At 39.1% G+C, this 288,358-nt stretch overlaps 2 protein-coding genes, 1 long non-coding RNA gene and 1 other non-coding gene across 4 annotated transcripts; 2 read left to right on the top strand and 2 right to left on the bottom strand.

Annotated features, from left to right (window-relative positions):
* Positions 1-6,446: 6,446 nt before the first annotated feature.
* Positions 6,447-10,203, bottom strand: LOC116593019. Its single transcript, XR_004286705.1, has 3 exons — positions 9,971-10,203; positions 9,340-9,682; positions 6,447-7,814 (listed from the first exon to the last, which is right to left on the bottom strand). It is a non-coding gene; the product is annotated as an uncharacterized LOC116593019 (long non-coding RNA).
* Positions 10,204-92,056: 81,853 nt separating this feature from the next.
* PLEKHG7 (pleckstrin homology and RhoGEF domain containing G7) lies at positions 92,057-157,774 on the top strand. Its single transcript, XM_032347730.1, is given in 23 exon segments — positions 92,057-92,071; positions 92,821-92,840; positions 95,162-95,355; positions 99,011-99,422; positions 99,461-99,567; positions 117,024-117,064; positions 128,883-128,965; positions 129,758-129,917; positions 134,200-134,305; positions 135,610-135,711; positions 139,865-140,077; positions 144,079-144,262; positions 145,043-145,173; positions 146,862-146,908; positions 146,910-146,978; positions 147,337-147,415; positions 151,352-151,385; positions 151,387-151,414; positions 153,517-153,540; positions 153,542-153,618; positions 156,586-156,628; positions 156,631-156,672; positions 157,676-157,774. Coding segments are annotated over 23 exon segments (2,310 nt in total).
* Positions 134,552-134,654, top strand: LOC116594600. The gene has a single exon (XR_004287311.1). It is a non-coding gene; the product is annotated as a U6 spliceosomal RNA (small nuclear RNA).
* Positions 157,775-160,911: 3,137 nt separating the features above from the next.
* EEA1 (early endosome antigen 1) lies at positions 160,912-281,099 on the bottom strand. Its single transcript, XM_032346783.1, has 29 exons — positions 280,825-281,099; positions 249,986-250,078; positions 237,804-237,928; positions 237,167-237,221; positions 237,003-237,068; positions 233,954-233,993; positions 232,918-233,031; positions 232,192-232,313; positions 231,094-231,249; positions 223,420-223,536; positions 214,782-215,120; positions 209,551-209,700; positions 207,734-207,853; positions 200,826-201,029; positions 197,933-198,133; positions 196,766-196,879; positions 195,406-195,561; positions 193,495-193,634; positions 188,558-188,888; positions 186,938-187,039; positions 184,959-185,153; positions 177,002-177,184; positions 170,596-170,781; positions 169,207-169,338; positions 167,768-167,953; positions 166,556-166,794; positions 166,169-166,289; positions 165,259-165,357; positions 160,912-164,543 (listed from the first exon to the last, which is right to left on the bottom strand). Exons 1-29 carry the CDS (start codon positions 280,846-280,848, stop codon positions 164,421-164,423), a joined length of 4,233 nt encoding a protein of 1,410 aa, XP_032202674.1. The 5' UTR covers positions 280,849-281,099; the 3' UTR covers positions 160,912-164,420.
* Between the last annotated feature and the right edge of the window lie 7,259 nt (positions 281,100-288,358).

The raw sequence follows: 288,358 nt of genomic DNA, 5'->3' as shown, positions 1-288,358 counted from the left end.
TGAAAAGTGCTTTCGTGTTTCAGGTTGTGCTCTTTCCCTCGGGCATTGTCAAGAGCACTAGCCAGGCCTAGCCTAGAAGACAATGGAAGACAAAGGGAACATAACTGAAGCCTCCTAGTCATCCCAGCCAAAGCAATTCCAATGTGCTGATAATCGGCTGTCATCCAGGCATGTAAGTGAGCCCAGCTCAGACCAGAAGGATAGCCCAGCTGAGTCCAGCCTAAATCGTGAACCCACAAACTGAGGAACTAAATAAACACAATTTTAAGGTACTGGGCTTTGTTTGTAGGTTTTGTTATGTAGCATTATTGTGGCAGAAGATTAAGTGACACTATGTGATCCTGGGCAAATCACTCTATCCTGCAAGCTTTAGTTTTCTTCAATTTTCTCATCTGCAAAATGAGTGCACAAGGACTTCTTCACAAGGTGGCTGCCATGATTAGATTTATAAAGATAAATCTAAATTTAGATAAGGTATGTGAAATTGTTTAGCACTGTCCCTGGCACATAAATGACATGTAATCTGTGAGAGTTCCTTCTATGCCTTGGATTCTGCCTTTAGAGCTCTCCCACCAGAAGACATGCCTTCCTAATGTTCTCACTATTGCTCTCTATACACTGTACAAGTTATATAAGCCATAGTGGTACCCTCTGTTCAATACTTCAGGGGAGTGCACCTGATAGATTGCCAGACACTTAAACAAAAAGTCTCTTGTGATACCCAGAAGTTTCCTGCAATGTGCCTGGAATTTCTTAGATCACTTCAAAGACTCACTTCACTTGAAACCACAAATCTAGGTTGAAATTTAGAGAAATACCATTGACTTCCACTGCCTTATGGCTGTATCTGAAGGTTGGAGCCCACTCTTATTGCAAAGAGGCAATCCAGATGAGCTATCCCTCAAGTAATAACAGAATTTTGAATAAATTTACAAGTTCCAATACCCTTAGGTGGGATCATTGTGGGATGCTTGGTCTATACTGTTTCCCAGGGACCCCTACAGGGATTGAATCTCAACTGCCCACAGCACTAATCTCATCTCTAACACATTCTTTATTGGATACTTTTCTGTCACTGTTTTACTTCTCCATTCTCCTAACCACATTTCCTAGGATCACCTCCCAAATAAGCAGTTTGCATTCAAATCCTTTCTGATTTCTGCACCTGGAAGTTCCAAATGTAAATAATTATGGAAACCAGTCTTTGGAATGAACCCATCTGAAAACCTAGATTCCAAAAGCCGGACCTGGCAAAGTATGAAAACATAATCACTCCCTCATTTTAAAAATATTTAATGAGGGTAACATAACAGGATCTCAGTGCCCACAGATCCAAGAAGACATTCAGCACCTCCCTTCTAGAATTTTGTAGTAATTATCTAAGTGGTCTCTCTTTTTCCAGACCTGTCCTATCCCCACCCACCCCTACGATCCACTTTCCACACAACTGCCATGTAATTCCTCTGCTTAAAGTTATTTAGTGTTTTTCCACTATCTTCATGATGAGCCCAATATCCCTAGAATAACATACACGATCCTTCCTGATCTGGTCATCCCTACCTTCTTCTCCTGACTCATTCCTTACTATCTGCCCATACTTTCCATCTTGCATACTAAACAACTTGCAATTCCTGAATCAATATGCTATTCTCTATTTCCATGCAGTTGCCTGAAGTATTTTTTCAATCTGAAATCCCTTCTTCCCACATACCCTCTTGCTGAATCCCAATTTCTCCTTCAAAGCCCTGATAAGGGATGTAAGGAAAGGGGAAGCCACATCTACTGTGTTGCTGACTATCTCTCTACAACGTAGCTCTAAACCATCCATTTCCCTCCAGGTCCTCTCCACCATCCTAGCCAGACTCCTCTATCACCATGTACCTGCTCTTAGGATGTTTGCCCAAATTTAAATTTTATATTATACGTGAGGTAAATTGATTAGTGTCTGTCTCCTTCTGCAAATGGTAAATTCCTGTGAGAACAAGGCCAGTTCAACTTTTAATCGCTAGGGAGTTCCTGGGACAAGGCATGCCACATAGTAACCATTCAATAAATATTCATTAAAGTAATTTGTGAATCACTCCCTGCTATTTACAAAACTTTGCCTTGAAATCACTGATATTATTTCACATCTAACATTCTGCATTAGTCAGGGTTCTCCAGAGAAATAGAACCAAGAGACTATATGGGGATAGCTATATGAGGTGGTTTATTATAGAAATCGGCTCATACATTTATGAAGACCTAGAAGTTCCATGATCTGCTGTCTGCAAGCTGGAGAATCAGGGAAGCTAGTGGCATAATTTAGTCTGGGTCCAAAGGCCTGAGAACTATGGAGCTAATGGTTTAATTCCTCGTCTGAGTCCAAAGGTCCAAGAAATAGAACGAGGGATATGAAGAAAGCAGGAGAAGATGGACAGCTCAACTGAACCACAGTAAATTCTCTCTTCAACTGCCTTTATATTGTTTCAGGTGCTCAGTGTATTGAGTGATGGATGTCCACTTACATTGGTGAGGCTGATCTTCTTTACTCAGTCTACAATTCAAATGTTCATTTCTTCCAGAGACGATCTCACAGACACATCCAGAAATCATGTTTTACAAGCTTTGTGGGTTTCCCTTAGCCCAACCATGTTGACACATAAAATTAACCATCACATACTCAATAGCAACTTTTTGCTCACATGTCAGTTTATAGCACATAATTGTCATCTTGGGACACCTGGATGGTTCGTTCGGTTAAGTGTCTGCCTTTGGCTCCAGGTCGTGATCCCAGGGTTCTGGGATCAAGCCCCAGAGAGGGCTCCCTGCTCAGTGGAGAGACTGCTTCTCCCTCTCCCTCCGCTTCTCCCCATGCTTATGCTCTTTCCCACTTGCTCCAGTTCTCTCTCTTTCTCTTTCTCTTTCTCTCTTTCTCAAATAAGTAATGAATAAAAATCGTTAAAAATAATAATATTTGTCATCATGGAGGTCTCAGGGCCTTCGTACAATGTTCCATAAGACCTCGCCATTTATTAAGTTCATGTGCTGAATTAAGCTTTCTGAAAGTATAAGATTATAAAGCACAGAGAGGAAGGTTCATTGGGCAGGCTTTGGAGGTTGTATAAGATTTCAACTGGCAGAGATGATGGCTTAAAAAAATAGCTTGAATAAAAGGGGAAATGCAGATAAAAGCAAGTTGTGTAGAAATAGTAAGCTGTCCCTGTGATTGGAAAGTGACTGGAGTGTGTGTGAGTAATGGAACTATTCAGCTGACATGTGTTGAGTGTTTATTATATGCCAGGCACTATTATAAACATTTCACACATACTGACACTTTTTTAAAATAATGAAAGTTAAAACTAGAACAATAAACAAGGGTCAAAATATGGAAGGCTTTGAATGTCATCTAAGGAATTATTTTTTAATCTGATGACTGATAGAGATTCATTAAAGGTTTCTGAGTAAACATATAATATATCTGACATCTCAAAGCCACACTGTAGGAATATTAAGCTGGTAATAGCAGGCAACTAATCTAGAAGAGGAAAGAGATGAGGGTATGGGGACTGCATTGGTCATCTCTAGAGATACCTATGAGAGTTTTCAAAGAAGACCCATAAGAATGTCCCTTTTTTACATGGCATGAGAAATAAGAAAGAATAAAACTTAGTCCACAGACTAGATCATGGTTAACGAAAAAAGTAGAAGGCATTAGGATTAAAATGGTGCGGAATGGCTAAATAGATTACTTAATAAGTAATATGTCTATTCTATGTCTAAATTACTTGGGGAAAAAAAGGCAAATCAACAAGAAAGATGAGAAACTAAAATATTACCTTTATTATTGATTAAATTGATATTGGCTAAAGTGGCTTATATCTGAATAAGAAAAGCAAATGGACATTCTCCTACTAATACTCAGAATTAGAAAGACTTCCCATCATGCAATGCTGGTCTTGGGGGGTCTCCTCCTGGAACAAACAAAAGTGTATGCTCCCTGAAGACATTTGGATCCCAACAAGGAAGAAAAAAGGAAAGGACTTGCCCACTTCGTCCTCTAAGCCCACCAATCATATCAGGTCTCTCCTCCTCCAGGGCAGTTAGCGGGATGGGGGGAAAAAGGCAAGTTCTTATGTTAATGGCACTCACGCCACATGAAGGGCACACAAGAATGAATTATCCTCCCTAATGACATATATGGGGGATTGTCTAACTACAGCCCGTGGGCCACATTCTTCCCATGGCATACTTTTGTGCGACTCCAAGCTGAGAACGGTTTTAGTATTTTTAAATGGTTGAAAAAAATCAAAAGAATGATATTTCATGACACATGAAAATTATGACCTCCAAGTGTTAGTATAAATAAATATTTATTGGCACACAAGCATATCCACACATTTCTGTATTGTCTATGGCTACTTTCATGCCACATGCCAGGGTTGAGTAGTTAGAACATATCCTATAAGGACCACAAAGTCAAAAATATTTATTCTCTGATCCTTTAAAGGAAAGTTCACCTTCCCCTAGTTTAAACTATGGAATTCTATGCAGCCATTAAAACAGAGGTAGAACTACATATATTGACCTGGAAAGCGACCCATCCTATTCCGTGAGCAAAAAAAGTTGCAGAGCAGCAGATAGAGTGCAAGCACATTTTAGTACCGATGCATATACAGCTAGACAGAAGGAAATTCACATATCTACATAACAGTTCAAGCTGTCAACCATGATGACTTGAGTGGAAAGGAATGGGCAAGAGTTGGGAGGGCTTAGACATTTGTACATCAGTGTTGCTTAACAGCTTTGGTAATGACCATTATTACTTTTGTATATAGTCAAAGCAAGAAAATAAACACAATGATGGCTTACGTTGCCAACAGGTCAAAGAGAGAAAACTTAGAAAAGACTTCACAATAATCACAAAATCTCAGGATTCAGAAGCAGACATCAAAGATAAGAGATCATTTGATGCTAAAACCTATTCTACTACAACTTAACTTGAGTTTGAATACCTTCAGTAGGAGGAAATTTGCTGCTACCCACCAGTAACTCATTTCATCTCTGGATAATTTCAGTGCTAATAAAATACATCCCAATATTGTATTAAAAATTGGCCTCTCTGTAGCTTTTATTCATTAATTCCAATTCTCCGAATAAGCTTGTAAGAAAAGTAATCTTTCCCCATCGGAGAGCCATTTATATATTTGGACACAAATAGCATGGCAAATTTGAGCCTTCTCTTCTCCAAACAAAATACCCCTCTGTCTTCCACCATACTATATGCCATGCTAAAAGAATGGAAAAAGAGTCAATGAGTCATGGAATAGAGTGGATACCTATAAAATATATGCTTTTGGAAAACCTCAACAGTAAAGGTTAGTGATGAATTGAAATGGTAGTTGGAACAATAAAGCTGAAATTTCCAGAGAAAACAGATATTTTGAGTAGATGAAAAGAAGCAAGCATACCTCTGGATGAAATGAATGGAGTGAATGGTGTGAATGGAGATGGAACAGCGCAGTGGGACTGAGGACCCAAAAAGGAAGAGTAGACCAGGGTAAGGAAACAAAGAATTTGAGAGGGGAAATACATAAGATAAATAGAAAACAGATAATCAAGTCAAAAAATGGGCAAAAGACATGAGCAGACATTTCTCCAAAGAAAACATATAAGTGGCTAGCAAACACATAAAAAAGTGTTCATCATCATTAGCCATCAGGAAAATTCAAATCAAAACTACATTGAGATACCACCTTACACCAGTTAGAATGACAAAAATTAACAAGGTAAGAAACAACAAATGTTGGAGAAGTTGTGGAGAAAGAGGATCACTCTTATACTGTTGGTGGGAATGCAAATTGGTTCAGCCACTTTGGAAAACAGTGTGGAGGTTCTTTGAAAAATTAAAAATAGAGCTACCCTATGACCTAGCAATTGCACTCCTGGGTATATAAATGCACTTTAAAGATACAGACAGAGTGAAAAGAAGGGCCATATGCACCCCAATGTTCATAGCAGCAATGTCCACAATAACCAAACTGTGGAAAGAGCCAAGATGCCCTTCAACAGACAAATAGATAAAGAAGATGTGGTCCATACATACAATGGAATAATACCCAGCCATCCAAAAGTATGAATACCCAACTTTTACATCAACATGGACGGGACTGGGGGAGATTATGCAGAATGAAATAAGTCAAGCAGAGAAAGTCAATTATCATATGGCTTCACTTATTTGTGAACATAAGAAATAGCAAGGAGGACATGAGGAGAAGGAAAAAATGAAGGGGGAAAAACTGGAATGGGAGACAAACCATGAAAGACTATGGACTCTGGGAAAGAAATTGGGAGTTTTAGAAGGGAGGGAAGTGGGGGGATGGCTGAGCCTGGTGATGGGTATCAAGGAGGGCATGGATTGCATGGAGCACTGAGTGTTACGCACAAAAAATGAGTCATGGAACACTACATCAAAAACTAACGATGTACTGTATGGTGACTAAAATAACACAATAAAAATTATTTAATTAATTAATAAGTCTTCCCAGGAAAACAAGTGTTTCCCAGGAAAACAAGTGAGCATGTCATGTACTATGAGAGAGGGAAGCCAGGGATTTGCAATGAACAGGGTGGAAAGAGGATATTGTTGGAGTGGAAAACTCACATGACAGGTGTTACCATGGCCACTGAATGAACAGAAGACAGAGTCAATGGGAGTTAAATAGAAGGAACACTTAGCTTTGGTGAGGGCTGGGCGTAGGAGAGAGTGGACAGTTCTCAAGGTTGAGTGGGTTTTTCCAACAGCATTTAATAACTCAGATTTTCCCACCTCAACCCTACTCCACTCACCCCTCCAATGCAGGACCCAGAGGGATCATACTGTTGATTGCAGGCAGGAGACTGCAAGGCCCCTTTCAGGAAGACAGCAGTGGCCTTTTGTCTCCAGCCACAGCGAGGTGTGCCTTTGTGTGTAGAGACCCACAAGTATATGTCCCAATAGAAACATTATACTCGATGGGCTTATTAAAGAATCATAATGCTTTCCAAAATTTCCCAAGCCACAATAAAAGGCCAGTATTGAACAGTGTTTACTGCTTGACCTATTCAGTCGGAAATAATGGGAAATTTATTAAAAGTGCTACCTTTTCACACTCCTAACATAATGCTTTGAATTTCCCAAGGCCCTCCCAGTGGATTACTATGAATTACCTTGCAGGCAAAAAATTCTGTTTGTTTTCTTTCCCAGTCTGGACTCTAATCTTTGAAAATGTATTTATTGAGAGCTAAAGTGGCTTTTTTTCTCCACCAGCCTTCTCTGGAGGGGCACAGAACAGCATGTGGAAAGCTCAGTGTTTAACTAATACTCTTTCCATGTGTAACTCAGCGATCATCTTGCTCCTTTCTAGTTGACTCCTCGGTCTCTTCCTCATGCCCATGTCTGCTCTTCTAAAATTCACCCAAGTTCCCAACTTACTCTTCACCCACTTACTTTCTCAGCTGGTATCTCTGTGTTATCTGTGCGGGGACACCCCTGACCATCATCCCTGAACCCTTTTCAAGAGTTATGACTTTTTGGAGTGCTGTGTTTCTGTAAGAGAAGACAGGGAGTGGTCAGAATGAAGAATCATTGAATGGATATGGTGGTGCCCATAGCTCCGTAGGAACTGTGACATTAGTGTCATCCACCTCACTAGAAGTATAGACATTCTCATCAAGTTTCAAAATATCTCATAATTGCGGCCTCCCTTTAATGTTTTCTTGACTGGTCTCCCACCATCTCCTCTCTGGGAACTCAGCATTTCTTGACATTCACCTCCACAATTTGCAACTTGGGTCTAGGAAAAATGAACCAAAAATAACAAGTAAAGGAAACATGCGTTCTTTGTTTCCCCCTCCCCCCCGCATCCAAGCTCTTATTTACTGGTACCAAGCAAACAAAACCTCCAGTTGGGGAGGAAGGAACCACAGAGAAACCACTTTGGTATAAGAGTGAATAAGAGTAAACTCTATGGAGAGAATGTCAGATTCTTGGTTTGAATGTGGAAAAGAGTGAAGATAATAATTTCAAAGGTACTCTGCCTTCCAGCTGGGTAATCAGCACATTTCATCCCAATTTGATCTGAACATAGCCTTTCAAGTACACTAAGTCTCTTCTTCTATTTTATTGAGAAAATCAAGGCCATCCGATAAAAGCATACCAAATTTCCTCTTCTTTATCAGCATTATATGGTAGGTTAGGGACAAGTACTCTGGGCACAGGCAGGCTGAAGCTTTCTCTAACACTGATTAGCTATTGCGCAAGTTCCTTGATCTTTCCACGCTTGCAGAAGTTTCATCATTATCAAAAAGGTAAAAATAATGCAGTTATGCAGGATTTCCCTGAAGTTTTATTTAGATCGTGTATCAAATGCCCTGGGTCTTTCTTTTAGTATGAGATTAAAATGGTAGGTAAAACTTTGGATTCTTAGTCTGTATTTAATGATATGTGCCAAATTATGTGTTTAGTAGATGGTTATTACTATAATTTCTTTGTTTTCTTTGCTAGAAATTTAGAAAAGCATTTTTAAAAAATTATACTTGATAGAAGTGCTTTGTCACCATACTCCCTGTCCAAAAAAATTGTAATATAATTAGATCTGACAAGAGATTAGCTCACCTCCACCCAACTGAAGTATGATTTGGAATATGGATTTTTATTCTCCCTCCCTGACAATGAATGCCACTCTAAGTGTGTATTAAAATATTTGTTATAATTTTAGCGAGACACTTAAAAATGAAGCCATCAGAACGGTAATGGTATGGTTTTTAATAAGATAAACATTAAAAATCAATTTTAAATCTTTTAAATATAGATTATCTTTATCCTGTCCTTTTTAATGCCTGCTTTTATGTTTATCTATGCAAAGGTTACTAGTACAAGCACAGATATATATAATTTACAAATAAACATATATGCATATATTAGGAGGACATGCTCAAACAGTTTTCACTGATGGGGCACATTATCAAAGGTTTAGAGAATATGATCTACAATGACTCCAACCAAGTGTTTGCCTCACTCTTTGGGTTATGTTATACCACCACATAAAGATTTAGCTCTCATAGTTCTTCGTTTCCAAATGAATATGGTCTGAACTCTTTAAACATGCAAGGCCTTTCCCAACTTGTCCAAGCCCTCTTGTATCTTTTCAGATTATGGCAGGAAACAGATCAACATAGGCACATTGAAGAAAGATGGTGACTGATTGTACATTGATACAAAAATGTAGGTAGAGTGTAGAGAAAACACAAGAGTCATAACATGGAAAGATAAGTGGAGATATCCCTCCCATGAAAGTGATGAAAGGAGGAGGCACTTACCCTTCCCTAGAAGCAGAGATTGTGTGAGGCGATCCCTTACAGAGACCATCCAGGGAGAGATGCAGCTGGTTGGCAGCACCAACTCCTTTCTCTCCCTTAGCTTCTCCATTTTGGCTGAATCCAACCCAGAGGGTAGCTACTGATATGGTTCATACTGGTCACCCTTCCACGACACAGAATTGGATGAAGAAGGGTGGAGATCAGACCTGGAGAAACTAATGGCAGATATCCAGACCAACCTCTTTCCAAATCTTTCATCCATTTATCCATTCATTCGTTGATGTTTTCCTTTCTTCTTTCAACAAATTTCCATCAAGTATAGCACCAGAGATTGATCTGGGTACTAGGGAAACAAGAGGAACAAGGAAGTCAGTATTCCTATTCACACTACGTGTCTCATGTTACATTCCTGAGTGGCAGTCAGGCAATGACGGGTCACAATGCACCCCACGCAACATGTGCTGTGATAGGGAATGCTAGGGGACTTGCTCCAGGGAAAATGCCCCTGGGGGTGGCCTCTCAGAGGAGGTAAGGCCTGAAGAGTTAGAAAGGATCAGCCATGCAAACAGGTAAGAGAATGTTCCAGAGAGAACAAGCAGTAAGTGCAGCTCTGAAATAGAATCATGCTTACTTAGGATGATCCAAAGGCAAACGGGACCCCATGTGGCTGGTGGTTGTGAAGCAAGATATGGGCTTGGGAAGGTGGGCAGGGATTGTCTCATGCCAGGCTCTGCCAGCTAAGCTAAGGAACTTGGCCCATGATGTGTCACTGAAGCAAGGCAGCACCTTGCTGATACTCCTTCTGAATTGCTCACACTGCCCCAGTGTTGCAAACTTGTGTGCCTCCGTGCCTTTGCACATGCAGTTTCCCCTCCTGGGCCCAGTCCTAAAACCCACCCTCTTTCCTTTCTCCAACAGTTAGTCATCCTTTGACCCAGTTTATATGTCATTTCCTGTCTAAAGTCTCCCTGAGTTGCCTTACGCTGTCTTAGTCACTTCCTCTCTGTTCCCCTTTAGTACTTTGCATCTCTCTGCTGTTTTGTCACTCTTTGTTTGCTGCTTTTATCTCTCTCAAGACAGTAAACCCTTTGAAGGCAAGGACTACTCTATTGTTCTTTGCAGCCCTGCCTCCCACCCTCCCATCTGAAGCCTTCAAGCATGGACACCTTGTCTTAATCATGTTTATGTTCTCACCCTACCCTTCCTCCACCCCTAGCTCACCTGGCCTGGGGTGCACCCCATCAGAATGTGCACCAAATGAGCAAAGTCACAGAAAGCAGACCTTCCCGTAAATCAGCTCTAAATAACAAGAAAATCCTGCCCAGAAGAGCCTATCCATGATGAGGTGTTTTCTTAGAGCTTCCTGAACATGAATAGCAAGAAGACAGCTGGAATCTGTTTTGACATTTAGAAGGGGATTTTGTTTGTTTATTTATTTGTTTAATGGAGCAAAGACATGTCACAGATTACTTAAACATATTAACAAGTCATAGTTTAAAATAAGTTCATGAGGTTGCAGGAGTAGGTTTGCCACATGTTCTGCAAGTGTGCCTTTCCCAAGAAAACAAGGATGGTGTCCTTTTTTAAGTTGCCTTTATGTCCACATTACCTAGCACATAGTAAATGCTTTCTGAGTAAGTGAAATAACAAGAATTAGATATCAGACCTGCTCTGTCTGAACTCTGTCCATATCAGCGGCAACCTCAACTCATGGTTAGTATGTGTATTGGTTTTCCATGACTGCATAATAAATTATCCCAAAATATAGCTGCTTCAAACAACAAATATTTAAACAATTAGAAGTTTGATGTTTGCCTATGGTTTAGAGGATGCCTTTAATTCATATGAGGGTAGTCACAAATAATATTTAGTAAGTGTTTACTACATGCCACAAGATTCCAATATCTGTACATATCCACTCATTCAATCTTCAGATTATTTATTCCTATTAAGCTAATACCATGACGGCTCCTTTCTCTTATCATTTTCATATATAGATCACTTTATCTCTCCAAGATTATAGACTTGTATAGATCCATTGTCAGATGGCTGCCCATATTTGATGATGACACCAATAGCCATGGGTCTGAACTTAGCAAATTAGCTCAAAGGAATCCACTGCAGAGTTCTGACAGTATGGAATGATTGAATCAAATAGTGTCTTATTTAATGTAAAAGACAAAGGGTGCAGTCATTAATCTAAAGATTATAGCCAGTACCACTGACCACGCCTAAGCTCCCAGCAAAAAAACACTGACTACTTTCTCATGCTAAAAAAAAAAAAAAAGACCAACGGGGCTGGCAAACAATGCTTTTAGAGTACAAATCTCTTATAGATGAGGTAAAGACCCCAGCTCTTGGAGGGTCTTTATTGTCTGCCCTTCTCCACCAAGAAAACTGGAGAATCTCCCTCACTCTCACAGATATTTTGCACTAACGGACACACAGTGCATGTTTTTTCAGTCAAATCAAACCAATCAGAGAGTGGAATGAGCAATGGGTCTTAAGCAAGGAGGACTGAGTTCACGCCTCGAACTGATTCATCTGATTCATCAGAGACTCAGCTCTTCACTGCCCTGGGTGTCAACTTCCTTATTATAAGAGAGAAGGGGAAAAAAATTGGATGAGAAATTCTCTATGATCACATCTAGCTCTAAAAATTGTTGATTCTAAGACATACAAGACCATATAAAATGAACACCTCTTTTACCCAGGTGATAGATACTATTATGCTTTGTACCAGTCTGTCTATTAACTGCACGTGATTACAAATCTCACAAAACAGATCGTGGAAATTTATCATTCATCAAAGGCCACACACAATGTCAGTTCTGAGAAAGAGAGGCAGCATTCAATCCACTGGAGACCGGCAGAGAATTTCTCATTTCTCTCTTCTGTCACGTGGCAAGGCAACACAATGAAAGATCACAAGACAGATTCCCCCTTCCCCTCCCTGTCTCCCACCCAGCCTTTGTCATGGACTGAGAGCCTCCTTCACAGGGATTGCTAGGAGACACAGTCCCTGTGGGCCTGGGCTGAGGAAGGCATATCCACTGCTCCCCACTGTGCGTTTATGGTATTTGGCACATGGATGGAAATGTGGAGTCAGATTTCTTTAAGCTGTCTAGAGAACTGTCATGGTAAGGAGTCTACTGATCAACACGGGAAGAAGATAATGAATGAAACCTTGTTGACATGAGAAGTAGGAAGGGCTAAAGGGGGCTCAGGAAGTGGGAGGACTGTTCTTGACACTCCAAGTGTGACATAGTGGCAACATCACTGTACAGAGAGCTGGTCCCCCAGATAACTAATTGTAGGATTCTGAATAGGTCACCTTATCCCCTTTTATAAATTGAGCAAGTTGCATCAGATTAGTGGCTTTCAAACTAAGTCCTTAGACCAGAGGTTCTCTCATGGAAAAATCAGGTGGGTGAGAAGGACACAGAACCAGGTGGGTCATGTTCTCAACTTTCCACTCCTTCTCCTACATGATCACTTTTGCTTTTCCCTCTTTTATATTGAAGCTGAACAAAAGAGTGTATTTTCTCTAACTTGTGCTATTATAAAGAATAGAGTTTGAAGCCACGTAAACTGGATGACTTCACACATCTCCAATTCTTTCTATGAGTCCACATGAATATTAACACACAGGCATACACTCACTATCTGAACTCATTTTCACTCCCGCAACACATACCTCCGAACGAATGAGAAGTAATTCTTTTGAGTTTGGCCTCTTTTTCGTCTTGTCCAGCAGTAAGTTCTGGAACTCCTTGACAAAATATCTAAATTATAAAAATCACCAGTGTCTTCTCTTCACTGGAAAATAAGGCTGTTTGTGGTTTTTGACCCTAAAACTTGTGTGACTTGTTTATCAACTTCCTCAAATCATTATTCCCCTTCTGCTTCACCATGATAATAATTATTATCATTTTTATTCATGGAGTCTTGGCAGAGTCCTCCAATAATCATCTCTAATATCATACATCAGCCTTCCTGTCTCTACAACCTGACCAGAGGTTGGCAGCAGCCGCCCCAATGTTCCACCAAAATACTCTCACTGTCTGATGATCTGGATGAGTCTTCAGTTTCCTTGGCAACCCAAAGGACTTCACACCATCATCTCAATCTCCCTTGGGGTAGAAAAACAAAAGGTCTCCATTTGAGGGGAGAGAGTCAGAGGTGATAGGAGGGGTGATAGAGCTAAATGAAATTGAAATGAATTAACAGAAAGCAACACAGTCTTTTTGTGTAGAATAACACAGAGGAAATTGAGAATGCCGCCCCTGCCCCCCCTGCCATCACCAGGTGCAGCCATCTGATTTGACTCCACAGCACTTATCCCAGCCAGACCTGTGGAATTTGCCCAGTCTTCATCAGGCTATTTTTCTATCCCTAACAGATCCCAGAGCAAAACTACATTGATGTCCCAGAAGGCATTTTAGTTATCAACCAGCTTGGATTCAAATATCATGGCGGAAGGAAAGAACAGTAACAATATTGTATTCCAGCTCTTGGAATCCCTTCCAAGTTTTAATCACATAGACAGTTCCTTTCAAAGTTTAGTGCTTGTTCCATTTTGCAGTATTGGAAGGGATATATCCAGGGCCACATGCTGGGGCATTTATCCAGTTCATTTTCTATACCTGAAAAATGCAGAGGGTCAGCAAATACTAGGCCTGTCCTCCTGCCACAGCGCCTCCTACAACCAAGGTACACACTGAAAACTGATGACAGCACCCTTTTCACTCATTCCAGACGCTGCCTCAAAAAAGCTCTCTGAGCATCCATTAAAAATTAATCGGAGTTGGGCGCCTGGGTGGCTCAGTGGGTTAAGCCGCTGCCTCCGGCTCAGGTCATGATCTCAGGGTCCTGGGATCGAGGCCCGCATCGGGCTCTCTGCTCAGCAGGGAGCCTGCTTCCTCCTCTCTCTCTGCCTGCCTCTCTGCCTGCTTGTGATCTCTCTCTGTCAAATAAATAAATAAAATCTTTAAAAAAAAAAAAATTAATCGGAGTTGACAGTTAAGATGAAACTTATTCCTCACCATGGACATACCCTTGGTATTCATGGATTTAACATTTATAATTTCAGCCATTCAGAAATACCCCTCCAGATCGTAATAGCTATGTAACTATGTAACTTGGCTTAGTCACATAGCTGAATCACTGAGGATGAAAAAATCCCTCAGCTGGTGAGTGAGCTGAACCCCTTCTAACATCTATATCTCAACACAACTTTTTATCTTTCTTCCTCCTACTTTCAAAAAAAGCATCTGATGAGAACAAATATGGACTATGGTAGCATTTATGAGTTTGGAGATTTCATAATCCACCATTATAACTACTGGTGTTAATAGCCATACATGCCACCTCCCCAGTTCTAAACTCATTTATCCTCTACTGTTATTACTGCAATCAATGACATGAATATTCAAACAGTTGTTTAGAACAGAACAGAGACCTGGAAGTCAAGTTTGAATTGCCCTCTTAACTCCCCTACCCCAATCCATGAGACCATCCTATGGATTCTATCTCTAAATACATCATTATCTGTCCACTAATCTTCCACTTCCATTCCCGCCATCTTGGTTGAGGTCACTGTCATCTCTTTGCTAGAATGCTGGCCCTGACAGATCTCTTCTGCCTCTTCTCTTCTGTAGCCACAGAAATCATTTTGAAAAGTGAATCTGACCATGCCATAACACCCCTACCTCCCAACCCCCCTTCACTGCCTCACCACCAAACACACATTCACATGCACTGGAAATCTTTGGGTGTGTGTCCACTGTATGCTCTACGTGTTGATCCCCAACAAGATAAGGAATGTACATTAGAATGTAAATATAAAGCAACACACTCCTTTTATCATTGAGCAAGTCTTGTTACACGTGTATGTGTGTGTATGTGTGTAAACTCAGTAAAAAGTGTCCTAGATAACATAGTTGATTTACATCTGCACAAGTTCTTTTCTTTATCACAGACAGGTAGCCATTTGCAGACAGCCCCCATGTTCAGACAGCAGGCTGAGTAGCACAGCCTTCCCAATCCCAAATAATGAGGACCCTGGCTGTCTCTCAAACTTGAATTTGAGCCCTCCTTCCCTTGAGTCTTCTGGTCCAGCCACAATGCACTCCTTTTGGGTTCTAGATATAATCATGTTGTCTTAGAGACATAACCCCTTAACCACCACTTCGAGAGGTAGCCCTTTAACCACCTATCCTAGAAACTCTGAACTTGATTCCCTCATCTAGGAATGCCTTTTCCCTGACTTTTTATTTTAATAATACTCCCTCAGGCCCTCCTTCCCTGATCACTTACACAGAGCTTCATCTTTACTCCCCATCACCATTTGGTCTCCAACGTGACGCCATTTTTCTCCATCTGCAAGTCCATATTTATACGTGTATTGATCTCCTAATTATTTGTGTTCCTTTCTACACTGAAGCTCCATGAAGGCAGAATCCCTACTGGTCTCTCTTGTTTCACTGCTTTGGCAGTGCATATCCCTCCAGTGTGTTATGGTAGATGGAAGCTTCAAGAATACATGGGCAGCCATGTTGACACTCCAAGATGCTAATGTATTTCTTCAAGGATTCCAAGGGTCATTTGCAAAATCTGAGGAAGACCTAGATTCTTACACCCAGGTTGCCCAATCTCTAAAGCCGGGTTGTCTCTCACTTTACAATTGCAACAAGTCTCAGCCAGTTTAAGGTTAGGCAACTGGTAAAAGAGAAACAGAATTACTTCATGTGAGTAAACAATTCATTAGCCTCACTTAGGATTTTCTCACCCTGAATCACTGCAATGTGTTCATGGGCTTTTTACATCACTGTCATTCTCCTTAGAGACCCTGTCATATAATAGCTAACATTTATAAAGCAGCCAAAAATTTAGGTGTCAAACACTGAGGTCTACTTGGGGAACAGGACCACTCAGCCCACCTTCACGGAGCTCATTGTTCAGTGAGAAACACCGACAGCAATCACGTCATCAATGTACAGAGTGGTGGGGACAAAGAACAGTGCTATAGGAGCACATGGAAGGATGCTAGCAGTTCTTAGGGGTCAGGGAGGATTGGTACCTGAACATGGATAAGGGGAACATAATGGCGACAGAAGAGTGATTCCGGCAGCAAGAGGCTAGAAAAAGCCAGGGGGAGAAAACCAACTTGGTAAGTTCAAGTCCAGTGAGGCTGGACTGCAAACTAATGAAAAGGAGACTGGTGGGGAGCCAGGAGCCACATTTCACATGGCACAGCAAGGAACTTAGACTTTCTCCCCTTATGTCAGGGCATGACATGCAACACTTATGTCTAGACCTCTTATCTGTAAATTATGCACAGTGGTATTGCTATGAAACAGTTGCAAAGCACATGTGAGGGACTATTAGAGGTTCCTGAAAGAACATGAAGCAATGAAAGAAAAGAACTGAGACAATGTTAACATCAGAGGAAGAAAAATTGCAGAAGAAAGGACACGGAATCCCTACACTATGTGGCTCAGCTATGAAAAATGTGTGTGTGTGTGTGTGTGTGTGTGTGTGTAGCACTAAAAAGGATTTTACCAAATATGTGATACAACTGTATTGGAAAGATTTCTAAGCAGTCAATAGATAATATCTATAATGGGAAAAGTCAAGAAATAGCTGTAAAAAATAGGTATTACTTATTCATCATTACTTAGAAATACGAAAGTCAATATAAGAATAAACAGCTGAAAGATTTGTAAGTAGTTACTTCTGCGGTAGAGAGCTAGAAAAGGGAAATGAGATAGGCTAAGGTACAGCTGGGCACTGTTCTTATTTTATAATCCTTACATATGTATTATTTTGTGATTTTTATGATTGTAAACTATTATTAGCTTTGAAAGAAGTATAAATTAAGCACATACCCACCCAGCCTTAGCGATACTAAATCTACAGAGAAAAGAATGGAGAGAAGCAGTCATGACGCCCCCTACTGGCCTTCTCGCAGATGGCTCTATTGATGAGTCTTTTTCCCTTGTCCAGACTTGGCCTAGGTTCCTAAACCATCCTGTCAGCAGCAGGAACACAGCAGCCTACGCCCTTTGTAGGGCATGTCGTGTGTCGGGCTTCCAGGAAACTACAGGATCTGTAGTTCTAGGGACAGCCATAGTCTGACTGCTTGGATTACCAGTTGGCTCCGTCTAATGAGATCCTGAGCACAGACCAGGACCCCAGTGAAGCAAACCTTTGGGAGTTCCGGAGCTCTCAGGCTCTTCAGAGAAAGCCAGGACATGAGGGAAGCATGAGCCCCACCTATAGGGAAATAAGATCCAGAGATAGAGCACCTACTCTCTTTGATTGGGCTGACTCATCCACTTACGGGTAGTCAGTGAATTCACAAGATGCTTAAATGTTACATCTCATTCCTTCATAACCCCACTCGCTAGAGATGTGCAGTGCTTAACAAGGACAAAGCACAAACTGTCCTTTGCTACCCATGAAGGAAAATATAGGAAGAGGAAGACCACAACTGAAACAATCCATTGCAAAGAGGAAGCTGTTTTGAAGTATTTTCCAAGGACTATAGAAGGACCCCCTTTTACTGACAACCTTAGTTAAAACCATTCTTACTTGTTAAAGCAGCTCCTCTAGTTTTCTATACCAGGTGAAATTTTATCAGGCTACTTTCAGTGACTAGATATACTCGGAAGATTTTTTTAAAAAGTATTAAAATGTTCTGCAGATGAGAATTTTTACTTCTTCCCCCAAAGTTTGACATGTAGTGTTATGAGTTAAGTGTTGTGTACCCTAATGCAATTTCCTCACATTTAAAGTCAATGAGGATATTTATGTCTTCTGGGTGTAGGGTGATTTTTTTTTTTTACTAAAAATTGAGTATTTTCCCAAAACAAATGCCAACTATTTCTTCATTATGTCTTAAAAAGATAACTCCCATGTAAGTGAATGTTCATGTCAAATGTTACTAAGTACAAATAGCACAATAACTAAAAATAGCTCAAATATTCTAGCTACATCTTGTCAACAGTCTTGCTCTAGCCAAGTTCCCCATTAATTGCACAATCTATATTTTGGGAAAGACAGAACCTAATTGTTTCCAAACAAAATTTCAAGCCTGCATAGGGTTTCCTTCCTCTGGTTGGTTTTGTTAAATGAATTAATCTGTAAAAAGGAGAATGTAGAAATAGGGACTTCTTCAAAAGCTCACTGTGCATGTGCATTTTATCAAAGGCTTTAGTTATAAAGTTGCATGGGTAATTTTTGTTACACTCACCTTTGGAGAGCTCTCTCTTTTGGGGGGCATTACTTCCATCTTTTGCCTTTTTGTTCATAGATTTTATATGGACAAATCGCAAACAGCAAATGCTAACTTGAAGAAAAGACATTTAATGCTACAAGGGCCTGAAAGCAAAGACAAAAATATTTTTCTAATGTTGTTCAAGCAATATTGTATAAAAGAATTTATCAGCTCATTCAATCACTCTTCTAAAATAAGAACTACAAGTTACTCATTTAGGACACCGAGTAAACCTTTTCTGAGTTGGTGAATGTTACTCGACAGATTTTTCTAGTACCCTTTCCAAAGGTACTAAAATTTTAAAATAAAAAACATAGTATGTGGATACATGGGAAATATGAAGACGTATAAGACACAGTTCTTACTCCCAGGTTGATTAAATTGGGAGAAATCATCTTATTGTGGGCATTTTGTCTGAACTGCCCCAGAATTCTCCATTAACAAGTCACTTAAAATTCAGAGGCATTTCAACACCGTTAATGTGAACAGTGAAAAGCATCAAGGTGGCAGAGAGAGATGAGTAGTCATGGGAACGGATCCACACTGGATCCTGGTGTTTTCACCAGTGAAAGGTCCTTACAATGGGATCCTTAAAAGATACAACCCGGGGTGCCTGGGTGGCTCAGTGGGTTAAAGCCTCTGCCTTCGGCTTGGTCATGATCCCAGGGTCCTGGGATCGAGCCCTGTATGGGACTCTCTGCTCAGCGGGGAGCCTGCTTCCCCCTCTCTCTCTGCCTGCCACACTGCCTACTTGTGATCTCTGTCAAATAAATAAATAAAATCTTAAAAAAAAATACATCGTACCCAGAGATTTCTATAATTCAGTGCTATGCTTTATATAAATTCTTATTTAATCCTCACAACACTTTGAGGGAGATCCTCTAGACAGTCTTCTTTTAAAGGTAAAGGAACCAACACATAAAGGACGGCACTAATTCGCCCAGCATCCTGTAGTTTACTGAGTGGCAAAGTCAGGAATTAAATCAAGGCAGTTTGATTCAACTACATGTGCTTTTAACAAATATGTATAGGGTGTTTACACCATTTCGTCTTAATGTGATTATCACAGTTACATGTGAGTATCACAGAAACACATATTTGCATGGGAAAAAGGTGGGCAGGTGTGTGTGTGCATGTACACATGTATAGATACTAATGTCATTACAGATGTCCTCTCTGGACAGTAAGACTGAATGATTTCTTTTCTTATTATTATGTGAATTTATAATTTGTAATTATAATGGTTGTTTACTGGTCACTTGTGTAATAAAATAAATATGAAATGTTATTTAAAAATAAAATGGGGAAAAAAATAAAATAAAATGGGGAGCGCCTGGGTGGCTCAGTGGGTTAAAGCCTCTGCCTTTGGCTCAGGTCATGATCCCAGCGTCCTGGAATCGAGTCCTGCATTGGGCTCTCTGCTTGGCAGGGAGCCTGCTTCCCTTCCTCTCTCTCTGCCTGCCTCTCTGCCTACTTGTGATCTCTGTCTGTCAAATAAATAAATAAAATCTTAAAAAAATAAAAATAGAAATAAATAAAATGGAAACAATTCAAATTGATTTATTTAATAACTAAATGAAGACAAGGGAGAGGTGCTTGGGTTGGCTCAGTGGATTAGGCGTTGTACTCTTGGTTTCAGCTCAGGTTAAGATCTCAAGGTTGTGAGATTGAGTCCTGCAACAGGTTTCATGCTGGGCGTGGAGTCTGCTTAAGATTCTCCCTCTCCCTCTGCACCCCCTTCTCGCACGCACTCTGTCTCTCTCTAAAAAGCAAATAAAAAATAAAAATAAAAAATTGTAAAAAGACTAATCTCACAAAACAAACTGAGGGTTGCTGGGGGGAGGGGGTTTGGGAGAAGGGGGTGGGATTATGGACATTGGGGAGGGTATGTGCTTTGGTGAGTGCTGTGAAGTGTGTAAACCTGGTGATTCACACACCTGTACCCCTGGGGATAAAAATATATGTTTATAAAAAATAAAATATTAATTAAAAAATAATAATAATAATAATAAATACACGAAGACAAAGGATTCTATTCTCCTCCACTTCTCTTCCTCCTACTAATAATAGCTGTTTAATAATAAACTTTAAAAATATAAAAATAGCTGTTTGCAGGCATTTTCCAAGAACACTGCTGAGTCCTGAACCTGCATTATCTCATTTAATCCACACAATTTTTTTACAGCATAAATGTTATTTATTATCCTGCTTTTACAAATGGTAAAAGTGAGAAACAGAGGGTTTGTCCTCGGTCTTGTAACTGTAAGTGGCAAAGCTATAATCTGAAGCCGATCTCAGAGCTTAAACTCCTAACCATCCTGGCTGCAGTCTCTCCTGTGAGACAGGAGTGCTGGCTGGGAGGAAAAGACACGTCCAAGCATGACAACTCTGGATTCAGAGACTGAGGCACATGAAAGAATTGGTGTTGTTCTCAACTCAAAGCTGGACAGTTGGAGTCTTTCTCTCAATTCATGTCTCAAGAAAAAATGTAAAACCATATTAAAGGTCTCCTGATGAAGGAAGACGATTCTCACTAATCTTTAGTATTTTGTAAACATAAAATACTTAGCCACAATACTTCTCATTATGTTATGATAAGTTTTGTTGAATTTTCATAAAATAAAACTCAGAACCCAAGGTTTTAAAAAATATTTCCATAATTTGAACTGTTCTAAATTCCAATTACAAATGTTTGCATTTCATTCCAAAACAGAATTTAACGTATCAGATCAGGCATTATCTAAATGACTTAAGCATCCAATAAGAGAGTGTAAGATTCTAAATAACCAAAGGGATGAGTTTAAGAGGAGCAAACTTTTTATTATTACCCAAGAAGAGATAATTATGGAAGTTTAGATGTGTAACTGAATATGGATTTTTTTAAATAAATTATCATGAGACATTAATTAATCTAGAAACTTAAGAAATTGCTCATGAGACCTGTTCATCTAACTTTTGACAATAGGTGTGAAAGTTTGGATATTTTTCAATCAACCTGGTGTTAACAGAGTCTCAGATTCTCTATGGATAATATGTTTCTAGCATGTTTGTTGGAGAGGTTCCTTAGGCTATAGAGGCAATGGGCATATATGGTTATGGAGTGATTATTAACATATTTTGTTACTGTGTTTTGTTTGCAGAGATGTTTAACTAAATAAATTTCTCCTGAAGCTAACTGTTTTTTTAAAATGCTTTTTTTTTAAAGATTTTATTTATTTATTTGACAGAGAAAACATCAAGAGAGGGACTACAAGCAGGGGGAGTGGGAGAGGGAGAAGTAGGCTTCCCACTGAGCAGGGAGTCCAATGTGGAACTCTATTCCAGGACCCTGGGATCATGACCTGAGCCGAAGGCAGCCGCTTAACGAATGAGCCACCCAGGTGCCCCACTGAAGCTAGTTGTTAAGAGGTGACAAAAATTTCTGCCGTGCTCGCCCTCTAGTTCTTAAGACAGGCTGCAATGCAGCTTACGACAATTCTTTTCAAGCGAGTGTTTTGTGAATAATCAAATACCTTTCCTCCTAAGAGCAATTTAAAATATTTCAAAGCTTGTTTATTAAGAGAGAATCTCACTTTCTCTTGCAGAGACTTAATTTGATTAAATTCTTCATTTCATGTTTTTACCCTGCAGTGGGTTACTTAGACCGCTTTCTTACGGACACGGGGAGAATTGCTCATCCATACTTCTTTAGTATTGGACAGCACTGTGATCCATTTCAAGCTCTAACCACACACACACACACGTTAAAAATAATTATATACTGCCTCTCACCCCATATTAGCACTGTCCAGTGGACCCATTAAATTTTTACTGGGTGTTCCTGTGGCACAGAGTCTATCAAGCTCTTTGCTTCCTGCTGGAAGGGTCTGAAAAGCCGAGAGACATTTTCCTCTCTTTTTCCTCTCCCCACTCTCAATCATCCTTTCCACATTTAGCTGAGTTCTTAATTCCTTTTGCTTCTTTAGGGGGAAAAGCAAAACTGCTGTCACCGGCAAAAACGTTCTTTCTTGCCCTTTCATCTCCAGGCAGATGAATCAATAAAATATGAAGACAAAAGTGCTCCATCTTCTGGCCGGCCGAGGATGGACGGGCACCCGCAGAAAGTCCCAACTGTAAAAGGAAGCATTTCACCTCATGGACCAGATCCTGGAGACTGATGAATCGTCCAATACTGACAGGAATAAAACAGCCTTCTCCCAGTCTCGGACCTGAAAGAATTTTCTTCCAGTCTTCTCTTTTTTTCCCTTCATTCAACCCAAGCTGTCATGGCATCATCGGGCAAAGCTGCTCCCGGCTGCCCCTTCGTCCCCAGCACAGATGACTTAACCTTTCGAATCCCCAGTCTCCTTTTCTGCATAGGAGGTCTACCTTCTACATAGTTGTGAGGGCTAAGTAAGATTTGTAGAATACTGAACCCACATCACACACAGAGAAATCACTCAATACGTGGGAGTTGCTCTGATTACAATAATTTCTGTGACATTTTTTCCTTTAACCATCTCCCTTCCATTCAATACAAATTTTTCAATCCTTCCTAGGGTCAAGATGCTAAGTGCAGTAGTAGGGTCTTTTTTTAAAAAAAAAAAAAATGTAACCTCTGTCGTCAACAAAGTCACAGTCTGCCTGTAGTCACAGAAACTTAAATCACTTTAACACAGGAGAAGATATGGTAGACGGCATAAAAGAGCTATCCAGTGAGCCAAGACAGTGTTTCTCAAACTGGGCTACGTGCGTTAGTCACTCGGGGATCCTGTTAAAATGCAGATTTGGGTGGCTCCATGGGTTAAAGCCTTCGGCTCAGGTCGTGATCCCAGAGTCCTGGGATCGAGCCCCACATCGGGCTCTCTGCTCAGTGGGGAGCCTGCTTCCTCCCCTCTCCCTGCCTGCCTCTCTGCCTACTTGTGATCTCTGTCTGTCAAATAAATAAATAAAATCTTTTTTAAAAAAATACAGATTTTGATTCAGTAAGTCAGGGCAGGGCCTGAAATTCTGCATTTCCCTTCTTTCCTTCCTTTCTTCCTTCCTTCCTTGCTCTCTCTCTCTCTCTCTCTCGTTCTTTCTTTCTTTCCTTTTTTTTAAGAAAGAGAAAGCATGTGAGCATGACCGGAGGAAAGGCAGAGAGAGAGAATCTCAAGCAGGCTCCATGCCCAACACAGAGCCAATGCGGGGCTCAATCTCATGACCCTGAGGTCATGACCTGAGCTGAAATCAAGAGTTGGATACTTCACCTGATGGAGCCACCCAGGTGCCCCAGATTCTTCATTTCTAATAAGCACACAGGTGATGCTGATATTGCTGGTCTGAGGTCTACCCTTTAAGCGATATCATGCAGGATATAAATAGGGTTTGTATTTAGCTAGTGTGTAACAGCATATCTGTGTGCTCTCGAACGCTGGATACGCTCTGATAGGCTGTGATCAATGACAAGCCTATTGTTAAACCTGTTGTTGAATATCATGCTGGCTGTAAACACTGCAGTACTCAGGTGGACAGCATCGATATCTCATTGGTTTTAAAGCAAATATTTGGTGTTTGAAAGACTGACAAAATTTTACTCATTTCTACTTATTTGTCTAGTATACTCACTCTACCTTTCCTAAATACTACTGATAAACTGCTTATTTGGAATATAAAGTAACTTCTTATGATACCCTCTAAAACACTATTCCTCTGAACCTTTAAGAATAGGCAACTTCTGGGGTACCTGGGTAGTTCAGTGGGTTAAAGCCTCTGCCTTCAGCTCAGGACATGATCCCAGCATCCTGGAATTGAGCCCCACATCGGGCTCTCTGCTCAGCAGGGAGCCTGCTTCCTCCTCTCTCTGTGCCTGTGTCTCTGCCTACTTGTGATCTCTGTCTATCAAATAAATAAAATTTTAAAAAAAGAAAAAAGAATAGGCAACTTCTTTGGAACAATTACGTCCCATTGATTCTTCCCATGTTCCTATGACTTCATTGCTGCCATTTCTGGCTTTGAAATGAAATTAAATAAAAATGTGCAGTGCCTTTCTCTATGTTGGAGACAAAATCTGGTCCTTTCCCGCTCCTGTGTTCTGGTGGCCAGATAGCCCCTCTTGACTTGGATATCAGTTTTTAAGTGGGGGCTTTCACATAAAAATCTAGATACCCATCTTGGAAAATTGGGAAACCCAGCTGTCCAGAGCCCAAATTTACACTTGGAAGCAATCAGCTGGGGCAACACAACAAGACTACCTTTGGGGGGTGGGGGGGGGCGGAGAATTGGATGGGTGGGAAGTGGCAGGGAGCTGTGCCTTCAGAGTCTCCATACTCCAAGCGAATCTCATTATCCGTCACCCCAGACGCAACTCACGCTCTCCTACAACTCAGCCTATGCAGGTATTAGCATTTATGACTCCATCTTCTGAAAGCCCAGGAGTCATCCCAACTTAGAAAAAATATATATATGGTGTATCATTAATGATATAGAACCACTGACACAGGGTTATTTTCAGAATACAAGGACAACTAGCTTTTTTCTAGGAAAATAGATCTTCATATAATAATCAGAGCAACTTTAACGCTTTAGCTTGATTGGTTCTCAGTCTTGGTCTTCAACCATCATTTCCATGTTTGGTTCCAGTAGTTTGTTTCGTTCCTTTCCTCTTGCGGACTTAAAAGGGAATCTGAGTAAGAAGGAAGAAAAGGGTAAACCAAGGAATCCATACCCTGTTTCATTAGCAAAACAGTTCTAAAGGTTATGCTAGCAGCTTTGTGAATCACTGGAAAAAGCATCTAAAGTAAAGACGGAAAAAAGAGTAGGACTTTTCCCAGCCTGGGTTCTCTACTCAGAGTTTTTTTTGGCAAACTCGGTAAAACCCGTGTGAATCACTTTGGTTTCTTAGGCCTCACGAGAGTTCACAGAATCGGTGGGGTAAGGGGTAGAAAAGATGAAAGAAAATAATTCTGAGTCATTTTTAAAACATTTCAGATTGCTAATAATAGATATGTATTTAAATTAAAACCCTCTTTTCTCACTTAAAATATTGGAGATCTTTTCCCTTCAGTATGTAAAGGTAATAAAACTACAACACCATAACAATACCAAGAAAACAGAGGCACTAATTGGTTTCCTTCAGATACAAAAAATTTTCCAATGTTTTCATACTTCAAAAGAGATAACCAGGGGCACCTGGGTGGCTCAGTGGGTTAAAGCCTCTGCCTTCAGCTCAGGTCATGATCCCAGGATCCTGGAATCAAGCCCCGCACCCCGCATCAGGCTCTCTGCTTAGCAGAGAGCCTCTGCTTCATCCTCTCTCTCTCTCTGCCTGCCTCTCTGCCTACTTGTGACCTCTCTCTGTCAAATAAATAAATAAAATCTTTAAAAAAAAAAAAAGAGAGAGAGAGATAACCATTCTTTAGCATAACTGTTGAACAATTTGAAAGGCAGGCTTGCAAGGTAGATAGAACCATGGCAAGCCAAAACACTTCTCTCAACACGCCTTCCAAAGGCACCACTACATTACTATTTAACTGGACGGCTGATGGGCTGGAAGAAGTTGGCTTGTTCTGAAGTTAAAAAGTCACCGGATACCTGGGGCACTATCCTGCCTCATCTAAAATTGGTAAGATTCATGAATTTTCTCTACGTGTCAGGAGCACAAGAGTTGGGAGTCCACAGCCCTCGGAATGCGTGGGACTCTGCTCTGCTCACTGGCAAGGACCTCACCTCTCCCCTTAAACTGAAGATCAGAGCTAGTGAAGACTGCCTCCCAAGATTGCTGGAGAGATCAAACGTACCTATATTTTTGAGAAGAGCAATACCAGAGCAACACATGATCTGATGAGTTAAAAGCTTAGAATACTGCTTGGTACATATGACCAGTTCGTTTAAAAAAAAAAAGAAAAAAAAAAAGTCCCTCAGCTCTGTAGTACTACTACCCTATTAAGAATTTCTTGGAAATGACTTACACAGAATATTTCTATTGCTGGCCTTCTTTCTATTCACTACTTATCCCCCCCTAATACTTCTGGAAACAGCTGAAATACAGAACAGGTTTTGTCTTGCTAACACTCTTACCAAAAGTTTGTCCAAAACAGTTGCTTAATTAATGGAGGATAGCATTTAGTATTAGGTGGTACGTAGGATAAATAATATGGTGAATTACTGGGGTACCACATAGAAGCTGAAATTCAAGGTGTTATTCAAAATCCAAGCTATTAGGGGTCTCTAGGCCCACAAACTGGGGGGGGGGGGGGGGAGAGAGAATCTTTCCTGGCTAAGCACTACCAAGGATTCCTGGTGTGGTCCCCCTGCTACAGCGACCCATCTCGCCCCTTCTTCCACTTTATCCTTCTCTGAACACCTGTTATGGATGCTTGCCTCCTTGGCTTTCTATGACCTCCACCACAGACAGACCTCCAGCCTTAGAAGATTGATTCCTGCCTCCCTTGTCATTTCTTGCTCTCCAGTCAAATGACAAGATGCTATTTATTTCTCCATTTCTTGGCATGACTTAGATCATATAACACCTACACGGGCCAGTGATATTACAGATAAATTGTCACTTCCCATGTACTCCCAATGTCAGGAGCACTGCACACTAACCAGGTGCTTACTATATACAAGGCCCTGGTTAATACACAGCCAAATACCTTCCTGTCTATAAGCAGCTTACAATGGCTAAGTCATCTGTGTTATTTTCTCATATTAAAAAAAGGCATGTAAATTTTAGAGTAGAATTATATTCTGTAGGAGTGCAAAAGGAAGAGTTGTCTCCTTGCTGGTGTCTCCACCACTTTCTAGCCCTTTACCCTCCTTTATCTACTTTATTACCTTACCCCCTGTATTTCCCTGAATTGTTACCTATCTACATTTTTGGTTATTTATCAGTAGCTATTTCCAACTCCCAGAATGTAAAATCCATGCAAGCAAGGACTTTGTCCTGATTCACAGCTGTGTCCCAGACCTTAGAACACTACCTGACACACAGAAGACCCTCAATAAATATTTGTTGAAAACAGGTCTTCCAGAAGAAGTGGACTTTGAGTTGGGCTTTGACCAATAAGAGGGGCCTTGATTAAGGAGAAAGGGGAAAAGGATATTCCAGAAGGAGGCTTCAGCAAGAACATGAAGGTCTCTAAGTACAATTTAAAAGAAGTAATAAAGTGATTTTAATACAGAGAAATGAAAAGCTCTGGTGGAATTTAACTACTTAACTAATTTTAAGAAAGAAAATAATGTTTGCAACAGTATTATATTTTAGATATTTCAATGACGTTTATGGGCAACCTAAGTGGTTTTAGAGTAACCCAGGTCCCAAAGGGATAAGCTGCAATGTAAAGATGTATTTGTTAAGAAGGTAGAGAACATACTGAATCCAGAAAGTAGGGGAGTTAGGGAGGAGAAAGAGAAATGAAGGAGTGAAAAAGGTGGGGGGAAAGAAGAAAGCCAGAGCACCCACTACAGCTTAGGAGTGTCCTTTAATTTTATCTCATGAATTTATTTCTAAAAAACCCGTGTTGCATTCCTGCCTGCCCCGCTTTGACGACCCTATCCATGCGTGACCGCCATCTTGGATTTTGATTCTTGGTGATTGTACTGCATTAGAGAAAACAGATGGAAGGTCGCGGGAGGAGGTGTTGTATAGTTTCTGTAGTTTCTGCTCACTCCTCTAACAAAGACGGGGGCTTTGACTTTATGCAGGAGTTTGCATCATCTATAGAAATCTCTTTCGAGTCAAGAAAAATCCAGAATCATTGCCAATGTGAGTCATTAATGGGTGTGAGGAAGAACAACATTGTACTCTGTCTCTCCACTGCCACGCACCTCCTCCCCCATGTGGCCAGCTAATGGTGAATTTTTTAAAGAACAATGCTTATAGTTTTCCAAATAGTATTTGTTCGAAAGGTTTGTATCCAAATCATTGCTCTGGAAATTCATGGGCTTGCAGGCACGGTCTGCCACCCTGTTCCCAACTTCCCTGAACAGGCTGTCTTGCTTCAAGTCAAAGGTAAGTGTCTCCTCGGCACTGCAGATAACCGAACCAGCTCCCCGATGAACTCCAGCAACTGGAATGTAAGCCCAGGTAAAGGGGGCCACAGATATAATTCTTCCTGACTTTGTTTTGGTCCAGTTTTCAGCCCTGCTGTCCCAGTCTATTTTCTGGTATGAAATTCAAAACTCACCATGTCTCAGTTGCCTTTAGAGGGAGGCCTCCATTGTCCTCACTGGGGAGAAGGAGGGATTATGAGTTGCTCACAGCTGCCTCAAGAAGGGAAGAAACTTCACGGAGGAATAATTAATCCAAACTCACCCAGGTCTGAATTATTGAGAGCATATAGCAAAGAATGTGAAATTCAGAGCCAACTGGAAATGCCCCCTTGGCCTCTAAAACTCTACAATAATAAAAGCCCTTAGGGAAGACTGCATTGCTCCTTCATTGCATGAGAAAACAGACTAATTCTACAGTTCCAGGAATTGGAATATTAAGAGAGTACCAGCCAGCCATCCCTGGGAAACGCCAACCCCCAACGGCGCCTACAACCAAGTGGGTGATGTGGGTTAGACCAACTCTGGGAACATTCTCGGTGCTTAAACAGACCCTCAGGGGGACTGAACAGAGAATGTGGTAAAAGGGCCCATTGAATTTTGTGTGTGTGTTCATCATCCTCTTGATATAAAAATGGATTTATTTATTTATTTTAATGCAAGCTAGGGAATAAGCACTTCCATTCCTGCAACCCAGCCAGGTCTGGGATGAAAGCAAGTCCTTCAGAAAAAAAGAATGAAACTACAGTCCACAAACCGTGGAGGGGAGAAAGGGTTGGAAGATGAAAACTCTCTTAGTGTCATCAAAACAAAATCTTGATCAAAGCACACACCTCCCAGTCTTGAAGCACAGTATAAAGAAGGCACTGTGTAGAACAAAAGACTCCTCGGGAGAAAGAACGGAAACAAAGGAATGTTTGGGAGATGGGGTGAGACAATGACATTCTCCCCAGACCAGGAAGGAAATTCATCCCAGAAATAAAGGGCGCAAAAGAAAGACAAGTGCAGAGCAGAAAGAGAACGGTGACTGTGACACGTTGGGCCAGGGAGCTGGTATGACAATATTTTCTCATAGAACGACATTCTATTTCATCACCATATGCTCTAGGAAAACCCAATATGTTCCTGACAGACTTCTAACATTCTTTCCCAAGATGGTTAAAGCTTTAGGGAACGTGTCAAAGATACTTAGCACCCACTGCATTTTTGAATATTACACATCAGTAATTCTCCGGCTCATGAATTTTAATAATTCGCAATTCAGTTTGCCAATCACTGTCCCAGGCACCAGCCGATAAAAACAGGCAACAGCAGATCCTGCTTGGGTTTTGCTCCAGGATGCTTGGAGACTGCAAATAAAAATTAGATACGTATAAAAAAAATTTTTTTTTCTTTTTTCAAGGAAAATGTATGCCAGGATGGGATGCAAACATGATTTCAAGAATTATTTCAAAACACAGGTCAGTGCTATTTCAAAGTACAGCTCACTAGGTATGGCAGGAAAGGAGTGAACGTTGGAGGTTTAATCACTCAATCACAGACTACTTCAGACTAAGTAACACAAGTGAGAATTAAGCAGATTAAAATGAGCTGCCTGGCCTTCTGCTCAGCACACCTCTGAGCTCTGCCTACAGCTTCCTCTCCGCATCCACCTGTATTTGCAAATTTCTAACCACCTGCGGATTTCTAGCAACTGCTCTGGCCTCTTTGTCACAAATGGAAGAGTGCCCAGGAAACCATAAGGTATTACATAAATACCGAGTCTGTGCTGCACCGTTCATCAGGATATCCTAGTGTAAAGCTGATATCTATTTCTTCCTTTTATCTGGCTTCCTTTTCTTCTTCTATGCTCTTTCTGTCAAAGGCTCCCTGGATCCTTCCCGTCACCTGAGCCGCCGGTGTAATTGTCCTTCATTTCCCCTTTCCTCACCTGCCCTCTCCGGTTACCAAAAGCCAGTTAGCTCTCTAGTGGCCCCCCTCACTAACCCAGCCTTTGAACCTTTGTCCTTTTCCTGTTGCCATTTCCCAAAGCCAGACCCTCATGGGCTGGGACCTACGCCCTGCTAAAAATCTCTTAATAGCTTCCTGCTCCCAGTTTGGGTCCTCTCCAAGTCATTCCTTTTTTTTTTCAGACCCGGTGAATCTCTCCAAAAATGCTACTTTCATCTTGCGGCTCTTCTGCTCAAAAACAAAGGCAAGTACTATTTCCGGGATAAAGAACAAAGTCACCATTTAATAGCCCAGGGCCAAGGTAGGCACCCCAGCTCTTTGAAGCTGCACCTTCCACGGCTTCTCAAAACAAGCCCTTTGAGGCAGGTGGATTGTTCCACTCCCAGAAACTATGCAATTGCCAGTGGCTTCTTGTCCTGCCTGTGGCACCTTCCTCCTCTTTTCACTTATGAATCAGAGTTCCCAGTTCAGCCACCCAGCATCTTGGGCCACCTTTGACCACAGGTTCACGCTGTCTGGACCCTCACTTGGTGCTTATTCAAGGTCTGCTGTGTTTCACATTCTCATGCATGAACCTGAGATGAGTCTTTTATTTTCCCCAAACATATGCAAGCTCTGCGAGGGTAGCCACCTGCATGTAACATTTATTAAGCACCTGCTGTGTGCAGAGTCCTCCCTGAGGTAGCATGAGGGTAGAGCAATGGCTTAGTTAGGGCTGCTATCACAAACCATCACAGACCGGGTGGCTTATAAACAACAGGTTTATTTCTCACAGCACTGGAGAGGGGAACATCTGAGCTCGGGTGCCAACATGGTCAAGCTCTAGGGAGGATCCTCTTCCAAGTTGCAGACTGCCACCTTCTCATTGTATCCTCACATGGTGGAAAGGGGAGGGAATTCTCTGGGGGTCCTTTTGATAAGGGCACCAGCCCCCTTAGTGATGCTCAGGTCCTGATGAAGGCCTTCTTCTGGGTTGTAGAGGACCGACTTCTCACTGAGTCCTCACAAGATGGAGATGAGGGATCTCTCAGAGCCTCTATGATAAGAACACCAGTCCCCTTCGTGAGGTCTCTAGTCCTCATGACTTCATCACCTCCCAAAGCCCCCACCTTCAGATTCTGTCACCTCGGGGTTAGGATTTCAGCATATGAAATTTGAGAGGCACAGACATTCAGGCCATTGCAGAAGGGTTATACTTCTCATTCATTCCACGAGAATAAATAGAATACTCTGCATATCCCAGCTGTCCAGTGCCCCTCTCAAGTGAATCGATTTCCATAATTTTTATATTATAAAATTATGATTTTACAATCAAACTGTCCAAATTAAATCCCAGAAATGCCTTCCTCATTTCATAGTAGGGAAACTACTATCAAGATGGACTCTCTTATTCACCCAATGTATTGGTAAGTAAATTAATATCCAGACACACATATTTGTCTTCCGTTTTCATGCTCCAACTGGCGAACCTTTCTATGCCACTTCAAGAAAGATGTGTCCTAGATTCAACTTTTTCCACTGGTAATTAATGAATGGTTCTTCTCCCCCAGGCATTTTTGGCTCTTCTGTCCCCTGTCCAACAAGGCACCAAGTCTTACATTCTGATCTCTTATTTTTTCACATGCTTCTCCTTATTTAGACTCAATCATATGAAGCTCAAGTCTTATGGAACGGAAGCCAAAGTCAAATAAATCAGAATGGATGCTTTTTACACTCACATTCACATCGCCCTAGTTTATAGCCACACAGACAATTCCTGAGTTTTCCTGACAATTACAGAAATTTCAAAAACTGGGTTTGATCCTCCGCTAGTTTCTACTAGATAAAAACACATGTGCCGCCAGGAGCACTTTACAATTATCATAAAGAGACTTTGGTGCAAGAGGGATTGAGGAAGCGCAGGCTTTGTCTTCAAATCACGTCAATTAGGAGAATGAGAGAATGCCAGATGATTAGTGTTCACATTGGTTTAGCAGAAACAAGTGACTCAACACTGAAAATCAAACAGTCCACATGGAACATGATTTTAAAATATGTGCAATATTATCAAAAGTACATAAATCAAAAAAAGATGCACAGAAAAAAAAAAAAAACCTTAATACTGAGATGTTAACAAAGGTTCCCCCCGTCCCGGGGATATTCATTCATTCATTCATTCATTCACCAAGCGTACACTCTTAGAGAATTTATTAAGTGTCAGGTACCTTATGAGGCATTGAGTTGTGAGACTTCTTTCAGTTCTCCAAGCTTCCGCAAAACATATATTAATTTTATGATGAAAAATAATTTATTTTATTTTTTAATTAAAATGTATTTTATTGTTTTAATTAAAATTAGTTGTGGTGGTTAATTTTATGTGTCAACTTAGTGGGGCCACAAAGTTCCCAGATGTGGGGTTAAACATTATTCTGGGTGTGTCGTGAGTATGTATGTACCTACATACATAATATATCATGTAGGTGACGAGGTAGACTGATCTACTTACCTGCCTATTTTTTTGTTTTTTCACCACTAAACATAAAGTTTACAGAAAATCGATAATTAAGACTTCACTAGAATCAAGAAAATGTATTTTTTTAAAGACACTTCTGGGTGCCTAGGTGGGGATCAGTTGCTTAAGCATGCATAGCTCAGGTGGTGGTCTCACAGTCATGAGATCGAGCCCCAGGATCGGGCTCTATGCTCAGTGCAGAGTCTATTTCAAATGCTCTCCCCCTCCTTCTTTCTCTCCCAAATAAACAAATAAAATCTTTAAAAAGATAAAGACACAGGGGCGCCTGGGTGGCTCAGTGGGTTAAAGCCTCTGCCTTCGGCTCAGGTCATGATCCCAGGGTCCTGGGATCGAGACTCTGCTCAGCAGGGAGCCTGCTTCCTCATCTCTCTCTGCCTGCCTCTCTGCCTACTTGGGATCTCCATCTGTCAAATAAATAAATAAAATCATTAAAAAATTAAAAAAATTTAAAAATAAATAAAAAGATAAAGACACTACTGAGACAGTGAAATTCACTGAGCCTAGTAGAAGATCGTTGTAATGTCTATCTGACAAAGTACTTGTATCCAGAATATACAGAGCATGCTTAGAAATCTGTATGAAAAAGACAAAACAACCCATTAAAAATGGACAAAAACCTTGAGTCAGCCCGGTATAAGTGAAATATACAAATATAATTAAGCACATGAAAAGGTACTCAATATCATTAGTCATCAGGAAAGTACAAATTAAAATCCTAATAACTTACTACAATGCATTCGAGAATGGCTTAAAATTGATACAACCTAAAAAAAATATATATATATACACCCTGACAATTGCAAATTACAAGCGTTGGCAAGAATGTAAAGGAACTGGAATTCCCATGCACCCTAGGGGTAGCTTACGAGTGGTTGGTAAATGTCACTTTGGAAAACTGGCTGTACCTACACGAGCTGAGCATTTCCACCACCTATGATTGAGCAATTCCATTCTCAAGTAAATGCCCAAAGAAATGCATGTGTTTACCAAAAGACACACACAGGAATTTTGTAGCAAAGTAATTATACTAACCAAAACTTGAAAATGACTCAAGTGTTCATCAATAGTAGATTGAAGGAATAAATCATAGTATTCACGGAAGGAAAAGCGAAAATCCACCCCCCGTAGCCATAGTGTATCTGAACTTCAAACAATGACTTAAACAAACTAGATACAAAATGGTATGTACAGTCTGGTTCTATTTACATAAAGTTCAAATCAGGCATAATTAATCTAAGCTGCTAGAAGTCACAGTTGTGGTTTCCTCTGTGTTTAGGAGTTGGAGGAATGAGGTTTCTGGGGTGCTGGTGGTTTTTTGGTCAAAGTGGCTGGTGACACCAATATTTTCATTGGGTAAAATTTCATTGAACTACACACCTAAGATTTGTGCCTTTTTTGGCATGTATGTTAATACAACAACTTAAGATAAAGTTTAGTAAACGGCACCACCCAGTCTGCTAAAACAGTTCTCGTGAAGCATTCAAGGTCCTTTAGAGATGAGGGTCTGGTAAAATGTTCTTGCTTCTCCTTCCTCCCCCAAAATAGTCAGTGATCTCTCCCCTTCATGGTTTCACAACAGCATTTGACCTGGATTATGTTCTCCATCTACTTCTTCCTGTCAAAAATTCTTCCCTCCCTTTTAAGACTGAGTAAACAACTCCCTCTTCCATATGAAGCCCTCCCCCACTTCCTTAGGAAACATTTCAGTCATGTTCTACTGTTTCCCGGTCCACCGGTCACGTTCACTGCCTCTTCACCAGCAGACACCTTTTGTTTTCCTTTAACTATTTACAGCATTCTGCCCTCTTACTCTAGTTATTTTTGTTTTTGTGTTTTCACTGCTTAAAGGGAAAGATTACATCTCCATCGTTTTCTTAAATATTATCCTATTCCACAGACAGCCCCCTGAGCCTGGATATACTACTTATTCTTTCACAATTTCCAAATTTACACCTCCAGCCAGCCCTGTCCCTGGAGCTTGTCCTGTGTATCCATCTGCCAACTCCTTACCCCCACTGGGATTCTAACCCTGACCCATTCCCCTCAAACCTGTGTCTTCCATTCTCCGAAAAAAAAGGCGACTCCATGAGTCACTCAGGTCAAAAGCTTTGGAGTGATCCTTACCTCCTCTCTTTCAACATCCTGTATCTGATGCATCAGTAAATCTAGTCAATGGTGCCTTCAAAATATAACCTGAGGCTGGACACCTCTGCCTCTAGCACCTTCTTCAAGTCACATTGGCCTCTGGCCTGGAATAGCCCAACAGCCTCCTGCCTTTGAACTTTGCCCTTCAGTCTGTTTACACACCGGTGGACATATCCTTTTCAAAATCTAGGTCATATCACTTTCAGTCCTCCACGGACAGCACTGATTGGGCTTCCCATCCTCAACAGAGGAAAAGCTCTTCTCTACCCAATCTCTTCCTCCACCAACTCCTCCTCCCCCTCCCCTACATCCCTACTGCTGGCCTCCTTGGTACTGCTCCCCTGCCCCCAGCATTGTTCCCCCTCTGGGACTTCATACCACCATCCCCTCCACCAGGCATGCTTTTCCTTCTAGAAGCCAAGGGGCTCACTCCCTCACGCCCTTCAAGACCTTGTTCAAACATTACCTTCGCAGTCAGGCTCCCCTACATTCAATTGCATTCCCACCTCCCCACACTGCTGTTCCTCCATCCTTGCCTTTCAATCCCCTTATCATAGCATTTAACACCCTTTATATGCTCTACAGACATCCTCTGTATTATTTAGCTTTGTATTGTCTGCTTCCTCCACTAAAAAGTTATCGGCAAGAGGACAGACTGTTGGTATCTATTATATTCATTAGTATATCCCTGGAGTCTGTTAGGGACTAAGCACCTAACAAATTTTTGCTGCATTAATGAATAAACAGTAGGTATTTACCAGATCATCTAGGAATGAATGAATAAATGAACAAATAAAATAACTCCTAGATTTCTCTTTCTCAGAGATACCATGTGACAATTTCTATCTTCCTCTCCACATTATTTTACCTCATTGGATAGAAATATTGCTCCATTTCACATTTATCTGCCTTCTTAAATAGATGACATCAGGACCATTGGACCCAGTCTTTGTGACTCCAGGTCATTGATAGGAACCTACCCCGAGGCATAGCGATACAGTCACAGCCTATCGAAACCTACAAAGTTGCCTTTGCCTCCAGTGAGCTCTATACCCGCTGTTGTCACTTCTCTCCAACTTCCCACTGTGCTTTCTTTGAATCTATTTTGGTCAAGCTTTTTCCTAATTTTCATTTTCAGAGTCAGCCTTATTAAACTCGTTAGAAATGTGTCCGTTGGCGCTGAGTGAAAATTAAGGGATTCACCAAGGAGTTAAATTCTATAGGTCAGTATTCAAGCGGAACTCAACGTCCCCTTTTATTTCTGATAAGCAAGTCTGCTTCGTTCCAAGTTTCCACTGTGCTGGCAACTGCAAGGACAAGGTAAATGACTTCTGAACACTTGAGAAAATTAGCTGTTAATGAGATGTTGGGTAATATGTATGTGAATATACATTCCTTGGTGCATATATGTGCAAAATATGCATCGTGACATATTTTAGGAGTCTGCAGCACAAGCTTCTTCAAGATCAAGGGGAATGTAAAAATATTGGATTTTATTATGGCTAAATTACTCTTTTAAAGAAAGTTATGTGCTAAAAATTCTCATTTTTTTCAGTTACATAACTCATTCATACTTATTAAATTCACTATTTGCCTTTTCTCAGATTCATATTTAACACAGAAATTTCATGATTTACTTTTCAAAGGTCAGAACTATTTTAATTGCTTTTGAAAGTGAGATGATCCTAGTTCAATCACAGTATGAATTCCATCTTTCTGTGCAACTAATTTAATAGTCCTTTAGCCTGTGGATGCAAGAAGTAGTTCAGAGTTTTTGAAGACTTGTAACCAGAACCCCTTTAAGTCTCAGGATGACCTGATTAGGTTAATAAAAGCTCCCTGAACACTTCCCATTTCCCTGGTGAAGCATCCATTGTATGAGGACCTAAAGTAGTAATATGTCCCTGGCCTCTTCTATCCCTTTTATACTTTTATTTTGTTTTGGTTAGTTTTTAGTTTGTTTTGTCTTAGTCTATCAACAATGGAAAAGCAGGCCATCGCTTCAAAGAAAGACACTTTTAACTTCCCAGGGCTAATTTCTGTCCCCAGTGCTCTGAGCCACCCCTACCCAAACCCACCTCCCAGCTACTCGAGTGTGCTACACTATGTCCTCTCCGTCTGATCTTCTCAATATAAGTTCCTCCCTCCCCTGTCCATCCCCTGCCAACTTCAGTTTATGTTGGGGGCTGAATTGGGTCCTCCCAAAATTCATATAGTGAAGTCCTAACGCCCAGGATCTCTCAATATGACTAGAAGTTTCTATGGGTGGAACCTAATCCAATAAACAACTGTCTTAGTAAGAAGGGAAGAGTGTGACACAGATGTGTGAGCGCACGCAGAGGAAAGATGATAGGAGGGCCCACCATGAAGGCGGCATCTGTAAGACAAAGAGAGAGAAGGCTTGGAAAAAAACAAACCTGCCTACATCTTGCTCTCAAACATCCAGCCTCCACAACTCTGAGGGGAAAAAAGAAAAGAAAAAAAAATCTGTTTAAACCACCCAGTGTGTGGGATCTTGTTATGACAGCCCTGGAAAACGAGGACATGGAGCTTTGCCGCTTGCTAACCAGGGGATTTCTCTACTACGATGAGGACTAGTCCTGCGTTTAAGGGTTGTTTGAAGAAGGAAGCAAAACATATGAAGTTCCTAATTTTATTATACATGACATTACTGAAAATTTTTCAAATTTAAAAAACTGAACAGCATTATTTCCTATGATATAATTGGAGCTCCATGTTCATTGTGCTATAAAAAACATAAAATTCTTAATTACATCGCATTTGAAACATAATCTTTGACCATGGTTTTGCACATGTCCTATAATTTTATTCTTTCCTTTGACAACTGAACCACAGTTGACTGGCTTAAGATCAATAAATGTCTAATTAAGGATAAATTGTCTCCGTTTTTGGCATCCAGATAATCTCCATCTTTTTCTAAATTGAATTAAGTTTAGGAGATCAAATTACTTATCATAAAAACCAGCACTCTTATGCTTTCCTTTTTCCATTCCATGCATTTTTATAAAATATGTGCAAAAGTGCAACAAAATTCAAATTATTGCATAAAACACCGCTATAAATATTAAAATGGAGGATGTCACCAGAACCAAACTGTGGGTTGAAAGGCAGCTCTCCCAGGCTAAAAACATTGATTTGTCATTCCAGATCCTAACGTCCAGATTTGGCCTGGAAAAAGCAATTAAAGGATTAAATGTATAATGATCCAAATGTGGTTTGTATGCAAGTAATAACCCTCAATTGGCTGAGTGCTTTGTTCTCAATAAGCCATAGCTATTATTATTGTGGTTGTCATTTTTATTATAATTTTTGGTGTTATTACATAAATATACTCTGGGTCATGTGCCTAAACACACTGCATGGGCCCACGGTCTTCCAGCAAACCTTGGCGGAGCCCTGACTATGGCAGGTTCAGGACTGGGTGATGGCAGTGTGATGGACAGGATCGGTTCCTTTCTTTGCTCACACTCTAAGAACAAGTTACACAAATGAGCGGATCAGCCCCAGCGCAGCGCAGCCAATGACACAGTCCAGGTGTGTCTGGAATGCTTGACCATCGCCCAGCTCTCTATCTCTTATAGAGAAGTGTATTAGAGCAGAATCAGGGGAGGCCTGAGAAGGATCTGGAAACCTGAACAAGGAAACAGAAATTATTTAAAACTTCTCTTCCGTCCCAGTGCTGGCTAAATTATACGTGATTACTTGTTCCAAGACTGGTTGGCAGGTTTGCTTTCTTCTGAGATTTCTCTCCTGGGCTTACAGAGAGCCCCCTTCTTCCTGTGACCTCAACTGGCCTTCCTCTGTGTAGACTCACACGTCTGTGGCACCATCTCCCCTTCTTAAGCACACCAGACATATTGGATTAGGACAGGTCTATGCAGCAATCTACTTTAACTTATTACCTCTTTAAAGGTCCTATCTCCAAATACAATCACATTTTTTCTGAAGTACTAAGGGTTAGGGCTTCGCTATATCGATTTAAGGAAGAGGTAATTCAGCCCATAACATTGTGACGTGACCTAAAGTTAGTAAGTCTAAGTTCCTTTAATACTCTTCTCATGGTCACTGCCGGTCAGTATTCTTTCAGCAATTCTACTAATAATCATCCCCTTGCACGTACTGAGGCTTTCATATACATTTTTTTTTAAATCCCAAGACATTGGGTATGAGATAGACACTGTTGCTTCAGGAGGAAAACCATAACTCAGAATGCAACATTGTCTGATAAAACTTACATAGTTAGTAAATGGTACAAGAGGTTGTCTTGGTCAGTTCAGGCTGCTATAACAAAATATCACAGACTGGGTGGCTTATAGACAACAGAATTTCCTTTCTTACAGTTCTGGAGGCTAGGAAGTCCAAAGTCAAGGTGACAGCAGTTTCAGCATCTGATAAGAGCCTGCTTTCTGGTTCCTAGACAGTTGTCTTTTCACTATAACTTCACATGACAAAAGAAAGAGAGCTCTCTGGGGCCTTTTTCATAAGGGTAGTAATCCCATTCATGAAGGTTCCACACTCGTGACTTAATTGTCTTCCAAAGGCCCCATCTCCTAATACCATCCCTTTGGGGATGTGCTTTCAACATATGAATTTTGGAGAACACCAACAGTCTACAATAGAAGTGACTGCTTAGCTCTTCTAACCTTCTTTCAGAAGGTCATCAGATATCTAGTCAAGGGTACTTTCTACTATACCATCATGCCCTGCGTTCTCATAAAATGTTGAGCTCTGATATGGATCACAACAGTCCCCACTTTCTCAAATTATCCAGATGCTCCAAACAATTCACATTCATCACAGATTCATAAATAGAATGATAAGAGGAATCCTGAGAGACAGCTGTTCGACTCTCCACATTTCACTGATCAGGAAACCAAGGCCAGAGAACAAATAACAGGCCCAAGTTTATATAGGAAATAAGCTAGAGACTGGGACCAGAAGTCAGTCTATGTTGGTCTGTCCTACCAATAATACTGTAACTTATTAACCGGACCTTTGTGGAGCCAGACATGTGGCAATTCAGAAGAACAAATCCACAGCCAGACACCAGAGTTAACTGAGATAATATAGGTAAAGGACATAGAGTTGTACCAAATATAGTAAGTACTCATTGAGGGGACCATGACATAAACATCTTCATTACATGTTACATTGGTACGATGTTAGTTTCTCAGGGCTGGCGAGGTTTAGCCTGTCCCAATGCAGGATTGCGTAATTGAGTTTCAGAGACCACAAAGGACTGCCTTCGGTGGCTGTGTTTGGGGTTACTACTCCAAGTTTAGAAAACATAAAGATAGAAAATTGCTGAACCCAGTGAAATGCCAGATGTTTCAGAAGAGTTGGTCTACCAGTCAAGTCAATATCACATCTGGACAGAGACTGGTCATGAACATCTTTCTCAATAATATCCATATACTCCTAAATCCAAATATTCTTAACAGAGACAAACATCCTGGATTTCTGTGTATAACTCCACCTAACCTTTACTATTTACAATGTTCAATGCTAGATACATTTTTGCTGGTAGGTTCCCACCACACAATTATTACCCTTTTCTCCTGGTCAAAGAGTCTACATTTCTGACACCACCAGAGGAAACAATGCAATTTTATTTTTAAGCTACCATTGTTTTTAGTTCCTTTGTCCGCAAAAACCATAATGAGACCCATACAGGGTGTCCAATTTTAGATTTGGTGTGCTACCAGGATATTTTCTTTCAGGAGAAAAAAATTAGAGGAAATTACTGTACAAATAATCATGTCCCCTGGTGACTGCTGGCGACCACTGGGCCAAATAGTTTATCACTCCTGAGACTTTGCCATGGAAACCACCCTATCTGAAGTGGCTCCTGAAGAAACTCCACATTCTCGAGACCTTCCCAAATGGAAAAATCTGGTTTGAGGAACTAAGAAAGCAAGAAGAATTTGCTCAGGGATCATAGACTTTATAATCTAGGTTGAGTTATTACTTTCCTTAATGCAGAAACTTGGCCAAAGAGATCAAATAAACATTCTGAGAATTTTATAGGAAGAGAACTCTCTGGCAGTGATTAAGGCCAGCTAAGCTGGAGCCTGATCTCTCAGCTTAAAGGCAGCAAAGATGGGGAACCCCAATTCAAGCTCAACTGTTAAGTCATTCCTGACACTTGACTGTGAGGACAGCTGGTGCCACAACTTCCTGTTTTGTTTTGACTCACATGTATCACTGATGCAAAGTCATATTAATTTGCAGAAATAGGGACTTTTTAAGTTACATACACATATAAATTTTAAACCACCAATGCATGGATTATGGCAAAAAGATTAGAGGCTATGAATCTATTTCTTGTCATCTGTTTTTTGCCTGGGGTAAAAAATAAATTAAAATATATAAAAAAAATTCAGGGTAGAATATCATTATGAAACAGAAATGTATGCAATTCTTTCCTCCCCTTCTGTTTGTTAAACTAGGAGAATGGGTCTCTCCTCTCTTCCCCTTGGGCCTCTAGAATATACACATCCTCACATATATCAAGAATTTTAAAAATATATGTAATATCTCATTGATCTGTACGCCAGTTCAGAGAGGGAGGAGGAAATGCATAAGAGAGAAACATGGGTTCTGCCAGGCACTGCTACAGGGGTTCTCTCCTTCATGATGTCAGCTGCTCTTTGAAGGAGACATCAGTAGCCCCCTGTAGACCTAACAAGTAAGCCTTGGAGAGACTCAGGGAAGGTGAGGGGGTAGTGATAGCTGGGGCAGCATCGGCTTGACCCACTGTTACCACAGATGCCCTGCCAGAGGTAGATGTCCCCCCTCTCACACACACACACACACAGCCTGCTGCCCCAGCTATGGGGAAGATCACACTACAGGTTTATTTTTCAATTGCAATGTGATAGAAATGTTCAGAAGAGAAAAGAAGGGAAAATCAGGAGGAAGGGAAGGACAGTTGGAGAGAGAAGAACCTGGGAACAGAACCCCCAACCTCTGAAAGCTACACATTTAGAAGGCTGCCAAGCATGAAGAAAGTAAGCTCTGTCTGTCCCTCCAAAGAAATGTCTTCAGGAAAAAAAAAAAAAAAAAAGTGCAATGAACAGCTTTCTTTTCCCAGAAACTAGAGTGTTTTTCCCTCAGGCCAATGGCCATGAGATAACTGATTGTATTTTCATTTTTTTTTTTTGGCCCCAAACAACTGAGAATGACATTTACAGCTCAATTCTATTAACTCTTGGACCCTCTAGCCTAGATATTTATTCTAGCTCTTTACCTGGCTTTGTCTTTTTATATTTATATATGAATCATTTTTTCCCTTTCATTCAGCCAACAAATATTTATCAAGTGTTCACTATACACCAGGCACTGAACTATGTGTTGGGTTCCCAATGGAAGTGACACACAGACAGTCTCTATTTTCAGGAAGACAATGAAACTGTCACACGAAAAGTACAAGGAAGGAGAAGTACAGGGTGGTAGAGCACCTAGAACAGAAGGACTTAAGCTAATTCTGCGGGTATCAGGATTGCCCCAGGCAGGTGACGTTTGTACTGAGATCTAGAGGGCGTTAACTAAGAAAAAGGGCAAGTGGGGAAAGGTCAGAGTTGCAGTGCACTTCAAGCAGAGAGCACAAACTTGCCAGTCTCTAGAGTGGAAAGAGCTTTGACAGCAAGGGAAAGAAGCCGTCTTGAGATAGAAAGACCACATCAACATGTAGATAGATATGTTAACAGAGAGAGAAATATTACAGATCTTGGTCTTTGTCCCAAGAATGCTGATGAAGATATTAAATGACTTGCTCAAAGACATTCAGCCAGTGAACAAAGATGTGTGTAAGAAATATCAACATAGCAAAACTGAATCAGCTTATAGCTAATAATCAATGCTACGGAGAAATCCAAAAGAATCACTAAAATCATTATATTCGTGCTGTCACATATAGGGCATCACAAAATTGCTGTTAAGCCAAAAATGTAATACAGATCTTGTTAAATAGTTATTATTAAATTTACTATTACATACCCAGTTTACATAAGATAAAACTGATGTTCAGAGGAGTTGAATGGTTTCCTTGAGATTACTCCGGAAGAGTAACCAACATAGGACTAGGAATCAGGACTGTTGAATCAACACTTGGTGTTGTCCATGAAACATGCCTCACATGATACTTAGGTGATCCTGTAAACTCATGTTCAAGACTGGGTATCAGGAAACAAATCGGAGGATGTAAACTTTTCTGTGAATCTGCCCTTGAGCTCCACTCTTGAGGCATATAAATGACAGTGAAGGAGAAAATGTGAGGTAGATTTTATAAATTATTCTAATAAATGGGAAGTCATTATCTAGATTATTCATGCAAATGCATGATTGATCTTGAATTTTTACAAAGGAAAGAAAACAAAACATCCTTCACCCCTGAAAGGTAATTTGAAATTTGTTACACTTAAGATGTTAAAAAATCTAGGCAAGTCTTAGCTTTACATGCTTTGATTTTAAAAAACTTTCACTCTTGGGCAGAAAATTAAATGTTCTTATTCCTATCCCTAATGAGAGGAAAAGAAAAATCTGAAGGAGTGTAGAGAAACTGTTACATCGCTTCACATAAACAATGTTCTCTGCTGTTGAGTGGTTCTTATAAGAAAAAAAAAAAGTAGGTTTAAGCAACGTCAAGAAATGTAAATGGGGTTTTATTGAAATGGTACTCTTGACAATAAAGGAAAAAGACATCTTGTGGGAAAAAAGAGCCATAGCAGAGAGACAAGTATCCCTTCAAAGTCATCTGGCTCCAGAGACTGAGGGATCACACGAGTTATGGCACAGCAAGAACTGTGGCCCTCAGGAATCCTTCATCAGTGGGACCCACTTCCCCTCTTGAGTGTCATCTTTCTTCTCTACACAACCCATTGGCTGGGCCTCAGGGAATGTGCAAATGATCTGGGCACCGGCTCTGCCTCCCTGGCCACTGGAGTCCACTGAAGCTCTCTGCCACATCAGAATCTGTCTCTTGCCATCACTATCCATTTTGTCCCCTGGTCTGCGTCTTCTCCCTACCTTACACCTCTACTTGCTAATACTTTTAGATGACCATTGCTTTGTCTCATTTACAACCCTACTAGACCTCTGTGGCCCAAAGCCCTCAGTTTACCTGAGCTCTCTCCATGGAATTTTTTTTGGTGTTGGCCACTTATTTCTATATTCCCTTGCTATATTCCTCAGTTTATACCATGGGAGGAAAACTGGCCTAGTGAATAACCCTGTTCTGATTTTGAGCCAGCTCTATGTAGCAGGTTTTCTCATTGACGGCTGGCCACTCTTAGTTCAGGTAGTGACCACTCCCAGCAAGCCCTAGCTCAGAGTAACAGCATGGAGAGTAACAGAGCACACACGTTGAGGGCAAGCTCTGATATGATATCTGGGTTCAAATCCCAGCTATGCCATTTACTAGCCATGGGACTTGGAGCAAATCCTTCAATGCCTCCTCTATAAAAGGAAGGAGATTGTAACATCTATCTGAGTTGTTGTGAGGACTAAATGAAATAACGCATGGAAAAACGTATCACTGTATTTAGTACCCAGTAAGGGCCCCACTGGCCTCAGCTGCTATTACTATGCGTATCTATGGCTGATCCTCAGTAGGTGGCCAAGAGGAGGCCAATTGCCTTTGACCTGGGACCATGGTTCCAGAGGAAATCATCAAGGACCCCATTCAATCGCAAGTCTACAACACCTTCAACTTTGACTATACCTGTCAAAGCTCATGAAGAGATCTTTTTAGATGGGAAAGATGCTGAGAAGATTTTGGATTTTTCTTTTATGTGAACTCTCTTCACATAACCAGTTTAAATTTGCAAAATTAATGTACACAGATGTGGGTAACTACTGGGATAGGCTGTCCAAAGTGCCCTTCTTCATTTGAGCATTCTATGAAATATTGATGATTGAATTTAGAGAGGTTTTTATGGTTGTTCTGGTATTTGCCTGTGTGTGTGTGTGTGTGTGTGTGTGTGTGTGTGTGTGTGTTTTCATAAGAACTCTCACATTATTATGTGACCTGTTAAGATATAGAGGAATTATAGTAACCTGGAAGTTACTGTCAATTAAGCCAGTCAAGTCTCATAAGTAGAACTAACTAAATATTTTTATTTGAATTAGCAATCGTAACTGTTATAGAACAATACAGAAATGGGTTTAGTCCAAGGCAGGGTATCTCCAACCCGTCTAAACTGGGCTAGAAATGAAATGGCCTGTGAGAGCAACCTAATCTCGAGATGACATGATGTCACTATATTTCATTGTCTGACTACAGGGAGTGCCATTCACACTATGTTCTAGAATATACTGTGACAAAATACCATGGTTTCTGAAGCCTAGATGTTCCAGAAAACCTCCCTAGAGAAGGGAAGGGGGTCGGGCTCACAGACTAATCTTTGTCATAGGCTGAAGCATAGTTATCTCACATTGACAGAAAACCCTGAAAATTATAAATTGGATTATGGTAATTCCCATTTTCAGTCTTTCCAATAGTACACGCATCCCTCTGCAGCCCGTGGTTCAATACACCTCAGCCTCTCTGCCTGCTTCCTGTTCCCAGCACATACCAAGGTCTTGCCCAGCTCAGGGACCCAGTCCCATGTGAGTTCTCTCCCTCACCACCTACCTGAGATTCATCCAACTCATCATTTCCTATCTTGATAAGCATGCTAATGCATTTCCTACATAGCACCTGTCATACTTATATAATAATTATATAATAATATAATTATTATAACTATTTTATTTCTAAGCTCACTTGAATTCTGAGATCATTGTTCCTAGATTAAAGGCTTTATGAAAGCAGAGATCATCTCTATTTTATCAACCATTAGGGCTCCAACAGTTACCTCAATGCACAGCCCACAGGAGGTATTCAATAAATATCTGTTGAATGAATTAAAGACAGGAGGGAAATCTAAGGGCAATTAGATTCTTTAAATGGGTGAAGTGTATGGTATGAAAATTATATGCTATGTGAAGTATGTATCGAAAGAGCTGTCCTCAGAAGAACAGAAACTTAAAATTGGAATCTAAACTCAGAACTTTAAATTCCCTTCTAGGATTGTGGCATGCAACTCTATTTCGTGCACAAGCAAAGCCTTGGAACCAAGAAAGAATCATGTTGACACCAAAGAAACAGTGAACCACTACACCATTCAGTGGTTATTAAAGCAAAGACCAGCTCTTAACAGAAATAGAGATCAACAAGACCATTAGAAGGGGCTGATAATATACAAGCCTAGTCAGCGAGTCTCGTGGTACCTGCTCAGTCTTTGAGACCAAAAACTGGACGAGACTAAATGGGAACCAAAACTTTGTTTCTGTTATAATAGGACCCAAGAGGGGCTTTGCTTGGGGGTTGGGTGCTGGGGAGGGTTATTATCTTCTTCCCATCAGCTTTGTTCAATGCTTCATCTCTTAAAGCATTCAGATGTTAAAAATATGATTATAGAAAAGCTTGGCTTTCGTTTTTTGCCTTCTGTATTTCTGTACCATTTGAATATTGGCAAAGCAATCTATAATTTTTTTTTGCTCTTATTCAAAGTACTTCTGTGCTGAGCAGGTAGGTAGATGTCTCAGTCTCAGCTGTACCTGGGCCCTTTGTATGGTGAGAACAACAGAATGTCCCAATTAACTTAAAATAACCCACTTGGGGGCTGTCTTCTTAGGAGATGCCTGTCTTCCCTATTGGCAGATAAAGCTACTTATGGGATTTTGTGGGCTCTCTTACGGATCCTTAGAGCTTTCTAAAATCTTTTTGGGACAAAGGTGGGCATTGACAAAATAAACCATCGGTAACAACTGATATGATAAATGGGGTGCAAGTTGTTCCTTTTCCATGCCATAATAGCAAAGTCCCTTGGCTTAAAGGAATCGGGTATTTGGTGGAATATCCTTGGCTCTTTCTTTGCAGAAAATATTGGCAAGTGAAAGTCCCTTTATAAAATTAACCATCTCCAGAAGGTTAAGATGCTGCTTAGATACAGCATGTCCACAGATCTTGTAAATCGGCTAATAACAAGGGCAATATTAAAACCAACCTGCGGGCCGTCTGGGTGGCTCAGTGGGTTGAAGCCTCTGCCTTTGGCTCAGGTGATGATCTCAGGGTCCTGGGATAGAGCCCCACATCAGGCTCTCTGCTCAGTAGGGAGCCTGCTTCCTCCTCTCTCTCTGCCGGCCTCTCTGCCTACTTGTGATCTCTGTCTGTCAAGTAAATACATAAAATCTTTAAAAAGAAAACAAAACAAACAAACAAACAAAAAAAAAACCCAACCTGGATCTGAATCCTAACTCAATCACTCCATAAGTCTATGTATAACACAGGCAAGATATTTAGCCTCTGTAAGGCTGTCTTTCCATCTGTACAATGCAAAGAGGAATATTTACTATTAGGTGGGCTGTCTCATAGGTTACATAAAACAGAACACATGCATCACAGTGCCTGACCCACGGAAAGGGCCCGATATGCTCTAGTTGTTATTGTTGTCCCCACAGAAAGTTCTGTTGCATTCATATGGTGCTCCCTCCACACACCAAAAAAATCATACGATGCTCGATAATGAAAGTGAAACCCCACCAAACCTCAGTTTCCCTATTTTTTAACCGAGAATGACACATATAGCAAGAGTAAGAAAAGGAAAATACATACAACAATGATCTGTAAATTATATGGCTACATTATCCTGATTTAATATATTCGCTTTATCGTTGGTGCTATTAGCAGTTCAACACTTAAAGCAATCACAACGGCTGTCACACATTACAAAATCCACAGCCCGTTCTCAATTTTTAGCCTCAGGATTAAACATGATGAAGAGACATTATTTTGTTTCCCAAAGGGAGGGGAAAAAAAACACAAAAGAGAAGAATCATTATGGAACGCAATAGCACATGTTAGTGTTAATTTTGTTGAAAGGACCCATTCAGTTAATGTTTTCAACCTCACAGTTAGCACCGATGAGCAGGGAATTAAGTTAAATATTTTAAATGCATATGTAGGCAGAGTAAGACAGCTGGATTTGGTTGTAAGAAGGATTCCAAGTCTTGATGGTTTCCCTATAGGCAAAATACGAGGAGGATATGACAAAATAGAGATAAGACCATCAAAAGCAATATCATAAATCTGATCTCAATAGTTGGGGCCTTGAAAACGAGTCCCAAAGTGTCCCCATGACACAAAGGGGACAAAAAGAAGGAATTCTCAGCCTTGTATAAGCATCAGAATCACGTAGAAAGCTTTTATTTTTTTTTCATTTTTTATTTTTTATTAACACATAATGTATTATTAGCCCCAGTGGTACAGGTCTGTGAATCGCCTGGTTTACACACTTCACAGCACTCACCATAGCACATACCCTCCCCAATGTCCATAATCCAACCACCCTCTCCCTACCCCATCCCCCTGCAACCCTCAGTTTGTTTTGTGAGATTAATAGTCTCCTATGGTTTGTTTCCCTCCCAATCCCATCTTGTTTTATTTTTTCCTTCCCTATCCCCCTAAACCCCCCTGCATTGCCCTCAACTTCCTCATATCAGGGAGATCATATGATAGTTGTCTTTCTCTGATCGACTTATTTTGCTTAACATAATACCCTCTAGTTCCATCCATGTTGTTGCAAATGGCAAGATTTCATTTCTTTTGATGGCTGCATAGTATTCCATTGTATATATATACCACATATTCTTTATCCAGTAATCTGTTGATGAACATCTAGGTTCTTTCCATAGTTTGACTATTGTGGACATTGTTTCTATAAACATTCAAGTGCACGTGCCCCTTCGGATCACTACATTTGTATCTTTAGGGTAAAAACCCAGTAGTGTGATTGCTGGGTCATAGGGTAGCTCTATTTTTCAACTTTTTGAGGAACCTCCATGCTGTTTTCCAGAGTGGCTGCACCAGCTGCGCAGAAAGCTTTTTAAAACACAAGTTGCTGGGCCCCGTCATCTCATCTGAATTAGTAGGTTGGGGTGCAGCCCAAGAACTTGCATTTCTACAGAGCTCCCAGGGGTACCAATGCTGGTCTAGGGACTGTACTTTGAAGACACCTGATCTATATAATACAGGTACTTGGTAATAATGCTCAGGGGCACAAAGATGATTAGAAGAACATGACAGCGTTTTGTTTTGCTTTTTAACTTTATTAAGGGATAATTAACAAATATAATTGTGTGTATTTAAGGCATATGATGTGATGATTTAACATACATATATGTTGTGGAATGATTACCAAGATCAATGTAATTAACACATCCAACCCCTCATATGCTTTACTCCTTTTTTCCAGTGTGTGTGTGATGAGAATGCTTATGATCTACTCTCAGTAACTTTCAAGTATACAATACCATATTATTAACTACAGTCACCATGTTATACATTAGATCCTCAGAACTCGTTCTTCTAACTGAAAATTTGTACCCTTTGACCTTTATCATTCCATTGCCCCTCCTCCTAGCCGCTGGCAACCATTACTCTGCTGTCTGTTTCTATGAATGCATCTTTCTTTACATTCCATATATAAGGGATATCAAACAATATTTGTCTTTGTCTGGCTTATTCCACTTAGCATAATGTCCTCTGGGTTCATCCATGTTGTTGCAAATGTCAGGATTTCCTGCCTTTTTATGTCTGGATCATATTCCACTGTGGGGTGTGTGTGTGTGTGTGTGTGTGTGTGTGTGTGTGAATATGTATGTGTCTATACCACATTTTCTGTATTCATTCATTCTTCAAAGGACATTTAGGTTGTTTCCGTATCTTGGCCGTTGTGAATAAAGCTGCAATGAACATGGGTGTACAGCTATCTCTTCAGGGTACAGATTTCAATTCCTTCCTTCAAATACATATACCCAGGAGTGGGATTGCTGAGCCATATGGTAGTTCACTTTTAAATTTGTTGAGGAAGTACCATACTGTTTTCTACAATGGCTGTACCAATTTATCTTCCCACCAATAGTGTATAAGAGTTCCTTTTTCTCCACATCCTCGCCAACATTTGTTATCTCTTGTCTTTTGAGTAATAGCCATCTGAACAGGTGTGAGGTGATACCTCATTGTGGTTTTGGTTTGCGTGATGATTGGTGATATTAAGCATCTTTCATTATATCTATGGGTATGCTGTTTGTGTGTCTTTGGGAAAATTTCGATTCAGGTCATTTACCCACTTTTTATTGTACTATTTGCTTTTTTGCTATTGAATTATACGAGGGTTTTTTTTGTTTTTTTTTTTTTTTAAATATATTTTGGGCATTGATCCCTGATCAGATATATAGCTGGCAAGTATTTTCTTCCAGTCTATATCTTGTATTTTCACTTTATTGCATGTCTTCTTTCCTGTGCAGAAGCTCTTTAGTTTGGTGTCATCCTAATTGTTTATTTTCACTTTTGTTGCCTGTGCTTTTGGTTTCTTATCTAAGAAATAATTGTGAAGACTAATGTCAAAGATCATTTTACCTATGTTTTCTTCTAGGAGTTATATGCCTTCAGGTCTTACATTTAAGTCTCTGATCTATTTGTGAGTGGTGTCAGACAAGGGACCAGTTTCATGCTATAGATAGCCAGTTTTCCCAGCAGACTTTATTGAAGAAACATCTTTCCATCCTTTCCCCTTTGTGCATTCTTGGCACCATTGTCAAAAATAATTTGACCATGTACATGTAAGCTATTGCTGGGCTATTTTGTTCCAGTGGTCTGCATACTTCTTTTATGCCCCCACCACCACACTGTTTTAATTACGATAGTTTTGTAATATAGTTTGCAACCAGAAAGTGTGATGCCTCCAGCTTTGTTCTTCTTTGTCAGGATTGCTACAGCTCTTCAGTGTCTTTTGTGGTTCCATTAAAAGTTTAGGATTGGGGAGCCTGTGTGGCTCAGTGGGTTAAGCCTCTGCCTTCGGCTCAGGTCATGATTCCAGGGTCCTGGGATCAAGCTCTCTGCTCCATGGGGAGGCCTGATTCCTCCTCTCTCTCTGCCTGCCTCTCTGCCTACTTGTGATCTCTATCTGCCAAATAAATAAATAAAATCTTTTAAAAAAAGTTTAGGTTAGTTTTACCTGTTTCTGTAAAAAATGCCGTTGAAATTGAGAAAGATTGCTTTGAATCTGTAGATCATCTTGGGTTGTATGGACATTTTTATAATACTTATGCTTTAAATCCAAGAAACTATCATATCTTTCTATTTATTTGTGTCTTCTTCTTCAATCTTTTTTCATCAATGTCTTAGAGTCCTCACTGTACAGGTCTTTCTTAAATTTGTTGGTCAGATTTATGGGTTAGCTAAATTTATTCCAAAGTATTTTCTTGTTTTTGATGCTATTGTAAATGAAATTGATTTCTTTCTTTTTTAAAAAGATTTTATTTATTTATTTGAGAGAGAGAGAGAGACGTCATGAGCAGGTAGGGAGGGGTAGAAGGAGAAGCAGACTCCTGTTGAGCAGGAAGCCTGATGCAGGACTTGATCCCAGGACCTCAAGATCATGACCTGAGCCAAAGACAGATACTTAACAGACTGAACCACCCAGGCACCCTAAAACTGCTTTCTTAATTTCTCTTATATGTAAGAGAATATAGTATGCTTTTAGTGTATAGAAATGCAACTGATTTTTCTATGTTGATTTTGTATTTTGTAATTTACTGAATTCATTTATTAGTTCTAATAGTTTTTTGGGGGGAAACTATAGGATATTCCATATATAAGATTATGTCATCTGCAGGGTGCCTGGGTGGCTCAGTTGGTTAAGTGACTGCTTTCAGCTCAGGTCATGATCCTGGAGTCCCGGGATTGAGTCCCACATTGGGCTCCCAGCTCCACAGGGAGTCTGCTTCTCTCTCTGACCTTCTCCTCGCTCATGCTCTCTCTCACTGTCTCTCTCTCAAATAAATAAATAAAATTTTAAAAAAAAAGATTATGTCATCTGCAGAGATAATTTTATTTCTTCTTTTCTAATTTGGGTGCCTTTCAGGTCTTTTTCTTGTCCAGTTGCTATGGCTAGGACTTCTACTACTGTGTTAAACAGAAATGGTGAAAGTAGGCATATTTGTCTTTTTCCTAATTTTAGATTAAAGGTTTTTAACTTTTCACCATTATGATGTTAGCTGTGGTCTTGTCAAATATGGCCTGTATTATGTTGAGAAGCATTCCTTCTATTAGCATATATCATCTATTTAAAGTTTTTATCATGAAAAGCTGTTCAATTGTGTCAAATGCTCTTTTGGCACTTATTGAAATGATCATGTGATTTTTATCCCTCATTCTGCTAATGTGATATGTCAGATTTATTGATTTGTATATGTTGAACCACCTTTGTATCCCAGGATGAATATTACTTGATTATGGTGAATGACACTTTTAGTATGTTCTTGAATTCAGTTTGATACTATTTTGTTGAGAATTTTTGCATTTATGTTTATCAGGGATATTGACCTATAATTTTCTTTTAGAGCCCTCATCTTGGTATCAGTGTGATAATACTGGCCTCATAAAATGAATTTAGGACTGTTTTTTCCTCTTCAGTTGTTTGTGGTGTTTTTTGTTGTTGTTGTTGTTTTTTGTTTGTTTGGTTTTTTTTTTTTTGGAGGAGTTTGAGAAGGATTGGAATTAATTTTTCTTTCAATGTCTGGTAAGATTCACCTGTGAAGCTATATGGTCTTGGGCTTTTCTTTGTTTTTGATATTGATTTTTGATTATTTGTTTTTTATTATTATTGTATTTGATTATTGAAGAGTGTTTGATTTTTTTAATTTTTTTTAATAAACATATAATATATTTTTATCCCCAGGGGTACAGGTCTGTGAATCGCCAGGTTTACACACTTCACAGCACTCACCATAGCACATACCCTCCCCAATGTCCATAATCCCACCCCCTTCTCCCAACCTCCCTCCCCCTGGCAACCCTCAGTTTGTTTTGTGAGATTAAGAGTCACTTATGGTTTGTCTCCCTCCCAATCCCATCTTGTTTCATTTATTCCCCTACCCCCCAAACCCCCCATGTTGCATCTCTACTTCCTCACATCAGGGAGATCTTATGATAGTTGCCTTCTCCGATTGACTTATTTCAAGAGTGTTTGATTTTACATGGGAGCACCATCATGAAAGGTGGGGAATGGGAAGTTAAAAAATTGAAATTATGATCAAGATGCTGTTATTTGTGGAATATCTGTTCTGTGAATCCGTGGAAACCAGGGATACTGGCTTGGTGAAGTCTCAAAGCATTGGCAAGCTCCTAAATGATCCCCCAAAATGCAATTTAAGTGCAAAGGGGAGTCAAGTTGGCCTGAAGAAGACACCACAATCCTAAGCCCTGCCACGAGCAGCCTGAAAGGATGTGAAAGGATGGGAGTAAGCCATCGGACAGAGAGCGACAAGGAGGGGCCCATCTTTCTGCTGTCTCTTAATTGTTTAAGTGGAGCAGTTTCCGGTATTCCCAGACTCCCAGCTGTGACTGAATTCCAGGCCGATGAAATCACTATTGCTTTTGTAACTGGGCAGAATTATCAATAATACTGATGCAGCACATGTCTGGGGCTTACTCTGCACTGGGCACTTTGTATGCATGATCATTATATCAGCCTGTAAAGTAGGAACTCCTGTCATTCTCCCCCATTTTTTAAAAGGGGCATCTGGGTGGCTCAGTGGGTTTAAGCCTCTGCCTTCGGCTAAGATCATGATCCAAGAGTCCTGGGATTGAGCCCCGCATCGGGCTCCCTGCTCAATGGGGAGTCTGCTTCCCCCGCTCTCTGCCTGCCTCTCTGCCTGCTTGTGATCTCTCTCTGTCAAATAAATAAATAAAACTTTTAAAAATAAATAAATAAATAAATAAACGAAGGCAAAGCAAGTGGTCCTAAATCACAAGGCCAGTAAATAACAGCTAGATTTGAAACCAGAGCTCTCTACTTTTGAAACCAGGTCTCTACTTAGACAATGCCTAGCATGTGTGAAGAATGATCTGTGTAGTACGTATCTATAAAACTTCACAGGCACCTCGGGCGCCTGGGTGGCTCAGTCAGTTAAGTGTCCGACTCTTGATTTCGGCTCAGATCATGTATATATACATAAAAGATTTCACTCATGCTTAAGAACCTTCAGAAATCAGACACATTTCTGTATCTTCTCACTCCTTTTGAAAACATGACTATTTCTTATTGCCAAGACCCAATAAACTACAAAATGATGTAGAGAGAAGCAAACAGAACACCCTTTGTTCCATCCGCCTCATAAATATTTTTCCTGGTATTCTGTCAGCAGGAATTCTCTTTGTCCAGCTGTACATTGATTTCTACCCAAGCTGGGCTGTCCTCTTCCCTTCTTTGATATGAATTTTGGCCTTTCCCTTAGTCATCATATATATGTCTCTAAGCCGAGGGAAAAAAACATCTGAAGAAAACCACATGGTTTCCATGATTCAGCACCTAAAAATACTCCATGGCTTTGCCTTATTTAATATTCCCAACAATTGGCAAGGCAGGCAGCGTCCTCCCATGTCATGCATGAAGAAATGAGGGTTGGGTGTCACGGTCAATATCACAGAGCCAGGCTAAGGGCTCTCTGAGTCCATGTCCCTTGACAGCAAAGCTTGCTCTTTTTCTTTCTGCGTGTTCTGCTCACTCTTTCCACGGCTTCTTCTCAAACATCAATTCCATGAAACCTAAATAGGAAGGGGGAGTGGAAGGTCATGATGGGAAAGAAATGTTTTAAATAAAAATAAAATAGCTTTGGGGTATCTGGGTGGCTCAGTGGGTTGAAACCTCTGCCTTTGGCTCATGTCATGATCCCAGAGTCCTGGGATGGAGCCCAGCATGGGGCTCTCTGCTCAGCGGGGAGCCTGCTTCCCCCTCTCTCTTTCTGCCTGCCTCTCTGCCTACTTGTGATCTCTGTCTGTCAAATAAATAAATAAATATTAAAAAAAATAAAAATAAATAGCTTTTCCTGGTTCTTCAAGGTCTTGGTAGAGCACTTACCCCTGACACTCCACAGCATCAGGACCGCTATTATTCAGCTGAGGTCTCTGAAGATCCCTTTCCCTCAGATTAGCTAGAGAGGGATGAATTCTATGTGCTTGCATGTACGACAAGAGGAACTGCTCAGGCCAGTCTTACTGTCAATGAAAGGTTTGTCTGGCTGACTCTTGGGTCTGACCTGGAGAAAAGCAGTGGGGAAGGTACAGCCCTTTTCCCCCCGCGTTTGAACTGTGTAATGTTATACTGCCACCTAGTGGTTCCTTCAGCGTGAGCGCAAAATCAAACCGGGATTGACAACACTGGTTGCTGCGGAAACCACAGATTTGGAGCCAGAGCTGAAGAAGTGGAGGTTTGGGAGAGAAGATAGATGTCCTCACTTGTCAGAGGAAACATTAAGTTGTATATGACAGAAAATAACTTCCTGGTCAAGGGCCCAAGACCTGCAGTCAGACCACAGTGTAAAGTTACCCACTAAATAACTCCTTCTTTGGGCCTTTTGCTTGTCTGTAGGACGGGGAATAGGGATCACTGCTGCGGACTGCTCTAAGAATTAAATGAGACAAAGCATGCAAAGTGCTTAGCCTTGAACCTGACACATGGTAAGTTTTGCTGTTACCATGGAGTCGAGACAAGAACCATGCTGTCCTCTCCAAAGCCCCAAAAAGGCCCTCCCTTCCCTGTCACTTCCTGGGACTCCTTCTTTCCACTCTGCTGCTCTTTGGGTTGAGGCTTAAACATTTCATCTTTCCCCACCCTTGAAGCGTGACTTTGAGGAAGTCAAGCAGAACACATTTCAAATCTCATCTTAATCATCTAGCAGTTTTATGACCTTTTGCCAAGTCATGTAAACTTCCTGAACCCAAATTTCCTCCCCTGTAAAATAAGGTCTATAATACCCATGTCTCCAGACTATAGAAAGAACTAGAAATAGCATATACGAAGCATCAGCTCGGTGTCTCACATGGTTGTTTTATTCTTCATGGTGATCTTTATTATTGTCATTATTACCTTTCTGCACTTCAATTCCCCAATTTTTCCCTTGTCCTTCAAAAAGCAGCAAAACCTGTAAGCTCATCTTAACCATCAAAGGTCCACGAAGTAATTGGAAGAGAAAGAACCTTCTAGTGTCTAATAATGCAGTTCCAATAAAACATTATTTTCCCATGATTTCATAATATATTTATTTTTCAAGGCTAGAATCGTTCGAGTCAATTTGTTCACAGTTTGCTATTTCAGATAATGAAGTATATCTTATAATCAATAGGGACTTGTATACTTCTGTTTCTTCTCTCCAGCCCCCAACTCCCTCCAAAAAAAAAAATAATGGTATTAAATCAGGGTATATCTTATACTCAATGACAATCTAGGACTCAAGACTATAAGTGGACTCTGCTTTTACCCACCCCAATATCCAGAAGTCTAGATTTAGGATGACATCTTGAATGTTCTTAACCATAAGAATAAATAATGAATCTTGAAACACTGAGAAGATTAAAAAAATAAAATAAAATAAAAAGAATAGGAATCCCCAAATGCACCATGTGGAGCCGGAATGCCCAGGAGACAGGGAGGGGGGCCACGCAACCACATTGACATGTCCCACAAGACGACAATTCCCTTCCCTCGTAGCACAGAACCAGATTGGAACTCTGGTTTCTCCCACTCCCCCATGTTCCAGAAACAAACAACAAACCCTGAGCCCTCTACACTCAGGTGGGAAAGAGTCGGCTCTCTGTTCTGAATATGCCCACATTGAATCTCTCCCGGGGTACCTGGGCTGTCAGCTTCCACAGTGAAACTGCTCGACCCATGCAGCAAGCAGGGAGCCACATGTCCAGCCACTGAAACATAGCTGGGATCGTTGCCTTGGTTTCTAATGAATGAGAACTTGTTGCATAATTGAAAACAAGCCTGACATGCTTCATTCATTAGTGTCAGAAGAAAGAAAAATAGAAAATACATCCCAATGCCAACTTTTTAAAACTCCCTCTGGTCGATTTGCCTGCATAAGAATAGCCCATCATCTCCAGCCACCCCAAGACTTGGCAACGTCTTCTCCAGGCCACCCCTTGGCACTGAAGACTAAATGGTCCTTGAAGCGGCTTCTCTGGAAAGGTAAGTTCAGTGCCGCGGAATAACTAAGACGGATGAAGGAATCAGTACACGTTCCACTCCGGCCGAAACAGGCTGTTTCGGCCACAGAGTGCTTCTGGTAGGTCAACCAACCCATGCTTATCCTTCCAAAAACAAAACCAAAGTGAATTTGGACACCCCCAGGGCCCGACAGAATGTGCTGGCAGCCGAGCTGAGCTTCCAGCAGGAGCTGTGGTGTCTGTCGCGCTGGTGGCTTACTCTTTGTTTTCTTGACGCCCCTCTCCTGAGCTTCAGACCCACTGTCAGTTGCCCAGGGGCACCTGAGAAGGAGAGATACCTGGCAGGAGTCCTCAAATAGCTGGCTGTTAGCGGCCATCTTCACCTGAGCTAAATGGAAACCCTGACCCCAAAGCACAGATTCTGTGCGCAAGCGCCTTCTCGAGACAAGCCACTAAAAGGCAGTGATTATGAGTGACCACAGCTGAGTGTTTAGGTCCAGGAGCTTCTCTGCCATCGGTAGCAAAGCAAAAGCTGGAGAGGGTTTGGTTTCAATGGCATAAAGATTTTTCTGAGACGCCACTGCTGGGTTGCCTTCAACTGAGCTGCGGGTCTATGAGAAATGTTCAGCTCATGGCTCTCCACAGCCCAAGTCAATCCCCATAGAAATAAAGCTTTTCAAAGAGCTGGTCTAGAAAATGGCCTGTGTTCTGGGCTATTCAAAGATCTTAATCCCAAACAATTGAAAACTCTCGGGACAAGGAGTACCAGGCTGGAGAGGGCTTGTGAAAGGATCATGGAAGGCTTACGGAGATCAAAATATAAATCATTTATCCTAACGGAACTAATTCTCTTGCTAGACAGAGAATCTTACAAGATGAATTAACTGTGCTCCTCATATCTTTCAACTCCATTTCACTCCCTAAAAGCATCAGGGAGGTAAGCCAACTTATGACATTGTCTATTTCGTTGATTCAAAAAATACCACCTGAGGTCCTAGCGCATGCCAGACCTTCTGCAACAGGGAAGAAGCTAAACCATCCCCGGTCCTCACAGTGGATAGTCAGTGGGAGCTGATGGCCCCCCACAGCCAGTCATGCAGAAGGGAAGTCAGTTGGAAAGAGCACTGGCCTCAGAGTCTAGGCAAGTGAAGTCAAGATTAGGCTCTGCCATTGACCTCATATATCACCATGAGCAAATCACATGGGTCTTCCCAAACCTTAGTAAAATGAGGGCTGTGTGTGAGCAGCCACATCGTTTAATTTCTGCTGTGCTTCTCAAAGCTCAGAGCAGCTTGAAGGCAAGATGAAGGTTTGTGGGAGCAAGCCCGCCACAGACCTTCCACCCTGACCTTCAACCTCAGCAGTTTGATTTCAGCAGTCTGATTTAATACATCAGAGTTCAGAGTATTTGAGGGGGGAAAAAATTCAATAGCTAAAAAGAAATTTGAAAACTATTGCCTTAAATGATGTTAAAGTCCATTCCTGGTTCATCTTCCCAAATTTCATGTTTTTGCTTCTTCCAGCATACACCAGTCTCTCATCTCTGGCAGATAAATCACAGGGGGAAATCTCTGAAAAAGGATCCTCTCCTTGGAACACAGACTTCTCTCGGGAATATTACCCTACCACAACCTTGCATGGCTTGTCCATCTCTCCTCCTATCCCCACATTTCCTCTTCTCAGCCTTCAAATAGAAGTTCACCAATAGATGGTCATCGCTGGTATGATCAGCTCATTTCCTTTCAAAGTGACTATACTTGACATCCTTTTCCTTGTGTAGACCATGGGTTTTCCTATTTTAGCCAACATGATAGGAGGCTTGTCCTCCCAGGGGAAGATTTTGGTTTTCTTTGTTCCCTGGCTTATATCCCACTTTTTTTTCTCAGAAAGGATCTGAGGTGGTTTGCATAAAAGGGAATGAGAGGACCACACAAAATACATAAGGTGGAAGGCACAAAATACAAGATTGCATGACATCTTTCATTGATAGCAAAATAATTTATATATACACATTTTACAAAGGAAATAGTCCAAACATAACTTTAACAAATTCCCAAAGCCAACTACTTTAAATCACTTAGCTATTTTTTTTTAACCCTGGTCATTGCTTTCATATCTCTTAGGAATATGTCAATATTGCTATTTGTTGATTTTTACATTTTTTAGCTGACCCATTGATTTCTGCTATTATGAATGAGGAGCTCACACTCACCTTGCCCATTTTCCCAATGTAAGTGTGCCACTCTTTTAGGTAAATCAATATACATTTTTCTACTGTGATGATTATGTATATGTTGTTTCTGGAAAGGCCAAGCAGTTGCTGAGCATGAAGCTTAAATTGGAATCTGAAAGAGGAGAAACAAAGACTCGGAAGAAAAAGAGCTAGAAATAAGATTTAAATGTATACTCTACCATATCTGAATATTTCTCTGCTCCCATGAATAAACCACCACGGAGATCACTCCCAGACTTATAATGTGCATAAAAGTCACATGTGATCTTGTTAAAATGCAGATTCTGGTGCAGTAGGTCTGAGTGGAACCTGAATTTTTTGTCTTTCTGGCTCTGACAAGCTCCCAGGCAATGCCAATACTTCTGGCCCATGAACTACACTTTCAGTAGCAAGATCATCTCTGATGACTTCCAACTCTTCTCCCCAGAGAGCTTGACCCTTCTTAATAATCTCATTCTGTTCCACCTTCTATGTTACAGCAAGAAGCAATAGGACCTTAAGTGTAACTACTTGCACAGTGGAGGAGTAGGTGTCCCAGCTCTGTCTTGCAGATGGGAAATGCTTTGGCAGGTAAGGGACTCACGTGGAGCTAAATGGCAGAGTTCTCTACTATAGAAAGAGTGCTTCAATATCTGCCTTCCTTCCTAACAGGCTCAGATTATATTAAACACTTTGAAACGAGCTAAGGAGCTTGCCTATCTTGAGTCTGATGAAGGTCCAGGTCACTAGGGTAACCAAAGGACCAGCCATACTTCTTGTGTCGTTTTTCTTATCCAGCCAGCTTCTTTTATTTCCCAAAGGAACTCTTTCTTTGCTCATATCCAACTGGGCTGCTGGCAATCTGGGGACACAGGATGATGGAAAAGATACCAAGGGAAGCCCTCCCCTGCTCTATTATGGCTGTCCTCCATCACAAGACAGGGGTACCTGTCATTTATTATGTCATTTATTATGTGGGTAAAGGCCATTGGGATGTTGTAAATGTTTAACCACTGTCAGAAAAGTCTCAGGGATCTGTAGCATTTGCCAATTACCATAGTGTAAATCCTCCCACTCTGGCCAATTTCAGGCAACCTATGTGAGATTCCTCAAATGGAATGAGAAAGACATGAGCACCACTGGCTCTCACAAGCTTATCGAGGCTGGCTCCAGCAGCCTCCAGCACATTACAAGTAAAGCCTGTAAGTTGAAAGCCAGGCAATTAAAGCTGTATATTCAGTAAAGATTTATAGTTGTTTTATCAACCTTCTCATCACCTCCCTTTGCTACCAAATTAAGCTGACCTGGCAAGGTCTTTAACAGTTGATCATTTTTCTTTATTACAAGGCAATTGACAGAAATATTCCCACCACATGAAATTAGGTCATTGGCTTATAGATAGCTTCAACAAATAGCTTTCTTGGTCTCCTACTGAATTATCGCCTTGGACCAGAGAAATAGAATTCCCTTCGTGATGGTTCCCATGCATTTGGTAACTGTCTGGAAGGAGGGAGAAAAAATATCCACTACTCATATGCTAAATTTAAAATTCAAAACCTTCTATTATGCTTTCATTCTATATCTCAAGGATGTTATTTCAGGCATTGAAAAGGAGGGATTGAAATAAACACATTCATAAGTTGAATTTGCTAGCTAAAGGGAACTTAAGATAAAATTTTATACAGGAGCAAAAAGATCTGATGGCTCTTGATCCACTGGATCTTATAACTTTGTAAGTGATCAATTTCTACTAATTTAAGAATAGTTAGTTTAAACTGAAAATATAAATGTTGGGAAATAGAGATACTTTGACAGCTAGGAGAGGTAATGGAAGTTCAAACATATTTGCCTGAGAACTAATGGAAGGTGATTCTAAGTAGATTGCTAACTGATCACAAAGTATTCCCCGCCCTGGGTAGCCATGTCCTTTGCAATATGATTTTGCAACTCCTTCCATCAACAGATGAGGTTTACTTCTAGCTCTTGAATGTGAGCAGGCTTTATAACTTCTTTGGCCAGTGAGGGCATGTGCGGCGCAAGACTGGGCTTTAAGAAGCCTTGAAGGAGTTCCCTTAAGGAACCTGATGCCATATGAACAAACCCAGGTTAGCCTTGGAATAGGAGACTGCGTGAGGGAAGACCAATCCCAGGTGAGCCCCCTTCCCTCACCCCAGCCAGACTTCTCCTGACCCCATGCCCAATCACAAATGAGCCCAGCCTGAATTGCCAAAAGACAATATCTTATGCTAAATAAAAGAGTGTTTATTTAAGCCACTGAGTTTTGTAGTGATTTCGTGGATAAAACGATTACAATCCCTTCTAGATTAGAGAAATCGTGAAGGCACACACAACAAAATGTAATGTGTGGGTCTTTTCTTTTTCAGAAACTCATTAAAATCAACTGTAAAAGAACATTACTAAGATAAATGGGGAAAATTAAAATGGAATGAGTATTGAAAAATTACTGCCAACATTGTGAGATGTGAGAATGACATTGTGCTTAGGTTAAAAAAAAAATCTCTGTCTTTTAGGGATATAAAAATATACGTATATACACGTACACACATATATATGCATAGATCTATTTAGGGGTAAGACAGCATTATACTTGGAATTTGCTTTAACGTGTTCCAGCAGCACAAAGAGAGGGAGTACAAGGAACAGAAGAAATAAAATGGGCAAAGATTATAATGATAATGTTTGAAGGTTGATAATAACCTCATGGCAGTTTGTTATACTATCCTCTCAGCTTTTACATGTATTCAAACATTTCCAAAATAGTTTTTAAAAATATTTCACCTGGGAAGAGTTCTTAAGATTATTTCTGGGATTTTTCCAAGTACCCAGAAAGAAAGCAATTACTGAATAGACTAGACCAGCTACTGGCCCAGGAGCATCTGGGTGGCTCAGTTGGTTGGGCGTCAGCCTTTGGCTCAGGTTATGATCTCAGCATCCTGGGATTGAGCCCCACCTTGGGTTCCATTCAGCAGGGAGTCTGCTTACCCCTCTGCTGCTCCCCCTGCTTGCGCTCTCTCTGTCTCTCTCTTTCTCTCAAATAAATAAAATCTTAAAAAAAAAAAATATCCAACCATAGGCCTGATCTGCTCAGAGAAGTGCTACAGTTCATGAAGGCACTATGGAAGCAGAAGGAATCCAGTAATGGACATGGAGATTAGATTCCCTGCAAAGCTATGGTAAAAGTCAGACCCAAGAGAGTAAATCAAATTACAACTGTATACTCAAAACACACCGAATGAAAATTATGAAGTTAACAGGGCAAGGACAAGGAATTTGGATCTTCTGGTTTTAGATCTGGCATTTTATGAATGCAATGCTGTCACTCCCTCATTTTATGACATTGAAGGGGCCAAGAGTGGCAAGTAGGGCTCTTGTGGTTACAAATGAAAAAAAAAAAAAAAATGCAACCTAAATTAGCTTAAGCAATCAAAGGTTAATTAGATAGGTTAGTTAAGGTATTAATCACTAGCTGCCTAAAAAAGTTAAGCCCCAGTTGGTGAGAACTCCAGGCCATACCCAACTGTGAAGAGGGCTGGGAACCACACACAGTCTAGCTGCGTGAACTAGAGGAAGAAGAAATGGGTTTTGGTGAGCACGTTGCAATTTCTGCACAACTGAACTTTAGGCCTGGGAAGGCAGAAGGGCTGCATTAGGCACAACTGGGTCCCCATCTCCACCATGATGAGAAGTCTCTCTCACACTCTCTTTTCCTATCTTGTTTCTATCAGGTTCGATCCCAACTCTGCCTTATTCTCTCTGCTGTTTTTTGTTGTTTCGTTTTGCTTTGTTTGTCCCCTGCAGATGCTCAGGCATCACTTTGCTTATAAATCTAGCTAGCAGGCATGACATAGATACTGACTTCTCCCGCATATCATGACATTCAGTCCCAGCCATTAGTTGGAACATGGTGGTTTCCAGTGGAGACTCAGATGACAGAAACTGCGGTGGTGGTATGCTAAACACTGTCCCTTAGGAAAAGCTGAAATAACATGGTCCCTCCCTCTTCACGTTCAGTTTTGTAGGCAGAAGGACATACATGTAAACATAAAGAAAATAGGACGAGGTGGATTGGATTGTGCCCTAAGAATCCAGAGGACAGTGCGTGCACGGCCCAGAGTTGGAAGAACTTCTCAGAAAGTTGACTTCACTTTCCTCTACAGAAGGAAGGACGTTGAGAAGAGTCAGTGCAGACAAAAGTACAGATCTTAAAGACTACATGCATTTGAAGGAGAAAATTAGTGTTTGGAACACAAAGGCCACTGGGTAAGTAAGCAACAACAAGGATATAAGAACGTCTAAGTATACTAGGTCTTATCTACCAAGCTCAAGACTGTGAATTTCTTTCTGCATAGACTTTCTCTTTGACCAAACTCTAGCCAGGCTCCTCGGAGGCCTCTTCCCTACCAGGCCTCAATTCGGCCTATGAAAACTTGAAGAAACACTTCTCTTAACAGCTCAAGGCTGCACTCGGGGATGACCTAGTCCCTCCTAAAGTGCCTGCCTGAGGAAACTCTGCCAACGTTTTTGAGGAAACTCAGCCAACATTTTTTTCCCAGCCCACACTTGAAGGTAGAGCTCCTCCCTGTCCTTTAGCCTTCATGGGAGGGGAGGGACCCAACTCCAATAAGTGCCAGTTAGGGAAACCAAATGGGTTTTACACAGGTCAACCCCCTTCCCACTTTCTGTAATGTTTCACTTCCCTGACTCTACTGAGCCCCACCATTTCCTCCCTCTTCCCTACTCCTCCCCTTCAAACACCCAGTCACCTCTGTTCAAATCAAAATTGTGTGTGTTGAGTTTGAGGAGTTCATTATAGATCCTGGATATCAACCTTTTGTCTGTACTGTCATTTGCAAGTATCTTCTCCCATTCCGTGGGTTGCCTCTTTGTTTTTTTGACTGTTTCCTTTGCTGTGCAGAAGCTTTTGATTTTGATGAAGTCCCAAAAGTTTATTTTCGCTTTTGTTTCCTTTGCCTTTGGAGACATATCTTGAAAGAAGTTGCTGTCGCTGATATCGAAGAGATTACTGCCTATGGTCTCCTCTAGGATTCTGATGGATTCCTGTCTCACGTTGAGGTCTTTTATCCATTTTGAGTTTATCTTTGTGTAAAAATTGTGTTCAGTTCACCATGAACTCTTTTCCCTGTGGTGGTAATTTAGACAGACTGAAATCAGTCCTCACCACTTTGCCTAGTATCCAGCTTTGTTTATCTGCCGCCCTTACCATATAGGTAATGGAGACTTTGGATTCAGGAAGGAACCAAATGTGGGGCTGTTTGTCCGCTTTGGGTTTTGTGGCTGTTCTTGTTTTATATCTAAGGGTAAGTAATCTGAAGGAGTATAACAGGTGATTTGGGGGGAGAGGACACTAGACCCCTGAAGTCCAGAGAGAAGGTGATAGAAACAATGCAGGAAAGGGAAGGTGAAGCTTGAGCTAAGTCTTTGTCCATCAGGAAAGAAACAAGAGTAATTTCTCAGAATTTGCGGGATTCAGCTACTGCCTGGATGAGGCCGATGAGACACAGAGGAGCTGGAAAAATATCTGAAGTTTCCAGATGGAGACACGGGTGGAGGACCCCATGGATTCGTTGCTTCAAAAAGAACTATAATTCGTTTGAGCCGTATTTTCACACGTTTAAGCTATAAGAAGAAAACTACCAAAGAAAATTCTCTGGGAAGAGATTTGTGTATCGGGGGCTTTCAAAGCAATTATAAAACACAAGACAAATTAAAATAGCAGGAATTACATCACGTAAAGTTTGATTGCTAAGTGGTATTTATGGTGTTTCCAAATGAGAACCAAGGTCAGAAATCAAAGTCAACAGCTTTGATCTCGCTAAATATTCTAAGTTTGGAGAGAACACAAACGCACGCACACGTATGCACAGACACAGAATGCTATACTTTAGAGAAAAAAAAATGGTTTCCTTTTTGCATTGGAAATCCAGATTAAAAATTAACAGAATCCTGAAATGATGCTGCCTGTAGTAGTTTTAGGCTATAAATGTTTAACAGGAAACAAATCACAAGACTAAACATTTCAACGGAAGTTTCTAAATGACATTACCTGGCATAATGCACAAGAACAGGCTAGTATGTTTTAAGAAACGCATAACAAAAGTTTTAGGGGAAAAGAACCATTTTTTTCTTAATATTTACCACAAATATTGGAAACTAAAATTGAGAAAAGTGTCCAAAGATACCCTAATCCTTGAAGTCCTTTTGAAAAAGGATATAAAATGCCTGATGTTTCTCCAGAGCCAACTAAATGGGCCAAAACTGAGCCGAGGGAAGAGAGTTAGAAACTAGAATACTACTTTATGGTTACTTAGAAAGGGACACCTGGGTGGCTCAGTTGGTTATGAAGCTGACTCTTGGTTTCAGTTCAGGTCATGATCTCAGGGTCCTGAATGGACCCCCCAGTCAGGGTCCACACTCAGCAGGGAGTCTGCTTGAGATCCTCTCTCTCCCTCTCCCATGCCCCTCCCCTCCTCTCAAGTGCAGGAGCTCCCTCTCTCTCTCTCTCAAATAAATAAATAATTTTTAAAAATTATTCAGAAAAAAGTAACTATGTCTCATTTGTTCCGAATATATTTTGTATTAGTAAAAACAGCATACTTACTCCATTAATTGATTTCACTTAATTATCAATTCTGAATGTTGGAAATGTTTCACAATCCCCATCTTGGAGAGCTCCCCATTCCCTTGTGGCTACTACTGTGCTTCCTTCACAGAAGATGAAGGGGAGTAGGAAACACTTTTCCTGCTGTAGGCACAGATCAAGGACAGTTGCCCCTGGGGAGCTGCAGGACGGTGGTAGAAGGCACAGAGGTCCCAAGAAAGCACTGAATCTGCCCTTCCAAGACATGGATGGATGGTCTTGCCTCCACTACCTGCTATCCATGGGACCCAGAGCAAGTCACCACACTTCTAAAGGACAAACATTGAAGTATGTCATTATTAGATCTTCGCTTCTAAATGCATATTTGAGGATAAAGTGAGCTAATTCATGCAGAAGTATTTTATAAAATAGGAACAAAGAAAGCAGAATGGATTCTTCTCTTGATGTCGTTGTTCTCGTACTATCTATAACATTATAAAGCTTGGAGAGAAGTTGAGAGCGTGCAGTTGAAGCAACTTAACATCTGCTACTTGAATCTTTGGTAAGTCTCAGAATTACACAGGCCATACCTCTCAGCATGGTGCACTTCCTCAGTTTACAAGATAAACATCCCCAGAAAATCACTTTAGGATTTCACTTCTTTTCTTCCAAACATAGTTCCTTTCCTCTTAAGGAATACCAGTTAAAGATTTCTATCACATAAGAATCACAAGGTTTATCCTATAGGCCTGTGTCTGTCATCTCTTGAATGAAGGGAGTTGTTAAGAGAATCCATATTCTCAGTATCCCCTCTCCTGAGAGGCAGGTGGATCTGGTAAAAAGAATGAGGTGCTGGATTCAACAATTGTTGCACTGGCCACATGCTAACTGTGTGCCCTTGCAACAATGAGTCTTTAGAGTCTCTCTGGGCCTCCATTTCCCTAACTGTAAAATGGGAAGCAGAGGGGAATAATACTTACCTTGCCAAACTGTGATGAGAATTAAAGGCAAGGTATGAAAGGTGCCCATCAGAGAGCTTGCCAGCACACATGTGTTCCTTAAACAGTGACTGTTACTCCTTGTGTCACTCCAGTAACAACCATATTCCTCCTGCATCTACAGAGATGGCTAGTTTGGGGCCATCATGTCAGTTTTCTCTTCAAATGTGGGAGATTCTTAATGGTTGGCTTGTCATGGTGACTAATGTGTATATTCCGTATACAGCATATTCATATGACACATGAGAAAGGAGTGAGAATAAATGAAACATAGCTCAGGAAGCCCTAAAAAATTAGCACACTAAGTTTTAATCATCCAGCTCTGTGAGGAAGGAAAAATCAACAAAAGAACTCATGAGACTTTCTCAAGAATGATCTAAGAGATAAATACATTTGACGACTCCCAGAACATCAGTAATCACTATCATTTTATTAATACGTGTAGTATCTACATAACATAACATTCAATTCCCTCCCCTTCCATCTAAATTTGCCTTCATTATATCCTCACATAAATTAAGGGATTTTAATAATTGTTTTTAATAGTTGTCACCTTTGTAGCTGCAAAAAACAAAGGCTTGTTCATTTGCTTTTCAATAAAGAAGATGAACAGAGCATATGGGAAATGAAATCAACGAGATTTGTAACAACAAATTGTAAGCTTTGTCTCAATCCTAGCTAGGAGACACTGTTGTTGGGACAATTGGCATTTGCAAAACCTCTTTTGTGTCTATAAAATCAGGCACTTGCAAATATGCCAATGGACTGAAACAGGTAATGGCAGGGCACCTAGATTTGTGGGTCTTGAATAATGCTATTTACTTGGGGTTTCAATGATCAAACATGTGATTCTGAAGACTTCTGAAGTCTTTATTGCTCTATAACAACTCATGGCCAAAATAACAATCAAAGGATAATAATAACCTTAGAGACACAATTTTCCATCTCATCTTGTCTATGAGCCTCTCAGAGGCTCTCCCCTTGTTCAGTACCCTTTCAGAGAGGCACACTTCACCTGCATACCCAGGCTATTGTTTTTCCTGTTTAAGTCATATGTTCAATCCTCTACCATCTCCCTCCCATCCCTAGATCTCTATCTTTTCTCCCCACAAAATAGATGAATCGTTAGATCATCGGCTAGCCAGAAACTCCTAGACTGGTCAATTTTGTTCTCTGTGGTTACACATCATTTTGTACCGTGGCCCTTCTAGTTGGGTGAGGGTGGCCACCTTTTGGTTGTCCTCCATTCCCAGGCTGACCCTCTATTTACGTATGATCCAGAGGCAGGGACATGATGGTAGTGATAAGGCTAGAGGGAAGAGCTGGTGTGGACCAAAAGGTTGTTCCACTTGAACACTTTCTTCAAACTGATGCCTTTGCAAAAATTTTTAAGCAAATATGTTGACATAATTATTGTGAAGATGTACTAAGTATCATCACAAGGGGTGCCTGGGTGGCTCAGTGGGTTAAGCCACTGCCTTCAGCTCAGGTCATGATCTCAGGGTCCTGGAATTGAGCCCTACATTGGGCTCTCTGCTCAGTGGGGAGCCTGCTTCTCCCTCTCTCTCTGCCTGCTGCTCTGCCTACGTGTGATCTCTCTCTCTCTCTCTGTCAAATAAATAAATAAAAATCTTAAAAAAAAAAAAAAGTATCGTCACAAAAGGAATGTAAGGGGAGAGCTGGAGATGGATGGTAGTTAACCTTCCATCCAAAGGCCATCCCTTTGGGTACTGGTTTTCCATTACTCATCAGTGACCATCAACACCGGCCCCACCCTCAAGGCTGAGAGACATGCATTATCTGCATACTTCCTCCACTGCTATAGGATCATGCCTCTGCTTGCATTTGATATTGGAGTGAATTTTCAAATTTAAAAAACTCATCAGAATAAGACAAGAAAGGACAGCAATAATCCAATGTGTTTATATGTAATTTGTTGTTCTTGCTGAACTCCTGTTTATATTTAATACCTGTGCAGTGGGTTTATGAGTCCTTACATTGATGAGGAAATTCAAGCACGTGGTAGTGAAGGAATTTACCTAAAGTCATACCATCATTAGAATCCCATCCCTGGACGGCAAAGCCTGGTCTCTGGCAAATATAATAAGTTGGCTCCCAACTTATGTTGGGATTAACATAAGTTAATGGGTTTTCAATTTTGAACGATATTGAAAGACTCTAAAAGAAACCAGACTAAAGGCAAGTGAATATTTTAGTATCTTTCTATTATTATTTTCATTATTATTAATGACCCCCTGGTGGGATATTTTAGGATATTGATGAGCCTTGACCTTGGATGCCACCATCATGCAATTACTAAGTGTCAGAAGAATTGATAGCTTTTAGAAAGTAACAGCAAGACTGAAATTAACTCCCAGCCAGCATGCAGTTGACAGTGGCTGATAGATGAGAGTGAGTTCAAGGAAGACGTGGTTGCAAAGGAAATCACATGTTTCTGCCCCCTGAATCTACCAAATTAACTTAACTTGGCTCAGCTTGGTGTCTGTGCTTTCCCCACTATCACTTGAACTATGGTGATAGAAGGAGGTAAAGGCCTTCCCTTCTTCTTCCATTGATCACTGAACTGGCAGATACTGATCCATGGATTCCCTTGGTCCATGTTAAGAACTGTTGAACTTGGAAGAGATTTCACAGACAGCTGGAGCTCAGAAGGCTCTGTTGCCTTCTGGTTTTGTCAACATGATCTGAATGTAAGTCAGAAACAAGTAGTTCAAATAAAAATTTGGAAAGGGAAAATAGAGGGCAGGAAAAAGATGTTCTCTAACACATAGGGATTTTTTTTTAACTCCAGAAGACAAACAATTCCTGGAAGAGTGGGGTTTTTTATATCAAAGTTAGCTTTGACCTTTGGCTCGACTGGCATGTTCCATCTGATGGCTCTTTTCAATGGAACTTCTACCACAGTGGGATGATTCTGAGCCCTATTCCTTGGATAGAAATCAGAGACTCTGGTCTCCAGTTCTTGGTGCTGGGGCTGGCATCCGTTCCCATCCCTATGGCAGTTCTCCACTGGACCTAACCTCTTTTGCAAAGCTAAAACCCCAGGGAGATTTTAGGAGAACTTGCAACATCAGTCTTGCAAAGGGCACTGTGGTGCCATAAGCCCTGGCCAGGCCACAAACAGAACCTGAAGACATTTAGCCAGAAAACCTCAACCACATAATCATGAAGATGATGATAACCTTCCCGGTATGCGACACATTTCTTCTTCTTTGGGGAGATGCTGAAAACTATGGAGGCAGTGAGGTGTGCAGATGTATGAGGTCTAACTCAAGATGGTGGGGAGGGGGAGACAGGAAGAAGAAGAGCAGGACAAGTTTTTATATTGGCAGCTCTGTAAGAAAATCATCTTGCTGTTTAGGGATGTGGCTTTTTGCTGAAATATTAGAAGTGACTGCCAGGCATTAAAGGAGAAAGCAGTGCCCTAAGCCAGACACAAAATAAGAAACAAAAGATGGAAAATAATTCTCTCCAAGTACCCAGACTCCTGTTTCCCCTCAGGGAGTTGCCGTCCCCATTCTCAATGGCTCCTCCTGGGCACTGTGACCAGAATCACAGAGTAGAGAGAAAACCTCTGGATCCTGAGTAGGAAAGTGGGCTTCCAGCAAGCATCCCTGGACCCTGGGTTGGGGGAACTTGAGAGAGAAACTGGGAGCAGTTCCAGAGCTAGAGAGAAAAACTGCCCATGGGAGGGGTAGTAACAGGAGCTTTCAAGAAGTTTGGTCCTGGAGTGCCTGGGTGGCTCAGTGGGTTAAAGCCTCTGCCTTCGGCTTAGGTCATGATCCCTGGGTCCAGGGAGCCTGCTTCCTTCTCCCTCTGCCTGCCTCTCTGCCTACCTGTGATCTCTGTCTGTCAAATAAATAAATAAAATCTTTAAAAGAAGAAGAAGAAGAAGTAGTAGTAGTAGTAGTAGTAGTAGTTCGGTCCTCCTCCACTCTCCATCCAACCCGAACCCCGACTTGAAGAGCTTCCCCCATTCTATCCTTGGCCTTCTTGTTTTCTACCTTACTTACAACCTCAGCAGACCTTCTTTTTCCCATTCCTCTTTGTCATTCATCCCTTTCCTCCAGTCTGATGGTTGGGGACTTGCTGCTTACTGGTTGAAGCTACCCCAAGCCCACTCTTCTAAGTCATAGGAGTAAATAACTGAACACACAAGTAAATAAACAAGGTGGGCCTTAATCTCAACCAGTCTCCAGGCTTTAACTCTCCCTGTGAACGGGACCCCCAAACCTGAGTGCTCAGGCCCAAGACTGTCCTGCAGCCAGGTCCACTGGCTAGGCTCTCTGGTCAACATCTCCACCCGATTCCCTGTGAGCGAATGGCATGCAGAGCCTGGGGCCCCAGAGAACCATTCTTCACCCATCCTCCAAACCTGCTCCGTGCCCGTGCCACTCCCTCACATGAACGCTCTAGCCACCTATGATTCCTCAGTCTCTCTCACCCCGAAATTTCCTTTAATTGTGGAATATGCTCACCCTTGAATCCATCTTCTTCTCTCTCTCTCCATGAGCCCTCCCATGGTCCCAGAACTCTCTATCCTTCCCTGGGGGTCCTGAACAACCTCCTTTCCAGCGTGCATCTTTCCCCACTGCCAACCCTGCATTCCATTTATCATCCAAACCAGGATACTTCTGAGTGGAGAGGGCATTGTTCATGATCATGCCAGGACGACAGGTAGAACCAGGTCTATCTAGACCAACGGTCACGCTGATCCTGCACCCTTCGGACAGACTGACCTTCCTCAGTCTGAACTCGGATATCGCACAGCCTGGATGAAAGCCTGTACTAACTCACCAGGGCTTACCGAATAGATTCGGTGCTTCTTTGCACAGCACTCAAGAACATAACGTTCAAAACTCTGGCTGCAGGGGAGCCTGGGTGCCTCAGTCAGTGAAGTGTCCAACTCTTGATTTCAGCTCAAGTCATGATCTCAGGGTCCTGGGATCTAGCCCCACGTCGGGCTCTGCCCTCAGCAGGAAGTCTGCTTGAGGACTGTCCCTCTTCCTCTCTCTCTGCCCCTCCCCCCATTCGTGCATGCATGCTCTCTCTCTAAAATAAAAAAATAAATCTTTAAAGGGGGGGCCTCTGGCCCCAGTCCTCCATCTTTCCATCCCTCCATCCCATGGTTTCTCACTACACTTCTTCCTTCCTGCCACTCCCACCAAACTCAGGAGACTATGCTCTCCTCTGTCCAGTTTTTGGCTTTTGCCTTTACCTTTGATATTCTCTCCTCCCACTTCCCACCCCTCTCCCAATATCCAAATCTTGTGTAATTTTCAAGGTCCACCCATAAAGGCCACTCCTTCTGGGAAGTCATTCCTACCATCAACATGGCGGGCTCTGGACTCAAGCTGCCCGGACTACGATGGCTGCTCCTTCACTTACAAAAAGTATGCATCAGGCAGCTTACTTCTGTCTTGTTCTCCTCATTTGTAAAACCTCATAGAGGGCACCTGGGTGGCTCAGTGGGTTTAAGCTGAGGTCAGCTCAGGTCATGAAGCTGCCTTCAGCTCAGGTCATGATCTCAGGGTCCTGGGATCAAGTCCCACATCGGGCTCTCTGCTCTGTGGGGAGTCTGCCTCCCCACCCCCACCGCTCTGCCTGCCTCTCTGCCTACTTGTGATCTCTCTTTCTCTGTTAAATAAATAAATAAAATCTTAAAAAAAAAAAAAAAGCTCATAGAGTTGTTCTGGGGAGACCAAAAAGTTCTTAGAGCAATGACTAACCTGTAGAGAGTACCTGATAATTGTGGATGGTTGTGATTACCTCCAATTATATCTTTCCTAGTATGTGCAGTGCCCTGCTTCTCTTATAGCTCCTATAGGGCCCTCCCCACATTCTACTCTGAACTTCAGTGTTTTCCAAGATGACATATTGAGTCTTCCCAATCGTAAATAAAGCAAAAACAACAGAGATGTTATTTCACTGGTCTACCCCATCTGATATGTAGGCCCTCCAGGCAGCCCATATGATTCCCCAAGAGTCCTCTGATTTGGGAAGAAGAGTCCCCTCATGGATCTTCCAGTATTGGGAGATGGGGCCATAAGCAAATAACCCAGCGGTGAACACAGCTGCCATGAGTATTGTCAAGGACCAGCACGGTGGTGGCTGGAAACCTAAGAAAGTGACAAAGAGCGGAAGGAAGGTGAGCAGGGGTAACAGGTGAATGTGGGAGAGGACAAGGGAATTCTCCACACCGAGGGAAGCTTGGCCAAAAGTCCTGTGTCAAGAAGCACCACATCAGGTTCAAGTGGCCAGGGACCGACAGCCCAGAGAGCAAAGGTTAATGGGAAGCGAGGTGGCAGCTAGAGAATCAGGGGCCGGGCCACTGGGGCCAAGCCTCATGCGCCATATTGAAGAGATTTCACCTGATCCTGAGAGCAAGGAGGAGTTACTGAAGGACTCTAAGCAGGGGCGCTGTGGTACATTTGTCTTTTGAAGCGGTCCCTCTAGCTTCAAAGCAACAGCGTGGAGAATGGAGATCTGTCCTGAAAATGGCATTAAGCAAAGGGAATCTACTTCTTTCTCCTGAGACTTCTCAAAGGCTATAAAATTGAACATGCGTGGTAAATCTCCAGTGAGAGGGAGCAGTTAAGATGCAGATTTCCACAAACCTGACCATGGAACTCTGTTTTTTCAAGCCATCTGCTGTCATCACCTAAAACGCCGTTCCCGGGAACACCGCTTTAGGAAACCCAGACTAGGCTTACACCAGCATCCAGGCAGCTCCGCTGTGTGGCTGTATGTGAGGCCGAGGGCTGTTTCAAGGCAGGCTGATTCACTGACTTTCCCCGCAGCCCTCAGGAGGCTGCTTCCCTTGGCACATTTGTAAACGAAGGTCCTGTCCTTGGCATGAGGATGGCCGTTATCGTTACTTTTACTCTGAGTGACCATCCATTGAGAACTTGCTAGACGTGCTTGATACTACGTGTCCCACCTATTTTACCTCATTCTTTCCTCATAAAGTCCCTCTGAAGTTAATGGGTCTTTAGCAGGTGAAAATACATTTCCACGTGGTTTTAGCAAAGACGTCGTGAAGCCACCGAACGATAATCTTAAATTCTTAGCAATTAATTTCACAGATTTTATTTTCCTTTCCGGTTTTGCTTTCTTCTTTTTCAGGGTGGGGGGGATGGGGTGGTAGTGGTGGCATTTTCGAGCCATCAACAAAAGCTCTCTGCGGTATCCTCTGCCCCTGTCAGGTGTGGCTTTTTAGTGATGCTGTAATTATAATTATGACAAACTCGAATGGCTAATTTTAGAAAATGTTTTTCCACAAAGCAGGAGTGAAATGACAGCCTGCTTGCAGATGATGAGATGATTCAATAGGAAAAGGACTTTTATTTGAGTACTGGGAGCTAGAAGATGTAATGACCAGGTACTAAAATCCCTTTTGGCCACCTGCCTGGCAGAGACTCCTCCTGGAGTTCAAGTCCACAGCAATCAGGGGGGCTGCTCCCCCTCAGGCCTGGGAGGAGGGGAGGGCTGTGTGGGAAGTCCCCCTGGACTTGCAGTAACACCATCTGCCTTCAGGAGTCAGACCCGCTCCATACTCTCCAAACAGAACCAGAGAAAAGCACCACGGATCATATAATCCCCAGATATGGCCCAAATCGCCCCCACAAAGGGACAAGTGGTCTCCTGAGGAACAGAAAAACATGGAGTTTATTCCAAATAAATGGATGTTGTCACCTTCATTTTTACCTTCACAAATACCTGGGCTGGTTCTTGCAGCTGAGTGAACAATAATGGTGGTAATTGTCAGGGGTGGGAGGGAGAGGGGACTTGAGAAGTGACACTACTTCTATCTGTGTGAAATTCATTTAAAAATTCAGACAGGGACGCCTGGGTGGCTCAGTTGGTTAAGCAGCTGCCTTCAGCTCAGGTCATCATCCCAGCGTCATGGGATCAAGTCCCACATCGGGCTCCTTGCTCCGCAGGGAGCCTGCTTCTCCTTCTGACTCTGCCTGCCACTCTGTCTGCCTGTGCTCGCTCTCGCTCGCTCTCTCTCTCTGACAAATAAATAAATAAATAAATAATCTTTAAAAAAAAATAAAAATAAAATAAAATAAAATCAAAATTCAGACAGATAAAGATCAAACTAGCAGGTTTATTACTGATAACAGCTGGATGGAAGAATGGGATATTGGGCTTCCTGAAAATCCCCCTCTTTGAAGAACTGACCACCCCAGAACAGTACAGCTCCCCACTAACAGGACAGAATCTGCCTAGATGAGCTTTCATTAGAGTAACAAGCAAGTGGAAAAAAATACTCCGTCTGCAGAGGGAGCTGAGCATGCCCACTGCCCAACCCCCTACCCCCACCGTCCCCATCTCCAGTCAGAGAGCAGCCATTCCTCTTCTTCTAGAAGGGAAGAAGTGCAGGGACAAAGAAAAGGCAGAAGTCTTGCTGGTATTTTTATTTCTGGGGATTAGGATAAAAATCCCAGTCCCTCTACCAAACTATAAGGTGTGGAATATCCATTTTTCACTGACATCATCAGCATTTGCATCACAGCAATAAGGGCTAACCATTTCTGTAGATTATCACCAAGGACAGAGCTCACATCAACCCCAGGAGGGCAGTGCTAATTCCAGTCCCCATTTTACAGGTGACTTGGGGAGATCAGTTGACTTATTATTTATGCTGTTAATAGGCCAGCACTCACATTCAACTCTGACCCAGGAAATCATTTTCAACCTCTTTGCTGCCCTAAAGTTGTGCCATTAAGTAAATCCAAAGCTCTAATCTCCATAAGGATTAGTCAGTTCTAAAAGAAATACTTTTTGTCTGCAATGATCACCTATAAGAAAAGTTATGTACAATTTAGTGCTTCTGACTCCCGGAAGCCAAGAAAGCCCTTCAGTGCCTTGGGCCTGTGTTAGGAGACTTTGCAAAGTTGTGTGGCTGGTTTCCCACCTGCTTCCAGCGACAATGCAACACATCCGTGCCTGACAACCTGCTATGTCAGCTGCTCCTCACCCCCAAGGACATGGCCTTCAGAATTGGAACAAGAGCCAAGGGCTGGAGACATCACTTGCAGTAGCTTGAAGTGAATCCCATGTTTGCTTCATGTGGAACGTCCCAGAACCCAATACAATGAGGAGCCCACAAAACTGGAAACCATCTGGGTGCTGTTCCCTCCCTGAGCCCCCTTTCATGTGATTTGGGGGAGACTGATTCCCCCATCTCATCACAGTAAGCAAGGGGTGCACTCATCGGTGTAGCAGGCAGCCTATGTGATGGTCCTCACAGAACCCCACCTCCTAGCACTCCTGCCCTTGGGTAATTATCACCTCCTCTTGAGTGTGTGCTGAACCTAGCAACTCACTTCTATGAAAGAAATACAGCAAAAGTGGTGAGGTCCCACACCCAAGATTAGGTTACAAAAGACTGTGACCTCTGTCTTGGACACTTATCCCACCCCTACCCCCATCCTTGCTCACTCTCTAAGTGAAGCTAGATGCTATGTTGTGAGCTGCCCTAGGGAAAGGCCCACTTAGCAGGAGCTGATGTCTCTAGCAAACAGCCAGAAAGGAGTTGAGGCCACCAGCAACTTTGTGAGGGAGGGTGGAAGCCGACCCTCTCCCACTGGAGCCTCAAGGTAATCACAGCCCCAGCCAAAACTTTGCTTATAGCCTCTCAAGAGGCCTGAGTCAGAGGCTCCCTGCTAGGCTGCCACTGGAGCACTGACCCACAGAAACTGTGAGAGAATAAACATGTGTTTGTTTAAAATTTATTTATTCATTTGAGAGAGAGCACACATGGGCAAGCAGGGGCAGGGAGGGGCAGAGGGAGAGAGAATCTCCAACAGACTCCCTGCTGAGTGCAGAGCCTGATGCAGGGGTTAGTCTCACAACCCTGAGATCATTACCTGAACTGACATGAAGAGTCACTTGTTCAGCTAACTGAGCCACCCAGGTGCCATATTTGCTTTAAATCACTGAACTGTGGGATAGTTTGATCTACAATCCGGAGACAAATCCAAGGTGAAGCATGAAACAGTGACCCCAAATTATTCTAACAGATTCATTTTTAATGCCCTTCTTCCTATAATTACCTAAGAGGGAAGAGTAGAACTTTTGTGGGTCCCTGCCATGGTAGTGATTGGGGCTTGGTGAGCTAAGCACTTGAGAGTTCAAGTATAAAAAGCCTTTGCTGCCCTGATATGCACTCCCTGCTTCTAGAAGAGCAAATCGTGTTTCATGTCATCAGCTTCCTATCTGAAGACCTCTCTTAAATTTTTAAGTATCTTGTTCGTGTGTGTTTCTGCTCTTCTTTAAACCTGTCTATATATAAGCATATATATGACATATTTTCCTTATATGTTGACACAAACTGTCAGCTCAACTGTATGAATGAATGAATAGGATTACATTAAAATATCCTGTACACTTAATAAAGACCTGTCTTTATCCACAGAGAAACTGCAGAGTCATTGTGGTAAATGGTAAGTGCTGTAGCAAAAAAGGAATGAAAACTCCCTTTGCTTTACTAAGTAGCCACAAAGCAGATTTGCATCACACATAATAATTTATCTCCTAACCGAATATGAAAACAGAAATCATTAAGTGTAATTTCATCACCAAATAGTTAATCATTAAGACTTATTTTCAGCAGCTGTCACTTTCCCATTATAACTGCCTCTCCACGAATTTGATTTTCTTCATATAAAGAAATATCTTTTGCAGATGAACAATCCCTCTCTCCCATTTGTTCAAACTCAACTCTCAAACTCTGAAAAACTCATGACCACATTTGGCCCTGGAAAAGAGAGAATAAGGATCCTCTACAAATTAACCCTACTCTAAAAAAGGCTACTGACTGGTCTCCCACGGTGGGTCAGAGGGGTGATGGCCACTATGAATAAACAGTAAGATAATCCTGTTCTCATATGCACGTGCACATGCGCACGCACGCGCGCGCACACACACACTCACACACACACACTCAATCTCTTCCCCCACAGCAACTATATTTTTCTCAATTAATATTTGAACAGCAATAAGAATTTAGATCTCAGGATATAATTGATGACTATGGTGATGCTTAAGATCTTCTGAAATACAAATGATTTTCCAAAGTTCGATAGACTCTCTAAGGCCACGGATAAAACATTAACTTCCCTAGAGGAGAAAGCAGGTCTAATACCCAGATTCATAAGGCAAATGAGGCACTGACTTTCGTGCTTTAGAGATCACACTGGTACATTCCAGAAAACAAGCACTGTGCACAAAACTGTCACCAGATTGACCCTTTCCTCATAATGTTTCCCCTTCATGCAATTTCAATCTCATTAGAGCCATCTATGCAAATAAGATGGAACAACAGACAGCCAGGTTACCGTTAACAACGAGGTGCCCCAGCGTGGTTGCAGGTTCTGCTTGCTCATACACAGCTGCTGGGGGTGGGGCTGGGACCAGGTGATGCTCTGGTTTCCTTAGCCATCAGCACCGCAGTTCCACTGTACATAGAGGACACTCCATAAATACTTGTGGAGGGAACAACTAAATCTGATTTTCATATCAAGCTGGAATTAGAGCTAATGTTTTTCCATTTTGCAGATGGAGGAAATCAGAGATTCATAGAAAAAAATGCCTCAAGTGACAGAGTTAGGAAATAGAAAACCCAAAATCAAATCTAGGTCTTTTCACTGTTGAGCTCCTGTCTCTTTCTTTCCTTGAGTAAGAGTGCCCAGTAGATGGCATCTCATGTGTTTACAAGGTGTCCACAGTGATGCCATAGTACCATTGCTCTCATTATTTTATCATTATAGTTAACATTGTATCATAAGATCTCTTAGATGAATGAAAGTTCTATGAGCTTTGCCTTCTAGGAGGATGTCATCTAAGAATTAAATAAGACAAGTATATAAATAACTATTTGCTACAACCTAAATGAGGTTGGCTTGAGCCAATCTCCAAGGCTCAATGCTGGTCCCAAGATTTCTGCCAGTTCCCGTGTGTGAGGTCACATCCAGGCTCTGGCTCTGCTGCCCACGCTGGCTCAGTTTGGTCCCACACTGCAGTAGACAGACAGACACACTCACAACCACACACCAAAAAACTTCTGGTTGTAGTTCAATTTCCTAAAGATTTACAAAGGTAAGGTTAGCATCTGGTGGTGCATTCCATTAAACCGTAGGTGCAGGTTTCTCTGTCCCCCCCATAGCAACTATATTTTCCCCAATTAATATTTGAACAGCAATAAGAATTTAGATCTCAGGGTGTAATTGATGACTGTAGTGATGCTTAAGATCTTCTGAAATACAAATGATTTTCTAAAGCTCAATAGACTGTTCTCAAGTTGCTTTTTTTTTTTTTTTTTTTCCAAGTTGTCTTTTACCCAACCAGGAATTTGGGCCAATTCACCTCTGAGGACCCCAGCCCCAGAGTTAGCTGGCTGTCCTCTTACTACCTGCACACACATACCCTCTCGCTTCTCCGTCCTCCCTCTCCTTCCATTCATCTTTTCCAAAGCACAAGGCATTCATCTCATTGTCTCCTCTATAGGAGTATTAACCATCACCTTTGTTCTCTGGGCTCCTACTGAAGGCAGTCCCATCTTTTGCTACAGGTACCTTAGCAGAGCATCAGTGCTTTTTCCTCCTGAAGAGTTATTCCAGAGCCAGCTACTAAAATAACCCACTAAATTCCTGGCTCTAACTGTATTATTCCAAGGTTGATCTGAGAAGCTTAAGAAGATAAAACAAAATATTTAGATCAAAACAAAAGGATCACTTCCAACTACAGATACTGCAATCAGAAGTGAGGAGACTGGATTGCAGAAGGGCATCCCAGGGAAAGGGGACAGTATTCCTGGGAAAGATACTTGTTCCAGTATCTGGGATCAAAGGGAGACTGATGGGGTAAAAGATGGGGAAGGCACTCTGGAGCCAGAGTGGGGAAGGGTTTGAAGAGATGTCAGTTTCATTCTATAGGAAGTGGGGAGTTATTTTTGAGCAGGAAATCATTTACAATCTCAGTGTAGAGATGAGAAATAGAGAAGATCATTCATCAGCACAAAAATAACTTTCCACCATACCAAAGAAATGTGCATGAGGAGTGAAGGAAGACCAGACAGAGCTCGAGTTCAAGATTTCTCCACACCGTCTCCTTGACTCTTTAGGAAGCTCCTTACCTGTGATGACCAGATGGCGAGCACTCTCTCATGTCTGCCACTGCTGTCATGTGATCATCTCCTAATTAAGATTTTGCCACTGATAGTTTTCCTCCAATGTGGAATAGAGCAAGGATCTCACCCCTGCAACAGTCCTCCTAACTGTGAATGGACTTTGACCAGGAGCAGTTGGTTGTGAAGGTGTCTGAAAGCAGAATACCAGGAGGGAACATTATCTATCTGTAAGCAAACAATTTGTACATAGTTAGATGGATTTGAGATTAGACCCAATTCTTCTCTTTACCAGCCATGTGGCCATGAACAGGTCAATTAACTTCTTGATGAAGACAAGAGACAATTGTCTTCAGATTCAGAGAGACAATGTATGAAAATTGTCTGGAAGACAGGAAATGCTCCCTAAGTAAAAGCTATCATCATGATAGTTATCATCATCTTACTCTTCTTACTCTGAGCAGCAAGGGAGCTATGCCCTGTCTGGGTCTCCCCTACTCTCCTTTCCCACGGAACCAGGATCCCCACATACATCCCCTCAGGGTGCTGCCTCATCCGGGCCTTGCCAGTGACAACAGATGGCTGACCCCAGCTCTGTTCAGCTTTCTGTCTCAGCAAAGCCTTCTTGTCCAGCCATCACATCATGCCCACCTCCTTCCTCCTGTCCATACTCAAACCCAGATTGTATGGGAAAAACCTCTCACCTCTTCTGTGCTTGGCCAAACCCCTTTGCTGCACAAAGGACCTGGGCCAGGTGCAGGGAGGAACATGAAGATAAACGGGGCCCATGTGCGCCCTCAGGGAGCCTGCCAATTAGCAAAAACTGTGTCTTCTTCATTATTCTGCCTCTGAATCCGGGCACAAAGTACCAATTCTATGGTTGTTGTCATCGCTATTGTTGTTATCGCTTTTGTTCATATTTAAATGCTTGCTAGACTCAAGTAGTAAATTGGTATCTACTCGAATTCCACTATGGACCTCTTTCATCACACGGGAGCGTAATGAAAAGGCAAAGTATAAGCTGAACATGCTTTCAAATAGTCTTTCACTGGTATATTTTAGGAGCACCGTTTGATCAGGGAGCACGGTAGTTAATAAACCAAATCTGAGGGGCGCCTGGGTGGCTCAGTGGGTTAAAGCCTCTGCCTTTGGCTCAGGTCATGATCCCAGGGTCCTGGGATAAAGTCCCGCATCGGGCTCTCTGCTCAGCAGGGAGCCTGCTTCCCTTCCTCTCTCTCTGCTTGCCTCTCTGCCTACTTGTGATCTCTGTCTTTCAAATAAATAAATAAAATATTTTTTAAAATAAAAAATAAATAAATAAATAAACCAAATCTGAGGGTAGAATCATCAATGGTAAGTTTACTAGAGCTTTGTCTCCAAGGTAGTGACAGAAGTGGGAGAGCACAGCCAAATAGAAAGTGATCAAAGAAACCCATAAAATAAATAACAAATATTAATAATAAAGATCTAATACATAAATCCATAAAATAGAGATATTTGATGCCATATATTCATTTTGCTTCCCTCAAACCAAAAACCACTGGGTCACCCTATTTCTTTAGCTCAACAGGTGCTGTGGACTTAGTTATGCAAGACTATACCCTAAGACAGTTCTTTAATTCTGATGAGGATGACCCCTCTTTTGGTGCCCAGACCTCCACAAGTTGGAAAAATCTTTTAAGATTTTATTTGTTTATTTGAGAGAGGGAGAGAGAGAGAGAGCACAGTGGGAAAGAGAGAAGCAGACTCCCTGCTGAGCAGGGAGCTCGATGTGGGGCTCAATCCCAGGACTCTGAGATCATGACCTCAGCTGAAGGCAGATGCTTAACTGACTGAGCCACCCAGGTGCCCAGGATAGAAAAGTTTTCAAAATAGTCAAAGACAGGGGCACCTGGGTGGCTCAGTGGGTTACAGCCTCTGCCTTCAGCTCAGGTCATGGTCCCAGGGTCCTGGGATCGAGCCCCCCATCGGGCTCTCTGTTCTGCAGGGAACCTGCTTCCTCCTCTCTCTCTGCCTGCCTCTCTGCCTACTTGTGATCTCTGTCTGTCAAATAAATAAATTTTTTTAAAAAATCTAAAAAAAAAAAATAGTCAAAGACAGAGCTTTCAGAATAAGTTTTCCCATTAAGTTCTTTGTTTTCACAGATAGTGTTTATAAAATCCATAGATGTGTTGGCTTACCTGAAAAAAAGTAAAAATGAGGATTCCTGAAATGTTACTGGATGAAGGAACAAGTCATAACACATGTATGGTGATATCATCCTCCTCAGCGATGGCTCAGTGGCTTTATAACAAGGGCTTGGCCAGTGACGGCCTTTGCTGAGACCCCTGACCCAGGAGTCAGGATTCCTGGGTTTTAATGCCAGCAACACACCAGAAGCTAAATCATCTTGGGAAAATCATTTGATCTCACTGGGCTGTCTCTCCATGACTGAATAATGAAGGAGTTTTTGACTGGTGACTCTGTACCTTCCTCCCAGTTTTTGATTCTCTGCTATCTGTGGGGCCTAAGAAGTTAGTTCCCCTGAGAAGCCTGTGCCAGAAAGAGCAACTATTGTCACCATCCATATTTTCTGTGACTTCCTCTTTGTTCTCAGCCAGTTGGAAACTTCTGAGACTGATTTTGCTGCCTGCAGAAACCACAGGAAAGGAAGTACATGTGGGAGTTTTGACCAAGGGCATCTAGAAGCTAAAAAATAAAATATGAGAAAAAATAGATATAATGAGCCAGGATAGCACAGCTGTGGACCTCTAATGAGACAACTGTGTCTGAAAAACAGTGAAGTAAAACCACATTCAGAACCAAGGAAAACATGTAGGAACAATGAGTGGAGGGTGCTTCCCGTTCCCTAATCTCTGGGCAATGCCAATATCAAGAGAGAATAGTTAGAGCCAAAACTTAGCCAAACCTGGCAAAGCAAGCCTTGCTCTATGGATCCACTGAATTAAAATTACTTGTGTATCTTTCAACAAACTCAAAAATACTTAGTTTTGCTGATGAGAAAATTGGATGAGCATCAAATTGGTGCTTAAATATTGATCCTTAAACATTTTGAAACCTAATCATTTAGGAAAATAACAAGAGTTCCCTTCAAATAATCCCAGAAATAAATAATATGAAGGACCTGTCTTGATAAATATCAAGACTTTATTCATATTGTCTTCCCAAATATGGTTTTCAATAAATATATGTGATAGTCATTCTGGCTCTTCTGCTTTTCAGTGTGACTAGGCTTGTTAACACACGACAAAGGTGCCATTATTATGCCTTCTGACTTACAATGTCTGATGGCCTTCTTTTAGCAAATGTTTATAATACAATGATTAAGAGATACAGAAGTCAGATGGACTTATATTTGAGTTATAGCTCTGCCTTTCTTCTTTTTCTTTCTAAGATTTTATTCATTTATTTGACAGACAGAGATCACAAGTAGGCAGAGAGGCAGGAAGAGAGAGTGAAGGAAGTAGGCTCCCCGCCGAGCAGAGAGCCTGACGTGGGGTTCGATCCCAGGACCCAGGACCAGGACCTGAGCCGAAGGCAGAGGCTTTAACCCACTGAGCCTCTTGTGCTCTGTGTTGAGCAGAAGAGGGGAGAAAACAACCCCACTCCAAAAAAGAAAAAAGATACAACTACCACAAGAAGGGATAGAGGAAAATCACTCTCATCTAACAATGTCCTGCTACCAGTTGGGTGATAGTGATACTAAAAGAGTCGTGATTACGTATTTTAATGTCTGCACCATGAGTTTAAGTGTGTGAAATGATAGGAAACACATATACTGAGCTACCCAGGTGTCCCTAGCTCTGCCTTTCATTAGCTGAAAGCTGAGTGACATTTGGAAAATGTACTTTATTTCTCAGAACTTCAACTTCTACATCTATAAAACAAGGATATAATAATGCCTTCCTCATGGCGTTTTTGAGAAAAGGTTTAGAACAATACCAAAAATATAATACATGAACAATAAATTGGTTTTATCTTGTTCTTGTTCTTGTTCTTGTTCTTGTTGTGACTTACATGTGCATGGTCCAGAGCCAAAATCTGCCTGTCTCTAAACCACAACCTAATTCTGGTATGTAGCTATTCAGAACAAGACCATTACCATGCAACAGTTGTTTAAGTGTAGGAAGGAAGTTCTCATATACCCCCAGCTGTCTCTTACACAAACTAAATATCTCCATTTCTGTTGACTAAACCTTACTTCTATATTAACTGGAACTCTTTTGGATATCTGGGAAAGAAAACTAACTAACCTTGTCTTTTAAAGGGAGAATTTATGGCATAACTGGGAAATGTAAGGGATAGAACTGGTTTCATATATCCATATGTTTTATTTTCCATGAGTTGACTTCACTTTTGGGAAGATGCTTGCAGATGGTAGCAAATATGGACAGGAACAAAACCCAGTTGATGCCATCTTCGTTGCATCTTCGTTGAAGACCAAGCAACACCTGTTTCTTTGAACCCCAGCAAAAGTCTTAATTGACCTGGATTGTAATGCTTGTCAACTACTAAACAATCACATGTAGCCAGAGTGAAAGTGTTCTGACCGGCCAGTCTTTGCTCTGTGTTGAGCAGAAGAGGGGAGAAAACAACCCCACTCCAAACAAAAGAAAAAAGATACAACTACCACAAGAAGGGATAGAGGAAAATCATTCTCATCTAAAAATGACCTGCTACCAGTTGGGTGATAGTGATACCAAGAGAGTCATGATTACGTATTTTAATGTCTGCACCATGGGTTTAAGTGTGTGAAATAATAGGAAACACATATACTGGTTTCTGCCCCTGGTTCCTGATACAGAGCTCCTTAAACTCTTATAATTTCCTAAGCGATAGGGGTACTTGGAGCATCTTTTGTTCTAACATTTGGCCTTTGACCCAGGTTTCTGACACAGAATTCCTAAATACCTGGGAATTTCCCAGGTGATAAAATGTCTTTTGTTCTAACAAGGTGACTCTTGGTAGGCTCCAGAATAGCTTCAGGATGGTGCAGGTCATGGGAAAGACCAGCCATAATTAGGAGCCTGGAATGTTCAACTCCATCCTCTATTCTCTGACAAGGGAAGAAAGGCCAGATACTGAGTAATAATCTGTCAGCCTACATGATGAAGTCTCCATAGAAATCCCTAAAGTAGAGATATGGAGAGCTGTCAGGTTGGTAAATACATGTATGTGCCAGGAAAACGACGAACCCCAACTCCACAGGGACAGAGCTCACCCTTTCTATCCTTCATCTGGCCATTCTTTTATTCTCTATCATATTCTTCATTATAGAACAAATCAGCAAATGTAAGTAAGGGTCTTTCTGGATTCTGTGATCTGTTCTAGCAAATCACTAAACCCAAGAACCCAAGGGTTGTGGGAATCTCAATTTATAGTCAATTGACCAGAAATGCAGCATGCAACCTAGGACTTGAAATTGGTGTCTGAAGTGAGGAGGGTCTTGTGAGACTGAGGGCTTGACTTGTGGGATCTGCCATTCACCCCAGGTGGATAGTGTCAGAACTGCACTGAGCTGCAGGACCCCCAGCTGGTGTCAGAGACTTGGTCAGTGTGCAAAAAGCTCACACATTTGGATACAGAGTGTTGGTATAAGTAATAGTAGTGGTAGCAAAGGGAAAAAATGGTATTAATGCCATCCATAAGGGTCATGACATAATCAATTCTCTGAGTCCTCACCTCCTAATACCATCCTATTTGAGAGTTAGTATTCAACGGATGAACTTGGCAGGGGGTGGGGAGGGGGTGCGGACACACGCAGACTATAGCCAGACTTGACTTTTTCTATAGAACTCTTTCACGGGATAACATGTTTCTGTATTACTGATACACATCCAAACTATATAAATATAAATACATGTATGAGAACACATACACACACATTCTTTTTGAAAATCTCTAAAACATACCAAAATGCTGCAGCTAGAAAGGGAGTACTTATTTTCCTTTTCTGTATGATTTTTAAACATTTTTAGTATCTAAAATTAAAATACAATAAAGAAAAACCTAAATCTCTGTCAGTGTATATCCCAGCCCTATACAATCTCCTTGGATTTCTGTCCTTATTTCAATCAATGAGGTGTGTTGTTTTGATCATTGTTCATGTTGTCAGCACCCCATCTAGTATGGGGCATCCAAAGATCTGATAAACAAGACTTCTAATCCATCAAGCAAACATTTATAAAAATGCTGATTGACACAGAATCGTGTGGCTCTTCTATAGGCTCCTCTCCACACTCTCCATCATGAGTTTTTTCAGGGTACAAGCTATCCCCCCTATCTTACTTGACCTCCAGTGTCGCCAACACTTCCCCATCTTGCCCAAAAAGATAACAGGAAAATCTGTGTTAGATGCCATGTTAAAATTAAAGTATACTTCATACATATAAAAAAATGTTCCTGGGGCGCCTGGGTGGCTCAGTGGGTTAAGCCTCTGCCTTCAGCTCAGGTCATGATCTCGGGGTCCTGGGATCAAACCCTGCATCGGGCTCTCTGCTCAGTGGGGAGCCTGCTTCTCCCCCTCTCTCCACCTGCCCTTCTGTCTACTTGTGATCTCTCTGTCAAATAAATAAATAAAATAAAAATATTTTTTTAAAAATGTGCCTACGTATGAAGGGCAGAAAATAAGGATATAAAGCATTGTTTCTTCAGACACTGTCACGTTGATCCCTGGAATCTTTCCTGAGTTAGTCTGATTCATCCTGTGACATGAGTTTTTAACGAAGCACCAAGGACACTCATGGGTAAAACAAAATGGATAGCTGCCAACTACAGTGATCTCTGCTAAAAGAAGTAAGAAGTAAAACCAAGTAATTACAAGTGATCATTTAGCTTTCTAATGGATTAGAATCAGCCTTGTATGCTGACCATTCCCCAATAAATGCACTCACCGCACTACTCCATGCGCAGATCAGTTTCTGATCATCATAATCCCTTGAATAAGAACTTGAGAGATATTCTGGCATGCCAAGAAGATAAAAAAGAAAATCGGGTAAAGTGCTCTTAGTCTAAAAGTTTAAAATTGACTTTATTTTTATAGAATGGCTGCAGGCTGTATCACAACAAGTAACCACATACCGCATTTTGAAAAATGTTTCCACCCATATAGAATGCGATGGTAATACGACCCATCTCACAAAGTCCCTTTGCTTGAGAAAGATCCATGAGTGTCATTTGAGAAAAGTAGGATCCACCTTCTTTCCATTTAGAAATGATTCTGTTTTATGTAACAAACCCTGCTTTTTCCCTCCAACCCCCACTTCCTTTGCTGTCCTGGGGAACATTTGCAGAAGATCAGAAGGTTTATGCTTCTCCATTTCTAGAGCTCCTGCTGCTTCTGCTTATTCACCTCCTGAAGTCTTAATTCTCTGTTTGTAACACCACAGTTGGCTACTGCAGAGATAATTTTGACATAATCACACTAGAATTATGACTTGGTGATGGAGAACATAAAGAAGTGGATGAAATCTTAAAATGGTTCCTAAATCACCACAAAAAACCGAAAACAAGATAATTTTCAACCAAATTATCTGTTCTAGCTTTCCTACATTTAAAAATAAAAATAAAATTCACAGACTCATTTTTCCCCCCTTACTGGGCTTTTAAAACCCATTTCTAGGGTTATTATTGCAGTCATTAACTTCTTCACAGCCAGCATTCTGACAAGGGAGGCAAACTCAATCATTGGGAAAAAAATGTCATCACTAAAAATTGGTTGTGTCAAGCTGGATGAAATGTGTCAGGTAAACCAGGAGCCGCTCAGGACTTCAGTACCCGTCAGAAATGAGTATCACACGGAAGTCTCACCTCCACTCCTTCCAAGGTAGGTAATTTGCTGCTCGTTTACTCAACATCAGAGGAGATTCATTCACATAAGTCTTAGTGTTACTGTAAGCCCCTGTTGAACGTCAAAGAAAGATTCAAAGCAGCCCACACTACAATTACCCAGAAGAGACAGACCCCACAGAGCCTCTGTTGGGTGTTGGCAAACACAGATGGGCTGGTACAGAGCCAGGGCCAGAAGGAATAAGAAATTCTGAAATCGTAGTTGCGCTTACTTAGTGGGTTTCTATGATGTGTGGTTGCTTGGGTTTATTTCTACTTTTCCACACTGGCTTCTATCCCTCAGAAATACTAAAATCATCCTTCAGACCAATCTGGTGCGAAAGAGCTAAAGAAAGATACAGGGCAAGAGATTGGGATCATATGTAGGATAGCCACATACCAATTCTAAAAACATTAAATTACTATTGGAAAGACCGTGGTAGACACTGTCCAATGTGCCTGCCACAAGTCACACTCTTGATTAACCCCCTCAAGAAAGTGGGTGGAACCCATGATTTGCTCCTAATCTACAGAATAGGCAAAGGTAATGGAAGGTCACCACTGTGCTTATGCTACAATAAATCTAGAAGACTCCACCTTACCCGACTTACTAGACTGGAGGGAAAGACTGGCCTTGAAGAAGTAACAGTGATTTAAACCACTTGCAGAAAAGAGCACATGGTAGGGAATTGTGGGTGGCTTCTAAGAATGGAGAACCTCCATTCCACAGTTACAATGAACTGAATTCTTGGGTTTTTAAAAGATTTTATTTATTTATTTTAGAAAGAGAATGAGTAGGGGAAGGGACAGAAGAGGAGAGACAGAATCTCAGACAGACTCCTTGCTGAGCACAGTGCCCAGTACAGAGATGGATCTCATCACCCTAAGATCATGACCTGAGCTGAAATCAAGAGCTAGGTGCTTAACCACCCCAGTGCCCTCTGGAATCGTTCAACAACCACATGAGATTAGAAGACCATAAACTCTAGAAACCACCTTGATTGTAGCTTTGTGAGACAATGAGAAGATTCAGATAAGCTGTGCTCAGACTTCTGACCCACAATAACTACAAAATAATAAATATGTGTTGTTTTGAACCATTAAATTTAATGCAATTTATTATGCCAATAGAAAACCAATACTATGACCAAAAAAATTCACATTGGAAAACATCAGCATAACCACTGAAATCAAGGGCTGGTGCCATCTACAGATCAGAAATCTACAGGATTGTATTCTCCAGATACAGTCTAAGCAGTTCTGGATTTAAAAAAACAAAAACAAAACAAACAAACAAACACACACACACACACACACACAAAAAAAACAAAAAACAAAAATAAAAACAAATACAAAAAAATGATGAACTCTGCCCTTTTCCTGAGAGTAAGTTCTGGAAATTAGGAAGAGGAATTAATAAAACCCCAGCTGATACTCCTATACCACTGAAGATCCATTTGTATCCAAACAAACAAACAAAAAAAAAAACATAACTCAAAGTGGCTTATCAATAAAGGAACTTTAATGACTTGGGAAAATGTAAATGTAGAGAAATGTCTGTCTGGAATCCAATGAGGACAAATTCAGCTACTCAATGATGTTACTAAAGCCCAATTTTGTTTTGTTTGGTTTTGTTTTGTTTTTTTCTAAGAGCAATCTCTGCCTTGGTGTCAAATATATCCTGAGACTAGTTGCTGCACCCCCATGATCTCAAGATGGCTGTCAATACTTCCCAGTCCTTCATGCCTCCTATTTCACATCCATCAAGAGAGAGTATTTGTCCCAGTATCTCAGCAAAATTCCTGAGAGTCACATTGATTGGTCAAGCTTAGCTCACTTGACCATCTCCTAAACAATCCTGGAGCTGGTTGTGGGATAGAGAGGGGAATGTGCATATTTGGCTTAGCCAAGGTCATGTGCTCCACTTCTCAAGTTGGTTGTGGAATAAACATGATAGAAGCAAATAAAATCTAAATGGACATCACAACTCTTTGGAAAGGGTCATGGGACATGAAATCAGAAAGGCTAGTAAAAGAAAGAAAGAAAGAAAGAAAGAAAGAAAGAAAGAAAGAAAGAAAGAAAGAAAAAGAAAGGGAGAGAAAAAAAAATGCCTACTAAAACCCCAGCTCAAAATGGTGAGGTGGGTACTGTCCTGAGACTCAAAATGAAAGACAGCATTGAGAACTCATTGGGAAGCCCCGTGCTTAGGACCCTCTCATCTCAGCCTATAAATAGCACTAGAGCTGCATGTGGGAAGGCCTCAGACTTTGTTCCTGGGAAGAAGTCTCAGCAAGCAAAGGGTTGGGCATATGGAGAGGTATTCTGCTGTGTGTTTCTGCACTGGCACAAAGCCTAAGTGTTGGCTGTGAGTGCAGTTGTGGCTGTCAATCCTTCTCCACTCCTCCTAGTCTTCAAAATCAGCAAGCAAGCAATCTGATGATTTAACTGTAAGTCATTTCTTCCTTCAAAACAAATTCGATTTGAGATATTTTGGCATAGATCCACACATTATCAGAACATAGTTCAACTCTTAAATCAATGGCCATAAATCAATGGCAAACAAGTAGGTATTTCCCTCATAGGAGCAGCAAATAGAAAAACTATAGAACCCAGTAAAATAGTCTGCAGATTGTAAGAATAAAGGAGAAAATTCTAAGATGACTCAGTAATAGAGTTATTTCATGAAATAGGACAATTAGAAATTACCTGATTCATGATTCTTTGACTTTAATTTTTAGACCAAAAGTGTACAGTTGAGTTCATCATATGCCTCAGTTCAAAAAACACTGAATAATTTGTATTTCTTTTTTTTTTAAGATTTTATTTATTTATTTGACAGAAAGAGAGAGAGCACAAGCAAGGGGAGCAGAAGGCAGAGGCAGAAGCAGACTCCTGCTGAGCAAAGAGCTCAATGTGGAACTCAACCCCAGGACCCTGGGATCATGACCTGAGTTGAAGGCAGACACTTAACAGACTGAGCCACCCAGGTGCCCTAATAATTTATATTTTAGTGTGATTCAAGAACCTAGAGTCTGCCACCATGAAAATGGAAATTTTATCTTAAAATTTTATCTTTTACTTTTATCTTAAAAGTAAAATTAATGTCAAAGTCATTATAGAAGTAGTGAAAAGCAATTTAGACTGTGAAGAAAATTGAATAAGCAAAATCGTAAATGATGTCAAGAAATTCTCCCTGACTACAAGACATAAGTTAAAGCAATGAAAATAATGTGCAGAGAAGATGAAATATCACAGTCAAGGGATAATAGATCTCCCTCAAAGAAAGAAAATGAATGGATGAGAAATAATTGTCAAACAATATAGTAAGTATTTCTTATTTGGGAAAAGCATTTTAACTAATTGAGAGTACACACCAGATCCCAGACAAAACTGAACTCACTTTGATATATTCTGGTTAAACATTTGTAGCTCCAAATATAAGGAATCAATTTTTAAGAAAGAAAAGCATATAGAAATGAATCTAACAGTTAAAAAAAAAATCACAAGCAAATTTAAGAACAAAAACAGTGTAAAATACCAAAGAGCCAATATTCCATTGACCTCCTAGTTCAAATACTAATGACTATAAGTCATGCAAAAATGTCTCCAGATCTTTAGAAGAAAATACTGTGTTGTAAGAATTCCATATCCTGGATTCATATGTGATAGCAAAAAAAAAAAAAAAAAAAAAAAAAAACCTTCAGATATGAAACAGCTTGGAATGTGTACTGCCTAGAAAAGTTTCTTCAGTAAGTAACTCAGAAACTCAGAGAGGTTGAGATACATCTAAGGGCATTGAGATCAGTAATTTTAAACATGGTTGCATTGAAGTATTATAACTCTGAAGACTACAAGAAAACCCAAATAAAAATCTTAACCTCTTTTCAAACACGAGCAAAAAAATTTTTTAGAAATTGGCTAATTCGAAGATGCATATTAAGCCAGTAAGTCATATAACAAGTACGTAAACAGGGATATGACCAGTCTGCCCAGACATACTTTTTTGGGGACACTTTTGACCAAGCAGAGCATACGTAAGATAAGAAAAATGCACATCGCTCCTGTGAACAGTTCCCCACAGAGACAACCCACCCAGGTACCAGCACACAGATCAGGAAATTGAACATACAAGCATCCCAAAAGCCGCACTCCAGCCTCTCCCCATGGATAAGAGCTACCATCCTAATTCATAACACCCTAGATGAACTTTGCCCACTCTTGTTCATATAAATGGAATCATATCATCTGGCTTTTTTCATTGAATGGTATGTTTGGGACTAGAGCAACGCCTTTATTTTCGTAGGTGATTATATCCCTGTACCTGTCTGCTGATGATGAACATCTTATTGAAATGGACATGGGTTTTTTTCTGGTTTGGGACCATCATTTGTAGAGCTGTCAGAAGAAGTAAAACTACACCCACAGTGATGAAGAGGAACCCCAGCCTCAGGGACACGGTGGGGACTGGCAGAGAATGTGGCCCCCTCGACGCTGTTCGTCACATGGGAAACAGAAAACCCGTCCTCAGACCTACTCCTCTTATATAGATACGGAAGTGTTCGATATGGACATAATGTTGCTGATAGGTTCATAAAAATATTTTTTTAAAGCTTGCAATCTAACCTTTTCTGCAAAATCTCTTCATTTTTAATGTTGGATTCTTTTTTTTTTTTTTTTTTTTTTTTTTTGCTAGAGGACCAATCGGAACGCCAGGTAGGTCGCCAGGTTTTAGACTTTCCATGGGGCACATCCCACGAGAGCCAAGATTCATCCCGATCAAATTAGCCAGGTGGGAGGAATCCATGTCCAAAGTTGCCCCCTCAGCAGTGTCGGGCTGAGACAGAAAGGGCCTTCTCCGCTTTCAAGGCAACTTCCCCCGGGAGTCTTGAAGGAGAAACCCACCTAGTGATTGCCTGTCCTGCAAGATGTCCCCTCCTCTTCCCAATTCCTCCCTGTTGGCCTTCTCCTTAGAGAGTGCGCCTTTTGGGGGTGCGGGGGGTGCTGGTAATAACTTTGTGAACTTCTTGTAGACTCTTAATTTTCTTATTTAAGTTACAACCAGAGGTTAGAAATTTTTGGATGGAGATCAAATATTCCATTATCCTATTTCCCCAAGAGAGACAGTTTTACAATCACGCATGCGTGAGAAGACTAGTAGATAAAGTACGACCTTCGTGCCACGATCCAAAAGCTGGGGGATACTCTCTTCATTTTTCTCTCTTCCTAAAGTGAAACAGTTCATTACCAGCCTTGGCAGGAGCTCTTGATACCACTTTTTTTTTTTTTTTTTTGGTTTTGTGGCAGTGGTGGGAGTGATGGTTGTAAAGGAAAAAGGTCATTTTCCAAAGTTCCAAATGAAGGATGTTCCAGTAAGGCCAAAGTGAGAAGATTCAAGACTAATAAGGTTCTCACAAGAGCAAAATGTATAAGGAAGGTCAGTTTTTCCCTAAGGCAACATTTCTCATATTTCTAACAAATGTAAGAATCACCGAGGAAAGCATGTGGAAACACGGACTTCCGGCCCCACCCAGAGTTTCCAGTTCAAGAGGTGACGGAAGAGCGAGAATTTGCCTTTCAAACCAGTTCCTAAGGGATGCTGACACTGCTGATCCAGGGACCCCACTCTGAGAACTACTGACTTCCAGAAACTTTCACAATAAACACTTGGAAAGTTGGTATCCCAAAGAGAAATAGAATGACTTTGAAAGCCAGCTTCGCCAGAAATACAAACGTTGCTGGGTGACTAAAATTAACAGGACAGGGAACAACAGGTGCTGGCAAGGATGTGGAGAAAGGGGAGCCCTCTTACACTGTTGGTGGGAATGTGAACTGGTACAGCCACTCTGGAAAACAGTATGGAGTGGTTCCTTGAGGTTCCTCAAGATGTTAAGAATAGAGCTACCCTATGACCTAGTAATAGCACTACTGCATATTTACCCCAAAGACACAGATGGAGTGAAAAGAAGGGACACCTGCACCCCAATGTTCATAGCAGCAAAGTCCACAATAGAAACAGCAGAAGGAGCTGAGATGTCCTTCAACCTGATGAATGGATAAAGAAGATGTGGTCCATATATACAATGGAATATTACTCGGCCATCGGAAAGGATGAATATCCACCATTTGCACTGACAGGGATGGAACTGGAGGGGATTATGCTAAGTGAAGTAAGTCAGGCAGATAAAGACAATTATCATATGGTTTCCCTCATATGTGAAATATAAGGAATAGAGGGGAGCACCATAGGGGAAGAGAGGGAAACCTGAATAGGAAGAAATCAGAGAGGGAGACAAACCATGAGAGACTCTGGACTCTGGAGAACAAACTGAGGGCTGTGGAGAGGAAAGTGGGTAGGGGGTGGGGTAACTGGGGGGTGAACATTAAGGAGGGCACGTGGCATGATGAACACTGTGTGTTATAATCAACTAATGAATCACTGAACATTGTATCAAAACCAATGATGTGCTGTATGTTTGCTAATTGAATTTCAATTTAAAAAATGATATGTACCTGTAAAAAGTCTAAACAATGAAAACTTCAGTAAATTAGAATTAAAGAGAGTTTGTTTGAATTTTTTTATAAAGATTTTGCAGAAATATTTCTTAGTATTGCCTGCATTCTTGGGGACTACTCAAATGAGAAGGCTGGTAGATACAAAGGTTTTTCCATCCCCATTTTAATTATTTGAAAATTAAAGCTCACAAATTTGTTCCCAGGTATAATGATCATTTCCTCTATTATTCACTGCATTAATGAATGCAGTCCATTCATTAAACAGATGCACACAAAATGTTTTAAGACGTGAGCAAAGTCAGGTTGAAAGGAATGATTCTCACAACTTTAGAGAAAATAAATGGAATAGAACCGCCTCCCAGAAGTATCAGTGACTATTACTGAACAACTGAAGGTAAGTAAAAAGCCACATTTGCATCATTTCTGAATTGGATCATTCATTGTTCAACAAAAACAAATCATTTTTCTTCGGCAGTTGCAGACTCTGAACTTTCTTCCTTGAGGTTTTTTCAAAAACAAAGAACTAGAAAAGTCTCTGAGGAGGGGAGGTGCCAGTTGTCCCTTCCGACCAGCCTCAAGTCCTCCTGCACCTGGCTGGGAGAGTCCACTATTACAGGTGTGGAATCTGTTTCTCCAAACCTTCCCCTGGCAGCTTACTCTGGATCTGGGGACTCCCTTGTCAGGACCCACCTGGACAAGGCAGACCAGCCCCCAGGTATCAAAGGCAACAGTCAGGGGCTGGCTAGGTTTCCCTCTCACACTATTTATTTAGATCCTGTTCCTACCAGCCTCTCCGTTCTGTCTTGCTGGTATCTCCACATCGGAGAAGAATGGGTGAAACATTCGTCTGTGTGGGTTTTAATTTCAAGGACACTAAGATCACCTCCCCAACCGTGTGGCTGGTATTTGCTTGGGAGGTCAAAGGCTGGTAAATCTTCTTTTTAATGATCATTTACTGAGTTTGTCTTTTAGAGAAAATACAGGAGAAGAGTTTGCCTTACCTTCTCGGTTAACTTTTGACTCCTTATGAAATCTGTGTGGGTCATCATTTAGGGAGAGACTCCCCGGAACCTGGGTGTTATCCATTTTATGCCTGCCGCTACCCAGCGGGGGAGGGGTGTGCTCTGAAGCCCTTCCCTAAATGAAGCCTAGAGACTGACTGCTGGAGGGGAGTGGCTTGCCCTTGTCACAGGTCAGTTGGTGGTGAGATGGGGACACCAAGCAGGTAGGTGACTCAGGAGGCAGAGCTCTCCCCTCTCTGCAAACTGCCTTCCAGAGACCCTCTGTATAAAGTTTCTCGGGTTCTGCAGTGAGTTAGGCCAGCAGTTACTATTGCTTTAGTCCCAGTATTCGAGACACTCATCAATCAATAATATTTAATGACCTTTAAGTCATTAAATTAATTTAAGTTAAATTAATTTAACTGTTTGGGTAGGTTAAATTAAATTAAGTTGTATTGGCATAATGACTTCCTACTGGCCACTATGACCAGAAAGGAAATCCGAAGCATTGTCCTAACCCCTCAAAGAGGAGAAAGAAGTCACAAGGACCAAGGGGAAACCCAAGTACTAAGCATTCTGATCAAACTCTCCTCTAAGTACCTAGGGAATCATACTAAATTCCTTCAATGCTATTGCTGCTTAGAACTTGGACTTGGCTATCAAGGAGAAAATAATTACATTTCCTGGGCGTATATGTGTATGAAAATGCCTGTAACCCCAGCCCTCAACTCGGTCCTTTGTCTCTTGGGAGAAATGAAGAAATGACCCCTCTTGTTCAGGCCCTGGAAAGAGACATGATATCTCTGTGTTCATCAAAGGTCAGAACCGGCCTCTTCATTCTCCTCTAGCAAAGCTGGTGTCAGCCTTTCAAGCAGCAGCCAGAAATTATCAACCTAGAAGCAGAATCAGTTCAGGCCCACCTTGACCAAACTGTGAGTTTCTTAGCTCTTCCCTCGCCCCCTCAAAGAAGAGTACATCATGCATTTTTGTTGTACATGTGAAGTTTGGTACCACTTGAGACATCTACTCAAAATATTAATGCAACCCAGTATTAAGGATTGTAGATTTCTTTTGTAAGTAAGAGTTGAATTGACTTTAATTCATATCTAAGTAGCTCCTTGAACAACTCTCCAGTCTAAAATCTAGTATCTATTAGTTTCATTTGGCCTTAAACCAGATGAGAACCAGGGAACAAATAGAAAAGAACACAGAGTCCCCAAAATCAATGTCACAGTATTCTCATGACAATGTCATAACGTTGCAGTCCTATTCGTTATTGATGAGAGTAAACCTCAGATCCTATGAGTCCTGTCTCCATAGAGTTTTTAGACTCCCATGCCTGAAACAGACTGGAAGAAACACAGGGGAGAGAGGCTGCCATAGGCAAGTACCCAAACTGTAATGAGAAATAATGAATAAGAATTCAAGGATACATCAGTGGGGGGCCATTTAGTATGGGGTAAATAATTATAGGCTATAAAAATCTGTAACAATTATTGTATTCTCCATAACCCTGCAGTAAACACAGTAACAATCACTGCATGTCAACCGGTCCTGTGAGTAATAATCAACCAGGCCAGGTCATCGAGAAAAAATTGACTGCTATGCAGTATTCTCTGTTATCACGTTGAGGGAGTAAATAATGCACTGTAGAAATAAGTCTACTGAACGGTTGTCAGTGCAATGAAAATCATATAGCACTACAAGAAAAATTATTAGCTATCCTCAAAGTGGGGCCATCCGAATATGTTCATTCCCAAAGCATTTCAGATTGCGGAGTTCTTGCTTTAGAATTACAGACTTGCTGAAATTATTACTGGAGATCTCAGAAGAGGCGGTCAACTACTCATGTTTCATCTGTAAACAAGCCAAACACAGTCTGAAACCACTTTCCACATTGCCCATGGCAAGAGAGGATGGGTATTCTGTCTGATCCACAGCGCCCCACACCGGGTCTGTAAATAATGAAGAGTTCACATCTGTGCACTAGTTTGCAGAATGGGTGAGGATCATCACTTTCCTATACAAAACTACTTTCTTCGTAGGGGAAACTACAAAATAAAAGAGTTGTAGTAAGTCATTTCCGTGTTGCCATGGATCAAGTTGTCAAATGGTAAAGGCAGCTTACCTTGAGCATGAGAAGAGCTTAACTGAGAGGTAATTCTGCATTAGCGAATCCTAGAAGCCACTTCTAATCATGAGAAGTAAGGCATTTGGGTGACACCCAGGCTTTTCTTTTCAAATTTGCAAGTTATTTTTTCCAAAACAAGAGGATGGATAAAACCCAGAATGTCTTTTGCCAAGCACTTTACAGCAGTATCTTTGAAACCATGTCTTTCTTATTCTGTAATTGAAACCTTGAGGAAGGAGCTTTGTTCTTCTTGTTCTTATATCCTTATTTCCCTGGAATACACCAAAGCACTGTAATAAATACATACATACATACTTACAGAATGTAAGAAAACGGTAATGTATAGTTGTCTTAAGGAATAATCAGTGTGCCTGGGTAGCTCAGGTCATGATACCAGGGTCCTAGGATCGAATCCCACATGGGGACCCTTCTGTCTGTGTCTCCCTTTCTCTCTTTATCTCTCACGAATAAGTAAATAAAATCTTTTTTTTTTTTTAAAGGAATAGGGGCGCCTGGATGGCTCAGTGGGTTAAACCTCTGCCTTCGGCTCAGGTCATGATCCCGGGGTCCTGGTATGGAGCCCCGCATCGGGCTCTCTGCTCAGCAGGAAGCCTGCTTCCTACTCTCTCTGCCTACTTGTGATCTCTGTTAGGTAGATAAATAAAATCTTTAAAAAAAAAAAAAAGGAATAATCAAAAGGAGATGAGCTTTATGGATTCCAAAATGCCTCATAGGTAACTAAGGTGGTCTTTTTGTTTGTTTTTTTTGTTGTTGTTGTTGTTGTTTTTTTGGCTTCTTTTGTTTTTTGGGTTTTTTAAAATAAAGAGTTATTTTAGAGTCTGCTGTGCACCAGCAGAGGAGGGAAGGGCAGAGAGAGAGGGAGAGAAAGAATCCCAAGCAGACTCACCATTAAGCACATAGCCCAACCTGGGGCTCAATCCCACTACCCCGTGATCATGACCTGAGCTGAAATCAAGAGTTGGACGCTTAACCGACTGAGCCGCCAAGGTGCCCCAGCACTAAGGTTTTTAAACGTTGTTTGTTTCAACCTGGAAGGCATAATAATTAAACCATAAACAAATTTCAACATATAAACTATTCAGATGGGAAGGCTGAAATCACTTATGTAAAGTACCTGCAAAACATAAAGGACGCTAATCATAACTGGTCTCTACCTACCTCCTGTGACAAAGTAGCAGTTTTCAGGTGAAAATTAAATATATTTTTTCCCACGTCAGTCTCCCTCATTTGCAACAGACTGCACACTCTGCTCTTCCCTAAAATCCAACAACCTGCATGTAACTATCCTCTGGGGAAAAAGAAAGGCAGACCAGGGGAAAAGCAGCACTTGAACTCAGAAACTGAACAACCCCAGTATGGTCCAGAGAAAAGCAAGTCCAACTATGTCCCCTGGAAGCTTCCAGCAATGGAACCTCTTAGCCGCATAGGGAAGATGGAACCATCCTGCCCAGAGGTGCAGACCCAAGGCTGTGGGGCCTCTCCTCAGCTCTTCCTGAGGAATCTCTCGAAGAAGCACGGTGAGAACAAGGGGAGTCTTCTTTACTTTGACCAGCAAGCCCCAAACCCCATCTCTACCTCTCCCACTTTGAGGAGATTAAGGAGAAATGGCTGCGGGACTTCACGCTCCCTGTCTCAGCAAGAGACCTTGGAAATGCCCACTGGGAAAGAACCTGGGAGCTGGAAGGAGACTGCAGGCTCTCCAAGAGTCTACACAGAAGCCCAGAGAATTCTTCACACTCCCTATTGCCCTTGAGAATCAAGAATGCCTCCAGGGGTGCCTGGGTGGCTCAGTGGGTTAAGCCTCTGCCTTTGGCTCAGGTGATGATCTCAGGGTCCTGGGATTGAGCCCCAAATCGGGCTCTCTGCTCAGCAGGAGCCTGCTTCACCCCTCCCTTCTCTCTGTCTGCCTCTCTGCCTGCTTGTGATCTCTCTCTCTCTGTCAAGTAAATAAAATTAAAAAAAAAAAAAGAATGCCGCCAGACCCCAAAAGGGCCCTCAACACAGCTGACTCATTTGAACCCCATCCTGCGCTTCAGTCCATCAGTGAGGGGTCTCTTTCTCGGGCCCCTCTTCCAGAAAAAGGAGGCCCCTCATGGCCCAGCCCTGCCACATGGCCTCCTGGTCCTCAGGTAACACAGCTCCAAGTCTCCTGTGCTCATTCACTGGACTGGAAAGCAAAATAGGTCTCTGGGTTGCCATATTACCCCAAAGGCCAGGGGGTCCTAAAATGGGAGGCAGCTTAGGAAGTCACTCCTGAGGGGACACATCGTTTTCAGGACATCTTGGTTCCCAAGTAAAAGGGTCCAGTAGTTCAGGAAGTCTAACTCACTTTCTTCTAGAGAAGGTCAGTTAGCAAAGGTCTGTCAGGCTTGGGACAGCAAAGGTGGCTCTCTTGCAAACCCATGCCCATGGAGAACAGCCTGTTAGGGCTATTTTAAAAGCAGAGCGAGAACAAAGCCTTCAAACTTCTAACCTTCTCCCCCATCTCCCCATCAAAAAGAAAATACCCAAAACATTTCAGCTAGGACACTGAATTGCCTCACCTTTCCAGATGTCTGCTCGGGAATTGGGGGTGGACTGGAGCAAAGCTGAGAGGTCTATTTTTAGACCTGATCTCCGGGAAAAGCACTGCCGCCCTCCAGGTGTGTAGGTCTTTGTTGGCTCTAGTGCCAGGAAACGGGCTCATTATTTACTTTTCCATCGCTGTTTCTGTTCGGACAGCGCAAGCCTGAGGTCGTGTTAATGAGGGCACTTTGTTTCAAAGCCCCTGAATAGCTTAACATTTCTGGGTGAACGTCTTAATTTCAAGGGTCTCCTTGAAGAGCACAGCATTTTGCTGTGGCTTTTCAGGGGCGACGTATGACAGCCTCACGCGGTCACGGTTTTCGTTTTGAATTACCAATGACTTGGCCCCGTGGCTTCATTAACATCCATTTAGTAATGGGTTTTGTCAGCTTGAGAGAATATAAAGGCCAGAAACATTCAACAGATTTTCAAAGAGAACCTCAGAGGACACGGATTTTAAAAAAAAAAAAAAAAGAAAGAAAGAAAGAAAAAAGAACAAAATGTGCTGTTCCAATCTAGGACGACCTTTAAAAGCTGCCTCGGACTGATGGCGCCTTTCCTTAGGAAACAGGTAGACGGTGTCATTTCTGAAACCAGCCCTGAATTTTCGGCTTGGTCCTCAGCTTTAGGGCAGTGGACTTCCCATCTGTCCCAGGGATGAAAAGCCTCTGTAGTGTAAGGGAAATATCCGTGCTCAATTTCATCCACCCTAATGGCAGGATTGGCAGGAAGAGGCCCTAGTTTCATCAGGAAAGTCACAGAAAAATTCTCAGGAATTAACCATTCGCTGCCTTTTGACGGGACCTCAATTCTCAAGCACAGATTTGCTGTTCAGAGGAGGAAGAATGAGACCATCGACGACATAGTTTTTGTTGATTTTAACCCTGTTGACTTAAAGCCATGAACAAAGGCTAAAGGTATTAACAAAGCCACGGGAAAATACACATCACTGTGTTAGTGTCTCAATGAGCTCTTGTACAGGATAAAGCAACCCAAACATCACTGGCTTAAAACAGCAACCAGTTATTGCTTCGTATATGTTCGTGTGTTGACAGAGTGTGAGTTAGTGGAGGTTGGTTGCAGCTGGGTAGTTCCACTCTGCGGGTTCCTCATCCTTTTCATGGACACAAAGGGCTCCCTGGGGCATGTTCTTACTGTGGTGAAGGGAGAGGTTCCAAGGACAAGGAAGCATGCATGGCCCCTTGCAACCTGGGGTCAGTATCTCGCCTAATTGGCCAGAGCAGGTCACATGACTGAGCCCAGGGGCCGGAAATTCTGCACCATCACCAGTGGGAGAGCACGGAGGTGTTCCTGACAAAGGGTGTGGATAAAAGAGTTGATGGAGAATGGAAGCATGAATACGATACTACACATGCAGACCAGAATAAAGCTCCAAAAGGATACCTAATTCAGATGTGTCCGAAAAAGCGGAAAAGAGAGTAGTCTCAGAGAAAGATGGGGATGCTGGTTAGAGTAGATCTCTAACAGAAGTTCAAGAGTTTTGTTCCTTATCCTTAGAGCAGTTTGAAACCTCTGAATGGACAGATATGATCAGATGGATACAGGGGGACCATGACATTTAGGTGAGAGCAGACTGGCAGAAAAATTAAAATGTCCTGATGGAAGTTAGTAGGTTAGGCTCTGATGAACACACTGGAGTTAGAAAAAGTATCTCAGCTGACGAGGTATTTAAAAGATAGAATCACCTAGACTTTGTATAGTAGACCATTACTATAGTAGACCATTACTTTGAATAGTAGACCATTAGGGATGAGGGGAAGGAAGTCATCACTGGGTGGGAAATAGTCCCATTCACTGATCTAGGTAGCCTTGTGTGGGAGGGTGGGGGAGCGGAAGGAGAGTGGGTGGGGGACAAGTCTTGACTTCAAGTTTGGGCATATTAAATTGGGCAGATCATCGGCGTGGAGGTTTTGAGCATGTAGTTGATTAGAGAAGCCATCAGGGATAGGGATATGTATCTGAGAGTTTTTCATAAAGCAGTGCTTCCTAGAGCACGTAAAGTCTGTGTCCAGCTCTGATTATAAAATCACAATAGGGAACCAGACGGGAGGTAATTTGGACATCTTGGTGTCCAGGGATGACCCTGATTTGTTCAATATTGTTTCTTTGGGACTTAGGCCCATGCTTGACATGCAATAAGCAATGTTTGTGAATGACTAAATGAAGGCCTAAGTAACTATAATCTATGAATTAATGTGTTAAATAAACATTTATATGTTACCACTGAAAAGAAGCAGTTTCTCATCAGTCACAGACCACTCACTCTATACCTTTTTAAGCATGAATCTTTGGTATCCAGCTAAGCTTCTGCAGCATGAAGATCCTGCCTTATTTATTTATTTATTTGTTTGTTTATTTTAATTTCAGAGGTAGAATTTAATGATTCATCAGTTGCAAATAACAGCCAGTGCTCACTATATCAGGTGCCTTCCTTAATGTGCACCACTCTTTACCCTCCCCTCACCTCCCTCCCCTCCAGCCACCCTCAGTTTGTTTCCTATAGTTAAGAGTGTCTTATGGTTTTTCTCCCTCTCTGGTTTCATCTTATTTTATTTTTTCCTCTCTTCCCCAATGATCCTCCGTTTTGTGTCTTAAATTCCACATATCAGCGAGATCATATGATAATTGGCTTTCTCTGATTGACTTATTTCACTTAGCATAATACCTTCTTGGTTCCATCCATGTTGTTGCAAATGGCAAGGTTTCATCTTTTTGATGACTGAGTAATATTCCTCTGTGTGTGTGTGTGTGTGTGTGTGTGTGTGTGTGTGTGTGTGTGTGTGTGTTATATGCCACATCTTCTTTATTCATTCATCTTTTGGACATTTGGACTTTTTCCATAGTTCAGCTATTGTGGACATTGCTGCTATAAACATTCAGTTGCACTTGCCCCTTCAGATCACTATGTTTGTACCCTTTGGGGTAAATACCTAGTAGTACAATCGCTGGGTTGTAGGAAACCTCTATTTTTAAGTTTTTGAGGAACCTCCATACGGTTTCCCAGAATGGCTGCACCAGCTCGCATTCCCACCAACACTGTAGGAGGGTTCCCCTTTCTCTGCATCCTCGCCAACACCTGTCACTTCCTGACTTGTTAATTTTAGCCATTTTCATTGTGGTTTTGATTTGCATTTCTCTGGTGTCAAGGAATGTGGAGCATTTTTCATGTGTCTGTTATCCATCTATATGTCTTCTTGGAAGAAATGTCTGTTCATGTCTTCTGCCCATTTCTTGATTGAATTATTTGTTCTTTGGGCGTTGAGTTGATTAATTTTTCATAGATTTTGGATACTAGCCCTTTAACTGATAAGGCATTTGCAAATATCTTCTCCCATTCCATATGTTGCCTTTAGTTTTGCTGTCTGCCTGCCTTCTGCACCCTTCCTCTCTTCTTCCTGTGCTGCAGGCTTTTCAAAAAGGGCTGCTTCCTTCAGATGGACGGTTCCGTCCCTGGTTGTGCAGTCATCTCACACGGGGAACGCACTCTGCGGGAGACCCTGTTGTCCATCCAGTCCTCACCTCAAAAAATGTGTTTAAACTTTATGTAAATCTTACTTGTCCTTAATGGAGGCCTTTAATTTGTCTGTTGCAGGGTATAAATCAGGAGCCAGCAAACTATGCCTTATGGGAATTCAGCCCACCACCTGTTTTTGTAAATAGTTTCCTTGGAATTTAGCCACACCCATTCATTTGAATCCTGTCCTTGGGGGCTGTGGGAGATCGTCACAGGAGTCCTTACAAAGACCTTAGGGCCTGCAAAGCCTCAAATATTAAGTATCTGGCTGTGGATAGAAAAAGTTTGCAGACTCCTAGTCCATCCAGTGGAGAAGTCCTTGCCTCTGTGCCCACCAGTCAGTCACAACAGCCCAACAACTTTTTCACCTCATAGAATAGACATGAACCCTTTTGCAAAAATACTGATTCTTCTTTTATTATGGTGTTTTAACACATGGCCTGACAATGGGGCCAGTCCCTGTATGTGAGGAGGGCCCAGTCTACTCTCGGTCTGAAATCAGCTCAGTGCCATGACCTGGATTACAGGGTTTTCTTTGTGAACTGTTTCCCTTGCTGTCATTCCCTCTCTCCCTCTGTAATAGTCCTTTGAACTCACACACACTCCAAACCTTCTCCTTCACCAAAACTTGCCTTCTGGGAAAAAAAAAAAAAAAAAAAAAAAATCTTCATAGTTCATTCTTACTAAAGTGTGAAGGACTTTAGACTTAAGGAGTATCTGTGGTCATCTTTCCAAGTAGAGCAGTGTGTTCCTCCCTTTATGCTTTTCCTGCACCTTACATCTAAAACACTATTGCATCCCTTTTAACATTTGCCTGCTTCCAGAGCCAAGACCTTCCCAAGGGAAGACACCACTTCTATATCTTTAAACCTCTAAAACCCGTTATGCAACTAGAGTCTATTTCCAAAAATATTTATTAAAGGAAAAGACAGATGGAAGAAGGAAGATGGGCAGGCTGGCAAGCTGCTTGGCTTGCAATGCCACTTATCAGTCCCTGATTTATTTGCAGTTTGACAGATGACATAACTTGAAACCAAACAATGAACCTGCATTGGTGGCATATTAAACATCAGGATTCGAGAAGGGGAGATTTTGCAGGTAGGGAGAACTTTCTGGCACCCCCTTAAAATCTATAACAGAAAATTGTCTGTCTCACTTCATTTCTCTGTCTGTCCTAAAGCTGAAAAGGGAAATGTACATCCCAGATCAAGGAGAACAAAGACTAGCCTCTTTTGAAATCCAGGAAGACTGCTCACCATATTCAAGTTAGTAAATGGGGTAACATCAGTATGAAAACCTAATGAAAGGTATTTGGAAGTCTCTTTAGAAGAAGAAAGGAGACAAAAACATTGAATGCCAATAAGACATCCCCCCGAGCCCTATTGGAAATAGCACAGAATACTGTTAGGAGCTCTTGGAGTCCCCCAGGCTTGAACCCTATCTCTCCTTCTCGGTGGCTACATGGTCTCAGGTGTGGCTCTTAACAACTCAAAACTTTGAAGTCTTCATCTGTAAAATGGGGTTGCAAATAGTAGCCGTCTAATAGGCTTTTGATGTAGTAAACAGAACAACTCAAATATTAGCCTTTTTTATTTTTGAAGAAAGCCTGTACTCATTCATTCATTAAGCACTTCCTGTATGAGAGTCGCAGATTTACTCTTTCTAGGATATTCTTTTTTTTTTTTTTTTTAAGATTTTATCCATTTATTTGACACAGAGAGAGAGATCACAAGCAGGCAGAGAGACAGGCAGAGAGGGAGGGGGAAGCAGGCTCCCTGCTCAGCAGAGAGCCCAACACAGGGCTCAATCCCAGGACCCTGAGATCATGGCCCTAGCTGAAGGCAGAGGCTTAACCCACTGAGCCACCCACCCCTCTAGGATATTCTAATCCCAGAGTGAAATGACCCAAGCATGCAGCTCCTCTGAGTTGTCTGAACATTAGAGTCTATACAATACTATATCCTCCACAGACTTCTATTTATTTAAAACCTGTTCCATACCTAGCACTGATTCTAAACCCTAGATGACATCAGAGAGCGAAAACACTCTATATTAAGCAGAGACTAATAGATGACATTATTGGTTGTTGGGTTGGGAGGGGTTGGCTTTTTTGAAACATTTCATTCCATAGCACCGCATTTGACTGTATTGCTTTCTTTTTTCCTCCCAGTATTACTGCGATATCATTGACATAGAATGTGGTGTAAGTTTCCGGTGTATAATACAGTGATTTGACATATGCATCTATTGCAAAACAATCACCGCAATAAGGTTAGTAATGTCCATCACCTCACATAGTCCCAACTTTTTTCCTTTATTAGAGGACAGACAGTATTCTGTTAGTCAGAAGAGGAGACTATGGTCTCAGGGAGACTGAGCTGGGTATGGAATGTGGAGGGGGCGCTGGCAGCTACCTTTCACAGTGGGAACCATGTGTGATTCCTCCGCTGACATCATAACTTCTAGAGTGGATGCTCCACAGAAGCAGGGCTCATGTGAGTTCCATGTATTCCTCTATCCTTAGTACCTAGAACACAGCCTGGCACGTGGTAGACATCTAATACAAGTTGAAGGGGAAAAAAAAAAAAGAAGTCAATGTGTTAGGTAGTGAGGTTGGACAAGCCTGGTAGAGAAAAGTGTTTGATCCCCTTTTCGTTTTATATATTTTCTCCTCCAGCTACTTATGTGTCTCCCTCTGGCTCCTTTGAACCTTCCCCACCTTCCCAATCTGATTTGTGTTCATCTCCTCCACGTATCTTGGGTTGGTGCGGATTTGCTCAACTATTGCTTGATCTCCCTGGGTAACATTTTGACTCTCATCCAGCAAAGGCATCGCCTATAAGGATGGTGAGAGTAGGCAGTGACCAGTCCTAGTACCCTGAGGCCCAGAATTCATGTGTTTTTGGTGACTGTTACTCACTGAGCCCTGGATGTCACAACATCCAGTGTGCCCAAGAGGATGAGACTCCATAACCTGTCTCCATTCTGTGTTGAAACTGACTTGCCAGAGACAAGTCTGCTGTTTGTTCACTTGCATTCACGAAGGGGTCACTATGTAGCAGGCGCCGGGCGGTGACCAACAGGCTCCCCATACTTTCTGCCTTCTCAGTTGGATTCTAGAAAATGGGACATTTGGAAGAGAGTTCAACTGGAAATGACAATCTCACATGCAAAGGAAAAGTTCCCAATAATCTTCTGAGACTCATAATGGAAAAATGGATCCCAGATTTCACCGAGAGAGCTACAATTCCATAACTGGCAAAGTTGTCATTTCTCTGTTGGTTATTTTAGAAGGGGATTTTTTTTTTTTAAGACTGTTGCTGATTCTGAGTTTGCTCGTCTTATATAATCAACCCATAGTTATAAGCAAGCATTTCAAATCACACTGTATCTTTGCATAGAGTAAAACACTGTGGTTCTTAAAATAGAATACCTACCTTTTCTAGTCCCACAATTGCTAGAAAGCCACCTGCTGGAAAATGTAGATTTACCATGAATTTTACTAACAGGCGAGGACTATCATATCCGAGGAATGAGGCCTTGTGATCTTGCCTGGTAAGAAACCACTGGACAACATTTATACCTGGGGGAAGAATCAGATTATGCCTTACCCAGATTATAATACCTTCAATAAGACTTTTCCTCCATTAAGACACACATATCGCTATAGAACAGTTGCTAACCCCCAGAATCTCTAGTATTGTTCATTATTTTCCTTTAAAATATGCACCCGGGAATTAAAAGCCAACAGTCCTTGGTTTAAGCCCACTGCACAAAAGGCAAATGATGCATTAGTCATATTTCTAAAGGAGGAGCTTTAATTATTCATTTTCAAACATTTCTGCCAAGATAAAGGTCACCTTATAATTACTGCTCCCACCCACTGGCCCCTGGCAGGGAAACCGAGCGCAGTGCTCCTAAATCCTTGATTCATAGATCACCAGAGATGGAAAGGGTCTCATCAGTTCGTTTTCCACATAAGGAAATTAAGGCCCAGGGAAGTGACGTGCCGAGGTCAAATGTCATGAAGGTCAGAGTTGGGAACCGGGGTTCTAAGCGGATTGTCCCCACCACTGACTCACACTGCCCCCTTTATTGGTTTCCGATGGCTGCTATAATAAATCACCACCAACCAGGTGGCCCAAAACAATAGCAATATATGCTCTCACAGTTCTGCAGGGCCGAAATCCAAAATCAGGGACCTGGCAAAGCTGTGCTCCTTTCAGAGTTCCCAGAGGAAGACCTTTCTCTGCTTCCTCAAGGTCTTCCTTCACTGTGGCTGTGTTTAAGGTGTCCTCTGTCCTCATTTGTCTCTTTCCCACCTGTCTCTTCCTTCCACTCTGTGTCTCTTCCCCACCTGTCTCTTATTAGTCCACGTGTCAATAGATTTGGGGCATATACCCAGAAAATCCAGAATAAACTCATCTCAAGCTCTTCCATTTAGTGACATCTGCAAAGGCTTTATCCAGATAAGATCCCATGCACAGGTTCTAGGATTTAGGACATGAATCTTGTCTTTCCAGGAGCTTTCATTCAACCAACTCCGTTTCCTTGTCTACCTAAAGCAGAAACCATCATTATATCAGTTTAAAAAAACAAACAACTTAGTGCTCTAACACGGTTTGCCATGTCTTTTCTCTCTATTTACAAGTCTTATTAAAGTCAGACTTGCGTACTTGAACTTAGAATTCTGACTTCGTCGTTCACTAGCAATGCAACCTTCAGTAAGATACAGTTTTCTTGGCTCTAAAATGAGAACAGTGATTTCCACTTCGTAGGGTGCTTGTGAAAATCTATATGATAATGCATGTTAAAGTACATAGGTGCTCCCTAAGTGCCAGCTGATTTTAAATTAAAATAAACTATTTACCGAGACCAATGTATTCCTTACCACGTGTATGCACTTGAGGTCCGTGGGCTGGGGCGGGGACACATTTCCACCAGACAAAAACTTCTCTGGCACCAACACAGCAGAGCAACTTCTTGTTGAGTGTTGACACACGGGTGTGTAGCCTGTTCAGCAGTGGGGGGAGAATTCTCTAGATTCTCTGAATTGTTGCTGTCCCAGCCCACACCACAGACTTTTGGATCTTCAGCAGAGGACAGAATAAGGAGAAGTTCTGGTACCAGAAAGGAGACAAGATGATTCCAGCAGCTATGGGACTAGTCCCTTTGCAATTTGACTGGCCTGGGGCAACACAACTCAGGGTCAGTGTGATTGTGTTTGGGTTTCTGAATGGGGAGTGGGGGTAGAGAGAAAGGAGAGGAGTGGGGAGGCCAGCGAGCCTACGAGGGCTGCAAAGTCTGGGTCAGGTATCGGTTATACAACCTCCGGGATCCAGAATTTTGTCCTGAAGCAAATAACCGGAATAGCCAAGCATCAAACAAACAAAGAAGAAAAATGCTTTTCTTTGTTTGTTTTGTTGTGCTTTTCCAAACAAAGGCAGCTTGAAGTTATACCATATATACCCAGAAACAGTGGGTTGCCAGCCACACCCCAAACATTTTTGAATTTAGTTAGTCTGTCTCCTAGCTTAACCTCCCTCTGAGGAAATGAGGTATCAAAAACTCCTCTCCCCGCCCGCCACACAGGATGCCACTACCCCACACACATGCCATTTTGTTTAGGAGGAAGGGAAATTAAAAAATTCTGATTTTATTACGGTAATTGCTTCCAGCAAATAATCAGTCCAGAACTAGACATGACGATCCTGCAGGCATGACATATTTTTTTTATAAGAAGCAATTCTTTTTTGGAATAGCAAAAATAAGACACCAGTTTGGAAACACCAGCACTCCCTCCCAACACTAGACTTAAATTCAAGGTTGTTCTGAATTCATTGCGTTTGTGTCGTTAATCCAACGATCTGAATGAGCCTGGCTGACACAGACACGGGGTCCTTTACAGAGTAGCCAGAAATCTGGTCCACTGGCAGGCGTGGGGGATTCAGGGGCAGTTTAGCTCTACCAGTTTGCGTCTCTTCATGTTACTACATGCAGATGTTCTTTCTCATTGTTCTTCTAGGTCTTCATGTCATTACAGCTGTAATCCTGATATTTTTATTAACCCATACCTTCTTGTCATGAACATAAAAATATCATGTCCACAGAGATTCTGTGATGCCCTCCCAAGGGCATGCTCACCTTTCCAGATTGAGCATCACTGGGTTTTGAACACTAAGGCAACAAAGCCAAGGTCAAGGCTCAAACCCTGTGCCAGCCAGTTGTCTTCCCTCTGCTCCATATGTGCAATTTGAACTCCAAATCCTGGCCTACGTCCTCCCAAATGGATGCCTTATGTCAAAAGCCACCCTGGATAAGAGGAAATGGATAGAGTAATGAGAGGGAAGGGATGGATAAAATGCACTTTGCATAAGTGCATATGATCATTTATTTATGACATAATGGAAAAACATGTTTATTTGAGGACAGTCTGTATGTCATTCTATAGACAAACTTGCCTATTCCTTTAAGAAGCTTATTCAGATGCCTGCCCTATGTCAAGCACTAGGTGAGGTGCTTAGGTTCTATAATACAGAAGACAAAGTATCAAACTTCAGTGAAATCATTACAGAGTAAGAAGTCAAGGTGGGGGTGGGAGAGGGAGGGAGAGAGAGATGTGGCTCTTCCTGAATGGATCAGAGCGTATTTCTGGAGGAAGAGTGTCCAAGCTGGAATTTAGAGAGGAAGGAGGTCTTGCCAGGCAAAGTGGAGATAGGCAGGCAGATGGGAATTACCTGAACCGACAAGTGGAGCCATGAAATACGGGGCACATTTAGAGAACAGCGCGCAGCTTGCTCTCACTGGAGTACACGTTCTGCCGGAGTTCGTGGCAGAAATTGACAAGGATGACTCTGGGTAGGTGAGGGTTGGGTTACGGTTTCATCTACTCAACAAATGTTTATTGAGTTATGTTATTACTAAACAGAGGGATGAGGAACAGGAGCTAGGAGCTTAGGGTAAGGGGGGGTGGAGATAAGACATAAATCTGCAAAGTAAGACACCTTGTAAAATAAGATACTTCCCACAGGGAGGACAGTATTAGAGGAGTATTTCATTCATTCGTGTGCATCAAAAATGATGGTTTAAATACTATCTGGGTGTATCTATGTGATGGCACCCACCACATCAAGAAATAAGACATGTTTCATGTCCTGGAGGAGCTGGCAATCTAGTGGAATAAACAGACACAGAAGTAGAACATAATATCACAGTATAGTCAGTAATCAACACAACAGCCTGTACTGACAGCTTACTAAGTTCCAGACACTGATTTAAGTGCTTTATACTGGTTAATTTCAATTGCCTCACACAATAGGTGAATATCATTATTCAGCATTTTGCAAACGGCAGCAGTCAGGCCCAGAGAGGTTATTAACTTGCTCAATCACAGCTAAGATTAAAATCCAGACAATTTGACTCCACATTCTTAAAACTACAGAAGCATGGGAAATAACCCAGTCTAGATGTGGCTTATCTTAGAACACCAGTCCTTCTAGTCCACCAAGAGTTGTACACTCTCTGAGCTCTCCAGGGAAGATGAAGATAGTTACAGAATCTCAGGAAACTACCAAACGCCTAATACTTACCAGATTGTGAAACATCTAGAGTTCAAGCTCAAAGGTAAACTTCTTCCCCAAAGTCCAACTAGGTTATATTCCTCACTCCTGTTATAATTTTTCCAATCTCCATCCAATTCAGGCTCATCTATCCCCTTAAATACCAATTCTCTCATTATATACTTAGAGGATCTTTATCAAGAGAAGGATAAATTTGTTGGGGAAGTTGCTAATATTTCCTTTTAGGGGTCCCTTTGTAGGGCCCCCAGTATTTTATACTATCTAATGGTTTTTTAATAGCACTGTAAAAATCCTGACTGGATTTGCATACTGTTCATTTATTAAGTGCCGGTCTCAATATTTTATACCCAATGAACCTGGAATATATCTCCCATTCAAATTACTATAACTCTTCCAATTCCTACCCAATTCATTCATCTCTGTCCTCATAACCACCACAAAAACTGGGCTGGCAAATAGCAAGGTGGGGAGAGTTATAAGAAATTGTAACTCTGGGACGCCTGGGTGGCTCAGTTGGTTAAGCGACTGCTTTTGGCTCGGGTCATGATCCCAGGGTGCTGGGATTGAGTCCCTTGTTGGGCTCCCTGCTTGGTGGGGAGACTGCTTCCCCCTCTTCCACTCTCCCTGCTTGTGCTCTCTGTCAAATAAATCAATAAAATATTTTTTAAAAATTGTAATAAAATCTAATTACCTCATTATGAAACCTCATCATGAATAGGAGGTAAAGAAATCACAGGATGTCAGAATGTCAAAAGATGACCTTGTTCTTGGAGAAGAAAGTCCAGGATGGGGAGATCTTTGTCAGAATAGCATTTTCCTGCAGGTAACAGAGTTCAACTAGAATGACCCAAATGAATAAAGAGTATGTTTGTTTGTTTGTTTTTAATTTGGGGGGGGGAAGGGGGACAAGGGCAGGGGTGGTGGCAGAGAGGGGCAGATGAAAAGGGAGAGAGAAAGAATATTAAGCAGGCTCTATGCTCAGCACAGAGCCCATTGCGGGGTTTGATTTCATGACCCTGAAATCACGACCTGAGTCCAAATCAGGAGTCAGTTGCTTAACTGACTGAGCCACCCAGACGCCCAATAAAGGGTATTTCTCTTATGATATAACCAGAGCCCTGGCCGGAGCAGATGTCAGCAACCTGCCAGGCTCCTTCCGTTTTCCTGTTCTGCTGTCATTTTTGCAAGACCCCTGTAGACCTTCAGATATCAAGCCACATTCCAGACAATAGGAGAGGCAAAGATCAAAAAGGAAGAAGCTAGCCAACTCTGCCCCCTTTGGGAAAGTGTTTCCAGAAGCCACAGTCCACAACTCCGGTTTCAATCTCATTGCTCTCTGTGAGTCATGGGGCCCCTGCCAGCCCCAGGCAGAGCAAGTCCTTGCCTTAATTCCACACGTGCTGCCCAAGCAAAGCAGGGTCTTCATGGCAAGAAAGATGGAGCGTGTACACCTTGGGTCAGCAGCTAGCCATGTCTGCAACATTACACAAAAGTTTGTCAGGGCAAGTAAGAGAGAGAAGAGAAGAGAAAGGGCAAATCAAAACAGGTTTTAAAATTCAAGGGAACACACATGGGCCAATAAATATCAGCCGAACGTTATCTACGTATTTTTCTTTTTAAATTACTTAACAGATCATCTCCCATGGCCCTAAATCTCTCAAAATGAGGAGTTAGACGGGCGTGGGGAGGGCCGGGAGAGGGCAAAGCACGACCTGCTCAGCCACCGTGTGTGCTGTTTTGTGTCAAGATGATGGTCCCTTCCCTGTTTACAAAAATAAACTGCAAAGTAAGTAGTATTGGGCAGATACATGGGTCAGATCATGAGAGGTTAAGTGTATACTTTAAAAATGTGTTCATCTGCTAGGAGATGAAAAGCCACCAAGGGTCTGAGGCCAGGAGGGACTCGGTCATACGTTCATTTTGGGGTAGCTCGGATGGCAGGGGCCGCTGGCGGTGATGCCCACAGGTCCTGCTCGCCCCTGGGGCAGTGGGTGTCACTGGCACAGGACTTAACACTTCTGTGCTTGGGGACTTTCTCCCGGTATCCTTCTGAGTCAGAACATTCACATACGTTTGTGTTGACATGTCCAGGTGAGCTCCCCTGTTTGGGGGTTAGTCAAAATCGTGAGCGGTCAGTAAGGTTCCAAAAGGGAGTGAGTACATGGCAGGTTGGGAAGGGGGGGGTCTCCCCTGGAGTCTCCTGGTGTCTGAAGGAGCTGCCCATTCCCTGTGCCACCCACTTCTGCTTCTGCCTTTGCTCAACCTCCTTTCATTGTGTGCTTGCTATGGGAGAGCCATTGTAACAACTAAGGGAGGAGGTTTTCAAAATATTTCAAAACTAGTAAGACACGTGCCCTAATTGCTTAGAACCAACGTCAAAACTAGTAAGACACATACCCTAACTGTTTAGGAACTGACGTCTCACCAGTTAGGACAGGCACCTGCTGGGAACTACTAGACCCAGCTGAATACCAGTCTTGGAACTGGGCACTAACTTCCAGAGATGGGCAAGGTATGTGTCTTCTCTCAAAAACTCCTCTTGTCAAATAATTTACACCGGATCTAGGACTTAGAACAGGTCGACCAGAGACTGGCACCGTCGCGGGGCAGATGCTCCCTCTGCGCTGGTAGGGGCAGCTTCCCAGCTTGGCTGGGATGCCACCCACACCCCACTCCTGGCCTTCATCATGGCACCACTAAGAAGATAGTGGTGCTCCAGGGTGGTGGCACATGGAGTCAGAGGTCTGGGTGACAACAGATCACTTTCAGAGCAGATGAGAGACAGGAAGCCTGAGGGCATAATCTTCCCTATCTTCACCTCAATGGTGAGAGAAAAGAACAAATGTGCTCTTCTGGGTACATTCTCCATGATTCTGAGGGGGAACTTTGAATGCTAAATAAAGATCACCTTTCTGGTAGTGTTTTTTAATGACTTTTTTTTTTAAGATTTATTGATTGATTTGAGATTGAGCGAGCAGAGGGAGGGGTAGAGGGAGAGAGAGGAGAGAAGCAGACTCCCTCCTGTGTGGGACGCCAGAGTCCACTGGATCACACCCTGAGATCATGACCCAAGTCAAAATCAAGAGTCCAGTGCTTAACCCTCTGGGCTGCCCAGGTGCCCCCTTCCTAGTAGTTTTTAAGCTGGTTCTGTTTTTAGTGGAGCTGTTTTTCATAAAAACCACCTTGTATGGAAATCCAGTCTGGGTGCATTCCCACGGGCTCACCTTCAAGGCATCCCCAGAAGCCCTAGACCCCAGGCAGCCTAGCTGGAAAACCACCAAGTTCATCCTTCATCCACAAAAAGGGAAGGTGGGACTCAGAAAGAAGTGACCTAGCCGTGGTGTCATCTGGTTCGAGTCAGGCACATGGAGTCTAGGCTTTTGACTGCTAGTCAACCCCCACCCCCCAACCTCGGGCTTGCATCAGCCTCCATCTGTAAGGAGTGCAGCCCCAGCTTCTGTGTAGGACCCGGAAGCCATAAGTGAATCAACCACAACTAACATTTGTTCGCTCCTCAGTCTTTGGGGATCCAAAGAGAGGTGATCCAAAGAGAGGTGAAAGCCTCTCCCGCCTTATATGACGCAACAACCCCAACGAACACCCATTGTCTCAGAGGACGTACCAACCCACATGAACCAAGCTGGAGGGCTTAGGTGATCTGCTCAAGGACAGACCCCTAGGAATGAGGACTAGTTCTAAAGACAGCATCCCACTTAATGGAAGTTGGTTGGTACGTGTTTAGAGCAAAGGCTCTAAATAGGTTCACACCTAGAGTCGTGTCTCCCAGAGGTTGGCAGTCCCAGCCCAGGAGCCTCCGTAGTAAACTGGGAACTTGTCAGCAATGCAGATGCTAGGGCCCTGCCCAGACCTTTTAAATTAAAAACTTTAGGGGTGGAGCCCCTCAAAGAGCAATCTGTTGTTTTTAACAAGCCCTCCAAGTGATTCTGATGACAACGAAAGTTTGAGAACCCCCGTGCTAAGGCACAAAGTCTTATTTCTATCTCCCATCCAGCCCTGCTCCGGAGAGCAGGTGGGAAATCCCCTTTCCCGTGGGACCTCAGACCTGAGAGGGACCTGGCTCTGCCTGCATTTATGTGCGGAAGGAGCCCAGGAAAGTTTGCACCACACACAGTGCTTTGAAATCATTTTAATTATTCTTTGTTGTGTGCTTAGCCTCATAGTAAATACCACATAGTAAAAGATACACACATCCTCCACCATACCCCTCTCTACCCCCTTCTCCAGGAGTTTAGAATAGAGTTCCAAAGTCCCCAAATCAGGGGGGAATGCAGTGCTTCTCAAGCTTTGATGTTCAAATGTGTCACCTAAAGATATTGTTGAAATAGAGATTCTGATCCGGCAAGACTTAATATTTAATACAGATAATAAGATCGTGGATTCTATAAAGACTTGAAATCTCCTTCTAAATACTCATGAATCTTTCCCGAGGCCCCCAAGTTATCCCCAAAGTTAGAAAAGCAGAGAGAAATTGCTAAGACCAGAGACCCCAATTACTGCAGTTCAAATTGGACATAAAAATTTACCACCAGGCCTCTGAGGGCTAAGAGTGGTGAAGTTGTTTGTCCCCGAGGGACATTCCACCTAATCTCCCCTTTAAAGAGATCAATAAGGTGGTCAGAATGAGTGAGATAATCAACTAGACAGGTTGCTTTCAGGGTTCCAGGAGGGAAGGCCCCTCAAGCACATCCTTTGTAGTAAAATGCTGCTTGGGTAATTGCTTTCGTTGGATGGAAATGTTATGCAGTCTCCTGATTAATTTAACAGAAAGGAGATAGACCCAGAAGGCAACCATTTCATATATGGAGCCAGGAGACCCTTTCTCATTTCTCCTAAACCTAAGAGACAGTTGCCAGGTTTTTCTGAGGACCATGACACATTGAAGAAAATGACATAAGAAAATCAAGAGACCAGAATCTAAACTCTACTTTCTGATAATCACAATAATGTGTTGTGTGTTCTTGGATGATGACTTTCTTTGCAACTTAAAGAAACTCCCAAGGACTATTTTGGATGATGGCCAACAGCAACAAAAAGCCCTGGAATAAAGATGGGTAACATGTATTAATGGCCCCCTATTTCGGGGGTCTTCCTGATCACACTTGGGGATTATCAGGTCAACGAAATCTCTGGGTATCACATTTGGTCAGGCTACTGAATTTGCGTATGCTGACATGGTTTATGGAAGCACGGCATAAACATGACATTCTGTCTTAAAGGAAATTACTGAACATCTTTATTACATTTTATCTCTCTTTAATTGATGGGGGAAAGAAAGCTAAAAAATACTCTAGTTAAAAATTAGAACAGTATCACCTCAAGATAGCAATAGGATGCCAACTTCTCAGTGACGACATTGCTTTATTTGCTCATCTGCATAAATATAAATATTCATTCTGTGACTCTCAAGGGGAGAAGTAAAGCAGGAGAAATTCTGTTGGGCTCATTTGAAAAAGCAGGCTTTGTAAAGCACTGAACTGATGGGTCACCAGTTCCCTGAAGTACTAATATATTTTCTTTAATTTCACTCAGCAGAATCCAGAAAACCAAGATGGCCTTTCTCCAAGAGAGGAGTGGTGCTGTGTTGCGCATTGTCATTTTTGTTGTAATTAAGCCTCTCTGTCGCTAAGAAACTAAGGGACGGCTGAAGAGCTCCTTCATCCTACTATATCTTTGCTTGATAGCAGATGGCACGTGGAGTTTAAATGATATCGTCACATCCACGGTACTGGCTGCAGAACATGCCAAATGATGCCATTTTGTGCAGCGAAAGATGCTAATTGCCAGTGGCTAATGAGCTCTGTGGAAAAAAACAGCAGTCCTAATATTGTGATGGTTTCCAACTCCCAATTTATCACTTGATACCACTTAGGAAACAGCTCGCTTGTTGAAGTCGACTTGCACAAGCGTAAGCTCAGGTTGTGATCAGCGCCACACACATTGCGAATACTGAAAAATTAATGAGATGTTACAGAAGCAAAGTCCACAGTTATGCGTCTATTTCTGGGAAAGCCAGCTGGATGAGTCCTAGTAGGTTTTTAAATTTCATTCTTGGCTCCATCAATTATTGAAAAGTTACAAATCAAAACCAGTGATCCCTGATTCTTTACTACCTAGAACAAGGGTTGGCCACCATCCAGCCTCTCCTTCAGACCCCTTCATTACAGTGTCTACACACCTGCCGTGTGTAGAGCAATAGAGCCATATGGGTAGTGGCCGTGTCTCATTCTATTAAAAATATCTGGGGGCACCTGGGTGGCTCAGTAAATGAAGTTGCTGCCCTCTGCTCAGGTCATGATCCCAGATCCTGGGATTGAGCCCCATGTTGGGCTCTCCACTCAGTGGGGAGCCTGCTTCTCCCTCTGCCTCTGCTGCCTGCTCCCTATGCCCCCATGCTTGTGCTCTCTTTCTCTATCTCAAAATAAATAAATAAATAAATAAATATTTTTTTAAAAGATTTTATTTATTTGACAGAGATCACAGGTAGGCAGAGAGGCAGACAGAGGATGGGGGGGAAGCAGGCTCCCTGCTGAGAAGAGAGCCCCATGCAGGGCTCCATCCAGGACCCTGAGATCATGACCTGAGATGAAGGCAGAGGCTTTAACCCACTGAGCCACTCAGGTGCCCCTAAATAAAATCTTTTTTTAAAAAATCTGTCCATATGGCCTCCAATCACTTTGTCATCTGTGGACACAGACACACTGATATATTTTTTTAAGTCCTGGGGTTAAATCATAAGTCCTCTGGGGTTCCAGGCTATACTACTCCAATTACTGTTCTGTGACCTTGACCAAATGGGTTACCCTCCCTCAGCTTCAGGTCCTTCCCTGTAAAAGGGGTTGTGGGAATAACACCAGCCTCAGAATGGGGTCATGATGAGTGAGTCCAATAATGTTTGGGGAGCTTTACCCCAGAACAGGCCCTGTGGCAAACCCTCAATCAGTAACTAGCCATATTATTGGTAGCATGATTTTCATTGGGATTTGGAAAACCATCTGTTCTTATAACTGAATGTATGAGTGACTTACCTATAATTCTTTCAAGCATAACAAATTTGTGTGAGTATCTTCATCAGCTTGGATTGCTACAACAAACTACCACAGACTGGGTCACCCAAACAACAAATACTCCTTTCTCACAGTTCTGGGGGCTGGGAAGTCCAAGGTCAGGGTGCCAGCATTGCTGGGTTACAGGGAGAGCTTTCTTCCTGGCTTGGAGGTGGCCACATTCTCACTGCACCCTCACCTGGATGAGAGGGGCACGCTGCTGTCTCTTCCTCTTACGATAAGGGCCCAGGGCCCATCATAGGGGCCCTACCACCATGACCTCATCTAAACCAAACTACCTCCCAGAGGACACATCTCCAAATACCATCACATTTGGGGGTTAGGACTTTAATATATGAAATCTGAGAGGACACCAGCATTCAGTTTGTAGGGACACAGCCTAACTACTAGTAAAAATCTGTTACCAGGGCTGTTGCTCATCAGTTTTGCCCCTATTTAGGGACATGATTTGACTGTTCTCCTGGCAGATCTGAAGCTCTCTTTCCAAGGCTCCTTCCTCATATAAATGGAGGCAGGGCTGGTTACCGGTCAGGTCTGAGGTCCCAGGAGAAAGGGCATCTCTCCCCAGCTCTCCTCCAGAGCAGGAAAGCTCTAAGAGCTGCTTGGGAAAGAGAAGGGAGAAACCTACATGAGGAAGGGATCCTCCTACACGTGTACTCCTCTAAGATGACCAATCTATTTTTAGGTTTAATAGATCTATTCTTCCCCCCTAAAGAAGCAACATGTTCCACACATGCGGGGTGACCATACGGGCCAAGCACTGGGCTAGATAACTAATGCACCAAGATGCCCGTCACCAACTCGCAATTGAGAAAGTGGGAATGACATGTAAATTAGGGGAAAAAATATGTTAAACGGTTTGCATGGTGTTGGAGGTAGGTAGGCAGCAGTGGAAATAATTAGTGGAATGAAAAAACACTTCAGCAAATGTTCTCCGTAATGAAGGCAAATTCATTTCTCAAAGCCTCGTTTTCAAAAGGATACATTATTTCCTCCCTTTAAAATCAGCCTGTCTACTTGCTCCTTTATCGTTTTAGCCTTATTTATCAAGGAATTCATATCTCTAGAAATGATAATCCACAGGAATCTAATAAACACCCTACTTTACTGTCCCCATTTTGCAAACAGGTAAGCTGAGGTTCATAGAGGTTGAATAGCTTGCTTGAGGTCACATCACTCTTCAATGGTGAGGTGGGGACTGACCCCCAGGGGTCCCAGAACGTCTAGCTCTGAGTCTGTTTCCATCCTGATGTTGCCCTGCTTCTTCAATTGTGGGGCTCCACAGTCAGACCTGGACAGTCTTCTCTTCTTTCTCTCCTCAGAGCTCTCAAAAATCTTCCTGTTCTCACCAGTTCAATACCATCTTTGGGTCAACCACTCTAAAATGTATCCACCCACCTCTGTCCATTTTGCTCCAGTTTCGTGACCCCAGTGGCCACTGCAAATGCATCTTAGTCATTAAGTTTGAGACCCCAAAACTAACCTTGGCTTATTTCTCTTCTTTGTCCTCTATCTCCTTTCAAATATACTTCAAATGCTTCTCATGGCTTCTCCTAGCCCATGCAGTCATAGCAGAAACAACAAGACCCCCAACAATGGTTGTCTTACTCTAAAGAGTTAATGTGGCCTCTAGGAGGACTGTCCCCTCCCTTCTCGCTGGTGTGTCAGCCCAGCGCTCTGGTCAGGAGGCTGGTCAGACCCATGGAAAGTAACAGTGAGTGCCCCTCAAGATAGAGGGCTGGCGCCCACTTTCCCACAGCCCCAACACTGCTTCTATTGTCCTGGTTTCTTTATTTTCCAACTGGCTGCTGAGTTTTTAAATTTCCACAACACGCAGTCGCTATGGTTTCAGACATCAACAAAAGGCATATGTCCCAATTGCTGTAGGAGTTCTCCAGCTGGCTGTAAGATTCCTTTGCTACTGTGGAAGTTAATGAGCCTCTAACAGATTTCTTTCTCCAGGGCCATAACCCTACCAGAAAAACCAGCCTTGAGCACATTCTAGAACTATTACAGGTCTCCTTTCAGATACACTGAGAGGAGTCATCTAACCACAAGACCAGATAATCCATGTCTTCTCTTCCTCACAACCCATCAAACTGAGTAACCTCCACAAAATTGCTTAGATCCACAATCAAGCACCAAGCATCATGTCTGAGACTATAGAACATGTTAAGAAAATTATCTCTGGTAAACACTTATATTGAAATGCAGCACGTTGACTTTAGAAAACCTTCCATATTGTTATGAGAGGTTTTTCCTAGTTTAGCTGGTAAAATGAAGTTAAGTGGGCAATTCAAGATTTTGCAACAGAATACTGAATAAGTCAAAAGAAAATGTACAATGGTCAAACGTATGAAGTTTAAAAACCAAGTCACAAAAGGATGTGTAAATATGATACCAATAAAATTACTTACAAATATGATCAGAAAAAAGATTTTCAGCAGTTATTTAGGCATAGAGATTATGGGTAACTTCAATTTTCTGTATTTGTCTTTGTTTCTCAAATTTTTGGCAATAACCTTTGTAATCAGATTTTTAAAACTAATATTATTGAGAAATAAAAACTATCACAAAAATAAGTGGATGGAGCAAGGAGTCAAGATGGCAGAGGAGTAGCAGATTGAGATGATATCAGGTTGCAGGAGTTCAGCTAGATAGTTCTCAAACCATTCTGAACACCTACAAACCCAAGCAGAGATCGAAGAGAAAAGGAGCAGCAATTCTAGAAACAGAAAATCGACCATTTTCTGAAAGGTAGGACATGCAGAGAAATGAATCCAAAGGGATGGGAAGATAGACCATGGAGGGCCAGCTCCCAGCAAGCAGTGGAGCAACAGAGCACAAATTCCAAACTTTTAAAAGTCCACTCCACTGAGGGACATCACTCCAGAGGCTAAGTGGGGTGGAGCCCTCATGGGGACAGCATGGTCTCAGGTCCCGTGGGGTCACTGAAAGATCAGGGGTGTCTGAGTATAGCAGAGTTTGCAGGTATCAGAGCCGGGAAGCCAGCTACAGAGACAGAGCCAAGGACTGAGCTCTCAGCTCAGGGTTACCTTAAACTGTGATCTGCAGTACAGTCAGGCCACTGCTCTTTGAGCAGGTACCCCACAAGTGACAAATCTGAGGAGACTCACCTTCCTTCTCTGGAGGCAGGAATCTGCTGGATTTAGAGACTCCAAATGGGGCTGTGCGCCAGAGACAAAAACACTCAGTCATAGGTTGAATGAGCTTGGAGCATTCAGGAGTGACTGGGCACTTTTCCACGAGGGCACACTGAGGAGTGGGGCCCCGAGCTCTCGACTCCTCTGGGCCGGAGATTGGGAGGCCTCCATTTTCATTCCCATCCTCCAGAGCTCTACGGAAAGAGTTCAGAGAACAAAAGCTCCCAAGATCAAAGCCAAAAAGACTACTTAACCCAGCCCCTTGCAAGGGCAGATCAATTCCACCTCGGGGGAAGACATTTGAGAATCACTACAACAGGCCCCTCCCCCCAGAAGATCAGCAAGAACATCTAGCCAAGACCAAGCTCACTGATCAAGGAGAACAGCAGAATTCCAGAGGAGGGGAAAGCAAAGCATGAAACTCATGGCTTTCTCTCCATGATTCTTTAGTCTTGCAAAGTTAATTAAATTTTTTAATTTTATTTTTTCTTATTCTGATTTTTTAAACTTTTCCTCTTTCCTCTTTTAATGTTTTTTTAACTAGTTTATCTTAACAATACCTTTCTTTTAAAAATCTTTTTAAATCTTCATTATTATAGTCATATTTTATCCTTCATTGTATCACTGTAACTTTATTTTTTGTATACATATAGGGTTTTTTCTTCTAAAAATTTTTGGATACAATTTCTTCTAATAGATCAAAATATACCATAAATCTAGCACAGGGCTTTGTTCTAGTCTCCAGCCTGAGAAAATACTCTCCACTTTCTTTTTCTTTCTTTTTCCAATCAACTTATCTTATCAATTCCTTTTTTAGAATTTTTTTTAAATTTTCATCTTTACAGCTATCTTCTAACCCTTCATCATGTTTACCCTTATTTTTGTATATATATAAGTTTTTCTTTCTTAAAAATTTTGGGAGGTAGTGAGGTAGTTTCTTTTAAGAGACCAAAATACACTCAAAAATCAAGTGCATGGCTCTGTTCTATTCACCAGTCTAATATATTTTTGTTTAATTTTAAAAAAAAATTTTTTTAACTTCTCATTACCTTTGTTCTCCCCCTGATTCGGGATCTCTTCTGATTTGGTTAATGTACATTTTTATGGGGTCTTTGCCACCCTTTTTGTATTTTATTCTCTCATTCATATATTCTTATCTGGATAAAATGACAAAGTGAAAAAACACACCACAAAAAAAAAAAAAAAGAATAAGAGGCAGTATTGAAGGCTAGGGACATAATCAATATGGACATTGGTAATATGTCAGATCTAAAGTTCAGAATGACAATTCTCAAGGTGCTAGCTGGACTTGAAAAAGGCATGGAAGATATTACATAAACACTGTCTGGAGAAATAAAAGCTCTTTCTGGAGAAATAAAAGAACTAAAAAAGCTACTAATGAGGTGCAATCAAAAATGAAGGCTCTTACTGCTAGAATAAATGACACAGAAGAGAGAATTAGTGATATAGAACCAAGTGATAGGGACGCCTGGGTGGCTCAGTTAGTTAAGCGGCTGCCTTCGGCTCAGGTCATGATCCCAGCGTCCTGGGATCGAGTCCCACATCGGGCTCCTTGCTTGGCGGGGAGCCTGCTTCTCCCTCTGCCTCTGCCTGCCACTCTGTCTGCCTGTGCTTGCTCTCGCTTCTCTCTCTATGACAAATAAATAAATAAAATCTTTAAAAAAAAAAAAAAAAAAAGAACCAAATGATAAAGAATAAAGAAGTTGAGCAAAAAAGAGACAAACAAATACTGGATGGACCACGAGGGGAGAATTTGAGAGATAAGAGATCCCATAAGATGCAATAATATTAGAATAATTGGGATTCCAAAAGAAGAAGAAAGAAAGGGGGGCAGAAAGTATATTGGAGTGAATTATAGTAGAGAATTTCCCTAATATGGCAAAGGGAACAAGCATCAAAATTCAGGAGGCACAGAGAAACCCCCCAAAATCAGTAAAAATAGATCCACACCCCATCATCTAATAGTAAAACCTACAAGTCTTAGTGACAAAGAGAAAATCCTGAAAGCAGCCCAGGACAAGAAGTCTGTAACATACAATGGTAAAAATATTAAACTGGCAGCAGACTTATCCACAGAGACCTGGCAAGCCAGAAAGAACTGGCATGATATATTCAGAGCATTAAACGAGAAAAACACGCAGCCAAGAATACTATATCCAGCTAGGCTGTCATTGAAAATATAAGGAGAGATAAAAACCTTCCAGGACAAACAAAAACAAAAGGAATCTTTTCCCTACAGGAAATATTGAAAGGGGTCCTCTAAGCAAAGAGAGAGCCTAAAAGTAGTAGACCAGAAAGGAGCAGAGACAATATACAGTAACAGTCACCTTACAGGAAATACAATGGGACTAAATTCATATTTTTCAATAGTTACGCTGAATGTAAATGGGCTAAATGCCCTCAAATAAAAGACACAGGATATCAGAATGGATAAAGACAAAACCCATCAATATGCTGTCTGCAAGAAACTCATTTTAGACACAAAGACACCTCTAGACTTAAAGTGAGTGGGTGGAAAACAATTTAAAATGCTAATGGACATCAAAAGAAAGCTGGGGTAGCAATCCTTATATCAGATCAACTAGATTTTAAGCCAAAGACTATAAGAGATGAGGAAGGACACTATATCATACTCAAAGAGTCTATCTAACAAGAAGATCTAACAAGTTTAAATATCGATGCCCCTAACATGGGAGCAGCCCATGTTAATTAATAACAAAATCAAAGAAACACATCTACAATAATACAATAATAGTAGGGGATTTCAACATTCCCTCACTGAAATGGGCAGATCATCTAAGCAAAGGATCAACAAGGAAATAAAGGCCTTAAATGACACACTGGACCAGATGGACATCACAGATATATTCAGAACATTCCAACCCAAAGCAACAGAATACACATTCTTCTCTAGTGCACACGGAACATTCTCCAGAATAGATCACATCTTGGGTCACAAATCAGGTCTCAACCAGTACCAAAAGACTGGAATCATTCCCTGCATATTTTCAGACCACAATGGTCTGAAGCTAGAACTCAATCACAAGAGGGAATTTGGAAAGAACCCAAATATATGGAGACTAAACAGCATCCTTCTAAAGAATGAATGGGTCAACCAGGAAATTAAAGAAGAATTGAAAACATTCATGGAAACAAATGGTAATGAAAACACAACAGTTCAAAATCTGTGGGACACAGCAAAGGCAGTCCTGAGAGGAAAGTATATAGCAATACAAGCCTTTCTTAAGAAACAAGAAAGGTCTCAAATATACAACCTAACCCTACACCTAAAGGAGCTGGAGAAAGAACAGCAAAGAAAACCTACACCCTGCAGGATAAGAGAAATAATAAAGATCAGAGCAGAATCAATGAAATAAAAACAAACAAACAAACAAAAACAGTAGAACAAATCAACGAAACTAGGAGCTGGTTCTTTGAAAGAATTAATAAGATTGATAAACCCCTGACCAGACTTATCAAAAAGAAAAGAGAAAGGACTAAAATAAAATCATGAATGAAAGAGGAAAGATCACAACCAACACCAAAGAAATGCAAACAGTTAAAAGAACATATTAGGAGCAACTACACACCAGTAAATTTGACAATCTGGAAGAAATGGATGCATTCCTAGAGCAAAACTGAACCAGGAAGAAATAGAAAACCTGAACAGACCCATAACCAGTAAGGAGATTGAAGCAGTCATCAAAAATCTCCCAAGAAAAGAGAGCCCAGGACCAGAAGGCTTCCAAGCGGAATTCTACCAAACATTTAAAGAATTAATACCTAGTCTCCTGAAACTGTTCTAAAAAATAGAAATGGAAGGAAAGCTGCCAAATTCATTTTATGAGGCCAGCATTACCTTGATCCCAAAACCAGACAAAGACCCCATCAAGAAAGAGAATTACAGACCAATATTCTTGATGAACACAGATACAAAAAAAAATCTCACCAAAATACAAGCCAATAAGATCCAACAGTACATTAAAAAGATTATTCACCACAACAAAGTGGGATTTATTCCAGGGCTGCAAGGCTGGTTCAACATTCGCAAATCAATCCATGTGATACAATACATTAATAAAAGAAAGAACAAGAACCATATGATACTCTCAAGAGATGCTGAAAAAGCATTTGACAGAGTACAGCATCCTTTCTTGATCAAAACTCTTCAAAGTGTAGGGATAGAGGGTACATACCTCAATATTATCACAGCCATCTATGAAAAACCCACAGTGAATATCATTCTCAATGAAGGAAAACTGAGAGCTTCTCTGCTAAGGTCAGGAACATGGCATAGATGTCCATTATCATCACTGCTCTTCAACACAGTACTAGAAGTCCTAGCCTCAGCAATCAGACAACAAAAAGAAATTGAGGGCATCTAAATTGGCAAAGAAGAAGTCAAACTATCACTCTTTGCAGACGATATGATACTTTATGTGGAAACCCAAAAGACTCCATTCCAAATCTTCTAGAACTTGTACAGTAATTCAGTCAAGTGTGAGGATATAAAGTCAATGCACAGAAACAAGTTTCATTTCTATACACCAACAAGAGAGAAGAAAGAGAAATTAAAAAGTTGATCCCATTTATAATCGCACCCAAAACCATAAGATATCTAGGAATAAACCTAACCAAAGAGGCAAAGAATTTGTATGCAGAAAACTATAGAGTACTCATGAAAGAAATTGAGGAAGACACAAAGAAATGGAAAAATGTTCCGTGCTCATGGATTGGAATAACAAATATTGTGAAAATGTCTATCCTACTTAAAGCAATCTACATGTTTAATGCAATCCCTATCAAAATACCATCTATTTTTTTTTTCAAAGAAATGGAATAAATAATCCTAAAATTTATATGGACCCAGAAAAGACCTCATATAGCCTGAGGAATGTTGAAAGCCAAAGTTGGTGGCATCACAATTCTAGACTTCAAGCTCTATTACAAAGCTGTCATCATCATAACAGTATGGTACTGGCACAAAAACAGACATATAGATCAATGGAACAGAATAGAGAGCCCAGAAATAGACCCTCAAATATATGGTCAACTAATCTTTGACAAAGCAGGAAAGAATATATAATGGAAAAAAGACAGTCTCTTCAACAAATGGTGTTGGGAAAATTGGACAGCCACATGAAGAAAATGAAACTGTACCATTCATTTCCTTACACCACACACAAAAATAGACTCCAAATGGATGAAAGACTTCAATGTGAGAAAGGAATCCATCAAAATCTTTGAGAAGAACACAGGCAGCAATCTCTTCAACCTCAGCTGCAGCAACTTCTTCCAAGAAACATTGTCAAAGACAAGGGAAGGAAGGGCAAAAATGATCTATTGCGACTTCGTCAAGATCAAAAGCTTTTTCACAGAAAGGAAACAGTCAACAAAACCAAAAGACAACTGACAGAATGGGAGAAGATATTTGAAAATGACATATCAGATAAAGGGTTAGTATCCAAAATCTATAAAGAACATATCAAACTCAACACCCAAAGAACAAATAATCCAATCAAGAAATGAGCAGAGAACATGAACAGACATTTCTGAAAAGAAGACATCCAGATGGCCAACAGACACATGAAAAACTGCTCCACATCACTCGGCATCAAGGAAATACAAATCAAAACCACAATGAGATACCACCTCACACCAGTCAGAATGGAAAATTAACAAGTCAGGAAAGGACAGCTGCTGGCAAGGATGCGGAGAAAGGGGAACCCCCCCCCATACTGTTGGTAGGAATGCAAGCTGTGCAGCCACTCTGGAAAATAGTATGGAATTTCCTCAAAAAGTTGAAAATAGAGCTACCCTACAACCCAGCAATCACACTACTGGGTATTTACCCTAAAGATCCAAATGTAGTGATCCGAAGGGGCATGTGCACCCGAATGTTTATAGCAACAATGTCCACAATAGCCAAACTATCGAAATAACCTGGATGTCCATCAACAGATGAATGGATAAAGAAGAAGCGATATATATATACAATGGAAAACTATACAGCCATCAAAAGAAATGAAATCTTGCCATTTACAACAACGTGGATGGAACTAGAGGGCATTATGTTGAACTAAATAAGTCAATCTGAGAAAAAGAATTATCATATGATCTCCCTGATATGAGAAATTTGAGAGGCAAAGTGGGGGGCTTGGGGGGTAGGGAAGGGAAAATGAGACAAGATGGGATCAGGAGACTCTTTTTCCTTTTATTAATTTCTTTATAAACATATAATGTATTATTAGCCCCAGGGGTACAGGTCTGTGAATCATCAGGCTTACACACTTCACAGCACTCACCACAGCACATACCCTCCCCAATGTCCATAACCCCACCACCCTCTCCCTACCCCCTACCCCTAGCACCCCCCAGTTTGTTTTGTCCATTAGAGACTCTTAACCTCACAAAACAAACTGAGGGTTGCCGGGGAGAAGGAGGTAAGGAAAGGGTGGTTGGGTTATGGACATTGGCAAAGGTATGTGCTATGGTGAGTGCTGTGAAGTGTGTAAGCCTGATGATTCACAGACCTGTACCCCTGGGCAAATAATACATTATATGTTAATTTTAAAAATAAATAAAAATAAATAAATAATTTGAAAAAAATAAGTGGGTGATTCCATTCTAAGGAAACTAGAGTTTCTGAATATTCTGGTATTCTCTCGCAGAGAATTATCATGTTGGGCAGTGCCTTTAACAGTCTGGGCTTTATTCAGTCATCTGCTAAACGAAGAGTTGAACTAATATCTGAAGCACTTCTGGTGCTAAGGGGCTGTGATCCAGTATTTTGAGTTAGGGACTGGGAAGGAATGTCCATTATCCACAAGGCAGCGCTGAACTGAAGTTTATGCTTTTTCTGTGACTGTCCTGAGCCTTCTATGTTAGTCTTTTCACAAGTAAAACAAGACATTTGGACTAGACATCCTCACTGGCTTCTGTCCTCCAGGTCTGACATTCTGTGGTCCTGTGGGTCAGACCCTGGTTCAGAAATGGCTTTTCACCTGTTAGGAGCTCACAGACAAAATGTGCAGTCTGTTCTCATGTATATTAGAGAATGAATGGAAGACACTGAGGCTACTAAGTTTGTGTCCTTAAAGAATTCATACTTGAAAGTCCCGTTTCTAACGATATTTAAGCAAAGCAAAGACAAACACAGGAACCTTTCCTATCTGGAAAGCTGCCTGTCCTCTGTGAAAATTACAGACTTTGGAGCCCGTGAACCCCCCACCTTTGGGTAGCTCTGAATTTGTTGGCTGCCATGATGAGGCGTTTTCTAGTTGTTGTGGTAGTCATTATTTTAAGTTGTCAGATTATTGCCTTGTTCGTAGTACCAGCAGAGCACAGGAGACAGCCCCTTGGCTGAGCAGAACACAGTCTGAAACCCAGGGAAGCAATTTTATCTTAACAAAGATCATGGCTAGAAGATCACTTTGTATACCAGAAAGCCTAGGACAAATGTCGAAAGCTGTTACCATGAGTCACCTGTCTGGGTCTTCTTCAACAAGACAACTTCTTAAGGTCTCTTTAGATGTTAAAACCCTTACTGCACGATTCTTCAATAGTTAATTTCAACAAGCATTGCCAGTGGAACCCGGATCAGACTGCCCAGTTCTGGCTTTGGGGTTCTTGAGGGTTTTAGGGGTTTTTAAATTTTTTTTTAATTTTTTGTTATTTTATTTTATTTTTTGCAATAAACTGAAAAAGTCTCAAGAAATTCTGAAGCATAACTCAAAACAACATTGATTTGAATTTCTTCTCCTTTTAAACCAAAAACAATGTATGTATGCTGTGCAGCACATTGGTTTGCATGGAGAGGAAGTGGCATCTCAGAGTCACACAGAGAGAGGAAACTTATTTCTAACTTATATGTAAGTTCTATGCTTTGAGTAGTTTGAGGGGCCACTAGCAAGAGGGATGCCAAGGGCCTGTAACGGGAACCATGGTTTTGGAAACTGCCTGTTCTTGCTGTGCGTCAAGTCAACTCACTGAGGTGGAAAGTTTTGTTCTCTCTTTTCTCCCATGTACAGGATGAAACCTGGAATGAAGTCATGGAAACACATCAGAAACTTCCCACCGACCAATTAGACTTGAGAAAGCAGCAAGAGGCCATGTGGGAACTCTTCACAAGTGAATGCACTTATTTCTTGGACCATTTATTAGTTCTTAAGATGGTAATGCTGGCTTTCAGTTTGCAGCAGATGGAAAATATTAATTTGATTCTCTGGACACTTGTTTTCTCCCACTGTGCTGAGAGAAAAAAAAAGAAAAAGAAGAAGAAAAGAAAGGAAAAAAGGAAGTTGAAGAGAGGGCCCCTTCTTTCAAGGGATTTTTAAAAATTACACTTACTTTTTTTAATCTGTTGCTTAGTTGTCTCTTTGTTCTCTTTTAAAAACATGGCTTCTCAGGTTTGGGTAAGATCTAAGTAAACTAGTCCAGCTCCTCATTTGATGTCTGAATCCTCTTCTGCCTTATCCTCACCCGTGTTCACACACTACTAGGGTCAAGGAACTCACAAACATCCTCAAAGCATCAGTCCCACCTTTGGTCAGCTCACTTTTCTGGAGCTCTCATTCCCTCATGAACAATGCCAAGAGAAGGCTTTTTTTGGTTTTTTGCTTGCTTGCTTTTTCTTTTTCTTTTTCTTTTCTTTTTTTTTTTGAGATTTTTATTTATTGGACAAAGAGAGAGTACGAGCAAGGAGAGGGACACGCAGAGGGAGACAGAGAAGCAGGTTCCCCACGGAGCTGGATCCCAGGGACCCTGGGATCACGACCGGAGCCAAAGGCTGACGTTTAACCACCAAGGTGCCTCACAAATGCTAATTCTTATCAACCATCGGGCCACCCTCACAGATGTCTGGGACAACCATGCCCACGTCATATAATGGGCTTGGCTTACACAGCATATTCGTGATGTCTGCCAGGGAAATGCCTGCGGAAGTGCCCTGAGGTAGTGCAGTTCTGAGCAGAGAATTCTGGGCAGAGAATTATCCAAGAACCATGGGGCAAAGAATGGGAAGGGAGCAGTCGCCTTCCAAGACCACAGGGAAGAAGAGGCACATCCCCTCAAGGCTTCCTCGGCCCATAAGGCATTCAAACTTTGGCTACTCTCTTACACAGGAAAAATGCTGGGTTGGGAGACTCGGGTTCAAGGTCTGAATCTGCCTCTGACTTTAACCTTGGGAAAGTCTAGCTCTACATTTCCTAAACCAGCATTTGGCAGACATTTCCGTATAGGTCCAGACTGTAAATATTTTAGGCTTTGCAGGCCATGTGGTCCTTATTGTAACTACTCAGCTCTTCTGCTGCAGCACCAAAGAAGCTATAGATAATTTGTAATAAAAAGAGAGAGAGAAATAATGTGGTCCATTGGCATATTACAATAAAACATTATTTGGGTAGCAGACCTGGTTGACCCCACAAGCTGTCATTTAAGAATTCCTGTGCTAAGCTATAAAACAGAGATGACACCACCATCTCCGGCTCTCTCATACCATCTCATCACTGCAATAATCAGATTCATTTTCTTTGAAATCTATCAGGTGCTATGCACATGTCAATTAATATCTTCTGTAAGTAATATTGATTGTATTGGCCACAATGTTAGGTACTTTACCAGCAAACTTTAAACCACAAAGACTCAGAAAATTGAGAATTAGAGATGATATGTATTAGGATGCAGAAAATGAGTTCAAGTGATGCAGGATTTTAGTGGGCAATGTGACTGTGGAGTTCACAGGTGGGAGGAACTTCAAGGTTGGCTCCATCAAAGGACTCAACTCCGAGGACAAATTTTGTTTTCCATATTTTACCCCTGCCTTCCATGGCATCAGCCCCATCCTATGGTGGGCTTCTGTTGTAGTCACAAGATGGCTGATGTCCTTGAGGCCAGAGAGAGAGAGATCACTTCTCAGCACTCATGCCAATGTCATGATGTTCATGTTCATTGCACTGGCTTCAGTCACATGCCCTCCCCTGAACCAACTACTCTAATAAGGAAGGAAAGTGCTAATTGGTTTAAAGCAATCAAGGCCCATCTCTACAAGTAAGGACTCCTTGGCTCACAGCACATGCAAGGAATGGGAAAGAGTAGATACTGAGGGGAAAAGCAGAAGATATTATGGGGAAGACTGAAGCTGGGTGGTATCCAATAGACATTCACGACAGAGCACTAACCCCCTGGCCTGTACTACCACCCCTGCCCCGTTAAACAGCATAAGAATTTTTAAATCCCACTGTAAGCTATACAAGCTTTTTAAACTAGCATTTTCTGTTTGTTGTTTTTAGAAAAGCCAGTTTAAGTTTATTGATTTTCAAGTGTCACTGTGTATGTACAGTATTATGTATCAGTCTTCATATAATCAATGCAAGTTTCCCAAAGTTGGTTATATTTTGTAAGTCAAGCAGTAAAATAAATAAACCAGAGGACTGGGTATCTTTTTAAATGGACAGATTTTCTACAGGGCAAAAATCTTATAACAAAAACAGTATTTCTTCTAAATTTTCCCTACTTATCTGTTGCCATTACTTCCAATTCTTACAATGATGTTGTTTAAATATTTGGATATTGCCAGATTTCCCGACAACCAGTACCCCAGGCAAACCTCAGAGAGATTGTGGGCTTAGTTCCTGACCTCCACCATAAAGTGAGTATCTCAATAAAGCAGGTCAAATGAATTTTTTGGTTTCCCAGTACATATAAAATTATCTTGACACTATAATATATGTCCATCAAGTGTGCAACAGAAGTATATCTAAAAAACAATGGTCATATCTTAATTTCAAAATACTTTATTGCTGAAAAATGCTAACCACCCTCTGAGCTTTCAGTATGTCAGAACCCGTTTGCTGGCGGTGGGCCTTGCCTCAGTATGGATGGCCGCTGACTGACCGGGGTGCTGGGTGCTGAAGGTTGAGGTGACTGTGGCAATTTCTTCAGATAAGAAAACAATGAAGTTTGTCACATCGGTTGACTCTTCCTTTCACTTGAACACTTAAGGGCTATTTTAAGAGTATTAATTGGCCTAATTTCAATATTGTTTCAAGAAACAGGGAGGCCTGAGGAGAGGGAGAGAGAGAGATGGGCAATGGCTGATTAGTAGAGCAGTCACAACACATACCCAACGTCCATCAGTTAAGTTCACCATCTTCTATGGGCGTTGTTTGCAGAGCCCTACAACAGTTACAATAGTAACACCAAAGACCGTTGATCACCGATCACCATAACAAATAAATAATAATGAAAAAGTCTGAAATATGAGAATTGTGAAAATGTGACACAGAGACATGGAGTGAGTCAATACCCTTGGAAAATGGCACCAAGAGGCTTGCTCGACATGGGGTTGCCAAAAACCTTCAATTTGTAAAGACCGGTATCTGTGAAGTGCAAGAAAATGAGCAATGTCTGTACACAGGATTTGGGGAAGCTCTAAGTCAGTGGTTCTCAGAGTGTGGTCCTTAGACCAGCAGCATCAGAATCACTTGGGAACTTACTAGAAATGCATATTCTCAGGGCATCTTAGTGGCTCCATGGAGCCTACTTTAAAAAAAAAAAAAAAAGGAAAGAAAGAAAAAAGGAGGAAAAAAGAATATTCTCAGACCCTATCAGAGACCTATGAGTCAGAAATTTAGGGGATTGACACTAATCTTTGACTTAACAAGGTCTCTAGGTAGTTCTAATGCAAGTTTTAGAAACATTCACTGCATTAACATATGGAAATAGAAACTGGAGAAGATTGGTGGTCTAAAGTCCAGGTTTTTTACACTTAAACTCCTTGAAATAATTGGTCCCTTTGAATGTTCATCGTATTTCTACAAAGTAGGCCTGTTTCAAAAAATTGATCTCTAGTTTATAGAATGAGGGCAAGTTATCTGTGAGAATTACAGTTCCTTCTTGACTTGCTGCAGTTTTCCTGTTGTATAAAGGAATCAGATCAAGTAATAAAAACATAAAGACTCCTTTAATGTTTCACCAATGTTTAATGCCTTTTCCAAATCTAAACATCTTCCCAGTTATCAGATATTAACTCATTAGTTGTCTATTTTTAATTTCTTGAACGTACAAGATATTTGGGTCTTTTGCAGAGGAAGAAGTAAATGAGAACTCATTATGAATGTTGTTTTGGTCTTAAGTTAGTGCCATTGGCAGGAAAAGAACCCTTGAGATTTCTTTGGCCCCGGGAAGCTGAGAAAGCCCATTTGAACAGATTATGTACAACAAGCATCTGTGAGAGCTCACACAAGCAACAGCAACTTTGTACAGAACAGCTCATTGTCCATTTGTCCTATGGAGCTTAAATGTCATCATTTGTATTTAGGAAAATCCTTAAACCTTGAAAATACTGATTTCTACATTGTCTTCTAAAGTTATACTCAGGAGGTTGATGTTTAATGTTCTTGCAAAGGGCAAGTTTCAAAATTGGAAAATAGAAAGTAATTGCATTTTTTTAAAAAGATCTTCATGAATATATTAAAATATCTACAAACTCATGAATATCTCCTGGATGTGGCTGTATGGAGACTTTTTGCAAACCTAGAGGCATTGAGTCAGATGAGTCACAGTGGGTAGACTCGAGTAGCCATGTTTTCAAATTTACCAGAGGATCATAAAAATGTACGCTTATTCTATTCCTGTGGCTTCTGTTCTATATTCCATTCCCATATAATGTCATGACCAGGAGTTCGGATTAATAAGCAGGAAATCTAAATGTCCATTGACATCTTTCCGAGAGATTGCAGATATTACTGAGCCTTCAGTAACATCTTCCGTCGTCTTTCTGTGGTCATTTAAGAAGTAAATATAATGTTTGCTTCAGTGGCACACAGACTAAAACTAGAACCATAGAGAAAAGACTAGTATGGCCCCGGCACAAAGATGAGGCACAAATCTGTGAAGCATTCCATATTTTTTCTAAGATACAAGCTCTGGAACATCTTCTAGAATCTACTCAGGAACCCACCTGCTTTAGTGCTGTATTCAGAAGACCTAAAACAGTGCCTGGTGGGCCTGGGAGGCTCGAGAAGCAATGTGGAATATATGAATTTCCTCAATAAGTAATGCTGAATACAAAAAAAAAAAAAAAAGTTGAACACATTCATTTGTTTGTGGGTTTTTTTTTCAGATTTTATTTATTTATTTGACACAGACAGAGATCACAAGTAGGCAGAGAGGCAGGCACAGAGAGAGGAGGAAGCAGACTCCCTGCTGAGCAGAGAGCCCAGTACGGGGCTTGATCCCAGGACTCTGGGATCATGACCTGAGCCAAAGGCAGAGGCTTTAACCCACTGAGCCATCCAGGCACCCCAAGTTGAACATGTTCTTAAGATCTCCATCATCGGGGGCCTGGGTGGCTCAGTGCGTTAAGCCTTCGGCTCAGGTCATGATCTCAAGGTCCTGGGATCGAGCCCTACATCGGGCTCTCCGCTCAGCAGGGAGCCTGCTTCACCTCCTCTCTCTGTCTGCCTCTCTGCGTACTTGTGATCTCTGTCCGTGTTGAATAAATAAATAAAATATATTTTTTTAAATCTCCATCATCTTCATAAATATTTATTTTCAAATAAATATTTTTTCTATGATACAAGCTCTGGAACATCTTCTAGAATCTAGAAGGTTCACGCATATATTATAAATAAATAATATCTTTCTTCTAAAAAGGAAGAGAAATACCAACAATAATTTATATGTAAGATACACTGATAAGAAAATATATACTGGAGAGCGGAGAAAAAGAAGTCTTTGAATTTTGCCAGGACATAAGTTCGAAATGGAAAACATCTCTAAAAGTGATACCCGAAGCTCATCAATTTTTGACTCCTTACCCTTGGAAGGGTGACTACTCTTGTTTTCTTTCTCCCTGGCCCTTAGAAAAGCTTTGGTTTTGTGAACAGTCTTTTCAGTATCATCAAGGACTAGGCCAAGCCTTTGGAGACTTCACTGCTGGTGGATTTAATTTCCAAGCTCACAAAGGTAAGATCCTTCTGGGATGACCCAGCTTTGTTCCATAAATTCACCCACCTCCCAGGAGAGTTAGGTACGGGCTCCCTGATTTGTGTGCGTGTGCTATCGTGCCTAAGAACGTTCCATGAATACCCTCCCATGAAAGAGACATCCTTTCCTCTGCCAGTCAACATCTTCCAAAATAACTTGTGGCTCCTGTTTGGCACTGTCACCCCTCCTGCGTGGGTTTTATGAACACAAAATTCTGCATGCATGGAAACACCATTTCTAAGTCTGTTTTGTAAAATTATTTTAACTTAAAGCAATATTCATGGCGATAGTTTGTGTAGGCTAATTACATGGTTCAGTTATTCTTCTAATGAAGTGCCAGGCTCTCAGAAAAGAACAAAATAAACCTTCACCTCTATCAACACCCTTAATAAGACTTCTCTGTGAAGGAGAAGAGAGGAGAACCTACACCTTTGGTTTGAGAGATGCTATTTATTTCTGAGTAAATACTTGGACCTCCTCCCCCACTTTTTTACTTCGACTTTTTAAACCCAGCCCCTCCTCACGGAGCAAGATTTTAATTTTTACAAGCCATTCAAAAAAAAACCATATATTGAGATTTACTGAGCATTTACTAAGGGCCTAGGTATGGGGCTGAGACCCTGTACATGCTAATCTGTAGAATTAGACGCTGTCCCTAGTTTGGGGGAGTTTTCAGTCCAGTGGGGGAGAAACGGATGCGATAATGATGCCAATGATATCATCCAATTGAGATAAATGCTGAGGAGAAAGGAGCATAGATATCATCAAAGAAGGTTTCCAAGTTGGGGCAGATGGCAAGAGTTTACAGATAGGAGATTCTTTGCAATGATGCTCAAGGTGAGAGATGAAGGAGTATTAAATGCACTGAAACAAGCATGAAGTTAGGTGAAAGTAACGGGATCTTTGGTCACCTCTGAAAACAGATTTGAGTAAGAAATGCTTTGAAAAACAGGGGAAAGAATGTAGTACTGGCAATTAGATAAACATCTCAGGATCTCTCAATCCTTCAGAACATGTTTAAATTCAGTTTTTAGTAAATAGTCTGGAAAAACATCCACTTCTCCTCAAAATACATAAGTTGTATTCGTCTGCTGGGGCGGCTATAACAAACTGTCACAGAGTGGGCAGCTGTCAAACAACAGAAATGTATTTCTCACCGTTCCAGAAGGTGGAAGTCCGAGATTAGGTCACCAGCATGGTCAGGAGAGGGTCCTCTTCTGGGTCGCAGACTTCCCATTGTATCCTCACGTGGAAGAAAGAGTCAAAGATCTCTCTGGAACGTCTTTTATAAAGGCACTGAAACCATTCACAAAGGCTCTATGCTCATGACCTGGCCTCCCAAGGGCCCACCTCCGAATACAGTCACACTAGGGCTTAGTATTTCACATGTGAATTTGAGAGGACACAAATATTCAGACCATAGCATAAGAGCACTTGTAGCCTACTAAAGCATGGGGATCAATAGACTCTTAATTCCAAGTCTGTAATATAACCCATGAGGGAGTGCTTCGTATCATGTTACAAATGGGCAAAGGTGAGTTATAAAAGTTTTCCTAAATTTAAGTGGCCCTATATCAATCAGGTTAACTTCATTTTTGTACCACAATAACAACTCCCAGATCTCAGTGGCATGGTGTCCCTGCTCTGGGACCCAGGCTGAGGGAGCAGCCACCCACTGGAATGTTACCAGTCTTCATGGCAAAGACATGAGGGATAGGGCAGAGCCTTCACTGAGTCTTCAGGTGTCTGCCTAAAGCAGCCCCAGGCATGGCTGTTCACACTTCAGAGATCCAAGAAAGTCACATGGCCAACCTCACCATCAGTGGAGTGGGAACCTGTAATGCTCCCCAGGGAGGGGAACTGGATGGACAGGATCACCACACTGCCTCACAGGAAGCTCCCCCGGGGAAGACTGGGGCATTTGTTGTTCACACGTGAGCCATCTGTGTGAGTCACTGAGAAGGAGAAGGAAGCTTGGAGAGGTCAGATAATCTGGCCAAGGTCACAGAGCTAACGGGTTATGGAATTGGATTTCTAAGCCCTGCTCTTCATGGTCTCAACGGTTGCCTCTTCATCATGACATTTGTCAAGCATCTCAGTGTCTTCTGAGAAGTCCTGCTCTCTATCTCCAAGTGTTTCCTCCCAGAGCTCAAAGCCCACTGATTGAAAAGAAACTCACAAGGTCGTCTTTCAAATTACTTCTTGCTGAAGCCAAAATGTGCCCTTTCTACTCATTGCATCTTATCCTCTGAGGTCCTACCAAAAAAAAAGTTTTCTGGGCTTTTGTTATCTGTCTTCACTACTGTCACTTCCTTTAGTGGCTTTTCAGGCTGGACCTGCTTTCAGTGGTCCTGTTAGCAGGAAGTATGTGTGCCTCCCTTCTCCCATTCCATCACATGACAACACTATTGGGAAACCCTTGATGGGACCCATTACTCATTATTTTAATCAATAAATCTATCAAAGAGCACATAGATTTAGCAACATGGCAGGTGCTATGGAATCCCAAAGAGAGTGTCTCCCAGTAAGGTGGCAGAAGCATTGGTGATGAAGGAAGAGTAACCGTCTTTCCTAAGAACCCCTTCCTTGAGTCGTTGGCCCATTGGTGTGTGCTCAGTTAACCCTTATCTATATAAGCATATACATACGGATTGCCATCTGCCTTATTTGAAAATAAACTTGAGTTTGTTTACCCATGTGAAGTCACTGTAGCAGGTTTAGGACTGATCAAAGTTCTTCAAGATTAAAGTAACAACATGGAGCTCTTCATCAGATTTTCTACAAGAACAGCGAAGCGCCCCAAATTTAATGCCGTATTTTTAGGAGCCAGCAGGAGAATTAAGTTTGTGGATAATTTGAAGGACTATCTGATGAAAAGTTCCATGTTGTTACTTTAATCACGTATGACTGACACCAGTTTAACATCAACCAACACAAGCACAGAAATCCAAGGCGATGATGGTGGTTGGGACCCATGTGGGTACCTAGGTCTCAACAAAACATAAACAGAAGTAAAGGGTGAATTAAACTAAGATGTCCTAAGTAGAATTTCCTTTAAGAATGAAGGCTCAGGAGGCTGTGGTTTTTCGAGGAGTTACCCACTGATGATGAGAATACCATTTTTTGTTTAAAAAGTGTTCATCCGGAAGACAACTTGTTTCCATCCACAGGGTCACAGCTCCTGCTGATCCCAGAGTTCCTCAACCGCTGTCTTTTGAGAGCCTGAGGCAGAGAGATGACTTTGGAATTTATTTGAAAGTAAAGCACCATTTTCTTTTATGTTTTTCCTAGGACTCTTTGGATGTAATGGGTACTAGGAATTATTTCACCCAATTAAATGGGAAAGAAGAAAAATAAATGATCAACAATACATTTTTTTAAAAGATTTTATTTATTTATTTGTAAGAGAGAGATAGAGAGAGAGAGAGAGACAGCACAGGCAGACAGAATGGCAGGCAGAGGCAGAGAGAGAAGCAGGCTCCCTCTCTGCCAGTTGGTTGAGCAGCTGCCTTCAGCTCAGGTCATGATCCCAGCATCCTGGGATCGAGTCAACAATACATTTTAACTACAGTTCTGCTTTCCCCATAAATGCATGGTCCACTGCCCACTTGGGAATTTTACATGGTGCATATCTGGAAACATTAGACCATCATTCCTGAAATTTGGGCAGGGCTTAAAAATGCTTGATTTGTTCATTGTTTGTTTTGTTTTGTTTTTTGGTGGTGGTGTTGGATTTTTTTTTTTTTTTTTTTTGGAAGAAATTGGCACATTGTAAGGACAAAATAGAACAAGAACTGAGCTTTGTTTGTGAACAGAAGTTTGGCTTTTGTAGGATTTGGTCCTAGGAAAATCCTACTGCACAAAAGCCTGGAGCCCCATTTACACTCTAGTCTATGGGAATGGCAGCCCCAGAGCACATCATGGGGCACAAAGTAGATGTTGCCACTGGGGTTGGACAACATGGTGACTATGGGTTCCAAAGCATCAGAATAACAAGGAATTTCTACTGGGAAACATAAACATTTGCTAATAAGAAAAACTGGAACGAATTTTCCCTGACTTCCCTGGTTCCTTTGACACCCCCCACCCCCAAATTTTGATATTTCTTTAGCCTTGAACTGTACCTTTTCAGCATCATACCTGAGCCCTTCTGTAGGATCCAGAGAAGATGGTCCCAGCCTTTCCAGAAAACCAGCTCTGCTCTGCACCTGTAAGAAGGCCCCTCCTTCCTCTCACCCCAGAGCATCCCCTCAGAGGCATGGGAAGCAAGGCTATGGCAGTTCCCAAACCCTTTACCAGGAATCAGTGTGCCTTTGCCACGGCCTAGAGGTGCCAGAAAGCCTGGGTATGGTGGGGCCAAGAAAAGAGGAAAGATCTTTGGGAAGAGACTTGGCTCCATTTTTGCAGCTTCAGCCTTTTGGCCTGTTTCATTTGCTGCTCAAACCGAAAGCTCATTAGAGTTCCAAATGAATGAATAATGCTGTTGCAAAAGTTTTCCCTGGAAGCTGATGGATTGGACTCCTGGCCAGGCCCCCAAACTGGGAAGGATCCAGGTCCGCTGCTCTCCTTCCAAGCTAAGGCAGAGATGAATTTAACCAAGCTCAGCCACTGCTTTCAAGTAACTATGCAATATCCCATATCAACTGGTTTACATTTACTTGTGAAATACGTATAGCACTGGAGATATTTAGGGAAAAGAACTAGGGGGTGCCATGTGGTAGTGACTACGTAGAATATTTTTACAACGCGTGATGCTTTACCGGGCACTTGCTCAAATATCTCTTTTACTCCTCAGCACAAAGCTATGAAGGTGATTACATTGTCCCCATATGTCCCTGAGGTTCAGAAAGATTGTGTCACTTTACAGGGTCACATGGCCAGTAGGTGGCCAAAAAGAACCTGGATAAATGTCTTCAGGCAAAATGGAAAAAAACAATGGTCTTCATAACAGAACTATTTCTAAAACTTCAGGGGAATTTCCTGTTGCTGGGGCGCTGTTAGCTTCAAAAGACAAAGCTGAAGAATCAGGGGAGGCTCTGGAGGAATAAGAGGTGCACCTGCCTTCCACAGCCCCATAGTACAGAACAAATGCAGCATCACGTATAGTTAATTTTATATATTATAACATAATATATAATATATATTATATATTATATAATGTATACTATATAATAATATATAATATAATATATAATTAAAATATAGTATATTATTAAAATATACAATAAATAAAATTGTATATATAATGCTTATAATATGTAATAAATACATAATGTAATAATTATAATATATGTAATTATAATACATAATAATAAGTGATACATAATAATAAAAATAAAATATAATACATAATAATGATAATATATAATAGTAGTAATAAAAGTGAAAAGGTGACTCCTTCTGGGGCCCTTGTGATGGCCAGGCCCTGTGCACCCTGCTGGTCATCTGTGATCTCTTTGTCTATACAACTCCCCCCCCCACCCCCGTGAGATCTGACATGATCCCCATTTTTCAGGAGCTTAGACGAAAGAGGCAACTTGCTGGAAGCGATGGTCATTCCGGGCAGAGGCAGGAGGGATTCGAGCTCAGCGCCATCTAAAGCTGACTCTGCCCTGATCTAAGCAGTGGGGCTGGAAAACTGGATCTGTCCTGCTGGGGGCTGCCTGGAACTGGGCGATGAAGGCGCTGGGATGAATTTACCCTCCGGGCCACGTGGGGCTTGAAGAGGGTCTGTATGTACTGGAGGCGAACCCTGATGGGAGTCGCATTCTCTCTGCTCTTTGCTAGACGGTTGGGATGAAACAGGGACAGACTGGGAGCTTACTGTGAGGCCTGTTCGTGTGCTTCAGCTAAACAAGGGCTAAGAGCCCTGCCTGCCGTAGACCAAGTGTTCGAGAAACGCCAACTCCTGTTCTGGGCATTTGGGGTTTTTTTGTTTGTTTGTTTTTTGATTTTAAGATTTTATTTATTTATTTCACAGACAGAGATCGCAAGTAGGCAGAGAGGCAGGCAGAGAGAGGAGGAAGCAGGCTCCCTGCTGAGCAGAGAGCCCGATGTGGGGCTCGATCCCAGGACCCTGAGATCATGATCTGAGCTGAAGGCAGCGGCTTTAACCCACTGAGCCACCCAGGCACCCCGCGTTCTAGGCATTTTGTGTAGATTAAATCATTAGAACTCCTCAGCAACCCGACAAGGTAGTCACTCTTGTTCTCCACATATCACAGATGAGGCTGAAGGAGCTTCTGTAAATTTCCCAAGATTCCACGGACGCTGGCTGCTCAGCCTAATGCTACATCCCCCCAGACAGATTTATGAGAAGAATGTTTTCATCTGAGGCCCTGAATTCCTTTCACTGTCCCTCTAAACACACTGGATACTTTTCATAAAACAAAAGCAGGCTCCGTTGATCTAGACTCTTCCATGAAAAAGCCTTTTATGTCCAATCTTCCTTGGCAGACATGTTCTTTTCTTCCCTAATGCACCTAAAAAAATAAAGCCAATAGAGAGATGAAAGAAAAACTTAGAGCTACTTTTAGAATCATCAAATATCTTTCTTCTCTTTTCTGAAGCCTTTCAAAACTCTAAAATCTTCCAATTATCCCTGCCTGGATCTTTGACTAAATTGTTCACCACTGATGCTTCTTGCCTGATCGTTATGCGGTGGGGGGGATTGGATGTTTTAATACTTACCTGCATATCAGTGGGTGCTGGCAGCCCACACTGTCCCCTGAGGTGTGGAAATCTGGGGCAATGGCCCAGGGCTGTGCTTTGAGGAAATCCATTACTGGAGCTCAAAGCCACCCCAGCTGGAACGCAGCTGCCAGTGAGTCCGCACACAAATCAGCCACGGAGGCCAGGGGCGAAGGACCCACCCCACGCCCACCCCGCCATGTGCCTCTTCTCTCCACTGGTTCTATGCCCAGCCTTTCTGAACCTGCAGTTCCTGCTTCCTTCTTCTTCTTTACACCCTTGATCAGAATCACAGCTGTTTTGAGCTGGATGAGAACTTGGACGTGATCTAGTACCTTCCACCATTTTCCAAAAGAGGAATGTGGGATACAGAGAAGGAAAGGTGGTCCCCCGGCGAGCCTTGAAGCCTGGCTCCATCCACCCCGCCCCGTGTGCTCACTGTCATGACCTGCCATCTGTCTGGGTTGGGAAGTAAAAAGATCAGGTCTGGCAGAATGCCTGTGAGGAAGGAGCCCTGAATGTCTTCAGAAGAAACAACTTTGATAAAGCTGCTAGTGTGGCCGGACAAGAACCCCACGGACAGGGTCAAACTTGGAAAGACGGGCTAAAATTGTTAAGCCTGAGGCTGGAAGAGAAAAGGCAAATTCAAGGGTAAGAAAAAGAAAGAGCTCTCTTTTCAGAGAAGAGAATGGAACCAGAAAAATGGTGGCAGGGAGGCTGTGGGGTGTGTCTTCGATCCCCTCCCCCAACCCAAAATCTTCAGTGAAATAAATGTTAAATAATAATTCGAAATTCTAAAAGTATTTGGCATGAGTGGGTTTACACTGGAAACCAACACGGGAAACCAACTAAAGATCTTAACTCGGCATTTTTGGCCCATGCGCCTCAAGAAAGAAGTAGTGTGGGGACCGACAGGACTCCAGAGGCCAGAGAAAGCTGTTGGGACTCAGGATCTGCAGGAGGGCTTTGGGCTTCCTTGGTCCATGGAGCCCATTGTATCCCGCTCTCCAAAATGCAAGGGCTGATATCTGGGCATGAAGGTGGACACAGCCAGCTGTCTTTGGGGAAATAGGGGTAGCCTCTACGTTATGCCTTGGTCCACTTGGTCCTCACTTCAGGGCCATCAGACAAAGAATTCAACCTGGACCTAGACTGATCATGAAAGTGAAAAGTGGTAATAGCCTATAGCAGGAAAGATATGTCAGTAAGGGTAGGACCCTTTTATACCTCAATGCAGGTGTGAGTGGGTGAGAGAAGGAAAGAGGAGGAGGAAGATGGCACTTGTGTGTACAGTAGCCAGAGACTTGGCTTAGTGCCATGTGTCCCCAAAGGCCAGGGCCCCTCGAGACAGTGTCACATTCAGAGAAACAGTCCAGCCGATGAAGCAGATGGAGGAGCTATTCTCATGTATACTTGTATTTCTCAAATCCTTTTATGGAAATCCGGGTACGACCCACAGCAGTACTTACTAAGATTCCTTTTCCTGTCTCCCCAGCACCCGCACATCCAGCAGAGGCCTCCTGATCCAATCTCTCACTGTTGAAAATGGTCTTTGTCTTTATCCCTCCCCTCCCCGCTCTCTGCTCTGTAACATGGACATCAGTTCAGCCTCTTTGACTTGTGTTTTCATTTTCTCTTCTTTACCCTGATTCTCAGCAGCATCAGAGACTCGAGAAACTGCCCCAGCGAGCGAAAGTTCTTCCTTTCCTTACCATCCTCCGGTGTACATTCTCAGCTTTTCCGTAAATCACAGTGAGGATGGGAGCAGAGCTGGTGAAGCCAGAAATCTCCCCCAAGGGCCGGGGAGAAGGAAGAAGCCCATGGGCAAAACTAAACTCAAGTGAGAAGATTGAAGGAAGCTGGGGTTCGTGTGTCAATACATCTCATCACCGCACTGATGGCGCACACGTTCTCTGGGAGATATCACAGATTTCAAACTTCTCCTGTGCCTCAGAGTCCTCAAACATTTCCCTGTTTAGGAGGATTGGGTGGTGGTGCCACGTGGAGGGCTGAGGACCGCTGCCTTCGTCACCACTCCTGGGAAGGCAAGCAGCTGAACAAGGATGCTTCCGTTTCTTCAATTGGAGAGTAACAGGGTCAGTCTGTAATGTTCGATAATACTTCTTAACCACGTTTAAGGACTCCATTTCCAACCCTGAATTGGGTGCTGGTAGGTAGATATTTGCTGAAGACAGTTGACTACGGAATTTTCAAAACCAAAGTGTAGTCCACGGCTTATAACCTTTCCCCGGAAACTCACAAGTATGTTATGTAACTACCGGATAAAGTAAGAGTTTCTTGGCTTTTTCTTTTTTTAAGACTTTATTTCTCTGAGAGAGAGAGAGAGCGCATGTGTGGGGGCAGGCGGAGGGGGAGGGGGAAAGGGAGAAGCAGGCCCCTTGCTGAGCAGGGAGCCTGACCCCAGGCTGGGTCCCAGGACCTGGGATCATGACCAGAGCCAAAGGCAGACACTTAACCAACTGAGCCCCCCAGATACCCCTCTAAGAGTTTCTGGTGTCCAGGCTTCTCAATGCCTTGATCAGAGAAGCCATATTCTGATACGTCTGCTTTTGTCTTCTGCCGTGGTGTGAACAACGAGGACAGCTGCTCTTGCCTTCAGCTGCGAGTGGGCTGCCCTGCACAGGCTGACTTGGTACCCCTTGTTACTGAAGAATGTCTGGAAACAGAGTAAAGACTCTGCAGAGGAAATCATGATCCACCCATCAAGGAACAGGTGACGTCACTCAGTAAGTCCCTGAGGTAGGTAACCCAGGGCTCCGGTCTAGTAGAGATGGGAGGCGGGGGTCCTGTGGCTGCTGGGAACCACTGGGGCTTCCACCCTGGAAGGGAAGTCCGTTAACATGAGGTCACGGCTTTCAGAAACCTGGGTTCGAGTTTGAGTGCAGTGCAAATCAAACACGCAAAACAATGGGCTCCAGTCACTTCCTGGCCGACCTTATGAGAACTCTAACAGCAAGTGTGTGAGGGCGTGGCTCTGTCTCCAAGGCCTTCAGAAGTGAGTTCCGGCAGGAAAAGACCTACTTCCCAGATGATTGAAGGCACTTTGTTTTTAACAGCCATACTGAACCCACGCACAAAGCAAATGGGGGTAAACACCACAGGGAGACTTTCCGGAGGATAAATTACCATTCATCACTTTTTTTTAAGGTCACTGAAATCCAGGACCAATGTGGAATTATGCCCGTTGCAATCTCAAGAACTGAAATTTGGGACTAGGAACTAAGCGAGCCCTATGATGACTTAATTCGTGGAACTCTGTATAATAATTTAATTATTTGAATTTACAAATAAACCTTTGACATAGGCCTATAAACCAAGATTTTCTGGGAAGCATCCAAAGGGAACCACTCAAATTGATTATCAGTTGCACAGATATATATATTTTTGTTGTTGTTGTTGTTCAAATTCTAAAATGACCCAAGGAACTAGAATTGAGCTTATTAATGAGCAAAACAGAAAGTTAATTAAACATAGACTTTTCAAAGATTTGAATGTCATTTTGGAGATTATGACTCATTTTGATAGGTGTGTGAGAAGACAACAGCATTTCTTCCAGAGGTTTCTCAATAAAATATGGATCCTTGTCATTGAGGGAAGACATTCCTGTGGGCTTCCTGTAAGCCTAAGAGCTTAAAGATGACAAATTCTCAAGAATCCCACCCACCATGTGATTCTAGGGGTCTATGACTTGTCCTTCATATTCCCAAAAATTATTTCAAAACCTCAATAGAAATGAGTTATTTTTAAATGTTAGAAAATTAATACAAACCTTCAGAAGAGAAAATGAGTTCTTCTCAAAAAACAGTAGTCATTCTTATCATGAAGTGGATGTAGGTTTTACAATTAGTAAAAAACAAGATGTTTGTCCTTGTTCATATGATTTGTTCCCCCACTAATTAAATGCTATATGGTTCAGGGATATGATAAAGCTACTGAAGGCTTTATTAGTATTTTTGAAATAAAAATGCACAATACATTTCCAACTTACTGAGTTACATTAGTTAAGCTTCATTTTTCTCTGCAAGAGGCTGATTTCAAATGAGTTTTTCTAAGACATCTAAACAGCAAGCAGTATGTTAAATGAATGTAAGATACCGTTTGGCTCCAAGGGCAGTCAGTATCTCTAAATAATTCCTATGGATCTTGGTTAAATTTTATGCTGTAATGTCACATGCATTTAAGGCTTTTTGACTGTGAGGCACCTGGGTGGCTCAGTGGGTCAAGTCTTTGCCTTTGGCTTAAGTCATAATTTCAGGGTCCTGGGATCAAGCCCCACATCGGGCTCTCTGCTCAGCAGGAAGCCTGCTTCCCGCCCCCTCCATCTCTGCCTACTTGTGATTTCTCTCTCTGTCAAATAAATAAATAAAATCTTTAAAAAAAAAAAAGACTTTATTGATTGTGTCTTGTTTTCATTCAAGGGGATCTTGAATGAAAAGTGGAGTGGCTTGACAATTTCCAAAAAATGTAGATGTCTATAGGAGATTATAATGTGGCCTCCACTATGGAGTAGTGATAAAGTAGTCTTCATTCCAGAAGTACACAAAGGATCAATTAGGACTTATGTCCTTTTCCAGAACTTTGGCATTTAGGTGGAAATTAACACACTCGTCTTAGAAAGTCCCCAACTGTCCACTTGAATAAGAAATCTAGTCTTATGAACAAGAAGTGAAGCCTTCATCCCCATGGCATTATATGTGGGAGGCAGACATCCTCAGCCATTCTTGGGGATGGCCCTTCTGAGTGGTTTTCCATTCTGTCCCATTCCCATGTCTGTCTTCCAGCATTTTCAAATGTCTCAAACCTTCTAGACAGAATGCATTGCCCCATCTACTGGAGTATGTTCTCTTTCCATCCATAACAGTATCTCTGTGATTGTCTCCCTTGTTTTCCAAGTGCTTGGAACATATTTTTAATGAACACACATCAGAAAACATCTTGTCACTAACCAACAGACCCCTTCTCCTTGAAGAAAATTAAAAAAAAAAACAACACTTTTTTTATTACTCTTTTTAAAAAAAAATTTTTTTAAATTAATCTTGTAGGTAAATTACTGCTTCCTTTAAAAACTCAACATCTTTGCTACCTTGTAACTTGTCTGATCATTGCAAATGGCAGTGTGGGAGGAATCGTATTTGCCTCTCCATCGCCAACAACGCAAAGCGATCTGTGATTCAGAGCCTCCTAGGAACTCACCCAGACTCTATGGAGCTAGCCACACATCCTCCATTTTCTCTCTCTGAGGTGAGATAACCATGTCTATCTTTAAGATTGTTGAGCAAATTAAATGATAGACATGGAGAGTTAGCACATGGTCTGGAGTAGACTAGACACTTGACCTGCCCTGTTGTCATCATGGCTTTACTCCTCCAGTGGGCAGGCTACCATCCCATCGGTGGCTTGGGACACTGTTATGTAATACACATTGTGCTAGATGGGCACCACTGGAGACTACAAAGTACAGTTCTGCAAAATCCTTTCTTGCCCTCCAGCTGGGGAGCTCTGCCATGGTGAGCAGACCTGCAGTGTAAGTCCAGAAAAGCAAAGAGTCTCTGAAGCTGGAGAACCTGTACAAGGCATTGTGTGGTCCATGAGGCTACAGGTGAACTTGAAGGGGGAGGGGTAGAAAGGATGGACATCCCTGCAAAGACAGGAGGGACAACCTCTCAGATGAAGAGCCTAGAGGGAGAGAGGCTTGGAGGCAGAAGCCACCCAAGAGTGTAAATTCTGGTAGTGCGGAGGTTCGGAGGGCAAACCTCCCCTTACCCCACCCCCTCCTGACGGCCAGGCCCACTTCCAAGCTCAGCCAGCAATGCCTGTGTGACCTTAGGCCCCTCACAGCAATCATGCCACATTGTCATTTCCTTCCTATGTCGTGTGGATTCAGTGAGCTGACAGATGGATGGCTACTTGAAGAATGGCCGGCACTGAGTCAGTCAGTGCCCAGTAAATACCGTCATGGTCAGACGGGCTGAAATAAGATCTGCAGTCAGTCACTCCTCTCTGCACAAACTCTGAGTGGGCCACCTGCTATGTGGGAAGCTGTGCAGGACATGGGGTGGCCTATTCATGGTAGTGTGGTCCCGTGGGGCAGTGCCGGGTGAGAATGCCTTATTGAACACACCTTGCTAAGAACCTGCCATATTGCAGGTCTAGCGCAAGATAGCAGGTTGGGACCCAACACGCATGTGGCAACTGCTGACAAGGAAGGATAGACGTGCCCAGCATTTACCCTGAGGGGCTGCTTCCTGCGTTTTCTCCTTTCAGTAAACTATGCAGAGAAGTCACTCTGAATCCCATTGTATAGGTGAGGAATCTGGGGCTCAGGGAGGTTCGGTGATCGTGCTCAAGTTCACTTGGCACGTTAAACGGCAGAGACCAGACCCATGCCAGGCCACCTCAGCTGAGGAGGCTTCCAGAATCAGAGCCACTGGCTTGGAAACCAAGCCAAGGGACCCAGCCAGGAAACTGCTGGCAACAAGAAGTCATTGAGCTCTTAGACAGCAATTTGATAGGTTTCAAATGCAGCTGAAGAAAGAGTTCTCAGAAGCAAAGCACAAAGTCTCTCACCATTTTGTGAGAGACCAGCTGGAAGCTCCTCAGCAAAGCAGGGTGAGGTGGGTGAGACGAGCCTGGGCCTGGGCTTCTCAACTGTTCTTAACCCGGAGGCCACGCCCTGCCCACTTCCATTTGAAAAGATGACAATTTTAATTTTCTTTGATGTTAGTCACCACTTCAAAAATAGTTATGCATGGGGACAAAATCCAGTCAAAGTAGTGAAATAAAACAACTCTTCACGCAAACTGCCTTTCCCTCCAAAATCGACCCTCACCTGGAATTATCAGAGATTTTGATTTTCCCCCTCCCTCCATCCACCACCTTCCCAGCACTGTGAGGTGCACTGACCTACCCTAAAATGTTAGGTACTCACATAAACAGAAAAAGATAAATGTGAGAGGTGTTTCAAAGGCAAAGGCAGAAGGACTTGAGGATTGTTAAAGTGGGTAGAGGAAATGAGTTGAAGACACCCTCGGGTGCCCTCATCTATGTGCCCGAAAGGTTGGTTGAGCAACAGTGCAGGCGAAGGGAGTGAGTTGGGTGGTCAGTTTTAGGGTTCAGGTGTGAGCATGATAGGTCATGTGGAAGCTAGATGAACACGCCCATGGCCATCTCTCAGCAGAAAGCCTTGTCAGATGTGCATTCACGCAGCACGCAGGATCGGGGTGCTTGTCACAGAAGCATGGGTGGGAGCCTGGCTCTGCCTTCCCTGGGGAATTGCTTCTTCCGCATGGTCCAAGATGAATCACCAATCAGTGTGTCTCCGTGCAAGCAGGTAGGAAAGCGAAGAGGGGACAGATCAGAGCCCTGCTGTCTAAGGACAGGACCCAGAAGCTGCACACTTTTGTTCCTATCCACTGGTCAGATTTTGTCACTTGGTCATATTTAGCTACAAGGGAAGCTGGAAGATAGAGTACTTGCTGGAAGGTGGACACGGAACCACTAAAACTCAGCAATTCCATTACAACAAAGGAGGGGGGAATGGTTTTTAAGGGACAACCAGCAAGCAGTCTTTGCTGCAGCCTGATTTGCAAAAAGTTTCTAATAGTAATGGAATGCAATTAAAAAAAATTTTTCAAGGACAATTCAAGATTGAATAAAATATGTGGTATCTTGGCCATGCAAATATAGAATCTTTCCTCTAAACTTATAAGAGGGGAAGAAATAGAAATGAGTCCTTACTATTTTATCTATTGACTTAATCTTAGCCACACAGTTTCCTGCATATGAGAAAGAACTTCTAGAAAAATATTAATCAATTTTTCTGATTTTTCTTGTATTTACTTTAAACTTCCGTCTCATCTGCCCCCGAACAGGCTTCCTATTCCTTTGAAATCATTTCCATTTAACCATATCTATGTCTAATGTCTAAGGGATAGAGTAGAATAGAGAGGGGATTCCTGATTCTACTGTTTGATTTCTCTCCTCCTACTATCCCCTTCTTAGGGAGAAGTATAAAAGCCCATTTGCCTTAAATAACACGAAAAGTGATATCAGAAAAGTTTATAAATATAAAGCTACATGATGAATATTTAAACATGTACAGACACATTGCAAAACTCAGGAAAAAAATCACTTTAATGGCTCTCTTAATCAGCTAGAGCTGTCATGAAAACATACCACAGACTGGGCCACTTAAAGAACAGAATGTTATTTTTCACAGTTCCAGAGGCTGGAAGTCCGCAACCAGCTTGCCTGCTGATGAGGTTTCTGGTGAGGGCTCTTTTCTCAGCTTGCAGACGGCCTCCTTCTGTGTCCCCACGTGGCAGAGAGAGAGGGCTCTCTTGCATATGCTCTAATGATGACACTAATCCTCCTAGATCAGGGCTCCACTCTTGTGCCTTCATTTAATCTTACTCACCCACTCCTAACATAGCCACATTGGAGGTTAGGGTTTCAACACAGGAGCTTGGCGGAACAGGGGAGGGGAGACATAATTCCATTCACAGCAATAACAACATGCCTTTTTTCTAGCCACATCTATCTTTGCCAGTGACCCCCCAGATGAGTCAAAAGGCAAAAATAAAGCAAGTTTCATTAGTTGATAGATGTCCTAGGTTTCGCTGAAACCTCTGCAAACACCATCTGAGCTATCTTAACTCCACATGAAATGCATCACAAATACCATGTCTTTAAAGCTGGAAGCATGGGCTCCCATCGAGTCTCTGCTTCAGGGAGAAATCAATTCAACAGTATAGCAGTTTTCTGATGCACATGATTGGAGCTTCCTAAGGCGTAAGCCTGGTTTGCCCTGACACCCACCCTGTCTTGTTTTCTAAGGGATTCTTTGATTTGAAAAACACCTTCTGCTTACTATTTCCAGCCCCCATTTCACCTTCTTTTTTTCCCTCAGAAAGCACCAGATTCCTAGATGTTTATCTGTTACTCTGTTATGAAAACTGAGCGCAACAAAAAGGTAAAATGCTGTTACTTCTAAGTAAGTCTGCGAAATAAGGTTAGAAATATTCCTAAATAAATAAATTGTGTTAAAAATATAAAGGATGGATAGACATCAGATTGGATTTCACCCTTTAAAAAATGGAAGCATTAGAAAATGTGACTTTTTATAGTCCTCTAGCTCTGAACTGAAAAACAAAGCCAAAAGCAAGTTACATTTCCTTTTGTTTTTCTTTCTTGCAAGTTGCATTTCTTAAGGATGTCGAAGAATGTATACATTCTTAGAATGACTTAGTCTGTATATTTGTGAGGTGTCAAAAGCCTGGACTTTTGGCCTGACTTGTCCAAGCAAATGAAACCAAACTACTTTCATCCATGTTGGCCTTTGTTCACCAGCCATGACAGTGTCACTGGTGTCGTGGTGAGCATCCCTGGCTTCCAGATTGCCCACCACAGCCAAAGCAGCCAGTGCATGGGGGGCTCTCTAAACTGTCTGCTGTCATGTGCTGAGGTGATCTCCACCCCTCCTCTAATTCAAAAGTTCCCATGGTTCCTGAGAAATGATGATTTAGGAGCCCTGAGCTCTCAGTGTCCACCAAGAATGGCAGAAGACAACTTGTGGAGAGCCGGCATCACAGGCAAAATAAGCCAACTGAAGACTCAAGCCACAAAATCTCTTCTGGGAACAGGGATTTTCCCCACTACTTAAGTATTAATGGTTCCATCATGGTGGTGGTTACCACACCTCAAGCCATGGGTTCTCGTGGTCCAGTCAAGGCTTTCTGTCTCATCTTCCACATCACAGGGTGCTCCGAGTGACATGTGGGAGTGGTAGCAGGAGGGGGACTCCCCAGGGCTCTCAGGCACGTGCCCTCAGAGCGGGGAGGAGGAGCTGCCATGTGTCTTAGGTCCTCAGAGAGAGCTCATGTTGTTTCATTCCACTTCTTTACCCAAGGACTCAGCCCTCCACAGACGTCAGATCGTGAACTAGGTAGTTCACGTCTCTTAATAACAGAAGCTGCTAGATGGCATGTTGGTTAGTTGAGCTAAGGAATTTAAGGATCTTTAAGCAATAAGAGATACCCATTAATCCATCTGTGAAGAGTTGATCAGTGGGTGGGAAGGGCATGGGTGCTGCAGAATATTTAGTCACAGCTTTGAAAGTTGGATGGTCTCCTATTTTAAGCTACCCTGACAAGCGTGTCTGAACAAGTCAAGCTCTGGAAAATCACCACCCCCTTCAAAAACCATGATGCCAACCAACACAGTTTGCGTCCACTTCAAATAGCAGCACAAATCAGAGCACGAGAATTAAGGCAGCCCACAGTAACCATATTATCAGGTAATATGCTGGTTTCATGTTTCACAACTTGATGCCAAAATAAGGAACGTTATCTGTTTTAAATTCCTTTCTATTTTGTTTCCTCTTTGCTATTTGAGGCACATGATATGTCATGCAAATCATGATCTTTGACACTTTTTTAAAACATTGAGCATCTTGGGGTGCCTGGGTGGCTCAGTGGGTTAAAGCCTCTGCCTTCGGCTCAGGTCATGATCCCGGAGTCCTGGGATCGAGCCCCGCATCGGGCTCTCTGCTCAGCGGGGAGCCTGCTTCCTCCTCTCTCTCTGCCTGCCTTTCTGCCTCCTTGTGATCTCTGTATGTCAAATTAATAAAATCTTTAAAAAAAATTGATCATCTTATATTCAGCATCTAAAATCATTCAGTTATTTGTAAATTATAGGCATGGAATTGATTGAGACTTAGTGTTAGATTCCATGGACAGAGCTGGCCAGAATGAGGCTCCCCTTTCTGATTCATATAATAGTACTAGAGAGAACACTGAAAATGAACAGTGTGATGAAGACTTCAATGTTTCCCCATTGTGGACATCACCCATTATTAATTCAGACAACTGAACTTGGAAATCAGAAATACTAAGTACTTTAACACTTTAAATCATGATGAATTTGAGGGAATACTTTTCAAAATCCAGAAAAAAGAGTTAGCTGGAGTTCAAGCAACTGTTTCTTAAAACTCAGTTTTGTTAAGGATGCATTTTAGTTATGTGCACAAGTATTTACTTTGTATTTTTACTGCATTATTTTCTTCTTCACTTTCAGAAACTTGGAGGCTCAGACCCTGGTTTTACTGTGTCCTTCACTCACTCCTGAGCTGCAAATAGTAATAAGAGGGGGTACTTAGTGTACAGTAGTTGATCAGCGGTTGGGGCGGGGGGGGGCACTGGGGAGTAGGAGACCACCTTCCTGCTCTAAGGCAGGAACAGGAAAACAGGGAGCACTTCCTATGCCCCTCAATTCCCAACCCAGCAGCCAAGCCCAGAGCTCCAAGGACTAGCACAGGACCACTGTAAACACAGTGGAGGAATATTACACAACGAGTAAATGAATACACACAAATAATCATGATAGCAAACACTGACATAGTTACACTATACGACCAAGGTATATATTGAAATACTTCACATGTTACTCATGAACGGAAGCAAGCTCTCCCCAGGAACAGAAGGGCTCCACTAAGGGGAAACCTGCATCCAGCACCCGAGCCTTCTGTCTTCTGTCTTTTCTTTCCACTTTCACCAAGATTTGCTGAAATGTGACGTGGTCAGGCTGAAAGGCTGCGTATCTGCGTATCTGGTTGGAACTGCTTGCAGTCTTTATAGACCAAAGAGTGCCTAAGCCAGAGGATGTTTCTAGAGAAATCCTCAATAGGGGCATCTCAAGGGAGCAAAGCCGTTGCCTTGTGAGTGCACCCCCAGCCTTATCCCTGTGGGAGCCTCCTCCCTGCTCAGTGGATGACAGAGCAGTGTAGACAGGCAGAGACTCATATGTGAGGCTTGGATGCACTTTTGTTTGCTTAGTTTACTTTTTCATGGGGAGAGAAACGTCATTAGCAGAGGCTATCCTAGGGCAGGAATTTTTTTTCTCTCACTACAGTGGCCATAGTTAGATGATAAATGGACTTGAGGGGAGGAAGCCAGAACCACATCGGAGGAGCAGAAGCAGCTGGGGCTGCGGGCTCGGGTTAGCGATGGCCCCGTCACCTTTAAGAACGCGACTTCCTGGGAGATCTCACGTCACTGGATCACCTTGGGAAATACATGCTTTTTCTCCTCTAGTCTTTTTTTTTTTATTTTATTTTAAATAAAAACTATTTTTTTAAAGCTATACAGCCACCATTTTTTGTTATTTTCTGATTTGTTACTACCAACTTGTTTTATATACACATTTTTTTTTTCCCTCATTCTCCTCATCTAATTGTTTTGATTGGTGAGGTTAACAGTGCATGAACCAAAATAGCTATAGAGTGGGAAAGAATAAAGGGTGAAAAAAGAAGAGATAGTGCTTTGGAGTGATTGACAACCCTGTTTCAAATCCTGGATGAATCATTTACAAGCTGGGTGACCTTGGAAAAATGAAATCTGTTTCCTCATTCCTAAGAACGAACTAGAGGACTTAGTCGGTTGCTGTGTGGTTTAAATGATAACCTCCCCCCCGCCAAAAAAAAAAAGGAAAAAACAGCACAGTGCCCAGTACAAAGTAAGGGCTTAATAAATGGTGTCAGTTATTATAATTCTTGTATTAGAATGTCAGGCAAGAAAAAGGGCAATTCTTGACCATATTATTTTCTCTCCTCGTTTTATTTTACACGCCTAGCTTGACCAGTTCTTTTTGCTTATGAAGTCCCTTGTACCCATATTACAAATCAAACAGATGAGGGATGCCTTGAAGAATTGAGAACTACAGTTGCAGTTTTTGAGGAAAATGAATTCCAAAATCCAGCCAAGAACAACAACCTAGTCTGTAAAGCCTGACTTGCTACAGGGAATTTATAAGGAAAAAAATCAGGGAGTAAAACAAACCCATGAGGTTTTTTCCAGAAAGTCATTTTAATAGTCCTTTCATCGCAGAAAGCTGGACAGAATTTCATGACCTTAACAGACGCCACTGTGGCAGAATTTAGGCATTAGGAGGTTTAGACTGCTATGGATATTACCTGTGATGCTACAATGGCTCCTGCAGTTAAGAAAATAAAAGTCTTGTATTCAGTTTGATTCTGAAATGAGGCTCAACCTCAATAAGTCTGATTTAAACCCATACATTTAATCAAATACAAATAATGACAGCAGACAAGCATCAGCATAAGGATCAGCCAGGAATAAGAGTCTGTGCCTCCTCCTCCACCCTTAGGTTCTACCTGATGTGACCAGAAGACGAGCCTGGTTTGGCTCTCTGTTTGTTCCTAGATATGATTAACTATACAGGCTGCAGAATTTTACTCCCTGTGTGCTATTAATAATTCAAGGGAGAAGCTTTCCATTTAAAAGCTCCTGCTACATTTAGAAAGGGGGGGGGGGGTGCCTGGGTGGCTCAGTCCGTTAAGCTTCTGGCTTCAGCTCAGGTCATGATCCTAGGGTCCTGGGATGGAGCCCCACATCTGGCTCCCTGCTCAGTGGGGAGCCTGCTTCTCCCAATCCCTCTGCCTGCTGCTCCCCTGCTGTGCTCACTCCAAGAGATAAATAAAATTTTGGGGGGGGGAAGGAATTGCTTTCCCAGTATCTCCTGTCTTTTCTTCAAAAGACCAGCTAGGAAATGACAGAACAGACTGCTTTTTTTCAAGTGCAGAAACCTCACCAACACTTCCTTTTGTTTCACATTTTACATGGTTTGGTAGAGGCTGAATTTTGAGTCAATTATTTGGCCTGTTGGGAAGCACTCAGATTCGGTATTTTTGTTACATCTTAATTTGTTTATAACCCTTGTTTTGCTATGATTTCACTTTAAATACAAAAGTAACATTTTAAAAAGGAGCGGTGGAAGTCAGAGAAACAATAGTTATTCTTTTCCATGTTTTATTGTCTATATTTTACATACATACTATCCACCTAACATGCTAAATTTCTTCTACAAGGTGCCCATTTTCCATCAGGTAAGCCATAATTGCATTTCATCAAGTCCCACCAGTCTTTAAGTAAGGAAGAAAGGGTTTTCATATTTAAGTGGGCTCTATTTGGACATAGCAGTGAAGTCTTGGTCTTGAAATCGACTTTTTGTTGTTGTTGCTTTTGGTAATCTACATAAACCTCTCACATTCATTAAAACAAACAAATACTCTAGGTTCCTGTACTGAGAATTTCGTCTTTGTAATCTCTTTCCATCATTCCGGCCGAGAAATGCTTTCCTTGTACAACATGAAAACAGGTATGGACAGTGTATATAGCACCATTCTTATTACAAGCCCAAATGGAAAACATCAGAGTATCTATTCGATTTTATAGGGTAGATTCTTCAGACTTGATATAAGGGGGGAAAAAATCTCACTCCAACCCTCTTAAGTAATGGGAAATGGGAAATTTTGTATATTTCCTTTACCAGCTCTGAGAGGTGGAAGAGGGGAAGGATGTGGACATAAAGTCCGTATCATGCTGAGAAATGTCAGGAGTTCTCCATTTCCTTACACTCTCACAGTTGACACAGCCCCCTTCGTTTTTTCCTGGACCAGAAGCTCAAGGGCTGCCTCTAAGTTCTGCAGCTTATAAAACACAATGGGTGAAAGAACTGCTTTCGGATTGCATGATGGACTTTTAAGGTATTCCAATCAATTTTCAAAGTCCTGAAATGCAAGTGATGTGATGTCAGCTTAAATGAGGGGCTACTGCAATAATGAACCACCTCTGGAAATATGCCAGTTTAAAAAAGAAAGGAAAATACGCCAGTGTTGATACATCTATAGAGGGGGAAAGTGGTTGCCTGACTCTGGTTTCTCTATCTTAGCAGTTTCCATTTTTGTCTCTCTCCAGGAAGGTTTTTATCATAGCAGCAACAAAGCCTGACAATTAATGCAGTATTTGCATTATTCTTAATAACTCAACTTCCTGGGTCACCTCCTCAGTCTGTTTGCCAAAGTACGCTATTTCCATACAAAATGGAAATTCAAGAAATTGAACTTTGAAACTATTTATATTCTCGGTGCTCATTTTTCTAATTAGTTATCATTGACTATTATGGTTCCTTGATTACTCATAACTGTTTTCCCAACTTCTTCTACACCATACTCATTTAATCCATTTGCACCTTCATGCATGATTAGAGCTATTTTATGATATATTGGATTTAAGAAAGAAAATGGGAAATATCCAATGTTTCATTAGTCTTCAGTTTTAAAGAGCAAGTCAATAAATAAAAGGAAAATATTAGTCTAAATATGTGAAAAATTGACAACATTCTCCCTCCGCTCCCCCCCCATATATATTTTAAACAGGAAATGTGGACGGCACAAATAATAGCAGCGATCTCTTGCTTCACCAAGAATCAGGAAACCAAGAATATATCTTTATTTACATTGCCTGCAGAATCCTGACATTTAGGGACCTAAAACAAGTGGTGCATCTTTTTAGACATTAGGGATTAAGATACTCTTTCAAACTTTTTTTTTTTAAGATTTTATTTATTTGACAGACAGAGATCACAAGTAGGCAGAGAGGCAGGTAGAGAGAGAGGAGGAAGCAGGCTCCCTGCCGAGCAGAGAGCCCGATGTGGGACTCGATCCCAGGACCCTGAGATCATGACCTGAGCTGTAGGCAGAGGCTTAATCCACTGAGCCACCCAGGTGTCCCTCATTCAAACTTCTGTAATACTTATTTAGTGATGAGCTAGAAGGAAATATGTATTTTAAAGGAGGTCCAGAATTTGAGAATTTGAGCCAAGAAAATCCTTACTAGGGAGGAATAATGACTGCAACAAATTTGAACTCTGAGGAATTTTTTGGCAGGTACATAGTGTTATCTAGACTACCTTGTCATGTCTTGGCAGGACTTGCAAGAGATGTGAGTGAAGGATGGTGCTATTAGAATTTGTAAAGGGATGGAGTGTCAGGAGGAAAGCAATGTCCCCTGCTTGTGCTCAATGTGAGTTCTACTCACTTCAAGTATTTCAATAATGAATACAAATTTCCCACATGGTTTGTAAATCAGTCTTACTGCTTTAGAGTCCTACCTCAAATGCAATTCTAACTCAGATATAAACTTTGGTCTTCTAATAGATAAGCAATAAGTCTATATTTAACAGTTTTTAAATTCTTATTTGCCAACAGTTTGCTTATCTTAGGTATATTTTAAAATAACCTAACTTAGAAGTAGAAAATCCTAAAGACTAAATTTCCTTATTTTAAGAAAAAAAAAGTATTTGTTTCAGTTTCACTGGTTAAGTTTTACATAGGAGATTTTCATAGAAATAGTTAAGATTTAATAGAAAGTCTTTCTCTGAACCTCATTTTTGGAAGAATGTGTCATAAAACCACTTTCTGGTTTTGAGTGGTGTGTGCGTGTGTGTGTGTGTGTGTGTGTGTGTGTGTATGCACGTGTGCGATGTGTTAGCACAGTACAATCAAGTTTATTTGGCAGGAAGGACTTGAAACATCATTGGAATTTTTACAAAGAAAGGCAATTTGAATTATTATATTGTCATGGTAGAATATACTATTAACTGCATTTAAAAAACTAGTTCTTATAGTCAGATTATATCAAAAGGAAATCCACAAATTTCAATTTAGGATTGGTAACTTTTGCAATTTCCAAAATGGAAGTACTAAATCAATCAATCTGGGCTTAAAGGTAAGTGAGACATTAACTGATGTCCTTAAGTTGGAGGATAGGATAGAGAGGATAATGCCTGAAAAAGTCATGTGCACAGTTAATTCTGAGGAAAAACACAGACTTCACCAGTAAACCAGGCAGGACAGACAAGTACAGCATAAAGGCTCTTCTACAAGAACCAAGCACTGTTAGAAAGGAAGGTCACAGTCTCTGTATAATAATCTCAGATATTTATCAAGAACAGGTAGAAATAAGAGGAAAATCTGGAAAACAATAATTACTGTTAATGTCTAAGAATAAATGAGAAAAAAAAAAAAACGAGCAGAGAACAGGGACTAGACTTCAAGTAAGCTCCTAGAGATGGCACCCAGATGGGATTGAAAGCAATTATGTCCAGGAGAAGACAATACAGATTTATGTAAGAGAAGACTTAGAAATTTTTGGCCAAAAAATAATATAAAAAAAAAATAATAATATATATATTTTTTAGAAAAAAATAACAATCCTCTTGCAGGAATTTTTAGCTATAAACCAAGCCAAGAGGAGGGCAATGGACTGGAACTAGGCAATCTCTCAGGATTCTTTTTTTAAAGTCCCATGAGTCCAGTAAATATTTATATGTATAAAGAACTAATTTTACCCTGAAATCTCATTTGAGGGAGAGAAAGACTGAGTAAATTAGCGTCAAGATTTAAAACCGATTAAGAATATGCTATGTACAAAAAAATATTAACAATCCTGTGTCCATCACAGCACTATTTACAGTAGCAAAGAAGTGGAAGAAACCTTAATGTCCATCAGAAGATGAACAGATAAAGAAAATGTAGTCCATACATACAATGGAATACTGTTTCAAACTTAAAAAGAAGGAAATTCTGCAACTTGCAATGATATAGATGAACCTTGGACATTATGCTAAGGGAAATAAGTCAGTCACAGAAAGACAAGTACTGTGTGATTCCACTGACATGAGGTATCGAAAGTAGTCAAATTCACAGAATCGGAGTAGAACATGGTTTCCAATAGAGGGGGAAATGAGGAGTTACCAATCAATGATATAAAATTCCAGCTAAATGAGATGAGGAAGCTTTAGAGGTCTGCTGTACTATACACTGAAAAAGCTGTCAAAGAGGGTAGATCTTACGTTAGGCATTCTTACCACAATAGAATTTTTAAAAGAATACACTATATAGGGGTGCCCGGGTGGCTCAGTGGGTTAAAGCCTCTTCCTTTTGGCTCAGGTCATGATCCCAGGGTCCTGGGATCAAGCCCCACATCAGGCTCTCTGCTCCACGGGGAGCCTGCTTCCTCCTCTCTCTCTGCCTGCCTCTCTGCCTACTTGTGATCTCTGTCAAATAAATAAATAAAATCTTAAAAAAAAAAAAAGAATATATATTTAAACTGAAATTCTATAAATATCATAAAAGAACATATCTAATATATAATCCAATAAGTCCTTAAGAACATCCATATTAAACTCTTTAAAGGCAAGCACACATTAGAGTAAAATGAAAAAACACTTCGGGAACTTTGGTTCCCAGGAAAAACACAGTAAAAAATGATGGCTTCCTGAGCCCTTAGAAAAGACTCTTTAAATGGTCACCTGGGTGCTAAACTTAGATAAACAATGAAAAAAGGAATTACTTCAATATTGTTTAACATTTCTTTGTAGCTTATTAATTTTCCACAATAATGAATGGAATGAAAACAGAATGTCCTAAGCAAAATGGCTTTAGTAATTTCTCTTCAAGTTATGAACTTACTACTTTACGTTAAACATCAAAGCTTATCCCGTCTCCATCCAAGTAGAAAGTTCTAACATTCTGTAAATATATACAAAATGGTTACCATTTTGTACTCTTTTTTAAATAGGCAAAATAATTTACAGTCACAGAATACAGGTACTAGAAAGAAAAGGTTTTTTAATATCATCTTTAACAAATTAAAAAAAACAAAAGCAACAATTCAATAAGGATCCTTCCATTGTTCTCTATACAGATTTAAATGCTGTTGTGTAATTTATCAGTTACATTTATAATCAATAACCTTCCACTCACTGAGTTTAGAAATTACAGTATTTACTGAGCTAAACTCTCTCACAAAAATAAGGCACAACTACATGATCACAAGTAGGAAACACAATACAAATAATGAATTAAAAACCTAAATGAGAAAATATTCATGCACAAGTTTCTATAGAAACTATGAATATATGATCCAGTTCAAGGAAGTACACAATGTCATATATATAACTGCATCATGTTACAATAAATTCATTACTTCTACACAGAAAGAACTTAGCAATTTCCAATTCTACTTTATACAATTTTACATAAATTTAGTAAGTTTATGCACAATATTCACATCTGCAACAATAACAAATTGATCATTAAAATTCAGGCAAAGGGCAATTAAGACACCATAATGTGTGGCACATTATAATTACAGAATACCATTCATCAAGCTCATGTCTAGGAATACTAAATTGATGGCACATTTAAATCTTACGGATCAAATCATCCATGGTTTAATAGCCAAAGTGCATTAAAAAAAATTGCTATAGTCAAATAGGTCATGAATATCAAAATATATGATCATAATTTGCTGTCCACTTAAAAGCTAAACATTTTTATGCAAATGCAAAGTTAAAAAAAAGTGGCTTCAAAGTTCTCAAAACTATAAAATAATCTTAAAGCCTTTCTAAGAGAGATGGGAAACTAACAAATTTGGCAGTTACTATTTAACATTACGGTGAGGAAACTATTAAACTAGCTAATTCCACATTAAGAGGTAGTTGAACAAAATGTTATTTGTACACTGCATTGAGGTCTTTGTGTTTGTTTCCCTCTTTTTTCTTCAAAATGAACTAATCCTATACCAGCAGCTGTCTCTTCTTTCTATTAAAGAAAATCTGTAGGTATAGTTTATTGTACACTAACCCAGCAAAACTTGATTTTAATTCACATTTCTGTGCTGGGGTTTGGAATTTACTAACAAGTGATGCCAAAAGACTGCGTTAGAGCCAACAGCTCAGACATGCGAGTTCTAACTCACTGACAAATAGTACCAGCAAACATCTAAAATGTAGAGCCAATAAGAACTCAAAAGATGACTTTAAATAAAAAAGAAAATTCTTTGTTTCTAAAACATCTTAAATTAGTGAAAGTTCATAAACAACAACAAAGAAAAGGTTTCATTTCCAAAATTATTAGTAGAGTAGCCTCTAGTAAATTATTCAGGACCTATGAAATGAGATTAGCTAGATGAAAACTAGAAAATGACTCAAACACATATGATTTTATTTGTTGTCCCCACAATTGGGGGGAATATAGAGGTGGGGGGACAAGACAGGGAAAAGGCCTTCAGTGCGCCCAATTAGGAGACGAAATGAACAAATACTTAACCTATAATCCTCATGAAGTTTTATGATCTTAAAACAAAAACAAAAACAAAAAATGTTGCTATGAGTATCCATTTTTCCAAAGCAGAAAGTTCCTAAGTTTCATACTGTTTCTAATGTGTTAGAGTATAGAATTAAGACTATTTGAAAGGATTTATAAGTACATAAAAAGGCTCAAATAATTTTAGCTCAATTTATATTATCCAATTATTATTTTTAATAAAGAGTCACTGTATTTCTTCTTTATATAAGCTGAAGGATATATGTTTATACAAACTGAGGGCCTCACAAACAGGGTCATTAATAGCTACTGACAGCAAGACTTATTTAAATGGCTTTTTAAAAAATAATTAAATGATTATATGACAATCTTTTTAATTCTTAGATGTTACAGGTAAAGCATAAACACAACTTTATTTCAGCATGATATTTGAAAGCAAGTATGTATGGTAAACCATTGCAAATGAAATATTAAGTCCCATCCTTCCCTGATATTATTACCAAATGATTACATTGCACAAACGGATAACTTCGTACTTTTTTTTCTAAAAAGAATAAGTCAATATTAATGACCTCTCTACAGATTTTTTCCAATTTGCCAAATGAGTAAGACCATAATAAATTAAAACTCAATTCCATTGTTCACCATACAAATAAGCTAACTTTTAATTATCCTTAATTAGCCATTCTGCTTCAGTTCTGATTATAACTTTGGGATTCCCACATACATTTGTTTTTGGTGATACTCTTCTCTCCAGCTGTTATTTCGAAGTAATTTCATAGTAATATTTTTGCAAAATTAAAAGATTTGCCAGCTGATATAGAACCCCAAATTCAGAATCATTTTAAATTAAAGTCAAGTTCACAACTTTCAAAAATGTTTCCCTACTAGGTAAGAAGAAAATATAAAGTAGAATATTTAATATCTCCTTATCATTTGTATTCGTTTATGCAGATAAGACCAGAGCGTTATCAGTTACTGGCTTTAAGATGCAAAATTATAAAACAATAGTGAAGCTGAGCTATGCTTAGAAAGGTTAAACCAAATAAAAGGAAAACAAAGATCCATTAAAAAAGCAAACTCAGATTCTCCCAGATGCAGGAGAGACAAGGTATAATATAGGGTATAATGAGGGTATAATATAAAGGCTAATCTCAGAAAACTTTCCTCTTACAAGAAACTGAGAATAGAACCATTATACAATTTCTATTATTCATCCTCCAACTGGGGGGTGAGGGTGAGAGGTTTTCTAGATTCCTAATTGAGAATACGTGAGAGTTTAAAAGTTAGATAGAAAAAGACAAAGAAAAAGAAAAATTAACCCCAATCTTTAAAATACAACCCACCCCAGGATAACCATAAAGTAAGCAAACTGATTTTACAGAGGTTTTCATAAAATCTACCCAAGAGAATTTAATCAATATTGTTAAAACAAAAACCATGTTTAAATTCGTGGTTAATACATATTTCAACATAAACTGTACTTGAGTAGTAAATTTATAACATAATAATGCAACTGAGCTATGAACCTATATATAAGAAAAAAAAAGTTTTATAGTTCTGTGCATGACTTGACAATGAGTATTTAATATAATTAATGTGCTATTGTGCAACATATATCACCCATGTACATTTTTGTATCCTAAATTTGGGAGGAAGAAGTAAGCTATGGAACTGTATTCATGTCACTTGTGAACAATGAAATTGTATTTAAAAAAATACATTGCTATTTTCTGTCCAAAGTTTATTTACATTTCATTGGCTAATTCTAAACTTGGCATGAAAGCTGTTCCAGGGGTTAAATGGAAAAAAGTAATGAAAGATGAGCCCAAGTCTCACAAAAATAGAAGAGTTTTACTTGATATTGATAACATTCCAAAATATATGAATTCTAATTTGGTCTAATATTGCAACCACTGTCCAAATCAAATAGTAGTCCAAGACCTCTATTAAGTGCATTTATTAAAAATCTAATGTTAGTGTAATACTACTCTGACATTGTGATAACCCATTATCCTTGCAAGTCATTGAAACATGCATCACAGACACGAACAGGCTTCTTGGAAGAAGGAGTTAAGGCATTTTTGGCTGAACACTCAGCACAGAAGATATTTCCACATTGTCTGCAGTGATGCTGTAAATGACAAAAATTAAACAATTTCAAGCATAGAAACTATACCAAAAGCATTATGAGACTACAAGACTACTACAGACTGTACTGTGAAGGTATATTAATTTTCAAGTGATTAGTATATTATTTAATAATATACCATTTCAGTATGTCAATTTAATCCCTTAGTTAATCTGAATGTTTCCTATTTACCAGATACTATGCTAAACATTTTATATGGCTTTTATCATGGAATTCTCAAAAGAACCTTAAGAGGCATCTAAAAAGTGATAATAAAGCATCTCATCCTACCAGGTAAAAACCATTCCTATTTGCCAAGTGTTTTAGGCATAATTTCATCAATAAGAATATAAACCTGAAACATAACATGGTATTATTTAGAAAAAAAGGTTTTTTAATCTCTTCTTTTTCTTTAAAAGAACCCAATGATGACTAAAACATATGAGTTTAATCCTGGCCCACTGGTTCAGAAAATGATTATTCCAGAGAATAATTCAATAGAGAGGCAATGACTAAATTTAAAACTAAAATTGAAACACATATGCTGATCAGAAACTATACTGCATAAAATTTAATGATTCTATATAGCTGTAAAGTTAATCAACAAATAGAAAATGTTTTTAATCCATCAAATGCAAGATTATGCTGATGGTTAAAACATTAATTGATATTGAGAAATAAAATTCAGAACCATAGCAATATGAATAAAATAATTTACCCGTCTCACTGTTACTGAAAAGCCTTTCCCACAGGCCATACAGTTTTGTACTTCGTTGTCTTCAGCCCATTTCCTATTTAATGCTTGTGTGTGTTTGATCTATTAAAAAAAACAAACAAACAAAAACAAGTGCCTGTACATATAACATTCAACATTTTGAAGAATGATGCATAATTTCTAATTTGGTGCCCAACTTTTTTTTTTTTTTTTTTAAAGATTTTATTTATTTTGACAGACAGAAATCACAGGCAGGCAGAGAGAGAGGAAAGGAAGCAGGCTCCCTGCTGAGCAGAGAGCCGGATGCGGGGCTTGATCACCGGACCCTGGGATCATGACCTGAGCCGAAGGCAGAGGCTTTAACCCACTGAGCCACCCAGGTGCCCCTGGTGCCCAACTTTTATAAAATTTTGACTTATAGGCACCATGGGATAAAATTTTAAATATCCGAAATACTTTGGTCATTTTCCATTGTCAAAAGTTGCTAAATTCATAAGTCTGAATGACAAAAAAAAATAAAGTAAATCAAATTTTAGTCCTCAAAGGCACTGGTAATTTCTAATCCTTAGTGATTTCCCATCCATTCTAACCTTAATGATCAATCCTTTCTGGGCACCAAGCCCATCACTTCTTTATCAAATAGTGACTCAACTATTCCTTGATGTTTCTGAATTTTCCCAGTACTGACAATTCAGGAATGACAACGCTTTCTCACTAATCCCAGGGTTCTCTCAGACAAATTCTTTATCCCTTTTATTTAATTATCCATAACACAAACAATACTGCTACAAAGAAAGTAGCCATTCAAAAGTATTTACTAAATATCGGAGATTTCTTTTAAAGACTGAAAATGTGCTTTCCCTAAGAGTTAATTCTGTACTGAAAAACAGCCTCACATTACCAGATGACTTACTTGAAGGGACTGATTTTCTCTGCCCAGCTCCTGCACTGCTGCAGTGGTATTATCCAGCTTTCTTTGCAATTCAAGGACTTTGGTTTGAAGCTTTTCTATTTCACCTTCTCCTTTAAGGCATCTAGAATAGATGGCAAAGAGACTATTAAATTTTTTAATGATAAAGATCCTTCTAGAACATACATAATAAACTACTTCAGTAACTTCAAATATAATACATGAATTTCAGCTATCTGATTGCTTTAAGGGTTAGTTTTTAAATGGCTACATAAATACCTATAGGACCCATGCATTTTTCTCAAGACTTGTATTTTTTAAAATGTGGAAAAAGACCATCTTTTCGTCACTTAGAATGGAAATAAACTAATTTGACTAGACATCAATCACCTTTCTAGTAGTGCTCTCCTTTCATCCTGATTATTCTGAACTGTGGCTTCTAACACTGCAATTTCACCCCGTAAGTCGTCCGTCTGTTTCTCGAGCTCACTGACTCTCCGTTGACTGGACTGCCACTCTTTCTTTACAGTGCCTAAGTTTTCATTTAATGCTGTAATCTGCATGGTAAGTTTAGCTTCATTTTCTTCATGCTTCTTCATTCCTATTTCTTTTTCTTTTATTTCAGAATGCTGAAAAAGGAAGAACAGTGAGAAAAAAACCTATTACAAAAGTAATGCAAAATAAATTTAATTAGCTATTGAATTTAAAATATTGGCAACATAAATAATATTACTTCTTCAGGAAAGAAGGCAGGAGAATGTATTTCATTTTACACTAATGAAACTAATTCCAAAAACATCTGTGTAATCTGAAGTGGCTCAAGGCCATTATGCTGAAATGATGGTCAGCAAGCTTCTTATAACACCAGTGAACATAAAGCAATTTGAGATATTTTCCTTTTCTTACTAGCACAGAGGAAGAACACATAGTTAAGGATAGCAAAGGCCCTGGATGCAAAGCTGGCATTATCCATCTCAAATTCCACATGCATCTTTTTGTCTATCAACCTGCCAAAAACCGAACAAAACAAAAAAAAACAAACAAACAAAAAAATACAAACCCTTCAGATCACTGTGTGAACTTGAAATTCAAACCTTCAACTAAAACATTCAGCATTCAAGTTATGTGGGGATATCTGGACTTAATTCAATAGAGGAAAGCCAGATGCTTCCCATTTTGGCATGCACAATTTAGGGAAGGAAAAGTAGACTTTGGTCATCAAAATTCCAAACTGAAGTTTCCGTTCTCCCTTATCAACATTTACTTGGACTAAACAAATGAGTTTAACATCATTAGCAATCCATGCCATTTACCTCAACCTACACAATTGTGGATTTGTTTTTCTGGCACTGAAAGGTTTTCATTTTTTTGAATTAAGTTTTATTGAATTTTTATTTATATAAACCAAAATGTAATTACAGACTAAAATATTTCCAAATACATGCCAGCTCTTTAAACAAATCAGATCTCTTTTCTCAATCAAAAATTAAAATGCTAGGTAAGAGCATTTAAATCCTAACTTCTAAGTAGAAAAATCCTCTGTTACTGGATTGACTTATAAAATCAATCTCAAAACACACTCCCCACCATAAAATTACTGACCAGTTTAGCTTCCTTCTCAGTAAATTCTTTCTTCAGTTCCTCTTCCTCCTTTTTCACCTGTTCTTTTAGCATTTGCTGGTTTCTCTTCTCCTGCTCAAGGGTTGCCTTCAAGGAATCTACTTTCCCTTGAAGCTCTAATTTCTGCTGAATCAAAAGCTGCTTGGCATCCTTGAGATTTGTTACCTCCTATTGAAAAAGGCCAAAAATAAATCATCCTTTACAGTAAATGTTTCCATATGTAGCTGTTAGACAAGTTATCATAACAATACATACAATATGAGTTTTAACCTCTCCTCTTAGGAGATCCTTAAAGTTCACTATTTTAAACAACTGGTTTAAAAGAGGAAAGATTATTTACTTCCTGCTCAATAACCATTTAGATCCAAGTAATAACTTTACATGCATATTTTAATTCAATTATGGAAAAACTCCTAGCCCCTATTTTCCCTTTCTTCACTTAGCCAGCATTCACTGGTCACCGCTTAGGCATCACACATTGTGTTAGTTTTTAAGAAGACATATAGAGATGAATTATATACATTACCTGCTTTACGGAAGTCACAGTATATAAGAATATAATGATATAAAGAGATAATTAATTAAAAACCAAAATGGTAAGTATATTGGTAGACATAAAAGGTAGTGAGAGCACTCAAGAGAGAATTTAACCTTTTTCTAAGAAATTTAATAATTTTTTACAAAGCAAATTATAGACAATTGGTTTTTTCAACTGATCCCCTATTATTCTTATGACAGGAAAAATGTTCAGAACAGATTATCAAAAATTTTAGGAAAGAAAAACAACTGAAAAAACACAATCCCATAAAAATCTGAGTTTTAGACTCTGTTTTTTAGCTTACTATCTATAAACATCATTTTCTAAATCAATAACTCTTCTTTTTTATTTTTTGAAGTAGGCTCCATGCCCAGCATAGAACACAAAGTGGGGCCCAAACCCATGACCCTAAGATCAAGACCTAAGCTGACACCAAGAGTGGGATGCTTAACCAACTGAGCCACCCAGGTGCCCCCCAACTTTTTTAAAAAATTATTTATTTAATTAGGCTCTACAACCCAGTATGGAGCCAACAGAGGGCTTGAATTCACAACCCTGAGATCAAGACCTGAGCTGAAATCAAGAGTAGGTCACTTAACCAACTAAGCCACCCAGGTACCCCTAAATCAATAGCTCTCTTGATTATCATCTCAACAAATCTAAACTTTTAGAGTTACTTTGCTTTATTCAAAAAGCTGAAAACATAAGTAACATAGTTTCAATATATGTATATAGACACTATGCAGCACAATAGTGAAAGCATTTGTCAAAATGACGAAACAACACATCTGGCACATAGCAGGTTTCCAATAATATATGTATTTTTTTATTTAAATGACAATAATACAGTACAGAGGGAAGAACAATGATTATTTTAACATACCTTTATGCTTTCTTGCTTGTGGGACTTGAGTTCTTCACTCAATTTCACAATTTCTTTTTCCTGTCTACACTTAATTTCCTCTATCTCTGCCAATTTAGATTTTTCATTTACTAGTTCTTTCTCTTTCAGTGACTGTAGAAAAAGAATTTATTAAAAAGTAATTTTAAAATACTTAACTGAAAATCAATGTAATAAAATAACTGCAACTATTTATGACACTGTTTCTGCCCCTTTTTACCTAAGTTAACTTGAGCAAACTACTTACCTTCACTTGCCTCTTTGTCATTATTTATACAATGTGAACAACAGTAAGATCTTTATAAGCATTAAATAGTTAATGTTAATACCATAAAATGAATAGTGTCTGGCCAAAGTAAGAACACTATAAAATTTAGCCAAAACTACCATTCTTTAATGCTGTTATTATTACTATTACCAGAAATATCTTTATTTAAGGCACCTAGGTAGTGATATTACATATTATCTAATTTGATATTTATACTAAATAGCTCTTTTTAATCCTCATTTGATAATAAAGGAACAAAGGTTCAGAGAAGTTAAATAAAAGCCTTTAGCGATACAGTCAAAACTACAACAAAGTCTGACTATTCCAAAGCCCTTACAACTAAAGGCCTATATGCTATAGTTGTCTCAAAATTTTCTAAACTTGAGGCACAAATCACGAATATCATGTCAGCTCCAAACTCCCACCCCAACAAAAACATCCGCCAATTTTTTAAATTAAAGAGACTTTGAATTGCACAATTAAGATACCCAATGAACTTCTGGAATTGTAAACTTCAGAATGATATCCTATCAGCTAATAGAAATAATGTGATTTCAACTCTGAAGCCAGAAATAAAATGCTTCCTAGAATCCAAATTTCTGTTTCATATAGTACTTTAACTAACTTTTAAATGTATTGGTCATATAACAGATGGCTTTCAACTCTATAATTTAGCACCATTTATGTAAAATATACTCTAACTTCCCTTAGAAAGACCTGGCTCTGAATTCTAAGAATTATAAGCTAAGAATTACTTCTAGACCTTTTTCTCTCTTTCACACACTAGAAAATGTTATATAAGATAGTTGTGGAGCTATAACACCTGTTTTTAAATAACCAGAGGTCTATGGTATGAAAAAGATTTGTAAAACTAAAAAGAGCAAAAAGAAAAATGAGTAGAAATGATAAAGGAGCTATTAAGAGTACTTCATAGCATCAAAAATCCAATTATCACAAGTATTTTATCAGACACCAGAAATCCATTTAAGGAGAGCTGCTGCTGAAGATAAAGGTGATGCCTGTATCAGGTAAGAGATTTGACTAGATAATTTCTAAAGCCATTGTAACTCTCAGATTCTAGATTTAGTCAGAAAATGAAATACCTTTTCTTTCTGGACATCTTGTAGTGTTTTACATTGCTCCTTCAACTGCTGTTCTTTCTTTGCTGATTCCTGCTCCAATGTAGCCTTGGCAGTTTTAAGTTCTTGAATCAATTTATTTTGGTTTCCAATTTGATTTCTGTTTGAAATCAAGTCCTCCTGTGCTAGAGAAAGCTTCTCTTCTACAGACTTATAAAAACAATTTCCCCAAATTATTATATGTCCTTTTTTGATTTTAGCAAATTTCAACAGAAACAACAGTTAGCATAAGCACAGTAGAAAGCAATATACTATAACAAGATAGCTTGTTATGCCTTTCAGTAACATCAGGTAAAAAAAAGAAAGAACACTAGACAACTCTCTTAACTCTCCTGCCTATGGAGAACAGTTTAATGTAAAATATTTAATAAAACTGAAGCAATTCCAAAACCTTTAGAAATCGTCTGTAAGTATTACTGGCTAAGTGGTATTAAGGAATATTATACAAGAAGGGATTGTATTAAACACACTCAGAAAAAAATATATATATATATGTATATAAATGTTTATGTGTATTTATATTTATGTGTATGTGTATATATATAATTAGAAGATATGGGGAGACATGAAAAAAAGCAATTTAAAAGGAGATGTAGTTAAATGCTACATTACATATATATATATGTCTTACAGGACCTACGATGTCCCGTGACATGCTGAAATTTTAGTAAACAGAAAGGATTTTTGTCATGAAGTGAAAAAAACCATTTCACATCTGCTAACCTGATCAAGTGAATCAAAAGAATAAACTCTACCAGACATCTGGGGCTCTATTTCTGACAAAGATATTAGCCCAGCCTCTTAACTTCCCATCTACGTGGTAGAAGTAGTGTTGTTGATCAACACTGCCCATAGTTACTGACTGTTCTAAAGTCCAAATATTTTGTGAAGACAAAGCTAGTGAAAAGGGAAAACTTTTTGACCTATTAGGTTTCATTTTGGGGTAGATATGGCAACAGGTGGGTAAGAGAAAATGGCAGGAATCTTGACACTCTCAGTTGCAACTACAAAATAGCAGCAGAGAAGAAAAGTAACTCTAAGATGCTCTCCCACCATCTGGAAGAAGTTCATCTTTCTTATTCTGGAGATACAGTTCATTTGAACAGGAGGCAGAAGATATAATCTAGCAAAGATCCCTGCGGGCAAGGCTCAGCTATAGTAAGCATTCAATGAAAAAAAAAATAGGGCGCCTGGGTGGCTCAGTGGGTTAAGCCGCTGCCTTCGGCTCAGGTCATGATCTCAGGGTCCTGGGATCGAGTCCCGCATCGGACTCTCTGCTCAGCAGGGAGCCCGCTTCCCTCTCTCTCTCTCTGCCTGCCTCTCCATCTACTTGTGATTTCTCTCTGTCAAATAAATAAATAAAATCTTTTAAAAAAAAAATAAAATAAAAAAATAAAAAAAAAAATAGATGAAAATTTTTAAAATGAAGACCTTATTTAAGGAGTTCTCAAGCTTCCTGAAAGAGAAAGTTTATTCCTTACAAATAAATCCAGTTCAGAAGTCTTTCTGATATAAATGAAATTTCTATTTCCAATGGCTTCTAGTGAACACTAAAAACTCTCAGGCTCCTTTTTCAAAAATCTTAAAGTCATAGTCCTTCACTAACCAAGTAGCTAACCATTAATTGAGTGTACTCCTAAGGTAGACAGGGAGGTAAAAGATAGTGCTTAACTTAAAGAAGTTGACTCTGTAGCCTGAAAACCAGAACCAGTATGTAAAATGGAAGCTGTATGTGCTAGAAGAGCATTTGCCATGAATCAAATGAACAGAAAAACAATGAACTCTATCTAGAATGTGTTTACAGAAGGCTCCATGGTACATGTGGGAACTGGCATAAGCATCACAAAGGGATTTCAAGTAAAAATAACAAAATCTGACAAAGCCTAGCCCCTACAGTTTATAGCAATTGTCAGTCAACAGAGGTCCTGATCTAACACTAAAGAATACCAAGGCTTGAGGCTCACTAGAGCCTGTAGTTAACAATCTTTACCCAAAAGAATTCCAAAGTGCCCATGGTATAAATAACATCCAATAAAATTTTAAATTCCCAAAAACCCAGTGACTAAATGTTTAAGATCAAGCTAAAAATTTTCACTATTCTTTTCAGAAGATGCCGAGACATGTTGCTCTGTCTTGTCTCTGAATATTCATCTCTGCCATTCAGTGATAACACTGCCATGCATTTATCTTTCTTGTTGAAGGCCACATTATTTTCATCTGTTCAGCATCTCTTCCCTTAGGGAACTCCCCCTCCCACTGAATAGTTTTGTGGACCTATCATTAAGCCACTTACTCCCACAAATCCCTGAGTAGATCACCTACCAACCTTGACCCTGAATACCACAATCACAGTAGTGTAGCTGAAAGGAATTTCTGCAGTGTTCTGTGGTAGCTACTGTTCTTGTCTGCCCAACAATTTTTCCTTTCTTCTTTCAAAATAAAACTTAAAATTTTATTACTTCTTCTTGATCCCTGATTAAATGACATAAGAATGGTAAAGGCTAAAGGTTTATATTTAACTCTAAACTTATTATCCTAGAATTTTTGCTTCACAAAATTTAAATTAAATTCCACTTCTACCTTCCTTCAACAGTAAAGACTAGCATACAGCATAGCCAATTAATTTGAAATATCGTCAACAAACATCAGTATTTCACAAACAATCCAGCAGATGGGGCTAAAGGCATAGATCAGGCAGCCTGTCTTCCACTCCACTGGTGTCTTGAAGTACACAATCAACCCACAGATGGCAGTCTAGACTCAGGTAGGTGTCATGTTACAAAGTTCTCAACCTCTCCCTTCTCATTTCTATGCAATAAGATCCTAAAACATTCTTGACGCATAAAGAAAGAAAGAAAGAAAGAAAGAAAGAAAGAAAGAAAGAAAGAAAGAAAGAAAGAAAGAAAGGGAGAGAGAGAGAGGGAGGGAGGGAGGGAGGGAGGGAGGGAAGAAAGAAAGAAAGAAAGAAAGAAAGAAAGAAAGAAAGAAAGAAAGAAAGAAAAGCTAATAACCATCTCTTATTCTGGTCCATAAGTATCATTTGAAGTTCTCTAGGAATATTTTTTTTAAACTTCCTACGTAATTCAGATACTTTGGGAAGCATGAATAATAGAATTAAGCAATAGTCTATTTTATATTTAAAAATCCTGGTGAAATAATGATAAAAGAGTAAAGGGCTATGAATCAGAAGAACTGAGATTTAATCATGGTTCTGTTACTGGGCAGCTCTAGGACTGTCACAAACCACACCAGACCTCAGTCTCATCTGCAAAACGATGCTTTGGAATAGAGGATCTATCCATGCCTCTTAACAGTTGAGAAACTCCTCAGCAGCCTTATCCCTATGCCTTTCTCTTCTTGTCCAAACATATGAATTTTTCTTTCAACATATAAAATTATTAGTAGCTGATGTAATTTTCAAACATAATAAAAACAGCTGTTAGCTTAAAGAATATTGACCTAAGAGATCTAAGTCCTGTCACCATGTCATGCTTTTGGGTAAATAATATATCTGCCTGAAAAAAACAAAAACAGAAACAGTGATTTCTATAGGACTTATGCAATCAATCCTTAAGCTTCATCTCCTTGATCAGCTGAACATCCTTCTAATTCATCCACATTCTCCTCCATACTGTTACTGCCCAGGCCACCATAACGTGTACATGGACTCTGCCTAGTGTCCTCTCCACTCTCCACACTCAGCCCTGCTGCTCCACAATGCATTCCTTATCCTCCACCAGTCACTGGCCTAACCTACAGATCCAAGCATAGCTTTTCTGTGGTCCCTACTGCCTTTAGGATAAAGTCCAAACTCTTCTACAGACCTTCCCTGACTTTCAATAACGTTACAAAGAAAAAAATACCAATAATATAAAGCTACTTAGAGAGTACAGCAAGTTAAGACTTTCTAAACATCAGATGGTATTTTTTTCTTGTAACAACTCAGCACTAGGAAAATCCTTTGACCCAACTTTCCTATTTCTGTGTCAAATCATTAATTACCACTGGTTCCTTCAATTCTCTTGTGGCCTATCTGTATTCAGTCCTCTGGTTTCACCCAGTCTCCCTCATTCATCTTTTCTGCTCCATCCTCTTGAATTTTAAGCCCAGTCTAATCAATTAACACCTTGATTAATGGAATTTATGGAGAAAGGGAGATAGCCTCTTAATTAATCTCCCTAGCTAATTTACCCAGAACCAATCCAAGCTGTCTATAAACCTCTTTCAGGTTAAGCTGTCAATTTCTTCATTTTATTCCTTTGCTTGTACTTTGCGTTTCCACCCCCATCCCAAATATAAAGTTCAATCATCCTTGCTAGGCATCTAAGATACTTCATGATTTGATCCCAGTCTTTTTTAACTTAACCTCCAAACCCACAACAGCATGCTAGCCTCCTGGCTCTGCTCATCTCCACTGCAGCACCTTTTCTCAAATGTGCCAGAGTTAAATAACCTTTCTTAGGACTCTCTATATATTCAAATATAACCTTGAGAACCTGTTCAAATTTTACCTCCTTCTTAAAGCCTTCCCTATAACAGCTTATGGTAACATATAGACATACTATATTTATACATATTATATATAAATATCCTGTGATTATCAACAAAATTTTTCAATAATGTACTTTAAATTAAACAAAAAAACCAAACAGGAAAAAAAGAAAAAGCATAGTATTTCACCATGACAAAAGAGAAAGAAAGAGAGACAACTAGCTGGACCATCTGGGAGATGTTCCATTTACCTTAGAGAACTCATACCTTTTTTTTTTTTTTTTTAAAGATTTTATTTATTTATTCGACAGAGAGAGAGATCACAAGTAGGCAGAGAGAGAGAGGAGGAAGCAGGCTCCCTGCTGAGCAGAGAGCCCGATGTGGGACTCGATCCCAGGACCCTGAGATCATGACCTGAGCCAAAGGCAGCGGCTTAACCCACTGAGCCACCCAGGCACCCAGAGAACTCATACCTTAATGCTACATAAAAATTATCCTTTTCCCACATCCTTCATTTTAATAAACATGATACTTTACTCAAATAGTACTGTCAAGAACAAGGTTTCCATATATGTTTAGGTTATTAAGTTTACTTTGAGCTAAAATCTCCTAATTTTAATCATTAGACATTCTGGTAGTCTTGGGAAGTTGACCAATATATAAAGCTAAGGTCGATACTGTCTGACAACCAACAGTAAAATTGCTTGCATTTTCAAAAATCCTTAGATTTTACTAATGAAGTCCTTTTTATTTTTTTATATTTTTAAAATTAAATTATTTAACATCTAATACCACTATTGGTACATCCTTAGATTTTTCTAATAGAGTCCTTTTTATTTTTTTTTTATTTTTTAAATTAAATTAATTAACATATAATATACTATTGGTTTCAGAGGTACAGGTCTGTGATTTATCAGTCTTATATGATACCTAGTGCTCATTAAATCACATGCCCTTCTTGATGTCCATCATCCAGTTACCCCATCCCTCCAACCTCCTCCCCTTTAGCAATCCTCGGTTTGTTTCCTATGATTAAGTCTCTTATGGTGTGTCTCCCACTCTGGTTTCATCTTATTTTATTTTTTCCTCTCTTCCCCTATGACTGTTTTGTTTCTTCAATTCCATATATCAGTGAGATCATACGGTAACTGGCTCTCCCTGTTTGGCTTATTTCACTTAGCATAATACCCTCTAGTTCCATCCACGGTGTTGTAAATGTCAAGATTTCATTTTCTGATGGCTGAGTGGTATTCCATTGTATATATATACCACATCTTCTTTATCCATTCAGCTGTTGATGGACATCTGGGCTCTTTCCATAGTTCAATTATTGTGGACACTGCTGTTATACACACTGGCGTGCAGGTGCCCCTTCAAATCACATTTGTATCTTTGGGGTAAATAGTCAGTAGTGCAATTGCTGGGTCATGGGGTAGCTCTATTTTCAACTTTTTGAGGAACCTCCATACTGTTTTCCAGAGTGGCTGCACCACTTGCATTCCCACCAACGGTGTAAGAGGGTTCCCCTTTCTGTACATCCTCACCGCCCATCAAACAGCAGTCCTTCTTAAAAATTACCTTTTTACATAAAGACAGCGAAGTCTTTAGATAAGCCTAAAATATAGCAGTTACCATACTTCCAAATTATTTTACTGTTACAGATGTTATTTTTAAATTGCCTATATTTACATATATATGTTGTAATAACATAAAACAATTTAATTTTTAAAAAGCATGTAACTCCAAAAATAATAATTTAATAGAAAACAATCATGATATTCCATAAATACTAACATTCCCTTGCCATCTGGATTCAAACAGTCATATAATGAATGTCTATAAACAACCTACTCCATTTTTGTAATATATTTTACTATACCTTAAGATCTTGCCTGGTGGCAAGAAGCTCAGATTCCTTCCCATAGAAGTCAGACTGAAGCTGTTTTAGATTTTCCTGACTTTTTTCATAGGTATTTTGTAACACTGACATTTTCTCTTTCTCTGCTGCAAGTTCCCGGGCTGCTTGTGTTGACTGCTGTTGTAGTTTACTCTCAAGTTCTGTCTGAAACATACAATAGTCATTTAGAACAGTTGCATATAGAAAACCAGTTACAAATATAAAATGAAATCTACACAACTAAGAAGATTCCCGAGTACAAGTTTCGTAGTATTTATGCCTGAAAATTCTTCTTTATTTTTTTTTTATTTTTTTTTTTAAGATTTTTATTTATTTATTTGTCAGAGAGAGAGAGGGAGCGAGAGCGAGCACAGGCAGACAGAGTGGCAGGCAGAGTCAGAGGGAGAAGCAGGCTCCCTGCGGAGCAAGGAGCCCGACGCGGGACTCGATCCCGGGACGCCGGGATCATGACCTGAGCCGAAGGCAGCTGCCCAACCAACTGAGCCACCCAGGCGTCCCGAAAATTCTTCTTTAATAAAGAGTAACTCACTTACCTTATAGTTACAAACTTAAAGATGTACAAAATACAAAATCCAGCAAGTCCCAATTTAAAAACAAAAAATAAAAAAGCATTAAATACAGAAAAAAAGCATTTCACTGGGAAGTATCGATATCTCAGGAGACTGAGTAACAGCCACATTCTGACAGAAGATGCAGTGTTAGATGCTTTAGAAGACATAATTTAAGGTTGAACTAATGGAAATTTCTATGTAAAAGAAGGAAAAAAGTCCTTATTGTATTAAAGTACATCATATCTACTCCTTGAAATTCCAGAATAACTTGGGAAATTTCTACAGGTCATCTTTATTAACAGCAAGGCAGAAAAGGGAAATCTTGCAAAGGTCTGACTCCTCCAAACTCTAAACTTGTCTTTAGTCTTTAAGAAGACTCAGGAGATAAGTACAAATTATGACATAGTATGAAAATAAGCACTTGGCTTTTAAAGTAAATACACAACTTCAATGCAACTTCTGTTGAAATGCCCAATGAACCCTTGCTCCACAACCCAACATTCACGTCCTAGTGTACCTCTTACTTAACCTCCCAGCAGTACTTGAAATAGCTGATATGTTCCCTCCTAGAAACATTTTTCAACCTGGTTTCCAGGGCACCTTGTATATTAGGCTCTCCACCTATCTCATTGATCATTCCTTCTTTAAATCTTTTACTAGCTCCTCTTCTTTTGTTTGATCTCTAAATATTCTAGGACCCCAGGATTCTGTCCTGTCCTCCTTTTATTCTATAAACAGTCTCTTTCTAGAAGATCTCAACTACACTCATGGCTTTAAATATCATTTATTTACAGTTGACTCCTGAACTATGGTCTCTAGCCCCAAACTCTCTGCCTGAACTCAGGGCTCATTATCATCAAGTACTTCCCTGATGTCTCTACTTCAATGACTGACAGACATCTATCTCAAGTAGAACTCTGGATTCCTGACACTGCTCATCAAAAAGCTGCTACTTTCCCCCCATAAATATGATCATCTACCCACCTGCACAAGCCACAAACATAGAATTATTCTTGATTCCTCTTTCCATTGTCTCTCATCATCTAACCTATCAGCAAGTCCCAATGACTCAGCTTCCAAAATATATTCCCAACCATCCACTCCTAAAACTTTAGTTCATACTATCACCATGTACTGCCTGGACTACTGCCAACAATTTTTCATTGCCTTCTCTGCTTGCTCCTTTATCTCCCCATAATCAGACTGCAGTCTGAATTTGAGCAGTCTCTGCTCAAAATTCCCCAACTGATTCTAACTATCCTTAGAACAAAGTATATCATTCTCTACTGTCTTATAATCTATATATTTGCATGTATATGCTTTGGCCCCTGTCTACTTCTCTGAGCTCATTTCACATTCTTCTTCTTCTCTCCCACTATACTTAATCTATGTTGGTCTTCTGTTTTTGGAAAATACTAAGCTAGCTCTCTAGTTTAAGGTCTTCGTACTAGTTGTCTCCCTGGACCTTTGTACAAATAGCTCTTGACTTTCATGTATCAACTCAAATCTCTTCAGAGAGGTTTCTTTGATCACCCAGCCTTTAGTAGGACTCTGTCCTATCATTGGCTTTCACATCACCCTGTCTAATTTCTTCCCCAAGAAAGTGTAAGCTCCATGAGAACAGGTTCCTTGTCTTTTCGTGGCTTATACCTCCAACACCTAAAATTGTGCCACAGCATAAAACAGGTGTCTTGTAATACTTCTTAAATGAATGAATGACAAACAGATTGGAAGTGGAAAAGCCTGCGATGACTATTAATAAGCTATTGTAATAGCCTGTATAGGAGAACAAAATAGCCTGCACTAAGACCGTGGCCCTAGGAAATGAGAAAAGGGGATGCATTCAAGAGAGCGAGGAGGCAGACTGACAGGAGGTCGTGTTAATACCTATGGAGGAAATGGGGTTTGACCTCCCTATATGTTATCTCATTAACATCCCATGTCACCTCCTTTTCATTTCCTCTAGTTTAGATTCTTCATGATGAAGAATTCCTGAACATCTTTTTTCACCTTGAAGACTATACTGGTCTTACATATTTTCTTTTATAGAATACTACTTCTTTGCTTTAACATTTTCCCCCCAAAATCTAGTTTTCTTTCTCTTTAACACCTCCATGGCTCTCAACTAAGCCCTCTGCAAAGTCTCAGTAATGACCATAAAGGCCTTTGGGCTCATATTTGGGCCTTCATTATCTTTACTCTGACAGACTGATTGATTCATTCATTTATAACAATTATTGGCTGGCTTATTTATCAAAAGATCAATGGAACAGAATAGAAAGCCCAGAAATAGACCCTCAACTCTATGGTCAACTAATCTTCTACAAAGCAGGAAAGAATGTCCAATAGAAAAAAGACAGCCTCTTCAACAAATGGTGTTGGGAAAATTGGACAGCCACATGCAGAAAAATGAAATTGGACCATTTCCTTACACCACACACAAAAATAGACTCAAAATGGATGAAAGACCTCAATGTGAGAAAGGAATCCATCAAAATCCTTGAGGAGAACACACGCAGCAACCTCTTTGACCTCAGCCGCAGCGACATCTTCCTAGGAACATCACCAAAGGCAAGGGAAGCAAGGGCAAAAATGAACTATTGGGATTTCATCAAGATCAAAAGCTTTTGCACAGTAAAGGAAACAGTTAACAAAACCAAAAGTCAACTAATAGAATGGGAGAAGATATTTGCAAACGACATATCAGATAAAGGGCTAGTGTCCAAAATCTATAAAGAACTTAGCAAACTCAACACCCAAAGAACAAATAATCCAATCAAGAAATGGACAGAAGACAGAAACAGATATTTCTGCAAAGAAGACATCCAGATGGCCAACAGATACATGAAAAACTGCTCCATATCACTCAGCATCAGGGAAATACAAATCAAAACCACAATGAGATATCACCTCACACCAGTCAGAATGGCTTAAATGAACAAGTCAGGAAATGACAGATGCTGGCGAGGATGCGGAGAAAGGGGAACCCTCCTACACTGTTGGTGGGAATGCAAGCTGGTGCAACCACTCTGGAAAACAACGTGGAGGTTCCTCAAAATGTTGAAAACAGAACTATCCTATGACCCAGCAATAGCACTACTGGGTATTTACCCTAAAGATACAAATGTAGTGGGCGCCTGGGTGGCTCAGTGGGTTAAGATACAAATGTAGTGATCCGAAGGGGCACATGCACCTGAATGTTTATAGCAGCAATGTCTACAATAGCCAAACCATGGAAAGAACCTAGATGTCCATCAACAGATGAACGGATAAAGAAGATGTGGTATACTATGTGGTATACTATGCAGCCATCAAAAGAAAAGAAACCTTGCCATTTGTGACGATGTGGATGGAACTGGAGGGTATCATGCTTAGCGAAATAAGTCAAGCGGAGAAAGACAACTATCATATGGTATCCCTGATATGAGGAAGTGCAGATGCAACATGGAAGAATAAATGAAACAAGATGGGATTGGGAGGGAGACAAACCATAAGTGACTCTTAATCGCACAAAACAAACTGAGGGTTGCTGGGGGGAGGAGGGTTGGGAAAAGGGAGGTAGGGTTATGGACATTGGGGAGGGTATGTGCTATGGTGAGTGTTGTGAAGTGTGTAAACCTGGCGATTCACAGACCTGTACCCCTGGGGATAAAAATATATTATATGTTTATAAAAAAATTAAAAATTAAAAAAAGACACAGTTCTCCAACTTTGAGGAATTCAAATATATTAGTGGGGAATTTAAAAAAAAAAAAAAGGATCAATGCAACAGTTTGATAATTGTTTTAATAGAAGTAAACCCAAACTTCCAAAGCAGAATACAGGAGGGTCAGTCATTTACAATTCACCTTTCACAAACTGACCAGTTTTTGCTCTAAAGTGGGTCTGATCACATTCCTCCCTTCTTAAAAATCTTTTAATACTCCAATATTAAAATTTTATAGTGGAAATAATGACAATATCTACTGTAATCGGACTTCATCCAGTTCTGTTGCCTTATCCCTCCCCTCACTTCTCCATTCACCATGCACTCCAACAGCTCATGTTCTATAACAATATTTTCTAAGTCTTAGAAACATCGCTAATATTGTTTTAACTCCTGAAACGTCTAATTTACTTTTTTAAACTTTCAAAATTATAATCATCTCCAAAAGCCCAATTAAAATGCTAACTCCCTAGAAAGCCAGTCAAAATTTCCATTAAGTTCTATTTTTGCATATTTCTGTTTAAGTTCTTATTTCATTCTCCCTTATACATTTTTTTTTTCTTTATATACCTACATCCTCATTAAATTATAAGCTCCTTGAGAGTTGGGGGCCCTATCCTGTTCATTCTGTATTCCCACAATAGATTTCTTTTTTTTTTTTCCCACAATAGATTTCAAATAAAGTTGGTGCAGGGGCCACTGACTTACTTGCAAGATCCTACTTGCAGGATCCTTGATCAGTGGCTCCCAAACAATCATATATATCCAGTGTGTGTGTGTGTGTGTGTGTATGTATGTGTGTGATATAAGTGCATACACATACATATCTATATACATTTAAACATTATATTTGTTTTTCCTGTTTCATTGTGGGCCAGTGACTGTCACAGACCATCACCGAAGAGTTGACCATGCACATCGACACACTTAGATCACAGTTTGCTATACTTCCATATAACAGCCAATAAGTATTTTACTTCCATATTGCACTGGGCACAGTACTGCATATTTTAACCTTTTTCTCAATCTTTACAACAACTCTACAACTCCATTTTATTTAGCTGAGAAAGATGACTCCCCCATGACCATAAACCTAAAGTGTATCACATGAAATTTAAATTCAGATCTGCCTAGCTCCAAAATTTATCCTGCTTTCCATGTTACAGTGCTCCTCAACAAAACCAAATTATACTTGCCTTTCAATGATTCTCTAGTTACTCTAAACTCAAAGTCTAATTCTGATTTTGACTAATTTTGATTTGACTAACCTGGGAGGCTTAGTCGGTTAAGCGTCTGCCTTTGGCTCAGGTTATTATCCCAAGGTCCTGGGATCAAGACCTGCATCAGGCTCCCTACTTAGTGGAGAGTGTGCTTCTGCTTCTGCCTCTGCCCCTCCCCTCCACTCAGGTTCTCTCTCTGGCTCTCACTCTCTCTCTCAAATAAATAAAATATTTTTTTAAAAATGTAATTTATAGCAACTGGTTATCCACCAACACTCCCCAAAATACTATCCTTCCCAAGTTTAAAAAGTATGCTCCTTATTTTAGCATCCATATACTAACATAAATTAAGTAGAGCCATTTCTGAATGTTTGTGCTCTCCTCAAAAGTCCATGTTGAAACCCAAATCCACAATGTGATGGTACTTGGAGGTGGGACTTTTAGGAGGCCATTAGGTCATGGGATACAGCCCTCATGAATCAGTAATTAGGGATTAGTATCCATAGAAGAAGAAACATAAGAGATATAATCTCTCTCTCAGCCATATGAAGATACAGCAAAAAAGCATCTGTCTAGGGGCGCCTGGGTGGCTCAGTGGGTTAAGTCTCTGCCTTCAGCTCAGGTCATGATCTCAGGGTCCTGGCATAGACCTCCACATTGGGCTCTCTGCTCACCAGGGAAGCCTGCTTCCCCTTCTCTCTCTGCCTACATCTCTGCCTACTTGTGATCTCTCTCTCTCTGTCAAGTAAATAAATAAAATCTTTTAAAAAAAAATAAGTTATACTTAAAAAAAAAAAGAAAGAAAGAAAAAGAAAGCATCGTCTATAAGCCAGGATATGGATCCTTACCAGACACCAAATATGCCTGTGTCTTTATTTTTTATTTATTTTTTTGTCCTTATATTGGACTTCCCAGCCTACAGAACTGTGAGAAATAAACAGTTACTGTTTAAGCCACCAAGTCTATGGTATTTTTGTTATAGCAATCCAAACTAAGACAACTACCAATAAAAACATTTCCTTTAAAATCTCATAATTCTTTTAAGATCTCATAATACTTTTTTTTTAAGATCTCATAATTCTTAAGGTGTCTAATAAATTCATGCAAAGTATGGTCAATATACATTAATCATAAATCTAAAATAAATCCTATTGTAACTAATAATTTAATTAAGAAGAAAATGTGCTAAAATAGTTGGGCTTTTTTTTTTTTAATTTATAAAACTATTATGCTATAAAAATGAAGATCTGGGGAATACCTGGATATGAGGACAATAAATTTGGGGGAAAATAATTACTTCAAGATATCAAAGCATACAACAGAATATGTATTGTGATAATTACATCCTACCTTATGATTATATATAACACCAAAATGCAAATTTGTCTACTCTTGAGTTATTAGAAAATTACTCTTTTGTAAAGTGACACAGTTATAGTTATACAGTGGTCAACATAAAATACCTAATTGAAAGGTTAAATTTTTTTCTCTAGTACTGTGATAACTAACTCTTAATGACATGTTTTGATTGTTCTACATAAAAGAGATATCACTTCTCAGGACATCTGGGTGGCTCGGTCAGTTAAGCACCTGACTCTTAATTCTGGCTCAGGTCAAGCTCTCAGTGTTGTGAGACAGGGTTATGTGATGGAGTCCACAGCAGGCTCCATGCTCAGTGGGGAGTCTGCTTGAGATTCTTTCCCTCTGCCCCTCTCCAGAACACCCCCACCCCACTCTTTCACACACACACACACACACACACACACACACACACACACTCTCTCTCTTTCTCTAGTAAATCAGTAAATCTTTAAAAAAAAAATATTTCACTTCTCTCTTCTCTGTTGACCAAATGACATGCAACAGTAGTGAAAGTTCTTTTTGTTCAAATATTAAGTACAATCCATTTGTCAATCTGTACAGACAAGTATTAAAATATATTTAAGAATAAAAAATAGATGCTTAATAATAAATTAGAATCATTTAGAAATGAAAACCATTAAGATGTAACTTAGAATATCAGACAATTGTAACAATATGAAACCTACACTCCTGAATTTCTTTAATACATACCCTTTTGTGGTTTTTGTTCTTATCTTCCCTTAATATGGATCATTTATTTTTAAAATCCTTTAAAATTTTCTAATGCCCTAGAAATGTACAAATTATTCCCATAACATTAAGTGTTACATTAGTGTATAAAAAGGTAATTTTATGTCTATCAGATGATTAATTTTAAGTAAAGATTATCTAAAAACATGGTTAGTGAATGGAAATCCAGACTTATATATTTAATTACATAATTAAAACACTTAGAAAAATTACTTAGAAGAATTTTGAGCATATAAATTTTTGTTTGTTGCAACTCATCTGTGTTATCACATTATCTTAACTGCAAAGATTTTCTTCCCATAAAAAGTAAACAAATACCATATTACTACCTTCTGTGAAATAGCAATTTTAACTTCTCCTTGGAGTGCATCAATTTGCTTTTTCTTCTGTTCAGTCAGTTGTTTTAGCTCATTTATGTTCCCCTGAAGTTGCTGTTCTTCTTTTTCCTTTTGTTTTAAAGTATTCTGGGCCTGTACAACTTGTCCCTGCACTGAACTGAGTTCCACTTTCAAATGATGAGAAGTCTAAAAGAAAATAAAATCTGTTTAGCATTCATCATTCAAGCAAGACACATTTACTGGGTACCTTCTACATGCCAGGCACAACTCTAGGTAGAAAGTACTAAGTCTGGCGGCCACAGGTGATAAGTAGTAAGCCAAAAAATAAAAAATTTAAAAAATAATAAAAAATAAAAACAAAAATCCCTGTCATCAAACAGAGTTCATAACTGATGCTATTCACTATTAGATAACATGCTGGATTAATCTTTAATATTTGTTTAATCTTACCTTCCTTTCTATCTTATAAATATGTGTTCGGATAGAGCCTGTAAATGAGCTAGACTAGTATTACCTTGTATCACAGAAAACAGGAATATTAGTATCAATCTTTGGACTGCTGGAATGTCTACTGTCTTTCAAGAATAGTCTCAAAATGCTAACTTAGCCCACTGGCCATGGTTAATCAGAAAGAATAGCTCCATATTTACTCTGATAGAACTAAAATCATTTTTGGCAAATATGTTTAGGATCTGTCTGATGACATTAAACTATCCCATGCAATAGTTTCCTCATTTAGAGATCTGGGGTATGTTGTGCTACTACCATGTTTTTATAATCTACTATGATATATTTCTGTTCAAAATATAGAAGTCACACTGAGGTTCTTCTGTGGCCAATGTGAACTACAATGATCTCCAGTCCTTCCAGCCAAAGTCATGTTTTCATGTTTTATGCATATTTCATTATGAACCTAACTTGAGCAGTTGACCATATTCAAAGTTACTTCTGAAAAGTTTCACCACTACATATGGTTTCTTCAGCCTATCTCCAACTTTTATGCAAAACAGGAGTCAGGCAGTGAAACAATGATGATGATTATAATATGATAACCAATGATAAAATGATAGCTAACATCTGAGCATTTATTTTATTCTGTTATAATGGTTCCAAACACTTTGAAATATATTAACCCAATTTTCTCCTAACATAATCCTACAGCATAGATTCTCTTATTAGCCCCATTTTACTGCTGAGGAAATGGGAGCATGGAGAGATTAAGTAATCTGCCTAAAACAAGGCAAGACAGCATACCTAGCAAATAGCACAACCAGTATATAAATCTGGACAATGGATTCAGAGCTCGAGCACTAAGCCACCATAATTTTGCCATTTAATGACTGGCATCTAAAACACAAGTGGTCTCCTTTCAAGCAACAACCAGACTACAATCACATTAAGGACTTCCCAAGACTAGTTTTGCTGCTTTATCAAATCAGATCTCTATAGAAACACTACATGCCTGGACTGTTAGAGGTACGTCTTCAGAGAATAACAACTATATATTATACCCATTTATTTACTCATTTGCTTGTTTATTTTAGATGGAGAGTAATAAAAGCATTAGCCACAGAAAATCTGTTGTTATGCAACATTAACATACCATTAAATATAAATGTCCATGAAATAAAGAGCTGTTAAAATATTATTTCTATGGAAAGCCTATCAAGGTATTTTTCTCAATCATAATAATGTTCCTTAATCTAAATTATCTAGTTATAACTCTATAGTAAATTGGCCCAATTAACTTTATTAATTGTAATCCTTTATTTTGGGTCTTTTATTATAAACTAGCTTAAATCTTTTTAGCAGCAGGTAGAATATAAACGACAAATTTAAACTATTTTTTTGTGATCCATCACATTACAGAGACATAAACCTCCTTTGACTTAAGTATCAGTGTGAAATTTTGAAAATACAGACCTTATTATTCTTCACATATTTTACATTACAGAAAAAAAAAATCTTACCTGCTTCTCTTTTTCGAGTGACTTTTTCAGTTCACTCTGTTCTTTAAGTGCGTTCTCCATCTGTACTTGAAGCTGATGCTTTAATTCTTTGCAAGTTTTTTCCTAAAAAATATAAAAACTACATTATACAGAAGATACTTGTAGTAAGTTTAAGAAGTTTGGTTTATATGCTTGGTAAGATCCACACATGGAAATACACTAGAATCATTGATGGGTTAGCATGGGATAGAATCATCCATTTGAGTTATAAAACAGCCAAAGATTAGAGCAATAAAGGTAGACAGATGGAAAAAGGTTAAAAGCTTCTATCATCAACCAGCAGGAGAACACTTTGGAAACCACATTTTTAGGTCACACAATTAATTACAATTAATTAACTTGTCATGCCATTTTAAAAGTAGAATAACAAAAGAGGCGCCTGGCTGGTTCAGCTGGCAGAGACTGCGACTCCTGATCTCAGGGTCCTGAGTTTGAGCCCCATGTTAGGCGTGGAGCTACTTTTTAAAAAAGCTCGTAAAAGCAAAATGACAATCGTCAAGAAAATGGAAAAAGGAAATTTTTGTAAAATGTATTAAACAATAAATAAAATAAAGAATAATCACATATTATTATATATATGATTTATATTACATATATATTTATATATACCATATATAAATATATTTAAATTCTTATAAATAAAGAATAATCACAACTTAAGAGGGAAGATGTACAGATAGGAGATGTTTTCTCCAAACAGAAAGGAACATAAAAGTAACATGCTAATATTATATATTTTTTGTGCCACTGAACATTTTCACTGACCTTCATATTGCTACATGCTGTAACATGTAACATGCTGTTAGAGATGTTATTCTGGATTAAAATCTTTCTTTCTTTCTTTCTTTCTTTTTCAGATTTATTTATTTATATGAGAGAGAGAGAAAGAGTATGCATGAGCAGGGGAAAGGGCAGAGGGAGAGAAACTCAAGCAGACTCCACACTGAGCCAGACACAGGGCTTGATTCCAGGACCTTGAGATCATAACCTGAGCCAAAATCAGGAATCAGATGCTTAACCAACTAAGCCACCCAGGCATCCTATGGGTTAAAAAATTTCTGAGAATACATTCCCCATTTAGCATTTTCTGAAACTGTGTGACTTTTATTTCATATAGTTTAAATATGTTTTATGGTAACTCTAAGACATGACATTATCTAGAGTTGTAGAACATTCAGAACATTTAGAACAACTTGGAAAGTTTATAATACCAGAATTAAAAGTCATCAGGATCCTCTGATTTTTTTTCTGGTTTTTTTTTTCAGGCAAGAGAATAATGCTTGAACCAGCAGCTACATTCTCTATGAAAATGTCTTGAGGCAGCACTCTCTCCCAAACCCAACATCATACCAACAATAGACAAAAACTGTATATTCAACTAAAAGTGTCCTTGGCCTCTGGAAATTTTATACACAAACACCAATATCTTTTTCTCAGGTTAAGAAATCCCAATTCCTTTTCTCATAAGAATTACTTGAAATCATTTAAATGTGGGATAAAAAGTCAACAGTGGGTTAAGCAGAAAAACCAGTACATTTTAGATAAAAATTACTTCTACCTAAGTAAACATAAACAACTAACCAAATCTAATATAGCAGCTTTTCCTTTCTGATTTTCCTTTTCAAATTCACTTTTGGAGTTCTTCAAAGAATCAGAAACTTTTGATAGATTCTCTTTTGTTGCAGAAAGCTCTGTCATTAGAGTTTCTTTCTCCATCTTCACTTTTTGTAGTTCTGCTGCTGCTGTTTGAATTTTGTTATTTAATTCCTTGTGCTGCATCTTTGTATCCTGACTTAAATTTTCAATTTCTTGTTTAAGGATTTTTTTTTCTTCCTCTTGCTTAGTAAGCGTTTGTTTAATATTTTCAAGGGCTTCAGATTTTTTCTGAAGATCCAACTTCGTACTGGATACTCTAAATATTTAAGAAACAAATTTTTAAATTAATGCATAATTTACAATTCCTAATTTAGCATTAAAAATTAATAATTATTATTTTAAATTAATAATTGAGTTTTAAAACTTTCTTGTGTAGCTCAGAAGTAAAAATAATAATGTCATAAAACAACACAACTGAAAACACCTTAAATTTATCTGATCATTTGACAGATAAAAATGATTTTCTTTAAGTCAAATCCAGTCTAATCTATTGCAATGGATGTCCCCCCAAATTGTACATATATCTGACCCTCAAGTCTACAACAGCCAGAAAAGGTTTTCCATGTACCTTAAAGAACTTATTCATTGTGTTAGCCCCCATGCATACAGAGCACTTTGCCGCTTACCTTGAAAACATAAAACACATTATTTATTTTCTAGATATTAAACTTTAAAATATGATTAATGTAGGAAAAAATAAAGTAAAAAAGAAATATTTCACTTCAAACCGAAAGAAAGACAAAAGATTTATTTTAATTCTAGATCTTAGCAGATTATACAAGAGACTTGTTATCATTTGTGCCTTAAATGTAAGTTTTCTACACCTAAATGAATAAAGAAATGAAGAATACAAGAATAAAGAAATGAAGATACAGCTTTAAGAAAGTTAAAAATTTTTACTGTTTTCACAAAATGAAATTATGCACCAAAAAATGCCACATATTAAAGATCAACCATTTTTAAAGTGAAAATAAAACCAGATGCAAAGTAACATTTCTTGAATGCATACTATTTCTGATGTACTTTATAATCAGTATAAATTTAATAATATGTTAAAGAGAGGTTGCTAAAAGATGTACCAGCCACATATTTGAAGTTGGGTATTTATGCAATACCAAAATTATATTTAAATTTGGAAATTTTTCAACTTTAAGTCCCAGAAATTTACTTTGATACTTTCTAAAAGTGTCTTGAAAAGTGCATTCATAGGATACTGTACCTCACTGATTTTCAAAGGTCTAAATAGAAAGGTCATTATCTTTTTCATATAGCTACAATTCCTATCAAGCAACCCTAAAATTAGGACTTGATATATATCTCTATGATACTTAACTTTCCCATAAATAATTATTATAAAATCATAAGATTATGTGAAAGAAGGAAAAACAGAAATAAAGTCTTTCATTGTCACATAAAACTTTAATTTTAAAAAGGGCACTAAAGGAAGTAATAAATAAACCAGAGGTTGGGGGAAGGCAAGGATATAGAAGGTTAAACATTATCTGGAATGAATATATCAAGAGAACAAAAAGTATAGAATAAGAAACCTACTCAATCGTATTGTAATAGAGTTGTCTGGTGACAGATGGTAGCTACCATTATGGTGAGCATGGCAGAAAATATAGAGGTCTTGAATCACTTTGTTGTACAGCTAAAACTAAAGTAACATTGTGTATCAACCATATTCAAACAAACAACAAAAAAAAACCCTATTTTTTAAAACACTATCAACCACCTTGACTAACTAAAACTTAGAACACTTACCAACAGAGAATATACCTATGTGCACATGGAAAAATTAACCAAGGTAAACCATACACTGGGCAATAAATAAGACAGTTTTAAAAGTCCAAATTTTACAGAGCATGTTCTCTGTTCACAATGGAATTAAATTAAAAGTTAGTAACAACTATCTAGAAAAGCTCCAAATATCTGGAAAGTAAACAACATACTTCTAAATACTCCATGTATCGGGCTCCTGGGTGGCTCAGTTGATCAAGCAACTGCCTTTACCTCGGGTCATCGTCTTGGAGTCCGGGTATCAAGTCCCACATCGGTCTCCCTGCTCAGCAGGGAGTCTGCTTCTCCCTCTGACCTCTCCCCTCTCATGCTCTCTCTCTCTCAAATAAATAAAATAAAATAAATCTTTAAAATAAATGTATAAATAAAGAGGGGTGCCTGGGTGGCTCAGTGGGTTAAAGCCTCTGCCTTTGGCTCAGGTCATGGTACCAGGGTCCTGGGATCGAGCCCCACATTGGGCTCTCTGCTCAACAGGGAGCCTGCTTCCCCCTCTCTCTCTGCCTCCCTCTCTGTCTATTTGTGATCTCTCTCTGTCAAATAAATAAATAAAATCTCTAAAAAAAAAATAAAATTTATAAACAAAGAAATAAAGAAATACTCCTTGTATCAAAGAAAAAGATCACAAAGGATATTATGGTAATGAAAATACATTGTAAGATGAGAGCTGGAAGGAGCGCTGGATGCACAGATGTAAGAGGGCCTTGAAAAAGGGGAAACCTTGCCCTGTTTTTTAGGCTGATACCTGGAATCAGGGGTAGGGTTTAGTGAAACACTGGATGTGTTTACCCAGCCTTTTTTTCATAGTTGGTACAGTAGAAATGCAAGATATTACATTAAAATGTTTCCATAAAGTATATAGGCAAAAAAAGACTTTAGTATTAAAAGGTTTTCCTACTTCAATATGATACAGAAGCCTCTGCATGAGTTCTGAACCATGAGATTAGAACATGGAGTAGAAATGGGCCCATTTACTTTGAACCCATTAGAAATGGAAAGAACCTTTGTGCCCACAGGGGCCTTGGGAAGAAGAACAAGAACCAGCTCAGAGGTGATCTTCATGGACTGACGATTGGGTTCTAAAAGTGACAAATTACTCATTGGGTGATATAAGAGATTATACGTGCTCCCCAAACTATGATGTTAACAGTGGGAAGGAACACCATTTAAGGTATATAATGCACCTCTATACCCTCAAATTCAAAGTATCAGGACTTACTTCACTATATGTGAAAACAAGAAATTTTTCTCATCACTCCCAAACAAGGGGAAAATCACGAAGGTGTCAAACAACTTAATTATCATCAATCTGATGGATTTTATTTCATTTCCCTCAGGGGTACCTCTCCAGGCTCTCAGTTTCCATCTTTATTACTGAGAGTCAAAAAACCTTCATACCTTTGACACAGATCAAGTCTGTCAACTCAGTCAGAGAAGTCTATTTGGCATTTAAGGGAAAGTCTACTGAAATGTGACTGGTCACAACCCCTCCCTTGAAAAAATCCAGATAAATGGAGTGGAACTGATTTTTTCCATCAAAATTCTGGTGAGTTATGTGTCCACTGCAGATTTTATGGTAAGACCCAATGGAAGCATCAACATCAAGAACAAGCTAAGAAAGAGACTAATTCTACCTTAGAAGTGAACAAAAGATGCCCCATCTCAGCACTTTTATGAATATATGAGGTATGTCTGGAGGTAGATACCCCTCTGCCACTAAGAACATCAAAAATTTCTTCTATCAATTCATCTTTTAGCTCCTAATATCTTCTAAACTAATTCACCCTTATACTCAGAGCTATCATAAATAGGCCCATTAAGCACTTAGTACAAATGGGAAAAGACAATCTTCCTCAAGGTAATTTATTCCATCTGTTAAAAACTGTCATACTGAACTGATTTTACTGGACTACAACATGTAATTACCATCTGCAGAAACCTGGCAAAATACGAAGAGGATAAGTAACTATGAAAATGCTTCCCTTCCTCTCTCTCTGCCTGCCTCTCTGCCTACTTGTGATCTCTGTCTGACAAATAAATAAATAAAATCTTTACAAGAAAATGGTACAGCCATTTTGGGAAAAGGTTTGGCAGTTTTTCATACAGTTAAACATGTATCTGCCCCACCACCATCACCCTGAACTTTCACAAAAACGCTTATTTAAGAATACTGATAGCATCTTTATTCTTAACAGGCAAAAACTGCAAACAACCAAAAAAATATCACCCAAAAAAGATAAACAAATTGTAATATATTCATTCAGTGGAACAATATTTATTCAACTACATGGATGAATTTAAAAAATAGTATGTTAAGTGAAAAAAAGGCAGTTATAAAAAAGAACATACTGCATAATTTAATTTCAAAAACACATAATAGCAATCTATGGAGACCGAAATTAGAACTGTCTTGTCTACAAGGTATTGACTAGGACACCTGAGAAAACTCCACGGGTAATAAAAATGTTGTGGGGGAAGGGGGTGCATTTTATTGCTTATATACTTACTTTTAGTAAGTATATACTTACTAAAACTCAAATTGTACATGTAAGATCTGTGCATTTAATGGTATATAAATTTTACTTCAATAATTTTTAAAAAGGTACACTGATTCTAGGGTTTCCCTTGTGCTCATTAATATGTTAAGATACATCACAAAGCTAAAACAGATCATTTCTTATAAGAAAGTATACATTCCCTACTTGATATAGTCTCTCAAAGTAGAAGCCCATTTGCTTCTTGGCTGATATTAGAAATACTCCTCTATTTGTTACTTTTACATTTATTTATTCAAATCAATGAACAACTCAAAACAATTGCTTTAACTCAGATAAATGAGTACCATACTACTGTTGAAAAGAGACCGGATGACCCAGATTTTCAGTCCTTTCTAGTGAAGCTAAATTTAACCCTATTATGATGGCTTTATTTTTCATTCATTGATATAAACAGAGTTTATAAAATCAACATAAACATAAAATAAATCTTTAAGCCCTGCAATAGCAAAATTGAAAGCATAATATTTTAATAGTTTATAATCCCTCCCTTAAAGTAGTTTAGCTTACATTTCTTTCTCCATTTCAAGTTGTTTACTCAATTCTGTGGCTCTAAGCTCTAAATCTGTATTCAGCTGTCTTTGCAGTTGTAGATCCTGCAAAGCTTGTTCCTTGCTTCCTTTAACTTCAAGAGTATCCACTTCTAGTTTCTATGGAAGAAATATGAGAGAGTAACCATTTTAATGTCAATAATTATCCATCTATTATTAAATATAACATTTTTGTTTATACTTACATTGGTATTGACATAACACACAATAATAACCATAAAATATTTATGTTATAATAAAAAACATTTTCCATTCTGAAGCCATTACTGAATAAAGGAACTATTTATTTTGGAATCTTTCAAAGGAACTACCACAGGCTTTATAAATGACAGGTAGTCACTAAGTATCTACCTTTAAAAATTAACTCTAAAACAGAGAATAAACTTAAAATAATTATGTCTATTACTTGAAAAAAAGTTTTAACTCAAGTGTGAAAAGACAAGATAACAGGTTCACATGTGGGTCCACTTAAAATATATCATCCTTTATAGCAGTGAACAACACTGATGTAATTAATTGTAAATATTCATTCAAAACGAAAATGGAGTTATCATGTCATCCTTCTTGTTACATTTGTTGACCCTAAATATAAAGTCAATTGAATTCTTGGTTTAAAGATTCTTGTTCTTTATTGCATAGTTTCTGTCTCATACACATACAGATCATACATATAACTGTGTATACTTTTACAAATTTACAAAATCAAGCTGTTGAGTGTAAAGTTTAAGTATCAATGAGCAATACATTTTCTTATATAGTTGTAATAATTTTGTACCCTAAGTATTTTATAAACCAATCTAGGTACTGTGGCTCTTATTCAACACTTACACTGGATATTGGATATAACTATAAAATTCTGTAACAAATAACTAAATAAAACACATGAAATACTTCCTAAAATAATTACCAAATGTTAAAGATCTGATAATCACAAGAGACACTACTTGTTCTAAATAACTGTTTTTAAAAGATATCAAAGAGAATTCTCATTAGATGCTTTTCAATAAAATGGTCTCTCTGTTCTTTTCAAACATTACAAAAAGTAATTTGTCATTATTATTATCACTGGTCATAAAAAAAAAGAAAAAGAAACCCATAAACAGATTTGTATACATACAACAATCTTCCATGTTGTATTGGTGTTGATAACACATATATATTCATTAGGTCTACAGAAGTGTTTCATCTGATTGAGAAGGTATAGCATAATATATACATACACACACACACACACACACATATACACATACACATAAATTTGAGAAATATTTGTTTAATTGATAGTAGATCCCATTTAAAGGACAAAGGACTCACGTCAAATCCTCTTCTGATAGGTCTAGTCATTTAACCCCTTTAGTAAATCAACATTTTCACTTGGAATTGTGTAAAAGTAAGAAGCAATTTACTACAGAATAAACTTATTATCAAACTAAAAACAAAATGCAAAGGGTATAAATGTAAAGTTTAAAGAAGGAAGAAGTCTGTCATATGTATATATATATTGGAATAAGGAAGTAAGGAGATGAGAATGATGGAATGCAAGAGGCTTCATAACAACAACAACAGAATGATAAATTCCTTATAATTACAGAGTAGATTCCTGGTTCATTGTTTCTTTGAAATAGTTACACATTACAAAGGAAACCACTATACATGTTAAAACTGCTATTTGTAAAAGCTACCCATTAATGAAGAAATAAAATTAAAGATGGAATTCAAAATTAAGACCTGAAAAATTATATGTAATTTCATGTTTTATACGACAACTTTACCCTTGTTTGCAAACTTAAGATCCTCAATTCCTTCTATGTTATCAATTTCCATTACTATAGCAGAAAATATAGGTTAATTCAGTATCTTTTATACTAACCTTAATTTGACCTTCTAATTCTTCATTTTTTTGTTCTAAAGAGAGGTGTTTCTCTTTATATTCTTTAAGGTGACTTTCCAACTGACTGCAATGTTCTTGCTTATCCTGCAACTTTGCAGTGACCTGATCCAACTGAGTACTGATCTTATTTAACTCCTGTAAGAAAAGTACAATTGAAGAAAACTTTGTAAGGTTTACTTTATTGTATGCCTAAATGTTTCATCAAAGTAAAATTGAAAATTCTAATTTTATTTAAGAAACTATTGTAGTAAGACTAGAAAGAAGTCTAATGATGAATCAGAGGTTATATTTATCAGTACAAAGGACCTGAACTGAGACTGTACACAGCATGAGATACTAAGTTTATATGCATAATCGCTCAATAACTTTTTCTAGGAAGAGTTATTTTAGGAGCCAAAAGATACAACAGAATATTAAATAGGCCAATTATAAAATAACACTTTTATATTATAAATGTTTTCAATGTTCAAGATGCCATTTCAAAAAATAACATTTAAAAACAGTGACCACATCTATGAACTTGTTCATTTGTAGATTCTAAAAGCACTGAAAGAACAAAATACAAATTACTACTAAATACACCACCCACAAATAACCACTAATAATGTTTTGATAAGTTTCCTTTTAATCTTTTCTGTGTATACCAATCTTTTGATTTATACTTTTAAAATAGGAAGAGAACCTCACTTTACATACTGTTTTATTATAATCTTTAACATAACAATGCATCATCAAATTGTGATATTATTTTCTAAAATATTATATTTGCATAAATTTCCATTTTGTTTAATCTAGACCACTTTTTAGCCAAATGTCCTATTTTAGATTCTTAGATTGCTACTAAACTTTTTTGCATTTTTATTAACAGAAATGCAAATAGCATTCTAAAAACTATGATTATTCCCTTAGGATAAAGAACTAAAAGTGAGCTAAAAAATGAATCCCAGAGTTCTTGAAATATGTTGCCAAACAGCTTTCCCTATAACCATTAAAAGGTTGAACTAACATATACAATCACCAGCAACGTATAAAGGTGGCTTATTCTTCTACACCATCTCCAAACCTTCCAGTGTTACAACACACACATCATACCTCGATAAGGTCATATTCTGTTACTGTCTTAATTTACAACTGATTCTTAATGAACCTCAACATTTGCTAACATATGATAACATATCATTTTTTTTTTTATAGGTTCTGAACTCAGGAAGAAATCAGAGAAAATAAGCAAGTTAATCATGACATTAATAAAACTGAGTATCGTTTTTATACATGTTTGCAATTAATTCATCTACCAAAACATTAGGTTATCGAATGAAACTGCATCAGGTTCACTCACCTGCTGTTTATCTTGTAATGCATTTTGGGCTGTGTCCAAATGATTCTGAAGATCTGCTCTCTGAGCAGTTTTTGCTGCTTCTGCTGATAGCAGTAATTCAGTTTTCGCTTTAATCTGTAGCAAAATCGACCAGTCATTTAATTTATAGTTAGTTCTCGATTTTCCAGTGCTTGAACATACATGGCTTTTGTCACTAAATTATTTTTAAAATTAAGTCCTTCGGCAAAAAACATAAGGATTAAGACACTGAAAAGTAAGTATATGATTATCCCCCAAACAGGAACGTGTAGGAGAAAAGACTCCTAATAATGTTTGGATAATGATGAAGTTTATCATGATATACATGATGATATATATGTCCCTACATGACACCAAAATACTTCTCCCTCTCTCATATTAGACATCCAAATATTGGGTTATCATATAACTCATATAACAAATAATTATATTTTGAATATGAAGAAATGTGTATCCTCTTCCTCCAAGTTAATAACTATGCCTGTTATACTATTCTATATTGCTTATTTTCAATAGAATTATTTTCCTAAAATAAAGAAAATCAAGGTTTAGAAATATTTTGATTACTTTCTTTCTATAGTATAGGATAAGAAACCAACAATGAGAATGGAAAAGAAATCTGTTTTAATTACCATCCCATCATTAATTCATTTAACAGGCATCTATATTGGCCTCTGAAAGAATGTATACTAAAAATATATAATGCTACATACATAAAAGTATTTTTTTAAATCAAACCTTTAAAGTAAAATCTAAAAAAATCAAAGTTAAAAAGTATTTAACATAGAAATCTAATGGTATAATATCAAATGACTTTGAACTTAGAAACAACAATAAGGATTTCACAGAAAAAAAGAAAAGCAAAAAAATCTAGCGGTTTCAGAAGGTAGGGTTTGCCAGAAGAGATAAAGAAAAAAAAGGCAAACAAGAAAGCTCAATAAACTGTCTAGATACAACCTTTATTTAATTCCTATTCCCACCATTTTTCCATTAATAAACAAGGCAGAGAGAGGGAGAGAGTGGTGGGGGATCAGGGGAGACAGAAAGAGAGACACAAGGAGAAAGAAACAGAATTTATTAACATTTGATGGTCTAAAATAGGTGTTTTATTCAGACAAACTCACATTAAATTGAATAATTCAATATTACCTGTATGTCAAGCTGGGAAACCTTCTCCTTGCTCTCATTTAATTGACTAGTCAATTCACTGACACTAGTTTCTAAGGAAAGAACACGGTCTTGTGCAGCTCTAAGATGTGCCTTCTGCTCTTGCACTTGGTCATGCAAATTCTCCTGGGCTTGTTTATGGCTTTCTGACTGATTCTTCAGTTTCTCTGTGAGTTGAGTTACCTATCATACAAGCAAGACTCTAATTATGAAGATCACAAATGATATAATAAGAACTAAAAAAAAAAAATGTAAGGCCCATGAGACTATTAAAGTGCTCTATGATAGGTTATCTCATATTTTCTTCAAGATAATTTATTCACATCTTTCCAAAAATAAGCAATCTCTCAAAACTATAAGAAAACAACAATTAATTCAGATTCCTATTATTTTTAAAACCATCTCTACTGAGCTATAATTTACATGAAATAAAATTCACCCAATTTAATTGCACAGCTTGAGATTTGATAAATTACACACTCATTTAACCACTGCCACAATCAGATGGAGAACATTTCAATTACCCCAAAAGCTTTACTCATGCCTCTTTGCAGTCTGTACCCTCCACTCATCTCTAGCCCCAGACAATCACTGGTCTAAGTAATAAGAGCTCCTTATATATTCTGAATATTTCTGAATTGTCAGGTATATGTACTGCAAATATTTTCTCCCAGTCTGTGCCTCGGCTTTTATTTTTGTAATGGCATCTTTTGAAAAGCAAACATTTCAATTTAGATGAAATCTAATTCATTTGATATTTCTTTGGTGTACCTTGCTTAGAGCTCACTGAGGTTTTTGAATCTATGGATTCATGTTTTTAATCAATCTGAAACTTGTTTCGGCCATTATTTCAATAACTATTTTCTCCTCCCTACCCCGTCACATCAATTACATGTATGCTAGATTACATGATACTGTTCCACAGTCACTAAAGCAGAGTTTTTTGGGTTTTGGTCTTTTGAAGGGTTTTTTCAGCCCAGGCTTTTTTTCACTCTGTGGTTCATTTTGGACAGTTTCAATTGCCTTGTCTTAATGTTCACTACTGCACTTTCTACTTGGTTAATTTATTAAGCCCATATATGTATGTGTATATATTTATATTTATATTCATATATGAAACTAATAAACATATGAAGTTCCATTTAATTCTTTATCATTTTCACTTCTATTTCCATTATTATAGTTTTTCCTTTATAGTAATAAGCATATTTTAAGAGTCATACATGTTTTCTTCTTTGAATGTCTAGTAATTTTTTTATATTTATGATAGTAAGTCTTGATTTTGTTGTCTTCTTTCAGAAATGTTTAGTTAACATACCTGTGATCCAACTGGATCATTTTGAGGCTTCTTTTTATGCTTTGTTAGGTCAGGTGTATGCTAGGTTTTACCCTAGGGCTAGTTTAGCTTTATCCTAAGATCTGACATTCCCAGAGTTTCTACTAAATGTCCCCAAATGTCTTTATTCTCTTCCTGGATTTGAACATCTCCCAGCCCTGACCATTTTTCCGTTTGCAGCTTCCTAATGATTGTTCACTGCCTGGCCTCATGAAGCCCCACCACATGAATGGAAAGTTTAGCAGTCAGCTAAAGGCTCAAGTGGATCCCATATACAGATTTCTGGGGCTGCTTCTCTCCACTGTTCCCACTCTCCAATATTCTGCCCCACAAGTATCAGGTGCCTCAACTTTTCTGAATTTCAATTTCTCACTCCTTAGTTCAGTGAGACCACTGTGCTTTCCTTGGATTCCCCCAACCTGCGCCGCAGTCTGGAAGATGTCTCCCAGTCAAAAGCTGGAATGATCAAAAGGTTCACTTCCCTTGCTTCTCTTCTCTCAGGAATCAAAGCCCTGCACTGCTTGTTATACAATATCCGAAAACAGTGGTTTTACACATTTTTTTCTACTGTTCTAGTCATTTATGGTGAAAGGACTAAAGACATATCAGTTACTCCAACATGATAGGAAGCAAAGTACATAGATTTACTTTTATTTCTTCTTTTAAAATTAGAATTAGAAAAGTGGCATTACCTATTGATATTTTATTTTAACATTTTCTCATTTACATAATTATAACTCTCTTATTAGACTTCTCTTCAAAAAAACAACTATAAATTCTATATAAGCAACTTATCAAAATTATCATTAGCTCCGTATTCCAAAGACATATCATGACCAAAATATAAGTAACTAGTAAGCCCACATATTAACTAATAAATAGTAACAACTAACCTGATTAGTACTTTCAGTTAAAATAAATATGTTCAGTTTACAAATATTCAGTTTATAAATACTCATTCTTTTTTCAAAATATCACAAAATATCATGAAGCAAGAATGCATTATTAATAACATCTCTACTTTTCTAATGAGCTGACAAGGTAAAATGATTTATTTGTGATCACACAGGTAATAAATTTTGTGCTGGGACAAGAACTGAGATTTTCTTTGTCAAATTATGCTAACTTACTTTTTTTTTTTAATTTATTTTTTATTTATTTTCAGCATAACAGTATTCATTATTTTTTCACCACACCCAGTGCTCCATGCAATCCGTGCCCTCTATAATACCCACCACCTGGTACCCCGACCTCCCACCCCCCAACCCTTCAAAACCCTCAGATTGCTTTACAGAGTCCATAGTCTCTCATGATTCACCTCCCCTTCCAATTTACCCCAACTCCCTTCTCTCTGCTAACTTACTTTTACTATAATAGCAACCCATCTCTAAGGTAAATGAGATGGTAGTTGTCAAAAGAACATAATATTTAAAAAGTACTAATAATAACCAAAATGAAGAGTCATTTAAACAAAGCACTTAGTAAGATTTAGAAAGATAAAATTCAGTTTTAGAAATAGAATACGTTGGACATGCTTACTTGCTCCTGTAAGGTATGGTTTTTTTCTTGTAATTGGTTAAGAACAGCAGTCTCTCCTTCACCAGCCTGAATTTTTGCATAAAGATCTTCTCTTTCTTTTTCTAGTAAGGAAATATTTTCTTTACTTTTCTGTAATAAGGCTTCAAGGTTCTGGATCTTTTGGTCCTTATCACCAATTTGACGTAGTACTTGTTCTAAATCATTCTGTAAAGAAGTGAAAACTACTAACTTAAGGATAGAGAACTTAAAAAGTTATTCTTCAAACAAAATGATTGATAATACATTTTGCAACTCAAATTCTTAGTCTTACATTTTTTAATTACTTATTACATTTAACATGGTAAATTTAAATATAGAACTATATATTTAATAATATAAACCTATATTATTGATAATAAATTAGAATTTAATTCCTAAAAACAACCTTCAATTATTCACATTATTATTCTAACACTTGAACCTCACTGCCCACTACTCCTCTTCTTCTTTAATCCACTGCAGACTCTTGGGACTCTCCGTATTCCTTATCATACCAGGCACACCCACCGCCGGGCCTTTGCACTGTTTTTTCTGTCTAGAATACCTTTCTCACAGTGTCACATGGCTCATTTCCTCTCCTTCAAATGTTTGTTCAAATGTCACCTACTCAATCATGCCTACCCTAACCATTACATTTAAAACTGCAGACTTCACGGGCATGTGGGTAGCTCAGTTGGTTGAGCAATGGACTCCTGATTCTGGCTGAGACCAGACCTCAGGGTCATGAGACTCAGCCCATCATTAATAATCTGCCTCAGCAGGGAGTCTGTCTCTTTCCTTCACCCTCTACCCCTCCTCCTACTGATGAGTACTCTCTCTGTTAGTAAAATAAATAAATCTTTTAAAAAATTAAAATATAAAATAAAATTGCAGTCTCTCCCAATACTTTCTCCTGAATGTTTTTTTTTCCCTTTCCATAGCACTTAACTTTTAACACACTAAGTAAATTACCTATTTTTCATGTTTATCAGTTTCCCTCCGCCCCCTCACTAGAATGCACGCTCCACAAAGGTAAGGCTTTTTATCTGTTTTACTCGTTGTTTTACTCGTATCCAAGCTCTCTAAGATATTTGTTGAATGAACAGAACAATAAAGGATTGCACTCTAACACACGTATACTCATGAAGGCTCACTTCAATACTCCAACAGGACTCTTCTATTGATACACATCAAGGAATCCCTCTTCTTTTACTTTACCAAGGGCATAATGATACACAGAGCAGGGTGCCTTAGCCCACATCCAGAACAATGCCCATTAATATTCTGGAGCTATTTCACCCACAGCCTTTGGCTCTGCCTCCATCATTCTAACACAGCCTGAGAGAACTTCTCCCTAAACCAGGCCCTAACCAGGCCCTCTGCAAACCTTACAGTACCCCCACACTACTGTGCTCAGATCAAGTCAGCAACCAGCTGGTACTCTCAACAATTTGCACCAATACTGCACTATTTGAGATCACTTTCAAACATGCTTCTCCTTTAAGTTTCAATCACAAAATGATGAAAGGCAGCCTAACCCATCTGATCTCATCCTCTACTTCTGCCACTAATGACCCCTCTCTCCACATCCCACTCATCTTCTGGAACCACAGCTCCAGGACTAAGCTTTTTTCCAGAATAGTCACTCTATTTCCAAGTCAGAAGTGAAATTTGGTTCACCCTTTACAGATGCTGATTCCCCCTCAACACTCTCAGATATGTAAGAACCATTCTGCTGGGCAAGCAAAGGAGGCTGACTCCTTCCTGGTTTTTCACCCCCTAACTCTCCCCATCATGTAAAAGCTTCATGGTGCTTTGGGGAGTATGTTATTCATTTATTCTATCCTCTATTCTGTTTTGCTATCATCTATAATCCCCTACCTCATCCACTGAATACTTGAGACCTGACTTAGTTTTTCTCTCAATCCCAATTTCTGCCAATTTTCTGGGAAATACAAAATATACAAAGAATTAAGAGCACAGCCTCAACATTCATATCATCTTAATTCCTGGACCCTTCCTCATTTTATTCAATCACTCACATGTAGGATCTTATAATCACTTGAAATTGTTCCAAATGAAAAAAACTATGACCCTATGACCACAACTTCCTGACCATCTTCCAATTTCATGACCTCATTTCTACTCTTCAATGCCGGACAGACACTGATCTCAATTTTCTTCTATCATATATAGCTTATGCCTCATTTCTCTTCCTGAACCTAATATACAGATAGGAACTAACCTTAATTATTCTCTCAACTATTCAACATTCTCCTATTCCTTTCACCTTCAAATTCCCAACAGAACTACCAAAAAAAGCCCAATCCTAGATCAATGTTGCAAACTGCTGACTCCACATCTACATTTCTAAGCACTGTGAGAGCAAAATCCTAAACCTTCATAGACTACTGCCACTACAGAGTTCTAGAGACCAACCTCCATCACATACTCAGAAGCATCTTACCAACCCTTTCACTTGATTAAGGTTCTTACCCTCAAATATTTGCCTCAACAACTACTTAAAAGCTTCAGTATTCTCTCCAAATTCGTAATATCTGCCTGCTTTTCATTCAACTATTGCCATCTCCAACTTTATCCAAAAAAAAGGGAGGGGAGAGGGCAAATCTTCTGGGATGATGCACCTTGATTTTCCAACCCCATATCTATAAAGACAGATACTTTCTTTCCTCAAGCTTCAAAGAATATTCTTCAAGGGAGGGTAAGTTCAAATTTACCACCACCCATTTTATCTGTTAATCTCATAGCTTTTCAGTAACTTATTATTTCTGTAACCTCTCCTTCAGTATCCTCAATTATTCCCTTTCTACCAGTCCCTTTGTCGTAGACTATAAACATGTTCAGGCATCTTTTGTTTTCAAAAACAATTCCCAGAACAAGCCCCACTCATCTCTGCCCAGTCTTTATACAATTCATTTTTAAATTCTAAAAAAGTAATTCAAGGGGCATCTGGGTGGCTCAGTGGTTAAGCGTCTGCCTCCAGCTCAGGTCATGATCCTAGGGTCCTGGGATCAGCCTGGCCTGAGTCAGGCTCCCTGCTCAGCAGGAAGCCTGCTTCTTCCTCTCCTTCTCCCCCTGCTTATGTTCCTACTCTCACTGCCTCTCTCTCTGTCTCTGTCAAATAGATAGATAGATAGATAGATAGATAGATAGATAGATACATACATACATACATAAATGATCTTTTTAAAAAAATTAATTCAAGGGGACGCCTGGGTGGCTCGGTTGGTTAAACAGCTGCCTTCGGCTCAGGTCATGATCCCAGAGTCCTAGGATCGAGTCCCACATCGGGATCCTTGCTCGGCAGGGAGCCTGCTTCTCCCTCTGCCTCTGCCTGCCTCTCTGTCTGCCTGTGCTCACTCGCTCTCTCTCCCTCTGTCTCTGACAAATAAATAAATAAAATATTTTTTAAAAAAATTAATTCAAATTTACTTTTCCAACTCCCAGATCATTCACTCATCAAAACTCAGCCATCTCTATCATTTTATTGAAATTATGTTTAATAAGGTCACTAATTCATCCTTAAAATATACTTAAGAATATATATTTATAATATGTAATTACAGTTTAATATAATGGACATTTTTCACTTATCATACTTGGCATCCCTACTACATGTCCACATTTGAAGTTACTGATTACTCCCAACTTTTGACTCCCCCCAATCTTTTGGATTCTACTCTGCAGATTCTCCTTAATTACTTTGATGATTCTCTTTCTTTGGGCTGCTCTTCCTCCATTCTATGCCATTAAGTGCTAGTGTTTCCTAGAAGTCCTATGGTAGCAGTTATCTGTTCTCCTCACTACACTCCCTCCCTGGCTGATCACATCTATTCCAGTAATTGCATTTACCCTATATATAGTGATGTTTCTCACAGCTAATATATATAGCCTGGTTTCCTCCTCTAAGCTCTAAATAAATATATCCTATAGGTGCCTCAGCAATGTCCAAAACTGAACTCATCATACAGCCTGATGAAATGTCCATTTGTCTCATGCTGACTCACATATGTGATGACACCTCCATCTACTGTGTACCCAGTGTTATCCATCTGGACATGATCCTCTTTCTCTCTCATTCCCTGCAACTATTAAGTCCTACTTATAAATGTCACACAAGACCTTCTATAAACTTAACTCATGTCTAATGCTCTGGCCTCTTCTCTAACTAAACTCTAAATTACACTTTAAGCTCCAGCAAAACCTAATAGTATAGTTCATATCAGCTTCAGTATCCTTGTCCTTTTAATTTCTACTTGGAATATACTTACTATAATCATCTTCCCGAACACAGAAACATCTACATTTCCTTTGCAACTCAAATGATCACTTTTATTAAGTTTCTAATGACTGTTCTTTTCCAGACTCTGAGTTAGATAACTGCCCTTTGTGATGCCATAATAATTTTATATACGTATATACACCTAGAATGACATTGATTACACTTCCTTTTTAGGGGTTTTAAGGACTTTTCATGTTTCTGAAGGAGAGACTGGCCTCTTCAACATCCTTTTCTTCTTCTTCCCCAGGGAATGAGAATTTAACTAACTGGAAGTTTAGAATAAGGAACTAAAGCATGTTCAACTCAGCCCCTTGCTCTACCTTCAGGCTAAGAGACAACCTGCCTCTAAGACATTGAATGACTCATTTCCAGCTGTGACTAGATGAATCAATTTAACTCTGGGATACACATAAGAAAGCACATTTGGCTGCAGACCCATGCCAAATTCTTTACCTCAGTCTTACTGCTCTACTTCTTTACTACTCTTTACAGTAAAACTCCTAGAGTTATCTATATTCATCGTATCAAACTCTCTCTTCCAATTTTCTTTTAAGCCCTTTCCATCAGGCTTTCATACCTCCTTCTCTATCTAAGTTGCTCTTATCAATGTCATCAATGACCTCCATGTTGCCAAGCCCAATAGGACTCTCAGTCTTCATCTTGTTTGACCTCCATCCTTCTAACTACCCAGGCCAAACTTCTTGGAATCATCCACTTCTCTCTATACACCCCACATCAATCTATCATAGTCTATCATACATATGATAGAGGCTATCATACATAGCCTCTAACCAGTTCTCACTACCTGCGCTGCTTCCACTCTGATCCAAGCCATGTATCATTTCTTATCTGGATCACCGTAGCAGTCTCTTAGCTAATTTCTTTGCTTATACTCATGTGTCCCCACAGTGTACTCTCAATATAACAGCCAGAGCAATCCTGTGAAATTTTAAGTCAGATCATATTACTCCTTTGCTCAGAACCCTTCAATGATTTCTCACATCACTCACAAGTAAAATCCTTAAATGATCTATGAAGCCTGACATGTTCTCATTCTCTGTGGTCTCCATGACGCTGTGCCCCTCTTACCCTTCTCACCACTCATACCACTCCAGCCACTGGCTTCCTGTTATTTCTTAGACATGTTCCTGCTTCAAGGCCTTTTAATGTACTGATGCACTCTTTGATATCCACAAGCCTCACACTCTCCTTTCCGTCGAGTCTTTCATCTTCTCAAAGAGGCCTTCCCTGCCAATCCTATCTAATATTGCAGTCCCACCTCCAGCCCCCCCAGATCTTTCCTACTCCCTATTCTTTTTCATCTCCATAGCACTTAACCATGAGAGCAGAGAGCTTTATCTATTTCATTTGCTGCCACAGCCACAAAATCACTTCCTTGGCTAAGAGTAGACATTAAAACACATTTGTTGACTGAATAAATGAAAAAACAAGTAAATGAGTACAATATTTTTATCTCTATCCACCTAACTCCCACCCCACTCTCCAAACTCAGAAGGGTAAGAGAGATGTATTACTTACAGCCTCCTTTAAATTCCAACATTGTTTCTATGGGCACATCATTAGTTTGCCATTTTCTAGAAGGCAGGCACTGTGTCTTACTCATCTCTATATTTTCAGTGCTTACCACAGTGCCTGACATATAGTGCTCAATAATATTCAATGAATTAATCAAAGATTGAAGAAATAAATGAATGTCAAAGTCAAATTTCATTTCATTTCAAATTCATTTCAAACACTTGGGCAACCTCTTCCCCTCACTGTAACAAAACGAAAATTTTACTCCTTTCAATCTTATAAGCTATACTATAGAATCTGTATAAATGTAACCCAACGACTTACATTTTTTTATAACAGTGGTCACATGATAGCTACCATGGTAGATAGTAGGAAAAGACATGACCAAAAATTATTAATGTCTACTGTAAACATAAAATATTCTTTTTAACTGGGCTAAATTAGGAAATTTTATTTGAATTTTTAAAGTTTTTTAAATACTTTTAAAAATAATAAGCAATAAATAATTTATTTTGTATATATAATTTAATAAATATATTTTATTTAAATAGGTCAATTTAGTAAAAAATTTAATAAAATTTAAATATTTTATACAAGTCTACCTTTAACTACTACTATTTTATCTACTACTATTATCTAGTTATGATAATTTTAAAATAGAAAATTTCAACATAGGGGACGCCTGGGTGGCTCAGTGGGTTAAGCCTCTGCTTTCGGCTCAGGTCATGATCTCAGGGTCCTGGGATTAAGTCCCTCATTGGGCTCCTTGCTCAGCAGAGAGCCTGCCTCTCTCTCCGCCTCTGCCTGCCTCTCTGCCAGCTTGTGTGCTTTCTTTCACTCTCTTTCTGACAAATAAATAAATAAAATCTTTAAAAAAAAGAAAATTTCAAGATAGCAATTAAAAGGAAAAGATTTTCTGATCATCCAGACACTAAAAACTATCAAAGCCCTTCATAATCAAGTTTTTCACATTATCTTGTTTTATAACAAAAGAATAATGATTTGGTTAATTTCTGTTTAAAAGGCTAATATTTCGCATACTAATATTTACCTGAGCTTCTCGAAGTTTTGCTGTAGTGCTTTGCTGAAGAGCTTGTTGTTCTTGATGCTGTTGCTTCATTTTATCTAATTGATGCTGCAATTCTGTAGAATTTGTTACTTTTTCCTTCAACTTAAAAAAAAAATTACAGATTGTCACCTCACAATTTAAAGGCATAATGCTATCATTCGTAAGTATCTGGTATTACACTGTGGAAAACAGTATGGAGGTTCCTCAAAAAGTTGGAAATAGAGCTACCCTACAACTCAGCAATTGCACTTCTGGGTATTTATCCCAAAGATACAAACGTAGTGATCCAAAGGGGCACCTGCACCCCAAGGTTTATAGCAGCAATGTCCACAATAGTCAAACCATGGAAAGAGCCCAGATGTCCATCAACAGATGAATGGATAAAGAAGATCTGGTGTGTGTGTGTGTGTGTGTGTGTGTGTGTGTGTGTGTGTGTGTGTATGAATATTATTCAGCTATCAAAAAATGAAATCTTGCCATTTGCAACAACATGGATGGAACAGAGGGTATTATGCTAAGTGAAATAAATCAATCTAGAGAAAGCCAGTTATCATATGGTCTCACTGATATGTGGAATTTAAGAAACAAAACAGAGGATCATAGGGGAAGAGAGGAAAAAATAAAACTAGACGAAACCAGAGAGGGAGACACCAGAGAGAGAGGAAACTGTAAGAGACTCTTAATCATAGGAAACAAACTGAGGGTTGCTGGAGGGGAGGTGGGTAGAGGGATGGGGTAGCTGGGTGATGGACATTAAGGAGGGCATGTGATGTAATAAGCTCTGGGTATTATATAAGACTAATGAATCACAGACTGGTACCTCTGAAACCAATAATACATTATATGTCGTTAATTTAAAAAAAAAATCTGGCATTACTTCAATTCTCAAAATTCTCAAGTCTGAAGAAAAAAATCTAAATTCAGACAATATATAAAATCAACTTTAAAAGCAGTATCTCATTCCTTACTTAATCTCATGATTATAAAACTATTCCCTAGGAATAGACTCTAATCCTAAGAACACAATTCTTTCCCTAGGTTGGCATTTAGTTTATTACTGCTTTTTTGTATAGTAGTATGATCAAGGAATTGCTTACATACAGATTTTTTGTAACAATAATCTAAACCACAGTATCAGTATTTTTTTCTTTCTATAATATACTTATTTACTTACTGGAAAAGAACGGGTTATCTATCATCTCTAAGATTCTAGATCTAGAAGAAAACTAGTTGATGAAGTTACAGATTTTAAATCTCAGTGTTTGCTCAATTCTAGTGGAAGGCATAATTTAATTATAACTTCTACTTTAGCCATTTTTGACAACTGCATCTTTAATTACCATAGCATTCAATCTTGTGCCTAAATTGCAAAAGTGAAAATCTTTAAATGCAAACTCAAAATTTATATGCACCAAATATGTGACATTAAAGATCCTCACCAACTGTGTTCATGTCTCACTGTTTTATTGGGAAGTTGTCTTTCCTGGACAGGAAGACTCCTCCCCTTCAGCAGCCTAATAAAGGTTCACCCCCAGAGTCTTTCTTGCCTCAAGCTAAAAGAGTAGTCTTCTCAACACATTTTAATTGAGACTTTAGAGAATACAGTCACAACAAAATGACCTAATATAGTTAATAATAATTAGGATTTTTTAGTGGGGAGAAATAAATGTCACAATTTAAAGTAAAAACGTCTAATTAAAGCTCTTAACAATTAAAAAATTAGACCATAATACTATTTAAGATGCCTCAAATCTATCAATAAACTTGCTATTATAAAGTAACTTGAAATGTTAGCTTACCTGTTCTTCTAAACGAGAAAGTTTGAGCTGTAGATCAGCCACTTGTTGTTCTTTATCCATCAACTTTTCACTTGAAAGTTGTCTCTGTTCCTTTAGCCTACCATGAGCTTCACCTAGCTGGCGCTCTGTCTCCAGAAGTTTGGTATGTAACTTTAAAAAAGAAAAAGAAAAGTTTGTGTAGTACATATGTGAGAACCCACACACACTCATCACCACCACGACCTACCTTTCTAAACAATATTTTCTTTTTTACCAATATAAGTATAAATCATAATTTTCATGTATTTGGGGGGAACCTAAGATTCAGCTGAATTTTAATCACATAAATTATGATGGATCACATAAAACTGAATAAACATCACAGTTTTGGGGCTTTTTGTTGTCTTAAACAAACAGACAGACAAAAATACAGTGGCCCAAAGGCTCTTGTTTGGACTTGAGTGTCAGAATCACTTGAGGAGCTTAAAACAGTAAAATAAAATTTAAAAATCTGGATGCTCAAGGCAGGTAGGTGGCTTAGTCAGTTAAGCTTCTGACTCTGGATCTCAGCACAGGTCTTGATCTCAGGGTCATGAGTCCAATTAAAAAAGAAAAAAATGAAGACAGTCAAGGTACACACTCAGACCTATTCCACAGTATTTTTTTTTTTAATTTCATAGTGATTCTTGTTTTTTCATAATTACAAACTGCCACAATTAACTTATTACATCTGGGTATTGAATAGAACACAAAGCATTCCCAAATTCTCGAATTAGCACATAATTTCTAAATAAACGAGAAGAAAGAGTATTTGTTTAAATATTAGGTGTCCCTCATTCATTAACTTTAAAATTCCTACCCAGTTAAAACTAAAGGAGAGATTTCCCCTGAAACTAAGAACTATCACTCTCTTAAATTCTTTATTTTCTTTAATACTACCAGAAAAAGTAGTCAGTTTCTCTTGGGGGAGGGGGTAGTTCCAGTAAAAAAAGAAAAAAAGTCTGTAATAATTTCAGAAGAATAACTGCACAAGTGCTGGGAATATAGAACAAAAATGAGCTATATGATATTTTCAAAAGTTGCAAGACATTTGGCAAGGTTTACACACTAAGAGTGTTCCTAAACACCAGTCTCATAATACATGCAAATGCAAGTACCTCAGCAAAATTAAAAATTAATAACAAACATTCTGTACAATTGCTTTCAATCAAAACTATTCATTTTAAATGCAAAAATGTTAACAACCTATAGTCTCTGTGTCATATTTATACTTATATGCACTACACTTACATTTTTTTTCCATAAAAATTCATAGTTGATCAGGATAAAGCAAAGTTCTTTTATCTTTTTTTAAAGATTTTATTTATTTATTGGTCGGAGAGAAAGAGCATAAGCATGGGGATCAGCAGGCAGAGGGAGAAGCAGGCTCCCCACTGAGTGGAAGCCCAACACAGGCCTCTATCCCAGAACCCTGAGATCATGACCCGAGTCGAAGGCAGACGTTTAACTGACTGAGCCACCCAGGCATCCTAGGATAAAACAAAGTTCTATCAGAAAAGTGGACACCCACTATTTTCTTATGCTATGAAACAATATGTGGCTATTAGAATACACTCTATCCTTAATAAAGAAAACCAAAGTTAATTTTTAAAGTAAAAAACATGTTTCCATCTAACTAAAACAATAATCAGTACCAGTTAAAAAGAATGCATTTATTTTATTCTTGTCCTTAGCCAGCACTCTAACATCTTTCTCTTTTAATTTGTTTTTCTTTTTATTCCTTTTTTTATTTTTTAAGATTTATTTACTTATTTATTTGACAGAGAGAGCGAGCGAGCACGCGCACCCAAGTAGGCAGAAAGGCAGGCAGAGAGAGAGGGGGAAGCAGGCCCCCCGAGCAGAGAGCCCGATGCAGGGCTATATCCCAGGACCCTGAGACCATGACCTGAGCTGAAGGCAGAGGCTTAACCCACCAAGCCACCCAGGTGCCCGTTTATTCCTCTTCTTAATATGCAGTGGATTAGCTCTACAAAGTAAATCCCAAACCTTCTCCTTCATACTACAATAATTAGAAACAATCTAGATATATAAAAGCTAATGAGGCCTTCGAGGTTAATGCATATTTCAAACATCCAAATTGCATGATCTCTTACAAACAGGCATCATCCATGTCTAGTTCTTAAACTTGCTGGATAAGAATCTCCAGCTTATGAAGAGACACAAACTCGTTATAAAATAAGTCACAGAGATGAAAAGTATAACATAGCAAATGTGGTCAATAATACTGTAATAACAAGGTAGAGTGACAAAGGGTGACTACACTCACTATGATGAGCATTCAGTAATGGACAGAATTGTCAAATCACTAGCTGCACACACACCAAAAAATGATACAGAAGAATCTCCTGATATCACTGTTAATGCAATGCACATATAATCAGACTCCTTCCATGTAAGTTTCGATTTAATACATTTTATCTAAATCCCAGAAACCCATGTTTTCCTAACAAGAATCAAATGATGTTCAGCTTCAGAAAACCTTAGAAATCACTTGCCAAAAAGTAACACTTCAAAGAGCAGCAGTTTTCAAATTCAACTGCATAATATAATTACAGGGAAAACATTTGAATATGCCAGTGATTATGATTTAATTGGACCAAGGTTGACACCTTCATAAGTTAATTTTTTAATTTAAATTAAATTTAAATTAATCTCCCCAGGTGATTCTGATGTGCAGACAGAACTGAGAACCAAGCAAATTAAAGAGAACTATTGCTCTTTAGTGTATATTTACTAAAGGGGTAAGAAAAAGGGTTGTGTACTATAAATAACTTTGTCATTCAATCTATACAATTCCTGATAAATCCCTGATCTTGATTTTAAAAAAAGAATATCAAAAAAGGGTGTCTAAGGTTGGGAGCAGGCCAAAGTTACTTAAACAATGATGTCTATACCATTTTAGAGTAAACATGTTAAAGAAAAAGAGGTTGAATCAAGAGTAAAAATAGTAAACGCTGGAATTATTAATAGAATGGTCTACCCTAAAATCACAATCCTTTTGAGATATATAGTATACACTCTAGAGTAAATTCAGTTTGCACACCTATATACATAATTTTTTACTCATTACACTCCTAACAATATTTACTAAGTGCCAAGCCCTACTCTAAATCAAATATTAAAATCAAAATATTAACTAATTTAATTCTTATATGTACAGCCCTATGAATAAGATTCCATTATTACCCATATTAGAGACAAGCAAACAAGCCCAGGTTAAGTACTGTGCCTGAGATCACACACAGCTTGTAAGCCACAGAACTGGAACTCAGGCAGCTGGTTTCTAAATCCAATACGCTGGGGCGCCTGGGGGGCTCAATCAGTTAAGTGTCTGCCGTGCGCTCAGGTCAGGCTCCAGGGAGCCTAGGATCAAGTCCTGAGTCAGGCTCCTTGCTCAATGGGAAGTCTACTTCTCCCTCTCTCTCTGCCCCTCCCACTTGCTTGTGCTTTCTCTTTTCTCTTGCAAATAAATAAAATCTTTAAAATAAATAATTAAATCCACTATGCTATTCAAGATGTATGTTAAATAAATTTTTAAAAATTAAAATGATGACACCCAATCTTTTCATTATATAACATCATTATCTACACATCTGCGGCTATTTTAGGACTGATCATAAACACAAATATGAAGAATATACACGAATGGGGCACCTGGCTGGTTCAGTGGGTTAAAGCCTCTGCCTTGGGCTCAGGTCATGATCCCAGGGTCCTGGGATAGAGCCCCACATCGGGCTTTCTGCTCAGCAGGGAGCCTGCTCCCCTCCTCTCTCTCTGCCTGCCTCTCTGCCTACTTGTGATCTCTGGCTGTCAAATAAATAATAAAATCTTAAAAAAAAATAGTGAGTAAGACACGGTCTTTGCATCCAAAGAGTTTGGAATCTATGAAGAAAGACACGTAAGTTATATGATAATATACTATACTGTGGCAAGTAAAACAATCAAAAAATATATATGCTTAAGCCACCTTTGAGGGGTCAGGGAGGAAGAAATGGCAATGGTCAGAAAATGACCAAAAAGTGCCAAGTGAAGTAATCAGTGCATTCATCAAAGAGAAGAGAAATAGGAAGAATATATCAAGCCAAGAAGATAGAAGGACTGATGCCATAAAATCAAGTATCATAGCAGCAATGTCCACAATAGCCAAACTGTGGAAGGAGCTGAGATGTCCTTCAACAGCTGAATTGATAAAGAAGATGTGGCCCATATATACAATGGAATATTATTCAGCCGTCAGAAAGGATGAATACCAACCATTTGCATTGACATGGATGGAACTGGAGGGGATTAAGCTAAGTGAAATAAGTCAAGCAGAAAAAGAAAACTATCATATGGTTTCACTCATATGTGGAACACGAGGACATGGGTCATAAGGAATACAACAGATAACCACAGGGGAAGGGAAGAAAAACTGAATGTGAAGAAACCAGAAAGGGAGAGAAGCCATAAGAGACTCTGGACTTTGGAAAACAAACTGAGGGTTACAGAGGGGAGGGAGGTGGGGTAACCAGGTAATGCGTATTAAGGAGGGAACATGTGGTAATGAGCACTGGGTATTAAACACAACTAATCAATCATTGAACACTACGCTGATAACTTATGATATACTATATGCTGGCCAACTGAACATTAAAAAAAAAAAGTGTCAGTACCATTTAAGTGAAAATAGTTGAATATTATCAAAAAAGTGACTAAAGAATTTAATATCCCCCAAATTTCCATTTTTTCAACCAATTTATAATGTTACCTATAAAAAATAAGAACACAGAACTTAAATTTAAGTTAGATATTATTATAAAAATAGTTGTTATGACTAATTTGTTTTTTTCTCAGATTTTTTATATTATTGATTTATTATTTTTGTTTTATTATATTTAGAAAATTAACTAACCAAAAAAAAGAGAAAAGATAAGAACTTCTAAATAATGATCAACAATTTAAATTAATTACAATTAACTAATATATGTTGAGTACCTACCATTTGCCAGGTACCATCCTAAGCAATTTATAGGTATTAATTCATAAACACTTCACAACAGTACTATATGATGGGTGCTAACATATCTTTCTTATTAAGGAAAAGCAAAAATATTTTAAGTATTTTTTAATGAACTATATTATGATCAAGTAACTATCAAGCACACTAAGAAACCACAGGAGGAATTATAATAAATAAAATTAACATCTCTTACTTGATTAACTTCACTTTGGAGTTGTAATCCGTGCTGGTCTTTTTCTTCTCTCTGCTGTTGGAGCTGTTTAAACTCAGCCTTCAGATGCTGGTATTTGGTCTCCACTTCTGATAGTTCTTCTTTGAGCTTCTGTGTAGTTTCCCCCTTTTCACCTAGTTCTGCCTGAATTCTCTGCAGGGAGGTTTCAGATGCAGATAATCTTGACTGAAGCTGCTGACAATCTAGGTCTTTTTGATGAAGGCTTGCTTGTATATTCTTTTTACTCACACATTCTTCATTATGTTTCTCCTCTAACTGAGTAAACTCCAGTTCTTTCTTCAGCAACTTTTCAGACAAGTTCTGAAATATCAATGTAAAAATTTCCTTTGCTAATATTTATAATTATCCTAATCATTCAATCTTTATAGTAGTATCAACAAAATTAGTCAAAATTGCAATATAAAAACAGTGAAAATACTCTAGCCAAAAAGGATTAAATCATTACATCCTAACTTATTTTATTATTGGCCCACTTCACTAAGTTCTACAAATGTAACTTAAGAATTACCAATAAAATTTTGACATAAAATGAAACAATGAAATCTAGTAGATTCTTCAGGGTATGGAACATATTTATATTATTCTCCCATATGAGTTAAATACTAAAACAACCTTCTATCATTAAAAGTTATTTTGAGTAACAAAATACAATGGCAATTCTGATTTGGGGTGTTGTAATTTCATAGTTGATAACAGCTTTAGCATAACAATACTATTCACTGCTTTAGTATGCAGATTCATGATTCTTTATTTTTGCTCTTCTTGATAAAGACCATTTTTAAGAGTCATAAGTTTAAGATTAACTCGAATTTCTTTCTATCTGTGTAAAAACAGTGATTTAAAAATAACTTACCTGCTTTATATTTTGTTATTTTACTCAATATTATCAAGCACAAAATATAAAAATGACACCTGCAATCAAAGATCTAGATCAACCAGCCTAATCAAATGTCAAAATCTGGTTTCAGTGAATTGTTCCATACACATAATGCATGGATCAGAACTCTGACTCAATTCTGTAAGAAAGATAGCTAGGATAGGAAGCCATTATAAGCATCTAATGACTTAATCTGTGGACATTATATTCAATTTTTATATGCAGAGTGCTAGAAGGGGATAATGCAGGACAATCAAAGCCTCTGGTCTTTAAACAGATTATAATCCAAAAGAAACACACACATTAAAAAAAAAAAGTTCTAAGAGGAAGCTAAAACATAATGAGCAAAATGAAGCAAAATTCATTTCTCAAGCAAAAATGAATTAATACAAAAACTCTCAGATTTAAGTGTATAATTTTTTTAAAAAATAGAGCAAAGTCAGGTGGGGCTTACAATGACTTAAAAATAAGTTTGAACTTAGTAAAGTGGTGAGAGGAGTTAAATAATATGTATGCATGAATCATGTCATGTCATTCAAAAAGACACAAAAATATTAAGACACAAGGGAATGGAAAAACAAGCTGCACACGGGGAAGAGCAAATACTATTACCTCAAAGGTAGTAATAAGTCTAGCTGCCAAAGTGGGGAAGTTAGTCATAAAGGTTCTTGAACATTTGTCTGAGAAAAGGTACATTATTATAGGTTATCAAGCACAAATATACTATCCTGAAAGATGCTTTAAGTATATGTGAGAGAGACACTCAGAGCTGTCCTACAACTTTTTAAAGAATATTCTAAGTTACTGAATTTCATGAATGCCACCATGTTCGCATATACTAAGAACTGGGCAGGATACAATTTTAAAACATGCTTAAGGCTAGTAATGAGTTAATAAGTCTTCTTTTCCACAGGCTTAGAGTGTGACCAAGTATCCCCATCAGTTTACACACAGATGACCCCCCAGACAGCTTCAACCTTTAAGAAATAAGGTATATAACAACTGCAGATTATTTAAAATTTCCTTGTCCTAAAAAATGAATCAAAATTTCCCTGGCTTTATGGCACAAATGAGAAATAATTAAATTTTCTTTAAAAGAAACTAAACCACTTTCTTTCGCTTTAAAAGACTTAATCCACTCACACTCCATGCAGAAGGCTAACTGTATTTAGTATTATAAATTTTCATTCTTATTATGGTCTTCCCATGAAATTTGAAGCAAAATAGTATAGTGAATACATGGTGTTGTGAAGGTTGACTTAAGGACAGTTAGAGTCCCTACAAAAAATTATAATTGTGCTTTCACTTTTCCATAATAATTCTTATAACAAAATATGAAATACATTATCATCCCACTCTCTGGAGGAAGAAGCAAAAGCCTGAAAGAACCTGATATGACTTGGCCAAATGGCAGAGTCATGTATTATGATTCCAAGTCCAATAAATTTTCACAACACAATTTAGAAACAGTGAGTCAATTCATGTTCCCCCAAAAATACCTTATTCAAGTTTAAATTCGAAAATGATTGTGAGGGGGCACCTGAGTGGCTCAGTCAGTTCAGGGTCCAACGGTTGGTTTTGGCTCACACATGATCTCAGGGTCACGAAATCAAGCCCTGTGTCAAGCTCTGTGCTAGGCATGGAGCCTGCATAAGATTCTCTTCCTCCCTCTCTATCTGTCCCTCCCCTTCTCCCTCGCTCTCAAAAATAAATAATTTTTTAAAATTATTGTTAAGCCTAACTCATAACATAATTATCATTTGGGTAAGCAAAATTCCTTTCTTCCAAATGTCCAGTCCTCTTGATTTCCTCACCCACTGTTCGTTCAACAGATTATCTTACAGAGACAATTTCCCTGTATCAGAATCCATTTTTCACTTGTTACTTGCCCAGGTAATGAGAATGAATACAAAAAGATAGCATTTTTTTAATGCTTGCTGGCTTACAAAGTAGTTTCAGGGATCTCATCTTATTTGTTCTTCTAGAAGAGCTTGGTGAGGGGCACCTGGGTGGCTCAGTGGGTTAAAGCCTCTGCCTTCGGCTCAGGTCATGATCCCAGGGTCTTGGGATCGAGCCCCGCATCGGGCTCTCTGTGAAACAGGGAGCCTGCTTCCCTTCCTCTCTCTCTGCCTGCCTCTCTGCCTACTTGTGATCTCTGTCAAATAAATAAAATCTTTAAAAAAAGAAAATAAATAAAAGAGCTTGGTGAGAAAGAACAAACTCAACTACTTACTACAGCTTTGCAACATCTCATATTCTTTTGTGCTCTCACATGTTCCCATGCCTTTTGCATATCTAGCTCTCAAAATGAATTGCCATTAACCCCGCTGCCATCTGAAATGTTTCTTAGCATCCCTGAAAACTAAGCTAAAAAGTTATGTCTTCTACAAAAGTCTTTCCTGATTTACTAGGCAGTAAGTTAGGAAAACTTCCACCTTGACCTTGACCCAACCCTGTGTCACACTTAGCAAATAAAAACAAAAACAACAAACAATGACTGAGGTACTTACAAAAATCTATTAATTTATTTAAGATACATATCACTCCTAAGAGGCAAATGGGCCTAAGCAAGTATCTCTTAGCAGAAGAGGAAAAAAACTTGGGGGAAGCTGTCACAATCAGTCCGTGGCAAAGCTGGGACTTCGACATGACCTTGACCACTGTACTACACTGTTCCTCAGTACGCCACTTTGCAATACAGTGCTAATATACAGCAATAGAACTGCTAGACTATCTGGCTCTTGCTTTGGACTGTGAACACCTTAACACTAGCACTGTTGGAAAGGGAAAAGTAATAAAGGATGAAAAAGGGGTGAGAGGTGAAATCCAAAAAATAACTCAGACTCTTACAATGACCTATTTTAGTAGCTTTAAACAATTGATCTGCTCAGAATTTATATAAAAACAGTTAATTAAACTGAGTTGCAGCATTGTGTTTAGAGTACGATTCTTATTAGAAGCTAAAAAGGAAGTTTCTTCAATATCCCCCTTTCAATTTTTCAAAAAACAGGAATTACAAAACACTGATCAAATGCTGAAGATTTTGACATTAGCACAAAAGCAATTATTTTTGCCATTCATTATGTATTAAAATATTATCCATCCACCATGATGCTGCTGTGACCCACAAAAACTGCACAAGGCATTTTATGTAATGGCCTTCATAAGACCATATGCAAAGATTTCCAAATTCAAAACACATGGATATTACTACTGTCAACAACGATGGTTTGCCGAGGACATGGAATGAGGAGAGGTGGGAGAGGCAGAGAGCAAGGATAAGAAAAGGATGCATGTCTGTGCCTACTTTAACTGGTAATAAAATCCTAAACAAGAAAACATTTTGGAAAAAAAAAGTGAAGTCTTACACTTATATAAGGATTATTAAGATTAGTGTAAGATTCTATTATTCCCTAATCAATAATATTCCAGTCTTACCACACTAAATCATCTTGATTCTATATATTATTCATCAAATAACCATAATACTTCCTCTAAAAATGTGTGTGTATGTGTACATATATACAATCTGTGCTTCATTAACTGACTACACATTTCAGGCTATCCATGTCAAATCATGCCCTTTATTAATCATTTAATGTTTTAAAATTACATAATAAATAACACTGATCATAAACATCCACATCATGTACATATATATCCTGGTCAGTTTCCAAAAAGTAGAATGTCACCCCTGATCTCAAATTAAAAATCACACTGAGAGACAAAGATAAAACTATACTGTATGTAAATGTTTTCTACGTTATAGCTTGACAAGAGAAAAAAGGTGGAGGGAGGGTAGACAGGTATGTTTCATAAGCCAGAGAAAAAGATCAAGTCAGCATCAACAGCTGACAGAGAGGGGCACCTGGGTGGCTCAGTGGGTTAAGCGTCCACCTTTGGCTCAGGTTATGATCCCTGGGTCCTAGGACTGAGTCCCATATCTGGCTCATGGCTTAGGCAGAGAGCATGCTTCTCCCTCCTCCCTGCTACTGTTCTCTCACTATCTTTGTCTTTCTCTCTCTCTCTCAAACAAATAAAATCTTAAAAAAAAAAAAAAAACATTGACAGAGAAACGGACAATGGTGAATAGGTATAAATACTTCAGAAAATTATTTGAGGTAACCTACTAAATTTGAACATGTGTGCAGCCTACAACCCAGCAATTTCACTTTGGAGTATATAACAGAGAAATTCTTGCACAAATGCATGAGATTTGCATGTGAATGTGCATAGCTGCAATATCTGTAATAGCAAGGAGAAATGAAATCTTTGTGAAAGAGTAGGAAGTATGCATAGATCAATTCTGGATACCAAAGAATAATATAATTGTCACACTAGAGAGCATTAATGGTATTGAATTACAAGCTAAGCCAGTTCCTTTTTTTTTTTTTCCATGAAATATCATTTTTTCTAGAAAGAAAAACAGACAAACCATGATTATTCAGACTTGGGTAGAAAAAGAACCTGTCACTTAAAAGAAGAGAACTGATACTATGTGTTTCCAATAATAAAAGTTGAGCTTTCAAATGAAGCTTAGACTTTTAGAAAACTTGTATCCATCACCATGAGCTTGACACTTTCTCATACTTGTCTATTCAGAGATAGATGGTGATATTGACAAATGGTACTGTTTTTATATTATAAAATGAAATCTGTCAACATCTGGAAGATCTGCACAACCAATATTTTCCACATGATTAAATGCATGATGTTATAAAATCATGCACAGGAAAGATCTACTCAAAAGGCAAGAAAAACTAATAAATTTAAAGTTACAAGTATAAAAATAGCACTGATATGGTTTCAGATTCTCCGTTGTAACTAACTATTGAAAAACTATGCCTTATCTAGTCTCGTTATAGAATCAAATAAAAATAGCTATAATTATCTGGAAAGGTTAAGATATTCCTTTTTCCAACTACAGATCTGTATGAGTCTAAATTTTTTTCATACCCTTCAACCACAAACAACAAATGAAATGTAAAAGCACATATGAGAATCCATCTGTCCTAATATTAAGCTAGACATTAAAGTGGTTTACAAAATATAAAACATCACCACTATTTTTTGTTTTGAAAAAATGGTCATTTTTTATAAGAAATGGTATTTATGTTAATATTTAATAATATTTTTAAACATTATGTATTTTAATGTTTCATTATATATTTTAAAAATACATACATTTTTTAAAATTTTGTTTTAATCTCTGGGGCACCTGGGTGGCTCAGTGGGTTAAAGCCTCTGCCTTTGGCTCAGGTCATGATCCCAGGGTCTTGGGATCCAGCCCCTCATCCGGCTCTCTGCTCAGCAGGGAGCCTGCTTCCCTCTCTCTCTCTCTGCCTCCCTCTCTGCCTACTTATGATCTCTGTCAAATAAATAAAATCTTTAAAAAAAATTTTTGTTTTGATCTCTAATATACTTAGTACCCATAGATATAATCCAAAAAAACAAAACCTCTTTGGGGTCCGTAACAATTTTGAGAATATATAGCATTTCTGAAAGGAAGAGTTTTGAGAACTATTGTCACAAGCAAAAAATACCCTAGGGGCGCCTTCATGGCTCAGTGGGTTAAGCCTCTACCTTTGGCTCAGGTCATGATCTCAGAGTCCTGGGATCGAGCCCCACATCAGGCTCTCTGCTCAGCAGGGAGCCTGCTCCCCCCTGCTCTTTCTGCCTGCCTTTCTTGCCTACTTGTGATCTCTCTCTGTCAAATAAATTAAAAAAATCTAAAAAAAAAAAACCCTAAATCTTTATAGAATAAAATTGTATCTGTTATCTCATACAACTTCTGAGGGTCAGGAATCCAGAAACAGCTTAGCTGGTGGTTCTACCTCAGGGTTTCTCCTGACATTGTAGTAAACTGTGAGCCAAAGCTATAGTCTCTGACGACTGGAACTGGAAGAACTGCTCCAAGCTCATTCACCTGGCTATTGGTAGGAGGCTCGATATTTACAGCTAATTATATTTGTCTCTTTTTCCCCCTCTACCATGTTCTTTTCTTTGGTTTTTCCCATGTTATAGCTCAATAAAATATTAGGTTCAACTCAAGAAGCAAAGCCAACAAATTCACCATACTGTTCAATAAAAGGGTTTAATGACTCCCTACTCCACCACCACCAAAAAAGTAAAAACATAGAAGAAAAGTACTAACAATTACCTACCCTGTCCCCAAAACTAAGGAAAGCTACAGCAGTCCAAATAGCATAGTACTGGCATAAAGACAGACATACAGACCAATGGTATAAGCACAGAGAGCCCATTAAAAAACACTCACACACATAGTCAAATTATTTTTAACAAGGGTGCCAAGAGCACAGAAAAGGAGAGTCTTTTCAACAAATGGTGCAAGAGAAACTATCCATATGTAAAAGAACGAAACTAAATGCTTACCTTATGCTATTAAGTCAAAATGAATCAAAGACCAAAACGTAAGACCTAAAACTATAAAACTATTAGAAGAAAACACAGGGGAAAAGCTTCATGGGATTGGATTTGGCAATGATTTCTTAAATATGACACCAAAAGCAAAAAGAAAGAAACTGGATTATGTCAAATCAAAAACTTGGTGCATCAAAAGTATGACTGTAATTTATAATAAAAATTATATATTAGGTTTTCATCGCCATTTCTGGAAGAGCTCCAAAAACCCTTGGAATTTCCTAAGTGATATGAGCAACGAAAATGTCTTTTGCTTATGCATAACAAGCCCCTTTCAACCACCAATGAGTTTTATGTTTACGAGGTGATTTTTTAGAAAGACCCTAAGATTGGGGCTGGTTGCCACAGCAATCAACCAGGATTAAAGGGTTAGAACTTTCAACCAGATCCCTTATCAACACCTCCCCTGCCCCTACCCACCACTACCTCAGGGAGGGGATAGGAGCTGAAGGTTGAGTTAATCACCAATAGCCAATAATTTATCAATCATGCCTATGTAAGGAGACCTCCTTAAAAACTCAAGGATTAAGGTATGGAGAGATTCTAGGTTGGTGAACATACAAAGAAAGCACCCAGAGAGAGCACAGAATCTCCATGCCTTTTCCCACACAACTTACCCTATGGATCTCTTCCATCTGGCTGTTCTTGAATTATAATCTTTTAAAACAAACCAGTAATCTGGTAAGTAAAATGTTTTCCTGTGTTTTGTGAAACACTCTAGAAAATTAATCAAATCTAAGGTAAGGGTTGTGGGAGCCTCCTATTTATAGTCATTTAGTACAAAGTACAGGTAATAACCGGACTTTCAATTGGTTATGGCGGGGGGCGGGGGGGGGGGGGGCGGTGGAGAACAGTCTTGTGGGACTAACCCCTTAAACTGTGAGATTTGACACTATCTCCAAGTAAATGGTGTCAGAATTGTTACACTGTATGATATTAGCTGGTGTCACACAACTGTTGATGTGAGGAACATACATTTGGTGTCAAAAGTAAAGGTGTAGTAGGGTATTGAGAATACAGGAGACACACAGGAGTGTTTTTCCTTTACATACAATATAAGGCGGCGGTGAATGGGGAGTTGTTCAAAGAGTGCAAAGTTTTAGTTCTGCAAGATGAAAGAGTTCTGGATATTGGTTTCATAACAATGTGAATGTCCTTAAAGACTCAAAAACCAGAATAAGTCATGCTATATTCATGCCAATATATATACAACATACACAAGATTACAATTTAAGATATATAAAAGCAATTCACCACTATATATAGTTTTTAAATTCTCACCTGATTTCTTTGTGTTAATTCATTAAGTGAAATTTTAAGTTTTTGTAGTTCCTGTACATATACAGCAACTTCCTGGGGGCCTTTCGCAAGTTCACTCCTTAGCTGGCTTATTGTGGCCTTAAAAAAAGAAAGAAAAAAAAATTAGAGAAAACTAAAATGGAAAAGGAAATGGGAGTATCCAAAGGTTTTAAAGTTATACAGATTTCTGTCACTGTTGTTGTTAAATTGAAAAAATACTTAGAAGTTTCAACTTAGTTCTTTTTCCTGCATGTCTGAAAATTTAACCAAAATGCACGACTTCATTTTGCATGAAATGAAGAGTTGGCATCCAACTTTAAGTGTCTGAGTCAGCATCAAACTATAAATTTGAATTTACTGGCTCTGAAACTCTGTACTTTAATCCTTCTGAATTTAAAGAAGATATGCAGGGCACCTGGGTGGCTCAGTGGGTTAAGCCTCTGCCTTTGGCTCAGGTTATGATCTCAGGGTTCTGGGATCTAGTCCTGCATCCAGCTCTCTGCTCAGCAGGGAGCCTGCTGCCCCCTCTCCCTCTGCCTACCTCCCTGCCTACTTGTGATCTCTCTCTCTCTCTCTGTCAAATAAATAAATGAAATTTTAAAAAAGAAAGAAAGAAGATATGCAAGCTATTTTTCTCCCAATTTCTATAGGAAATTTCCTTTTAATTAAAAAACATGTTAAGTAAATGCAAACATACAATACAGAATCACCTTGGAAAGGCGGTAAATCATCTTTTTGACTATAATTTTAAGTCTTTGTCCAAAGCAGTTATATAGTTTTATTTGATATAGTTTCATTAAGCTGGGCCACTCTGTGATCAGGTATAACAGCTGGATGTGAATTTGCTTTAATGTGTTTTAACATTTTTTAATGACATTAAGACAATGGTTTCATCATTTAAAAAATAAAAGAAAAGTAATCAAAGATCTTGGAAAGAGAAACTTCCTACACATGAGAGTTTCAACTGGGTAGAGAGAGACTTAAGTACTGCTTTTTAAGTATGGTTTCCTGAAAGTAAACTAACAGAGTAACTTTATATTTCTAATATTGCCTATTGGCTTCACTTTTTACATTCCCAAAGCGACAATCATTTTCATTGTCTATATTCTTTATTAGTAAATAAACTGCCTATGAAAAAGACAAAAATTTTTAAAAATCTTTCCTAATAAACCCATTAGTAGTTATCTATATCCAACATTACAAATAAGTACTTTCATTTTTAAGGGAGAAACCTTAGACAGCTACCAATTTATTTTGACAATAAGGCCAAGAGATCTTCCACTACTCTTCTTTTGGAAACCCTTCTAGTATGTGTGACACTTTTTGTTTTTTTAAAAAGGATTCTTATTGGTGGTATATATCTCTTCATCCATCACAGTGCTTTGGTTTAAAGTTTTGGAAACCATCTTATAAAGGAAGTTAAGTAATTAAACTGAATGATCAAATACTTGGGCTTATATTATTTTAATAATCATAAGTTAAAAAACTAGTTTTTGAGTGTTTTCCAAACTGTCTTAAAGTCAGTTAAGACTTTTAAAAACTTTTAAAAAACATTTCAAAAATGTTTTGGCATTTTTGAGCATGGCAGCATGTCTGAGATATCGTCCTGTTCTGACCTTTTAAGGAAAACATTCATGTAAATAAACCAATTTTAATACAATGAAAGGCAATGTGTCATACTGCTTTACAGTTACAGCTTATATAGCATGTTTCAATAATAACTGATATGTGCTACTGTATACTTAAGGAAATGTTGGGGGTTTTTCTTGTTTTTAAATAGGTGTGGAACTCTCTATGGGGCTTGAACTCATGACCCTGAGATCAAGACCTGAGCCAAGATTAAGAGTCAGACACTTAACTGAGCCACTCCGGCGCCCCAAAGAAGGAAATGTTTAAATATTCGTTTTTTTAACTATAGTCAAGTTAAAGGTATATTCTAATAACTTCTTTCTTAAATTGACCATGTAACCTTTTCATTGATATTGGGAGTTTATTTCAAACTGCTATTTCCAACAACTCTGAATCTCAGATCATTTTCTGTTAGTAACATTATGGATGTTAACAGAAATATTAGGAACAGTTCGGCTATTTTAAATTACTGTGTATCAAAGGATTTAGCAGAGTAACACATAATAAACAAAAATAACAATATATATTAAGATACAAATTATGAGTATATTTCATTAAAATACCATGATTCTGCATTTAAGTATATTAGATATAGTAAGCCAAGAGTAACATCTATCTATTTGCTAATTAACTCCAAAATGTAGAAACAACAAGCAAAATATAAAGGAAAAATACCCCAAAATATCTTGTTATATTTTACAGGTTTTAGATACATTCATATAAATGATTTTATAATTTTAATACCTTAAGAACTAGATACTAGGTGTATCATTTATCCTTTACACACTAAATATGTACTTTTTAGCAAGTATTTGAAATTTTTTATTTTACTCAAGGGTGGAAAAAGAAAGATGAGGAAGAATTTATACCAAAAGGTGTATTTTAGTCATGGGAAGGGGAGGAGGGGAGTGAATTACAGAAATCACCTTCTTGTTTTACTTTATGAATCACTGTAATCTTTCCAATGATCATGTATTATGGTTTGTATAGGGGAAAAAATAAAAATTATAAAAAGTCAAAATTTGCAAGGAAATAAATAAAACCCTTGTTCAAATATGACTATGGGTGAAATTTAAACAAAGATGCCTCTCCACATTGACTTTTCTCACTAACAGGCCAGACTCAGCTGTGTCTTGAGGCTTTAATAGCTGTACTGCCTCTTCCCGGGAATGATCGCTCCCAATTCTTTACACTGATTCTTGCTTACTTCTCAAACATAACCTCCTTAAGAAGGTCCTACATTATTGCCAGCTCCACTACACTACTGCCCATACATACACCCTGCTTTATTTTTCTTTTTTTTTCCACCCAATTGCCCTACCCCTCCACCCCCTTTCAGAAACTCTCAGCTTGTTTGTTTCCTATGATTAAGAGCCTCTTATGGTTTGTCTCCCTCTCTGGTTTCACCTTATTTTTCCCTCCCTTCCCCCATGATCCTCTATTTTGTTTCTTAAATTCTACATATGAGTGAGAGCCTATGGTAATTGTCTCTGACTGACTTATTTCGCTTAGCATAACAGCCTCTAGTTCCATCCACATTCTTGCAAATGGCAGGATTTCATTCTTTTGATGGTTGAGTAGTATTCCACATATATCACATCTTCTTTACCCATTCATCTACCAATGGAGGTCTGGGCTCTTTCCACAGTTCAGCTATTGTGGACATTGCTGCTATAAATGCTGGGGTGCTGATGCCCCTTCAGATCACTACATTTGTGTCTTTGGGGTAAATACGTAGTAGTGCAATTGCTGGGTAGTAGTATAGCTCTATTTTCAACTTTTTGATGACGTCTATACTGTTTTCAGAGTGACTTCACCAGCTTGCATTCCCATCAACAGTGTGGGAGGGTTCCCCTTTCTCTGCATCCTTGCCAACATCTGTCATTTCCTGACTTGTTAATTTTCCTGCTTTATTTTTCTTTATAGCACTTAGCATTAACTGACTTTCTATCATGATTTGGTTTACTTACATACTGTCTGGCTTCCACAAAGAAATATAACTGTATGAGAGCAGGCACTCTGTCTTACTCACTATTGTATTCCCTACACCTAAAATAGTTGATGACCCTAGATATTCAAAAAATACTCACTAAAGAAATGAGTGATTTGTCTCCAAGGAGTTAATAAATTTTTGGTCCCAATATCAGACCCAATAAAATAGTCTGCATTTCCTTGGAGCCATGTTATTGAATTCAACACTGGATTTTTACTAAAAATCTTAAATTAAAAAATAATTAAGGAAAGGAAGTATTTAAGGTATTATTTAAGATATAATTGAGGAAAGATAAAGCTAATGCTTTAGAATTATAATTACTATTCTAATACTATATTACTATTAGTAAATAATCATTTAAAGATGGTTATAAATTTACTTATTAAAAAAATGAGTATCTTTGAAGTTCTGAGATTGCCTTAAAACACAAAATTGCCATATGACAATAGAAGGTGCTATGTATTACTAAAATTAAAAGCCTTCCAAAAAACACATTACCTCAAGTTTAAGCATCTCCATTAGAAAGCAGAAAAAAAAATAATAAAATGATGGATGAAAGGTGGAAGACAAGACTGACAAAAGTACACAATGAACATACAAATGTCTGAACATACTGTTAAATCTGACCTCTGATATTTACATACTTTTAAAAGACATTTAAGTATTCTCTTTAATAACTATGCATGAGTATAATCATTTTTATTCCATCTTTATAAATATTTTAGCTTTTAAAATGAGTTTATTTGGAATACATTAAGATTCCTAAAAGATCATTTCCATTAAAGACCACACCAAATATAAGTTCATTACAGCTTTGATATTTTCAATAATGTATATTTTTTTAAATAATGTGTTTTAACCCTTAAATCCTCAATTTCTGATCTATAACAGTATTTTCAAATGCTTTAGAATAAGTTATTTTTCTAAAATATCTAGACCAAAAAAAAAAAATTGTCAATGATTCATAAGGTATATATAAATGAAAGTAATGGAACATAAGAACATCCTTAATATTACATGTTAGATTATGTCTTCCACCTCAATTAGAAATACCAAAGCAATCATTATTTTTGGCTTCTTTAATTCCTTTTAATGTATTTTGTTTCAGACACAGTATATAGGCTCTGTGAAGTAGTAATATATAAAATAATTTTTTTCACTAAGTGTTACAATCCACCAACAAATTTGAGAATAGGATTGAATTTTATTAGATCAGTAAAATACATGTCATATATTTAAAAAGTAAGCAGAAGATAAAAACAAATGGAGTTACAGATAAAAAGATAAGAATAAATAAATGAGATGGACTACCTAGACATTAATTTTTTAATATGAAAATGGTATGAGACATATTCAAAAGTATTTTAAGTTGTATTCAATATAAATATTATAACATACAATATGGCAAAATATAAAAAGTAATAACAGTAAGTATTAGGTCAAGATTAATAGCACAGATTTACTTATAAGGCAATTATCAGACCACCCAAAATGAGAGAAAATGATAAAGAAAGACTGCAGGCTTTGGAGAAAACCTGAGTTCTAAGCTTCCTTACATGAAGTGCATGCACTTAAATAATTTATTTACCTTCACTGAACCTCAGATTCCTTCCATAAAAAACAAACATAATACTTCATTTATAGGTTAAAAGAAACAAACAAGACCATATATTTAAAGTACCTGGCATAGTATCAAAAACCTAGCAATACTCAAAAAGTTAAGAGTTTGTTTCCAATAATAATATTACGCTGACTCTTTGTCTACCATTTCCTAAAGTTGTTCTAAAGACTTCAGTATAATGCGAGGTCTCAATCATTGCAAACCTATTTGCTAATTATGTAGAAAGTAAATATTATCCTTGTTTTACTAAAAATATGATGAAATGTTAAGTCGTTATTCAGCAAGAATAAATTTATTTTAAAATTTATTTCAAAACATTTAAAAAAAAAATTTCATGAAAATGTGCAGAATGGATTTCTATGCCATTTTTCTTCTCCAGAAACATCTTTCTGAGAGAAAAAAAAAATCATTGTTTCCCACAATCAACCTTGTTGACAGAAGGACAGTACAGGAAGACACTAAATCCTTTTCTCCCAAATCTTATATAATTCCAGTTATGCTTTTTCATCTTAAATGACCACCTCATAACATATAAAGATAATTTAATCTACATGAATAAAAATGAAAATGTACAAAAATCTTACATATTAAACAAATTATTAAATAAAATATTACTCAGAAGTATTTTCCCACATACATTTTTCCCAAAATGCAAGTAAATATATAAATTTCTTCTCCCTGTTCAAATTCTACTTGTCTAGCAAGTAAATATGTAACTTGTAAATAAGAACTTGTAAATAAGTAACTCCATAATTCTCAGCTGGAAAAGGTCAGAGAAGATTGTACTTTAAAATAGATATCATAATAGTGTCATTACTGTGATTCAATTTTAGTCACCCTACTATATTTGTTTGGAAATTTCAAACAACATTAAAAGAATGTTTTCAATCAAAAAGAGAATATAATTTTTTAAAAATTTGAGAAATACTAGTGGGAAGGCAGATTTAATAAAAATAATTCTTACTGAAACACAGAAATAAATGACTCAATTCACTCAAATTCAAGCATTTCTGCTTTCACATTATCTGAATGGGATTTTTCCTCATGAGACTTCTTTGATTCAGCATCTCCTTGATTACATAGTAGAACCGTTTAACTGGCTTCAGTAAGTTCATGAACCCCCTGAAATTGTTTTAAAAACTGTGGCGTTGTATGTCACTGGGTTACAAGATCACTTTTAGGAAATCTGCAGCTTTAAAGTCTAAAGTACTAATCATCATAAAGTTTCATATGTCTATGCATGTAATACCCATAAACTTTCCTCCCATTAGGAGGAAGAAAAAGGATGACATGGTTATCTATAATATTTATACTCCATAGCTCATTGTATTACTAATTGTGAACAGAGTGGCTTTTAGGTCACTAGCTTTAAAATTCCAAGAAAGAAACGCAAACTGAAATGTCACTATAACTCAACTTTTTAAACTGAAAATATGAAAAACAGAGCTCCACATAAGAGAGCTTAAGAACTAAAAACAATTAATAGACTATTAATATATTTTTAAAAATCCTCTATAATACAGTATAAGGGGAAAAGGCTTGCATTTTTAAGCAAATATATTTATTACATATCCTAGAGCTTGTCATATACTGACATAATTATGTATCTCAAAGGCCAAAGTCAAGTCATGTGACAATAGTAAAAGGAACTGAAAATGTTTATCCTGGAAGAGAAAGAACTCAGTAAATATGAACAGTCTTCAAATATCTCATGTGGAAAAAAGGAACAATTTATTCTGTGTAATTCCTAAGGAGAACTGGACCCAGTGCATGTAAATTACAGTAAAACAAATGCCAACTCAACAGAACAACTGACCTACAAAGAAATATGCACCTCCTAGAATACCTAACAAGTAAGTATCACTTATCAGATGCTATCTATAGAGGGGAATCCTGGGCAAAGTGTTAGACTTAGCTGATTTTTAAGATTTCTTTCAACAACATAATTCAATAATTGGTAAGTGAGAAACAAACCTACAAGAAAATAAGTTTTTCCTAAATATTTTTTCTGAACAACTCTGGTTGTTCAGAAAAGGTAAAAAGGTAAAAAATGTAAAGGTAAAAAATGAAATCATACTTCCTTTACCTCTACCAAGCTGATGTAAACTCAATTACCACTTATTGACTAGCTTGGATCAAATTTAACTTTAAATATTATCTCCCCACAATATATATCATTTATTAAATAAAACAATACTCTTACACATTCTTCTCTACATGTCTAGCTACATAAAGCAAAGTTAAATACTGTCTCTCAGATTAGACTGATTACATACAAATATCATCAGAGCAAATGAAAGTCAAATACTGTTTTGACAGATCACTCAGGAAAATCTCAAATGTTGGCTTTACTAAATAGTATACACTAAACAAGTTAACAAAAGTCACATTTGGGCATACTGAACTTATTTACCTCTGAGTTGGCATATTCTGCCTGTAACTTTTTGCACTCATCTTTGAGTTTTTCAGATTCTTTCTCACATTCCAATGTCATGTTGTCCATTAGTGTTTGAACTTGTACCAGTTCTTTCTTTAGCACAGCAACATCTTCTATACCAGGTCTCTGAAGCTGTAGAGCACATTTTCATTAAAAAATAAGGTGAGAAAACTAAAAGAACACACATTTTTATATAGTTTTACTACAAAGACATCAAAATGAAAATAATCTTTGATATCAACTATTGAATTGCAAACATTGACCACTGAGCTTTCCACCAACAAGCCTCTCCTCTTCCCAAAACATATGTCCTATTTAATAGTATTACCACTCAAGGCGCAAAACGGCAAATTCACAATTATTCTAAGTGCTTTATTTGCTTTCTTTTCCTTCACAAACTACACCCAATGATCATAACAATCACTTGATAAATGTCACATTTTGAAGCATAAATGCCTCATCTTCTATCCTAGAAAACTGGTAATAAAAATAAAGGAGCTGATGTAAGCATAATTAGGGTTTGTTGCAGACTGGATATGGTTGATTTTATTGATATATTTATTGAACCCTAAATAAAGGACAGAAAGGAGTCAAGGGCAGATTCAAGCTTTTTAAACCTTGGGAGACTGTTGAAGATGTGTAATACCAATGACAGAAACACAGTTGAGGAGGAAACATGATGACTTGATGTTACATTTGTTGAATTTGAAATGAAAGCTAGAAATGCAATCAGGAGTATCCTAAAAGTAGGTCGATTTATAAAACCAAAGTGCAAAGAAAGGTCAGGATCAGAGATGCAGATAGGAAAGAGCAAAAAGATGGATAACATTAAGATAGAAACAGCGAAAATGCTAAGCAAAAAGATAATATTAAGATAGAAACACAAAAATATTAAGGTAATAAATTTTGCATCCTAGATTCCATTTCTATGTAAAAAATCCTATTAATATATGGAATTTTTATTTCTTCGATTTTAGACAAGCTATGCTTTTAAAATTTTTCACCAGAGTATATATATCATTTTTAATTTGGAAAATTATAAAAGTACATTCCAATAAGTGGTTTCTAAATTACCAGTTCAGTCTTCAGATCTTGAATTATAGCTGTTTCTTTGTTTAATTCTTCTGTCAGATGTGCCACTTTTTGGTCAGCAGCTTCTCGAAGACTCCTTTCTTCATCGTATTTTGACTTTATATCTAATTTAAAAGAGTTATAAATATTAGTTTTATGACATTAACTCTAGGAAAGGACAGTTTTATGAAGTCCTATATATTTATAAATTCCTGCATATTACACAATGCATACCTATATATCATTAATTCAAATTCACATTCCTTACATAACCATAAACACATAGAGTAACTTTAACTTCTGATTACATGAAATGATGAACTTAAAATAATCAAATGTTTCTGTCTACATAAATTCCATATAGCACAACACTATTACGAATTAGCTTGTTAATGTATCAATATGCTAATTGATAGCATAACCAAATATTACATCTATATTATTTTTCTTCAAAATGTTACCTATTAATCTTTAAGCATACCCCAAAAGAAAATTCACCTTCTCTAAATTTCAAGAATTCTACAGAGAAAATCAGTCCTTTGAAAGGAGGTAAGAGGACAAATTAATTTTTATAGCAATTCTACTATTAAATTCTAGTAATCACCACCATAGTATATAACAAATGCCTTCTCACACTAACACACAATTAATGCCTTATTTCTAGGCTCTATAATGGTAAAAAGGTTAAGAAGGCTGATGTACTAGCTAAAAAAATCTGATTCAGTTTACCTGCGATTTCAGTGGCAAGTTGGGCTGCTTTCTGTTCAAATAAGTCTTTCATTTGCTTAATATTAAAATTTTCTGTTTGGGCTTCTTCTAATTGTTGTTCCAAAGACTGTAGTTCTACAAAAAAAGTATCACAGTTATTCAAATACATAATTAATACTAGTTATATTTCCTAAATTGTTATTACTTATATCCTAATCATTATAGGAAAGATAATCAACATGAAAAAAAAACACAATCAACAGGAGTCTATCATCTAATTGCAAATAGAATATATCAACATTTCAAGAATTAAGCATATAGAATTCATTTAATTCATTCATAAATTCATAATTTATAAGCATATAAAACAAATGAAAAGAATATTTAGCATCATGCCCAAATAATCCATAAATATTTGTTTCAAGATTATTTTGATTTCACATTTGTTATTTTCCTATGACCATCAACTAACCAAAGCAGAATATATTCTGCCTCTCTAAAATTTATTATAATGAGAAATGAAGTTAGAAATGGTTAAAAATCAAGGTCTTATACAAAATAAAAGAATCAATTAAAATATATAGTCAACTCCTAATACTTCATTCTCATAAAAAGATTTCAGAGGGAAAGTAAATAGAACAGCTAACCTCAAAATATAATTTTGATTATTCATTGAGCATTCCTCTAGTTAAAGTCAATTACAAAGATGCTAGTTTCATCATTTTATTCCAAGAGAAAAGGAGTACATCACTCTTTAAAATAGTTTTAACTTTTCTTTAAACTATATTCATGTAATATTCTAGGAGTTTATTTATAACTACAGAATATAACGAATTAAGAAAACACTAAGATTTTTGTTGGCTGATTAAATTATGAACTTCAAAGGCAATATTCTAAATCTAAAATGTAACTATTCTCTTCACTGTTTCAGAGCCAGAAAGTATAACCATAATACAAATCTATGTAGCAGACATCAGAGAAAAGGTAAAAAGTAAAAAAGAAGAAGAAGCAAGGAGAAAAAGAAAAATGAAAAAACATCTGCTTTAAGTAAAATTACCTGCTGCTGAGTCTGCCACCATTCCATCAGGCTTAGACTCCTCAATGAAAATAAGACATAAACAAACACATTAAAATGAAAAGAAAATGCTATTACCATTGTCAATGTGAAAAAACAAAAAATCTCTAAAAGCCACATTCTGTGAGGTAAGTAGCAAGATTTTGATAACATTCTGACCTGTTCACAATCTTCCAGATCTCTAAAGTACCATTAGGCAGACTGGCATAATTATCTACTTGCAGTCACTAGTTCTAATGGATCCTGCAATAAGATAGCATCTTAAATTCCATAAATTCAGTAAAAATACTTTTTTTTTAATGCAGGCTCCCTGCTGGGCTTGAACTCACAACACTGAGATCAAACCTGAGCTAAGATCAAGAGCTAGATGCTTGACTGAGCCACCCAGACACACCAGTAAAGATTTAAAAATAACATAAATTATTATCTTTATAAACATAGATTCTAAAACCAATACTTAAGTCAGCAGATAAGATTCATAATCTCAATAGGGGCGCCCGGGTGGCTGTCAGTTAAGCATTAGACTCTCGGTTTTGGCTCAGCTCATGGTCTCAGGGTCTTGGGACAGAGCCCCATGTCAGGCTCCTTGCTCAGTGTGGAGTCTGCTTGAGATTTTCTGTCCCCCCTCCTTAACCCCACCAGCTCCGATCTCTCTCTCTCTCTCTCTCTCAAATAAATAATAAATAAACAAATCTCTTCCTTTTTAAAAGATTTATTTATCTTACAGAGAGAGAGAGCAAGTGGGCAGAGCAGTAGACAGAGGGAAAAGGAAAAGGAAGGCTCCCCGCTGAGCAGGGAGCCCAGTGCAGGCTCAATCTCGGGACCCTGGGATCATAACCCAAGCCAAAGGCATATGTCTAACCAACTGAGCCACCCACACACCCAATAAATAAATCTTTAAAAATATAAAAAAGATTCAATCCTATAACATAAAATTTTGCATAAACTAATATATGCCATGAAGCTATCATTACTAAAAAGTTTAGCATTAAAAGCACAAATTTTTAATTTGGAATTATAAATCATCATTTTAAAAAACAGAAATAAAGAATATATTCCATAAGGTTTAACTTATTATGTGCATTACAAATAAAACACTGTATTGCCTAGTCATTATTTTCACATTTCTAAAAAAGTATACATATCTGAAAGAGTTTAATAAGGCATCTCAATGTATATCTGACTTTTTATTTTCCTGTACATTAGATTTAGACATACTAGTGCTAAAAATCATCAATATTTTAAATACATTGCCTCCAAAAGTAAATTTCCTAAATCAAGGCAATTTCATCTTGCAATGTGGAGAATTTATTTATTAAATGTGAAAAAGTCATCTCAAATGTAGTAAACAGTTTCCTCTGTTCTCAGGTACAAAAAAAAAAAAATACAGCACATGTTTTGTGAATTGTTAATGGCATCTCTGTAAAACATGAGTAAATGAACTGAAAGATTACTAAAAACGTCTTTCCTACCTCAAATGCAGAAGTGAGAAGTAATAAGACTGATAGCTTGCTATTCGTTTATTTGCATTTTTTTTAGTCCAAATGGAAATTTTTGGTGAAAAAACAAAAAGGCAAAAAGAGGGGCACCTGGGTGGTTCAGTCAGTTAAGTGTCTGCCTTGAGCTCAGTTCATGATCTCAGAGTTCTGAGATGGAGCCCTGCATCAGGTTCCCTGCCCAGTGGAAAGTCGGCTTCTCCCTCTCCCTCTGCTGCTCTTCCTGCTTGTGCTCTCTTGCTCACGCACTCTCTCTCCCTCATATAAATAAATAAAATCTTGAAAAAAGGCAGTAAGAGTCACAATGTACTAATATGCAAAGGGATCACTAATTACTTAATAAAATGAGAACTATTGTTGAAGGGTATCCACTTTATTCTTACAAATAAGAACTATATTTGGTAAAATTCATTATTCTATGATTCTTTATGTAACTGTAATACAGAAGCCAATATAATTTTATTTTTTTAAGATTTTATTTACTTATTTGAGAGAGTGAGAGAGAGATCACAAGTAGGGGAAGGGTTAGAGGGAGAAGCAAACTCCCAGTTGAGCAGGGAGCCTGATGCAGGACTTGGTCCATGACCTGAGCCCAAAGCAGATACTTAATTGACCGAGCTATCCAGGTGTCCCAAAAGCCAATATAATTTTAATATAAAAATCATAATTGGTTAAGATATTTATTTATTTAAAATTTTATTTATTTATTTGACAGACAGAGATCACAAGTAGGCAGAGAGGCAGGCAGAGAGAGCGGAGGGGAAGCAGGCTCCCTGCTGAGCAGAGAGCCCGATGCAGGGCTGGAACCCAGGAACCTGGGATCATGACCTGAGATGAAAGCAGAGGCTTTAACCCACTGAGCCACCCAGGCACCCCAAGACATTTATTTAGAAAATACATTAAACAATATATCAACAGAATCTCACTCCAAAGTAACCACTTTTGATACCAATGATTTTGGGTTTTTTTCTATGCATTACTTTTATATAAAGCAGTGTGTATATGTGCATGTATGTGTGTACATATATATAAAAATATTTTTATTGTTTTTTAAAAATAACACTAGTTTTAAAAAAACTAAAATTGTTAATACAACCATTCCCCTACATTTTCAAATAATCTGCATAAATGTAAACAAAAAAGTAAATAATAGTTCTTTCCCTACTAACAGACAATTTAGTGATTTCTAATTTGTCACAACACAAATGCTCTGAAGAATTTCACTATTGTCTGAACCTGTATTTTTCAGTAATTTAGGTATATTGTCAGAAAATTAGAATAATGCAGCCTGGTATAAAAAAAAATCCACAGGTAACTGATTCTTAATGAAACATCTTTAAGAAACTACATCTTAGCTTCCCAATTATTTGTTTGCTTTCACTAGAATTACAAAAGATATACACTCAAGGCTATAAATATAGATAAACAAATTAGAAGAAGTTATTTATTACAGGTCACCTGCTAACAAAATGCTTATTTTCAACAATGAAAATAAACAACTAATAAACACACTTTAAGTATTTAAAAGCATTTACTTGCTGCTGCAGCCCTTGAAATTTTTCTAATTCTTTCTTTAATTCTTCTGAGTACCATTTTTCTTCCTAAGGAGAAAAAAGTATATATTTTAATTTAGTAAATTTCAAAAGATTTATTATCTGAAACACTGTAAATAAACAAATATAATCATTTTTATTGTTACCTTAAGTGAAGCTTGAAGGTCTTGGACCTCTTGTCTAAGTAGTGTTATATCATCTCTAAACATAAATTGGGGGAAAAAAGGAATTAATAGTTAACGTCCTCTAATAACCTGGTCTCTTAATAAATCATGGCTAGTGACTATACATTAATATTCTAGTTTTCTCAATTAAAAAAAAAGGTTTTAGAATTTTACACATAGAATTTTATGTATACCCCTTAGAAAAATAATTTTATTCTGAAAGGTCACTGTTTATGAATGGAAAAACACCTTACCACTGAAATGATATAATCATTAAGAGCCTGAGCCAGAAACAAAATAACTCCCATTAATTTCCCAATAATAAGTATTAATAGCTTCCTATTGCAGTTAGGATAAAATCTGAACTCATTAACAAGGACTATACAATCTGGACAGTATAGACCCTGCCTTAATACCCTCCTCCTCATTCCCTCAGCTCAGGCAACTCTGGCTTCTTTCTGTTCCTTGAGTCCTATCAAACCTTCTCATATTCTATTGTCCTTCCCTCAGAGACAGTCTGACAAAGAACAGTAAGCACACTACTTGGGCCCTAACACACAAAACAGATAATATCACATGCACTCATAACATCATATACTTCAAAGCGATTGTACTGTACCGCTTCAGAGCAAGAGCCTCTCCTCCATGACTTGAGTCATTACCAGCATCATGAACTACCTCATAGTGTTTGAAAAGTTCATCAGCAGATCCAAGGGATTTCATACACTGGGGACATATGAAACCCTGTAGAAAGAGGCAGAAAAAGTTTACAAAATTCTGTTTAATACTGGAAGACAGCAATTTGTATATTATGAAATACAGTCAAATATTATACCAATGGTGCCATTAGTAGACTGTAATTTATGACATTAAGCCCCAAATCTGGTATTGTGTAAATGTACATCACTGTCTATTCTGGTTGAAGTTTATGAAATATGAAAAAAACCCTTAAAACCATCTTTTAGGTTGAATAAATTGATGGCTAGAATACAGAATTCTAATTTGAGAATACAGTTCTAATCTAGAAGACTAGTTGAGAAGATCTACCATCATGTCCTCTCTCTCTCTTTCTAGATATGCCCCTTAGTAAAATAATATCTGCCCTAATCTACTTCATAGGAATGATAACAAAAAAACTAAAAACAAAGTATTATGATCACTAAAGGAAAAAGGTAATATAGTAAATAATTTATAATTATCACAGAATATCTATAATGATTGAGAAGTATTGTAGTACTACTGTATATACTGTAAATTCCTTGCTAACCTAAGATTAACACTGTAAAAGCCTAAAGTTAATAGTCCCATAAAATATTAAACGCTTATAAACAATCTCAGAATTATATGACTAAAGCATACAAGGTCCAGCATGAGTATTCCCTCAATGACCTAATCACTCTGATGCCTGAACATCTCTCACTCTGTACAACTCTACTGACATTTTCAACTATTCTGACTTACTTATATTCTCTGAACACACCATGGTATCCCACATTTCTTTGCATATATTGCTTTCTCCCCCCAGCACTATGCTTAGTAGCTCATCAAGTTTCTACTTTCACTAAATAAACAACACACTGAAGATTTTCATCCATTTTTCCATAATGGCTAGTGTAGTATTTCTGAACATACTCTGTATTTTCTACACTGAATATTTATTTAATAAAATAAAATAACAACCAGCAAACTCAGCCATTAGAGCATGCAACTCTTCAAGGTTATGAGTTCAAGCCCCAACTTGAACCTAGGGTATGGAGCCTACTTTAAACATAAATAAATAAGTAATAAAAGTATGAATGAACCTGACAGGGCAGAATTTGGCAAAAAACAGAAACAAAAACAAAAACAGAAGAGGGGTACCTAGGTAGCTCAGTGGGTTAAGCGTCTACCTTCCACTCATAAGTTAAGCTCATAACTTCCACAGGTTATGAGCAGATCAAGTCCCACTTGATCTGACTCCCTGTTCAGCAGGAAATCTGCTTCTCCCTCTTCCTCTACCCTTCCTCCCTGCTCGTTCTCTCTCACACACTCAAATCAATAAAAATCTCTATTAAAAAAAAAAAAAAAAGAAGAGCTTTAACACCTTGCCAATTACAAAACTTTCCAAGAGATAGCCTGAGTAAAGTAATAAATACTCTGAAACAAGTAAAAACCAAAAAATTAATTAAAAACTTCTCCTTCTCTGGATGCTACAAAAACAGCACATCGTCATTTCTCATTTATGTATGCTGTGTGGCAGGACCAAGGCTTGTATACTGAGGATACTGATACATAGACAAATATTACCAGACAATGGTACAATACAAGTAGATATAAAGAACTACAGGAACACAGGAAAAGAGGAATTCAAATCTGCCTGTGGCAGGAGTTACTGCTTTACAAAAAATGCACAGATACTCATATATATTATGTATATGTGTATACACACTAGACACTGGACACTGGAATTTGGTACTAAAGAATGAGTAGGAGTTACTTGTCAGAAATAAAAGAAAGGCATTCTAACAAAGGTATGGAAAGAGGTTTGAACAGTTGTGCTGCAATTGGGAAACAGAGGTGTGTCCTGATCACAGAGCCAGAGTGAGGGGCAGGGGCACAACAGGTAAATGAACAGAATGATCTCCAATGAAACTCCTGAAATGAGCAAAAAGAGCAGTATTAATGATGCACCTTTGGACATCTGAATGATGCCCTGAGGCTGCAGAGATATTTGATGCTCAGCATTGTCTTTAAATGAATGAATGTTCCTGGTCTATGTGCTAATCTAGCTGATGTTATGCTCTTTCTTCAAAAACCATCTATTATCTACCATCATGTTTCGTAACAGCTCCACATTATGCCTAATTTGTCATTCTTAGAACTTCTGTAATTAACATTACAGAACTTGTAATTAACATGCCTTTAGTGCAATAGAATATCAACCTCCATACTATTTAGTCCGTCATTTCTCTTTTGCATCTCAGCTTTTACTAGTAATCAGAAGACAAATTAGAATGTTCCCCGGAGAATCCACATACCAATTACACTATTTAATCTTTGTAACTTTGGCTTTTTGAGTACTGTCTCTACTTCCAGATTTTGCATCTAGATATCTAAGGATTCAAGAAAGCTAATGATCACATTAAGGTATGCCATAGCTTCTTAAAGCTTCTAAATATTACCAGGTTAATACTCCAGAAAGAACTGATTCATCCCTAAAGAGAAATTTTAGGAATTCAGTAATATATATTTAATTATAGAAATAACCCCACCTAAGTGAATTCTCCAGATGATTCACCTAAGTGAATTGCCCATGCTTAAATAACTTTGAGACATTTATAGTAAAAATAAATCTTTCTAAAATACATATACTTTCTCATCTTCTTAAATAGATGATATTAAACTTGTTTGATGTCTCAGAGACATAAGTATTCTTCACTGAATGGGTGGGTGACTTTATTAATTCTAGCCTCTTTCATTTCTGTACCCAACATTTTATAGTTTTTTCCTATACCCTGTTTTGACTTTTCACAATCATTTCTTAAAATTATTCACATGCTATATCTAATAATGTTAGCCTGATATAGATGGGAAGGATAAAGAAAAAAGTTTATTAAAACCACATCACTCATTTAAAATGACAGTAACTCGGGCTCCCTGCTCGGCAGGGAGCCTGCTTCCCCTTCTCTCTGCCTGCCTCTCTGCCTACTTGTGATCTTTGTCAAATAAATAAATAAAATCTTTAAAATGACAGTAATATAAGCTCAGAGTGAGTATCTGAGGAATGTCTCATGAACAGAATACATGATCTTTAGTTAATGGACCCTGTAATACTAATTCTGGATATTACAAGACTGCTTCTCTATTTTTTCTCAACCACCTTCAAGGGAACTGAAGTTAACTAGGTCAATAACTTCCATAAAAATACTGTTAGTAAACAATAAAATACTAAAAACAACCAGCTACATTTATTTCCTTTGATCCTTCCAAACTTCCAAACACACACAGACACCACACACACACACACACACACACACAGTGTACTTAAGATTAAAAACAGTAAGTCCCCTACTCTTAAGTTTCAGTTATCTCTAATCCTTTCTCAGATACACTGCAGCTAAGAACTTTCCCTAACTTGATACTTATGGTATCCCTGCTATACTAAGAGTTCTTTCAATTAAAAAGAAAGTTCTTAATTAAGTGATAAGTAGGTGATATTGGGTCTTTTCATTTTGGTTAACCCATAAAGAAAAAAAGCTGACACAGATTTTCTGCAAGGAAGACAACTGGTAAAGTTCTAAGGAGAGCTCTAAGAATCTTTTATGCCTCTTTCTTTGCTGGCACCAGTTATCTAGTTTAACTGGTGTCCTCCTATAATGTACCCATCTTCCCCACCACCCTAAAAAATGTCTGGTTTAACTGTTTCCCAATGAAGTTTTTCTGGGTTCCCCTCAACTTGAATCACCACTGCACTCTTTTTGCAAATAATATTCATCAGAGAAATTTCCTGAGGTAGAGAGCATAACTTATTTACCTTTTTATCTCCTTTACTTACCAAAATACATGGTACATAAGAAGTACTCTATTAATATGCTAAATACATAAATATTTGATGAAATCCTTTTCTTATATATATAACAGCCAGACAGAAATACAAACATCTTTTTTTTTTTTTGGTCTTTCTGGGTACAAAAAGTTTCCTTCTTTTGTAAGATTTGCAAAGGAATGGAGGGAAAAAAGCCATGTTTCTTTTTATTTTTAGAATATTGCAGTAATTTTCAAAGGAAACAGATATATTGAGATCACTAAGAAACTTTTGCCAGCCTGCAAACGGACAATAGTTCCCCTCACCGGCTTCCACCCTCAGTCATAGACATACACCAGTCCCACCCAGGACAGAGAAACATGTGGGTGATCCAGTATTAATGAGGAGTTTGTGCCATTCTGTCACTTTCCTCAAGTCCAGGGTGTCAAAACAAAGACTGAAACAATGGTAGATCCAAATTCTAATGCCCTATTTGATCTCAAATAAAAACAGTAACAATATGCTAAATCCTCTTTCTATATAAGAGTAAAAGCAGTTTAACCTAAAACATCTTAAAACATTCATTAGCATTAACTAAATAATAAAGATATAACCTATAGATGTTGAAATCAAGTATCATTCACTTTACATTTCAAATTTCATGGCAAAATTTATACAAAAATATTAACTTAAGCTTTTATATTTGTTTACAGATTCACAAAAAGACAGCTGCAGAGAGTAAGGGCAACCAACCCAACTTCCCAAGAGCCTGTTTTCCTTATTGAACCTCTTTGAAGCATGCATAATTAAAGCAATCCATATTCCCTCTGTAGCATAAAAAGTTAAGCAACACCGAGGCAAGGAAAAACAAAACTATTTTGAGCAACCCATAACCAAGCTGCCAAAGCAAAATATACAGGACCCACAATAACACTGGAGTCATTAAGAAGTTCCTGTCCTCTTGTCCAATTTTCAGCGTGCACTTGCTGGTAATGCTCCGACAAATCAATAGCAGTTATACATCTTTTCAAACATAATGGACAGATGAAACCCTGTGAAATAACAACTTTTAGGAGGATGCACATAAAAAGTTATTTATAAATCAAAATATAACACAACAGGAAAATAATTAATATATCTCTTTACAGTATATGTAAGGAAAATTTTCATAGTAACTATATACAAAAAGGGAAAGATCTATCCAAAGTAGGATGACTAAAAGCAGCTTCCATCCTTATGCTGGAAATTCCCACTGGTTCAATTTTATTATAATTACCAGTTGCTTTACTTGCAATATTAATTACTCTTTTTGTTTAGGACACCTTGTCCTTATTTATCTGAGAGCCGATTTATCTGAGAGCTACTGGCAAGTTAACTTTAATTTTAGATCAAGAAATGACTGACAGTTACAACAAACAGTTTTATGTGAGATAATATTCTCAACAAAAGGAGTACTTAAAATGAAAGCAATTTTTAATCTTCACCATATTCCACTAGCCTAAGATCCCATTTTTGCCCACACCCATAATTCTCAATAGGGGACCCTTCCTTCTAAATTCATGAGCCAAATAAAATCATTTTAAATCAATCTCCCTAATACCCAACACCTAACAATATCTATATTTTAAAATGGGGGCTACCACACTATCTATGGTTTAAAGTAAATAAAATGAAGACTGTAGTGAAGGATAATAGGTTATAAACGCCAGGAGTTTTTGTGTCAAAAATAGATGTGGATTTGAGATCCAACCAATGCTGACTCTATGACCTTAAGGAAATCACTCTATTTTGCTAAATGCCGGTTTCCTCATCTACAAAATGGGGCTAATGTTAGCACCTATTCCTCTAGATAAGAGGCTTAGTGGATACCTCTAAGTGCTCAATAAAAATTCTGTCACTAGATACATGGTTAGAGAGGAAAGAAAATGAAGCCAGGAAAGGCTGAAAGAGCAGAAGAAAAGACAGGAATTAAAAATCTGAAATTTTCAGCAAGGCCAAAGTAGTAGTAAGACTATGAGAAAGTTTTTGAGAGGGTAAGTAGTTGTAAGGAATGGGAACATTCAGTTTTAACATCTCAAGTCAAACTATTCTGCCCAATAATAAAGTGAAAAGTATTACCATGAACTTGAGAAGCTAGAAAAGAATAAAGATCACTAGAATTACAAACATCAAGAACTGGGAAGTTAGGATGTTCCTTGAGTCACTAATGCCACTTGGGGTAATAGCAAAGGAGACAAGGACTATAAAGAAATTCCCAAAGTGGGAGGCAAGGCAGGAAAGCAGTTACAAGCTAGGCTTGGGCTTGAATCCTCGATTCACACCACTCTTAGTAGCTTATAGGACCTTCAATTTCCTCATCTGTGAAATGTAACAGTAACACCTACTTCATATGGGGGCGGGGAGGGAAATCTTGATAATTAAATGAGATAATAGATGCTAAGTGTTTATCATAGCATCTGATACAAATAAAACAATCAATGTTAGTTATCATTAATATCATTATTCCTTTTGTTAACAACCCTTAAGAGGTTAGCAAGGGGATGAAAGTAAGGAACATGAATTCTTTTTATTTTTTCTGTTTACTGATGAAAGAGTTATGTTCAGGCAACCACATTCCAAAATGCTGGAACTATAGAATAGTTACTTAAAAGACTGCATCATTGCATTTTTTTGCCATGATAGATTTACGTTGCCTCTCACTTCACTGGTTTCTTCACTATAAGCTTCCACATACAATCACTTAATGATTCATTCAAAAAGTATGTACTGAGTGTGATTACTATGTTCTAGCTATTATGCTACACTGCTGAGAACACAATGGTAAATAAGGCAAAATCCTACCCTCAGGAAGCTTACAGGCTTCTTGAAAAAGTTGCGAAAGAAAATAATTACATTTTATACCCCACTAATCAGAAATCCTACTAGAACTACCTTCAAACCTTTAGAACCCTAGGACTTCACTACTACCACTCTGACCCAAGCCACTCCCACACTGCACATGGATGACTGCAACAGCCTTCCAACAGCCTCTCTGCTTTTACCCTTACCTCACCAACACTTTATTCTCCACAGAGCAGCAAGAACGTATCCTATAAAAATGTAAATAAATTTTGTCACTTTCCTTGTCAAAATTCTCCAAGGGCTTCCCATCTCACCAGGAGTAAAAAACCGAAGTCTGTACAAAGACCTAGAAGGCAGGCCTAGAAGGCCCTGCATGAGGTGGCTTAATTACCTCCCAGATCCAACCTCTCCTCACTCACTGCGCTGGAGCCACACTAGTCCCCTGCTCCTTTTCTGACACGCTCGGAAGGCTTCCACCTCGGAGACTTTCTACTTGTTCCAGACAAATAGAACATGGTTGTTCCAGAAACCCACATGACTCATTTCCTCACTTCCTTCAGTCCTTCCTGAGCTATTCCCTTCTCAGAGAAGTCTTCCCTGACAATCCTATTTGAAACTGCAAGCACCCAAAACACTTTCTATGACTCCTTCCCTATTTTATTTTTCTCAATAACACCAATTATTTCCCTCCGTCCACTTCTAGTATGTTTTGGGTTTTTTGCCTTTGCACCTACTAGGATGTAAGTTCTACAATGACAAAAATTCTTGACTATTTTACTCACTGCCATATCTCCAGCATCCAGAATAGTGTCTGACAATACATATTGGATAAATAAATGAGTCTTGGAATAATAATCATTACCAAAAAGATAGAAAATACAATCCCCCAGAAGCACATGGAAGAAGCATCTATTCCACATGTGAGTCAAGTAAGTTTACTGAAAAAGTAATTATCTGTAAAGAGGTAAATAAAAGGACAACCAGATATTAACCAGGCCAAAAAAAAAAAAAAAGTAAAAAAGAGCAGGTAAGGCTTGGGGATCAGCATGCAGAAGTCCAGACATAAGAACAAACTTGGCACACCTTAAAAGCACGACTTCTGTATTCCTGGATCAAAGACCGTAAAGAAATACAACCACACATATAAGGTCAATTGGTATCTCACAAAAAGAAAAATTTAATTCAATGGGGAAAGGGAACATTTTCAACTAATCATACTGAAACAACCATATACAGAACTGGTTTCGATATCCGTATGAAAAAAAAAACCTCAACCACTATCTCATATCACATACAATATTTTAAAATAAATAATAGACTTAGACACACACACCAAAATATCAGAGGTAAGCGTAGCAGAAAGTCTTTGCAATCTTGGGGTAGGCAAAAAAATAAAAAATTGTAGAACGACCCAAAACGCAATAACCATAAGAGAAAAGGCTGACAAACTGGACTTCAAGAAAGTTAAAAACTTCTTCTCTTTGGAAGACACCATTAACAAAATGAAAAGCAAGCCACAGACTGAGAAAAAATATACACACTACATATATCTGATTGAGGTGTAAAGTCGAAAACTATGGCCCAATATTACACACCGCTTTGTTGACCGGTGATGGGAGAGCTTCAAATGGCCTAACTGCAAGTACCCTTCCCACTCTACTCCCACAGACAGAATCTTCTACTCAAATAATCGTCTTCTTGGAGCGCCTCACTGGCTCGGTCAGTAGAGCGTACAACTCTTGATCTTGAGATTGTGAGTTCAAGCCCTACTTCAGATGTAGAGATTTCTTAAAAAATAAAATCTTAAAAAAACAAAAACAAAATGCCCTCCTCTTCACAGAGCCTGCTTATCCTTAAGTAGCAGGTTTCAGTTCCCTGCCAGCCCAGAGAATAATTCAAACAAGCCAGTCATAATCTCCTGCAGGAACCATAATCTCCTGCACCTCACCCTCTTGGTATCATAAACCATGCCTCTCACAGCCCATAGTTGTTAGTTTTGTTCCCAAGTTCAATCCTCATATGGCCCTTCAAGGCATACAGTGTCTTCCTGGGCCATGAGAATATGTGACTAAAAAACTGCTGTTGATTTCAACCTGTCCAGTGTCAGGTTAATTTTATGTTCAGCAATTCCTATAAGCCTAAGACAGGAAACCTTCCTTAACCAATAGGATAAAAAGGAGGCAATCAATATTCTGACAAAGGACTTGTACACAGAATAGACTAAAAAAAAAAAATTCTTACAGTTCAATAATAAAAAGATAAATAATCCAACTTTTAAAATGGTCAGATTTCCTGATGCAGACAAAATGGAATAGATATGCTTTTCCCAATTTCTCCTGCTAAGTATACCTAACATCCCTAGACATTATATATAAAACAAACATAAGAAAATTCTGAAAAGTAATGAGAAGGGAGACTCAGGATCAAGGACTGACACAGTGATAAATACTATGGGTTTTCTTTTGCCTCATATTTTCCAGACTGGGGGCTGAAGAAGCTGGCAACCTAAAAACTTCAATGGACACTTGAAAAAAAGCCTTCCTTCTCGACCCAAAGGACCAGGAAAATTCAGTGGGTACTAAGAATGTAAGGCAGACTAGAAAGGGATAAAGGGTGAACAAAGATGTTTGTTTCTGGCAACACATTATACTAAAGAGTCTGAACAACCATCCTAATGATAACAACTGAAGAATATAAAAGCTTGGGCCCGCTCCATAGTTCAGCTGGTTAAGTGTCAGACTTGATTTTGGCTCAGATCATGATCTCAGGGTCCTAAGATCCAGCCTCCCACATCAGGAAAAGTGCTCAGAGGGCAGTCTGCATGAAATTCTCTCTCCCCAGAATTCTCCCTCTCCATCTCCCTCTGCCCCTTCCCCCACTGTACTCCCTCTCTCTCTTTCAAATAAATAAACAAATCTTTTTTAAAGTATTTTTTCATTATTTAATTTTCTTAGAAAACAAGAGAGAGTACGAGGTGGGGGTGGGGAGGTAGAAGGAGATGGATCAGCAGACTCTACACTGAGCACAAGGCCTGACATGAAGCTCAACCCCAGGAACCTGAGATCACGACTTGAGACCAAGAGTCAGATGCTTAACTGACAGAGCCACCCAGGTGCCCCAACAAATAAATCTTTAAAAAAAAAGAATATAAAAAATCATTTTTACATTACATATTATTTGTTTGATATAAACTGAACATGTAACTTCAAAATTCTTATGTTGAAATCCTAACCCCCAGTGTGATAGTATTAGGAGGTGAGCCTTGGGAGGTGATTAGGTCATGAGGGTGGAGCCTTCATGAATAGGGCTAGTGCCTTTATAAAAGAAGCCTCAGACAGTTCTCTTGCCCCTTCAGCCATTTGAAGATGGCCTTCTATAAAACCAGAACCAGGCCTTCAGCAGACACACCTTGATCTTGAACGTCCCAGGCTTCAGAGCTCTGAGAAATAAACGTTGGTTGTTTAAGTCACTCAGTCTATAGTACTTTTGTTAGAACAACCCATACGAAGACAATATTATATATACATTATTACATAAGATAAAATATAACATAAATATGATATAAATAAAGCAAGGTATTACTTTATTTCTATTTCTTTAAAGTCCTGGAGACCCAGGTGGAAAGGTGGCTCAGTCAGTTAAGTGTCTGACTTGATCTCGGCTCAGGTCTTGATCTGAGGGTAATGAGTTCAAGCCCTAAAAAATTAATTAATTAAAAAAAAATAAAGTCCTGGAGACTGTATTTCAAATTCCATATAGACAGCCACTAAGGGAACAAAGCTCAAACCTATAATTTGTTCAAAGTGGGATGCCAACCTTAAGATAAAAGGGAAACAAACCTTAGAGAGAGACTGACAGACACACAGACATATCATCCAAGACCTTAACAAGTATATACCCCAGCACTGGGCATATGAACATCTAGAGCAGTATTTGTCTGCCAATAGGAATAACTCATGACATAGGTAAAAACTAAAGTGGCAGGAGGAAGAAAGAATAAGATAAGAATGTAGGACAGAATGGAATCCAGAATACAAGAGAAAGGATTGAAATCTGATAAGAAAAGAAAACTGTCTTCCATGTATTAAAGAGAATAAAGGTGCAAATAGCTTTGATAACAAAATGAGGACATTCACCTAATAGCTCCTATTTTCTCAATGATATAAAAGGTGCCTGAGGGAAGGTGGGATTGGGTAAGACTTAGGAGAGATATGAGGATAAAGAAGAGAGTAAAACTATATCAGAGAGTAGGAAAATGACACTAATAAGAAACTATAGCAGGCACTGCTCACTACCCACTGGAGATTTCTATTTATTTATTTATTTATTTATTTACTTATTTATTGTGGTCTGACCGAGGCCAACAATTAAACTTGCTCTTAAAATTCAACTGATAGGGCGCCTGGGTGGCTCAGTGGGTTAAGCCACTGCCTTCGGCTCAGGTCATGATCTCAGGGTCCTGGGATCAGGCCCGCATCGGGCTCTCTGCTCAGCAGGGAGCCTGCTTCCCTCTCTCTCTCTCTCTCTCTCTGCCTGCCTCTCTGTCTACTAGTGATCTCTCTCTGTCAAATAAATAAATAAAATCTTAAAAAAAAAAAATTCAACTGATACTTTTCTCCTCACTCTCATGGTCTTGTTACATCTCATCACGGTTAATATCCATATACATGAAATCAGATGACCAGAAAGAGACAAAACAGGGAAATGAATAGATAGAGAGATAAATCCAGAAATACACAAGACAGAAGACAGACTCACCAACCAAGAGGTGCAGAAGTGGGGATCACAGAAAAGGGGACTGGGTAGGCAATACACTTGAGCCCAGAAAGGGGCAACTGACAGAAACTGTCAGAGCAGAATGTGAGTACGTCGATGTCTTAGAAACAATATTATTGATGGTTTTTATGCTCTTCTCTTTCCTTTCCCCTTTTTCTATAATGAGCAAATATTGTTCATTAAAAATAGTAATAATAAAGCAACTACTAAGGCTGATTTCTTCAAAAATTTGAGTTCCTTCATAAATTTTATTTACTTTCCCCATTAATTTTTAATAAACTATGAAAGATAAAAGTTCTTACAAAGTTGTAAACGAAGATAGCAAATAATGTACAGACTTTATGGATAACCTAATTTTTCATTAGTTCAATAGTTCATGACAGAGCAAACACTAATTAATTGGTAATTTTTATAAATAGATTTAAGATCTTCCATTATGTTGAGATAACATTAGCACTGAAGACAAATTAACAATATTAATTCTGTCTTAATACACACTTTCTCAGTCTTAAAACTAAACACCAGGATTTTTCTATAAGTGTGATTCAAAAGTCACATTCCAGTTTATAAGAATGAGAGCCTTTCCTGCAAAAGTTTAAATTACTGATCATTACTCCAAACACCTGCCCATTTTCCCTTAAATAGTACTAAATTTTATTGTGAAATTATTATTTCCATACCTCTGAAGAGCTTTCATTATTGACATCCACTGTGTTTATAGGAGCTGCTGATGAATCTAAATCAGAACCTTGAGAGCCAACTCTCCCAGGAGTCTGAAACAAAGAGAGAAGAAAAATTAGATATTAATAATATACTCATAAACTATTTAACAACCTAAACAGTAATCAGGGCTAGCCTTATACATAAATGTAGATGTCCTCTCAATAAAAATAACAAACAGCACGAGCAGCTATCCTTTACCGAAGACTGTGCCTAGTACTGTATCAAGATCTCTGCCTGCATTCTCTCATTTTTAGCCTTTTAAAATTAATAAAAAGCTTATTTTTATACATAGTGCCTATAGTCTGCAACTCACTTTCACAAAAAAAGCTTATTTAATCATAATGACACCTCCAAAAGAGGCAGGACAGATGCTACCTCTATAGATGAGAAAACAGATTCGAAGTGGCTAAAAGATTTCTCAAGATTGTACTGTTAAAAAAAAAATCAGAAAGAACTAAAATGCTGACCTTCTAATTCCCCTTGCATTGCTCTCTCTACCATACCAACTAAACTACAATAATTTGAGGGTAGGTAAAAAGATCAACACAGCCTATTCATGCCAATCATTAGCAATCTATCTCCAATACTTGATATTTCATCACCAAAAATATATATAGTTTGGAGGATCAAAGGTCTTTTTCTTTTTCTCTTGCAACACTTATCCTCTAACATTATCATTCATTAATACCTAGGTGTTACCTTAAAGGAACTGAAAATCTAGTAAAACACTGGGCAAGAAAGATTCTTAGAACACAACAACTAACTTAATAATCCTTAGCAAAAAACATTTATGGTACATAACATCATTATTCTCACTTCACACAAAAGAGAACTGAGGTATGAAAACTTAAGTAATTTGCCCAAAATCACATGACTAATCAATGGGAGAAAGGTTTTTAATTTGAGTAGTCTGGCTCATAATCACTAAACCATACTGCTTTTCTGCTGAGATGCACCACCTCAAGCACCCAAGACTGAGTGCAATTCACTGTACTTGTCTCAACACGCAAACACCCTATTCATCACTATTAAATACTCAACATAAATGCCAAATAAGAAGGAAATGCTACCACTTTGAAATTCATCAATAAAAATGATTACGAAAGCTGCACTGAGGGGAACCTCAGCTCAGGTCATGATCTCAGCGTCTCAGGATCCAGCCCTTTGGCAGGCTCCCGCTCAGTAAGAAGTCTGTTTCTCCCTCTTCCTCTGCCGCTCCCCCTACTTGTGCTCTCTTTCCCTCTGTCAAAACTATGTAAGAGATTCAAGGGATATATATCCCAAAATACAAATGATTTCTGTAGCAAGACACAGTTATGGATATATTGGATTTTAGGTCTTCAGGTTTTGGTTTGGCTCTTTTTTTTTTTTTTTAAGAATTCTAGATCCATAGTTAAATTACCTTTAAACTGAAATTTTTCTTGTCATTAAAAATAAGAAAAAAAAAGCAGACCTCTCCAAATTGGATGATCCACATTCCTGTCATATTTTCCCAAAATGTAACCTTCTAAAACTTTGTAAACTTACCCAGAGTATGACTTACTTGTGTTCATTTAAAATTCATAAAATTCTTATTTTTAACTCTTCTATCAGCTATCCTCCTCTAAAAAACAAAGTAAGATTCTGGGACGCCTGGGTGGCTCAGTTGGTTAAAAACAAAGTAAGATTCTTTCCTAAAATGGTATGCTTGAGACACGAATTTATAAATAAATAAAAGCCAGCTATCTAGATTTGATGATACTTATGCATCTGGCAAAAAGGTAGCTCAGTGGTGAAAAGACCCTTAATTACATACTGAATATAAAGAATTATATAAAACTAGAAATTCAGGGGCGCCTGGATGGCTCAGCGCGTTGAAGCCTCTGCCTTCGGCTCGGGTCATGATCCCGGGGTCCTAGGATCGAGCGCCGCATCAGGTTCTCTGCTCGGCGGGGGGCCTGCTTCCCCCTCTCTCTCTGACTGCCTCTCTGCCTACTTGTGATCTCTGTCTGTCATGTAAATAAATAAAATCTTTAAAAAAAAAAAAAAAACTAGAAATTCATTTTTGACCCATCAACATTTCAATAGCTTCACACCATAATGGTTTGTAAAACTAGTGACCCCATCCTCAAATGGACCGGAAACTAAAGCTGTGTCTCCCAAGAGTTTATATTTTCCCCATTTCTCTATCATTTACTTTTCCAAAGTACAGGTGACTTTTCATCTGAGATTTACCTTCCCTGTGAAGTAAGCAATTCAAAGATATATCTATACAATCCTATTACTGCCACTAAAAATATTTTTTCTTAAATTTGCCTAAAGTAGTCCTAATAAACAGACCTAAGTAAGCCCAAGAGGCATGGGAAGTAAAAGGAAAAACGAGAGAAACTATTGACACTTTTTCATACCCGTATTTTAAACACATTCCCCCTAATTATCGCCAAACTGTCTAAGAACTTCTTGTTCAGCTCTTAGGTTGCCAAAATCCTATTATTTTAATGAGAAGTCCAATTACAGTAATGATGATCCTGAAGAAACAATATGAAGTATTCTAATTTTTCTACTTCTATAAGTTTTACTTTGTGAAAAACAACAGAATAATTTCTAGTAGGGATGCCTGAGTGGCTCAGTCAGTTAAGCATCTATCTTCAGCTCAGATCATGATCCCAGCCAGGGTCCTGGGATGGAGCCTGCCCCTCGGTGGTGTTAGGCTGAGCCTGCTTCTTCCTCTCCCTCTGCCACTCCTCCTGCTTGTACTCTCTTACACACACACACACACACACTCTCTCTCTCTCTCTCTGTGTCAAATAAATAAAATCTTTTTTTAAAAAAGGAAGAATTTATGCTAAAAATTTAAAGTAACAGGGAGAGAAATATCTTCCAAATTATGCTTTTATAGAAAAGTATTACCTAAATTTAGGTATATTTTACAGTAACCAAAAAGTATGTAACACATCTATTCATCTCCCATGAAGCATCCAGCATTCTGGAAGGCTCTGGATGTCAAAAGGAATGGGGACAGCATAAGAGAAACAAGGACCATGCCCTAGGGCATGTAAACAAAAAGAGGTAGGAAAAAACTTGAAAAAAATTAAATGCTAAATGGAAGAGCTGTGAATGCAAGTAGAGTTCTGAGAAAAAAATAGATCAATGCTAGTTCTGATATCTGGAAAAAAAAATTAATGGGGGGTGGGAGGTTGGGGTACCAGGTGGTGGGTATTAGAGAGGGCACGGATTGCATGGAGAACTGGGTGTGGTGAAAAAATAATGAATACTGTTTTTCTGAAAATAAATAAATCAATTTAATAAAAAAAAAAATTAATTCCTTGAAGGAAAAGTTAAATTTATTTAAGTGACAATCATTCCAACTAGACAAAATTTAAAAATACACAAAAGCAGAGAATACAGAAAAAAGAACACTGATTTTTTTTAAAAGATTTATTTATTTTAGAGAAAGAGAGAAGGGAGGGGGAGGGACAGGGACAAGGGAGAGAGAATCTCCCGCAGACTCCCTGCTGAGCAAGGAACCCACCAAAGGGGCTCAATCTCACAACCCTGAGATCATGACCTGAGTTGAAATCAAGTGTTGGACATTCAACTGACTGAGCCACCCCAGCACCTCAATAAGAACACTGTATTTAAAGAAAAGTAAATAAATGTGTTGGACAGAAAGTTATATACATACACACACACACACACACACACACACACAAATATTAAATACGTTAGACTAATAATACAGAATGGGTAGGGGATATAAAACACTTAAATACACCATGGTAAACAGAGAATGGCCACAACTCGGGTCCAGACAGCACTTGCAGTTAACACAGACACCAAGCTGCCTCAGTTCCAAAGATCAATAACAGATAAAGAATTTTTAAGTATTACAGAGGTAGAACCATGTTCAAAAACAAGGTAAGTATCTCAGGAGACCAAAAAAATAAAACAAATACACGGAGTATAGAGTATAGAGTTCTGGGACCTAAAATGGGTAGAGGCAACCAAATTCTTACAGGATAAAAGGGACCAAAATGCCCCACATCTGCTAGGCATCAAGAAGCTTGACCCACTATGGGAACTCAGAAAGTGGAACACAGCTACGGCCCTTGCCATGAACAGAAAAATTTTAAAGGGTATAAATTCCATCAAGCCCTATATCTGCGCTTGATGTCTGATCAAAACTTTTTTTTTTAAAGATTTTATTTATTATTTATTTGACAGACAGAGATCACAAGTAGGCAGGAGACAGGCAGAGAGAGAGGAAGGGACACAGGCTCCCCACTGAGCAGAGAGCACAACAGGGGGCTTGATCCCAGGACCTTGGGATCATGACCTGAGCCAAAGGCAGAGGCTTTAACCCACTGAACCACCCAGGTGCCCCTGATCAAAACTTTTATAGGCAGAGATAAATAGGTATTCTAAGCAAAGTGTTATTTATGAAAGTGAAAAATTATATGTAATCTGTATATTCAAAACAAAGAAATGGTTAACTAAATTATGACATACCCACTCAACAAATCTGACAAGTATGAGGTTTACTAGAAAAATGATAATGCATGTGATACAATGTTAAATTTGTAAGAGGCAAAGTACAAAGTTTAGATATATTACAACTTTGATTATATAAAAATATAAACACAAAGAAACTGAAAGTTCATATAAGACCGATGAGTTTTATGTTAGGGCTATTTTTGTTGTTGTTACTATTTTTTCCTTATGTAATTAAAAGGATAATGATGGGGCGCCTGGGTGTCCCAGTTGGTTAAGTATATGACTCTTGATCTCAGTTCAGGTTATGATCTCAGGGTTGTGAGGTCAAGCCCCATGATGGGCTCCCTGCTCAGTGCAGAGTCTGCCTGAGATTGTCTCTCTCCGTCTCCCTCTGCCCCTCCCCTTATTCTCTCTCTAAAATAAATAAATCTTTTTTAAAATTGATTAAGTAATTAAATAAAAGGATGAGATTTGTATTGATGGGTTTTGTTAAGCACCAACCCGCCTCCCCAAAAAAAATTTCATTAGTTTTTTTTCATACTATTTAATTTCTCAATTTTTAAAAAAATTAAATTTAAAAAAAATATTTGGGGTGGCAAAAAGATCCAGATAATTACAGTCTAACACCCTTCATTAATGTTCAGTTGCTTTGCCCAAAGTGATCAGCATTTGAACATACAGGGGGAAAGTTTATAAATTTCAACCAAGTAAGAATTGATGCCTGCAATATATAGGTTACTCTACATTATTGGTAGTATAAAAATTGATTCCTACTACCAATAATTATAAGATCAATATAAAGCAGCATTAATCTCTGCAAAAACTGCTACTGAAGAATTAAATATAGGCCTTTGATGAAAGAACAGAGAACTTCACTGGAGAAAGAAAAAAGTTATCATTGTTTACTGTACACAATACCATGGAAGACAATATCACTTTCCTAGAAGTTTTAACAATATGAAGTTTCTTTGAAATACTTATCTGGGGCACCTGGGTGGCTCAGTTCATTAAGCAACTGCCTTCCGCTCAGGTCATGATCCTGGAGTGACAGGATCGAGCCCCACAACGGGCTCCCTGCTCGGCAGGGAGTCTGCTTCTCCATCTGACCTCTCTCCTCTATGCACTCGCTCTCTCATTCTCTCTCTCTCAAATAAATAAAATCTTTTAAATACATATCTGACTTCAGACCAGTTGTTTATTTAATACAATTTAAATAATCTATGTGAAAATCCTTATTGCACTGCTATAATACAAAGCAAACAGCAGCTGTATCTTCCACTGTCACTAAAAATCTTTATCTAATAACAAAGAAAAATAGAGCCAAAACCAGCATCTAGTAGCACATAAGAAACAACTGTTTTTTATTTTTTTATTATTTTTTTAAGATTTTATTTATTTATTTGACAAAGAGAGGGAGAGCACACAAGCAGGAGGAGCAGCAGAGGAAGAGAGAGAAACAGGCTTTCCACTGAGCAGAGAGGCTGATGTGGGGACTCATTCCAAGGCCCTGGGATCATGACCTAAGCCAAAGGCAGGCACTTAACAAATGAGCCACCCAGGTGCCCTAATAAAACTATTTTTTAGATGAACAACAAAAGTTTCCCTAATACTAGTGATATGCCAGGTCAAAGTTTCCAAACTCCCAATATACTCTCCCTATCCCACCAACTCTACATTTGATTTTACTCTAAGATCAAATAGGAAGAGAGCAAAAATTTCATTGGTAAAATAAATCAGGTTCCCAACCTAATTGCTACTAAAGATAATGAACCCACCTCTAAATCCTACCTACCTGCAAAGCACTAAAACTGACTAAAATTTTAAGTAGAACAGCCTCTGCAGGTAGAAGAGATGTAATAAATGAATAAGCAAATGCACAACCCATACCACTCTAGCTAAAACCAGGTAAAAAAGAAGGCAAACCAGCAAAATCTGAGTTAATAATAGATTAATTTGCAGAAGAACCTGAGTTGACTAAAAATAAATGCTTTTGCAAAAAATTTGAAGAAAACATTGCTATATGATACTATGCACACTTTTACACTTAGCAAAATTAGTTCTGAAACTGGAAAGAATACTAGTATTAGAAATTAAGTAACAGACAACCTCAAAATCTTGGGGATTTATCAGACATCTAGAAATATTTCTTATAAAATGTAACTTTCAGCATTGATTGTGTTACTCTATTTCACCCTTGGTCTACCACAAAAACCAATTAGGAAGATTTTCACAAATTCAAAGTTTGACAAGCCAGCTGCAAACATGCAGATCACCCTGACAAGAGTGCTTTAAATACATAACCTGATCCTTGTGCTACAATTGGATAACCCAATTATATCTTAGGCCCCTCAGTATCACTCCCATACTATTGAGAGCTAAGAACTTACCACATACAGATGAAGTGAAAAGGTACATTTGCAAAAGACAAATACTATTCCTTGGGGGGGGGGTGCGGGGGGGTGTTTAAATTTCATGAAAAGCATTTCAAGGCTTCCCAAGGGAGTTTTCAGGCTCAACCTCTTAGTTTACCACATACTCTCTAGATGATATCATCTACTTCCTTAATTTTAATTAACCCCAATGTTAACAAAAAATAAAACTCTAGGGGCGCCTGGGTGGCTCAGTCAGTTGAGCATCTGACTCTTGATTTCAGTGCAGGTCATGATTTCACGGTCATGAGATAGAGCTCCACATTGGGCTCCATATTGGACAAGGAGTCGGTTTAAGATTTTCTCTGTCCCTCTCCCCCGGACCTCCTCCCACCCCTATTCCCTATTCATGCTCTCTCTCTCTCTCAAAAAAAAAAAAAAAAACAAAAACTGTAAATCTAATCCAGATCTCTGCTGAACTTCAAATTCTTATTTTCCTGTTCCATAAATATCTCTACCTGAATGCCCTGAAAGCACACCAAAGCCAGCATATTCAAAACCAAATTACCTTTTTTCATAAATCTTTCACCCATTTGCATTCTCTACCACAAATAACAGAAACAGCACACAGCCACCTTGCCTAAATCCAAACCATTGTTACCCTTAACTTCCCTCTTCCTTAACCTTCATATCCAATCATCTACATAAATTCTGAATCTATCCTTTCTCCAACTCCTTTGCCATTACTTTAGTTCAAGATGCCATCATCTCTCACCTAGACTATAAAAGAGAGACCTAATTTAGCACTCTATACTTCTATACTCACATTTCCAATTGCTTTCCCTAAACACCTCAAATGAATCATATCCAAAATTAAACCCTTCATTTATCTCAACCCTTTACCATCCCAGAGGAAAAGTTTTCTTTTCCTCCTATGTTCTCCAGCATAGTTAATAATAATACTTTTATTAAAAGCTCAATTAGGGGCACCTGAGTGGCTCAGTGGGTTAAGCCTCTGCCTTCAGCTCAGGTCATGATCTCAGTGTCCTGGGATCAAGCCCCGCATCGGGCCCTCTGCTCTGCAGGGAGCCTGCTTCCCCCTCCCGCTCTGCCTCCCTCTCTATCTACTTGTGATCTCTCTCTCTCTCTCTGTCAAAAAAAAAAAATAAAAATAAAATAAAATAAAACCTCAGTTAAAATCGATGTGAACCAGAATAGAAATTTGCACACCAAAGTTCATACCAGCATTATTCACAATAGCTAAAAGATGGGAACACCCCAATGTTCATTGATGGGTAAATGGATAAACAAAATGTGGTATACACATACAATGGAATATTACCAACATTTAAAAGGAAGGAAATTTTAATACATGCTACATACGATATGGATAAACCTAGGAAGACGGGTTTTATGCTAAGTGAAATAAGCCAAAGACACAAATGGACTAGTATGTACAGCTTCATTTATATGAGGTACCTAGAAAAACCAAATTCATACAGATAGAAAGTAGAAGAATAGTTACCAGAGGGTAGGAGGTACAGGAAATAAGAAGTTACTGTTGAATGGTACAGTTTCAGTGTGGGATGATAAAACCTAGAGACAGATAGTTCTGATGGATGCAGAAAAATATGAATGTACTTAATGCCACTGAATTGTACATTTTAAAATGGAAAATTTTAGGGGTGCCTAGGTGGCTCAGTCAGTTAAGCAACTGCCTTTGGCGAAGGCCATGATCCCAGAGTCCTAGGATGGAGCCCCGCCCTGGGTTCCCTGTTCAGTGAAGAGCCTGCTTCTCCCACTACTTGTGCTCTCTGTCAAATAAAGAAATAAAATATTTTAAAATAAAATAAAGTAAAGTAAAATGGAAAATTTTATACTCTGGTTTCTCTTCAGATCGCATAGCTGAATCTCAAGTTGCTGTTAAACCAACCACCTGGAAAATAGCTATTTCAAGTGATTTAAGAACTACATGGGGGTGCCTGGGTGGTTCAGTTGGTTAAACATCTGCCTTTGGCTCTAGTCATGATCCCAGGATCCTGGATAGAGTCCTGCATGAGGCTCCCTACTCAGTGGGGAGTCTGTTTCTCCCTCTCCCTCTGCCCCTCTCCTTGCTTGTGCTTTCTCTCTCTCTGAAATATTTTTTTTTGTTTGTTAAAGAACTACACAGACTTAGTGAGATACATAGTTTAAGGACAAAAATAACTCCTTTTAAAAAAACACCAAAATTCATTCAGTAATCTTATAAATGGTAATATTGGTACTGTTTTGTTAAAGCTATTTAAATATTTTTTTGAAAAAAAATCTATGTAAATGTTAGGAACCAAGATATTCAGTATAAGACTAAAGAGATATAAATATAAACTCGTAGTAAAAACTATTTTATACTCTTAAATTTGAACTCATGTTTTGTTTTGCCATATATATAGGGATATAAATATTCCTAGTTCTTATCACTTAAAAACTTATCAATGACAACCCAGAAGCAATGAGCACCCTTAGTGCCCAAACAATTGTATCTAAATAGCATTCCCTACTGAAAGGAACCAGGGCTTTAAAGAGAAATGACTGATTTCAGCCGGGAGGAGAAATATTACAAGATGAACCTGGGACATACTATTGTGTCAAAAGAAACTAGCCAACACTAATCGGGTCCTGTCAAAATGACAAGTCACTTTGAAAGCACTTCCATTAGTTAAAGCTGGGGCAATGTGCACATCAAAAACGTCCCAATGACTTCAATTGATTGAAATCTACCAAATATATATAAATCTGTGAGTTCATTTAAAATCCACAAGCTCTCTTACTTCAAGGACAGAAAAAGTCAAAAGACAAGCAAGGCTCATTCATCACTGCTAGTGTATGTACCAACTCTTATTCTGAAAATTAGTAATTAAAGAAAGAAAGACTCCACCCCCAAACTACTAGAACTCATACAGCAATTCAGTAATGTGGCAGGATACAAAATCAATGTACAGAAATCAGTTGCTTCCTTATACACTAACAATGAAAATACAGAAATTAGAGAATCGATTCCATTTACTATAGCACCACGAACCATAAGATACCTGGGAATAAACCTAACCAAAAAAGTAAAGGATATGCACTCAAGGAACTACAGAACACTCATGAAAGAAACAGAAGAACAAGAAGATGGAAAAGCATTCCATGCTCATGGATCGGAAGAATAAACATTGTTAAAACGTCTGTACTGCCTAGAGCAATCTATACTTTCAATGCCATCCTGATCAAAATTCCACTGGCAATTTTCAAAGTGCTAGAACAATCGTAAAATTTATATGGAGCCAGAAGAGACCCCGAATTGCAAAAAAAATGTTGAAAAAGAAAAACAAAACTGGGGACATCACATTGCCTGATTTCAAACTTTACTACAAAGCTGTGATCACCAAGACAGCATGGTACTGGCACAAAAACAGACACATAGACCAGTGGAAAAGAGTAGAGAGCCCAGATATGGACCCACAACTCTATGGTCAAATAATCTTTGACAAACTAGGAAAAAATATACAGTAGAAAAAGACAGTCTCTTCAATAAATGATGCTGGGAAAATTGGACAGCTATGTATAGAAGAATGAAACTCGACCATTTTCTTACACCATACACAAAGATAAACTCGAAATGGATAAAAGACCTCAATGTGAGGCAGGAATCTATCAAAACCCTAGAGAACATAGGTAGTAACCTCTTTGACATTGGCCACAGCAACTTCTTTGAAGACAGGTCTCCAAAGGCAAAGGAGATAAAAGTGAAAATGAACTTTTGGGACTTCATCAAGATCAAAAGCTTGTTCACAGCAAAGGAAACAGTCAATAAAACAAAGAGGCAACCCACAGAATGGGAAAAGATATTCACAAATGACAATACAGACAAAGGGCTGATATCCAAGATCTATAAAGAACTCCTCAAACTCAACACACATAAAACAGATAATCATGTCAAAAAATGGGCAGAAGACATGAACAGACACTTCTCCAAAGAAGACATACAAATGGCTAACAGACACATGAAAAAATGTTCATCATCACTAGCCATCAGAGAGATTCAAGTCAAAACCACAATGAGACACCAGCTTACACCAGTTAGAATGGCCAAAATTAACAAGACAGTGAACAACAAGTATTGAAGAGGATATAGAGAAAGAGGAACCCTCTTACAGTGTTGGTGGGAATGCAAGTTGGTGCAGTCACTCTGGAAAACAGTGTGGAGATTCCTCAAAAAATTAAAAATAGAGCTACCCTATGACCCTGCAATTGCACCTACAGGCATTTACCCCAAAGATACAGATGTAGTGAGAAGAAGGGCCATCTTTACCCCAATGTTCATAGTAGCAATGGCCATAGTCGCCAGAAGGAACAGCCAAGATGCCCTTCAGTGGACGAATAGATAAGGAAGATGTGGTCCATATATACAATGGAGTATTATACCTCCATCAGAAAGGATGAATACCCAACTTTTGTATCAACATGGACAGGACTGGAAGAGATTATGTTGAGTGAAATAAGTCAAGCAGAGAGAGTCAATTATATGTTTTCACTTACTTGTGGAGCATAAGGAATAACACAGTGGACGTTGGGAGAAGGAGAGCAGAAGTGGGAGAAATCAGAGGGGGAGACAAACCATGAGAGACTGTGGACTCTGAGAAACAAACAGAGTTTTGGAGGGGAGGGAGCTGGGGGGTTTTATGAGCCTGGTGGTAGGTATTAAGGAGGGCACATATTGCATAGAGCACTGGGTATGGTGTATAAACAATGAATCCGGAAACACTGAAAAAATAAAATTAAATTAAAAAAAAAAATAAGAAATAACTGGGGCTCCTGGATGGCTCAGTTGGTTAAGCCACTGCCTTCATGACTCAGGTCATGATCCCCGAGTCCTAGGATCGAGGCCCGTATCAGGCTTCCCCTGCTCTGCAGAGATCCTGCTTCTCCCTCCTTCTGCCTGCCACTACCCTTGCTTATGCTCGCTCTCTCTCTCTCTCTCTCTATCAAATAAATAAATAAAATCTTTAAAAGAAAAAAAAAAAGAATTAAGCATTTACTCTGTCCTTCCAGTATGCACTGAAATTCATGGCAACCAAACAGCCCGCTTGATGTTTAAAGTTCTTTACAGAAAAATGTCAGCTAATGTATGCAGAAGGAATGAAAGATTTAGAAAAAATCAGTATTCTCAACTTCAGTGACATAAAACCTCTCCTGAATCTCCCTCTTCAAATAAGAAATATTCTGACCTTTAAATTCTATCAGGTCTCTTACTTATATTCTTTTAACACTTAATCATAATATAAGGAAGAAGAAAGTTATGTCTGTGTGAAATTGTTTCGATAATGACCCTCAATGAATCACACCTATATTTTAATGCTCTTCTAATTCTCTTGTGTAATCCTCTCCCACATGGACTCTGGACTGGCCATGAGACTTGCCTTGGCTAAGGTAGAGTAGCAAACGAGATACAAACACACACTTGAAAAGTTTTTGCACAATGGGATTTGCTCTCTTATTGATGGAAACTCCTCTGCTACAATATAAGCCCAGGCTAGCCTTAGACTTATATGGCCCAACGAATATATTCAGCCATCTGAGTAAGTACTTTAGACTATCCACTGAATCAAACTGACAAATAACCCCAGCTATAAGAATAACTTCAAGAGAGTCCACCAGAAGAACCACTCAGCCAGACCTAACCCAAATTGCTGACCCACAAAATCTAGAGCAAACAAAATGGTGGTTGTTTTAAGTTAAGCCAAAGTTTGAGGATGGTTTACTTTGCAATAGATACAACTAGATACAGTAGGTATAATGTGGTCTCTTCTCCACAAAATAGAAAAGGAACCTTATTGAGGCTAATACCCCTAAATAGAATGAGGTATTCACATTTCCTAATAAGGTCACAATAAAAGTGTCCACCTGAATTTAATGGGACATACAACAGTTTTAGTACATTTTTAAAAAAGGATTAATATAACTACTCCATACTTCATTTTGTTTTCCATCTTTTCTTTTTTAACTGTTCAAGTTAAACAAGAAACCGTAAAATTAAACAACAACTGTCAATCTAGTTTTCAGGGTATTTGAGTAAAATCAAGATGTTTTTATTCTTTGACAATAGTTATTGGTGGAAAGAATGTTGGAAAACCACCCCTTTCATACCTGGTTAGTGGCAGTATAACTAAACGTAAAAAAGGTACATACTCGGGGCACCTGGGTGGCTCAGTGGGTTAAGCCGCTGCCTTCGGCTCAGGTCATGATCTCAGGGTCCTGGGATCGAGTCCCGCATCGGGCTCCCTGCTCAGCAGGGAGCTTGCTTCCCTCTCTCTCTCTCTGCCTGCCTCTCTGTCTACTGTGATCTCTCTCTGTCAAATAAATAAGTAAAATCTTTAAAAAAAAAAAAAAAAAGGTACATACTCTCTGACTTAATGCTTAGGAAATTACTCAGTGGACAAAACTACCCCCTATATATGTATAAGCATGTTCACTGTGGTATTGTTTATAACAGCAAAACTGAAAACAAAACTAAAATGTCCTTCAACAGGGGACTACTTAAATTTTGATAATCCATAGACTATAATATAGCTATTAAAAATAAACAAATAATATTGTTTTATTTGGGGCACCTGGGTGGCTCAGTCAGTTAAGTGTCCTACTTTTGATTTTGGCATGATCTCAGGGTCATGAGATCAAGCCCCATCTGGGGCTCCATACTCTCTCTCCCTCCCCTTCTGAGCCTCTACCCCCTGCCCCACCCGCTCACACTCTCTCTCAAAAAGTAAAGGTAGTTCTGGAAGTGGTGGTACTAAAAGATGTCCAAAGTATATTAAGTGCAAAAAAAATCAAACTCATGAAGAATATCATATTTGAATAATATTAATGGATATATGTATCAGAAAATTGTGAAAAAACAGAAAGAAACTACTAGCAAGGATTACTGAGGCAGGGACCTTCTACTTTTCATTTTATACCTTCTGTATTCCCAATTCTAACTCCTGGTTGTCAGCCTCAAACCTCATATAAAATTTGTTTCAAGTCCTTTCTGCTTGCTTCTAAGTCTTCAACCTTGAAAATGGTCACTAACACTCTTCACTAATCTCCATTATAATTCTACCATTTAAACTTGTCTCATAATTCCTTTTCACTAATTACTTTTTTTGTCCTTAGAGTTCCTTATTTCTCTGCCTTCTTAAAACTGAATATATCCTGATCCATATTAAAGTAGAAGGTTACTCGGATTTTTGCAATAATATGACCTGAAAATTTATGGTACCAAATAACTCCACAGATGATTCTCTATCCATCATACAATCATATACAATAACAGTAAGCTTCTTGGGGCACTTGGCTGGCCCAACAGGTAGCACATGATAGGCAGACTCTTGATGTCCGGATCCTGAGTTCAAGCCCCATGTTGGGTAGGGTTACTTAAAATAAATAAATAAATAATTTGAAACCAAAAAAAAAAAAAAACCAACAGTAAGCTTCTTTACCAATATATCACACATTTAACTCTAACTCATTTGTATCAGCTGAGAACAATTCCTATTTCTTGAAATGTGAGCAATTCCACCTAACTAGAGCCATTCTATAACTTTAATGAGCAAGCAAATACAGCCACCCATGTTGTTAAACTACTGAGGCTAAATAGAGTCCACTTCTTGTTCAATTTGCCTTTCCAAGTGGCTTCTAAGGCTACGCCCCCTGTTGCATCTAATTCCAACCCTTTCCAAAATTTCTCAAGTGCTAACACACAATATACTTCTGCATCCTAAGACTCTCCTGCTGACCTACTGATACACAATACTACACTATGCCAGAGAAGGGGGTCAGAAGCATATTCTTACTGAAGGACTGGCTCTTGTTTTCAGCAGGGTCTGTCAAGTGTTCCAAAAACAGAAGTCCACCTAAAACTAGGAAGAGTGATTCAAAATATAGAAGTTGGAATCACGCAGACCTGTATTCAACTTCCAGTTTACCCACTTAGAAGTTCTGTAGATTTATTTAACTTCTCTAAGCCCAAATTCACATTTGTAAAGTAGAACTAATAATGTCAGCCCTACAGCCCTACAACCTACAGGTTGTAAGAATTAAATGAAATAATACATTTAAAATGTTTAAACCAGTGCCTAACATTTGATAGATACATTATAAATAATAGTCACTCATCATATTAAGACTTGAATCAAACTTTAAAAGTTGGAGAGCATCTCAGAAATTATGTTCCAATTTTATCACTTCATAGATGATGAAACTAAGCCCCTAGAAAGTACAACTGGCTTACCTGATATCACTCTGCTATCTAGTGGTAAAGGTGCAATTAAAACTTAGTCTTCCCAGGTCCTAATTCAATATTCTCTCTACTAACCAAAATATTTCTTGGTCACCTGTCAATACCCATCAAGACACTTAATTTCTCTAATCTCAATCTCTTCAGTGATAAATTATAGGGACAGATGGTGAATCATGAGTAAGGATCCTTCCAGCTCTAAAATTCTCGTTCTATGATTTATCTGGGTCCTAAACTGGCTAACTTAAAAGTATGTCCCTATAAACAGTCAACTATATTTCCATTCTCAATATGTACTTTGCTAATGGTTACATAAAAGTAATTTTACCTCTCAAAAGAAGCCAAATCAAGAAAGGAAGAAAGGAAGGAAGAAAGGGGCAGCCAAGTCAGTAAGAAACTGAGATTATTAAAATTACATTATTAGTAACTAAACTGAGTTTGCAGACTGCACACAATTAAGTCAACGTTTAAGGGTTTTTAAAATATTTAACATATTTTTAAAATATCTAACATAAGGATGCCTGGGTAGCTCAATCAGTTAAACATCTGTCTTTGGCTCAGGTCATGATTTCAGAGTCCTGGGATCAAGCCCCACATTGGGCTCCTTCCTCAGCAGGGAGCCTGCTTCTCAGAACTTCTGCCTGCAGCTCCCACTGCTTGTATGTGGACTCTGGCGCGCTCTCTCTCTCTCTCCCCCTCTCTCTGACAAATAAATAGATAAATAAATCCTTACAAAAAATCTAACATATAATTAAATATCTAACATGTAGTTAAAATTGAGCTACATATTTGATGGAAATTTAGAGTATTATTTTTTTAAGATTTTATTTATTTGAGAGAGCTAAAGCGGAAAGGACAAAAGCAGGGTAAGTACACAGTACTTTAGAATCTAACAAATTTTCATCTACTGGCTATGGATTCCTATTGTAAGTAATATGTAGAATATCAGTTTCAAAGAAGTAGAACATAAAGTTCATAAAATTAATATATATATAATCATCTTTTATGATACAAAAATCCCTAAGAAAGACTATCTCAACAGCAGATGACTTATAATTTGAGTTCCCAAGGAAACAGACTCTGACACTCTGAAATCTGCAAGCAGGCTTACTGGGGAGTGCTCTGAAGAACACCTCTGCGGACACAAGGGAAGCATGACTGGGCAGAGGGTGAAGATAAACAGTACTGATGAGAAGCAGTTGCAACAGCAGCCTCAGTTAATCCTCCCAAGAGTCCTGAAGCTGATGGCCCTTCACAAAAATCCCAAATCAAGGCAGGAGGATGATTTTTGTATTCCCTACATCAGCCAGCAATGAGGCTGATTCCAGGAAAGGGACATAATCTTGGGTGAGGAAGCTTCTTTCTATTAGGGTAACTCCCACAGAAGGACACAGCTATGAGCCATCAGCAACCATGACGCTAGGCAGCTAGGGTAATGTGTCTCTGTCTGAAGGAAGACCTAAGTGCCACATCAAAGTACCCACTGCAACAAATGCACCTTACTTGCATTTGAGATACTCATAAAGGGCTATACATGGCGAAGTGGGGGGAGACAGTGGATATCTTGGTAAGGAAGGAAAAGATATACTATCTTCTGGAACCTACTACATGTATGGCAGGTCCTGTGACAGTCCTCTTACATGAGTTATCAAATTCTATCACTGAATCCTTGTTTCCTATAGACAGTTTTTTCTCAGCAAAGACGCTAGAAAACAGGGAAAAAGTAATCTGCACGTATTATATAACATATTTAAAATGCTCCTTTAGTGTGGCAAATGATGGTTTCCAAATAATAGTTTTACCCTAACGGCACTTCAGAAATCACGTGGGTGGTGTGCTCAGTGGACAGAGAAGGAAAGTGAAGCCAAGAAATACTCAATGATTTGCCTAAGACATGAATTCAAGTCTCTTGCTTCCAAATTCAGTGATTTCTCTACTTACTTTGGTGACTTTATACTCAAAAACTTAATAAAATAAAATAAAATAATCCTGAGGCATGAATCTTATTTTAAAACTCAATACCAATTTCTTCTAGGTCATTTGCATTTTCAAAATCATAAACATAAGAAACTTGAGTTTTATTCTAGTTAAAGAAATGCCAATTGGTAGTCTGGCTAAATGAAATATTCTATCTTTCTATTAAAAATAATAGCTAACATACAACCTCTACGATGGGCTTGAAGCCAAGCACTTTGTCTACATTATGTCATTTAATGCTTATAACAATCCTTTGAATAAAGTCAAAGGGATTGCTCCCATGTAACCAACGGGGAAAAATACAGTTAAAGAAGCTAAATAAGTTGTTAGCTAAGATTACAAATGTAATGCACAAAGCTGGGCCTCAATCTGACTTCAAAGCTTGTGCTCTTAATGTTAAACCATCCACTATACTACAGCCCTGTGCTTCTTCTTGATTTCCCTTTTCTGATCTACTCAAATTTCTATGACATACATGGTTTATTTTCATAACCAGAAACATGTTATTTTCAAAATTTTTTTAAAGATTTTATTTATTTATTTGACAGAGATCACAAGTAGGCAGAGAGGCAGGCAGAGAGAGAGGAAGGGAAGCATGCTCCCTGCTGAGCAGAGAGCCCGATGCGGGACTCGATCCCAGGACCCTGAGATCATGACCTGAGCCGAAGGCAGAGGTTTTAACCCACTGAGCCACCCAGGTGCCCCTCAAATATTTTTTAAAACTATATTATTGCATAAAATATGTAAAAGCTGCAAAGAGATAGGAGGTTATGTCAAAAAATAAAAGTCTCACAGAACAAAATAAATTCATACCTCCTTATCAGATATCTAACTCAGTATGACTTCCCACTTAATTCACCCCACACAACAATGTATTTTGGCATAGCACATAAAGACAGAAATTTTTAAAACATTTTCCAAATATTAAAGTCCAAATAAAGTATCACTGAGACTCTAAAAACTTTTATATTAGCACAGTTATGTAACACTTAGCCACAGTCTCTGATATTAGAGACTGAAATGAGCGGGAAAAGGGTGGTTTTAAATTTCAACTACTGCAATAGTCTATGCAACACTTAAAAGATGCCAATGCAACTAAATTATTCATGTTCTTGTATTCAATATGTCAATCAATCATAATGCAGGTGACAGCCGTGCTTCCATCCTAAAGCAAACTATCCTACCATAGACCACGTTGAGAACATAGTCCAAGGTAGCCAGGTTATATGACCCCGTGTCTGTTGCCAATTGACCAAAGATGTGATCACCTGGACCAAACACCAGGTATTCTTCACAAGCTAGCTAGCAGCCCATAACATGGCCCAGTGTCAAATAAATAAATAAATAAAAGAAAAAGAAAACAAAAAGGAAAGAAAGAAAGAGCCCAAAGCCAAGAACAAATACTGCTGAGTTCCATGCTTAGGACTTTGAATGGCAAACTATAAAGAGAAATTATTAATTAGCCACACAAACTGGCACTAAACAGATAAACATCGTAGTCATGAGGTAAAGTCAGAGTACATGAAAGATGTCAGCAAATCAAAGCTATAACCAAACCAAAGTTTGAAAAGACTATAGACTCTGAGTATGCAGAAGTCATGAAGAAAAGAAACTATACTAGAGGGTGAGAAAATGAGCCAAGAGTGGAAACAAAAGTATATAGATACAGAGGACACAGATACATTAAACATTAAGAGTCACTGAGTACTTTAACATGAAAGTCCCTAATAGCCCTACCTCGGAGCCTTCAAAGCCTTGTAAAAACATCTGAGAGGCTCAGCCCCATATTAAATGTTTGATTTTGAATTTTCATGAAATTCCATCTTTCTTATTGCCAAGTGCATCCTTATGAACGACTATTATGCTATTTTTGAGCTAACCTGATGGATCTTTTATTCCTAGAGCCAAATGAACTTAATCAGATAACTATTATCACTACTTCAGAACCATGGTAAAGCTCATTTCTAGAAAAATGATGTACAAATTATCTGTTTCATAGTACCACAACTCCTAGAAGGAATAGTCTTAAGTATTATATGACCATGCTCCACTTCCAACCTCAGTTGACTAAACCATCAATGAACACCTCTGGCCAGCCAGAGAACTATGCATGACCCAATGAAAAAAGATGCAGAGGACATTCTGAAGTCTTCTCTTGGGTTTGGAAACTGAGACACTGGGCCAGCCAACTACACAAAGAAGTACATAGAATTGAGCGGTCAGAAGTCCATCTGGGATCTTGAACACACTGAGTAAACAGAAACAAGGAGGTTGGACACAGAGAGAGACAGATAAGATGCCAGTGGTCCATGAGAGAGTAAGACAAAGAGAAAAAGTGCCTCTATCCCGTACACCATTAACATGAGGATTAACTGCACAGCAATTCTTCTTCATGGATCACTTTGAAACCTTCCAATAAATCCCCCTTTCAACTTAAACTGAGTTAAGGAAGTTTATAAACCTTGAAAATAAAAATCATTTGTTAGAATATTGTCCAAGGATGGCAAATTTCATTCCTGCATTTAATATTTAGTTTCCGCTTCCTCTACTCCATATTCCTCCGAAAGTGCTTCCAGATTCTACTCCCTTACTTCCCAATTTATCTTTATGACCTTCCTGAAATTGAACTAAGTACAACTCAACTGTTCCATTCAGTGGACACTTCTCAGTATTTATTTGACTTCTCTTCAAGGTATGTATTTATACATATCTAATACTTGCTTCCACTTGTCTCCAGAGTGCTGGGCCTATTATTTTCACCCTCCTTGTGAACATCTCCATTGGGATGGCCACACCTCTAGTTCACATTCACCTTCCTCCCCAAATCTGCTCTTCTTCTTCCTTTATTCAGCATCTTAGTCCATTCCACTATCCTCTCAGGTACCCAAACTACTCACAAGTCAATAAGCCCTATCAATTTTATTTTCTTTTTTTTTTTTTTAAAGATTTTATTTATTTATTTGACAGAGAGACATCACAAGTAGGCAGAGAGGCAGGCAGAGAGAGAGAGAGGAGGAAGCAGGCTCCCTGCTGAGCAGAGAGCCCGATGCGGGACTCGATCCCAGGACCCTGAGATCATGACCTGAGCCGAAGGCAGCGGCTTAACCCACTGAGCCACCCAGGCGCCCTCAATTTTATTTTCTTAAATTTTCTTGAAAATCATTCTTTCTCTGTCCCTAAAGCCACTGTTTAAATTCAAGCTTTCATCATCTCCTGAACTGAAAACTAGAGGGTGAGAAAATGAGCCAAGAGCGGAAACAAAAGTATATAGAGATCCAGAAATTCCAATAAAATGGAGGGACTTGGGAATCTTTTTTTTTTTTTTTAAGATTTTATTTATTTATTTGTCAGAGAGAGAGCGAGCGAGAGTGAGCACAGGCAGACAGAGTGGCAGGCAGAGTCAGAGGGAGAAGCAGGCTCCTTGTGGAGCAAGGAGCCCGATGTGGGACTCGATCCCAGAACGCTGGGATCATGATCTGAGCTGAAGGCAGCTGCTTAACCAACTGAGCCACCCAGGCGTCCCAAGGGAATCTTTTTTTTTTTTTTTAAAGAATTCCAAATGATTCGAATATGAACAATTTTAGAACTAAAAAGTCATTACTTTCTAGCCAGTCTCTCCCCTAATGGAGCCATCCTCTCTACACGGCTAACAAGCTGTCAACATATATTACTGAAAAAACACCAAGCATCAAACATTAAGTTAGATCCTACACACTAAAAAAGAAAACAAAATCCCTACCCTAAAGGAGCTTAAGTCTAGTAGGAAATAGTCAAGTAAACAAATTACAAAAATTTTCTAGATATCTAAAGTGGAATACCTCCTATACAATACATGTTTCTTGAATGCTGGATACTGTGGTGTGTACTTCGTGAACATTATTTCATTTAATTTCATTTAATCCTTCAACACTGTGAGGTATATAATATCCTCAATTTACAGATAAAGCAACTGGGTCTCAGCCTGAAATTTTGTACAAGATCTTACCCTCAGGAGTGGAGGAGCCCAGGGTTTAAATGATGGCCTAATACCAAAAGCCTATTCTAATTAGTATGGGATGTTTGGGGAGAAGAAAAAAAAGTAAGCAAAAAACTCCCAGTGTCACTTGAAATGATCAGTGTCTACAAGTAATGGTAGAACAGCCTGAGCAGAAAAAAAAACTTCTACAGAGGTATGAAGGGATGAAATAACAGGGTAAGTTATGTGAAACATAATTACTGAGAATGGCAAGGTCAAGACCATGTGCAGAGGCACGTGGATATGAGCCTGAAATTGGATAAAAGAACCAGAGCATTATGGCCTTGTGTGCCAAGGTAAAGAGTTTAGACACCTCCTATGGGAACTAATTAGTTACCAACATATTTTAGATGAGTGATTTACCCAATTTACTTTATATAAAGATTACCTAGGAAAAATACTTTTAGAGGGTTTTCGTTATTACAAATTTGATCATTTAAAATCTTTCCATGGCTCCTTATTGTCTTTAGTATAAAGCCCAAAACCCTTTCCAGTCTTACCTCTTACAGCGACCCCCATCCACATGCAGATAAACTCATAACTCCCGTAATGCTGTGCTAGGCTGTTTCATGCTCTTGCATTTGCTTGGTCCCTTTCTCTAAAGATGGCTTCTCTCCCTTCCTCCTCTTTGCCTTTCATTTTTAGCCTCTGCAAGGCCTTCAACAATCTCCATTCCTTGTCTTCTCCCTTCCTTCTTCTCCAACCCTTCTTTACAGGATTTGTTCTTTTTCTTTTGTCCTCACAAATTCTTCTTCTGTGTATCTATCAACACTTACCACATTACTTTAAAACTCCTCAAGAGTTTTTAATTCCCAAACCCAGCAAAGTAATTAGCACAAAATTAATGCCTAATAGTATGATGAATGTCTACACACCCATATCCACACAATTTTAAAAAAAGGGAGTGATGGGGCGCCTGGGTGGCTCAGTTGTTAAGTGTCTGCCTTTGGCTCAGGTCATGATCCCAGGGTCCTGGGATAGAGCCACATAGGGCTCCCTGCTCAGCAGGGAGTCTTGCTTCTCCTTCTCCCTCTGCCTAAAGCTTTGCCTACTTTTACTCTCATAGCTCTCTGTCAAATAAATAAATAAATATTTTTAAAGGGAGTTGGAATAAGAAATGTGTTCCTTGAAGAAATTTGGAGTATATAATAATAATAATAATAATAATCCAACACTAGCATCAGCTAACATTTACAGAGAGCTATGTCCCAGATACTGTCAAAGTCCTTTACGTATATTAATTCAGTTAGCCCTTACAACAGTCCTATGAGACAGATACTATTACTATGATCATTTTAATGAGACAGAGAGAAATCAAGTAACTTGCCCAAAGCTACTCAGCTGGTAAATGGGATACAAATATCACACCAGGCAGTCTGGCCCCCAAGTTCAGCCTGTTAACCATGACTTAAACTGTCTCTTTAGCACAAGCAAAAGACCACCAGGATAAGAAGAGAAAACTCAGTTCTAGCCCTGGTTCTCTGATATCTCAATCTCTATTCTTAATACACTAAAAATAAATCTACACAGAGAGAAAATAACTCCACTTATTAAATTTTGTTTAATAAATTAGTAGTAACTGCATCAAACTTAAACACGTAACCAATCTGGGAAGCCTTCCCTAACATCTCAGTTTGGATCAGGGACCTCTTGCTGTATGCTCTTGGGGATCCCTGTGTTTTTCCTTCCTAAGACCCATCCATGTGACAAAAAAGCTATGGGATTCTTTGAACAGTTCCTCTACAGTGGTTCATGTCTCTTTTACTCATTAGTGTGTCCACAGAACACAGTAGGCCCACACTAGACATCTGAAGAACAGATATGTTCAAAAGGTCTTCCCAGAGCATCTGGGTAGCTCAGTTAGGTGTCCAATTCTTGATCTGGGCTCACGTCACGACCTCAGGGTCATGAGATTGAACCCCACTTCAGGCTCTGAGCTCAGAATGAAGTCAGGCTCCGGACTCAGAATGCAGTCGGCTTGAAGATCTCTCTTCTTCTCCCTCTGTCCTTCCCCCTGCTCGTGCACATGCACTCTCTCTCCCAAATAAATAAATCTTTAAAAAAAAAAAAAAAAAAAAAGCCTTCTCTATTCATCACCCTTTTTTCTGCTCACATTGTCATCACTCTAATGCAAATCGTAATTTCTTAGTGACTAAAATATTAAAATCTCTCCTATCTGATCTCTGCCAAGACTCCCCTATAGCTTTAATATATCACACACAGCACTGACAAATTAACCTTCCTAAAACATTCCTTTCAATACTCATTCAGTAAACATTATTAACTCCTACTTTGTGCCTGAAGAAAAACAGGATGTCACCCCAAAATATGCCACTTTGGCATACTAATTATCTTTAATTAAAGGCACTAAACAGCAGGTACACAAGAACACTCTGACCCTCTTTTCTTCCTGAAAGCAGGAGATAAAACTCTCACGTCAAAGGCACCCTCACTGTACCAGGAGGAGAAAAGACATTCTCATCACCAGAGACAGAGAACTTGGGGCTGAGAAATCTGTATAAACAAACCTTATTAAACTGACCCCTATCTTCTTGGCTACTTCTTCACCATATACTATCCCTAACCCAAACCCCTCTGTCTTGTTAATTCTTCACAAATGCATTGTTTCTTTGTCTAAAAGGTATAAATACCTGTTCTGACACTTATTGGGGTCCTCATTCTCTTGTGAAGCTGCCCATGTACATGTAAAAATTTCATAAAATTTGTACCCTTTTCTCCTGTTAATCTGCCTTATGTCCGTTTAATTCTTAGGCCCAGCCAGACACCCAAAGAAGGTAGAGAAAAATTCTGCTTCTCCTGCATACAAAATATATTTCACTGCTTAATAAAATCTTACTGATTTCCTAATGCCTACAGAATAAAGTTCAAAATGTCAAATTTGTCTGCTGAAATAAATGAGAAGGAAAGCCACCCCAGACCTGGGTTTCTAATACCATTCCCTACTAAAAGAAATAGGGGTCCTCAGAGAAATGGCCAGTTTCAGGGCTAAGAAAGAGTAATCAATGAGCTTAAAATGCCCTAGTAGGCCAGAAAGGAAGGAAAGCTTAAAAAAAAAAAAAAAAAATACATAGAACCATGTCAAAAAGACAAAGGGGCCACACAAAAGGGGCTCCCACTATTCAAATCTGACAGTTTAACCACCAAAATAATTAAGTACAGTGATGAGTTATAAACCATTTTTAAAAACTGAAATTATGAGTCCATGCCAATAGGAAAGAAAAAAGGAAGGTCAGAAAGAGGAAAGGGAGAGATGGAGGGAGAGAGGGAAGCAAGAACAGGAAAGCCAATGACCAAACTGGTAAAGGTGAAGGGAATGCCAAAGTGGGAAAATGATCATTTTGCAGTCATTAAGATAGATCAGGCAAGAATCAACAATGGATACAAAATTTAGGGGAAATTTTTGATAAGGAACAAGATATTTGCATGGTCTTATAGGTAAATGTCTATTAACTGCAAAAAGAAGAAAAAAATAATATTATACAGTCAAAAAGTTGGTCTATACCTTGACCTTTGACAAGATAATCAAAACTAACAGCACCTATGAAGGACTGAAAGACATCATGGGCCTCCAGATGTAATAACCTGAGAAGCCCACATCTTCTAGGCAACATTCTGGCCCAGAATGCATAATCTCAATCTAATCACAACAAAATATCAGGTAAACATAACATGAAAAACAGTGTAGGAAAAAAAAAAAAGTAGGAGGGGATCTGTACTCTTCATAAATCCAAAAATATGTTGTGATGAAAAGTGGCTAGGGGCACCTGGGTGGCTCAGTCATTGGGCGTCCACCTTCGGCTCAGGTCCTCAGGGTCCTGGGACTGAACCCCATATCAGGCTCCCTGCTCAGCAGGAAGCCTGCTTCTCCAGCTCCCACTCTCCTTGCTTGTGTTCCCTCTCTTGCTGTGTCTATCTCTGTCAAATAAATAAATAAAATCTTAAAAAAAAAAAAAAAAGGAAGGACTACTAAACAACTAAATAACAACTTTTAACAACTAAATATAATACCTAATCTTAACTAGACCCTAAACTGGTGGAGGGGAAATGCTACAAAGGACATTATCCGATCAACTGACAAAACTAGAATTATAGATAGTAACTGAACGAATATAAATTTATCAAGTTGACCACTATACTGTGCTTATGTAAATGAATACCTATTCTTCACTGAAGTATTCAGATATAAAAGACAATAACTGATCTTCAAATGAATCAAGGGGGGGAAAAATGACACATACAGAGAGCAAGAGAAGAGAGAAGTGAGAACTGTCCCTTCTATTATTTTATTTGTCCAACTTTTTACAAGTTTGAAACTAGTTCCAAACAAAAAGTTAAAAGTTATGTATGAATTCAACTAGACCTGCACCATCCAGTACAACAGCCATTAGTGACATGGGGCTGTAGAAGAGTTGAAATATGGTTAGTCCAAATTGAGACATGCTGCTCATGCAAAACATACACCAGATTTCAGAGACTTAATAAAAAAAAAAAGGAATTTAAGATATCTGATTAATAGTTTTTATATTGATTACATGTTGAATATTTTAGATGTATTGGGTCAAAAAATACATATTTAAAAAATTACTTTCACAAATGTAGCTACTAGAAACTTTATTTATTTGAGAGAGAGAGAGCTGTGAGCAATGGGGTGGGGGAGAAAAGGGAGAATCACAAGCAGACTCCCTGCTGGGCAGAGAGCCCAATGTAGGGCTGGATCCCAAGATCCTGAGATCATGACCTGAGCAGAAACCAAGAGTTGGCTGCTTGACAGACTGAGCCACCCAGGTGCCCCTTGTTTTACTGTTTTTAAAGATTTATTTATTTATTTATTTGAGAGAGACTTTAAATTATGTATGTAACTCACATTTGCATTGAACAAGGCTGAGCTAGACAATCAAGAATCTCCACAATGGGGTGCATTATCTTTGTAAATGTCCTTCTCAATTTCTTTCTGCTCTGAACACATCTCTTATCTCTAAAAGTCACTTTGTTTAAGCTACCTGACAGCAAGGACTGTATCTTATTCATTGCTGTATCCCCAGTTTCTAGCATATACCAGGTGTTATATATATGTTTATTAAAAGGTTCAGTGGGTTAACGCCTCTGCCTTCACCTCGGTCATGATCTCAGGGTCCTGGGATCGGGCCCCACATCGGGCTCTCTGCTCCACAGGGAGCCTGCTTCCTCCTCTCTCTCTCTGCTGGCCTCTCTGACTACTTGTGATTTCTGTCTGTCAAATAAATGAATAAAATCTTTAAAAAAAAAAGGGCACCTGGGTGGCTCAGTGGGTTAAGCCGCTGCCTTCGGCTCAGGTCATGATCTCAGGGTCCTGGGATCGAGTCCCGCATCGGGTTCTCTGCTCCGCGGGGAGCCTGCTTCCTCCTCTCTCTCTCTCTCTGCCTGCCTCTCTGCCTACTTGTGATCTCTCTGTGTCAAATGAATAAATAAAATCTTAAAAAAAAAAAAAAAAAGGCTATATGCAAAGGAAGGAGGGAGGGCAGGAAGAATGAAGTTGTTCCCATCTCCACATCTTTGCTTATACTGTTAGTCCTTCCTAAAAAGAAACTTTCTAGGACATCTCTTAAACACACACATTCTTCAAAACCCCATCTCATGTTCTTTTTCTCCAAGAAGACTCCCTGCTCACACAGGCTGGTTCTGATCTTTCCTCCTCTGTCCTACTACAGGCTTCATTTTCTTTATCATTTTCTTTGAGACTTAATTATATCCTTCAGGAAGAAGTTAGGTCTCATATTTTCCCCTATCTTCCACAGTGATTAGCACAGTGCTAACCATATCAATTTCAATAGTGGGAGAAAGGGCAACAAGGTGCCAGAAAAAGGGGAAATGGACTGTGCTGGGAAAATCTGGCTCTTGTCTCAGTTTTGACATCTACTGTGTTGCCCTACATAAATCAGTTTATCTGTTTTTGCTTCCTCCTTTTTAAAATCAGGTAAGACCTCTTGACCACTAAAAAAAAAAAAAAGCCTTTTATTTCTACAATTCTAGAATAATTAAACACATTTTTTTCTTTAGCAATGTAATAACATTGCTAAAATGTACCAGTGAAAGGAAATCTAAAACAATAAATTTTTTAAGAAAGAAATAGCAGTAAAGTTTATAAACTGCCTAAAGTACTAAATACTGATCATCTATTCTTCTGATCATCAAGCACTTTATTTGTTCTTTCTTTCAAAGATTTTATTTTTAAGTAATCTCCACTTTCAGTGTGGGGCTGGAACCTAAACTCCCTCCTCCCCAGACCAAGAGTCATATGCTCCAGGATGGCCCAGCCAGGCGCCCCAGGGTCATCAAGCACTTTAAATTCATAGTTCTCTTCAAAGGACCATTAAGCAAAACAGTCAATACATACATATTGGAGCTACCTTAAATTTTTTTTTTCTAATTCAGACCGTTTCAAGCCTCAGAAAGACAACTTTAGTAAGCTAATGGGAAAGAGAGGAGGAGGAGGAGGAAAAGGAGAAGGAGAAGGAGGAAACCAGAAACAAATTTTCTGTAAAATACCATTGGGACCTTACTGGTGATGTTCAAACATTCTGAGTTACAAGTGATTGTTAAGGACATTGTCTGTAACTTCTTTCAAAAATGCTTTTTAAATAACACTATTCAGAAGAAAATAACAGTTAAAAGGAAAAGGTCATCTAAAAACAGAATGTTAAAGGAATGCAATATAATTTCAAAGCACAGAGCCCATTTCAAACGAATAAATTAGCAACTTTCATCTTAATCTTGTATCTTATTACCTCTGCTAAGAAATAAGATTATCTTATACATTAACATAATGTAATATAACATAATGTAAAGATTCTAGTTATACTTGCTAGTAAATACCACCTGTGGACTTAATAAATGTAATTGTAGGTTCTAAACTAGTAATACAAATCACCAGATTTCTTTAAAGCTTTCATCAAAATGCCCACACAAATCACCAGATTTCTTTAAGGCTTTGATCAAAATGCCACTATTAAACACTGAGATTTAACACTGACCCATCTGCAAGCCAAAAGCTGAACTCCTCTGAAGAGACTCCAGGTCGTCTAAGGATCTAGTCTGCAGCTACCCTGCAGCTTCATCTCTGCACATCATTTCACTTTCTAAACTTAACTGTTCGCATTCTTCCTACTATTACCTGCCCCTTTCATGACTTGGCATTTGCTGCTGTCTCTGCCCGACATCCTCTTCCTTCTTTGGAGCTGCGAATATGACCTCCTACCAGAAGCTTGTCCTGATGGTCCCAACATCCTCACACAGAGCAGCACTCTGGGCATTCTTCATTCTTCTATTACAGAGCATTGTAATTACTTTTAGATGTCCACTTCCCCTTACCTGGCTATGAGTTTTAAAGGGAGGACCCACACCTTATTAACTGCTTCCCAGTCCCTTGCATATGTTTGGTGTTTACTGACACTCACTACAAATACAAAAGGGAAAAAAGTTAAGTAACTGTGAGAAACAATTCCAATTTTCCTGTAAAAGAGTATACACATTTAACACAGTGGTTCTCAATCAGGAGCAATTTTGTCCTTAGGAAACATATGGTAAAGCATGAAGATAATTTTGGTTGTCACAAAAGAGGAAAAGGATGGGGGAAGGGGTGCTACTGGCGTGAAGTGAGTAGAAGCCAGAGGGATGCTGCTGAACATCTTAGAATGCAAAAGGACAGCTCCCCACAACAAAGAATTATCCAGTCACATCAGTAGTGCCTTGGCTAAGAAAGTCAGTTGTCAAGTAACTTATTCATCTGTGATGATCCCATATCACGTCTCAGCAATAATCACAATTCCAATTCTGCAATTTCAATTGAAACTTCTGTAACTGTTGTGTATGCACCAACACACAGTCTTTATATAAAAGCGGTCCTTATACAATGATAATGCCTAACAACATTAAACCAAGAGTACTGGAAAGCATCCCATATTTCTAAAAATTAATCTATAACTACCAGAATGTACTTTTTTTTTCAAAGTTTTGTTTTTTGTTTTGTTGTTGTTGTTAGTAATCTCTACACCCAACATGAGGATCAACATCATGACCCCAAGATCAAGAGTCACATGTTCCCCCAACTGAGCCAGCCAGGCGCCCCTACCAGGAGCTACTCCTAAGTCAGTAAACACTTTATTTTATTTATAAACTTCAAAGCAAACCATAGGCCAACTAATTTTCAGATGTGGAACTATGACAAAAACACAGTCTGAGGCATGAGGTAATCGGTTCCTCCAGGTCCGAAGGAAGAAAAATCTCCAAATACAAGGAGTAAATCATGCACAGATGTCTTTACAGTTGAACCCAAGAACTGACGGCAAGAGTAAAGGACATGCCCTTGCTATTGCCAAAATCATCGGCTTATCAAGATTTAAAAAAAAAAAAACCTCTGACAAAACCACTGCAAAAAAAAAACCATCAGATGTCAATACAGGGTGGTGGATACACAAGTTAACTATTTCTCCCCCTGATACATGACCAAGTTTCACATGACTTGAACATTTCACAAAGCTATGCAGGAGCCAAGAACACTCCCTCCCTTTCCATACAGTGGATGACTCAACTGTCTTGGGCACACTCCCTGGCTTAATACTACAAATTCACTAATTTCTTTTGTCCTTTGAACGAGTTATTCTACTCCCTCAGTAACCAACCGAGTTTGGCCCCAACTTCCCAATCATTTACATTTTGTGGCACCCTATCAGTTAAAAAAGGGGGGGAGGGGTGGCTCTCCAAAAAACAAAACCTTGAGTACAGCAACTCTTGTAGGAAATGATACTCTATCATCCTACGAACTGATTTCTAAACAATACACATAAAGCTTTCCATCGCTCTTGTCTTTATATCTTAAAGGTTTTGCCTGCTTTCCCACACTGGCAGAAAGTGAAGGAGTAAGTGTCTATCACTGGATAAAGCTTACTGCGAATTTATTCTTGGAGAGCTCAAAAAAGGTACTGGGCTGAGAGGGAGAAACGCATTTTTAATTGGGGGAAAGAAAAGTTTCCAACAGTGAGTAATATCTTCCTTCTCAGCTGATTTTGCCAGTGGTAAGTGTCGGTACCACGACTGGGCCCGAGCTAGGCCGGGTTTCACCACATGCCCCAGCAAAACCGCAGCCGAGTGTGGCAGGTGCGTGCAAAGTTGGGGGGCGCGGTGGGCGGGGAGGGGGGAGAGGCTGAGCAAGCCTCCCGCAATCTCCCACGGGGCGCTCTCCACCCGGCTGGAGGCACTAACTCTGCATTTGCGCTGCCGTTCCCGGAGCTGGAAGGAACGCGCCGGCACCACACCCTCCCGCCCCGCCGCCCGTCTCACTGACAGCCCCGCGCTCGGGAGCGCGGCGCCGGGCCTGGGTGCGCGGGGCCGCCGGGGACTCGGCGCCCGCCGGGGCTCCGGCCTGCCTGCCCCGCCGCCGCCGCCGCCGCCGCCCCATCCGCCCTCCCTGCCCCCGCGGCCCGCCCCCGGCGCGAACGGCCGAGGCCTAACCACCTCCCGGGCTGCGGGGCCTACAGAAGGAAGGAGCCCGCGCTGAGGAGCGGCACCCGCGCCGCCGCCTCGGCTCCTCAGCTCGGCGGCGGCGCCCGCAGCCCCGGGCTCGGGCTCTCCCGCTCACGTGCTGCCGGAAAGACGGTTTCACTCTCTTACCCTCTGCAAAATCCTCCTAAACATGGTTTAAACACCACCCGGGCCGCCGCGGTGACTCTCCGGACCCGGCGTGGGACCACTCACTACTCGGGGGTGCGCGAGCGGGAGAGACTGAGTCGGGAAGGGACGGGGGAGGAGGTCGGGGCTAGGCGGTGGCGGCAGCCGCTCGGGCAGCCCCGACTTCCCCACAGGCGGCGAGAGGGAGCGCGCGCCAGCGAGCGACGAGGCAGCCTGCGAGCGCCCGCCCGCCGGCCGGGCCGCCCCCGTAACTGACAGCTGGGCGGACCCGCCCGCCGCTGCCACGCCCTCCCGGCCCGTCCATCCGCGAGGGGCGGGGCCTCAAGGGGCCCGGCCCGGAACTGCGACCAATCGGAAGCGGCGGCGGCGTGGGCGGCTGCGTGACGGACAGGCGGCAGGACGCTGGCGCCGCCGCTCCTTCCGGCGGGCTAGAGGACGGCGCGGCGGCCGAGCGCACTCCCGCACTCCGTCAGAGGCCGTGCCCGCGCGCCGGCCGCGAGCCCGCTGGGGAGGTGGGTGGGGAGACCTGGGCCAGGCCAGGGGATGTCCCTGACCTCCGCGGGAGGAGGGGTTCGGGGGTGGGTACCTGCGGCAGCAGCTCAGGCTGCTTTGTAAAATTTGTCGCCGTGACCCTGGTCTTGACCCTACCCTCGAGTGGATCCTCGTTTCTGCGGGGAGCGCTCAGACCCTGGGTGAAAGCAAAGGATAAAATCGCAGACACGACCTGTCTGTGTGGCTTCCCTCCTCTTGGCCAACCTCTGCTTTCGTTTCTCTGCTCCCTTGCTTCTAATTTCAGCCAAAGAGAAAGTAAAGAATCAGAAGAAAGAGTAGGAAGAAACCGGAATTTGACTTGGCACGAGAAGTTTAAGGTTGTCCTTTTTGGGCCATAGCATCAATATTTAATCGATTGATGTCGCTAACATGTTATATTCTCTTCCTAAAGCCCTTGTGTGGCCCATTCTCCTAAGAAATATTAAGTCCTATTTTGCTAATAGTCATAAAGTGAATCGACATGAATGAGTCTGTTTCATAAATAATAATAATAATAATAATAATAATGTCCCAGATAAACAGGACGTGGACTTCAAACTGACTTCCAGGCACCACGTCATTATTTAAACTCAAAAATCACAGTTCCGGGGGCGCCTGGGTGGCTCAGCGGGTTAACGCGTGGGACTCTGAATTTCCGGCTCACATCCGTGATCTCTGGCTGGTGTGAGCAAGCCCGGCGTGGGGCTCCAAGCTCAGCCGGGAATCTGCTTGGGATTCTCTCCCCCGCTCTCCCTCTGCCACTACTCCCTCAAGTGCACGTTCTCTCTCTCTCTCATGTAAATAAATCTTTAAAAAAAAAAAAAAAAATCACAGCTCTGGAGTCCTACCATTCTGCTAACATTCACAAGCTAAGAGGTTCAGGAGTTTTACCCTGGGAGGAAGAGAGAAGACTTTAATATTTATGTCTAAATAAGGAAAGAGACAGAATAATGCAATTGACCTTACTGGGAGAGGGGAAACCTGAGATCTACCCAAGCAATGAATGGAGTGCCTTTTGGAAAGTGCTTACAGATTCTTTGAAAAGATGCAGCAAATATTTTCAAATGAGTTAATGTAAAATGTTTTATAAAGTATTGTATGGTGTAATACGTTTCTATTCAAGACATGTTCTGTTTTTTATTGTGTTTTTTGTGTTGTGTCCATGGTGCAGCAAAACAGTTGTACCTACAACTAATATATTATTTTTTTTAATTTTTTATTTTTTATAAACATATATTTTAATCCCCAGGGGTACAGGTCTGTGAATCGCCAGGTTTACACACTTCACAGCACTCACCAAAGCATATACCCTCCCCAATGTCCATAACCGCACCCCCCTTCTCCCAACCCCCCTCCCCCCCAGCAACCCTCAGTTTGTTTTGTGAGATTAAGTCACTTATGGTTTGTCTCCCTCCCAATCCCATCTTGTTTACAACTAATATATTATTAAGTACTATTGATAATAGCGCACTTAAGTTTTTCCAGACAAAAATAGCAAAGCACACACTTTCCATCTTCCCAGACACAGGTACTTTATTTTCAGACAACATGGGAAATACTTTGACCAACATAGGGCGATAAAACTATGTGGCATAATAAATACATAGCTGGTCTCTGCACCAAGTTACTGACAGAGTTCCTAAGACCCTGGTAATTCCCTGACTGAAAGGGTGCTAGGAGCATCTTCTGTTCTAATATTTAATCTTTGACCCTGATTCCTGACACCAAAGCTTCTCAGACCCTTGGAATAGCCACAAGGATAAGAGTGTCTGTATGCTAATGAGGTGACTGGTGGTTGGGGATTGCTAGGTAATTTTAGGATGAAGGCTAATCTCCAGAAAGATCAAGGCAGGATTAGCAGGTTGCAAGTTTCAGGTCCCTCATCCCCCCACCTCCAGGAGGGAAGAGGAGCCAAAACAGCTAATTACTAATGGTCATTGATTTAATCAAACCTGACTGTGTAATAGAACCTCCATAAAAATCCTAAACCATGAGATTTGGAGAGTTTCCAGGTTACTGAACACATCAAGGTATGATGTGCCAGAAGAGAACAGGGAAGATCTGCACCCCTTCCCCCAAATCTTGCCCTATACATCCCTTCCATTTGGCTGCCCCTGACTTCCATCTTTTGTAACAAACCAGTCATAGTGAAGTGTTTCCCTAAGTTCTGCGAGTTGTTATAGCAAACAATCAATCATGAGGAGTGTGTTGCAGGAACCCTCAATTTATAGCCAATTGGTCCAAAGCATAGATGACAGCCTGGAACTTGGGACTGATGTCTGACGTTGGGGGGCAATCCTGTAGGACTAAAGCCCTGAACTTGGAGGGCCTGCACTAACCCCACGTAGTTAATATCAGAACTGAATTTAATTGCAGGACACCCAGTTGGTGTCCGGACAATTGGCAAATCACTTGGTGTACAATAAAACCCCACACAGTCAGTGTTAGAAGAGTTGTTAAGTAGGGGCACCTGCCAGTTCAGTCGGTAAAGCATATGACTCTTCATCTTGGGGCTGTGGGTGGAGCCCCACATTGGATGTAGAGATTACTTAACAATTAAAATAAAAAGGGGGGCACACCTGGGTGGCTCAGTCAGTGAAGCATCTGCCTTTGGCTCAGTTCATGATCCCAGGGTCCTGGGACTGAGTCCCTTCTCTGGTTCCTTGCTTCTCCCTCTCCCTGTTCTGCCTGCCACTCCCCCTGCTTGTGCTCACTCTCTCTCCTCTCTTTTTCTGACAAATAAATAACTAAAAATCTTTTTAAACGATCTTTCTTAATCCTAAAAAAAGTGTGTTCTAAGTAGAGAAAGGAAACGGGTTTACTTTTTTCCCATTTAAGTGAAGTTTGTTTCTCTTTTGTTTATTTTTCAAAAGTTAATTTAGTTTAAAGCTGCTTATTAATGTCACATGCTAAGGCCTTCTACACAGGAATTCTCCTGTGGAAATTCTTGCCTAATATTAGAAGACATTCTCACCTGTTCAGCTAGATGGGTTCTTCAAAAGTTTGTGTGCTCCCCTGCAGCTTATGATATGACTGGAACAATACCCTAGAGAACTTAATTGCTCAAAAGAAAATAAGCAATGGGTGAGATATTCATGTCTCTAATTTAGCAGCTCCCACACATAACTGTTCCGCTTACCCTGCCTGGCCACTAATCCCTGTCTATTGAGCTCTCTCCATGCATACTCCATTCATTCTTTGACTCCAAGACCTGCAGTCCATTGGCGCCTCTCACCTTTGTACTACCAACCATTTCTAGATCCTCATTTCCATCAAAACCTAACTTAAGGGTTGCCTGGGTACTCAGTGGGTTAAAGCTTCTGCCTTTGGCTCAGGTTGTGATCCCAGGGTCCTGGGATTGAGCCCCAAAGGCAGGGAGCCTGCCTCCCCCCTCTCTCTCTGCCTGCCTCTCTGCCTACAGGTGATTTCTGTCAAATAAATAAATAAAATCTTAAGAAAAAAACCTAACTTAAAGTCCATGATCCAACTATACGGCCTCTCCCCCTTATGAATATGCTTAATTTCTTTCCCTCTCTCTTCTTTGTCCGTTGTTTTCCTCTAGCAGAACCGAAACCCAGCTATTCACCACTGTGTGCCCCGCAGGAGCAGGAAAACAGCGCTGGAGCAACCCCGTGCCCCCCTCCCCCGCCCAGTCAACCTCCCCACACCCCCACCCGATGTAGAGCTAGGGCAATCACACTCACCTCATCTTAATAACCACAAGGCTCACAGAGACACTCAACACTGGCTGCAGGCATCCTGTTTCCCTTGCCTGGTCTGCTTTCTCTTCTCTGGTCTTTCTTTGTCCAAAATGGCTTTTACACCGTGGTGGTTTCACTGTCTTGCCTTGCATTTTCTTCTTAGGCCACTCCAGTCAAGTAATCAAACCTCCTTCCCCTCGCCAAAAAGCCTCCTGACCTACTCCAATGAGACTGCTCATGTTAATGTTAATGTTAATGACGTACCTGTTTCCTAATTAATGAACAGCCTTATTGGTTGACTTTGACTCTTGTTTACATTGAGAAGAGTTGGCCATTCTCTCCTCAAATTATTTTCTACTCTTGGCTTCCTTTGACAGTACACTTTCTGGCTTTTCTCCATATGAGCCTTCCTTCTCAGACTCCTTTGACTTTTCTATTGCATAACTTAAACGTTCCAGTGCTCCTGTTTTGTTCTAGGGTCCCTCTTGTTATTGTCCCACACAGCCTGGAAGGCATCTCAGCCAGTCTCCTGGCTTTAAATTTCAACCGTCTACCCAAGACCCCCAAGCCTATCTCTCCTGCATTAACCTTTTCCCAGATTTCCAGACCTGCACAACAAACCATCCACACAGTTCTCCTTGCAGGTCTAATGAGCGTCTCTAACTTAACATGGCCCAAACAAAACTTTCCTTTTTTTATGTTCGAAACTGCTTCTCTGCCAATTTTCCTGTCTCAGTATTTACTACTACTAGGAACTTCATTGGATCAAACAAAAAATCTTGGCATTACCTTTGATTTCTCTCTTTATCTCATCACTTCCCTTTCTTCTAGCCAATCCACCAGAAAATCTTGATAGGTCTACCACGAAAGCAGAGCCTAAGTCTGCCACTTCTTTCCATTATCCCCCTGGTCCATAGCACCATCGTCTTCATCTCCTGTCTAGACCAGCATAGGAGTGTCCTGGTTGCTCTCCCTGTTTTACTTTGGCTTCCCTATAATCCACAAACTACACAGAAGCAAAGAATGACTTTTAAAAATCCATATCAAATAATGTCACTGTCCTCTTTAACTGAAGCTTCCCATCACAATCCCAACAAAATCCAAATACTTTATCCTGGCTCACACACCTTGTTGATCTGTCTACGCCCACTTCTCTGCTTTCCATTTTTAACACTCTCCCCTTGGTTTACTCTGCCCCAGCCTCAATGAACTTTTATTCCTCAGTTGCACTAAGGTTGTTGCTGCCTTTGTGCCAACCAGTTCCTATGCAGGGAATGTTGTTCCCTTAAGGAGCCAAACCCATTTACAAAACCATAAGATACCTAGGAATAAACCTAACCAAAGAGGCAAAGGATCTGTACTCCAAAAACTTTAGAACACTCATGAAAGAAATTGAGGAAGACACAAAGAAATGGAAAACTTCCATACTCATGTGTTGGAAGAACAAATATTGTTCAAATGTCTATGCTACCTAGAGCACTCTGCACAGTTGATGAAATCCCTATCAAAATACCATCAACTTTTTTCACAGAACTAGAACAAATAATCCCAAAATTTGGAGGATGTGGAACCAGGATCCATGAGCTATAGAACCAGAAAGACTGAACCCAAATAGCCAGAGGAATGCTGAAAAAGAAAACCAAAGCTGGTAGTATCACAATTCCAGACTTCAAGCTCTATTACAAAGCTGTCATCATCAAGACAGTATGGTACTGGCACAAAAAAGACACATAGGTCAATGGAATAGAATAGAAAACCCAGAAATGGACCCTCAACCTTATGGTCAACTAATCTTCGACAAAGCAGGAAAGAATGTCCAATGGAAAAAAGACAGCCTCTTCAATAAATGGTGTTGGGAAAATTGGACAGCCACATGCAGAAGAATGAAACTGAACCATTTCCTTATACCACACACAAAAATAGACTCAAAATGGATGAAAGACCTAAATGTAAGACAGGAATCTATTAAAATCCTAGAGGAGAACACAGGCAGCAACTTCTTCAACCTCAGCCACAGCAACTTCTTGCAAGACACATCTCCAAAGGCAAGGGAAACAAAGGCAAAAATGAACTATTGGGATTTCATCAAGATAAAAAGCTTTTGCACAGCAAAGGAAACAGTCAACAAGACCAAAAGACAACCAACAGAATTAGAGAAAATATTTGCAAATGATGCATCAGATAAAGGGCTAATATACAAAATCTATAAAGAACTTATTCAATTCAAAGCTCAAATAACAAATAATCCAATCAAGAAATAGGCAGAAGACATGAACAGACATTTCTCCAAAGAAGACATAAATGGCCAACAGACACATGAAAAAAGTGCTCAACATCACTTGCCATCAGGGAAATACAAATCAAAACCACAGTGAGATACTACTTCACACCAGAGAATGGCTAAAATTAACAAATCAGGACACAACAGGTGTTGGTGATGATGCGGTGAAGGGGGACCCCTTACACTGTTGGTGGGAATGCAAGCTGATGCAATCACTCTGGAAAACAGTTTGGAGGTTGCTCAAAAAGTTGAAAATAGAGCTACCCTATGACCCAGCAATTGCCACTACTGGGTTTCTACCCCAAAGATACAAATGTAGTGATCTGAAGGGGTACCTGCTCCCCAATGTTGATAGTAGCAATGTCCACAATAGCTGAACTATGGAAAGAGCCCTGATGTCCACTGACAGATGAATAGACAAAGATGATGTGGGATATATATATATATGATGATGCACACACACAAACACACAGACACACATAATAGATACTACTCAGCCATCAAAAAAAAAAGAAATCTTGACATTTGCAATGATATGGATGAAATTGGAGGGTATTATGCTAGTCAGAGAAAGACAATTATCCTATAATCTCAGTCATATGTGGAATTTAAGAAATAAGGCAGAGAATCACAGGGGAAGAGAGAAAAAAATGAAACAAGGTGAAACCAGGGAGGGAGACAAACCATAAGAGACTCTTAATCATAGGAAACAAACAGGGTTGCTGGAGTGGAGAGGGCATAGGTGGAGGGATGGGATAGCTGAGTGATGGACATCGGAGAGGGTATGTGCTATAATGACTGATGAATCACAGACCTGTACCCATGAAACAAAGAACACATCGTATGTTAATTAGTTGTATTTAAATTTTTTAAATCACTTGAAATAAAAGATAACTTATTAAAAAAAAAAAAAGGAAATATTGTTCCCTGAGCCCTTGTGGTTAATTTCATGGCATTCATGTTGTACCTCAGAAGTCTCCTCGGGGCACCTAGCTGGTTCAGT

Source organism: Mustela erminea, chromosome 6, assembly GCF_009829155.1.
Source record: "Mustela erminea isolate mMusErm1 chromosome 6, mMusErm1.Pri, whole genome shotgun sequence".
Classification (NCBI taxonomy): Eukaryota; Metazoa; Chordata; class Mammalia; order Carnivora; family Mustelidae; genus Mustela; species Mustela erminea.
The sequence above is the reverse complement of the archived record's forward strand: the minus strand, read 5'-3'. Positions and strand labels throughout refer to the sequence as shown.

What these genes read in the sequence shown, in the direction of transcription:
- EEA1 (XM_032346783.1), bottom strand. Translation starts at nt 280,848, where the DNA reads ATGTTTAGGAGGATTTTGCAGAGG. An exon ending in CAAAACTTCGAGAAGCTCAG is followed by an intron (nt 201,030 to 207,733) that starts GTAAATATTAGT and finishes ACTTCTTTACAG; the next exon opens with AATGATTTAGAACAAGTACT. An exon ending in CTGAGAAGGAAGCTAAACTG is followed by an intron (nt 166,795 to 167,767) that starts GTCAGTAATTTT and finishes TTCCTTTTTCAG; the next exon opens with CATTCTGAAATAAAAGAAAA.